Source organism: Oncorhynchus tshawytscha, linkage group LG09 (genome assembly GCF_018296145.1).
Source record: "Oncorhynchus tshawytscha isolate Ot180627B linkage group LG09, Otsh_v2.0, whole genome shotgun sequence".
NCBI lineage: Eukaryota > Metazoa > Chordata > Actinopteri > Salmoniformes > Salmonidae > Oncorhynchus > Oncorhynchus tshawytscha.
Genome location: NC_056437.1, coordinates 78,030,074 through 78,239,273, shown reverse-complemented (window position 1 = coordinate 78,239,273; position 209,200 = coordinate 78,030,074). Strand labels below are relative to the sequence as shown.

The window sequence follows — 209,200 nt, the reverse complement described above, 5'->3', positions numbered from 1 at the left end:
CCTCTTTATCATCTAAAGGACAGTAAATATGTAATTCAAAAACCAAAATGTGCACCCAGGTGGGTCCCAGGACCAAGTTTGGTATACCCTGGTATAGGGTAGAAGTTAAATGTTATGCATATCTTTCTGGTAAAAATTAAAACAATTATTGGGAAATAGAAATGTCTGAATGATGATGATGAATGCCCCCTTAACATCAGTTATCAAATGGCAGGCGTCAGTTCTATTATATGATAGGCCTAAATTATATCATACCTACAGATGGAAACACAAAACACCAAATATTGAAAAGATGTAGCACACTCAATTGTTTTACGAATTACGAATTACTTTTATTTAGTCAACATAACATATCTAGCACATATCAGTGATACGCCTCATGCTCATGAACCTCATGCCACTCATGCCCATATCCCTGAAGTTCCTGTACTCTCCGGGCCTCATGTAAGTCATCCTGCCTCTGAAGTGGGGCTGCTCGTACATCAGCCAGTGGCCATCCATCACGTTGCAGGACTGGCAGTCGGACATACGGTAACGGTCCATGATGGAGTCACAGTCGTCCATCATCTCGTGCATCTGACCTCCGAAGTTATCTCTCTCGTAGATCCTCATTCTGTAGGATCCTCTGTGCTGTTAGGAGGAAATAAGAATATGTTGAATGAATTACTGAGTACATCAGACTGTTGGAACGCATCACAGACCCAATATGATTTATTATGGACATCACAAAGCTACTTAGAGCGGGGCTGTTAACAGCAGACTAAGTATCATATTGCCTACCATGGGGATCGTGCGGCAGGACCTGATATCAGTCATTCCCATCATACTCTGGAAGTCAGAGTACTCTCCCCTCCTCATGAAGTACTGGTTTCCCATGTAGTTGTTGCGGTCGTAGACCATGAAGCAGCCGCTCTGAACCCTACAGGAGTGGCACCTGCTCAGGTAGGAGGACATGTCAGCGCAGTCGCTGCTGCACTCATAGGAACGACCCTGGAAGTTCCTGTCCTCGTAGAAGACGATCTGAAAATAAAAACGGATAATTTCTATGAACTAAAATATTTTATGAAACAAACATTTTTGAGAAATGTAGGAACTTTAAAGAACTTTAATGTAGTTGGGGGTGCTAGAACACTACAGGTCTTTTGCATAACAATCTATGAAAATTGAAGTATATATTTTGGTTTTAAACTTACCCTGCCCATGTTCATGCTGGTGGACATGTTTGCTCACTGTGCTGCTGGTTGCTGCTCCTGAACTGATTCCTACCTGGTTTAACCCTTTCTTTTATACCTGACCAAACCTAAAGAATTCCAAGCTCCATTGTTCAAACCCCTGACCCAGCAACATGCTATAGAAGCCTGCAGAGGCCACTGAGGTTACGTCCACATTTCCAGTGACTGGATCCCTCAGTGTCTTTAGAAAGACTGTTTCTCAATTGTCTGTTTCTCAAACAAAGTAACATATAGCCTTTTGAGAGTTTACAACAGCTAGTAACAGCCTTGAAAAGGAATGTTCTCCATACAGTACATGTCACAATGCTTTTCTACGTTTTGTAATATTATTTGATCAAATATTAATGATACAGGCTCAATGTTATATTGTAAGCTCATTTGATTTAAGACATTAAGCATAAATCACACATATTGAATGAAGAGTGAAAATCTGGGGTTAACCTGTTAGTTTAAACTATGTATTGTTACTCATCTTTTGTTCAGTGTGCTGATTTAACCATTCTTAAACCTCAGTGGACTTGACGTAGACCGACATTCCTAACCAGTGAGAAACAGTCAATTGAGAAACAGTCTTTCTGAAGACACTGAGGGATCCAGTCACTGGAAATGTGGACGTAACCTCAGTGGCCTCTGCAGGCTTCTATAGCATGTTGCTGGGTCAGGGGTTTGAACAATGGAGCTGGGAATTCTTTAGGTTTGGTCAGGTATAAAAGAAAGGGTTAAACCAGGTAGGAATCAGTTCAGGAGCAGCAACCAGCAGCACAGTGAGCAAACATGTCCACCAGCATGAACATGGGCAGGGTAAGTTTAAAACCAAAATACATACTTTAATTTTCATAGATTGTTATGCAAAAGACCTGTAGTGTTCTAGCACCCCCAACTACATTAAAGTTCTTTAAAGTTCCTACATTTCTCAAAAATGTTTGTTTCGGAAAATATTTCAGTGCATAGAAATTATCCCTTTTTATTTTCAGATCGTCTTCTACGAGGACAGGAACTTCCAGGGTCGTTCCTATGAGTGCAGCAGCGACTGCGCTGACATGTCCTCCTACCTGAGCAGGTGCCACTCCTGTAGGGTTCAGAGCGGCTGCTTCATGGTCTACGACCGCAACAACTACATGGGAAACCAGTACTTCATGAGGAGGGGAGAGTACTCTGACTTCCAGAGTATGATGGGAATGACTGATATCAGGTCCTGCCGCACGATCCCCATGGTAGGCAATATGATACTTAGTCTGCTGTTAACAGCCCCGCTCGAAGTAGCTTTGTGATGTCCATAATAAATCATATTGGCTCTGTGATGCGTTCCAACAGTCTGATGTACTCAGTAATTCATTCAACATATTCTTATTTCCTCCTAACAGCACAGAGGATCCTACAGAATGAGGATCTACGAGAGAGATAACTTCGGAGGTCAGATGCACGAGATGATGGACGACTGTGACTCCATCATGGACCGTTACCGTATGTCCGACTGCCAGTCCTGCAACGTGATGGATGGCCACTGGCTGATGTACGAGCAGCCCCACTTCAGAGGCAGGATGACTTACATGAGGCCCGGAGAGTACAGGAACTTCAGGGATATGGGCATGAGTGGCATGAGGTTCATGAGCATGAGGCGTATCACTGATATGTGCTAGATATGTTATGTTGACCAAATAAAAGTGATTGATAATCCGTAACAATTGAGTGTGCTACATCATTTCAATATTGGGTGTTTTGTGTTTCCATCTGTAGGTATGATATAACAAAGGCCAATTATATATACTACCGGTCAAAATCATTAGAACACCTACTCATTCAAGGGTTTTTATTATTTTTACTATTTTCTACATTGTAGAATAATAGTGAAGGCATGAAAACTATGAAATAATACATATGGAAACCTAAAAAGTGTTAAACAAATCAAAATATATTTTATATTTGAGATTCTTCAAATAGTCACCCTTTGCATTGATGACAGCTTTGCACACTCTTGGCATTCTCTCAACCAGCTTCACCTGGAATGCTTTTCCAACAGTCTTGAAGGAGTTCCCACATATGCTGAGCACTTGTTGGCTGCTTTTCCTTCACTCTGCGGTCCGACTCATCCCAAACCATCTCAATCTGGTTGAGGTCAGGGGATTGTGGAGGCCAGGTCATCGGATGCAGCACTCCATCACTCAACTTCTTGGTAAAACAGCCCTTACACAGCCTGGAGGTGTGTAATTGAACTGTCGAAAAACAAATGATAGTCCCACTAAGCCCAAACCAGATGGGATGGCGTATCTCTGCAGAATGCTGTGGTAGCCATGCTGGTTAAGTGTGCCTTTAAATCTAAATAAATCACAGACAGTGTCATTAGCAAACTACCCCCACACCATAACACCTCCTCCTCCATGCTTTACGGTGGGAAATACACATGTGGAGATCATCCATTCACCCACACCGCGTCTCACAAAGACATGACGGTTGGAACCAAAAATATCCAATTTGGACTCTAGACCAAAGGACAAATTTCCACTGGTCTAAGGTCCATTGCTCGTGTTTCATGGCCCAAGCAAGTCTCTTCTTCTTATTGGTGTCCTTTAGTCATGGTTTCTTTGCAGCAACTCGACAATGAAGGCCTGATTCACACAGTCTCCACTGAACAGTTGATGTTGACATGTGTATGTTACTTGAACTCTGTGAAGCATTTATTTGGGCTACAATTCCTGAGGCTGCTAACTCTAATGAAGAGATAACTGCAGCAAAGGTAACTCTGGATCTTCCATTCCTGTGACGGTCCTCATGAGAGCCAGTTTCATCATAACGCTTGATTGTTTTTGCAACTACACTTGAAGAAACGTTCAAAGTTCTTGAAATGTTCCGTATTGACTGACCTTCATGTCTTAAAGTAATGATGGGCTGTTGTTTCTCTTTGCTTATTTGAGATGTTTTTGTCATTATATGGACTTGGACTTTTACCAAATAGGGATATCTTCTGTATACCACCCCTACCTTGTCACAACACAACTGATTGGCTAAGCTTTTAAGAAGGTACACCTGTTAATTGAAATGCATTCCTGGTGACTACCTCATGAAGCTGGTTGAGAGAATGCCAAGAGCATGCAAAGCTGTTATCAAGGCAAAGGGTGGCTATTTGAAGAATCTCAAATATAAAATATATTTTGATTGTTTAACACTTGTTTGGATGATTCCATATGTGTTATTTCATAGTTTTGATGTCTTCACTATTATTCTACAATGTTGAAAATAGTAGAAAACAAAAAATCGCTTGAATGAGTAGGTGTTCTAAAACTTTTGACCGGTAGTATAATATAATTGACACCTGCCATTTGATAACTGATGTTAAGGGGGCATTCATCATCGTCATTCAGACATTTCTATTTCCAAATAACTGTTTTCATATTTACCAGAAAGATATGCGTGGCGTTTAACTTCTACCCTATACCAGGGTATCCCAAACTTGGTCCTGGGACCCACCTATGTGCACGTTTTGGTTTTTGCATTACATATTTACTTTCAAAAAGCATTAAAATGAATGTCCTTTAGATGATAAAGAGGGATTTTGATGTTAACACTAAAGCATTAGTCAACTTGTAGAGCTAACAAACTTAGCTAATCATACACGTTGCGCTACTCCACAAACACTACTCTAATTGATTGGCCAACATCGAGCCTGTGTACAATAAACGCTAATAGATATTGATACAATTTACGAAAGCTTTTCTCTCTACATCATTATACAACTCCAATTACAAAGGTGCCACGATAATTTTCGCAAAACAAGGTAAGAAAGTGTCTAGTAATTGCATATAAAAGTAAAGACAATCATCAGTGAAAAATACAGTCAAATCAAAACAAAGTAAAAAAATAAATGGAAATGAAGCAACAAAAGACTAATATAGAGACTTCAGTTTGATAATCACCCTCCAGCCATATTATTGGTCCTGTGTGGTTCAGTTGGAAATAGTGTGGTGCAAAGTTTGTTTCCCTCAGGGATTACATACAGTATACTGAAGTGTATGCATCTCCAATCCAAAATTAAATCTAGAAGTGGCTTCCTATTTGGCAACAAAGCATTCTTCACTCATGCTGCCAAACATACTCTCGATAAAACTGACCATCCTACCGATCCTCGACTTCGAAGATGTCATTTACAAAATAGCCTCCAACACTCCACTCAAGAAATTGGATGCAGTCTATCACAGTGCCATCCGTTTTGTCACCAAAGCCCCATATACTTCCCACCACTGCGACCTGTATGCTCTCGTTGGCTGGCCCTCGCTTCATACTCGTCGCCAAACCCACTGGCTCCAGGTCATCTACAAGTCTCTGCTAGGTAAAGCCCGGTCTTATCTCAGCTCACTGGTCACCAAGGCAGCACCCACCGGTAGCACGTGCTCCAGCAGGTATATCTCACTGGTCACCCCCAAACCCAGTTCTTCCTTTGACCGCCTCTCCTTCCAGTTCTCTGTTGCCAATGACTGGAACGAACCGCAAAAATCTCTGAAGCTCGAGACTCTTACCTCCCTCACTAGCTTTAAGCACCAGCTGTCAGAGCAGCTCACAGATCACTGCACCTGTACATAGCTCATCTGTAAATAGCCCATCCAATCTACCTCATCCCCATACTGTTTTAATTTATTTAGCTTCTTTGCACCCCAGTATCTCTACTTGCACATTCATCTTCTGCACATCCTACCATTCCAGTGTTTAATTGCTATATTGTAATTACTTCGCCACCATGGCCTATTTATTGCCTTACGTTAAGAATCCTACCTCATTTGCACATGCTGTATATAGATTTTTCTACTATATTATTGATTGTATGTTGGTTTATTCCATGTGTAACTCTGTGTTGTTGTATGTGTCGAGCTGCTTTGCTTTATCTTGGCAAGGTCGCAGTTGCAAATGAGAACTTGTTCTCAACTAGCCTACGTGGTTAAATAAAGGTGAAATAAAATAAAATAAACTCACTGTAGCATACATCACTTTGGATAAAAGTGTCTGCTAAATGGCATTTTATTATTAATATTAAAATATGTAACATTAGCAATATTGGTTTGATTTCTATGACGCCCATGTTGTAAGTTATAGGACGATAATTGTTCATGGAGAACATCCCCCTCTGTATGTTTTCAACATAATCCTTATGACAGCCTTTGTTTGTGGTTGCACTACTAGTTTCCTATTTTAGATTTTCTTTTTACATTTCATGAAGACTTCCAAAGCTCTCAGTGGCAATTTCATTGTTTTTATGTTCACATACAAAACACAAGGACGTGCTCCATTAGTTGAAATCACCACCGTGCAACTCATTGTGGGTCCAAAGCAGCAATATGTTGATATTTAATGGCCTTGCCTCATTGGAAAACTGTGTACCTCTTCTCAGTCCAAGTAAACAAAAAGCATTTAATGAATTTAGCTCAAAATAGAGCTTATTTCAATCCACAGAAACGTGCGTGTTAGGTAGATAACCTACAAAATGGGCGGAATAACAAGCTTTTGCTGCATCGATATCAGGCACACCATTGGCAAAAACTCAACAAGCCAAGAAGTATCTCTGATGTGACTGAAAGGCAGAAGCTCAACAGGATTCAGAGCAGTCTTCCAGGATTTTTACATAGTGAAAACTAATTGCCTCTTCAGGGGAAGAGGAAGGACTGCATGAGGCTTCTATCAGCACAGTAGAGTGGTGACCTGACCTGGCATAACAAAACAATAGGTGCCAAATTTAGCTCCACACCACACCTCTAAATATCTACAGTATCTACATACTGGATCTCTAACTGGATCGGTGCCTAGCACCGGGTCAATCCAGGCGGGTGTCTTTACATAAGAACCTTCCCAGCTGGTAACCCAAACTCCACGGTACAATGTAACACGCCTGGTACTCCAAAGTATCTTGGGAATGTGAGACGTTAAAAATAGTTGGTACTTGATGCAAAGCAGAAGATTTCTGCCCTATAAAAAGCTCCCACAGAGGATATGTGAAAGATGCAAGCAATGGCAGATAGGCCTTCTAGCATGCCTTTCTCTGTCATCACAATGTGTGGGATATTTAAGAAGGGAGTGGTTAAAGAGAGATGGATTAATAGAGAGGTGTGTGTGTGTGCTTGCTTGCTTGCGTGTATGATTGCTTTGCCTAAATGTGCCCAGATTGTAGATCAGAGGAAAATGTGTTTTCATAACCTCAATATTGTAAAAACTATCTTAATATTGAATTTAGGGGGGCAGAGTGTACCATTGTGTGTGAATTAACTAAACTGTAAAATCTATAAAGTATTATAACAGTCTATAAAGTATTATTAACTCTCATTAACTATTTACAGACCCTTTTATAAACCTTTCATAAAGGCTTCATAAATGAATTAACAAATTGAAGTATTTGAAATATTTTTCAATACAATTGAACGTTTTGTAACAATTTCTGTAGTATAGTGTTATGAACCATAAATGTTAGTTAAATTCGACTCACTTTTGATGATGTATTCACTGGTTAGGAATGTCGGTCTACGTCAAGTCCACTGACGTTTAAGAATGGTTAAATCAGCACACTGAACAAAAGATGAGTAACAATACATAGTTTAAACTAACAGGTTAACCCCAGATTTTCACTCTTCATTCAATATGTGTGATTTATGCTTAATGTCTTAAATCAAATGAGCTTACAATATAACATTGAGCCTGTATCATTAATATTTGATCAAATAATATTACAAAATGTAGAAAAGCATTGTGACATGTACTGTATGGAGAACATTCCTTTTCAAGGCTGTTACTAGCTGTTGTAAACTCTCAAAAGGCTATATGTTACTTTGTTTGAGAAACAGACAATTGAGAAACAGTCTTTCTAAAGACACTGAGGGATCCAGTCACTGGAAATGTGGACGTAACCTCAGTGGCCTCTGCAGGCTTCTATAGCATGTTGCTGGGTCAGGGGTTTGAACAATGGAGCTGGGAATTCTTTAGGTTTGGTCAGGTATAAAAGAAAGGGTTAAACCAGGTAGGAATCAGTTCAGGAGCAGCAACCAGCAACACAGTGAGCAAACATGTCCACCAGCATGAACATGGGCAGGGTAAGTTTAAAACCAAAATATATACTTCAATTTTCATAGATTGTTATGCAAAAGACCTGTAGTGTTCTAGCACCCCCAACTACAACATTAAAGTTCTTTAAAGTTCCTACATTTCTCAAAGATGTTTGTTTCATAAAATATTTTTGTGTTCATAGAAATGATCCCTTTTTATTTTCAGATCGTCTTCTACGAGGACAGGAACTTCCAGGGTCGTTCCTATGAGTGCAGCAGCGACTGCGCTGACATGTCCTCCTACCTGAGCAGGTGCCACTCCTGTAGGGTTCAGAGCGGCTGCTTCATGGTCTACGACCGCAACAACTACATGGGAAACCAGTACTTCATGAGGAGGGGAGAGTACTCTGACTTCCAGAGTATGATGGGAATGACTGATATCAGGTCCTGCCGCACGATCCCCATGGTAGGCAATATGATACTTAGTCTGCTGTTAACAGCTCCGCTCTAAGTAGCTTTGTGATGTCCATAATAAATCATATTGGGTCTGTGATGCTTTTCAGCAGTCTGATGTCCTCAGTAATTCATTCAACATATTCTTATTTCCTCCTAACAGCACAGAGGATCCTACAGAATGAGGATCTACGAGAGAGATAACTTCGGAGGTCAGATGCACGAGATGATGGACGACTGTGACTCCATCATGGACCATTATCGTATGTCCGACTGCCAGTCCTGCAACGTGATGGATGGCCACTGGCTGATGTACGAGCAGCCCCACTTCAGAGGCAGGATGACTTACATGAGGCCCGGAGAGTACAGGAACTTCAGGGATATGGGCATGAGTGGCATGAGGTTCATGAGCATGAGGCGTATCACTGATATGTGCTAGATATGTTATGTTGACCAAATAAAAGTGATTGATAATCCGTAACAATTGAGTGTGCTACATCATTTCAATATTTGGTGTTTTGTGTTTCCATCTGTGGGTATGATATAACATAGGCCAATTATATATACTACCGGTCAAAATCTTTAGAACACCTACTCATTCAAGGGTTTTTATTATTTTTTACTATTTTCTACATTGTAGAATAATAGTGAAGGCATGAAAACTATGAAATAATACATATGGAAACCTAAAAAGTGTTAAATAAATCAAAATATATTTTATATTTGAGATTCTTCAAATAGTCACCCTTTGCATTGATGACAGCTTTGCACACTCTTGGCATTCTCTCAACCAGCTTCACCTGGAATGCTTTTCCAACAGTCTTGAAGGAGTTCCCACATATGCTGAGCACTTGTTGGCTGCTTTTCCTTCACTCTGCGGTCCGACTCATCCCAAACCATCTCAATCTGGTTGAGGTCAGGGGATTGTGGAGGCCAGGTCAACGGATGCAGCACTCCATCACTCATCTTCTTGGTAAAATAGCCCTTACACAGCCTGGAGGTGTGTCATTGAACTGTCGAAAAACAAATGATAGTCCCACTAAGCCCAAACCAGATGAGATGGCGTATCTCTGCAGAATGCTGTGGTAGCCATGCTGGTTAAGTGTGCCTTTAAATCTAAAAAAATCACAGACAGTGTCATTAGCAAAGCACCCCCACACCATAACATCTCCTCCTCCATGCTTTACGGTGGGAAATACACATGTGGAGATCATCCATTCACCCACACCGCTTCTCACAAAGACATGGCGGTTGGAACCAAAAATATCCAATTTGGACTCTAGACCAAAGGACAAATTTCCACTGGTCTAAGGTCCATTGCTCGTGTTTCATGGCCCAAGCAAGTCTCTTCTTCTTATTGGTGTCCTTTAGTCATGGTTTCTTTGCAGCAACTCGACAATGAAGGCCTGATTCACACAGTCTCCTCTGAACAGTTGATGTTGACATGTGTATGTTACTTGAACTCTGTGAAGCATTTATTTGGGCACAATTCCTGAGGCTGCTAACTCTAATGAAGACATAACTGCAGCAAAGGTAACTCTGGATCTTCCATTCCTGTGACGGTCCTCATGAGAGCCAGTTTCATCATAGTGCTTGATTGTTTTTGCAACTACACTTGAAGAAACATTCAAAGTTCTTGAAATGTTCCGTATTGACTGACCTTCATGTCTTAAAGTAATGATGGGCTGTTGTTTCTCTTTGCTTATTTGAGCTGTTTTTGCCATTATATGGACTTGGACTTTTACCAAATAGGGATATCTTATGTATACCACCCCTACCTTGTCACAACACAACTGATTGGCTTAACTTTTAAGAAGGTACACCTGTTAATTGAAATGCATTCCTGGTGACTACCTCATGAAGCTGGTTGAATGCCAAGAGCATCCAAAGCTGTCATCAAGCATTGAAATGAATGTCCTTTAGATGATAAAGAGGGATTTTGATGTTAACACTAAAGCATTAGTAGAGAGCTACTTGTAGAGCTAACAAACTTAGCTAATCATACACGTTGTGCTACTCCACAAACACTACTCTAATTGATTGGCCAAAATCGAGCCTGTGTACAATAAACGCAAATACATATTGATACAATTTACGAAAACTTTTTTTCTCTACATCATTATACAACTCCAATTACAAAGGTGCCACGATCATTTTCGCTAAACAAGGTAAGAAAGTGTCTAGTAATTGCATATAAAAGTAAAGACAATCATCAGTGAAAAATACAGTCAAATCAAGACAAAGTAAAAAAATAAATGGAAATGAAGCAACAAAAGACTAATATTGAGACTTCAGTTTGATAATCACCCTCCAGCCATATTATTGGTCCTGTGTGGTTCTGTTGGAAATAGTGTGGTGCAAAGTTTGTTTCCCTCAGGGATTACATACAGTATACTGAAGTGTATGCATCTCCAATCCAAAATTAAATCTAGAAGTGGCTTCCTATTTGGCAACAATGTCACGCCCTGGTCAAAGTATTTTGTGTTTATCTTTATGTATTTGGTCAGGCCAGGGTGTGGCATGGGTTTTTTTGTAATTGTGGTGTGTTTGTCTTGGGGTTTTGGTGGTGGTATTGGGATTGTAGCTTAGTGGGTTGTCTAGCAAGGTCTATGGCTGTCTGGAGTGGTTCTCAATCAGAGGCAGGTGCTTATCGTTGTCTCTGATTGGGAACCATATTTAGGCAGCCATATTCTTTGAGTTTGTCGTGGGTGATTGTCCTTAGTGTCTTACTTGTACTCTCTGTTAGTTTGCACTAGATAGGCTGTTTTCGGTTTTCCTTATGTTTATTGTTTTGTAGTGTTTAGTGTTTAGTCGTGTTTACGTTTTTGTTTAATAAATATGGATCGCAATCGACACGCTGCAGTTTGGTCCGACTCTCCTTCATCACCACTAGAAAACCGTTACAGAATCACCCACCACCAACGGACCAAGCGGCGTGTCAACAGGCAGGAGAAGCCGAAAAGGAGATGCTTAATAAGGATTTCTGGACATGGGAGGAAATCCTCGACGGGAGAGGACCCTGGGCTAAACCAGGGGAGTGTAGCCGCCCAAAGGTGCAACAGGAGAAGCGAAAGGAGGACGTTATGGACAGCAATGGCATGGAGTATACGACGTGGGAAGAGATCGACAGGTGGGCGGCCGACCCAGAGAGTGCAGGAGCCCGCATGGGATTCGCTTGAGCAGTGCGAAGAAGGCTATAGGCGAATGGAGTCGAAAAGGAAAACACGGCGGCGCAGAGCGAAGCCCGAGAGTCAGCCCCAAAAATTTCTTGGGGGGCTTACAGGGAGTATGGCTATGCCAGGTAGGAGACCTGCGCAAACTCCCTGTGCTTACCGGGGGCTGGAGAGACCGGGCAGGCACCGTGTTATGCTGTGGAGCGCACGGTGTCTCCAGTGGCCCGGTTCGGTATATTCCAGCTCCGCGTATCGGCCGGGCTAGATTGAGCGTCGAGCCAAATGCCATGAAGCCGGCTCTACGCATCTGGTCCCCAGTGCGTCTCCTTGGGCCGGCTTACATGGCACCAGCCTTGCGCTCGGTGTCTCCGGTTCGCCTGCATAGCCCAGTGCGGGCTATTCCACCTCGCCACACTGGCAGGGCAACCGAGAGCATTCAGCCAGGTAAGGTTGGGCAGGCTCGGTGCTCAAGAGCTCCAGTGCGCCTGCACGGTCCGGTCTATCCAGTACCACCTCCACACCCCAGCCCTCCGGTAGCAGCTCCCCGCACCAGGCTTCCTGTGCGTGTCCTCGATCCATTACCACCAGTTCCAGCACCACGCACCAGGCCTTCAGTGTGCCTCGCCTGTTCAGCGCAGCCAGAGCCTTCCTCCTCTACAGCGCTGCCGGAGCCTCCCGCCTGTTTAGCGCAGCCAGAGCCTTTCTCCTCTCCTGCGCTGCCGGAGTCTCCCGCCTATCTAGCGCTGTTAGAGCCTTCCTCATCTCCAGCGCTGCCGGAGTCTCCCGCCTGTTTAGCGCAGCCAGAGCCTTCCTCCTCTACAGCGCTGCCGGAGCCTCCCGCCTGTTTAGCGCAGCCAGAACCTTTCTCCTCTCCTACGCTGCCGGAGTCTCCCGCCTGTTCAGCGCAGCCAGAGCTGCCAGTCTGCAAGGAGCAGCCAGAGCTGTCAGTCTGCATGGAGCAGCCAGAGCTGTCAGTCTGCATGGAGCTGTCAGTCTGCATGGAGCAGCCAGAGCTGCCAGTCTGCATGAAGCAGCCAGTCTGCATGGAGCAGCCAGAGCTGTCAGTCTGCATGGAGCAGCCAGAGCTGCCAGTCTGCATGGAGCAGCCAGAGCTGCAAGTCTGCATGAAGCAGCCAGAGCTGTCAGTCTGCATGGAGCAGTCAGAGCTGTCAGTCTACATGAAGCAGCCCGAGCTGCCAGTCTGCATGAAGCAGCCAGTCTACATGGAGCAGCCAGAGCTGTCAGTCCGCATGGAGCAGTCAGAGCTGTCAGTCTACATGAAGCAGCCCGAGCTGCCAGTCTGCATGAAGCAGCCAGTCTACATGGAGCAGCCAGAGCTGCCAGTCTGCATGAAGCAGCCAGAGCTGTCAGTCTGCATGGAACAGTCAGAGCTGTCAGTCTGCATGGAGCAGCCAGAGCTGTCAGTCTACATGAAGCAGCCCGAGCTGCCAGTCTGCATGAAGCAGCCAGTTTACATGGAGCAGCCAGAGATGTCAGTCTGCATGAAGCAGCCAGAGCTGTCAGTCTGCATAGAGCAGTCAGTCTGCATGGAGCTGCCAGTCTGCATGGAGCTGCCAGTCTGCATGGAGCTGCCAGTCTGCACGGAGCTGTCAGTCTGCACGGAGCTGTCAGTCTGCACGGAGCTGTCAGTCTGTAAGGAGCTGCCAGTCTGCAAGGAGCTGCCAGTCAGCACGGAGCCGCCAGAGCGGTCAGTCTGTAAGAAGCCGCCAGAGCTGTCAGCCTATATGGAGCAGCTAGTGCCGCCAGTCTGCCCAGCGCCGCCAGCGCCCCAGTCTGCCCAGCGCCGCCAGTCTGCCCAGCATCGCCAGTCTGCCCAGCATCGCCAGTCTGCCCAGCACCGCCAGTCTGCCCAGCGTCGTCAGTCTGCCCAGCGTCGTCAGTCTGCCCAGCCAGTCTGCCCAGCGCCGCCAGTCTGCCCAGCGCCGCCAGTCTGCCCAGCATCGCCAGTCTGCCCAGCGCCGCCAGTCTGCCCAGCGCCGCCAGATCTGCCAGTCAGCCAGACTCTTCCAGATCTGCCAGTCAGCCAGACTCTTCCAGATCTGCCAGTCAGCCAGACTCTTCCAGATCTGCCAGTCAGCCAGACTCTTCCAGATCTGCCAGTCAGCCAGACTCTTCCAGATCTGCCAGTCAACCAGACTCTTCCAGATCTGCCAGTCAGCCAGACTCTTCCAGATCTGCCAGTCAGCCAGACTCTTCCAGATCTGCCAGTCAGCCAGACTCTTCCAGATCTGCCAGTCAGCCAGACTCTTCCAGATCTGCCAGTCAACCAGACTCTTCCAGATCTGCCAGTCAACCAGACTCTTCCAGATCTGCCAGTCAGCCAGGATCTGCCAGTCAGCCAGGATCTGCTGAAACCACCAGCCAGCCAGGAGCTGGTAGATCTATCTACCTGCCTGAGCTTCCTCTCACTCCTGAGCTTCCTCTCACTCCTGAGCTTCCTCTCACTCCTGAGCTTCCTCTCACTCCTGAGCTTCCTCTCACTCCTGAGCTTCCTCTCACTCCTGAGCTTCCTCTCACTCCTGAGCTTTCTCTCACTCCCGAGCTTTCCCTCAGTCCCGAGCTGCCTCGGTCCCGAGCTGTCCTTCAGTCCCGATCTGCTCCTCAGTCCAGTGGGGTTCTGGGTGGGGACTACTAGGCCATGGTCGGCGGCGAGGGTGGACTATCCAGGGACGAAGGGAGAGGGGACTAAGACATTAAAGGAGTGGGGTCCACGTCCCGCGCCGGAGCCGCCACCATGGACAGACGCCCACCCGGACCCTCCCTATTGTTTTGAGGTGCGTTCGGGAGTCCGCACCTTAGGGGGGGGGTTCTGTCACGCCCTGGTCAAAGTATTTTGTGTTTATCTTTATGTATTTGGTCAGGCCAGGGTGTGGCATGGGTTTTTTTGTAATTGTGGTGTGTTTGTCTTGGGGTTTTGGTGGTGGTATTGGGATTGTAGCTTAGTGGGTTGTCTAGCAAGGTCTATGGCTGTCTGGAGTGGTTCTCAATCAGAGGCAGGTGCTTATCGTTGTCTCTGATTGGGAACCATATTTAGGCAGCCATATTCTTTGAGTTTGTCGTGGGTGATTGTCCTTAGTGTCTTACTTGTACTCTCTGTTAGTTTGCACTAGATAGGCTGTTTTCGGTTTTCCTTATGTTTATTGTTTTGTAGTGTTTAGTGTTTAGTCGTGTTTACGTTTTTGTTTAATAAATATGGATCGCAATCGACACGCTGCAGTTTGGTCCGACTCTCCTTCATCACCACTAGAAAACCGTTACAAACAAAGCATTCTTCACTCATGCTGCCAAACATACTCTCATAAAACTGACCATCCTACTGATTCTCGACTTTGGCGATGTCATTTACAAAATAGCCTCCAACACTCCACTCAAGAAATTGGATGCAGTCTATCACAGTGCCATCCGTTTTGTCACCAAAGCCCCATATACTTCCCACCACTGCGACTTGTATGCTCTCGTTGGCTGGCCCTCGCTTCATACTCGTCGCCAAACCCACTGGCTCCAGGTCATCTACAAGTCTCTGCTAGGTAAAGCCCGGTCTTATCTCAGCTCACTGATCACCAAGGCAGCACCCACCGGTAGCACGCGCTCCAGCAGGTATATCTCACTGGTCACCCCCAAAGCCAATTCTTCCTTTGGCCGCCTCTCCTTCCAGTTCTCTGCTGCCAATGACTGGAACGAACTGCAAAAATCTCTGAAGCTCGAGACTCTTACCTCCCTCACTAGCTTTAAGCACCAGCTGTCAGAGCAGCTCACAGATCACTGCACCTGTACATAGCTCATCTGTAAATAGCCCATCCAATCTACCTCATCTCCATACTGTTTTAATTTATTTAGCTTCTTTGCACCCCAGTATCTCTACTTGCACATTCATCTTCAGCACATCCTACCATTCCAGTGTTTAATTGCTATATTGTAATTACTTCGCCACCATGGCCTATTTATTGCCTTACGTTAAGAATCCTACCTCATTTGCACATGCTGTATATAGATTTTTCTACTATATTATTGATTGTATGTTGGTTTATTCCATGTGTAACTCTGTGTTGTTGTATGTGTCGAGCTGCTTTGCTTTATCTTGGGAAGGTCGCAGTTGCAAATGAGAACTTGTTCTCAACTAGCCTACCTGGTTAAATAAAGGTGAAATAAAATAAAATAAACTCACTGTAGCGTACATCACTTTGGATAAAAGTGTCTGCTAAATGGCATTTTATTATTAATATTAAAATATGTAACATTAGCAATATTGGTGTGATTTCTATGACGCCCATGTTGTAAGTTATAGGACGATAATTGTTCATGGAGAACATCCCCCTCTGTATGTTTTCAACATAATCCTTATGACAGCCTTTGTTTGTGGTTGCACTACTAGTTTCATATTTTATATTTTCTTTTTACATTTCATGAAGACTTCCAAAGCTCTCAGTGGCAATTTCATTGTTTTTATGTTCACATACAAAACACACGGACATTAGTTGAAATCACCACCGTGCAACTCATTGTGGGTCCAAAGCAGCAATATGTTGATATTTAATGGCCTTGCCTCATTGGAAAACTGTGTACTTCTTCTCAGTCCATGTAAGCAAAAAGCATTTAATGAATTTAGCTCAAAATAGAGCTTATTTCAATCCACAGAAACGTGCGTGTTAGGTAGATAACCTACAAAATGGGCGGAATAACAAGCTTTTGCTGCATCGATATCAGGCACACCATTGGCAAAAACTCAACAAGCCAAGAAGTATCTCTGATAAGACTGAAAGGCAGAAGCTCAACAGGATTCAGAGCAGTCTTCCAGGATTTTACACATAGTGAAAACTAATGGCCTTTTCAGAGGAAGAGGAAGGACTGCATGAGGCTTCTATCAGCACAGTAGAGTGATGACCTGACCTGGCATAACAAAACAATACGTGCCAAATTTAGCTCCACACCACACCTCTAAATATCTACAGTATCTACATACTGGATCTCTAACTGGATCGGTGCCTAGCACCGTGTCAATCCAGGCGGGTGTTTTTACATAAGAACCTTCCCAGCTGGTAACCCAAACTCCACGGTACAATGTAACACGCCTGGTACTACAAAGTATCTTGGGAATGTGAGATGTTAAAAATAGTTGGTACTTGATGCAAAGCAGAAGATTTCTGCCCTATAAAAAGCTCCCACAGAGGATATGTGAAAGATGCAAGCAATGGCAGATAGGCCTTCTAGCATGCCTTTCTCTGTCATCACAATGTGTGGGATATTTAAGAAGGGAGTGGTTAATAGAGAGATGGATTAATAGAGAGGTGTGTGTGTGTGTGCTTGCTTGCGTGTATGATTGATTTACCTAAATGTGCCCAGATTGTAGATCAGAGGAAAATGTGTTTTCATAACCTCAATATTGTAAAAACTATCTTAATATTGAATTTAGGGGGGCAGAGTGTACCATTGTGTGTGAATTAACTAAACTGTAAAATCTATAAAGTATTATAACAGTCTATAAAGTATTATTAACTCTCATTAACTATTTACAGACCCTTTTATAAACCTTTCATAAAGGCTTCATAAATGAATTAACAAATTTAAGTATTTGAAATATTTTTCAATACAATTTAACGTTTTGTAACAATTTCTGTAGTATAGTGTTATGAACCATAAATGTTAGTTAAATTCGACTCACTTTTGATGATGTATTCACTGGTTAGGAATGTCGGTCTACGTCAAGTCCACTGACGTTTAAGAATGGTTAAATCAGCACACTGAACAAAAGATGAGTAACAATACATAGTTTAAACTAACAGGTTAACCCCAGATTTTCACTCTTCATTCAATATGTGTGATTTATGCTTAATGTCTTAAATCAAATGAGCTTACAATATAACATTGAGCCTGTATCATTAATATTTGATCAAATAATATTACAAAATGTAGAAAAGCATTGTGACATGTACTGTATGGAGAACATTCCTTTTCAAGGCTGTTACTAGCTGTTGTAAACTCTCAAAAGGCTATATGTTACTTTGTTTGAGAAACAGACAATTGAGAAACAGTCTTTCTGAAGACACTGAGGGATCCAGTCACTGGAAATGTGGACGTAACCTCAGTGGCCTCTGCAGGCTTCTATAGCATGTTGCTGGGTCAGGGGTTTGAACAATGGAGCTGGGAATTCTTTAGGTTTGGTCAGGTATAAAAGAAAGGGTTAAACCAGGTAGGAATCAGTTCAGGAGCAGCAACCAGCAGCACAGTGAGCAAACATGTCCACCAGCATGAACATGGGCAGGGTAAGTTTAAAACCAAAATACATACTTTAATTTTCATAGATTGTTATGCAAAAGACCTGTAGTGTTCTAGCACCCCCAACTACATTAAAGTTCTTTAAAGTTCCTACATTTCTCAAAAATGTTTGTTTCATAAAATATTTCAGTTCATAGAAATGATCCCTTTTTATTTTCAGATCGTCTTCTACGAGGACAGGAACTTCCAGGGTCGTTCCTATGAGTGCAGCAGCGACTGCGCTGACATGTCCTCCTACCTGAGCAGGTGCCACTCCTGTAGGGTTCAGAGTGGCTGCTTCATGGTCTACGACCGCAACAACTACATGGGAAACCAGTACTTCATGAGGAGGGGAGAGTACTCTGACTTCCAGAGTATGATGGGAATGACGGATATCAGGTCCTGCCGCACGATCCCCATGGTAGGCAATATGATATTTAGTCTGCTGTTAACAGCCCCGCTCAAAGTAGCTTTGTGATGTCCATAATAAATCATATTGGGTCTGTGATGCGTTCCAACAGTCTGATGTATTCAGTAATTCATTCAACATATTCTTATTTCCTCCTAACAGCACAGAGGATCCTACAGAATGAGGATCTACGACAGAGATAATTTCGGAGGTCAGATGCACGAGATGATGGACGACTGTGACTCCATCATGGACCGTTACCGTATGTCCGACTGCCAGTCCTGCAACGTGATGGATGGCCACTGGCTGATGTACGAGCAGCCCCACTTCAGAGGCAGGATGACTTACATGAGGCCCGGAGAGTACAGGAACTTCAGGGATATGGGCATGAGTGGCATGAGGTTCATGAGCATGAGGCGTATCACTGATATGTGCTAGATATGTTATGTTGGCCAAATAAAAGTGATTGATAATCCGTAACAATTGAGTGTGCTACATCATTTCAATATTTGGTGTTTTGTGTTTCCATCTGTAGGTATGATATAACATAGGCCAATTATATATACTACCGGTCAAAATCTTTAGAACAACTACTCATTCTAGGGTTTTTATTATTTTTACTATTTTCTACATTGTAGAATAATATTGAAGACATCAAAACTATGAAATAATACATATGGAAACCTAAAAAGTGTTAAACAAATCAAAATATATTTTATATTTGAGATTCTTCAAATAGTCACCCTTTGCATTGACAGCTTTGCACATTCTTGGCATTCTCTCAACCAGCTTCACCTGGAATGCTTTTCCAACATTCTTGAAGGAGTTCCCACATATGCTGTGCACTTGTTGGCTGCTTTTCCATCACTCTGTGGTCCGACTCATCCCAAACCATCTCAATCTGGTTGAGGTCAGGGGATTGTAGAGGCCAGGTCATCTGATGCAGCACTCCATCACTCTTCTTCTTGGTAAAATAGCACTTACACAGCCTGGAGGTGTGTTGTGTCATTGAACTGTCGAAAAACAAATGATAGTCCCACTAAGCCCAAACCAGATGGGATGGTGTATCTCTGCAGAATGCTGTGGTAGCCATGCTGGTTAAGTGTGCCTTTAAATCTAAATAAATCACAGACAGTGTCATCAGCAAAGCACCCCCATACCATAACACCTCCTCCTCCATGCTTTACGGTGGGAAATACACATGTGGAGATCATCCGTTCACCCACACCGCACCTCACAAAGACACGGCGGTTGGAACCAAAAATATCCAATTTGGACTCTAGACCAAAGGACAAATTTCCACTGGTCTAAGGTCCATTGCTCGTGTTTCATGGCCCAAGCAAGTCTCTTCATCTTATTGGTGTCCTTTAGTAGTGGTTTCTTTGCAGAAACTAATGAAGGCCTGATTCACAAAGCCTCCTCTGAACAGTTGATGTTGACATGTGTATGTTACTTGAACTCTGTGAAGCATTTATTTGGGCACAATTCCTGAGGCTGCTAACTCTAATGAAGAGATAACTGCAGCAAAGGTAACTCTGGATCTTCCTTTCCTGTGACGGTCCTCATGAGAGCCAGTTTCATCATAGTGCTTGATTGTTTTTGCACCGGCTGTTGTTTCTCTTTGCTTATTTGAGCTGTTTTTGCCATTATATGGACTTGGACTTTTACCAAATAGGGATATCTTATGTATACCACCCCTACCTTGTCACAACACAACTGATTGGCTTAACTTTTAAGAAGGTACACCTGTTAATTGAAATGCATTCCTGGTGACTACCTCATGGAGCTGGTTGAATGCCAAGAGCATGCAAAGCTGTCATCAAGCATTGAAATGAATGTCCTTTAGATGATAAAGAGGGATTTTGATGTTAACACTAAAGCATTAGTCAACTTGTAGAGCTAACAAACTTAATCATACACGTTGTGCTACTCCACAAACACTACTCTAATTTATTGGCCAACAACGAGTCTGTGTACAATAAACGCTAATACACATTGATACAATTTAAGAAAGCTTTTCTCTCTACATCCTTATACAACTTGTAACGCTCCGGGTGTCGAGTTAACGCAGGAACCAGAGAGTTCACAACTGTGCTATTTTATGCACTCACGAAACACTGGGTGCTCAAAAACAAATGCCCAGAACACTGGGGACGAAAACAGTACAGCAGAATACACGACCAGGAACAAACACGTTCGTCTACTACCTACACGAAGGTTACAATAATTAATCCCGCACAAAGAAACAGGCGGGCCGGCTGTCTAATAAAGCCCAACTAATTACTCACATACAGGTGCTAACAATAAACATACAAGGAGGGGGAGGAAAGGCGACGACGACCGCCGAGCGCCACCCGAACCGGAAGGGGTGCCACCCTCGGTCGAACTCGTGACACAATTACAATTACAAAGGTGCCACGATAATTTTCGCTAAACAAGGTAAGAAAGTGTCTAGTAATTGCATATAAAAGTAAAGCCAATCATCAGTGAAAAATACAGTCAAATCAAGACAAAGTAAATAAATAAATGTAAATGAAGCAACAAGACTAATATTGAGATTTCAGTTTGATAATCACCCTCCAGCCATATTATTGGTCCTGTGTGGTTCAGTTGGAAATAGTGTGGTGCTAGGTTTGTTTCCCTCAGGGATTACATACAGTATACTGAAGTGTATGCATCTCCAATCCAAAATTAAATCTAGAAGTGGCTTCCTATTTGGCAACAAAGCATTCTTCACTCATGCTGCCAAACATACTCTCGTAAAACTGACCATCCTACCGATCCTCGACTTCGGAGATGTCATTTACAAAATAGCCTCCAACACTCTACTCAAAAAATTGGATGCAGTCTATCACAGTGCCACCCTTTTGTCACCAAAGCCCCATATACTTCCCACCACTGCGACTTGTATGCTCTCGTTGGCTGGCCCTCGCTTCATACTCGTCGCCAAACCCACTGGCTCCAGGTCATCTACAAGTCTCTGCTAGGTAAAGCCCGGCCTTATCTCAGCTCACTGGTCACCAAGGCAGCACCCACCGGTAGCACGCGCTCCAGCAGGTATATCTCACTGGTCACCCCCAAAGCCAATTCTTCCTTTGGCCGCCTCTCCTTCCAGTTCTCTGCTGCCAATGACTGGAACGAACCGCAAAAATCTCTGAAGCTCGAGACTCTTACCTCCCTCACTAGCTTTAAGCACCAGCTGTCAGAGCAGCTCACAGATCACTGCACCTGTACATAGCTCATCTGTAAATAGCCCATTCAATCTACCTCATCCCCATACTGTATTAATTTATTTTGCTTCTTTGCACCCTAGTATCTCTACTTGCACATTCATCTTCTGCACGTCCTACCATTCCAGTGTTTAATTGCTATATTGTAATTACTTCGCCACCATGGCCTATTTATTGCCTTACAGGTTAAGAATCCTACCTCATTTGCACATGCTGTGTATAGATTTTTCTACTATATTAATGATTGTATGTTTGTTTATTCCATGTGTAACTCTGTGTTGTTGTATGTGTCGAGCTGCTTTGCTTTATCTTGGCCAGGTCGCAGTTGCAAATGAGAACTTGTTCTCAACTAGCCTACCTGGTTAAATAAAGGTGAAATAAAATAAAAAACTCACTGTAGCGTACATCACTTTGGATAAAAGTGTCTGCTAAATGGCATTTTATTATTAATATTAAAATATGTAACATTAGCAATATTGGTGTGATTTCTATGACGCTCATGTTGTAAGTCATAGGACGATAATTGTTCATGGAGAACATCCCCCTCTTTCAACATAATCCTTATGACAGCCTTTGTTTGTGGTTGCACTACTAGTTTCATATTTTATATTTTCTTTTTACATTTCATGAAGACTTCCAAAGCTCTGTGGCAATTTCATTGTTTTTATGTTCACATACAAAACACAAGGACGTGCTCCATTAGTTGAAATCACCACCGTGCAACTCATTGTGGGTCCAAAGCAGCAATATGTTGATATTTAATGGCCTTGCCTCATTGGAAAACTGTGTAATTCTTCTCAGTCCAAGTAAACAAAAAGCATTTAATGAATTTAGCTCAAAATAGAGCTTATTTCAATCCACAGAAACGTGCGTGTTAGGTAGATAACCTACAAAATGGGCGGAATAACAAGCTTTTGCTGCATCGATATCAGGCACACCATTGGCAAAAACTCAACAAGCCAAGAAGTATCTCTGATGTGACTGAAAGGCAGAAGCTCAACAGGATTCAGAGCAGTCTTCCAGGATTTTTACATAGTAAAAACTTATCATCCCAACCAAAATGCTATTGTCACTGACAAATATGAAGTATTCTTGTACACATTTTTACAATGGCCTTCCCATTGAGCATCCGTATTACAGTAAATGTCTGTGAAATATGTATCGTTTTAAGAGTAAATTGAAAATCCATTATTAATATGTCCTCTTTACTTTTTAATGACTGGCTCAACAACAGTTCCCTTGGCAAATAGTCTGGGTAGCCATTTGAGGTCTCCTTGGCAATCACTTAATTTATTCACCTGTTGCCATTTGAAACTTGGGTTCTGAGTGGCACAGTGATCTAAGACACTCCATCTTAGTGTAAGAGGTATCACTGCAATACCTAGTTGAAATCCAGGCAGCATCACATCTGGCTGTGAATGGGAGTCCCATAGGGCAGTGCACAATTGGCCCAGTGTTGTCTGGTTTAGGCCATCATTGTAAATAAGAATTTGTTCTTAACTGACTTTCCTAGTTAAAAAAAAAAAAAAAAAAGTGGTACGCCTCCGAGCAATCCCCCCCCATAATTTTCAAACATGAACCTTTTCAAACGCACATTGCCCTTCATAAGTGTCAATTGTAAGTTGTATACCAGCTACAGACTTCCTTGTCTGACTTTTCAGTATCATCCCCATCTGCATCAATATGCATTGGATAAACCATCAGAAGACAAATAATATTTTTTGCACCTTAAAAAGCACTCAAAAGAACTCCATATGTGGTGATATGAATGTGAAATAACATCAATTTCACTTTGCACAACTACCATCACGATTACATGACAATGCAAAATAGTATTCAGTGATTTTTAAATATGTTTAAAAATATTTTTAACACTTATAGTGATGTATAGGCAATATTGAATTCAGTCCACCCAGTAATAAATAAAATGTAATTGAGAGCCATAAACCAACCAGTGCTCCCGCATATTGGCTAACCGGGATATCCGCATTGTGTCCTGCCACCCACCAACCCCTCTTTTACGCGACTGCTACTCTCTGTTCATCATATACTTCAACCATATCTACATACTACCTCAAGTAGCCTGACTAACCGGTGTCTGTATGTAGCCTCGCTACTTTTATAGCCTCGCTACTGTATATAGCCTTTCTTTATACTGTTGTTCTATTTCTTTACTTTACCTATTGTTCACCTAATACCTTTTTTGCACTATTGGTTAGAGCCTGTAAGTAAGCGTTTCACTGTAAGGTCTACACCTGTTGTATTCGGCACACATGACAAACATGATTTGAAATGTACACCCAAGTGTGCTGGTTGTTAGCCAGTGCAGCACTGCCCTCTAGTGGTTAAATGGCCTCCTGACAAATGTTCAAAATGTAGAAGACCACTTCTCTTTAAAAAAAAAAGGCCATTTTAACATACTTTATACACAAAGCAGGAAGAATACATTTGGTAAATTTAATAGTCCATTACATACAGGCCAAGCAGCATGAGAAGCACTGTGGATAGTATGCTGCTTGTGCTATACGAGACCTTTATTCAACAGCATTATCTGCTCTACAGCCTTCATACTGAGGCAACTCCTCTTTTTATTGAACACATCTCCAGCTTTGGTGAATATGCGCTCACATGGCACAGACGAGGCGGGAACACTGAGGTATTTCCGAGCCAGCTGGAACAGGTGCGGGTACACCTTGGAGTGCTTCTCCCAGTAGTGCATGGGGTTCTCCACTCTGTTCAGGTACGGGTCACTGAGGTAGTGTTGTACCTCCACCGCTGCGTCCGCCGTGCTGCTCTGAACACTCTGTGTCTCGCCCACTTTACTGTCAAACATCTCCCACAGACCCCCATCGTGGGACTTAGACGGAGATGTTGCCATGGAGACGGAAGCGGTTTCCATTGCCCAGGAGGTGTGGGGTGATGTCGGGGAGGGCGTCGTTGACCCGGTAGTGGACGGCGGCAGAGTGTCATCCTTGTCTGGATTTATCCGGATTAACGAGGCGCACTCGGAGGTGAGGAGCTTCACCGCCTCCTGAGCGTAGCCTTGGTTCCCGAAGGCCAACATTTTGAAGCGCGGGTCTAGGAGAGCAGAGAGAGCCAGGATTGGCTCGGTCTCCACCATACTGCAGCTCGTCTGAAGCTCCCTCTGTAGGTTAGACGCCAGCTGTGTAGCCGTAGGGTGTATGATGGCACCGTGCTTCTTCTCAAGGGTTATCTTCAGCATCCGGACAAGAGGAATGACCTTGGAGGCCGAGACGCGTTTCTCTGAGGCGAGCTCGGCTGTGGCCTGGTTGAAGGAACCCAGCACTCCAAGACACTGGTGGATGACCTCGTAGTCAGCAGATCCCAGAGGGATGATGTCCGTGTCCAGGGTGCTGAGAGCAGCAGCCACAGACTCCCTCTGATCAAAGACTCGTTCCAGCATAGAAAAGCTACTGTTCCATCTCGAGTCCACTTCCTGGATCAGCTTCTGCTCTGGCCTGCCTAGCTGCCCCTGCACCTCGGCTAACCTCATCTCTGCGTTCTGATTCGACTTGAAGAAAGACACGATAGCCCGCGCTTGGGAGCGGATGTCCTGCAGCTCCAAAGTAGCCTCCATGGACCTCTTAATCACAAGGTTCAGGACGTGTGCAAAAGAGGGCAACTGGAGGATTCCTAGTTTCTGAACCGTGGCTACCATATTTTCGCTGTTCTCTGTGACAAATGCAGCAACCCTGCTGTGGAGGCCCCAGCTCGCCACCAGTTGGTTTTTGGCCTCCTCAATGTGGATCATTTTGTGGTTTTCAGGCAGCTTAGAAATCCCAAGGAGGAAAGTGGATAACTGGGCATTTTCTGCTACCAAATGCCCTGTCACTGAAATGTAACTGTGCTTATCGATAGAAGTCCACATGTCCGAAGTCAGGCTGACAAAGTCAGAAATTACCATCTGAGATACAACATTATCATTGATGAATTCACACCGAGACCCCACCATTTTCTTCAGCGCTTGCTTGTTTGGAAGATTGTAGCTTGGGTCTAGCTTTTGGACGAAAGCAGCGAATCCCTCTTCCTCGACTACTGAAAATGGCTGGGTGTCTTTAACCAACATGTTGACTAGGGCATCATCTAGGTCTTCTTGTCTGGTGGTCCTGACTGTGAAATAAAACAGTATAATCAATTCAAATTGAATTAGATGTACAATGAATGCTAATCTAAATATAATAATTGATTGAAACAGGATGAAAACCATCTATCCTAAAGGAATCATACCTTGGATGTGGTGTCCAGCAGCAGCGTTGTTTGTAAACATTGAGTTTAGTCCTGTAGTACCAGAGAACGATGAGTGGACTCCAGCACTACTAATTATTGAGTTAGAGAACGTTGAGTGGACTCCAGATGTTGAGTTGCTTGTGCTTGAGTGGGCTCCAGATGTTGAGTTGCTGTACCAGGCCTCGCTTGGGTGCCTTGATCTTAGGTGCCTTAACATGGCGGAGGTGTTTTTGTTGAAGCTAAGCCGTTGTGAACAGAGGGCGCACTGGACCTTATTGGGTGTCACTAGAGTGAAGTGATCCCACACCAGTGAGAAGGCTCTCTTAAACTCAGTCATCGTCTGGCCTGCAAAATAAAATAAACTTCAATCATCTTGCCGCAGCAATGTAGTAAACAGATCGAAATTGTTTTGGTTTCTTATGGGAAACAACTGTTACTAGGTGTAAATAATTAGGCTTGTGTGAGCTACGTGTAACGTTATTAGAAAATGTGTAGTGGGCGTGATTTAAAATATGAAGGAAAAACTGGAAATCTAGCTAACGTTACATTTCTACTAATCTGAACAGTGCTTGTTTGTAGCTAGCTAGTTGGCTCAAACAGGGCAGAAAATGAAATAAAAGGATCAGGATTGGAAGTCACAACGTTACGCCTTCAGCTGACATGATGGGGTTCACACGTTCAGGTCTGTACTAGACATAGAGATCCATTCTAATGCTATGGTGCTAGTAACTAGTTAACGTTAGCTAGCTGTGTGGGTATGTTGAGCAAGGCTTAGGTCTGCTGGACAAGGCAAATGTCGGACAAGTAGCTAGCGTTGTGTCTGTGTTTGGCATCGTCGTTTTATTTTAAAACAACAGGAGTGCATGGTTGCAAATATTAACTTACCTTTGATTATTCGTAATTTAATGTAAAATATGTAGTCATTGAGCACTGTGTGCTTCTGAGCGCGCGATTTGATGATGTATGTCGCAGAATTACGTCACCTCCGATTTTCGAACCGCTTACTGTCAGCTGTTTTGACCGACTGAGTGGGTGCGTTCGAGCTTATGTCAAGTCCGATGGTCACCCCCTTTCAAAGTGAGTTATATTATGGGGATAACATTGTCCGACTAGGGCCTACATGTCTTAACTTTACAGAAATCATGTGATCAAAGGTCATTCAGTTTTGACTGCAGTCGACAGCAAGTTTCTGCAGTTGCTCTTCACCAACTTCATCCTGCAGCCATCGCCTGAATTATGGGCGGCTCTAGTGTCAACCAGTCATTACAGTGTTGTTGTTTGACCCACCTGAATGTGACCAAAGACATGACTGAAACAGTAATTGATTGTACAATGAACAAACATATGATTTCAGTTTGTGAGTGTGTAATATGGGGGTGAAACTATGTTTATTTCGACATTGTAATGAAAACTTTCTTTATCAACACTTCCATGTTGATCTGAGCCTTGCTGTTGGAAAACCACATTAGTGTCCAACTTTCGGGTGTCACAGATGCACCTCCCCCGACTTCACTCCTTGACTTGTCTTTCGCCTTACTACTCAAACGTGTCCCGTGTCTTTTCTGACATTAGCAAAAGTTGTTTCAAATCTTAGTTTCAAGGTTACTCATATTCATTAATCTATTGACATCTATTGACAGTCTGTATTGTAAACTTTTGTCACAGTTAGTCTATGTGCTGGGACTGCTCAACCCACACCCCATAGGCTTTGACTAAGATTTTAATCTTTAAAAATATATTCCTAACAAAAAATATTGATTTCAAAGTTTAACAAACCATACAATTCTATGCACAAGGACTACTTTTAACAATTTACACAGAACATTTCACAAAAGCACATTCACTGGAAGAACTGTGCAGATGAAAAGTTTGGTAACAGAATTATGGTAAAATCTCCCTCAGTTTTTTTTATGCGACCATGTTTAAAGAATATATATCTGCTCCGAATTAAAATTCAAAGATGTCTGTAGAAAGAATGGGTTGTCAGCTATGACATGACACCTTGAGTTTGAATACATTTAATTTGGTTATTGAATTACAGTAGGTGAAGTGGATTTATATCTGGTAACGGAATTAAGGTAACAGAATTACATCATGGTTTCCTGATCTGTACAATACAGAAATGCATTATTATGGAAAGGTAAATCTTAATGCTAGAGCATGCATGACATTCTAGATGATTCTGTGCTTCCAACTTTGATGCAACAGTTTGAGGAAGGCCCTTTCCTGTTTCAGCATAGCAATGCCCCCGTGCATAAAGCGAGGTCCATACAGAAATCGTTTGTTGAGATCGATGTGGAAGAAATTGACTGGCCTGCACAGAGCCCTGCCCTCAACCCCATCGAAAACCTTTGGGATGAATTGTCGTGAAGAGGGCACGACAAAACTATTCCCCCTCAGGTGACTGAAAATATTTGGCATGGGTCCTCAGATCCTCAAAAGGTTCTACAGCTGCACCATTGTGAGCATCCTGGTTGCATCACTGCCTGGTATGGCAACTGCTCGGCCTCCGACCGCAAGGCACTACAGAGGGTAGTGCGAACGGTCCAGTACATCACTGGGACCAAGCTTTCTGCCATCCAGTACCTCTATACCAGGCAGTGTCAGAGGAAGGCCTTAAAAATTGTCAAAGGCTCCAGCCACCCTAGACATAGACTGTTCTCTCTGTTACCGCACAGCAAGCGGTACCGGAGCGCCAAGTCTAGGTCCAAGAGTCTTCTAAACAGCTTCTACCCCCAAGCCGTAAGACTCCTGAACACCTAATCAAATGGCTACCCAGACTATTTGCATTGCCCCCCTCTTTTACACCTCTGCTACTCTCTGTTGTTATGATCTATGAATGTCACTTTAATAACTCTACCCACATGTACATATTACCTCAACTAACCGGTGCCACCGCACATTGTCTCGCTATAGTTATTTTACTGCTGCTCTTTAATTACTTGTTACTTTTATTTCTTATTCTTATCCATATTTTTTAAAACTGCATTGTTGGTTAGGGGCTCGTAAGTAAGCATTTCACTGGAAGGTCTACACCTGTTGTATTCAGTGCATGTGACTAATAAAATGTGATTTTGATTTGAAAGCTGACTGAGAGCCAGGCCTAATCGCCCAACATCCGACCTCACTAATGCTCTTGTGGCTGAATGGAAGCAAGTCCCCACAGCAACGTTCCAACATCTAGTGGAAAGCCTTCCCAGAAGACTGGAGGCTGTTATAGCACCAAAGGGCAGACCAACTCCATATTAACGCCCATGATTTTGGAATGAGATGTTCGATGAGCAAGTGTCCACATACATTTGACCATGTAGTGTAGCTTTCATTTGACACCCAATTTGATATGCTCCTATTAACTTCACATGTTGGTGCTCATGGGTCCTTTTAGATGGACATGCCCTAAAGATACGCCTTGTAAGGCCGATAAATGATGGCTGTATAGTCAACGTTACAGATTGGCTAATGGAAAACGCTGCCCTATATTTTTCTACTAACCTGGGCCGTTTTCCAAAAGCATCTTAAGGCTAAGTTCGGGAGGCAGCGCTCAGGATTTCCTCTGAGGACCAATCTCCCCCGCCCTCACTGCGCTATCAAAATCAAATTTAATGTATTGCATACTCTAATAACCTATGAGATACGCCTACGCAGTGCTATTCCATACATAACTCACTTGAGCACAGTACACAACTCTTCAAACAAGGTTTCACCTATTAGAGTCAAGTGCTTCATTCTATATCTAGAGGACTCCTGATGTCTGCAGGAGTGATAAGTATATTTATTTTTTTGTCTTTATCTGTTGTGGTCTAGTACTGCCTTTTTGCTAGCTTGGGCCATCTACTTTAAGTGCTGCCTGTCTTCCCAGTGTCCTACTTGGTGTGTGACCTGCTGACTGCTCATAATTTGCAGATAGTTGTTGACACATCAACCAGGATCAAGTGGCAGGGCAATTTGTGACTTGTTTTGGTAGGGAGGGTGGTTTCATCTATTTTCTGAGTATATATAACCATCTCAGTGGGCTTCATGCTATTGCTAGTTATTTACAGATGATCTCATTTTGTTCTTTAGTAGCTTTGTCAACTATGTGTGTCACGCCCTGACCTTGGAGAGCATTTTTATATGTCTATTTGGTTTGGTCAGGGTGTGATTTGGGGTGGGCATTCTATGTTTTTGTTTTCTATGATTTTGTATTTCTATGTTTTGGTCGGGTATGGTTCTCAATCAGGGACAGCTGTCTATCGTTGTCTGATTGGGAACCATACTTAGGTAGCCCTTTCCCTCCTTTGTGTGTGGGAAGTCAACTTTGTTTGTGGCACATGGCCCGTAAGTGGCATGGTTGTTTTTGTATTGTTTGTTTTTGTCAGCGTCATTTCTAAATAAAAGGAATACAGTATGTACGCTCACCACGCTGCACCTTGGTCCACTTCAAAATCAAATCAAATCAAATTGTATTTGTTACATACACATGGTTAGCAGATGTTAATGCGAGTGTAGCGAAATGCTTGTGCTTCTAGTTCCGACAATGCAGTAATAACCAACAAGTAATCTAGCTAACAATTCCAAAACTACTACCTTATAGACACAAGTGTAAGGGGATAAAGAATATGTACATAAAGATATATGAATGAGTGATGGTACAGAGCGGCATAGGCAAGATACAGTAGATTGTATTGAGTGCAGTATATACATATGAGATGAGTATGTAAACAAAGTGGCATAGTTAAAGTGGCTAGTGATACATGTATTACATAAAGATGCAGTAGATGATATAGAGTACAGTATATACATATACATATGAGATGAATAATGTAGGGTATGTAAACATTATATTAGGTAGCATTGTTTAAAGTGGCTAGTGATATATTTTACATAATTTCCCATCAATTCCCATTATTAAAGTGGCTGGAGTTGAGTCAGTGTGTTGGCAGCAGCCACTCAATGTTAGTGGTGGCTGTTTAACAGTCTGATGGCCTTGAGATAGAAGCTGTTTTTCAGTCTCTCGGTCCCAGCTTTGATGCACCTGTACTGACCTCGCCTTCTGGATGATAGCAGGGTGAACAGGCAGTGGCTCGGGTGGTTGTTGTCCTTGATGATCTTTATGGCCTTCCTGTGACATCGGGTGGTGTAGGTGTCCTGGAGGGCAGGTAGTTTGCCCCCGGTGATGCGTTGTGCAGACCTCACTACCCTCTGGAGAGCCTTAGGGGTGTAGGCGGAGCAGTTGCCGTACCAGGCGGTGATACAGCCCGACAGGATGCTCTCGATTGTGCATCTGTAGAAGTTTGAGTGCTTTTGGTGACAAGCCGAATTTCTTCAACCTCCTGAGGTTGAAGAGGCGCTGCTGCGCCTTCTTCACGATGCTGTCTGTGTGGGTGGACCAATTCAGTTTGTCTGTGATGTGTACGCCGAGGAACTTAAAACTTACTACCCTCTCCACTACTGTTCCATCGATGTGGATAGGGGGGTGTTCCCTCTGCTGTTTCCTGAAGTCCACAATCATCTCCTTAGTTTTGTTGACGTTGAGTGTGAGGTTATTTTCCTGACACCACACTCCGAAGGCCCTCACCTCCTTTGACGGCCGTGACAATGTGTGTGTTTTCAAAACCTGTTCGCACCTATCTCTGTAGACGTTAAAGACATTCCTCACCCCTTGGCTTCAACTCTTCTAATTTAGTGTACCCTGCGCGCACAACACACGTAAACACCGAGTTCATCTCAGCCTATGCTGCCCTTTTTCCCCCTCCTTGCCTCTTTTCACCTCACCCTTTCCCAATCTCCTCCAACTCACAAGGCAGGCAATACGCTTGACTTCATCTTTACTAGAGGCCACTCGCCTACTAATCTCACTGCAACCCCACTCCAGGTCTCTGATCACTACTTTGTTTCCTTTTCTGTCACCCTTTTCTTCAACCCTAACCACTCAGCCCCTACCCAGATGGTCATACACCGTCGCAATCTTCGCTCTCTCTCTCTGCCACTACTCTGTCCTCTTCTAACCTATCATCTCTCCCTTCTGCTAAATCATTCTCCCTCCTGTCTCCTGATTCTGCCTCTTCGACCCTACTTTCTTCCCTTTCCGCATCCTATGACTCGCACTGTCCCCATTTCTTCTTGCCAGTTCTGCCCTCCCCTCCTACTCTGTGGCTGAGTGACTCATTGCGAGGGTACAGAACAGGGCTGCGGGCAGCTGAGCGAAAATGGAGGAAAACAAAACTTCTGGAGGACCTGATTCAGAGGACCATCCTACCCATGCTAGAATACGGAGATGTAATTTATAGATCGGCAAGTAAGGGTGCTCTCGAGCAGCTAGATGTTCTTTACCATTCGGATATCAGATTTGTTACCAATGCTCCTTATAGGACACATCACTGCACTCTATAATCTTCTGTAAACCGGTCGCAAGACCCACTGTTTGATGCTTATTTATAAAACCCTCTTAGGCCTCACTTCCCCCCATCTGAGATTTCTTCTGCAGCCCTCATCCTCCACATACAACACCTGTTCTGTCAGTCACATTCTGTTAAAGGTCCCCAAAGCACACACATCCCTGGGTCGCTCGTCTTTTCAGTTCGCTGCAGCTAGCGACTGGAACGAGCTGCAACAAACACTTAAACTGGACAGTTTTATCTCAATCTCTTAATTCAAAGACTCAATCATGGACACTCTTACTGACAGTTGTGGCTGCTTTGCGTCATGTATGGTTGTCTCTACCTTCTTTGCCTTTGTGCTGTTGTCTGTGCCCAATAATGTTTATACCATGTTAGGTGCTGCTACCATGTTGTGCTGCTGCCATGTTGTGTTGCTACCATGCTGTGCTGTTGTCTTAGGTCTCTCTTTATGTGTTGTGTTCTCTTGTCATGATGTGTGTTTTGTCCTATATTTTTATTTAATGTATTTATATTTTTAATCCCAGCCCCCGTCCCCGCAGGAGGCTTTTTGCTTTTTGGTAGGCCATCATTGTAAATATGAATTTGTTCTTAACTGACTTGCCTAGTTAAATAAAGGTTAAATATAAATACAAATAATCCTTTAACTTCCTCCTCTTTATGTTCTCTTCCTCTGTATCTGCTGCTAATGCCACTTTCTACCATTCTAATTGTCAAGCTTCTGCCTCTAACCCTAGGAAACTCTTTTCCACTTCTGCCTCTAACCCTAGGAAACTCTTTTCCACTTCTGCCTCTAACCCTAGGAAACTCTTTTCCACTTCTGCCTCTAACCCTAGGAAACTCTTTTCCACTTCTGCCTCTAACCCTAGGAAACCTTTTCCACTTCTGCCTCTAACCCTAGGAAACTCTTTTCCACTTCTGCCTCTAACCCTAGGAAACTCTTTTCCACTTCTGCCTCTAACCCTAGGAAACTCTTTTCCACTTCTGCCTCTAACCCTAGGAAACTCTTTTCCACTTCTGCCTCTAACCCTAGGAAACTCTTTTCCACCCCCTCCTCACTTCATCCACTTTGCCTCTAACCTCCCTAGGAAACTCTTTTCCACATCCTCTGCCTCTAACCCTAGGAAACTCTCAGGCTTCAAGACGGGTCACTCAACTGAGACTGCTTTTCTCTGTGTCATGGAGGCTTTCTGGCCCTCGACAACCCCTGAGGCCTTCTCACTTGACTCATCTGACGTCAACTATAGACCTAAAACACTTGAGCATGCTGTCTCTGATCAACTTTCTCGTTATCTCTCTCAGAACGATCTTCTTGGCGCTGCCTTTGGCACCGTGAACCATCAGATCATCCACTCCACCATCTCAGGGCCTTGCGTCTCAGGCTCTGCACACTCTTGGATTGCATCCTACCTTGCAGGCCACTCCTACCAGGTGACGTGGAGAGGATCTGTGTCTGCACCACGTACTCTCACTCACTACTGTGTCCCACAGGCCTCGGTTCTAGGCCTTCTCCTCTCTATACACCGTCACACGCCTCCGTCATATCCTCACATGGTCTCTCCTATCATTGCTATTGAGCATAACACTCAACTCCTTCCCCTCTTCTGACACCCAGGTGGCGACATGCTTTTCTGCGTGCCTGGCAGATATCTCAACCTCGACAAGACAGAACTGCCCGCTCAAAGAACTCGCCATCATAGTTGACAACTCCACAGTGTTGCCCTCCCAGAGTGCAAAGAACCTTGGCGTGACCCTGGACAACCCTCTGTCTTTCTCTGCAAACATCAAAGCAGTGACCCGCTCCTGCAGGTTCATGCTCTACAACATCCGTAGAGTACGACCCTACTTCACACAGGAAGCAGCACAGGTCCTAATCCAGGCACCTGTCCTCTCCCGTCTGGACTACTGCAACTTGCTGTTTGCTGGGCTCCCCGCGTGTGCCATTTAACCCCTGCAACTTATCCAGAACACTGCAGCCCGCCTGGTGTTCAACCTTCCCAAGTTCTCTCATGTCACTCACTCCTCCACACACTACACTGGCTTCCAGTCGAAGCTCGCATCCACTACAAGATCATGGTGCTTACCTACAGAACAGCAAGAGGAACTGCCCCTCCTCCCTCTGAAACCCTACTTCTTCAAAGAGTATCTTAAATAATCCTCCTCCTCACCTCGACCCCCTCACCCCAAAATAAAGTATTCAAATTAAACAGTACTTTTACTTGACCCCGCCCCTTTCTAGCTCTCTACTGATAGCTACATTGAGGAAAAATGTACTTTCTATGCCTGTGCTGGATAACAGCGTCTACTGAATGACTAAAATGTAAGTACTTCCCTCTGGACAGTGGCCCTGACAGTAGCCTACATTTACAATCACCTGCATCAGGGTCCTGGTAAGTTGGTAACCCTTAACTCTGGCTCACATTTTGCCCTCAAAGCCACTGTGATGGCTCACTAATGTATGCCAAGAATCTTGAAGTTGAAGTGTGTAAGCCTACTGAAAACAACACACAATGACGGCCTCCCAAGAGATTGACACAAAATAGTGCTTCATACAGACTCAAAGCAGGCATTGACAGAAATCACCAGTGATACATGTGTTTAGTGTCTATCTAACAATATTGCAATCAAATATGACTTGTTTGCCATTGTCATGTAATTATTTAATCAGTGTTCATAAATTCCAATGATATTGATCTGTCTGATACCCAGAGGTTGTTACCCAGAGGTTGTTACCCAGAGGTTGTTACCCAGAGGTTGTTACCCAGAGGTTGTTACCCAGAGGTTGTAAAGTTCTGGTCTTAAATAAAAACAGACAGAATTCCCAGCTCACAATTGATCAGATCCCAATTTATTTGCAAGAGCTATCAAGTTTTCACAAATACCTTCCTTCTTATACCATCCTAAACTACGCACATACATACACACCAACATGGATTTTCTCATGAGTCTAACCACAGTTTATAACCTCTCAGCTGACAGTTCCAGGCTCCCCCAGACACCATAACTCTGGAGGGGCCCTCCCGGTCCTCTCTTATCTCCACATACATTCCTTTCTTCCTAGGTCCATGCCATATAACCCCTTCCTAATGAACAAACATTATTTAATACTACAAGAAAGACAGGGTAGAATTCTTGCCAGTTATAGTGCAGTATACCTCATTCGCTTGTCAGCTGATTATTTTGTCAACATCAAGTTCGGCAAAAGCTAATCAGAATAACAAAACAGAATAACAATTTCCCTCCTTTGAATGTGGGTTTGTTCCAGTCTCATTAGACAGGGAACCATTATCCAAAATATAGTCACAATCTGGATGGACTCTTGGGAATTTCTGCCTCCACAAAAACATACTTATTATTTTCACATATTTTATATATTTTCCCTATGAACATAAGCAAACCTTTACTAACGTAAACTCAGTGCTTAATTTGTAAATTGCGCAACGTTGCAGCCCAAGAACGCATGAAAAGAAAAATCACTTTTATAATAAATCATTGCATGCATTATCATCGCCTTTGCGTACTGGCATAGAGCAGTAGAGTATAGAGAGGCGATTGCAGAAGTTACACACATGGGGAAATGTTTAGTGGCCTATGGTCCGGGAAAATGGCCTTCATAAACGCATTTCATACAATTCTACATGATTTTAGATGACTGGAGACTTTAGCCGAATATTTTTTAATACCTCACAAATTATCGAAATGACAGGCTGTACTTTGACACTGACAAACTGAGAATCGTAAATCAATGACAACGTCTTTGTCTTGAATCCATCAATAGCCCAGGCCTAGGTGAGTGGTGATACACACACACGCACACACACACACACACACACATATTGTACAAAATACATTTGTCCTAAAAAAGCTTTCGTTTCACTGACTCACTCAACGATACGCAGCTCACTCACCAGCGATGGCCGATACTCTCGTGCCAAAAGCTTACCTCTCTTGTTTTACTTTGTAAAACGCTCGTGCCAAAAGCTTACCTCTCTCTTGTTTTACTTTGTAAAATAATGCTGTTCGCTCAATATGTCTATTTGGAAGTTGATAACTTGCTAGCCTACAGACAGAATAGTCTTCTCTATTCATCAGGATCTGTGTTGTCCCGCGATTTGTATTTGCAATATTGTGAATAGCCTGTTTTGGCTGACAGCAGTAATTCTATAACTTTGGCTAAATGTGTTTAAATGTATCAGGGGTTCTGTGATACCTCCAGCATCCTTCCCGCGGCTATGATTCTATAAGGAAATAAATGATTAAGTGCATAGCTGGAGAGATGAGAGTTGCATGCTGATATCTATCAGAGCAGGGAAAGTGACTCTCATTCTAGTTCTGAGGCGCACTTCTCTCATCACAGCAATGGCCACGCGTTGGTCTATTTGGGCTACAACGTTGCGCAAACCACCCGGCTCAAATTAAGCACTGCTTAAACTCAGTATAAAACATTGGTTAATAGGGCTTAATGGTTAGTTCATACATCAGTGAAAGCAAACAACAAAGCCACCTAGCCCTGTTGTTGTAGCTCCAGAGTTGACACACACTTCCACATGCTGATGTGTGACTTGTTGACTATAAAGAGAAGAGTTGTAGATGTAACCCTACTCCCATTTTTCATTTTGTTCTGTCAGTGCAGTGTAGGCAGACTTTGAGATACAGTCTTGTAACATGGGTCTGTGTTGTTCCAGATAAGCCCACTAGGTGGCAACATCAATGCATTCCAAGTACAAGTGTAGTTCTACATTACAGTACTATGTCATTACATACTCTTAACAAGAGTAAGGAACATATGTCCTTCAGTTACCACATGGGTAGGTTAGGTGGGAATTTCATAGTATTGCTGTCACATACTCAGTTTTATTAGAGTGTTGGTGACCTACAGTAGGAGGCGAGGCAAGGATAGGGAGCCATTATGAGTATTGGGACACAGCGTTGGACACCTTAGGCTGCATTTAGACAGTCAGCCAAATTATGATATTTTTTTCACTGATTGGTATTTTGACCAATCACATCAGATTTTTTTCTCATCAGATCTTTATCAGAGCTGATCTACTTGGTTGATCTAATTGGTCAAAAGACCAATTAGATCAGCTCTGAAAAAGATCTGATGAGTTAAGAGCTGATGAATACCAGTTAGTGGAAAAAATATTGGAATTGGCCAGGGATAATATAGGGTATGTGCATATTGATGGTCATTAGCATCCAAGGAAAGGAGGCCTCTCTTAAAAAGCCCACTCACTTTGAATGTATTTATCCCTCTTCTGTCTGAAAGAGCCCTAGCTTTTGCACTTGCATACAGGCCCTGCTTGAGAAATTGTATGACCGGTGTGCTACTTGTCCATGTTTATTGAGTATGTTAACAACCTGGCAATATTCATCCAATGCCTTGTTTACAACTGGATTATTGTGTTATTACTAGGCTACATATTATCATCCCACCTAAGTGCACACTTTAATATTCTGTTCACACTCAACAGTTCACATTGCTTTCCAACTGGTGAGCTTCCCTCTGTGTATGTTGGAATACACTTTCACAGTCAGGCATTTATGAGGATTGCTAAAGCTCTTGGAAAAGTTGCAAAAGCCACTCAGCTTTTAATGTCATATCATATCAATTTCCTTGACCTTCAAAAAAATAGGACCTCTGTTTATTATTCCCCTGTCAAGGCCCAGCCTCCATCCTCCTGCCCCGTGTCAGCTAAAGCAGAAAAGAACAGAGCGTATTGCACTGCCCGCCTCATGACGGGGAGATAAAAAAACCATACAGCAGCAGACAGAGAAGGGAGGAAGACTTTTTAGCTGGAATTGTGAAGAGCGCTGCGATTAGCATGTTGTCTACCGTGTGACCCATTTCCATGTTGTTTCATGGGGATTTCTGTGCTACTCTTCTTTTCTGGAAAGATGACTCTGCAGAAGCTCTCATCAAACATGAGTGATTAGCATTCGTGGGTGGCCGTCTGCTGCCATAGGAGCAATGTGTTCCTGCAGATAAGCTCCCCCTCTGACTGCTCCACACAGCCTCTCTGTGAAGCTCATGTGACAGGTGGGGGATGGCTAGTTTAAGTCTCCTGGCAGTGGTTGTGAGGGCTATATCAGGTGCTGGGACTTGAGCTATCTATCTCCACGGTGCAAGCTCTTACACACACACACACAGGCGTACACACACACACTCATGAGGAGGGGATAAACAAAGAGTCCCTGGCCCTCTGTCTGTCTGTCGGTCTGTTTGTGTTTTACAGAGGTAGGCTGAGCACCTTCATCAGTGTCTGTGTCAGGGATTGTAAGCATATGGCAACACACACCGGTCTACCCAGGAATCAAAGCCATAGCACATGCTGGCTGGGGAGACAGTGACTGGAACTTCCCTGGCTGGAATCCTTAGTATGAGGGGAATGGGGTCAGTATATCGCACAAGTCAACAGTAAGGTGTGTGTGGCACTCAGCTAATGTGACCTGAAATCACTTGGCCACACAACGCTAAGCCGCTCCTTCCACTTCGTCCCGGAAACCTGCTAAGATGAGGCCTCGGTCCGTGTCAGGGTGCTCACGTTAACCCTGGAATGGCCTGACACGCTAAACCTGGAATGGAGGAAATGTGTGTGTCTGTGGTGGAGAGTAATTGATGACGATAATGTACCTACTGGGTGTGTTTTACATATCTATTCTTAATCGTTGATTGATATGCTACTACTGTGTTATATCACAAGTAACTGATGAGAATTTGTAAGATGTGTCAAACAGACATGAATAAACACCCTTTCCTATAACCACTATGCTACTACCCTTCCTTGACTAAATCTGTACACAACCCAACCCCCTATTACTGAGTTCATCATCAGACAAAAATACATGGTTGTAAAAAAATACATGGTTGTAAACCTATTTTATAAGACAGTGAAACCTCTTTCAGCTTATCTGTATTGCTTTTGTCTCTGTGATTTAATTTCCTATTGAAGAGATTAGGTAGGTATAGCCTAGATTTAGATGGTCAGCTGTCTTTGTCTTTGGCTTAATCCAGACTTCTTGATGAAGCCTATTTCTACAGTGCCAGGATTTACAGGCTGCCAGGCAATTTTAGTCTGTTGCAATTTGACGTTAAGATGGATTCATTCGTTTTGCTGTAGTCGTTATCTCATTTGTATCCTACCCACTATTTCAACAGTGCAACATTATGTAATATTGCTAAAGATAATCACCACAGTCAACACCACAGATAAGTGGATTGCTCCTGTCCTGGGAGCAATTACCTCAGTAAAACAGATTATTATTATTATTATTATTATTAAGTTAATATATGTTTTGATGACTCTTGTCCTCTGTTATCATAATAATTACCTTACAGTAGACATACAGTATAGCACGATATACAGGATAGTAAATCCAACATTCTAAACCAAAAGCTGGCATCTAAAGCCTTGGCACATTGCCAGAATGCATTCATATCACACTTGGACCAAGATTCTTGTGACTTATTAGGCTACCTTGAATAGTAAGTTTGCAAGTACTACTGTACAGTATGTTGAGGCCACTACACACCACAAACAAACAGCTTTCTAATTTCAAAGTAAACTTCATTAGAATGTTTTATTTTTTAGCAAATGTTAACTAAGAAAATATATACTGAACAAAAATATAAACGCAGCACGCAACAATTTCAAAGATTTTACTGAGTTACAGTTCATATGAGGAAATCAGCCAATTTAAATTCATTAATTCGACCCTAATCATGGATTTCACATGACTAGGAATACAGATATGCATCCGTTGGTCACAGATCTCTTAAAAGAAATGGGCCTCACAATGGGCCTCAGGATCTCATCACAGCATTTCTGTGCATTCAAATTGACATTGATAAAATACAATTGTGTTCGTTGTCCGTAACTTATGCCTGCCCATAACACAACCCCACCACCACCATGGGGAACTCTGTTCACAACGTTGACGTCAGCAAACTGCTCTCCCACATGACGCCATACACATGGTCTGCGGTTGTGAGGCCGGTTGGACGTACTACCAAATTCTCTAAAACAATGTTGGAGGCGGCTTATGGTAGAGAAATGAAAATGTAATTATCTGGCAACAGCTCTGGTGGACATTCCTGCAGGCAGCATACCAATTGCACGCTCCCTCAACTTGAGACAACTGCACATTTCAGGGTGGCCTTTTATTGTCCCCAGCACAAGGTTTACCTGTGTAATGAGCATGCTGTTCAATCAGCTTGTTGATATGACACACCTGTCAGGTGGTTAGATTATTTTAACAAAGGAGAACTGCTCACTAACATGGATGTAAACACATTTGTGTACAAAATATGAGAGAAGCTTTTTGTGGAATGGAAAATAAACGTTTTGCGTGTATGGCAACTTTCTGGTATCTTTTATTTCAGCTCATGAAACATGGGACCGACACTTTACATGTTACGTTTATATTTTGTTCAGTGTACATTCAAGGGAACTATATCTTCTCAACCTATAATAGTCTATGGTTGCTGGCAAAATACAGATCCGAAATGTGTTTTGGGGGGTGGAGCTCATTGAGCGTTCACTGTGCGCTCGAGCAGTCTACCCGTTGTCGATACAGCGTTAATCCACTTTGGGAGCGGACAGTTTGAAGACTTGCGACCAGAGACACGGTTTGAGGAATACTAGCATTAATGTAATTTATGTTTCGTCTGTCTATGAGCAAGACCACGACCAAGTAAATTATATTTGGCGGATTTAAACAAGCATTTTTTACTAGGGAGAACTCGAACGACCTTCATTCAGGTTGAGGTGAAGAGACTTGTGGGCACACTTGTTGATTTTTTTTGTTTTGTTTGTATTATTAGCCAATAGCCTATAGTTGATTTGAACATACAAATCGAATGTATAAGCCAAATATGTAGGCACCTTTTATATGTAGCCTATACTTATTTGTTTCATTTGGATTTTTGTAGCTTTTTGGTAGTTTTTATTTTTCGAAATAATTCACATTCCCTGCAACCTATGATGTTCCCTTTTCCAGTTTATGTTTTTAAATAGCCTTCGTTCGGATTTGCAGATCCACTAGTTGGGACACAAGACCCACCTGTTGCATTTCGCGGCAAAACTCATAAAACAGACATGTCACAGCTTGAGGTCGACATTGCCGGACTGGGTTTCTCCAAATTACCTGCTGGGTTCGACGCCAACTCCTGCTTCCCTGGCCGAATACCACCAAGGCGCAGGAGACACTCGGCAAACTCCAGGAGAAACTCGTACAGGTTGAGCAAAATAAATACATTGGATTTGGAGCCTGAAGTTTACGATGATGCCCCTCTCTCCAAAACTCACTCCTGGTCTGCTGATGATATTTTAGCCGAAACGGCGGCAGAGGAGAAAAAAGTGGACTCATCAGTACCAGCTTCACCTGTCTCAAGCCCGGGAACGAGTACGTGCTCACCTCCTGGTACCCAAGCATCAGACCCCAAACCACCACAGCCCAGCTCGCAAGCACAGGGCACAAGTTCAGATTCCGAGGAAGAAATCACTGACAAAAAGGTCATTTTATCTCGAGCTCCATTTGAAAGCAAACGGGAGCAAGAGGAAAAGGATGAAATTGAAACCAAAGCCGTGGCGACGTCACCTGATGGAAGGTTCCTCAAATTCAACATTGAAATTGGGAGAGGGTCGTTCAAGACGGTGTACAAAGGCCTGGATACGGAGACAACAGTAGAAGTGGCATGGTGTGAGCTACAGGTAAATAATGAATCTGCTATGTTTTGTGTACAGATGGGGAAAACTCAAAATAACACACATCATTACCTTAAAATCTCATTTGGGCCACCGCAAAAAAATAGTTTACAAAGGCTTTGGCTCAGCCAAGCAAAGTTCTCTCTACATTGTGGAGTGGGTACCATGTGTGCTGTCTCGCTTAATTAGCTGGATGCTCTACTATATGCGACAATGCCATCAAATGAAATCCCAAGTTCAAGAACATTGGTAAACTGAGACAGTAGAAAACATAAAAAGGACAAATGAAAAAAATACATCTGCTCATTTCACTTCTTTATTGTCATGCCTTTGTCAGATCAAGAAGTGTGCCAAATCCATAGTTCTTTTATACAAGTGTTTAGGTGATAATTACAATTGCCCACACCTTCTCGACATTATCAGCCACTCAGATAAGATGCCATACATGACTTCATTTATAATCTCTGTGCTATTTAGGCCTATCAGTTTTTGTCTGCTGTTATTGAGAACCTGTGTGGACCTACTGAGTTTAAAGCTCTCAAAGTAATCATACAAATAGCCCTATAAAGGACACCACGTTTCCACACATGGGTGTCTTACATACAGTGGGTTTTGATCAGAGGCGCTTGCTCTTGAAAATGCTTCGCTCCAGTGCATCGCTTCGCTTGAAATTTGCATGAAGTAGAGGAGAGCAAAAATGTTTCCACCACTCTGCTAGCAGAGTTCTCGCTTCTCACCTTCCCACAATCCCCTGCACAATTCTCTGAGTACCCTCGTTGAAAATTAATGGGGGTGGAACTTCTGCTGAATTCGTTGTTGGTAAAAACAGCAGGAGAAGTTCCACCCCATACATTTTCAACGAGTACACACGGAGAAATGGGATTGTGGGAAGGAGAGCGGCGAGAACCTTGCTAGTCGTGCGGAAGAAAACGTTGAGTTGTGCTCTACTTTATGCAAATTTCAAGCAAAGCGAAGTGTTGGAGCGAAGCGTTGGAGCGCAGCGTTGTTAAGAGGAGGCGTTAACTCTGGTCCAAACCCAGTGCTAGGTGGTTACAATTTCAGAGGCCAAAAAAATAACTGTTACTGACGGCAAATAAACAATCTATAACTCCTTGTCTGCATTGTATAATGTGTGAGTATCTGTACTTCTCCAAACCGGCACCTATAACTCGGCTGTGATATAGAGAGTGGTAGGAAGCGCGGTTGCGAGCTGTCTACCACAGTGGACTTATCAAGTGATTTGAAAAGTGTCTTTCAAACCACTTGATAGTTGACAATTGCAGACAGAATACTTTGATTCAGTCAGTGTGTGCCCAGTGGGTAGGAAACAGTTGCCCCACTTAGTTTTCATAGGCAGATCACCTGCAGCCAGACATAATGTGCACTACATTTGCCTGCACAAGGAAGCTGCCATCAGTTGAGGCTTCAGGAGTTGTGTAGTAAGGAAATGTTATGTCCGATAATCGAAAACAAACATTGTATGATTTTAGTTGCAATTTAAACAGTTATCCACAACTGAGTATCAACACTGACGTTGAAGCAATTGAAAAATGGCAAAATCTGTTATAGGCCTATTTTCAAATGGGAAGCATATTATAAGTGTCTTTACTTACTTTAACCCCTTCATGAAGGGCATTGTGCTGTCACTGTTAATGCATATAAAGCCTATGACAAGGGGTGAGGTTGGAATGTTTTTGTATCATTGTTTTGCTGAATGCACACTAACAATTGACACAAGGGATTTTAGTCCAGACCAGATGGGGGGTGAGAATGGTCTTAATGATCGTAAAATGCTTGCATTGTCTTAATGATCGTTTCTCGCAAATTGTCACAATCCCCATGACAAGTGGTATCCTAGCAGCTGTCCTATGACTAGGAAGTGTGGGCAATGGGGTAAAGTGGGAGGTTTGTGGGGGTACATTACACATTTTGACAAATACAGATGAAACACAGCAAAAATTAAAACAAAGTCTACCCTCAACAGAACAGACTTGGTTTGCTTCTATGAAATCCCCTCCTTGCGCCACTTTCCATGGCCATATACAATCTGTATCTCTTGGACTTTTTCTCTCTGTCTTATCTCTGTGCACTGATTGAACTTCATGCTGTATGTGCTTGTGTAAGAGTAACTCAGTGCATGATATAGAGAAGTTATCTGGTTTACCTATCCATGGCAAGGCTTGCTTGCCTTCACTAATCAATCAAAACCTTTAGACACTCATTAAAATGACTAGATATAGCTTGGGAGATCTTCTTCTCAAGAACACACACTCATACAGCTGTGTTTCCTTTTTCAAAATGTCAAGATGTCAGTGGGAATCAGACCCATATATTTTGCAGTACACGTCAAGTTCGTATACATTTTCAAACCCCTGAGCTGACAAGGTACCAATCTGTCGTTCTGCCCCTGAACAGGCAGTTAACCCACTGTTCCTAGGCCGTCATTGAAAATAAGAATTTGTTCTTAACTGACTTGCCTAGTTAAATAAAGGTAAAATAAAATAAATCAAATTTACATTGACGGCCTACCCCGGACGATACTGGGCCAATTGCGCACCACCCTATGAGACTCCCAATCACGGCCGGTTATGATACAGCCTGGAATTGAACCAGGGTCTGTAGTGATGCCTTAGACCACTGCGCCACTCAGGAACCTTATTGAGTGACCTTTTACAATGACCAATGATTCCTAGATACCGTTTCCATGTACTGTAATGAGGAAAAGCCATTTTCATGCTGAGAGTACGAGTACATTCTGTAATCTATCTATGTGTGACCTCGTAGTGTGAAAGCTGAACCTTGTGGTGGTGCTTGGGACAGAGAGATTAGTGGTAGTGTGACACTCAGGGCCTGACTGTCATCTTGCCTGGACATTTCTCTTTTCATTGAGAACCACTGGCACCAGCCAGCACTCAACCAGAGCTGCTTCTCACACTCAAATTTGAGCAATACTAGTTTAGAACAGATACACAGCAAGCAACTTGTTATTACATGTATTTGTAAAATTTGCAACACAGTCATTCATTCACAGAAATGCTTATTACTGAGACTGACTGCCTGGCCTCCCGTTTATCTTCTAACACCTGCCACTTGCCCAAGATCAAGATTACTCACACCAAAGTGACAATCATTCATTTTCAAGTTTCAAGTTTTTATTGTCATGTGCACAAGTACAGTAAAATGCCTTTCTTGCAAACGCAAAACTAATATCAGCATAGCTGTGCCCAGGAGTTCTACCACCCTAGAAGACAGATTTAATATATTTATGTTTCACTCGAAAATTATTATGGTAAAGCAATCAGTGTTCAGGACAGATCCACCATCTTTAAAATGCCTTTAACTCATCTTAATCTCCCCCAATGTCCCTCAGCAGAGCCTCCGCTGACAGCTTGCAGAGAGTTGTTTATAGCAGCAGCAGACTCCCTGGCCAGGCAGCAGCCATTGTAACAGGAGCCACCCCCCAACCCTCCAGGGGGCAGCTGGGAAGCTGGAGGGAATAGCAGGGACCAGGAGGTGTCATTCTAAAACAAGCCACATGATACAGTACAGGGGAGTGAAAGACGGCAGAGACTGGTGTATCTTTATGAAACCGGTTTTGTGCACTGAAAGACAGTTGGTTGTGCTGCACTGACCTGTTGATTGTCGAAGTTCGTTGGCTACAGGGTTTCCAAGCAGGATGAGCAAGGTGCAGGGAGTCAGTGAACTCGGTTGAACAACCTCCTCAGAAATCAATCAAATTTCAATCAAATACATTTTATAAAGCCCTTTCTACATCAGCAGTTGTCACAAAGTGCTATACAGTTACTCAGCCTAAAACCCCAAAGAGCAAGCAATGCAGATGTAGGAGGAAAAATGCCCAAGAAAGGCAGGAACCTAGGAAGAAACCTAGAGGAACCAGGCTCCTAGGAGTGGCCAGTCCTCTTCTGTCTGTGTCAGGTGGAGATTATAAGAGCACATGGAAATTAAGGCCAGATTGTTCTTCAAGACGTTAAAATGTTCATAGATGACCACCAGGGTCAAATAATAACCACAGTCGTTATAGAAGGTGAAGCAGTTCAACACCTCAGGAGTAAATGTCAGTTGGCTTTTCATAGCCGAGCATTCAGAGGTCAAGACAACAGATCCGAGAGAGAGAGAGTAGAAACAGCAGGGTCGGGGCGAATTAGCACGTCTGGTGAAACCGGTCAGGGTTTGATAGTGGCAGCACAACCAGGTGGTTTGGGGACAGGGACAGGTAGTCCTGATGCATGGTCCTAGGGCTCATAGAGAGAGTTCTTCTGACTCGTTGGCCTTAAACAAATCACACTGTGCATAATTACAAGGTCTCTCTCTCGCCCTCTCTTTGGAGTCCTGTAATGGCCCTTGAGTTCCTACCTCCAGAGTAACTAACTACATGAGTAAACCAGAACAACAACCTGCACAGGCTATGTATAGTGTGTGTGTGTGGTGTTCTTCTTTATCTGTCCTTTGTTTGTTGGGCTTTTCTGTTCTCCTTTGTTTGCTGTACACTTCACACACTGGGAAGTTCAAGGAGAAGCCCTGCACTGTGGAATGTCACCACAAGATTGATTGTAGCAACACCTAGGTTAGGGTTGTGTTGTTGTTTTGGGGGGAGGTGAGTGGGCCAAGAACACGAGGCCTGCCATGAATATGTTCTATGTTCTTGTGATGCATTTGATTTGTCATAGCAGTTGTTTATGATTCCCAATGACATCTGTTATATAAGTATTAAAACAGTGCTGGCCTTCTGACTGAGGCTTTAGGTCAAGTGTTGACATGTCCCCTTATGAGGTATGATTACATACAAAATAGACCAATGCTTATTTAGGCAACACTGCCTAGAAATATAAAAACCGTATCTCTTTGATTTTTCCTTTCTTTGTCTTCTCTGTGCACTGATTGAACTTTATGCTGTCTGTTCCTATGTAAGAGTAACTCAGTGCATGATATAGAGAAGATATCTGGTTTACCTATCCATGGCAAGGCTTGCTTGCATGTTAAAGCCTTCACCAATCAATCAAAACCTTTAGACACTCATTAAAATGACACAGTTAAAGAAGACTAGATATTGCTTGGGAGATCTTGTTCTCAAGAACACACACTCATACAGCTGTGTTTCCTTTTTCAAAATGTCAAGATGTCAGTGGGAATCAGACCCATGGGGAGAGAGAAAGAGAGGCCGCTTATACAAAGTATGAGCTGAAATAACTGAACCCTCCCTTACCCCACCTCTAGAAGAAAACAAGGAGGGCTTTCAGGCCAGAACTGACATTAGCTGTAAAAGCATTTGCCATACTAAACATGAGACTAGGATTTACAAACCCCAGATTGAGGCCAGGATTCCATTGAATTGTCTCTCAGTCCCTCCGTCACTTGAAGCGTATTCCTGTGCCACACTAAGTGACAAGAGACTTGGTGACTAGTCTGGAACTTCCCTGGCTGGTAGCCCCTAATAATACGCGTCCTTTACCCCTATATATTTCCCAAACAAAGATGTATTTTCCCTCCCTTGGTGTTACTGTTCTCCAGGGACACATTCTTCTGCTGCTCCAGCTGGAACCTTTTTTTCCCCGTCAGCCTTTTCCACTTCAGAATGTCGCTCTTAACGCCTGTGGAGTGATTGAGCTAATCCGACTTTCCCTCTTCATTTATTTTACCCACAATACCCAGTTTAATTAGCCCTGATAAATTGCTGGCGGTCTCTACAAGGGCTACCATGGTGACGGTGGTCTGCTCTGACCCCCCACCTATCCCTAAACGTGTGTAAGTGAGACAAACACTGCCGTACTCATGGGCCTTCAGCGCAGCTAATGAGACTGCCCAAGGCTACTGGTAGTGATGCCACCGTGGCCCACTGCTGACTACGTGGCTCTGATCAAGGATAACACCGACTGGCTGGCTGAGTGACTCAGCCTCTCAGCAGGCTTGCCCCCGACACCCCCTGTCCATTCATTACCATGCAGTTTAGGGCTCATAATGTTTCATTGCCTTCACTGAGTGTGAAGGAAAACGGAGGGGAGCACTGCACACACTCAAGCAGCACTACATCCATTTGGCTCTGGTTCATAAGCTGTGCTAACAGTGAAAAAAAGCAAACACCATTTAATTAAAACTGGCTATATTTAGGGGTCAACTGGTTTAATGCCAGTGCTGGCCAATATGTCCAGATGACTTGAATGGAGCCTGCTAGCAGGAAAGCCAATCATCTCTCCTTCACCTGGGGCAGATTCAGTTTGCACAATGTTACATAAAACCGTTGCCATGGAGGTAGAAATAGATTATAAATGCAGATAACTTCTATGATATCTATCATGCAGTGCTCTTAGTACTGAATATAGTCCTCATTCATCTCAGACTGCTTGATTGTTCGTGGCTGGGTTAGGGGTGGGAGGTGGGAACTAGCTTTATCTTTATGTGATGTCTGTGTTTTATGTACGTGTTGACGACAGTCCCCCCTTACACAAGACATTCTCTGTTACGTTTTGGAAAATGGGGCTTGGACGCCAGTTCTCATGGGGAACGATAATGGACACTGATCCTGTCCGATCGAACTCATCCAACACATCTCATAAATACAGTGCCTTCGGAAAGTATTCAGACCCCTTGACTTTTTCCACATTTTATTTCATTACAGCCTTTTTAAATCCTCAGAAATCTACACACAATACCTCAATAATAACAAAGTGAAAACAGGTTTTTTTTTGCAAATTGATTCAATATAAAAACCAGAAATTTACATTATTTACATAAGTATTCAGAGCCTTTGCTATGAGACACAAAATGGATCTCAAGTGCATCCTGTTTCCATTGATCATCCTTGAGATGTTTCTACAACTTGATCGTAGTCCATCTGTGGTAAATTCAATTGATTTGACATGATTTGGAAAGGCACACAACTGTCTATAAAAGGTCCCACAGTTGACAGTGCATGTCAGCAAAACCTAGCCATGAGGTCAAATAAATTGTCCGTAGAACTCAGAGAGAGGATTGTATCTAGGCACAGATCTGGGGAAGGGTACCAAAACATTTCTGCAGCATTGAATGGTCCCCAAGAACACAGTGGCATCCATCATTCTTAAATGGAAGAAGTTAGGAACCACCAAAACTCTTCCTAGAGCTAGCCGCCCGGCCAAACTGGACCTCAGACTGGGGCGAAGGTTCACCTTCCAACAGGACAATGACCCAGAGCACACAGTCAAGACAACGCAGGAGTGGCTTTGGGACAAGTCTCTGAATGTCCTTGAGTGGCCCACCCAGAGCCCAGACTTGAACCCGATCGAACATCTCTGGAGAGACCTGAAAGTAGCTGTGCAGCAACGCTCCCCATCCAACCCGACAGAGCTTGAGAGGATCTGCAGAGAAGAATGGGAGAAACTCCCCAAATACAGGTGTGCCAAGCTTGTAGCGTCATACACAAGAAGACTCGAGGCTGTAGTCGCTGCCAAAGGTGCTTCAACAAAGTACTGAATAAAGTGTCTGAATACCTATATTTTTTATAAATGAGCAAAATGTATATAAACCTGTTTTTCTTTGTCAGTATGGGTTATTATGTGTAGATTGATGAGGGAAAAAATAACTATTTAGTCCATTTTAGAATAAGGCTGTAACGTAACAAAATGTGGAAAAGGTCAAGGGGGCTGAATACTTTACTAAGGCATTGTACATGTTTTTTTGTTACAAAGAAATGTTTAACTATAGATAGAATGCAGTAGTTGGTGGACAGCAAGTTGCCTTAAAGCGACCTCGTCACATCTCTCTTGTGTAATTCAAACTCAGCATTGCACCACTCCTGTCCCTCCCATGCCTCGGGTTGGTCTCTCTCAGAATCCCTGAAATGGCCCTTGAGGAGGGGTGGGTGAAACCTCCATAGTAACTAACCCTAAACCTGATTGAACCATAACAACGATGTGCCCAGGCCATGTATAGTTTGTGTGTGTGTGGGGGTGGTGTCCTTCTTTTTCTGTCCTATGTTTGTTGGCCTTTCTGTTCTTCTTTGTTTGCTGTACACTTCACACACTGGGAAGTTCAAGGAGAAGCCCTGCACTGTGGAATGTCACCACAAGATTGATTGTAGCAACACCTAGGTTAGGGTTGTGTTGTTGTTTTGGGGGGAGGTGAGGGGGTCAAGAACACGAGGCCTGCCATGAATATGTTCTATGTTGTTGTGATGCATTTGATTTGTCATAGCAGTTGTTTATGATTCCCAATGACATCTGTTATATAAGTATTAAAACAGCGCTGGCCTTTTGACCGAGGCTTTAGGTCAAGTGTTGACATGTCCCCTTATAAGGTATGATCACATCAAAAATAGACCAATGCTTATTTAGGCAACACTACCTTTTGTTGATTATACAGTGCCTTGCAAAAGTATTCATATCCCTTCGATTTTTTTCACATTTTATTGTGTTGTGGGATTGAAATGGATTTAATTGTAACTTTTTGTCAACATCTTACACAAAATACTTGAATGTCAAAGTGGAAGATTATTATTATTATTTATTTTTTAAGATGAATAGAAATATAGTTGTTGCATAAGTGTTCAGTCAATACATGTTAGAAACCCCTTTGGTAGTGACTACAGTTGCGAGTCTTCTTGGAGCTTTACACATCTGGATTGTGCAATATTAACCCATTATTCTTTCCATAATTCTTCAAGCTCTGTCAAGATGTTGGTGATTATGGCTAGACAGCAATTTTCATGTCTTGCCATAGATTTTCAAGCAGATTTAAGTCTAAACTGTAACTTGGCCTTGTGTTGTAGATTATTGATCTGCTGAAAGGTGAATTGGTCTCCCAATGTCTGGTGTAAAGCAGACTGAAGTATGTTTTCCTCTAGGATTTTGGCTGTGCTTAGCTTCATCCCATTTCTTTTTATCCTGAAAAACTCCCCGGTATTTGCGGATGTCAAGCATAGCCATACCACGAAGTAGCCACCACGATGCTTAAAAGTGAGGTAGTTACTCAGTAATGTGTTCTGTTGGATTTTGCTACAAACATAAGTCTTTGCTTTTAGGCCAAAAAGCATATTAATTTGCTATGTTTTTCCAGTGTTAGTTTAGTGCCTTGTTGCATGTTTTAGAATATTCCTGTTCTGTTTATTTTCTGTCATTATTGTTGAGTAACTTTTTAAATTTTATTTGTTGACTGAGAACACATTATTCTCATTTTACTGTAACAACCTGAGGAATAGTTACAGTGGAGAGATATGAATGAGCCAATTGAAGCTGGGGATGATTAGGTGACTGTGTTGGTATGAGGGCCAGAATGGGAATTTAGCCAGGACACCAGGGTTAACACCCCTACTCTTACAATAAGGGCCATGGGAGCTTTAGTGACCACAGAGAGTCAGGACACCCATTTAACATCCCATCTGAAAGACAGCACCCTACACAAGGCAATATCCCCAATCACTGCCTCGATGCATTGGGATATGTTTTTAGACCAGATGAAAGGTCTCCCATTCAGGACCAACGATGCTTAGCTTCAGAAGCAAGCCAGCAGTGGGATGCATGGTGGTATGCTGCAATGTTGATTCATCTTCAGCTTTCTCTTATCACACCCATTGAACTCAGTAACTGTTTTAAAATCACCATTGGCCTCATGGTAATGTCCCTGAGCAGTTTAATTATTTTCCTGCAGCTCAGTTCAGAAGGACGACTGTATTTTTCATGTGTCTGGGTTGGGTGGTTTAATACATAATCTAAAGCATAGTTATTAACTTGATCATGCTTAAAGAGACATCAATGTTTGATTTGTTATTGTTACCCATCAATCACAGCCAACAAGTGCTCAGCATATGTGGGAACTCCTTCAAGACTGTTGGAAAAGCATTCCAGGTGAAGCTGGTTGAGAGAATGCTAAGAGTGTGCAAAGTTGTTATCAAGGCAAAGGGTGGCTACTTTGAAGAATCTCAAATATAAATATATTTTGAATTGTAAAAAAAAAGGTTACTACATGATTCCATGTGCATTATTTCATAGTTTTGATGTCTTCAGTACTATTCTACAATGTAGAGAATAGTAAAAAATAAAGAAAAACCCTTGAAAGAGTAGGTGTGTCCAATTCCACTTTGTAACAAAATAAAATAAATACAAGAAAGAAATACAAGGGGTATGAATACTTTTGTAAGGCACTGTAGAGGCATGAATGGGTTTTTGTAGTATTTCTTTATAAACTCGTGTAGAAAACATCAACCCCCTTAGGGTACCTCCCATATTGGTCTCTTAAACCGTGAACCAGGCGTCCCGTCAACACGTATCCATTACGTAGAAGAAGAGCAACAGTGCCCCAGCTCTGCACTTTTCCTTTTGTTGTCTGACTCCTTTTGGCAGCTCATTTTAGAGAGGGTCCAGATTGTCTAGCCCAGCTGATTTGTAGGGAATTCCGATTTTGCAACTCTTCCAGAACATCAGCTATCTGGATTTGGGTGAAGGAGAAGCGGGGGGTGGGGCAAGTTATTGCGGGGGGTGCAGAGCTGTTGGCCGGGGTAGGAGTAGCAAGGTGGAAAGCATGGCCAGCCGTAGAAAAATGAAATGTTCAATTATCGTAGATTTATCGGTGATGACATTCTTTCCTAGCCTCAGTGCAGTGGGCAGCTGGGAGGAGGTGCTCTTAGTCTCCATGGACTTTACAGTGTCTCAAAACTTTTTGGGAATCAGTGCTACAGGATGCAAATATCTGTTTGAAAAAGCTAGCCTTAGCTTTCCTAACTGACTGTGTATATTGGTTCCTGACTTCCCTGAACAGTTGCATATTGCAGGGGCTATTCGATGCTAAAGCAGTACGCCACGGGATGTTTTTGTGCTGGTCAAGGGCAGTCAAGTCTGGAGTGAACCAAGGGCTATATCTGTTCTTAGTTCTACATTTTTTTGAATGGGGCTTACTTATTTAAGATGGTGAGGAAAGCACTTTTAAAGAACAACCAGGCATCCTCTACTGATGGGATTAGGTCAGTATCCTTCCAGGATACCCGGGCCAGGTCGATTAAAAAGGCTTCCTCGCTGAAGTGTTTTAGGGAGCGTTTGACAGTGATGAGGGGTGATCATTTGACCGCGGGCCCCTTACGGACGCAGGCAATGAGGCAGTGATCGCTGAGATCCTGGTTGAAGACAGCAGAGGTGTATTTAGAGGGCAAGTTGGTCAGGATGATATCTATGAGGGTGCCCGTGTTTAAGGCTTTGGGGAGGTACCTGGTAGGTTCATTGATAATTTGTGTGAGATTGAGGGCATCAAGTTTAGATTGTAGGATGGCTGGGGTGTTAAGCATGTTCCAGTTTAGGTCGCCTAGCAGCACGAACTCTGAAGATAGATGGGGGGCAATCAGTTCACATATGGTGTCCAGAGCACAGCTGGGGCAGAGGGTGGTCTATAGTAGGCGGCAACGGTGAGAGACTTGTTTTTAGAGAGGTGGATTTTTAAAAGTAGAAGTTCAAATTGTTTGGGTACAGACCTGGATAGTAGGACAGAACTCTGCAGGCTATCTTTGCAGTAGATTGCAACACCGCCCCCTTTGGCAGTTCTATCTTGTCTGAAAATGTTGTAGTTTGGAATTAAAATTTCTGAATTTTTGGTGGTCTTCCTAAGCCAGGATTCAGACACAGCTAGAACATCCGGGTTGGCAGAGTGTGCTAAAGCAGTGAATAGAACAAACTTAGGGAGGAGGCTTCTAATGTTAACATGCATGAAACCAAGGCTATTACGGTTACAGAAGTCGTCAAAAGAGAGCGCCTGGGGAATAGGAGTGGAGCTAGGCACTGCAGGGCCTGGATTCACCTCTACATCGCCAGAGGAACATAGGAGGAGTAGAATAAGGGTACGGCTAAAAGCAATAAGAATTGGTCGTCTAGAACGTCTGGAACAGAGAGTAAAAGGAGGTTTCTGGGGGCGATAAAATAGCATCAAGGTATAATGTACAGACAAAGGTATGGTAGTATGTGAATACAGTTGAGGTAAACCTAGGTATTGAGTGATGAAGAGAGAGATATTGTCTCTAGAAACATCATTGAAACCAGGAGATGTCATTGCATGTGTGGGTGGTGGAACTAATAGGTTGGATAAGGTATAGTGAGCAGGACTAGAGGCTCTACAGTGAAATAAGCCAATAAACACTAACCAGAACAGCAATGGACAAGACATATTGACATTAAGGAGAGGCATGCTTAGTCGAGTGATCAAAAGGGTCCAGTGAGTGGAGAGGTTGGTTGGGGGTCACGGCGATTTAGACAGCTAGCCAGGCCATCGGTAGCAAGCTAGCATAGGATGGAGGTCTGTTGTTAGCCACCTCTTGCGTTCCGTCAGTAGATTAGTGGGGTTCCGTGTGGTAGAGGGGATTAATCCAAATCACACAACAACAACAAAAATAAAAACAATAGATATAGTTATAGAGGCCCAAGAAGAAAACATAATAATAATAAAAATAAATAAATTGATAAATAATAAATAAATAAACCAATGTTCCATTGGTCGGATTACCAGAATATAGTTCATTTCCCCCCACCTTCTGACGTTCCCAGAATCTATGTTAACCAAGGGTTTGCAAATGTAAGGGAGAGGAAAAGGGGGGAAGAGGTATTTATGACTGTCATAAACCTACCCCCCAGGCCAAAGTCATGACAGCATTGAGTGACGATGAGAGACCTTGCATCTTTGGAGACACCAGCGAAGCCAGGTGAGGTCTCCCCATGTGTGGGGTGTGTGACAAAAGAGCTATCTAAGGCATGTTGAGCTGGAATTGGGGCTCTACAGTGAAATAAAACGATAACTAACCGAAACAGCAGAAGACAAGGCATATTTACATTAGAGAGAGTCATGTGTAGCTGAATGATCATAGGGTCCAATGAGCAGCAATAGGTGAGCCCGGGAGCCGTTCGGTAGTCGCTACTATGCTAGGCGAGCGGGAGACACGGCGTTCAGAAAGCTAGCAGGCCGGGGCTAGCTGAAGGGTCTTCGGTGACAACGCAATGGAAAAGCCTGTTGAAACCACATCGGACGATTACGTCGGCAGACCAGTCGTGGTGGATCGGTGGGGCTCCGTGTCGGAAATAAAGGGTCCAGGCAAAAGAGGTATTGTAGCCCACAAATTAGCGGGTATACCTCTTCGGCTAGCCTGGAGATTGGCCTAGCTCGAGGCTAACTGGTGCTTGCCTCGGGACAGAGGCATTAGCCAGTGATAGCCACTCGATTGCAGCTAGCTAGCTGCGATAATCCGGTGTAATGGACCAGTGCTTGCGGCAGGAGTCCTGTGATGTGGTGGAGAAAAGCAGTCCGATATCGTGCTGTGCAGACTGGCAGGTACTGATCGAGCTAAAGCTGGCTGGTGACCAAGCTAAAGGTGAAGTCCGCTAGCCGTGGCTAACAGTGACTAGTAGCTAGTTAGCTGACTAGCTTCTGATAGAGGTTCCAGTTAAAACGTATAAAAATAGCAGATCCGTACTACATTGGGTGGTGTGGGTTGCAGGAAAGTATATTTAGATCGTAGGTGGAAAGTGAGATTAAAATCTAGAAAAATAAATACGAAAAAAAACCCCGATGAGACCTACTATTTACATGGGACAAGACAAACACACGACCGACTGCTATGACATTTGGATTCCTAAACATTCTATAAATGTGCTTGGGATAATGGGTGAGATTCTGTTTAGTATGCTTTGCTAATCCTCCACTGGCACCTTTGCCAGTTGAATAACATTATCATATTCCCTTAGCATTTAAAAACAATTCACAAACATCACTTTTTCCCTCCTTTCATATTCTTACAGAGCAGCATGGATCAGAGGAAAGTTTTTCAGAGCTTGTTTTTTTCAGGCAGTGGAAACTAAGCGCTTGCTGAAACCCTTTAAACGCTGTTCAAACACAGAGTATATAACCTGTCACAGTGTGTTTCACGACTCGTGAAATTTGCAACTCAGCATTCATTGTATGTATTGCACCCTTCAACATGGCTCTTCCTTTTCTCAGGACTCTTCTTATCTAACTACCAGTAGAGAGAGCTAGATAGAGACTGAGAAATAGTCAGATAAACGTGAGGTGTGAAGGAGAGAGAGAGCAGAGTTTAATAATTTTAACTGAACTTAGAAGTCCCTGTATGTCTTTTTTAATCACCTCAGCTTCGCTATGAATGACGATTGGGTTCTGAAACCCTCCATTCCCATAGCTGCGATTTCCATGGTTACCTTAAGAGATTTCACCTGTTCCTTAAACAAACAGTGAACAACTGCCATGATTCAAGAGCTGCGTTAGCAGACCAGAGAGAGAGAGAGAACTTCCACAAAGCTGTGAGTGATCTGAGAGACAAGGCAAGAAGGGCATTCTAAGCAAGCTCGTCCTGGGGCTCTGTTCACAAACACACCCCACAGAGCCCCAGGACAGCAACACAATTAGACCCAACCAAATCATGAGAAAACAAAAAGATAATTACTTGACACATTGGAAAGAATTAACAAAAAAACTGAGCAAACTAGAATGCTATTTGGCCCTAAACAGAGAGTACACAGTGGCAGAATACCTGACCACTGTGACTGACCCAAACTTAAGGAAAGCTTTGACTATGTACAGATTCAGTGAGCATAGCCTTGCTATTGAGAAAGGCCGCCGTAGGCAGACCTGGCTCTCAAGAGAAGACAGGCTATATGCACACTGCCCACAAAATGAGGTGGAAACTGAGCTGCACTTCCTAACCTCCTGCCCAATGTTTAACCATATTAGAGACACATCAGATTACACATGTCCACAAAGAATTTGAAAACAAACCCGATTTTGATAAACTCCCATATCTACTGGGTGAAATACCATAGTGTGCTATCACTGCAGCAAGATTTGTGACCTGTTGCCACAAGAAAAGGTCAACCAGTGAAGAACAAACACCATTGTAAATACAACCCATATTCCTGCTTATTTATTTTCCTTTTGTACTTTGACCATTTGTACATCGTTACAACACTGTATATATACATAATATGACATTTGTAATGTCTTTATTCCTTTGAAACTTCTGTGAGTAATGTTTACTGTTCATTTCTATTGTTTATTTCACTTTTGTATATTATCTACCTCACTTGCTTTGACAATGTTAACATATGTTTCCCATGCTAATAAAGCCCCTTGAATTTAATTTAATTGGAGAGAGAGAGAGACTTTATCAATTCATAGTACATATTCATAGTACATATTCCAGATGGACAAAGGTTACTGGCTTCAAAGAACAAGAGCCACAGAGGTTTGACAGCTCATTTTGAAACGGCCTGTTTTAACACCTAGGAGGATGCCTTGTCCGTCGGTTGTAAATGTTTTTCATATTTCTCGTTATCTTGTCACATTTTTTAGCTTGACATTAATTACCTTTGCCTTCAGAAATATATAATTAATGTTTCTCTGATCTGCTGTCTTTTAGAGCATTTTCCCTCCTTCAGTATCCTCTCAATAGGGATCCTAAATTCACTATAACTTAATATGGATGATAAAAGCTATTTGTGTTACCCATAGACCCCTTTGACATCTCTTCCTAAAAACAACGACTGGATGTAGACCAGTTATTTTTCAACCCACCATCCATCTTTCTTGAACTCTGTCCTCCCCTCTCCTCCTCTCTCATGGTCTTTGTCACTGTCTCTTTTCCCTCTCCTCCCATGGTATCTATCTCTTTACTGCGTTTATTGCCTATACTGTTATTACCTCCCAAATCATATAGTGTAAGGGGAACAATCTTGTACAATATATTCATCGTCACATATGAGCTTGGCTATATACCTGTATAGTGTGTGGATAGCAACAGTTCCAACGGTACTGTCATCATCCTTACATGTCCCTGAACTTAACACCCTATTGGTTTAACAGGCTCAGGGGTCCTTATTAGAGGTCGACCGATTATGATTTTTTTCAACGCCGATACCGATTTATTGGAGGACCAAAATAGCCAATACCGATTTAATAATTATTTATTTATTTGTAATAATGACAATTACAACAATACTGAATGAACACTTATTTTAACTTAATATAATACATAAATAAAAATCAATTTAGCCTCAAGTAAATAATGAAACATGTTAAATTTGGTTTAAATAATGCAAGTGTTGGAGAAGAAAGTAAAAGTGCAATATGTGCTATGTAAGAAAGCTAACGTTTCAGTTCCTTGTTCAGAACATGAGAAAGCTGGTGGTTTCTTTTAACATGAGTCTTCAATATTCCCAGGTAAGAAGTTTTAGGTTGTAGTTATTATAGGAATTATAGGACTATTTCCCTCTATACCATTTGTATTTCATTAACCTTTGACTATTAGATGTTCTTATAAGCACTTTAGTATTGCCAGTGTAACAGTATAGCTTCCGTCCCTCTCCTTGCTCCTCCCTGGACTTGAACCAGGAACACAAGGACAACAGCCACCATCGAAGCAGCGTTACCCATGCAGAGCAAGGGGAACAACTACTAGAAGGCTCAGAGCAAGTGATGTTTGAAACGCTATTAGCACGCGCTAACTAGTTAGCAATTTCACATCAGTTACACCAGCCTCACCTCGGGAGTTGATAGGCTTGAAGTCATAAACAGCGCAATGCTTGATGCACAACGAATGTTTACGTGCCTGCTTCTGCCTACCACCGCTCTGTCAGATACTTAGATACTTGTATGCTTGTATGCTCAGTCAGATTATATGCAACGCAGGACACGCTAGATAATATCTAGTAATATCATCAACCACGTGTAGTTAACTAGTGATTATGATTGATTGTTTTTTATAAGATTAGTTTAATGCTAGCTAGCAACTTACCTTGGCTTACAGCATTCGCGTAACAGGCAGCCTCCTCGTAGTGTTTTTTATTGCGTTGGACTAGTTAACTGTAAGGTTGTAAGATTCGTTCCCCCGAGCTGACAAGGTGAAAATCTGTCGTTTTGCCCCTGAACGAGGCAGTTAACCCACCGTTCCTAGGCCGTCATTGAAAATAAGAATGTGTTCTTAACTGACTTGCCTAGTTAAATAAAGGTATATAAAAAAAAAAATCCCCGCCCAAAAATACCGATTTCCGATTGTTATGAAAACTTGAAATCGGCCCTAATTAATTGGCCATTCCGATTAATCGGTCGACCTCTAGTCCTTATACACTTACAGTTGAACATGTGTACATGGATGTATCATGTTCTGTCTAGACATTGACATACTCAGAAGGGAGTTGTAACAGAACATTCAATCTAGATGTTCCTGGCAGTCGACACTCGACAGATTGAGCAAGAGTGACGCCTATCGGAAATATCATGTGTCAGTACAGTAATGGGCTACATACATATGAGCGAGATATTCAGGTCTTATAAATATGTGACAAAAGATATTGCAGTTGAATAATTTTATGACCTCCCTAAACTCAAAGAATGGGTCACTTTACTTCTTATCATTCAGAGCTCCTCTAGGTTATCTGTGAATGACCCGGGGTCATAGTTCCACAACTCATACCATTAATTTTAACTGCTGAGTATTTTATTCTATAGTTCTACCCTTTACTTTCCAAGTGAACTGCATTAAAGGTGTCTCCAAGTGTCACAAGGGGTATAATGAAATAATAATTTCATTGTCGTTGAGCTTTGTTTTGCGCTATTAAAAGAGTGGGCATGGTTTTGCAGTTCTACTAGCATGTAGTGTTCTTTACTTGAGAAGACTGTTGGTTCTTGCCAGTTGCCATCACCTGTATATGTAATGACTCATTAAACCTCCCAGTTTCACATTCAACACACCTGGACATTTTATCACAAACATCTATGAGCTGTCATGACGTTTACAATGATGTTTACAAACAACAGAATATCTCAAACTTCATTCATATTCATGATTCACTCCAATTACAGGCCTGAAAGTCCCATTGTTTTTAGCATGGAAGCGCGCCTGAAATATGCCCATTGTTTACTTCAGTGTAATGAAAAGAAACAGCTGTTTGTGAGATTGGGATTTGGTCCACGCTCAGCATTATTAACCTATTAAACCATGTGACTGTCCCGGCAGAAGCCCAATATACAATTAAGAGTGTACTTATTTCCTGGTTACACACACACACAGATTGGCACTGTAGAGAAAGCTTGAAAGCAGAGACACTCAGAGACTGACACACAGGGCCGGCTCTAGCCTTTTAGGGGCCTTAGGCGCGATTTGGTCCCCCTGCCCCCCTTTTTTAAAAGTGAATTTTCTGCAATTGTACACATTTTACCATTGGGCAGAGATTTTTTTTTGTGCAATGTTATGACAAATTTCATCCAATTTTACTCATTTTGTTTTACAGCTAATTTCTTGCAATTCTACACATTTTGTCAGGACTTACGCCATGTTAATAATATCTGAGTGAAAGTGACTAACAAAATCAATGGGGCCCCTAGGTACATGCCCTGCGTGGGATTTGGGTGCCTCCTGTCCTGTGTGCCTCCTGCCCTGTGTGCCTCCTGCCCTGTGTGCCTCCTGCCCTGTGTGCCTCCTGCCCTGCGTGCCTCCTGCCCTGCGTGCCTCCTGCCCTGCGTGCCTTATGCCCTGCGTGCCTGGTCGATATTTGGCCATGATTAATACAATTTTAGATGACTGGCTATAATTTACCAATCAAGGAATTGTTAACTGACATGGCTAATTGACTGACTGTCAAGTGACTGAAAAAACAAGAGAAAAATAGCTGATCCACAACCAAATATCGAACTTATTCCTTGTATATTCTGCTATTCTAACTCTCAACAATAAGTTGAGACCCCAACTGAGATCCTAAGAAATGTTTTATGATGTATGTGTATGTTGGGGGCCCCCTAGCGGCTTGAAGCCCAAAGCGACCGCTTATGTTGCTAATGCCTGGAGCCGGCTCTGCTGACACCTCATACACATCCTCTGTTTCAGATCATCACGCTCCATTACTCATTGACAGGACAGGACGGATAGACTGCACCGTTGCCACTGCAGGTGTTGTTCCTGTTGCACTTGTGGATCTGTTTGGATGCAAATATCCATCTGAGGGTATTTCTGTTTGATTTATGGTAGCGGAAGGAAGTCTAATGCGACAGTTGCCAAGAAATAACTCCTAGTGAATCCAAATCTTAGGAGCTAAGGGCTTTTTTATATTAGCTGTGAGTGTTATCAGCTTAGCCAAGCTGCTTTATCAAGCCACGGCTCTTATTTTTAGGGTCTGCAGTGCATATACAAACTGCCCAGGATTGGGAGTGTTACAACGAACACAAACTGGCTGCACGCATGCACCATCGCGCGCAATCGTGGATAAATGTATTTTGTCCCTGTAAGGATCTGGGTGTAGCTGGTGCAGAGGAGTCAGGCGCAGGAGAGCAGAGATGAGTAACACAAGGAACTTTACTCAAAATAGAAAGCCGGTGACGTCGACCGCCGAACGCCGCCCGAACAAGGAGAGGGACCGACTTCGGCGGAAGTCGTGACATTCCCCCCGGTACCAAACGCGATCACGACACCCAGGTTAAAATATCAAAACAAACTCGGAACCAATTACATTCATTTGTGGACAGGTCGAAAAGCATTTAGCATTTATGGCAATTTAGCTAGTTAGCTTGCACTTGCTAGCTAATTTGTCCTATTTAGATAGCTTGCTGTTGCTAACTAATTTGTCCTGGGATATATAAACATTGAGTTGTTATTTTACCTGAAATGCACAAGGTCCTCTACTCCGACAATTAATCCACACATAAAATGGTCAACCGAATCGTTTCTAGTCATCTCTCCTCCTTCCAGGCTTTTTCTTCTCTTGACTTTATATTGCAAACCACCTGACCTCGTTCGTCTTTCAGTCACCAACGTGAGTATAACCAATGAGCAGATGGCACATGGGTACCTGCTTCTATAAACCAATGAGAAAATGAGAGAGGCAGGACTTGCAGTGCGTTCTTTGTCACAAATAGAACTGACTTCTATTTTAGCCCTTGGCAACGCAGACACTTGTTGGTGCAATAATTGAATAATATAGATTTCTACATTTATTTTGCAACGCTCGCGCACGCGACGCGAGCGGTGTAGTCAGCCTGTTACTGTGTGGTGGACTGGAACTTGACTATGAGTGTATCTCTTTCACCCTGAATTAGGATACCAGGTGCTAAATGTATTTTCCCAAGTTTCCAATGTAGGTGCACAGGTCGAGAGAAAAATTTGAGTAATCAAGGTGACAGACAGTGACACGTTCAATACCACCTTTCACACTCTTGTCTGCATCTAGCTGATCTAGGGTGTCATTAGTCCAACAGTTGCAAAAGAGATCCCCGTTTCGTTCCAGTTGCTTACGTTTTTAAGAAACGTTTTTGGATAGAATCGGCGGGATGAATACACCCGTGATCACATGCAAACACAGTTCACTTTCATAGCAGCCACATAAAAACAGCATGATCATTTTGCTCGTTGTAAAATTCCTTCTCACATCTACGCGCTCTCCTCCTCTCACCTTTTCCCTTTGCTTGTAGACTTCAGTACACAACTCATTAGTTGTCTGTGACCAGGCGAAAAAACCTTTCCAAGCCAAACCTTCATATCATAACCATTAACTGCTACACACAGCCTACATCATTGTCACCATATTAGCTAATGTCATAGCTAGTCAACATAGCTACTAGAACTAACATGTTAGTAAACCCGCTACAGTCAGCCAGCAGTTTAGCAATTACCCCGAAGGGCCCAGTGGCAATAAATTAATAAAATCAAAAGCTTACCTTGACTTGGAAGAGTTCCAGTATTGGATAGCCATAGTAAGCTAACTAACATAACATCCCTCTCTGTTTGAGCCGAGTGTTTGAGTAGGCTAAACTAGCTAGCTGCATTCACTAAGTGAAAGTGGAAGAAAACAAATACAACAAAATATAGCTATCTCTCTCTCTCTTGCTTCTCCTTAATTTTTAAATACATTTGTTAAAAAATTTGTTCAACTACTCACCACATTTTATGCACTGCAGTGCTAGCTATCTGTAGATTATGCTTTCAATACTAGATTAATTCTCTGATCCTTTGATTGGGTGGACAACATGTCAGTTCATGCTGCAAGAGCTCTCATAGGTTGGAGGGCATACTCCGGAAGTTATCATAATTAGTCTATGGAAGGGGGTGAGAACCATGAGCCTCCTAGGTTTTGTATTGAAGTCAGTGTACCCAGAAGAGGACAGAAGCTAGCTGTCCTCCGGCTACACCATGGTGCTACCATACAGAGTGATGTTGAGGCTACTGTTGCCTTCATTGCAAAATGGTGTTTTAATCAATTATTTGGTGACCTGTGAATATATTTAGTATAGTTTTATCTAAAAAGGATAACTTTTTAAATGTTTCACTTAATGTTTCACTAAATTCACTGAGAAGGATGGTCCTAAGCCTCCACTGTCCCACATGTCTTTTGTGTTTCTCAGTGTAGCTTCACTCCTGTGACTAGAGGTTGACTTAACATTTAGCACAAATTGATCTCCTTTAAAAAAAATCTGCAGATGGGGAATCTGGTCATTTTTTAACTTATTTTTGTGCCTTCATTTTCAACATCCTTCTTGCAGTGACAGTGTTATGTTTGATAAGGCATAATCGTAATTGGAGGTGGCCTCTGGCTCCATCCATTTGGGATTACCTGAGGTCAGAGTGAAAGCCGAACAGGAGGAAGTGGTGTGAGCCGAACAGGAGGAAGTGGACCTCGCTAAGCAGGCAGCGTGACATCCTTTACACCAGCATGATCCCATTCAAATCATACACCCTTTAGTTCTGACGGTAAATGGCTTATCTAGGATCAAACTCTGGAGATCAATAGTTCTTAACCTCAGACTTATCATTACACATTTACTATTAGTTGCTAGTTGTTAACCTATTTCTAGTTTAGTTCAACTTTGATTCAAAGTAGCAGGTGAGAATTTCAGATAATTTCAATCTGCTACAAACTACCTATCAAAGTAAAGCCCTACAATATTTACAGTATCAGTGTTCAATAACTCCTGGATCTGGTAGTTCAAAGCGAATCTTATCGCCCTGTGTTTTAGTGTTTAACAGACACATTCTTGTTTCTCTGTTCTTCCTTTCTTCTCCTGGTGGACATAGTAATCCTGTAGCCTTGACAGGCTCTGCTTCCGTACCTCCAAAGGCACTAGTTAAAGCCCTTGACGGGGAACATCTGTGGGGTAAAGATGCACCAGGCTTTTCCAGAGAACCCGGAGGCTTTACGAGACAGAGGCCGGTTTTTTGAGACATTCTCCACTGCTCTAGCCAGGGCTTTGGAGTTGCCCGTCCCTGACACACCCTCGCACAGCTTGATTTTCTATGGAAAATCCCTCCTGCCTTGCGGAGTGAATAGCTACACTGTTTGTATTCGGTCATGTTTCCGGTCACCTTGGGGCGGCCTAGTGGTTGTAGCGGTGGACTAGCAACCGGAAGGTTTCAAGTTGGTTAAATAAAGGTCAAATGAAAAAACCTTTCCCTGGTTAAAAGCAGTGGTTTGCGCTTTCAGTTTCACGTGAATGCTGCCATCAAGCCACGGTTTCTGGTTTTGGAATGTTTTAATGTTCTTAAAGACATCATCAATGCACTGGTTAAATGAAGGTCAAATGAAAAAGCGTTTCCCAATGGTTGCAAAGGGTAGCCTAGTGGTTTGAGCGTTGGTTAGTAACCAGAATGCTGCAAGTTCAAACCCCGGATTCAAGGTTTTGGTCTGCCCCTGAACAGGCAGTTAACCCACTGTTCCTAGGCCGTCATTGAAAATAAGAATTTGTTCTTAACTGACTTGCCTAGTTAAATAAAGGTAAAATAAATTAAAAAATTAAAAAATGCAGAACATATCCCAGTCCGTGCGATCAAAGCAGTCTTGAAGCGTGGAATCAGATTGGTCGGACCAGTGTTGAACAGACCTGAGCGCGGGAGCTTCTTGTTTTAGTTTCTGTCTGTAGGCAGGGAGCAATAAAATAGAGTCGTGGTCAGCTTTTCCGAAAGGAGGGCAGGGGAGGGCCTTATATGCGTCGCGGAAGTTAGAATAGCAATGATCCAAGGTTTTACCAGCCCTGGTTGCGCAATCGATATACCTTGTCTCTGGTTGGCTCTTGAGATTCAGGAAGAAGAAAAGTGGCTGTAGGTTAAAGAAGTACTCTGAGGCACTCCGCACAAATACAAAAAGACCCAAACACTTGGCATGATAATAATCTTATGTCCGTTTCATGGCCTTTCACTGTCAATAGTGAATGTCTGTCAGTTTGAACTGCAATCACGTGCAAATCACTACAGTAGTGTAGCAGGTTTCTCAGCAAATCTCTGCAGGTGGATTTGACTGGTTTGGTTTCATGGGAATTAAGATTTGTAATTTACCAGTAGTTAAATAGTTTAATACTATTAGCTCACGAGTCTCTAATCTCTACCAGCCCCTAACCTCTAGTTAGTAGACTATGTATGATGAATTGCCTAATAACCTGTGAACACATTCATTTCCATGATGGCTTCATAGCTAATTAGCTGCTAATAGGCTACATACAATGTGCCTTATTCTAAAGTGTCCCTTATCAGGACCTTTGGCACCCACCCTTCCCACTCCCACCACACTCTCTCCCCTCCCAGCTGGTTGTGGGTTGCCAGGCCCTGCAAACCACAAAACAGTGCTTATGTAAGGGTGAGATGGTGTTCGCCGGCCAAATATGTAAGGGTGAGATGGCGTTCGCCGGCCAAATACCTCCTGGCTTTGCGGCGCATGCCGAGATCCTCTGGGACTAGTAATATCCCCCTTCAGTGTCCCAGAAAAGGGGGCCAGGTCCCTCCCCTCTCTGGGTTAGTTTTTGGAGGCTGACGCCTCATGTGATTTGAGGACACTCGGCCCAGAGGTTCATTTTGACCACCCTAGCATGGAGAGTACTAGGGTGGTCTGAACTGTATGCAGTTCAGACAGCAAGCAAAATGACCCTATGTTTCCTTGGGATTACATAGTGGCAACTAGCTGTCCAGAACGGTCTGGATTTGGAGATTCACTTTGATTCTTCTGGGATAGATCCAGGCTGAATCACATCCGGCCGTGATTGGGAGTCCTATAGGGCGGCGCACAATTGGCCCAGTGTCGTCCAGGTTTGGCCGGGGTAGGCAGTCATTGTAAAATAAGAATTTGTTCTTCACGGACTTGCCTAGTTAAGTAAAGGTTAAATAATTAAAATCTGATTGTCTATAAATATAAGTTAGTACATAAATGTTATGATATTAGTTAGATTAAAGAAGATATGTAAGCATGTTTTTGGACAATTAGTTGTTTTTCGCTGCTTGAGTTGTAGTTCCTTGTGCTCCTCCCTGAAGCTATGGTGGTCTTATACAGATTCATACAGTAACTGACTGCACTACAGCTAGTTTCCGCTCAATCAGTAATCCTGCCTAGAAAATAGCTAAATGTTCTTCTGCCTCAGAGGCAAACCTAAAGCACAGTCATCTGAAGTAAATCGATTTTTCCTAATTGTAACATAATGTACAATGAAGCATTGTTTCTCTATTAATTTCAAAAAGATTGCAGTGTTTAACTATAAATGTTTCACAGTCTCATCTGTAACTGCTAGAGTTCTTAAAAGAACCTGATGGTTCAGACTGGACTCGCTGAACAGAAATGTGGTATTTTAGATAAATCTTTGTACGTCCAATAAGTATGATATGTTATGTTTGGTATGGTTACCAAATACATAAGGTTCATTAAGACAGAAACGATAGGAGAGAGGTTGGTCAGGGAGGATAGGTGGACGTATACTCCAACCATCTAGCAATCCAAAGGTTGCGTGTTCGAGTCGTCTCGGAGACAACTGTAGCATTTAGCTAACTCTTCCCTAACCCTTATTCTAACCTTAACCCAATAAACCTTTTCTGTAAATTCTCCTAACCTTTGTCTTTAGTTCTCCAAACCACCAACATAAATTCTCCCTATAATTCTCCTTTGTTATTCCGATGCAACATGCAACCTGGTCTCAGAGAAATATGTATAATACAAGACCATCAGAGATGTATAATAAGTTACATCATCCAATTTGTATGCTATTGTACAACTGGGTATGACGGATGATATTGTTCGACCGCTATTCCATTCATAATGTAACCTAACCTAACATAAAGTATCATACTAAATGGGAGGACAGATTTCCGTACCAAATCTTACAAATTGCCCTGAGGTCAGGTTGCATGGTTGAAGAAAAGGGGCATTGGTGTCAACTCCCTCAGGTTAAAATCAGTGTGTCCTCGAGAAAAACAGGTTGTTCCTGATAAAGGTTAAAACATCCACTCCTTCACTCTCTCTCACATACATTACACACAAACATGCACAGGCTCCATGGTGCTGCATTTGTGTTTCTGGTATTACTTTTCTGCTGCAGTCTACCTCAGGAAAAAAGGTATTAACAGTTAAAGGGCTGTTTTTTTCTGCTGCCTTGCCAGGGTTTCTTCTGGATCAAACTGGGGCTTAGGTGGTGGGTGTGGCGAGTGCGTGGTCATGGCCAATGGTGCGGTCATCAACCAAACATTTTCGAGGCACTCCTGTTGGACATAGTGACACATTTTTTCATGTGGCGGAGATAAAATGTTGCAGTTTGAAAGCTAATTTTCTGCAGTTCTACACATTTTGTAGAACTGTTATTTATTGTTTTGCTCCTTTGCACCCCAGTATCTCTACTTGCACATTCATCTTCTGCACATCTATCACTCCAGTGTTTAATTGCTAAATTGTAATTATTTCGCCACTATGGCCTATTTATTGCCTTACCTCCCTTATCTTACCTCATTTGTACATACTGCATATATACTTTTTTCCCCCTATTGTGTTATTGACTGTATGTTTATTTATTAGATGTGTAACTGGGGGTGGCAGGGTAGCCTAGTGGTTAGAGTGTTGGACTACCAACCGTAAGGTTGCAAGTTCAAATCCCTGAGCTGACAAGGTACAAATCTGTCATTCTACCCCTGAACAGGCAGTTCCTAGGCCGTCATTGAAAATAAGAAGTTGTTCTTAACTGACTTGCCTAGTTAAATAAAGGTAAAATAAAAAATAACTCTGTGTTGTTATTTGTGTCGCTTGGCCAGGTTGCAGTTGTAAATGAGAACTTGTTCTCAACTAGCCTACCTGGTGAAATACATTTTTGTTTGCCATGGCTTATGCTTTCTGAGTGACTGAAATATTATTGTATAATATTGTATAACAAAATCAATGGGGGTCCCATGTCATGACAAAAATACTCCTGAATGCATAGTTTGGGAAGTTTTTATTCTCCCTGATTGTCTAGCTTTTATTTTGGTGATTGTAAGTTGTTAAAGATGATCTTATTAAAAAATGTAAATGTCCATTATATTTTCTGCATAGTTTTTATCTGGTTTTAGTAATTTAAGTTTACACTAAAAAATGTTTTTCCATACCGAAAATTACTGTTTGGACATAGGCGGCCCGCCAAGAGTTTTCTATGCAGAAAAAAACCTGTGTGCTCTTGGTATCTTTCTGCCGGAATGTGTTCAACAGCACCGTCATCCAAGAAAAAACTACTGAGAATTCTCCAAAACCACAGCCACTTGGACTGATCTCCTGCTAATGATTCAGACATAGACCCTATATCCACTCTTTAGGCATTGACAAAAAACATCACCTATTTTGGGCTGAATTCTGGCATTCTCTCATAGCTCCTGGGCACTGTTCTCGTTCTTAAAGATCTTTCCCTCCTAAAAGCTTGACTTTGTCCTGGTCAAGTTTGGCACAGCAGGACATGGGTATATTAAACCACAACTTTGAAAGGCCTAATCAAATGTGAGCAGTATTTTATTTGAGTTATGGAGCCAGTGAGTTCCCCTCGCTTCCATTCACTTAAAAAAAACTTTAAAAAATAAAAGCTCAGTTTCCTGTTAGATACGTCATACTCAAACTAGCAGGTCCAGGAACAGGCGCGGAATGCACCTCGTTCTATAGGCAGATAAGAGCCAATGTTGTTTGGCTAGTCTGTGGTCAGATCGTCATAGCAGCCCACAAGATACAGTATACTCTACATATCTCTATTTGGAGCCGAACAGTGATTTGACACTTACAGAAAAAGCATTTTCTGATGAATACAGCCATTCATTTTTCTTAGGCAGCGACCCAACATTTTTACATTACAGTGTTGGCAGCCAACTCCATGGAAAACAACTGACAAAAGAGGATCTGTACAATTTCTCCTAAGAAGTGAGCCATCCTGTCTGTATATATGGTGGGGCCTGAAATTATTGACACCCTTGATAAAGATCCGCAATAATTATATTATTTTATACTAATACAATTACTCAGATAAATACATTTTGTTGAACAAGTTATTGTTTATTTCCTCAAAGTTAGGGGCCAAAACTATTGACACCCCTAAAGATTCTTATAAATGAAGTAGTCAAATGTTTGTTCCCTTATTCCTAATAAACAATGAATACATCAAGCTTGTGACTCTACAAACTTGGATCCATTTGCAGTTAGCTTTGGCTGTTTTAGATTATTTTGTGCCCAATAGAAATTAATGGTAAATAATGTATTGTGGGGGTGGCAGGGTAGCCTAGTGGTTAGAGTGTTGGACTAGTAACCAGAAGGTTGCAAGTTCAAATCCCTGAGTTGACAAGGTACAAGTCTGTTGTTCTGCTCCTGAACAGGCAGTTAATCCACTGTTTCTAGGCTGTCATTGAAAATAAGAATTTGTTCTTAACTGACTTGCCTAGTTAAATAAAGGTGTAAAATATCAGAGTCACTTTTATTATAAATTAGAATATGCTTCTAACACATCTACGTTAATGTGGATGCTACCATGATTACTGATAATCCTGAATGAATCGTGACTAATGATGAGTGAGAAAGTTAGACACACACACTCAAACACACTCTTACACATCATCTTCATGAAATTTGCCAATGGAGCCAGATCAAAGTTGCAGCAAATCAAAGTACCCGTCTTTTACTAGAATTGGTGGCAGAGAGCTAGAGGTGGTAACTTCACTGCTTCTGACGGCTCCCTACTAAATAATTTCACTGGCTGGTGTTTGATCACCAAATCCGTTCCTGGTGGGTTGAAAGAGATCTAGAGAGATGGGGAGAGTGAGATGAAGTGATTGAGTGAGGAGCCTCACACCGCTGTTTTTGGTTATGTGGGGTTCATTCCTGGAAGCGGCAAACCCAAAAATAGGTTGTCCAGTGAAGGAAGAAATCAACCCCCTGCTCTCTACCCCCATCACCCCTCCATCCCCCTACCAGCCAGTCATGACCTGCTCCCACTGCCACTCTTAGATAAGCTAGGTGTCGTCGTTGGACATCCCGCATCATCCTGGCTCTCTGTGAACTTAGTAAAATGGCCCTAGTGTGTGCTGTAAACAGGACAGCCTTCATTCAGGTTGACTTTGGCACCCACTTTGCACTGTCACTGTGCGTTAGTGTCACGATGCCCGGGTGCCAAATTCTACCAATAGTGCTCCTTGTTGTTGTGAGCTTGGCTCCTGGATCAGGACACTTGACAGAGAATGACAGTTTGGTGTTTGTGGACAGAGCAGGCATGCAGTAGGACAGCCTGTGTTCTGAGTGGGACAGCAGAGGGCAGTGAGAACTACTGGCCTGATATCCAAATCAAATCAAATCAAAATTTTTATTTGTCACATACACATGGTTAGCAGATGTTAATGCGAGTGTAGCGAAAATGCTTGTGCCTTATTGTTGTGTAATCTTTAGAGTGAGTGTGGACAGTTGGTCTCCTACAGCACTTGTCTCCTGGGAGAGAGAGTGAGAGAGAGAGGCGTCTGTCGCTTTGTACTGAAATGTTGTCGTGTGTAAAAAAAAAAAACATCCAGCATTTTGGAAACACAAACAAACACACGCTGCTAAACCTCTCTGAAACAATCACTTTCCTTTTCTCTATAATTGATGCATTGATTTCTGAGAACTCTGCTCTAACCCCCTCCAACAACATTGAAGCTAGAGAACACTTGGTGCCATTAGAGAACTGTTACGCGTCAGTGTTTCCAAGCCCCTGGTAGAGTAATGCGTGCCTCATGAGAGGGCTGGGGTTGGCAGGTTTCTGGCTTGGCACAGCTCTTCCTCTTTGGTCTCTGGCACTGGTCTTTTACGTCTCCTCCCACCACAGGCTGATAGTTAGAGTACTGGCTACTGTATCAATACCGTCATCTTTTCACATCTAGATTTTTGTATATATATTTAAAGCTATATCTGTTAATCTGCAAATATTATGCAGTAAACTCACATGATTGTGTAACCTTATGCAATGAAACCCAGCCCCCTATAATTACATTGAGTAATTAGACTTAGCATTGGCCTGTACATTGTGTATTATATACTGTATGTTTGTGTCTCGTCCATTTAACCTCTAATTTCAATACTTCTGTATATAACAATGTATTCCCTCTCTTATTGATATATTTGTGTCTACTCTATTTTACCTCTATAACCTACTATGTGTATAGTCTCACCACTATAATAATGTATTCTCCTCTTCCTTCTCCAGACGCGGAGGCTGACGAAGGTGGAGCGCCAGCGTTTCAGTGAGGAGGTGGAGATGCTGAAGGGGCTGCAGCACCCCAATATCGTCCGCTTCTACGACTCCTGGAAGGACAACTGCAAGGGCCACAAGTGCATCCTTCTGGTCACCGAGCTCATGACGTCAGGCACCCTCAAGACGTGAGTTAAAGGGATACAATTTGTATGTATCTACGTCCAGTTTGAAGGAAGTTAGAGGTAGTTTCACATGCCAATGCTAACCATCTTCGCACCAAGACTGAAAGTATGCTAGCTGTACCCGAAGACTTACAGTCTTTGTGCTAAGCTAGTTAGCATTGGCTCACCGAACTACCTTTAACTTCCTTCATGCTGGACTCCGATACATAAAAATGGTTTCCATGAGTTCATCTGACTCTCGGAAAATAGATAAAGGTCTTCATTGCCAAAATCCCAAACTATCCCTTTAAGTCCATCCCCCCTGCCTGAGTAAATAGCAGATGGGGAAAAGTATGTGCCATTTTCCTACGTCATCTTCTTGTAAAAGGGTGTGCAAAAGACTCAAAGCAGTTATGCTTTCTTCTGTTCATGTTAGTGAATCTACTGAATTGGTGTGTTAACCATGTGGCTAACATCTGTCGAAATGAAGTGTCACTCTCAATTTGAGCATGACAGGAGAAAATTGTTTCCAGAGACAGATGGAATGGAAAATGCTACCTCATCCTCAGGCTCTCAGATTCAGTGTGAGCACCCCTGGTCCGTGGTGCTCTGTAACACTTGTTGCTTACACTGTTGTACCCCGAGGTTCCAATTGCTCAGTTGGTTGGACACCAGGGTTTTGGGTTTGAGTCCTGCATAGGCTGCATGTACAGTACTCATATCAGCCTCACCCTGCAGGTACCTGAAGAGGTTCAAGGAGATGAAGCTGAAGCTGCTGCAGCGCTGGAGCCACCAGATCCTGAAGGGCCTCCACTTCCTCCACACCCGCACCCCGCCCATCATCCACAGGGACCTCAAGTGTGACAACATCTTCATCACCGGCCCCACAGGCTCCGTCAAGATCGGCGATCTGGGCCTGGCCACACTAAAGAGTGCCTCGTTCGCCAAGAGTGTCATTGGTGAGTCTCCCAACTACCCACAGCCACAGCCACTTCAACTGACACTCAGCATGATGGAGTGCATCAGGGCCCTATTCTAGACCCTGTGACTATAGAATATATCTCAATTTAGCATACTACTAAGGTTTTAAAGTGAGATGTACGTAATAGCAGAAACCTCATATAGAATGTTAACAAGTTTTGTCACCTACAACACTTTACTCTTTGCTATTTGCTTTAACGTCTTTTTAAAATGTTATTACAGAGATACAGTATTGTGTGAAACGGTTATTCAATATTTCAATGAATAAATCATACCTTCCAGTGGCAGTCACTCAGTGTCAAATAGAGTTCCAGTCCCACTGCTACCTGTGTACTGCTGTCCCTTTAGTGTGCTGTGACCTTAAACTGGAGCAACTGTAAATAAAGCCTTCAATGCCATGTTTTATGCTGGCCACTGTATTTATTTGGCGAGGTGTTAATTTTTATACTGTCATGGTGCATGGCGGCTAGTCTTTGGAGTGACGTCAGCACGGCTGCCCAACATGTTCTAATCTATCTCACTGCTATCAATCAATCAATCAAATGTATTTATAAAGCCCTTTTTACATCAGCCGATGTCACAAAGTGCTGTACAGAAACCCAGCCTAAAACCCCAAACAGCAAGCAATGCAGATGTAGAAACACATGCCTCTATAGAAGGTAAGAATCAAAGGGTGCGTTCATAAATTCACTCTGGCTATGTACTCAGGTTTCAGAACACTCATCTGAGTGTGCCAGAGCGCAGAGGGTGCGTTCATAAATTCACTCTGGCTATGTACTCAGGTTTCAGAGCACTCATCTGAGTGTGCCAGAGCGCAGAACTACTGATGGATTTACGAATGCGGAACACCCGTTGAATATGGCCGGTGTCAGTAAACTTCGGCAAAAAATATTAAATTGTTGCCAGCAGCACAGTTAGTCACCAACGCTCTGGATAACCAGGTCTGCTAGGGCAAGTAAAATGTGTTTTGGTCTCAGTAATTTTTTAATAGTGTGGGTCATCTAAGTCCCATTTGGAAACCTTCAAACCTACAGACGTTTAACATTTGTTTTACATTATCGCGCTAGTATAAGATTTGGTGTTGTATCAATAAATAACTTATCTTTTGATTACCTCCTGCATTGATTATTTTTTTCCATTTGAATACACTTGTACTGTAAATGAATACCAGAACAGTTGGTTGCCAATACACATTTTCCGCACTGTATTACAAGGCACACAGTTGGCTACTTGTTCCAAAGTGGTCAAAGTCAGAATGAATAAAGCCACTGTATTGTGAAGTGTAACTGCAGTTGTCAGTGAAGTAGGACCAGATTTTGCACCATTCTCATAACCACTACTACCATCACACCTCACTCTACCCCCCCCCCTCTCTGTATACCCCCCCCTCACCTCACTCTACCCCCACCCCCCTCTGTAGGGACTCCTGAGTTCATGGCTCCAGAGATGTACGAGGAGAAGTATGATGAGGCGGTGGATGTCTATGCCTTTGGGATGTGCATGCTTGAGATGACCACGTCTGAGTACCCCTACTCTGAGTGCCAGAACGCTGCCCAGATCTACCGTAAAGTCACCAGCGTGAGTGGATTTCTTTGTCTCTGGTGGTTTCTGTGTGTCCAGTCCATGTTGTTCAGTTTGTCTGTTTCGCTAGATGTCGGTCAGATCTGAAGAGAAATTTGGCCATCTTTCTGGTTGCAGTTTGCAGTTTGACAGCACCACTTGTTCAGTGTAGTGCTGCTTGCCTCTTTGAAGAGGTAAGCAGGAAAGAGGCATTCAAAAGGCCTGCAACATGTGCAAGGATCATCATCTCTTGTTCCTTTCAACTAACTGCTGTTCTCTCTTTCTCTATCCATCCCCCTCTCAGTCTTTCTTTTGAAGTTGCTTGCTCTGCATCACTAATGTGACACAAAAACACTCTCAATTACATACTCTCAATTGAGCATTTTGCAGGTCTCGCTTCATTGTGAATGCTACCTACGTTCTCACTTCCATCCGGTCTCCTAAAATAGAAACCCTCCCTTTGTACCCAACCCTGTTATCTCTGTTACTGAGTGTTTATCACACCACTAATGCTAATCTAACATCTCTCATTCTATGCAATGCTGCTGGGACATTTCTCCTCAGAGTCAATTACAAGGTCTCTGTGGAGCTATAATGGTATTTACCAAATGGACGCCTCTCTTTCACTGCTATAATCAGTTGTTGCACCGTAATGACCAGATTTGGAAGAGCTGAAGGGCTCGGACTTGATTGCTAATTACTGGAATTGGAATGATGCTTTAAGTCTTTTACTTGTCGGAGAACGAGGTCCACATGCAGGAATGGGAACGTCTCCACAATGCTGGATTGTCTCCACTCCACAATTCTGGATTTCTTTGCGGTCATTTGGCCAAACAAACTGAAATCCCCAAGGACGATCATGCACGTCGTGGATTCATTTACATGCAGCTCTTCCAACTTGATTGACGCAGTAAGAACCCATGTGTTAGCTGTGTGTGTGTGTGTGTCTGAGCTCGCTACAGCCCTGGAACAACATGAGCAGTATTTAGTGCTAGAGTCCAAAGGAGTGTTATAGCTTTGAGGAAGCAAGGCTCTTACTCCGTTATGGGTTTTCTGCCAGAACCACAAAAGCAGTTCTCCAGCCTCTGTATTCAGATGTTTTTATTTATTTATTTTGTTTTACCTTTATTTAACCAGGTAGGCAAGTTGAGAACAAGTTCTCATTTACAATTGCGACCTGGCCAAGATAAAGCAAAGCAGTTCGACAGATACAACGACACAGAGTTACACATGGAGTAAAACAAACATACAGTCAATAATACAGTATAAACAAGTCTATATACAATGTGAGCAAGTGAGGTGAGAAGGGAGGTAAAGGCAAAAAAGGCCATGGTGGCAAAGTAAATACAATATAGCAAGTAAAACACTGGAATGGTAGTTTTGCAATGGAAGAATGTGCAAAGTAGAAATAAAAATAATGGGGTGCAAAGGAGCAAAATAAATAAATAAATAAAAATTAAATACAGTTGGGAAAGAGGTAGTTGTTTGGGCTAAATTATAGGTGGGCTATGTACAGGTGCAGTAATCTGTGAGCTGCTCTGACAGTTGGTGCTTAAAGCTAGTGAGGGAGATAAGTGTTTCCAGTTTCAGAGATTTTTGTAGTTCGTTCCAGTCATTGGCAGCAGAGAACTGGAAGGAGAGGCGGCCAAAGAAAGAATTGGTTTTGGGGGTGACTAGAGAGATATACCTGCTGGAGCGTGTGCTACAGGTGGGAGATGCTATGGTGACCAGCGAGCTGAGATAAGGGGGACTTTACCTAGCAGGGTCTTGTAGATGACATGGAGCCAGTGGGTTTGGCGACGAGTATGAAGCGAGGGCCAGCCAACGAGAGCGTACAGGTCGCAATGGTGGGTAGTATATGGGGCTTTGGTGACAAAACGGATTGCACTGTGATAGACTGCATCCAATTTGTTGAGTAGGGTATTGGAGGCTATTTTGTAAATGACATCGCCAAAGTCGAGGATTGGTAGGATGGTCAGTTTTACAAGGGTATGTTTGGCAGCATGAGTGAAGGATGCTTTGTTGCGAAATAGGAAGCCAATTCTAGATTTAACTTTGGATTGGAGATGTTTGATATGGGTCTGGAAGGAGAGTTTACAGTCTAACCAGACACCTAGGTATTTGTAGTTGTCCACGTATTCTAAGTCAGAGCCGTCCAGAGTAGTGATGTTGGACAGGCGGGTAGGTGCAGGTAGCGATCGGTTGAAGAGCATGCATTTAGTTTTACTTGTATTTAAGAGCAATTGGAGGCCACGGAAGGAGAGTTGTATGGCATTGAAGCTTGCCTGGAGGGTTGTTAACACAGTGTCCAAAGAAGGGCCGGAAGTATACAGAATGGTGTCGTCTGCGTAGAGGTGGATCAGAGACTCACCAGCAGCAAGAGCGACCTCATTGATGTATACAGAGAAGAGAGTCGGTCCAAGAATTGAACCCTGTGGCACCCCCATAGAGACTGCCAGAGGTCCGGACAGCAGACCCTCCGATTTGACACACTGAACTCTATCAGAGAAGTAGTTGGTGAACCAGGCGAGGCAATCATTTGAGAAACCAAGGCTGTCGAGTCTGCCGATGAGGATGTGGTGATTGACAGAGTTGAAAGCCTTGGCCAGATCAATGAATACGGCTGCACAGTAATGTTTCTTATCGATGGCGGTTAAGATATTGTTTAGGACCTTGAGCGTGGCTGAGATGCACCCATGACCAGCTCTGAAACCAGATTGCATAGCAGAGAAGGTATGGTGAGATTCGAAATGGTCAGTAATCTGTTTGTTGACTTGGCTTTCGAAGACCTTAGAAAGGCACGGTAGGATAGATATAGGTCTGTAGCAGTTTGGGTCAAGAGTGTCCCCCTTTGAAGAGGGGGATGACCGCAGCTGCTTTCCAATCTTTGGGAATCTCAGACGACACGAAAGAGAGGTTGAACAGGCTAGTAATAGGGGTGGCAACAATTTCGGCAGATAATTTTAGAAAGAAAGGGTCCAGATTGTCTAGCCTGGCTGATTTGTAGGGGTCCAGATTTTGCAGCTCTTTCAGAACATCAGCTGAATGGATTTGGGAGAAGGAGAAATGGGGAAGGCTTGGGCGAGTTGCTGTTGGGGGTGCAGTGCTGTTGACCGGGGTAGGAGGAGCCAGGTGGAAAGCATGGCCAGCCGTAGAAAAATGCTTATTGAAATTCTCAATTATGGTGGATTTATCAGTGGTGACAGTGTTTCCTATCTTCAGTGCAGTGGGCAGCTGGGAGGAGGTGTTCTTATTCTCCATGGACTTTACAGTGTCCCAGAACTTTTTTGAGTTAGTGTTGCAGGAAGCAAATGTCTGCTTGAAACAGCTAGCCTTGGCTTTTCTAACTGCCTGTGTATAATGGTTTCTAGCTTCCCTGAACAGCTGCATATCACGGGGGCTGTTCGATGCTAATGCAGAACGCCATAGGATGTTTTTGTGTTGGTTAAGGGCAGTCAGGTCTGGGGAGAACCAAGGGCTATATCTGTTCCTGGTTCTAAATTTCTTGAATGGGGCATGTTTATTTAAGATGGTTAGGAAGGCATTTAAAAAAAATATCCAGGCATCCTCTACTGACGGGATGAGATCAATATCTTTCCAGGATACCCCGGCCAGGTCGATTAGAAAGGCCTGCTCGCAGAAGTGTTTCAGGGAGCGTTTTACTGTGAACGTTCAAATTGTTTGGGTACAGACCTGGATAGTAGGACAGAACTCTGCAGGCTATCTTTGCAGTAGATTGCAACACCGCCCCCTTTGGCAGTTCTATCTTGTCTGAAAATGTTGTAGTTTGGAATTAAAATTTCTGAATTTTTGGTGGTCTTCCTAAGCCAGGATTCAGACACAGCTAGAACATCCGGGTTGGCAGAGTGTGCTAAAGCAGTGAATAGAACAAACCTAGGGAGGAGGCCTCTAATGTTAACATGCATGAAACCAAGGCTATTACGGTTACAGAAGTCGTCAAAAGAGCGCGCCTGGGGAATAGGAGTGGAGCTAGGCACTGCAGGGCCTGGATTCACCTCTACATCGCCAGAGGAACATAGGAGGAGTAGAATAAGGGTACGGCTAAAAGCAATGAGAATTGGTCGTCTAGAACGTCTGGAACATAGAGTAAAAGGAGGTTTCTGGGGGCGGTAAAATAGCATCAAGGTATAATGTACAGACAAAGGTATGGTAGTATGTGAATACAGTGGAGGTAAACCTAGGTATTGAGTGATGAAGAGAGATATTGTCTCTAGAAACATCATTGAAACCAGGAGATGTCATTGCATGTGTGGGTGGTGGAACTAATAGGTTGGAGAAGGTATAGTGAGCAGGACTAGAGGCTCTACAGTGAAATAAGCCAATAAACACTAACCAGAACAGCAATGGACAAGACATATTGACATTAAGGAGAGGCATGCTTAGTCGAGTGATCAAAAGGGTCCAGTGAGTGGAGAGGTTGGTTGGGGGTCACGGCGATTTAGACAGCTATCCAGGCCATCGGTAGCAAGCTAGCATAGGATGGAGGTCTGTTGTTAGCCACCTCTTGCGTTCCGTCAGTAGATTAGTGGGGTTCCGTGTGGTAGAGGTGATTAATCCAAATCACACAACAACAACAAAAATAAAAACAATAGATATAGTTATAGAGGCCCAAGAAGAAAACATAATAATAATAAAAATAAATAAATTGTCCAATTGTCTATTCAGATAGCAGCCGGTAAGACAGCTAACGGTTAGCAGGCCGCAGATGGGCGTTCAGGTAACGTCGCGACGGAGGAGCCAGCCGGATCTCCTTCGGGTAGATAACGTCGGCAGTCCAGTTGTGAAGGCCCAATGGGGCTCCGCGTAGGCAGTAAAAAAAAATCTCCAGCCAGCCTCTGTATTCAGATGTTCTCCAGCCAGCTTCTGTATTCAGATGTTCTCCAGCCAGCCTCTGTATTCTGATGTTCTCCAGCCAGCCTCTGTATTCAGACGTTCTCCCCAGCCAGCCTCTGTATTCAGACGTTCTCCCCAGCCAGCCTCTGTATTCAGACGTACTCCCCAGCCAGCCTCTGTATTCAGACGTTCTCCCCAGCCAGCCTCTGTATTCAGACGTTCTCCCCAGCCAGCCTCTGTATTCAGACGTTCTCCCCAGCCAGCCTCTGTATTCAGACGTTCTTCCCAGCCAGCTTCTGTATTCAGACGTTCTCTCCAGCCAGCCTCTGTATTCAGACGTTCTCCAGCCAGCCTCTGTATTCAGACGTTCCCCAGCCAGCCTCTGTATTCAGACATTCTCCCCAGCCAGCCTCTGTATTCAGACGTTCTCGCCAGCCAGCCTCTGTATTCAGACGTTCTCCAGCCAGCCTCTGTATTCAGACGTTCTCCCCAGCCAGCCTCTGTATTCAGATGTTCTCCCCAGCCAGCCTCTGTATTCAGACGTTCTCCCCAGCCAGCCTCTGTATTCAGACGTTCTCCCCAGCCAGCCTCTGTATTCAGACGTTCTCCCCAGCCAGCCTCTGTATTCAGACGTTCTCCCCAGCCAGCCTCTGTATTCAGACGTTCTCCCCAGCCAGCCTCTGTATTCAGACGTTCTCCCCAGCCAGCCTCTGTATTCAGACGTTCTCCAGCCAGCCTCTGTATTCAGACGTTCCCCAGCCAGCCTCTGTATTCAGACGTTCTCCCCAGCCAGCCTCTGTATTCAGACGTTCTCCCCAGCCAGCCTCTGTATTCAGACGTTCTCCCCAGCCAGCCACTGTATTCAGACGTTCTCCAGCCAACCTCTGTATTCAGACGTTCTCCCCAGCCAGCCTCTGTATTCAGACGTTCTCCCCAGCCAGCCTCTGTATTCAGACGTTCTCCCCAGCCAGCCTCTGTATTCAGACGTTCTCCCCAGCCAGCCTCTGTATTCAGATGTTCCCCAGCCAGCCTCTGTATTCAGACGTTCTCCCCAGCCAGCCTCTGTATTCAGACGTTCTCCCCAGCCAGCCTCTGTATTCAGACGTTCTCCAGCCAGCCTCTGTATTCAGACGTTCTCCCCAGCCAGCCTCTATATTCAGACGTTCTCCCCAGCCAGCCTCTGTATTCAGACGTTCTCCCCAGCCAGCCTCTGTATTCAGACGTTCTCCAGCCAGCCTCTGTATTCAGACGTTCCCCAGCCAGCCTCTGTATTCAGACGTTCTCCCCAGCCAGCCTCTGTATTCAGACGTTCTCCCCAGCCAGCCTCTGTATTCAGACGTTCTCCCCAGCCAGCCTCTGTATTCAGACGTTCTCCCCAGCCAGCCTCTGTAGTCAGACGTTCTCCCCAGCCAGCTTCTGTATTCAGACGTTCTCTCCAGCCAGCCTCTGTATTCAGACGTTCTCCAGCCAGCCTCTGTATTCAGACGTTCCCCAGCCAGCCTCTGTATTCAGACGTTCTCCCCAGCCAGCCTCTGTATTCAGACGTTCTCCCCAGCCAGCCTCTGTATTCAGACGTTCTCCAGCCAGCCTCTGTATTCAGACGTTCTCCCCAGCCAGCCTCTGTATTCAGACGTTTTCCCCAGCCAGCTTCTGTATTCAGACGTTCTCTCCAGCCAGCCTCTGTATTCAGACGTTCTCCAGCCAGCCTCTGTATTTAGACGTTCTCCAGCCAGCCTCTGTATTCAGACTTACATACTTACTTGCACTGTTGTTTCTTATTTGTGTTGACCTCAGCAGATAAGGATCTCCATGCTTCATTCATACCACAGTTCTAATTCAGCCGTGGGGCTTGACCTATAAAGGAAATGAATAGTAGATTATTACTGAGACTACAGCAAATGGCCTCCATTCTCCTCCTACACTTGGCCACAGTCTGACATCATTTTATGACAATGTCTGTGTCATCAAATTATCTTGTTCCCTTTCTCAGAGCTATATATTTATGCTATGATAGGAGAGCTGTATATCTTTGTTTACCTGATGGTGAAAGAGGAACGAAGTGGTCTATTGGTGGAATGATATCACTGTCATGTTTAGTAGCCTTCACCAACAGGACAAACAGTGGATATTATATATGGCTCAAGTTTCCCCTGTGCTGTGTGACGTGTGAGATGATATATTATACGGTGTCTGCACAGAAAGACCGATTTGTTTTTCCTTCAGGTGTGATACATTGCCTTTTCAAGTAGGTGTAAAAGCTTTGTCCTCCCTCATTCCTGTGTGTGTGTTTTACATGTGTGCAAGTGTGTATTGTGTGTGTTTGTGCATTCTCAGACACATTCGTTGAAATGTGTGTGTGTCTGTGTGTGTGTATTTGTGTCTGAACATGTATCAGTATGAGCATGTGTGTGGGCGGCGGAATGACGCCAGTGTGTGGGTGCACAAAAGCCAAGACAATGCCCCCAAGTAACTTTCAAAAACAACAGAGTAAATCCTTTAGCCAATTCACCTACAGCAAGTTAACTTGGAAAGCAACACTGTCTTGTCTGGAAGTTCTAAGTTCTTACAGAAGCAGAACATTACCCAGTGCGTCAGCTGAGGAGGGGTTGCCGCTGCTGACAAAGGACATTGATACGGTGAACTGGCCCAGCATCTCTCCTCCAACTCTTCAAAGCCGTCTCTGTGCTGTGGTCTGACTGAATGTGTGAGGAGACATACACAGCCTTGTGACCAAGGCGTTAGCGGATGCCCGCTGCACCTCTTAAAAGTATGTACTACCAGTTTACTGCTGTGTATCTATGGAGGTTACTGGCCTGTTAAATGTCGTCATAAAATCTATGATTGTAAGGTGGTCCTCATAAGAATGTACTCTAATTGGCTAAGAACTTGTACCTGTAAAGCCACCTAGGACTTCCTAGGATAGGATAGCTGGTGCCAGCTATATACAGTACAGTACCAATTGGATACACAGGTCCTTCCCTAGGACAACAGTACTAAGGAAGGGGTTTAAAGAGGTATACTCAAGGAGTGGCATACAGGTTATAGTAATCCTTTCTGGAGGGAATCCCAATTTTAAAGGTTAATGTACACAAGATTTGCCCCTATGTTATCTTGAACAAGAGGCATGTTTTGACTGTGCACTATCAACTCAATAATAGATACACTACATGACCAAAAGTATGTGGACACCTGCTCATCGAACTTCTCATCCCAAAATCATGGGTATTAATATGGAGTTGGTCCCCCTTTTGCTCCTATAACATCCTCACTCTTCTGGGAAGGCTTTCCACTAGATGTTGGAACATTGCTGCGGGGGGGGGAGGGGGGCTTGCTTCCATTCAGCCACAAGAGCATTAGTGAGGTTGGGCACTGATGTTGGGCGATTAGGCCTGGCTTGCTGTGGGCGTTCCAATTCATCCCAAAGGTATTTGATGGGGTTGAGGTCAGGGCTCTGTACAGGCCAGTCAAGTTCTATCCTAATCCACTAATTTGCAAATATAGTGTATGGTCATTCAATGTGCAGAATACAGAATATTATACATTTCCATTGATCCTACCAACAACCTCAACACATTCGTGATTTCACATGGTAAGGAGAAAATCGCATTCTAGGAATTCCAGGAACCTTTTTTCCACACAACAAATTACCATTTAACAAGAAGTCACCAGGGTTTAATGAAGGCTTCAAGGAACAGGAGTTCCTGGCAGCTTACCAGATTGTGTAGTTGACATCGCTACCAGCCCTCTAACCCTCCCTCCTCTATCAATTGTCCAATGAGTAACAAATGGCGAGAGTCACCTCTGTGATGAATCTTGTTGAATCAAATGAGTAGATCTCAAGCACCACTGAGCCATTCATTCACCTTTCTGGAACAATTGCTAAGACATAAAGCTAAGAGGCTTGTGTGATTTCAGTAGATCTGTGTGGTAAGGTGACGTTTACGTCACGGTATTGGGAGGTGTGATTGAAAGTCATTGCCTGAAGCCCCATACCTAAGCTCACAGTCTTCACTGAGCAGCAGTCATATTGTTTTCAACATGGGGTCCAACTATGGGGTGAACAAGGTCTTACCATGCCTTGATTCAGATGGGTTGGGTTAAATGCGGAAGACACATTTCAATTGAATGCATTCAGTTGTACAACTGATTAGGTGTCCCCCTTTCCCCTTATTGAACATGATCTGACTCCATACAATGACATCTTGAGGGCCAATTAAAGTCAATGGGAGAGTCAGACTAATCCGTACATTGCCAATTCCCTAAGTACTGCCCACACAACCAAAACCCTCATGTGCTGCTATGGGGATACATTGCCTGTTGCCCTTTTTAGTGAGGGTGTGAGGAAACAGACACCCCTGGCCATGCCCTCTCTCTACCACCTCTGGGCTGACCCTCTCTCCAACACCCCTGGCTGACCCTCTCTCCACCACCTCTGGGCTGGCCCTCTCTCCACCACCCCTGGGCTGACCCTCTCTCCAGCACCCCTGGCTGACCCTCCCTCCACCACCCCTGGGCTGGCCCTCTCTCCACCACCCCTGGGCTGACCCTCTCTCCACCACCCCTGGGCTGGCCCTCTCTCCAACACCCCTGGGCTGGCCCTCTCTCCAACACCCCTGGGCTGGCCCTCTCTCCAACACCCCTGGGCTGGCCCTCTCTCCAACACCCCTGGGCTGGCCCTCTCTCCAACACTCCTGGGCTTGCCCTCTCTCCAACACTCCTGGGCTTGCCCTCTTTCCAACACTCCTGGGCTTGCCCTCTCTCCAACACCCCTGGGCTTGCCCTCTCTCCAACACCCCTGGGCTTGCCCTCTCTCCAAACCCCTGGGCTGGCCCTCTCTCCAACACCCCTGGGCTGGCCCTCTCTCCAACACCCCTGGGCTGGCCCTCTCTCCAACACCCCTGGGCTTGCCCTCTCTCCAACACCCATGGGCTGGCCCTCTTTCCAACACCCCTGGGCTGGCCCTCTCTCCAACACCCCTGGGCTTGCCCTCTCTCCAACACCCCTATCTCCACCACCCCTGGGCTGGCCCTCTCTCCAACACCCCTGGGCTGGCCCTCTCTCCAACACCCCTGGGCTTGCCCTCTCCAACACCCCTGGGCTGGCTCTCTTTCCAACACCCCTGGGCTGGCCCTCTCTCCAACACCCCTGGGCTTGCCCCTCTCCAACACCCCTGGCTGGCTGGCCCTCTCTCAACACCCCTCTCTCCAACACCCCTGGGCTGGCCCTCTCTCCAACACCCCTGGGCTGGCCCTCTCTCCAACACCCCTGGGCTGGCCCTCTCTCCAACACCCCTGGGCTGGCCCTCTCTCCAACACCCCTCTCTCCAACACCCCTGGGCTGACCCTCTCTCCAACACCCCTGGGCTTGACCCTCACTAGTCTCTACTATTTTCTGCCTCCCAACCAGCCAGTGTTGTGTAGATGTTGTAACTCCACAGCCCCTCCTCTACCTCTCTACTCCACTGCTGGGTTATAATTAGCTAGCAGAGCCATGGACACCACCACGCCACCACTGTCCCTCCTCCTCCACATGTTTCTGCCCAAACACCGAACACACACCAGGCAATAAGGAGCTCTGACGCACTTCCTTTCTGTGTGTGTGTGTTTGTGTGGTGGGGGGTAAATGATCTGCCGCTGATCCAGAAATGTTCTGTTCGTCCTGATTGTGTTTGAAATCAAATCGAATCCAATTTTACTTGTCAAATGCGCCGCATACAACAGTGTAAAGTAAAAAATAGATAAGTAAAACATTTTTTTTAATAATAATAATAATAATGAAAGAGCAGCAGTAAAATATCAATAGCGAGGCTATGTACAGGGGGTACCGGTACAGAGTCAATGTGCAGGGCACCGGTTAGTCGTTTACTATGTTTCAGCGCTTGTTTCCAGTGACAAAGAGAGGGAGGAGGGAGATAAAGAATAGAGAACTTAATTAAGGTGTTATAATTGACATAGATATCCCTGTTTTAGTGGTCATCTCCCAGGGCAGATCATACTAACACACGTACTCTACACACATGTACATTGTAATATTGAATGGTGGTATTTTACATTTTGTATTGTAGATATGTAGTGGTGTAAAATTGTTGTACTGTTTTATCTTTTGTTTTATATGTAATGTAAGTGCCTTAATGTGTTTGGACCCCAGGAAGAGTAGCTGCTGCCTTGGCAACAGCTAATGGGGATCCCTAATAAATACAAAGGCCCCTCTCAAAGAGAAAAATAATAACAGTGTGAAAAACAAACATAGAAGGAGCTCTCTGTCTGTCTCGCTGTCTCGCTCTCTGTCTGTCTCGCTGTCTCTCTCTCTCTGTCTCGCTGTCTCTGTTTCGCTGTCTCTCTCTGTCTGTCTGTCTCTCTCTCTGTCTCGCTCTCTGTCTGTCTGTCTGTCTCGCTGTCTTTCTCTCTGTCTCGCTCTCTGTCTCTCTCTCGCTGTCTCTCTCTCCCTGTCTCGCTGTCTCTCTCTCCCTGTCTCGCTGTCTCTCTGTCTCGCTCGCTGTCTCTCTCTGTCTCGCTGTCTCTCCCTGTCTCGCTCGCTCTCTCTCTGTCTTGCTCTCTGTCTTGCTCTCTGTCTTGCTCTCTGTCTCGCTCTCGCTGTCTCGCTCTCTCTCTCTCTGTCTCGCTGTCTCTGTCCTGCCGTCTCTCTCTCTCTGTCTCGCCGTCTCTCTCTCTGACCCTCTCCTTCTCTGTCTCGCCGTCTCTCTCTCTCTGTCTCGCTCTCTGTCTCGCCGTCTCTCTCTCTGTCTCGCCGTCTCTCTCTCTGTCTCGCCATCTCTCTCTCTGTCTCGCCGTCTCTCTCTCTGTCTCGCCGTCTCGCTCTCTCTGTCTCGCTCTCTGTCTCGCCATCTCTCTCTCTGTCTCGCTCTCTGTCTCGCCGTCTCTCTCTCTATCTCGCCATCTCTCTCTCTCGCCGTCTCTCTCTTTCTGTCTCTCTCTCTGTCTCGCTCTCTCTCTGTCTCGCCGTCTCTCTCTGTCTCGCTCTCTCTCTCTCTGTCTCGCCGTCTCTCTCTCTCTCTCTGCCTCTCTCTCTCTCTCTCTCTCTCTGTCTCTCTGTCTCTCTCTCTGTCTCTCTCTCTCTGTCTCGCTCTCTCTCTCTCTCTCTGTCTCACCGTCTCTCTCTGTCTCGCTCTCTCTCTGTCTCATCTCTCTCTCTGTGTCTCGTCTCTCTCTCTATCTCTCTGTCTCGTCTCTCTCTCTTCTCTGTCTCTCTCTCTGTCTGCTCTCTCTCTGTCTCGCTCTCTGTCTCGCCATCTCTCTCTCTCTGTCTCTCTCTCTCTGTCTCGCCATCTCTCTCTCTCTCTGTCTCGCCGTCTCTCTCTCTGTCTCGCCGTCTCTCTCTCTTTCTGTCTCTCTCTGTCTCTCTCTGTCTGTCTCGCTGTCTCTCTCTGTCTGTCTCGCTCTCTCTCTCTGTCTCGCCCTCTCTCTCTCTCTCTGTCTCGCTGTCTCTCTCTCTCTGTCTCTGTCTGTCTCGCTGTCTCTCTGTCTCTGTCTCTGTCTGTCTCTCTCTGTCTCTGTCTCGCTCTCTCTGTCTCGCCGCCTCTCTCTGTCTCTCTCTCTCTGTCTCCTGTTTCTCTGTCTCCCTGTTTCAAACTGTTTCTCTCTGTCTGTCTCGCTGTCTGTGTCTCGCCTCTCTCTCTCTGTCTCTCTGTCTCTGCTGTCTCTGTCTTCTGTCTCTCTCTCTGTCTCTCTCTGTCTGCTCTCTGTCTTTCTCTCTGTCTCGTCTCTCTCTCTGTCTCGCTGTCTCTCTCTCTGTCTCGCTGTCTCTCTCTCTGTCTCGCTGTCTCTCTCTGTCTGTCTCGCTGTCTCTCTGTCTCGCTCTCTCTCTCTGTCTCGCTCTCTGTCTCGCCATCTCTCTCTCTGTCTTTCTCTCTGTCTTGCTCTCTGTTTCGCTCTCTGTCTCGCTCTCTCTCTCTGCTGTCTCTGTCTGTCTCTCTCTTTCTGTCTCTCTCTCTGTCTCGCCGTCTCTCTCTATCTGACGCTCTCTCTCTCTGTCTCGCCATCTCTCTCTGTCTCGTCTCGCTCTCTCTCTCTCTCTCTCTGTCTCGCTCTCTCTCTGTCTCGCCATCTCTCTCTCTCTGTCTTTCCGTCTCTCTCTCTGTCTCGCCGTCTCTCTCTCTGTCTCGCTCTCTGTCTCGCCATCTCTCTCTCTCTGTCTCGCTATCTGTCTCTCTCTCTCTCTATCTCGCCGTCTCTCTCTCTGTCTCGCCGTCTCTCTCTTTCTGTCTCTCTCTCTGTCTCGCTCTCTGTCTGTCTCGCCGTCTCTCTCTCTATCTCGCTCTCTCTCTCTGTCTCGCCGTCTCTCTCTCTCTGTCTCGCCGTCTCTCTCTCTCTCCTCGCTCTCTCTCTCTGCCGTCTCTCTCTCTCTCTCTGTCTCTCCGTCTCTCTCTTTGTCTCGCCGTCTCTCTCTGTCTCGCTCTCTGTCTCGCCATCTCTCTCTCTCTGTCTCGCCGTCTCTCTCTCTATCTCGCCGTCTCTCTCTCTTTCTGTCTGTCTCTCTGTCTCGCTCTCTGTCTGTCTCGCCGTCTCTCTCTCTATCTCGCTCTCTCTCTCTGTCTCGCCATCTCTCTCTCTGTCTCGCCGTCTCTCTCTCTCTGTCTCGCCGTCTCTCTCTCTCTGTCTCGCCGTCTCTCTCTGTCTCGCCGTCTCTCTCTCTGTCTCGCCGTCTCTCTCTGTCTCTCTCTGGCTGTCTCGCTGTCTCTCTCTGTCTGTCTCGCTGTTTCTCTCTGTCTCGCTGTCGCTCTCTGTCTCGCCCTCTCTCTCTCTCGCTGTCTCTCTCTCGCTGTCTCTGTCTTGCTCTCGCCGTCTCTCTCTGTCTCGCTCTCTGTCTCGCCGTCTCTCTCTCTGTCTCGCCGTCTCTCTCTCTGTCTCCATCTCTCTCTGTCTCGCTCTCTCTCTGTCTCGCCATCTCTCTCTCTGTCTCGCTCTCTGTCTCGTCTCTCTCTCTCTGCTCTCTCTGTCTCGCTCTCTGTCTCGCCATCTCTCTCTCTGTCTCTCTCTGTCTGTCTCGCCGTCTCTCTCTCTTTCTCTCTGTCTCTGCTCTCTCTCTATCTCTGTCTCTCTCTGTCTCGCTGTCTCTCTCTCTCTGTCTCGCCGTCTCTCTCTCTCTCTGCCTCGTCTCTCTCTCGTCTCGTCTCTCTCTCTCTCTGTCTCGCTCTCTCTCTCTGTCTCTCTCTCTCTGTCTCTCTCTGTCTCTCTCTCTCTCTCTGTCTCACCGTCTCTCTCTCTATCTCGCCGTCTCTCTCTCTGTCTCGCCGTCTCTCTCTCTCTCTGTCTCTCTCTGTCTCGCTCTCTGTCTCGCCATCTCTCTCTCTCTGTCTCACCGTCTCTCTCTCTATCTCGCCGTCTCTCTCTCTGTCTCGCTCTCTGTCTCGCCATCTCTCTCTCTCTGTCTCGCTCTCTGTCTCGCTGTCTCTCTCTCTCTGTCTCACCGTCTCTCTCTGTCTCGCCGTCTCTCTCTCTGTCTCGCCGTCTCTCTCTGTCTCTCTCTGTCTGTCTCGCTGTCTCTCTCTGTCTGTCTCGCTGTTTCTTTCTCTGTCTCGCTGTCGCTCTCTGTCTCGCCCTCTCTCTCGCTGTCTCTCTCTCGCTGTCTCTGTCGGTCTCGCTGTCTCTCTGTCTCGCTCTCTGTCTCGCCATCTCTCTCTGTCTGTCTCGCTGTCTCTCTGTCTCGCCGCCTCTCTCTGTCTCGCCGTCTCTGTCTCCCTGTTTCTCTGTCTCCCTGTTTCAAACATAGAAGGAGCTCTCTGTCTGTCTCGCTGTCTCGCTCTCTGTCTGTCTCGCTGTCTCTCTCTCTCTGTCTCGCTGTCTCTGTTTCACTGTCTCTCTCTGTCTGTCTGTCTCTCTCTCTGTCTCGCTCTCTGTCTGTCTGTCTGTCTCGCTGTCTTTCTCTCTGTCTCGCTCTCTGTCTCTCTCTCGCTGTCTCTCTCTCCCTGTCTCGCTGTCTCTCTCTCCCTGTCTCGCTGTCTCTCTCTGTCTGTCTCGCTGTCTCTCTGTCTCGCTCGCTGTCTCTCTCTGTCTCGCTGTCTCTCCCTGTCTCGCTCTCTCTCTCTCTGTCTCGCTGTCTCTGTCCCGCCGTCTCTCTCTCTCTGTCTCGCCGTCTCTCTCTCTGACCCTCTCTCTCTCTGTCTCGCCATCTCTCTCTGTCTCGCCGTCTTGCTCTCTGTCTCGCCGTCTCTCTCTCTGTCTCTGTCTCTCTCTCTGTCTCGCCATCTCTCTCTCTGTCTTTCCGTCTCTCTCTCTGTCTCTGTCTCGCTCTCTCTGTCTCGCTCTCTGTCTCGCCATCTCTCTCTGTCTCGCTATCTGTCTCGCCGTCTCTCTCTCTATCTCGCCGTCTCTCTCTCTGTCTCGCCGTCTCTCTCTTTCTGTCTCTCTCTCTGTCTCGCTCTCTGTCTGTCTCGCCGTCTCTCTCTCTATCTCGCTCTCTCTCTCTGTCTCGCCGTCTCTCTCTCTCTGTCTCGCCGTCTCTCTCTCTCTCTCTGCCTCGCTCTCTCTCGCCGTCTCTCTCTCTCTCTCTGTCTCGCCGTCTCTCTCTCTCTGTCTCGCCGTCTCTCTCTCTATCTCGCCGTCTCTCTCTCTTTCTGTCTCTCTCTCTGTCTCGCTCTCTGTCTGTCTCGCCGTCTCTCTCTCTATCTCGCTCTCTCTCTCTGTCTCGCCATCTCTCTCTCTCTGTCTCGCCGTCTCTCTCTCTCTGTCTCGCCGTCTCTCTCTCTCTGTCTCGCCGTCTCTCTCTGTCTCGCCGTCTCTCTCTCTGTCTCGCCGTCTCTCTCTGTCTCTCTCTGGCTGTCTCGCTGTCTCTCTCTGTCTGTCTCGCTGTTTCTCTCTGTCTCGCTGTCGCTCTCTGTCTCGCCCTCTCTCTCTCTCTGTCTCTGTCTGTCTCTCTCTCTCTGTCTCTGTCTCTGCTCTCGCCGTCTCTCTCTGTCTCGCTCTCTGTCTCGCCATCTCTCTCTCGTCTCGCCGTCTCTCTCTCTGTCTCGCCATCTCTCTCTCTGTCTCGTCTCGCCGTCTCTCTCTCTGTCTCGCTCTCTGTCTCGCCATCTCTCTCTCTCTGCTCTCTGTCTCTGTCTCTCTCTCTGTCTCGCCATCTCTCTCTTTCTGTCTTTCTCTCTGTCTCTCTCTCTCTATCTCGCTGTCTCTCTCTGTCTCGCCGTCTCTCTCTCTCTGTCTCGCCGTCTCTCTCTCTGTCTCTCTCTCTCTGTCTCGCCGTCTCTCTCTCTCTCGTCTCTCTCTGTCTCGCTCTCTGTCTCGCCTCTCTCTCTCTCTCTCTCACCGTCTCTCTCTCTATCTCGCCATCTCTCTCTCTCTGTCTCGCCGTCTCTCTCTCTGTCTCGCCGTCTCTCTCTGTCTCGCTCTCTGTCTCGCCATCTCTCTCTCTCTGTCTCACCGTCTCTCTCTCTATCTCGCCGTCTCTCTCTCTGTCTCGCTCTCTGTCTCGCCATCTCTCTCTCTCTGTCTCGCTCTCTGTCTCGCTGTCTCTCTCTCTCTGTCTCACCGTCTCTCTCTGTCTCGCCGTCTCTCTCTGTCTGTCTCGCCGTCTCTCTCTGTCTCTCTCTGTCTGTCTCGCTGTCTCTCTCTGTCTGTCTCGCTGTTTCTTTCTCTGTCTCGCTGTCGCTCTCTGTCTCGCCCTCTCTCTCTCTCTGTCTCTCTCTCGCTGTCTCTGTCGGTCTCGCTGTCTCTCTGTCTCGCTCTCTGTCTCGCCATCTCTCTCTGTCTGTCTCGCTGTCTCTCTGTCTCGCCGCCTCTCTCTGTCTCGCCGTCTCTGTCTCCCTGTTTCTCTGTCTCCCTGTTTCAAACATCGCTGGAGCTCTCTGTCTGTCTCACTGTTTCTCTGTCTGTCTCTCTCTCTGTCTGTCTCGCTGTCTCTCTCTCTCTGTCTCGCTGTCTCTGTTTCTGTCTCTGCTGTCTCTGTCTCTCTCTCTGTCTTCTGTTTCTCTCTGTCTCGCTGTCTGTCTGTCTGTCTGTCTCTCTGTCTCTCTTCTCTGTCTCTCTCTGTCTCGCTGTCTCTCTCTCCCTGTCTCTCTGTCTCTCTCTCCCTGTCTCGCTGTCTCTCTCTGTCTGTCTCTGTCTCTCTGTCTCTCTCGCTGTCTCTCTCTGTCTCGCTGTCTCCCTGTCTCGCTCGCTCTCTCTCTGTCTTGCTCTCTGTCTTGCTCTCTGTCTCGCTCTCGCTGTCTCTCTCTCTCTCTCTGTCTCGCTGTCTCTGTCCTCTCTGTCTCTCTCTCTCTGTCTCGCCGTCTCTCTCTCTGACCCTCTCTCTCTCTGTCTCGCCATCTCTCTCTCTCTGTCTCGCCGTCTCGCTCTCTGTCTCGCCGTCTCTCTCTCTGTCTCGCCGTCTCTCTCTCTGTCTCGCCATCTCTCTCTCTGTCTTTCCGTCTCTCTCTCTGTCTCTCCGTCTCGCTCTCTCTGTCTCGCTCTCTGTCTCGCCATCTCTCTCTCTGTCTCGCTATCTGTCTCGCCGTCTCTCTCTCTATCTCGCCGTCTCTCTCTCTGTCTCGCCGTCTCTCTCTTTCTGTCTCTCTCTCTGTCTCGCTCTCTGTCTGTCTCGCCGTCTCTCTCTCTATCTCGCTCTCTCTCTCTGTCTCGCCGTCTCTCTCTCTCTGTCTGCTGTCTCTCTCTCTCTCTGCCTCGCTCTCTCTCGCCGTCTCTCTCTCTCTCTCTGTCTCTCGTCTCTCTCTCTGTCTCGCCGTCTCTCTCTGTCTCGCTCTCTGTCTCGCCATCTCTCTCTCTCTGTCTCGCCGTCTCTCTCTCTATCTAAGCCGTCTCTCTCTCTTTTCTGTCTCTCTCTCTGTCTCGCTCTCTGTCTGTCTCGCCGTCTCTCTCTCTATCTCGCTCTCTCTCTCTGTCTCGCCATCTCTCTCTCTCTGTCTCGCCGTCTCTCTCTCTCTGTCTCACCGTCTCTCTCTCTATCTGCTCCTCTCTCTCTGTCTCGCTCTCTGTCTCGCCATCTCTCTCTCTCTGTCTCGCTCTCTGTCTCGCTGTCTCTCTCTCTCTGTCTCACCGTCTCTCTCTGTCTCGCCTCTCTCTCTCTGTCTCGCCGTCTCTCTCTGTCTCTCTCTGTCTGTCTCGCTGTCTCTCTCTGTCTGTCTCGCTGTTTCTTTCTCTGTCTCGCTGTCGCTCTCTGTCTCGCCCTCTCTCTCGCTGTCTCTCTCTCGCTGTCTCTGTCGGTCTCGCTGTCTCTCTGTCTCGCTCTCTGTCTCGCCATCTCTCTCTGTCTGTCTCGCTGTCTCTCTGTCTCGCCGCCTCTCTCTGTCTCGCCGTCTCTGTCTCCCTGTTTCTCTGTCTCCCTGTTTCAAACATAGAAGGAGCTCTCTGTCTGTCTCGCTGTCTCGCTCTCTGTCTGTCTCGCTGTCTCTCTCTCTCTCTGTCTCGCTGTCTCTGTTTCACTGTCTCTCTCTGTCTGTCTGTCTCTCTCTCTGTCTCGCTCTCTGTCTGTCTGTCTGTCTCGCTGTCTTTCTCTCTGTCTCGCTCTCTGTCTCTCTCTCGCTGTCTCTCTCTCCCTGTCTCGCTGTCTCTCTCTCCCTGTCTCGCTGTCTCTCTCTGTCTGTCTCGCTGTCTCTCTGTCTCGCTCGCTGTCTCTCTCTGTCTCGCTGTCTCTCCCTGTCTCGCTCGCTCTCTCTCTGTCTTGCTCTCTGTCTTGCTCTCTGTCTCGCTCTCGCTGTCTCGCTCTCTCTCTCTCTGTCTCGCTGTCTCTGTCCCGCCGTCTCTCTCTCTCTGTCTCGCCGTCTCTCTCTCTGACCCTCTCTCTCTCTGTCTCGCCATCTCTCTCTCTCTGTCTCGCCGTCTCGCTCTCTGTCTCGCCGTCTCTCTCTCTGTCTCGCCGTCTCTCTCTCTGTCTCGCCATCTCTTTCTCTGTCTTTCCGTCTCTCTCTCTGTCTCGCCGTCTCGCTCTCTCTGTCTCGCTCTCTGTCTCTCTCTCTCTCTGTCTCGCTATCTGTCTCGCCGTCTCTCTCTCTATCTGCCGTCTCTCTCTCTGTCTCGCCGTCTCTCTCTTTCTGTCTCTCTCTCTGTCTCGCTCTCTGTCTGTCTCGCCGTCTCTCTCTCTCTCTCTCTGTCTAAAATACTCTCTCTCTCTCTGTCTCGCCGTCTCTCTCTCTCTCTCTGCCTCGCTCTCTCTCTCTCTCTCTCTCTCTCTGTCTCGTCTCTCTCTCTGTCTCGCCGTCTCTCTCTGTCTCGCTCTCTGTCTCGCCATCTCTCTCTCTCTGTCTCGCCGTCTCTCTCTCTCTCTCGCCGTCTCTCTCTCTTTCTGTCTCTCTCTCTGTCTGCTCTCTGTCTGTCTCGCCGTCTCTCTCTCTATCTCGCTCTCTCTCTCTGTCTCGCCATCTCTCTCTCTCTGTCTCGCCGTCTCTCTCTCTGTCTCGCCGTCTCTCTCTGTCTCTCTCTGGCTGTCTCTCTGTCTCTCTCTCTCTGTCTCGCTGTTTCTCTCTGTCTCGCTGTCGCTCTCTTCTCGCCCTCTCTCTCTCTCGCTGTCTCTCTCTCGCTGTCTCTGTCTTGCTCTCTGCCGTCTCTCTCTGTCTCGCTCTCTGTCTCGCCGTCTCTCTCTCTGTCTCGCCGTCTCTCTCTCTGTCTCGCCGTCTCTCTCTCTGTCTCGCCGTCTCGCTCTCTCTGTCTCGCTCTCTGTCTCGCCATCTCTCTCTCTCTGTCTCGCTCTCTGTCTCGCCGTCTCTCTCTCTATCTCGCCGTCTCTCTCTCTGTCTCGCCGTCTCTCTCTTTCTGTCTTTCTCTCTGTCTCGCCGTCTCTCTCTATCTCGCTGTCTCTCTCTGTCTCGCCGTCTCTCTCTCTCTCTCTGCCTCGCTCTCTCTCGCCGTCTCTCTCTCTCTCTGTCTCGCCGTCTCTCTCTCTGTCTCGCCGTCTCTCTCTGTCTCGCTCTCTGTCTCGCCATCTCTCTCTCTCTGTCTCACCGTCTCTCTCTCTCTATCTCGCCGTCTCTCTCTCTGTCTCGCTCTCTGTCTCGCCATCTCTCTCTCTCTGTCTCGCCGTCTCTCTCTCTCTGTCTCACCGTCTCTCTCTGTCTCGCCGTCTCTCTCTCTGTCTCGCCTTCTCTCTCTGTCTCTCTCTGTCTGTCTCGCTGTCTCTCTCTGTCTGTCTCGCTGTTTCTCTCTCTGTCTCGCTGTCGCTCTCTGTCTCGCCCTCTCTCTCTCTCGCTGTCTCTCTCTCGCTGTCTCTGTCGGTCTCGCTGTCTCTCTGTCTCGCTCTCTGTCTCGCCATCTCTCTCTGTCTGTCTCGCTGTCTCTCTGTCTCGCCGCCTCTCTCTGTCTCGCCGTCTCTGTCTCCCTGTTTCTTTCTGTCTGTCTCGCTGTCTCGCTCTCTCTCGCTGTCTCTCCCTCGCTGTCTCACTCTCTGTCTCGCCATCTCTCTCTGTCTGTCTTCCTGTCTCTCTCTCTGTCTCGCTGTCTCTCTCTCTCTGTCTCGCTCTCTGTCTCGCCGTCTCTCTGTCTTGCTGTTTCTCACTCTGTCTCGCTGTTTCTCTCTCTGTCTCGTTCTCTGTCTCACTGTCTCTCTCTGTCGCTGTCTCTCTCTCGATGTCTGTCTGTCTCGCCGTCTCTCTCTGTCTTGCCGTCTCTGTCTCGCTCTCTCTCTCTCTCTCGCTGTCTCTCTCTCGCTGTCTCTATCTGTCTCGCTCTCTCTCTGTCTCGCTCTCTGTCTCCCCGTCTCGCTCTGTCTATTTCGCTGTCTCTCTCTCTGTCTCACTCTCTGTCTCGCTGTCTCTCTCTGTCTCTCTCTCTCTGTCTCGCCGTCTCTCTCTCTGTCTCGCTGTCTCTCTCTGTCTCGCCGTCTCTCTCTCTCTGTCTCGCCGTCTCTGTCTCGCTGTTTATCTGTCTGTCTCGCCGTCTCTCTCTCTGTCTTGCTGTTTCTCCCTCTGTCTCACTGTCTCTCTCTCTGTTTCTCTGTTTCTCTCTCTGTCTCGCTGTTTCTCACTCTGTCTCGCTGTCTCTCTCTGTCTGCCTCGCTGTTTCTCTTTCTGTCTCATTCTCTATCTCGCTGTCTCTCGCTGTCTCTCGCTGTCTCTCTCTCTCTGTCTCGCTGTCTCTCTCTGTCTTGCTGCCTCTCTCTCTGTCTTGCTGTTTCTCCCTCTGTCTCGCTGTCTCTCTCTGTCTGTCTCGCTGTCTCTCGCTGTAATATCTAACAAGTAATCTAACCTAACAATTTCACAACTACCTTATACACACAAGTGTAAAGGAATGAATAAGAATATGTACATAGAAATATATGAATGAGTGATGGCCGAACGGCATAGGCAAGATGCAGTAGATGGTATAGAGTACAGTATATATATATATATATATGAGATGAGTAATGTAGGGTATGTAAACATTATATAAAGTGGCATTGTTTAAAGTGGCTAGTGATACATTTATTACATCAATTTTTGTCAACGGGACAAAAATAACCATACATTCAACAATAACAATAAGCATACAGTAGAGTACATGTGCAGGTTGATTGGTCTGTCAGACACTGTCCCTCAACTTATGGCAGGCAGCAATGTAGTGCGCTGCCAACCCACAGCTCTCTGTGTCCTCCCCCAACAGGACGGGTAGCATACTCTCATCAGAGAGGTCTTTGAAACCTTGAATAAGGGTTTCAAATTTGGGGAAATGACACTCTAATTGTTTTATATTTTTTACATTTTGTCAGGAAATGGAGCTCCGTCTCAGGTTCTATTGTTGTGCAGTGGTTGCACAGCCTTTCCTCTACAGGGAGCCAGGTTTTCCTGTGTCTACCCTTCTCAATGGCAAGGCTGTGCTCACTGAGCCTGTTTTTGTCAAGGGTTTTCTAAGGCTTTGATCAGTAACCATGGAGAATATGTGGTCTGTTTGGTCATTTGGTAAAAAGCCAATTTGACGTTTGCTCAGTACATCGTTTTCCCAAGGTTGCTGTTGACGCATATCCCACAGTAGTTATTGAGGTCAAGTTTATCTCCACTTTTGTGGATTGGGGTGATAAGTCCTTGGTTCCAAATATTGGGGTAGATGCCAGGGCTGTGGATGATGTTAAAAAGTTGTAATATACAGAATTTGTTGTCTGTATATTTTATCATTTCATTTAGGATACCATCAACACCACATGCCTTTTTGGGTTGGAGGGTTTGTATTTGGTTCTGTAGTTCATTCAATGTAATTGGAGAATCCAGTGAGGTTTGGTCGTCTTTAATAGTTGATTCTAAGATTTGTATTTGATCATGTCTATGTTTTGGCACATTGTTCTTTGTTATATAGCCAAAAAGATTGGCGAAGTGGTTTACCCATACATCTCCATTTTGGATAGATAACTCTTCATGTGTTCTAATTTTCCCAGAAGTGGTTAGAGTCTATGGATTCTTCAATTACATTGAGCTGATTTCTGACATGCTGTTCCTTCTTTTTTGTAGTGTATTTATTTATTGTTTTAGTTTTTCACCATAGTGAAGGTGTAGGCTCAGGTTTTTTTTATTTCTTAGGTATTTGCCTTCTTCATCAAACCATTTGTCATAGTTGTTCATTTTCTTAGGTTGTCTGCTTGAAATGTTTAGATTTGATAGGGAAGCTGAAAGGTCAAATATACTGTTTAGGTTTTGTACTGCCAAGTGTACACCTTCACTATTACACTCAAGCGACTTGTCCAGGAAGTTGTCTAAAAGGGGTTGAATTTGTTGTTGCCTAATTGTTTTTGGTTGGTTTCTACACTACTTTCCTTACATCTATAGAATGTCTTAATATTATTCAGTTCCTTTGGCTTTAATGCCTCATGATTCAGTATTGCTCTATTCAAGTGGACTGTGATTTTGCTGTTATCTGATAGGGGTGTTCAGTGGGCTGACTGTGAATGCTCTGAGAGACTCTGGGTTGAGGTCAGTGATAAAGTTATCTCATTGATAAAGTCTCTCTCTGTCTATTTTTCTCTCTCTCTTTCTCTTTCTCTCTCTCCCTGTCTCTCTCTTTGTCTGTCTCTCTCTCTGTCTCTCCCTGTCTCTCTCTCTCTCTTTCTGTCTCTCTATCTCTCTCTTTCTGTCCGTCAGTCTCGGGTCTCTCTGTCTCTGTGTGTGCACATTTATGCATGTGTGCATAATTAGAGTAGCCGTGTAGTTCACACAATTAATGCTTTCCGTCTCAGGCCAACTCGCTATTTTAGTGGTCTCTCTGTCTGTCTCGCTCTCTTGCTATCCCTGTCTCTCTCTTTGTCTCTCTCTCTCTCTTGCTCTCCCTGTCTCTCTCTCTCTGTTTCTGTCTCTCTCGTTCTTGCTCTCCCTGTCTCTGTCTCTCTCTCTCTGTCTATCTCTCTCTTTCTGTCTATCTCTGTCTGTCTCTCTCTTGCTCTCCCCGTCTCTTTCTCTCTCTTTGTCTATCTCTCTCTTTCTGTCTTTCTGTCTGTCTGTCTCTCTGTCTCTCTGTCTCTCTCTCTCTCTCTCTCTCTCTCTCTCTCTCTAAACTAGAGTCTGTGTGATTGAATCATGTAATAAGGAACGCGCGTGTACACATGTACACAGACCTGTGGCCCATATCCTCCCACACATATTTCATACATGTACAGTTGGGCAAAAAAGTATTTAGTCAGCCACCAATTGTGCAAGTTCTCCCACTTAAAAAGATGAGAGAGGCCTGTAATTTTCATCATAGGTACACTTCAAGTATGACAGACAAAATTTGAAAAAAAAATCCAGAAAATCAATTACTCTAGTTTTGTTCTCAGAACCACTAGCATTATACCCTTGTTTTAGCAGCAGGGAGCCAGCCTTACTCTAGTTTTGTTCTCAGAACCACTAGCATTATACCCTTGTTTTAGCAGCAGGGAGCCAGCCTGTAAGCTTTGTATTAAAAAGGCCAGAAGTGCAATAACTTTGCATTGGTCTGCTCATAAAACTTCAGTCATCAAGTCATAGTATTTCCATGGGAAACATTTTCAATTTGATCGTCATTTATTTATTTTACGTGAGAAGATTAAAGCATCCACATCAAGCCATTTTTCAAAGGGCTTTCTGAGTGCTAGAAGTCAAGAAGCTATAGCACAATGGAAAATGGGGTCTTTTCATCTCATTACACAAGGTCACTGTTTGTTTGTGTTAGAGGCTAATGTCACCGACCAACAAAAGCCACTGTACAGAGCAGGCTCTGTGACTCCTCCCTAAGCCTCTCTAAAGACTGAAGAGTTTACTCATGTCTTCAGATGGTTTTCATATCAGCCATTAAGACGGACACCATTTAGCTTTTTTATTTCTCAATTTTTGTTACTTAGAATGTCTTGTTTGTTTTGTTATTATGTCTTTTCCCTTCCCTTTTCTCTGACGTAGTTAAACGCTGTAATTATCTGCTCGGATAACACCAGAGAATTCGATAGAGTCCATTTTCCATTAGTAAGTCCTGCTGCCTCCCCTCACTTTAGTGGGAAAATAGAAGCATTTGGGGCCACTGTCGTCACCACTGGGGGAAAAAACACATTTTTCAAATCACACTGGTCTCCAATTTTTTATTTTTACTGCTACGTATTTCACACTATTCGTCACATGGAACCGGTTGAGCAACTTAAAGTTCCTCCACAAATTTGCCACTGTGTTCTTTAATCCAATATAATCTCACCTCGTTTTTATAGTCTTTTTTTGAGGAGTTATGTAATAAAAACAAGCTGCATTACATCACTCACTTTGTGCGGACAGGTTCCTTTTGCTGAAAACCTTGTGATCAACTCCGCTCACCCTCTGTGCTCTGTGTTAAACGATTTCTGTGTCTGTGTGTGTCTGTGTGTGTGTGATGAACGCGGACCAGGCTTCCCATTTCGCATCTCGTTAGCCGTCATCTTGTTGTTTCCTCCTCGTACATTTTACACGGAGGAGGTTTACCTTGCTTTTCCGCTCAGGAACTCCAGACCTTGACCCTCCAGGCCTTGTTTAATGTGGAGGACATGGAGGCGACAGACTGTGAAATGGTGGTATTTTCCTCTGTCGGGGAGTCTTATCACCTCAATGAAATGTGTTCATCTCCTCTGCTAGACTTGTGTGTTCTGTTCATGAAGCTTCAAAGGGGAGAATGACTCAATCGTTTCTTGTGGTAATACCTCTTGAAGCGTTTATCTTCTTTCCACCCACACCATGTTTCCCATCCTTTCACTGAAAAGACCTGTGGTCTAGTGATGTGGCCATGTCTGTATACGCGTGTGGTTCTGTGTGTGACATTGGCTTTATCGTGTGTGAATGTGTTTGTTCATGCAGATTGTTCAGTAGGACACCCTGTTGGTTGTTTCTCTCACCCTACCTGATCTCCCTGTGCTGTGTCTGGTGATAGTTACCTCATAAACCTAAAGAGCATATTGGCCATGCATCACCTCTAAGCATTAACACACAGCATTATAGAAAGTATCCCATTTACCTGTGTGACCCAGTCATTGTATTGACCGCCACACAGGCTAAGGCTACTATGTAGTACTATGACTGCTGCTTGGTATTCATGCTCACGCTACGTTAGCTATTAGCTAACAGCCCCATAGGAAGTCTCACTCTATTTGTATCTGGTCACGACAGCTACTGTATGGACACCTGTTATTCCCATCACTATCCTCCTACATGGTTTTGTACATTTTGTATTATTTCACTGAACATTTGTGTCTAAACCAAATAAACATGAGCTATGAGCTGACTGCCCTTTAGGAAACCACATGGTAGTTAGTACTCAGTGCTCTGCACCCACACAGACCTGCATGCTCTGGATGGGTTTGGACATTATGTATCATGACCTGAGTGTTTGTGTACAAAACCATTAGCTAACAGGCTAGCACCGCAATACTCTGACACACACCACCACTCTCTCACCACATTCAACCTTTAGTTCTAACAGGCCGTAGAATCCAGACAGAAACCAAACAGTGAATGGGTTTGGACACAGTCGAACCCTCTTTGTGTGTGTGTTGGTGCGTTTGTTCGTGTTTGTTTGTGTGCATAGCCATCCTCCGTTATGTCTGAACTCTATGACGATGGCCCACAGAGAATGTCTCTGACGGGAACACCCTGTTTTTTGACATTGTGCCCCTGGGCAGGGTGTTCGGGCAACTGTTACCAATGACATCACGACCTAAAGTTACTGATAACAATGAAACCTTTAACTCCATTTAGACATTTATAATATATATATTTCATTTTTAATGGTATTCTCCCCGGGAGAACTACCAATGTGAATAGAGGATGTACATCTACTGTGTCTCTGAAGCATAGAGACACACTTTTAAAGTATTCCATCCATCATAGTGGTGTAGGGCAGACTAGGGAATAATCTCCACATTGTCCCTCACTCCCGTATCACCCTGGCTCCTTCAGGACAGAGTAGGTGAGCGGAGTGGAGCGGTTGGCTATCCCGCTCATGGAGCAGAGCACCGCTTCGGCACTCCACGTCCTTTCCAACCGCTCCACTAAAAACCTCTATGCGCTTACAGAAGAAAAAACCTGCCTATCCAAATTCGCTCCATTCATTAAAATCACAATTTAACCAACACCCATCTATTTTTGTGGCTACATGGACCTACCATTTGGTTTTGAAGTATTGAAACCAAACCTTATGCAAGCATTTCACTACGCCCGCAATAACATCTGCTAAACACGTGTATGGGAGCAATACATTTGATTTGATTTGAATGAGAAGGTGAATGTAAGAAGCGCTCATCATTTCAAATAGGCTACATGTCATACTAAACAGCATATTAACACTAAATAGGTCAGGCGCCAGACAGGGAGACTAAGAAGGAACAAAAAGGATTATTTAGGCTGTATTATTTCAATTATTTCAAGGCTATAGCAACAAAGAAATAAATTGTGAAGCATTTGCGAATGTGACACACTAGGCTGGTAGGGAGTCAGGGACATTAAGAGCTCAGCATTTAAACAACATTTCGTTGTATTAAATAATTATATTCTATAAATTGCCTATATAGGCTGTGACTTACTTAAGCAATAAGGCCTGAGGGGGTGTGGTATATGGCCAATATTCCATGGCTAAGGACTGTTCTTATGCATGATGCAACGCGGAGTGCCTGGATACAGCCCTTAGCCGTGGTATGTTGGTCTTCTACCACAAACCCCAGAGTTGCCTTATCACTATTATAAACAGGTTACCAATGTAATTAGAGCAGTAAAAATTAATGTTTTGTCATACCCGTGGTATACGGTCTCAATCAAAACAGAAAATTCCTTGAGAGTTGGAATATGCCAGGCCTATTGGGACAAAATCAATTATGGCCTATTGTATAGATAATAAAACAAAAATTAAGGAATCTTTTAAGAGATCAGATTTTTTGTTTAGAAGTACTTTGCTACAGTGACACACTTAATTAGCTATCCGCCTCATTCCTTTCTTTTAGCATATGCATGTAGTAAGTAGCCTACACCATCATGCTTTCGGGAAATGTGTATTTTCAGATTCCACAATGATTCTTTAGTTGTGGACACTACATCACCACACTCCCTCTCTTGCTCTTGGTCTTCATCTTTGTAAGTCACCTTGATTTTGCACCTGTGTGTTTCTTTATTAAAATATTTAGGGAACTCCATGACAGTAGCTAAAGCAAGGGGTTATAGCAGCACCCAAGTAGACTACAAATGCATGCTGGGCCGGGCATGCCTCGAGCTCGTGAAGTGAGCTCTACTGGAGCGGGCGCGAAGGCCGAAGCTCCAGCCTTTGGGAATCTCGCTCCAGTCAAATTGGGCACGCTCCACTCACCGCTCTGTTCCAACTCCACTCTGCTCACATACTCCGCTTCAGGTGTCCTTCTGCCTGCGTCAGTCCTCTCCTCTCCCAAATGGTTTAGTGAATGATGTCGGTGACATATCTAACCGTTCCTCTTTTCCCCTCCTTCTTTCTCCTCACAGGGAATTAAGCCGGACAGCTTCTTCAAAGTAAAAGTCCCTGAGTTGAAAGAGATCATAGAGGGATGCATCCGCATAAATACAGACCAGAGGTAGAGTAATCAGATAGGAATTCTCTTTACTCACCTTACTTCAGACATCCGCTTTCAGTCTGGCACTGCGGGGGGGTGGTATCAAATGTTGGATAGATTCTAGGTTGAAGTGTGTGTGTGTGTGTCTGTGTATTCTTAATGTGTGCAAACATTAGGCAGACAGATTTGTTCCTCCTAGACAAAGGATATTATACCTGTCAGGCTAGTTTGTCTAGACCCTTTGTCGCTCTCTCTCCAACATTAATCTAAGGGCACTGACATTGGAACAAAATAAATTGTATCAGTCTCAGCCAACAACTGTGTAAATGCCCTGACGAAAACAGTTTTATGATTAAATTAGCTTTTCTAATTTCTCATTCTCTTTCAAAGCATCGAATGATGTTGTGAGCTAAAAATAACAGTGAGAAACAACTTCAGACATACATAATTCAAATGTTGCCACATTACTATGGCGAGGGAACAGGGTGACACACATCGACCATCGTTAATGGTGTCAGGTTTCAGGCCCCATGGGGTACCAATGAGATGATACCTGACCTGCTGTTAAATAGGGGCACATTACATTACACACCTATCAATCTCTCTCCTTTGGCTGTGTGTCAATAGTCTAAAGTGGCACAGAGTCTGACTCACCACATCCACCCACCTATAGTAAAATACTGTTGTTTTTATGTTTAGTTAATGACTATAAAAAGAACAGACTGAGAAAATACAGTAATATTCAATTCAATGGATTATAGAACTAAGAAAACAGTGGCCTCTCCAGGTACACCATCCAAGACCTGCTGGAACACACCTTCTTCAAGGAGAACAATGGCGTCCATGTTGAGCTGGCGGAGGAGGATGACACGGTGAAGTCTGGCCTGAAGCTGTGGCTGCGTATGGATGACACCAAGAAGCTGCATGGGAAGTACAAGGACAACAACGCCATCGAGTTCCTGTTTGAACTCTACAAGGATGTACCCGAGGAGGTGGCCCAGGAGATGGTGGGTTGTTGATGGATTTCCGTACCCCTTTCATATTTTGTGGATCTCAAGTGTCAAGTTCACTGATTGCTCTCACCCTCCCTCTTCCTAATCTTCTCCCTCACCACCCCCTTTCCTTCCCTCTCCCTCATCCTCTCCCCCCTCCCCTCCCCCTAGGTGGTGCTGGGCTTCGTCTGTGAGGCAGACTACAAGCTGGTGGCCAAAGCCATCCGGGACCGCGCCACCGCCATCAAGCGGCAGCGGGAGAAGCAGCGCCGGATAGCCGAGGAGGCCTTGCGCCAACAACAGGAAACTGTCATTGAGGAAGAACCAGAGTTGGCCCCCGAGCCAGAACCGCCCACCCCCAAACCTCAAATAGCACTTCCCATCAAACCGCCCAACCCCGCCCCTGTCTCGTCACCCCCTGACCAGACTCTGCCCACTCCGACCGTGTCGAGGCCGGTGATGTCCGTGGCTAACGGCTCGGTGGATTCGGGGATAAACGCCAGCTTCACAGCAGAGACGGAGGAGCAGGAGGCAGACCAGCGGCTGCACTACAACATCAGACACGCCAGCTACTCCTCTGCCACATGTGAGGATACACTCACAATAGCAGTGGTTCTCAAACCTCTCCTTCGGGGACCCTCGGACATGAACTAGATCAACTGATTAATCTATTCAAGGGCTTGATTATTCGTTAACAAGTTGAATCAGGTGTGCTAGCTCTGGAGTGGCTGGGGGTCCCTGAGGAGAGGTTTGAGATCCGCTGCACTATAGTGCAATCACATGGTTATATATAGCAGAGACATTTATCCCAACCTTGTGTCACTTCGTAGCTGAGCTCCTGAAGCTACACATTTGCCCACAGACAGCATGTACAGTCGAGCCTTCTCATGTCTTGGCAACATGCAAAGTGCATTGGCCTGGCCTATAAGCATGACACAGATAGATAAGCATGGTCCACAAGTTTACCGTAAACAAGATATAGAACACAGATACCCTATTCACACAACCTTCAAGATATAGAACACAGATACCCTATTCACACAACCTTCAAGATATAGAACACAGATACCCTATTCACACAACCTTCAAGATATAGAACACAGATACCCTATTCACACAACCTTCAAGATATAGAACACAGATACCCTATTCACACAACCTTCAAGATATAGAACACAGATACCCTATTCACACAACCTTCAAGATATAGAACACAGATACCCTATTCACACAACCTTCAAGATATAGAACACAGATACCCTATTCACACAACCTTCAAGATTAGTACCTGAGGCACATACTCGCTGATATATGTGGAAGGTTTAGCCAAAACATGCTTCAAACATTCATTGTTCACATGCTCATGCCCTGGATTCCGTATTACAGTATCACAGTTGCACTGTGTGTGTATGTGTGTGCATGGGCCCACACGTTTCCTTATATCTGTACAGCTAAAGGGGTATCAGTGGGGTATCAGTGGAGCGTGTATTGGAAACTGTTGGCTCAACAGACTTTGCCTAGGGCACATGCTACATAGCCCTGTGTAGATCCCATGTGTTTTTTTTATATATCTCTTAAGTAGGCTAATCTTTTGCAGTTGTGCCTCTGTCCATTTGTTGTGGTTACCCTCGAGCCCTGCTAATCAATGTAGCCATCCCTCACGGTGCCTGTTAGTGGAGCCCAAAAAGGACCCTCCCTCAGGCCATGTTAGGATTTTTCTTTCATTAAAAAATAAAAAGAAGCATTGAGTATACATTATTTCCAGACAAGACATATCCTTTACAGTATATGTTGAACACAGTCAGGGGTACATGACATAAAGAAGAGTTAACGCCTGTCTGTCTCTTCCCTCCCACTTCCCTTCCTTTAACCATGTCTCCATGGCAGCCGACTGCGAGATGGACGGCTACCTGAGCTCTTCTGGCTTCCAGGATCCCGGGGATTCCCCTCTCCAGCCTCCTATTAACTCCGCCCCTTCCTCCATCACTCCTGTTCCGTTGCCCCTGGAGATCCCTCATATCGAGGCCCTGGCCATCAAGGCTCCTCCCCCTGACGCTCCACCAATCCCGGCTCTCCGCTTCCCCTCGGTAGGTAGCCTGTATGAAGGTCTTGAGGTTTATATTTCTATGGATGTAGAGCTCAACAGTCCAAATATTAATTATCATAACTTCTTATAACTGTTATATTTAAGCAATAAGGCCCGGGGGGTGTGGTATATGGCCAATATACCACGGCTACGGGCTGTTTTTATGCACAACGCAACGCGGAGTGCCTGGACACCGCCCTTAGCCATAGTATATTGGCCATATATCACAAACCACCGAGGTACCTTATTGCTATTATAAACTGGTTACCAATGTAATTAAAGCAGTACAAAATAAATGTTTTGTCATACCCATGGTATACGGTCTGATATACCATGGCTGTCAGCCAATCAGCATTCACGGCTCATACCAGCCAGTTTATAAAATGTGTTATATCCAGTTAGGACTCTTACACAACACCTTACCAGGAAAGTTTCTGGGCCCTACTAGTTATATAGCGGGGATATGTGTTTATGATTAGAGTGATGAGTGGATAAGCCATGAGTGTGTAATTTTAGCACCCTACCTCAACAGGCTATTCTGACCCTCTGTCCCTCCCCCAGAGTATCGCTGTATCCAACACTATCATGCCCCAGTCAGGAAACGCCAGTGGTTTCTCTTCTCCTGTCGACAGGTAACCCAAACACATGTAGAACCCCTCTTCCATGATGAGGGTATAAAGAAAGGGTATAAAGAAAGGCAAAGGCCTGCACCACACACCTTATGGCCAGCATCTAAATATAATGTGATGTGTGTATGGCAGTGTTGCATTCAAGACAACAAAGGCCCAACAAAGGAACAAACATTTCAAATGTTCTATAGAAGTATACAACCACTATACAAGCACTTTGCTGCTTTTATCTAGTTAAATAAAGGTTAAATTAAATAAATAAATACAACTAAAATGGACTACTTATCTGTCTAATGGGTGGATATCCGTGCAGTTAACACACAATTATGGTAGTATCCATTAAAACAGGACAGGTGTGTGTGAACTTGAAGGCGATCTTTTATAGAGCCTGTGTGTGGTTCTCTATCCCCATGGGAAATAGACAGCGAGTCTGACGTGGCGAACAACACTTTGATGAATGATGTCATGTGAATGTCTGTTTAAAGCGCTCCATTGGAGTGTGCTTCCCTTTCTCCTGTGTGACTCACCTAACACACACACACACACACACACTCTCTCTCTCCCCCATCCTCCCCCTGCCCTCGTCCCCCAATCACTCCATTTCCTGTGTGCAATTAGAACGAGAGTGGAGCAAGAGGCATCAGAGCACTTCCTTCCCTTCAGGTGCCTTTCTGACTGTAATCCATAATGGTCTCGGGGTAGAAGGTCAATGGTCTTAATAGGCTTTTCCTTCTGGGAGCTGGGTGGGATGGAAATAACCTTTTAATAGGAGTTAGAAGACTCTCAGGGGTTTGTTTGGTCATACACTGCAGCCTCATTAATAATAACCAGTTCATTATTAGTTGTGTAGTATAAATAAGATTAGAAGTAGACATTAGTAGTAGTAGTAGTTGTTGTTGTACTTTCAGTAGTAGTAGTAGTAGTAGTTGTATTGGTACTGCAAGTGCTAGTAGTTAACATTTTTGTAGTGGTGGTAGTAGTGTAGGTGTTCTTATAGCAATAGTTAGTATTATCAATAACAAAAGGACACAGTGTTACATCTCCTGGTCAGTTGTCATAACCCACTTCCTGATTATCCCCACAGCTATGCCTCTGATGTGACGTCAGGCTTGAGTGATGGCAATGAGGGCCTATCAGAAAAGAGTGCCAACAAACGTACCGGTACCAAGCTCTTCAGGAGGAGAGCACGCTCACGCTTACGAATCACTGGGGTATGGAATGTCTGTCTGTGTATTTCTCTGTCTCTCTGTCTGTCTGTCTGTCAGTTAGCAGTTGTAATGAATTAATCACATACAAAGAGGATTGCAATCCAAGTCATCCTTGGTCTTGTCAAGTGGCTACGTGTTCTGAGTGGATAAACACTTGTTTTTCTCCTGTCCTTCCAGTTGTCTGACAAAGTGGACCGGGTCGTGGAGTGTCAGCTCCAGACTCACAACAGTAAGATGGTGACCTTTAAGTTTGATCTGGACGGAGACAACCCGGAGGACATTGCTGCTGTCATGGTGAGTGCGCTGTGTGTGTGCGTGCATGCGCGTATCTTCAACTCAACCAATTCTTATCCACTGAGCTACTGTAATCTCATCCAATGTTATAAAACATTGGCCGATTTTCAAGCAGAACCATAACTTCCCAGAGAACACAGAAGAACACTGTGCTTGCTCCTTGAGAATATAACATCTAATTATCCAATCAATGAAATAGTGTTTACTGTGTAAGAAAGTGAAACTGACCATGGATTCCAGCAAGATCTCTCACAGTTTTGGAAAGAATGTTGTTTGGCCTTGGCCCTGGGAACGCATGGTTAACGGTTATGATTGAATATGCCCCAGTTATAGGGGAACATTTCCCTAGTTCTTAAAACTTCATAGCAGTTGCTCACATCATGGAGTTGATGGGATTAAAACAAGCTGAAAAAGACTGCAGAGAACAATTTTGCATTGGTGCAATGCAAAAAGTTAAATCTAAACAAGCCGAAATATCTTATATTGAGTGATAATTCACACCAAGGGAAATTCTAACATCATTGGCAGATTGCATATTTTAACCTATAAAAGGCTTAATACAAGTAATTTATTTTACTTGAAGATATTTTCCAAGATATTTTACCTTAATATGAAATAATATAACATATCTTGAAAAATGTCTTGAAACGAGATAAATTACTTGTATTATACCTTTTTTTGGTTCCATAAGCAAAATTAACTGCCCAAATAATGGAAACACTTCAAATGAGGGATACAAAGTATACTAAAATTAGGTGCTTCCACACAGGTGTGGGTCTTGAGTTAATTAAGCAATTAACATCCCATCATGCTTAAGGTCATGTACAAAAATGCTGGGCAGGCCATTATTTTGGCTAGCATGGCTATGCCCCATAGGATGACAATGCCCCTATCCACAGGGCACGAGTGGTCACTGAATGGTTTGATGAGCATGAAAACACTGTAAACCATAGGCTGTCTCATTCACCAGATCTCATGTCACGACTTACGCCGAGGTCGGGTCCTTTCCTTGTTCGGGCAGTGTTCGGCGTCGCCGGTCTTCTAGCCATCATCGATCCACTTTTAATTTTCCATGTGTTTTGTCTTGTTTTTCCTCACACCTGGTTTCAATTACCTCAATTACTTGTTGTATATTTAACCCTCTCTTCCCCCCCAAGTCTTTGTGTGGGATTGTGTATTGTAAGTGCATGTGCATGTTTTCTCAGGTGCACGTTTTCTCTAGTGCGCAACGGGTTTTGTACCCATTTGTTTGTTTTTCTGGTTTCCGGTGGTTTTATGAATAAAACTTCTCCGTTGATTACCCAGTTTTGCTCTCCTGCGCCTGACTTCCCTGCCACCAGTTACGCACTCCCTTACATCTCAACCCAATTGAACACTTATGGGAGATTCTGGAGCGGTGTCCGAGTGTGTTTTCCACTACCATCAACAAAACACCAAATTATTTAATTTCTTATGGCAGAATGGTGGCACAACACCCTATTAAGACACTTTATGTTGATGTTCCACTTTATTTTGGCAGTTACCTGTACAATGCACTTGGAATTTCAAGACCTGCGAAACTAGTTTCAAAACTAGTGTGTATGAAAGCTATCGACTCACTGCTCCAATAGCCATCTGCCTAAGTTGTTGCCCTGACACATGGCTATAGACTCCTACAGTGGCTAGGAGTCTACAGCCATGTTTCAGGGCTAGCTAAGTGGGTGTCTGTTATGAAATCCTGTCAACAACAAGCGAAGATGATTGTTGACTCGCGTTCAAAATCTTCCTCTCTTTCTTCCCTAACTTTGTCCATCTGTGTCCGTGTTTGTCTCAATCGTCAAATCTGTCACATCTAACTGTTCCCTCACTCATATCTGTTTTATTGATTGAATTATTCATTTACTGATTGATTGACTGATTGATTTAACTCCCTCAGGTCCACAATGAGTTCATCCTTCCCTCCGAGCAGGAGGGCTTCATCTACCGCATGCGTGACATCATCAAGCGTGCAGAGGCCCTGATGAGGAGGGGCGAGCCCCTGAGTCTGGGGGACGCTGCCCACCAGCTCTACCCCTACCTCAGCGAAGTGGGCACCCTGTCCGCCTCGCAGGTCAGTGCCATAGAAATATACATCATTGTTCAGTGCCACGATGTCAGGTTTTTATTATTTTTATTTCACCTTTATTTAACCAAGTAGGCTCTCATTTAAAACTGCGACCTGGACAAGATAAAGTAAAGCAGTGCGACACAAACAACAACACAGAGTACACATGGAATAAACAAACGTACAGTCAATAACACAATAGAAAAAGTCTATATACAGTGTGTGCAAATGGCGTGAGGAGGTAAGGCAATAAATAGTCCATAGTAGTGAAGTAATTACAATTTTAGCAAATTAATACTGGAGTGATAGATGTGCATATGATGATGTGCAAGTAGAAATACTGTTAATATGCTGCCCATTGTTGGCATGGTTACAAAACCAATAGTTACAAAATAGTTACATAACCAACCATCTATACTGAACAAAACCATAAATGCAACATGAATGCAACAATTTCTAAGATTTTACTGAGTTTGGGTTCATATAAGGAAATCAGTCACTAGAAATAAATTCATTAGGACTTAATCTATTGATTTCACATGACTGGGCAGGGGTGAGCCTGGGAGGGCATAGGGCCACCCACTTGGGAGCCAGTCCCAGCCAATCAGAATGACTTTTTCCCAACAAAAGGGCTTTGTTACAGACAGGAATAGTCCTCAGCACCACCCCTCCCCCTCCTCAGATGATCCCGCAGGTGAAGAAGCCAGATGTGGCAGTTCTGAGCTGGTGTGCTTACTTGTGGTCTGGTTGTGAGGCCGGTTGGATGTACAGCCAAATTCACTAAAACAACATTGGAGGCGGCTTATGGTAGAGAAATGAACATGAAATTCTCTGGCAACAGCTCTGTTGGACATTCCTGCAGTCAGCATGCCAACTGCACGCTCGCTCAAAACTTGAGACATCTGTGGCATTGTGTTGTGTGACCAAACTGCACATTTTAGAGTGGCCTTTTAATGTCCCCAGCACAAGGTGCACCTGTGTAATGATCATGTTGTTTAATCAGCTTCTTGATACGCCACACCTGTCAGGTGGATGGATTATCTTGGCAAAGGAGAAATGCTCACTAACAGGGAAATTAACAAATTTGTGCACAACATTTTAGAGAAAAATCTTTTTGTGCATATGAAACATTTGTGGGATCTTTTATTTCAACTCATGAAACATGGGACCAACACTTTACATGTTGCATTTATATTTTTGTTCAGTGTATACACAGTGTGGAGAACAAGTATTTGATACACTGCCGATTTTGCAGGTTTTCCTACTTACAAAGCATGTAGAGGTCTGTAATGTTTATCATAGGTACACTTCAACTGTGAGAGACGGAATCTAAAACAAAAATCCATAAAATCACATTGTATGATTTTTAAGTAATTAATTAGCATTTTATTGCATGACATAAGTATTTGATCACCTACCGACCAGTAAGAATTCCGGCTCTCACAGACCTGTTAGTTTTTCTTTAAGAAGCCCTCCTGTTCTCCACTCATTACCTGTATTAACTGCACCTGTTTGAACTCGTTACCTATATAAAAGACACCTGTCTACACACTCAATCAGACTCCAACCTCTCCACAATGGCCAAGACTAGAGAGCTGTGTAGAGACATCCGGGATAAAATTGTAGACCTGCCCAAGGCTGGGATGGGCTACAGGACAATAGGCAAGCAGCTTGGTGAGAAGGCAACAACTGTTGGCGCAATTATTAGAAAATGGAAGAAGGTCAAGATGACGGTCAATCACCCTCGGTCTGGGGCTCCATGCAAGATCTCACCTCGCGGGGCATCAATGATCATGAGGAAGATGAGGGATCAGCCCAGAACTACACGGCAGGACCTGGTCAATGACCTGAAGAGAGCTGGGACCACAGTCTCAAAGAAAACCATTAGTAACATACTACGCCGCCATGGATTAAAATCCTGCAGCGCACGCAAGGTCCCCCTGCTCAAGCCAGCGCATGTCCAGGCCCGTCTGAAGTTTGCCAATGACCATCTGGATGATCCAGAGGAGGAATGGGAGAATGTCATGTGGTCTGATGAGACAAAAATAGAGCTTTTTGGTCTAAACTCCACTCGCCATGTTTGGAGGAAGAAAAAGGATGAGTACAACCCCAAGAACACCATCCCAACCGTGAAGCATGGAGGTGGAAACATCATTCTTTGGGGATGCTTTTCTGCAAAGGGGACAGGACAACTGCACCGTATTGAGGGGAGGATGGATGGGGCCATGTATCAAGGGATCTTGGACAACAACCTCCTGCCCTCAGTAAGAGCATTGAAGATGGGTCGTGGCTGGGTCTTCCAGCATGACAATGACCCGAAACACACAGCCAGGGCAACTAAGGAGTGGCTCCGTAAGAAGCATCTCAAGGTCCTGGAGTGGCCTAGCCAGTCTCCAGACCTGAACCCAATCGAAAATCTTTGGATGGAGCTGAAAGTCCGTATTGCCCAGCGACAGCCCCAAAACCTAAAGGATCTGGAGAAGGTCTGTATGGAGGAGTGGGCCAAAATCCCTGCTGCAGTGTGTGCAAACCTGGTCAAGAACTACAGGAAACGTATGATCTCTGTAATTGCAAACAACAGTTTCTGTACCAAATATTAAGTTCTGCTTTTCTGATGTATCAAATACTTATGTCATGCAATAAAATGCAAATGAATTACTTAAAAATCATACAATGTGATTTTCTGGATTTTTGTTTTAGATTCCGTCTCTCACAGTTGAAGTGTACCTATGATAAAAATGACAGACTTCTACATGCTTTGTAAGTAGGAAACACTGCCGATTTTGCAGGTTATCAAATACTTGTTCTCCCCACTGTAAGTGGTGCACACCTCCAGTCCTTGAGGGCCACAGTCCTGATTTTTGTCTTGAATTTAACAATGGGATTGATTTCTATCTGGGAAAGGAGGTATTTGCACTCTCCAGCCAGTCAGTAACATCAATCAACTGCCTGGTGAAAAATCTAATCAGCACGACTGGAGAACTCAAAGACCAGAGATATGCACCCCTGAGGCAGATGGTTGGTTTTGTCTGTTGTTGTTTTGTAAGTTGTGCACTTGTTGGTCCCACTTACAATGAACAACAACTTTAAGGCCCTGGGTTATTTGCCCCTGATCTTTAGAACAACTTAACAACAAAAGCAAGTGCATGGCAATCCTCTGCAGCAAGACAGCATATGACATGGAGTGATTTTAACAGTTGATTGGTTGACTTGCTTTGTGATTGTATTTCAGCCAAACTTACATGTGCATGGACTGGAACGCACACATTCCTCTTCATCTTTGCCCGGTAAGGAAGATTCCCTGTGTGTGTGTGCAATATATGTATAGATGTATGTTTCTATAGTCCTATAGAAAGTTCTGCACCCCCTTGAACTTCTTTCACATTTTGTTGCGTTACAAGGTGGGATTGAAATAGATTTAATTGTATGTTTTTGTCATTGATCTACACAAAATACTCTCATTTCAAAGCGAAAAGAAAATTCTACACATTTCTTCAAATTAGAAAAAGTTTAATAACTAAAATGTAGTCGTTGCATAAGTATTTACCCCCTCAGTTTAGACTACCCCTTCCTCTGTCCCCCATACATACAACATCTGTAAGGTCCCTCAGTCAGGTATTGAATTTCAACCACAGATTCAACTACAAAGACCAGGGAGCTTTTCGAACGCCTCATAAAGAAGGGCAGTGATTGGTAGATGGGTAACAATAACAAATCAAAACGTTGATGATTTTACAGCGACGACTACAGTTCAATGGCTGTGTTGGGAGAAAACTGAAGATGGATCAACAACATTGTAGTGACTCTACAATAATGACCTAAATAACAGAGTGAAAAGAATACAAATATACAGAATACAAATATTCCAAAACATGCAGATGTATGCAACATACCTCTAAAGTAATACTGCAAAGAAACCACAACACAGGGCTACAATTTTTGGCCTAAATGCAAAGCCTTATGTTTGGGGCATATCCAACACAACACATCACTGAGCAACTACCTCCTTATTTTCAAGCATGGTGGTGGCTGCATCATCGTATGGGTATGCTTGACATCGGCAAAGACTGGGGAGTTTTTCAGGATGAATAAAATGGGATAGAGCTAAGCACAGGAAAACCTGCTTTACAGGACAATAACCTACAATACAAAAAAAATCTGCACTGAAGTTGCTTACAAAGAAGACAGTGAATGTTCCTGAGTGGCCAAGTTACAGTTTTGACTTAAATCTGCTTGACAATCTATGGCAAAACTTGAACATTGCTGTCTAGTCATGATCCCCAACACCCTTGACAGAGCTTGAAGAATTTTGAAAATAAATAATTGGCAAATATTTCACAATACATGTGTGCAAAGCTCATATGAGACTTACCCATGAAGACTCACAGCTGTAATCATTGCCAAAGGTGTTTCTAACATGTAGCAACACTCAGGGGAGTGAATACTAATCAAGGTACAGTATATGAGTGTTTTATAGTTCATTAATCTTTGACAAATGTTAGAATTTTTCTTCCACTTTGACATTACAGAGTATTTTGTGTAGATCGTTGACAACAAATGACAATAAAATCCATTTTAATCCCACTTTGTAACACAATGTGAAGAAATCCAAGGGGATGTAGACTTTCTATAGGCACTGTATGTCTGTAACTATAATGTTTTTGCACATTGTACTTTAGGGGCCATAATGGAAATAATTATCTGATTTATTGCACTATCCCTGTCACGTTTGTAAATGTATGTACTGTGTGTATATGTACTTTTTTAACCTGGTAATAAAATCAATCAATCAATCAACTGAGTTGAATTGGTAACCTAAGCAGCACAGTGACCAGTGTCCATCACATATAGATTTGTCATCAGTCCCCACAAACACATCGATACGGTATGATCAATGTCACTTTGGTGTATCTGCGCATGTTTAAGGGTTTATTTGTCTCTCTGTGCCAGACTTTGCTGAGGGCAGCGTTGCTCAGCTCCGAGGTTCGTCTCCTGTGGCGCCTGTTGGAGACTTCTACATCGACCCAAAGGCAGTCCCTTCTGTTCGTCCCCTCCGCTCTCAGTCCTTCCAGACCACGTCAAGTACGTACCACACTCCAACCCCAGAAAAACTGTCTGGCTGCTCACCATCAACCACAGAAACAAAAACCTTTCATTTATAGCTGAAATCCTTAATAGGTGAAACTGCCACGTCCGTTTGGGATGTTACAATAACAAAAAAGTTACTGCAAACAACAAACACTGTTTTTTCCCCCTCGGACATCAGACTTTGAGTCTTAGACTCTGAATGCTTATTACAGTAGTAGTCTGAGCAGTGGTGTTGATATACTTTGATATTGCCAAAGTATATATATGTTTACCAATCGGGCATTGAGATAGGCAGAATAAGAAGGAAAGAAGATGTCCATTAGAAACAATAGGCCGTCTGGCAATTGGAGTCAAAACATGTGATACTCTATATGGGCATAAGGTTATTCGAAGAACTGGTATCCCCACTTAGACACACCCACTCACCTCTAGTGTTCAGGTTTACTGTAGAGCAGAGTGCTATCAGCCAGCACTGTGCGTCACTTCCTCCTCTCAGGCACCTCAGTCTGAGTTCACCCTACAGCAGGGTCCCCTGGGTATTTACCTCAACCACCCAGAGGGAGGACGGTTCAGGCCTGAATGCCCTCTCTTATTCTCTCATTCTCTCTCTCTCTCCTCCCCCCTTCCAGTTGCTCTCTCAGAATGTTTACTGACCGATACAGTGGGGATTTTCCCTCTCTGTCTCAGCTCTACTTAGAGTTGCCATTCAGTCTCTTTTAACAGGTGTGAGGTTTATATGCAGCTGCAATGTGAAAGACAAGTTAAGTGAGTTACATAATCCATCCATCATTGACACATTTTAGCTTTTGTTTATTTTTGTTTTCTGTAATTACTTTTGACACTCTGGGCGAGTCAAATTTCCTTTTGTCTGCCATGATTTCATGGGAACCTGTGCTTAACTGAGCTGAAGTTGTGCTGCAGAATTATACCTCTGTCCATTGGTAAGATTGAAAAAGGAAGGAAGAATCTACATTTGTGAGAGGAAAAGCGAATGTAACCAATACTGTGTCACTGTATCTGTATCTGAGTTAAAATAGGTCTTTCCTCATGTGGTCCAGTTTGATTTATGTTGTAAATGACTGATTGGTTACTTTAGATGTGGTGCTAGGCAGAAGGGAATGCTGTCTAAGTAACATAAACTCTTTAGAACAGGTCTTTATTCTGTTTGTGGATGGAACCTATTCAACCAGTCATAAGTCAGATTGTTGCCCTTACTTATGAGTCTAACCCAGTGGTTCTTAACCTTGTTGGAGGTACTGAACCCCACCAGTTTCATATGCGCATTCACCGAACCCTTCTTAATTGGAAAAATAAAATATGATTTTTTTCAAATTCAAAACATATAGGTATATATTTGACTGGTGCACAAAATGAACCGTGCATCAACATCACTGTGTTCAAAGAACAAAATCATCAAAACATGATTTTCACACAAAAACAAATGAATATTTACTGCAAATCAGTATGACTTCTGCTGTTGCCTTTCAGAGACCAGTTCAGAAATGTGCGGCTTCACCTTGGCAAGTGCCACTCTCATGTCTCATGATGTCATGTCTCTCATGTCATTTTCACAACAAAGTCTGTTCCTTTTCTTTGTTTTTATGTCCAGCCTCCAAAAGGATTTGCTCACAAAGATATGTTGTAACAAACGTTATGAAAATCTCCAGAGCTTTCTTAGCAATAACAGGGTACGTTACCATTTGTTGACACAAAAACGTTGAAAGCGTTGTTGTTCTGAAGAGTTGCTGTTGAACCTGGCTCTGCTGAATTTCAATGATTTCATCGAGGTATTCATCATTGACATCTGTTGTCTCAACACTAAACGTGAACGGCTGTCTCACCCATGCTGGATATGACTCTCTTGTAGGGAAGTATCCGTCGAGACTTTGCAAGCTCATCTAAGTGCGTGGCAATTGCTTGCTTCAGTTCCGCGGGTACAGAAATGTCTCCGATTCCAGATACATCTTCGATCCTACTTACACAGTCGTCCAGCAGGGGAAAGTTTGTGAAGTTATCGTTCTCTGTTCGTCGTTTCCATAATGGTAGCTTTTTTTGAAAAGCCTTCAGGTTTTCCTCCGCTTCCATGATGTTGACTCCACCGCCCTGCATCTTTTGATTGAGATGATTGAGAGCTGCGAAGATATCAGCCACGTACGCTAAAATGAGAATGAACTCAGAATTTTTGAAGCAATCTGCATGACAATGTTGGTGCTCTTGCAAAAACAGGGCTAATTCCACACGCACGGCAAAAACACGATTCAGCACCTGTCCCCGGGATAACCACCGAACGTTAGAATGGTACAGAAGTACCTCGAATTCAGAGCCCATTTCTTTGCACAGCTCACTGAAGATGCGGTGCCCCAGAGCACTAGTTCGCACATAGTTCACGCATTCCACTACCATTTTTAATACTTCTGCCAGTTTTGGAGGCAAGGTTTTTGTTGCCAACGCATGCCTGTGCAGAATACAATGCGTAACAATGATGTGTGGTGCATCGGCTTTCACTAGCGCACCAAAACCAGACTTTTTTCCCAGCATGACTGGAGCTCCATCCGAACAAACTGCAGAAACCATATCCCACGAAAGATTGTTGTCTTTGAAGAAGTCATCCACAGGTTTCTTCACATCGGCTGCCTTAGTTGTTGTTGTAAGAGGCTTACAAAATAAAACATCTTCCTTTATCACGTCGTCTTTCACATAGCGCACGAATACAGCAAGCTGGCTTAGATTGGAAACGTCTGTGGTCTCGTCGAGTTGAAGGCTGAATTTTGCCGGGCTTGAAATCAGATCTGCAACTACTTGAGCCAAGATGTCTTTGCTCATGTCCTCTATTCTGTCGCTGATGGTGTCATTTGACAGAAGAATTTGGGATAACTTAACTTCAGCCTCTTTTCCCAGCATGATATTCGCCATCTTCAACACAGCTGGTGTGTGTTTCACCAATGGTGTGTGGTTTGCCCTGCTTTGCGATCAGGTAAGCAACTTCGTACGATGCTGTGAGGATCGGTTTGTTGATGGGTACAAAGCCGAGAAAAGGTAGAGTAGCCTTTTCATCGAATCTGGCTCTCTTCACCTTGAATTCAGCGAGCGTTGTGTTCTTGTATTTTCCATCTCCATGCAGCTTAAGGAAGTGTTCTTAGTTTTGCCGGTGCTAGACTAGAATTGCTCAACTTGGCATTGCAAATCAGGCAGTTAGGACGCTGACTCCCATCACGTTCCGTTATACATGTGAATCCATATTGTACATATTCGTCCGACCACTTTCTTTTTTTGCTCGACATAGTAAGTATGAAGGGATTAAAATATTAAGAAATCACAAGACGTACCATCACGACAGTCACAAGTCGACTACTGAGAGCACCAAATTCCCTGCAGCACAGATAGGCCAAGCAATGTAGCGTGATCACCTGCAGCCAATGATGGCCAAGCGGGGCGTGTCATCACGAATCATATGAGTCGAATGTGTGTCTTGACCTCCGCTGAACCCCTGAGACTGACTCACCGAACCCCTGGGGTTCGATCGAACCCAGGTTAAGAACCACTGGTCTAACCCCAATATTCCTTATGTGTCTTCCAGGTTCTTCCCAGACCTTCCACCCGCCTGCTTCCCATTACCCCCAGTATTCCCACCCCGAGGCCGTGCCCCCCGTGATGCCCCTCAATCAGCTGCCTCCCCTGCCCCAGCAGTACCCCAAGCATCCCTATGTCCACAACACCCACTTCCCCTTCCCTTACCCTGTCACCAAGAACTCCTCAATGCCCTCCAGCGCCCCCTTCATCCCCGAGACCCTCCACCGGGTCCTAAGCAACTCCAACCTCTCCTCCTCTTCCCCATCCCCTTCCTCCTCCCCGGCCAAGCCGGCCACCCCAGGGCAGCAGCAGAGGGGTGAAATGTTACCTCTGAGCGGTGAGGTAGTGGTCAGTACCCCCCAGCCTACCCCTCCAGCTCAACAGCAGGCGAACCCAGGCATGTGGCCCCCAAACAGCCACAACCAGCCCCTCTTTTCATTGGCCAATGTGTTGTCCCTGGCCATGAGCGTGGCCCAGTCCTTCATGCCCCCCACCTCCATGCCCAGCGGTCTGAACCCAGCCCAGTCTGGCTCCTACCACCCCTCCATGTTTTGCCCTCCCCAGCTGATGCCAGGGGAGAGCCCCTACCAACCCCAGGGCAAAATAACAGCAGGCCAGTATCTGGACATGTACCAGCAGTATGCAGACACCCAGGCTCTGCACCAACAGAGCCTGTTGAAAACCAACGTAGCCCCAGGGTCACCCCAGCCTGGCGGGCTAGTGGATGGGACTGCTTTCAGGCAAGCTGGCTCCAGCCTCTCTCCTCCAGGATCCAGGGCGAGTCCCCAGATGTATTGCCAGCTGGGGCCCAGGGTGGGGTTCCAGGAGCAGACAGACAGCTCAGCCTCCACCTCTATCACCAGCTCCCCCTCCTCCTCAGCTCCAGACAGCCCACAGAGCACCGTGAGTCACTTAATAAATATGTGCTCATATACATGAAGACGTGTATACTGTAGGATATGAATTTGCTTCAACCTGTGTTGCCTTACCTTTAAAACCTCAAACCTGTTCCTCTACAGTGTTGTATAGATTAGACACGCCTGTAACATGTTTTGGCATAGTGTATTATTACAGCACTGAGCTGGTAAAGCTGAAAAAATGTTATTTGTTATAATGTTATTTTACCCTGCAGGTGTCTTCACCCAGGCTAAGAACCTCTTCCACCCTGGTGGTGTCAGAGTCGGGAGCAAACGCTGCCAAAAACAGACTGTCACCTATCTCTGAGGGTAAGCTCTCTCTCCATGCCATACACCTTTTCATTGTGTATGCATTTGGCATGATGAGCTAATAATAGTCAATCACGTCAATTCATTTTTAATTCATGTACATTTTTAAAGCACTGTCTGTTTCCAAGGTAGCCGATATGTCAGGAAAAGCCACATTGTATTTTTGCACCTGCTGTGTCCATGGCAACTTAATATACGATACTGTGGATCACTAATTTATCAATTCACTTTTTGCTGTGTACTTGTATGACCCCAAGGTACTCTCTCAAGCAACATGACTTAAATCATTGTACAGTTAAGTCTGCCCCCCAAGTGCCCGACCTGTAGTATGAACTTTGATGAGAAATACTTTGTTGTGTAGATGAGTAGGCTGGCTTAATGTCAATGACTTTCTAGACACCATTATAATACGTAATGTGAAATAACTCTCACTCTCCCCCGCTCTCTTCTTCTCTCTCTCTCTCTCCCTCCAACAGAGAAAAAGCCTACAGTTACCGTCGGCCGTTTCCAAGTCACACCCAGCAGAGAGATCCCTGCAGCCTCCGCTAGCCCAGCCCAGGATCCTCCCCAAACCCACCCACAACACCAAACCCCGCCCACTGTCACCGTTAGCATCAGCCCTTCCTCCCGGGACAGTGAATCTGATACCAGCACCGAGGAGCAGGGGGGCGAATCAGAAAGCAGCATTAGCACTGTAACCGTGTCCCTTCCCCAGCGATCCCCCGGCGGGCCCCTGTGTAACCTAGACATCGCCCACTCTTTGCCTGGAGGCCCTAAGCAGACAGAGCAGGAGGACCAGCAGGAGAGTGAGGAGGAGCCCGACAAGGAGCCCGACAAGGAGCCCGACAAGGAGCAAAAGGAGGGAGAGGAGGATGAGGAGGAGGAGCTGAGGAGAAGGGGGGGCCGGAGGCTGAGCCTGAGCCTGTGGGAGGGTACAGCGGGGAGCCCCCAGTTTAGCGGGAGCAACCTAAACCAGCCCTGGATGAGCTACACACGCAGCGCATCGTATGTCAGCAGTGACGAGACAGAGAGCGAGAACGAGGATATGTGCGAGGAGCTACAGGAACTCAGGGACAGGTGAGTGGAGGAGAGGAGGCGCACCATTTCTGTTTTTGAAGTTAAGTCTCTGAGGTTGTGAACAAACACACAGTCAAAGTACAAAACGTGAGTCCACCAATCAAGGTCACCGGTTCCTCCGCAGTCCTCCAAAACAAACGAGTTATGGCCACACTGTTGATAGGAAGTAGAGGTGTGTCTTTATCACTCTAGTTGAACTAAAAAGACTTCAAAGAACTGTTGACATCAACATGTGTAATAAGGTCATAAGCATTGTCATTCAGTGGAGGCTGGTGGGAGGAGCTATATATGGGGATGGGCTCATTGTAATGGTTGAAATGGAATCAATGGAACGGAGTCAAACATGCGGTTTCCATATGTTTGATACCGTCCCATTGATTCCATTCCAGTTATTACAATGAGCCTGTCCTCCTATAGCTCCTCCCACCAGCCTCCACTGTCATCATTAGAGCATGACATAAAACTTGGTTTGCCAACACCAAATGGTCATTAAACCAAAATGATCTTCCAAATTTACGACCTGACTGAAAACACAAACACCAATTCAAGCTAACTTAATAAAACTCTTCTTACCCCTGACCATCTTCTCCTTTCTCAACTCTTTCCCTGTCCCATGCACTCTCTCTTGTATTCTCTCCTCCTTGTCCTCTATTCATGTTCTGTGCACTTTCTCTCTCTTTCTTCTTCTACTCCCTTCCCCCTCTCTGTCCTTCCTTCCTTTCTCTCTCTCTCTCTCTCTCTCTCTCTCTCAGGCACCTGTCAGAGGCGCAGGCCCTCCAGCTCACTCAGAAGAGGGAGATTGAGGCACTGTATGAGCAGATGGGAAAGGTGCCTCCCCCTGGCATCATGTCCCCCGCCGCGATGCTCAACAACCGCCAGAGGCGCCTCTCCAAGAGCGGCAACTACCCCTGCTCGCGTAGGAACAGCCTGCAGAGACTGGATATACTGCCCCCTGCAGGTCAGTTGGTATTGTAGTAGTTATGTTGCTGTCTGGTTGGGAGTTCATTATGACTTAGCTATTCCCTCCATGTCTTACAAACACAGGGATCATGCGTAAAAACTCAGTCAGTGGCAGCAGCAGTGGCTCTCAGGAGAGGTCCAGTAAAGGGGTGACCTTTGCCCCCGACTACAACCGGATGGTGAGCAAGCACCCTGTCTGACCCATGATCCCTGTACCCTGTACCCTGTCAGTGTGAACAATAACGTAGAACATTTTGACAGGTGTAATCCTTCTAAAAAAACTGTGCAGTGATGAAAATAATATGTTAACGTAGTCACCTTGGTATTTATTTGTTAACCTGCTTGGTTATTTGGTGAACACACTACGCCCTCTGACCTCTAACTTCTCTCCTACTAGTGAGACTCGTCTCCCTGTGTGATCCGGAGCACAGGGGGTTGTGGCAGGTGATAATGTGGCCAGCCGCCTCCCCTCCCAACCACCAACCAGGAAGAGAGGGAGCCCAATGATGACCAATAAGTTGCCAAGCCCAGTGCTGAACAGATAGCTCCCAGCCTGAGCCTTGGGATGGGGAACCGGATGGCCAGAAGACATGGGCCTTTTCTCAATTGGATTTGCTCAACTCCTGCGTCCTCTTTCCTCTGTCCTCTCTCCTCTCTCACCTCCTTTTGAAAAAGGTAATTGTGGAGAGGTAGCAAGGAGAGTGAACGAGGACGAAAATGAGCTTGTAAGAAATTAGACTCCTTCACCACACAGGCAAATTACGTTTACAGGAGTGGATCCCAAAATAAATGTGTAGAGTGATAAAAACAAATGAAGTTAGTTGATCAAGACATTTTATAGATACAACTACAAGTAGCATATTGTTTGTAAACATGTGCATGCTTTTCTCCATCAAAAAAACTAAAGCTGATTCAAAGGGGGTGAGGCAGATTTCTAAATTATTCGGTGAAGGACTCAGGTAGGACACACATGACTATCATCTATGAAAGATGGCTAACAAGGAGGAGGAACACACTTCTGTTCGCCTCGACCACTTATCAGTTTCTGAGTCACGGAGGAGAGAGGACGGAGGAGAGGTTGGAGGACGGACTTTTTCCCAAATGAGAAAAGGCCATGGTCATCCACACGATGGGCCTCACTAAACACTCCTCCTAACGATGATAGATAAGGATCCCATTGTCAGAGCACCAAAGCACCCTATCTGCCATCTGGTTCATGAGCAATACCATGAGTTAGTATTGTGACACCAAGCTAAGGAAGTCCCCCTCCCGTTCTTAAGGATGCTAAGCTTATATAGCTGTGTGTAGCGTCAGGTCAAATGGAAAGTGAGGATAGGAAGGCTTAAGGTGTGTGTTTCTGCGTGTGCTCTTATGCGGATGCTGCCTGTGCTATCCCTGGAAAACACGTCCCAGAAGCCCTGCTCTCTCCTGCACTTCGTTATCCAACTGCTGCAAGCAGGAACTCCTCTTAATACAATATGACCCTATTCAATCCGAAGTGCTGAAGATCTGCTTAATGTTGCGATTGACAACTAAAGGCAATGTTCCTGCGGTCACGGAGACTGTATTCACGGTAAACACTGCATATGTCTGCTCAGGAGATAAGATAGCTTTAGCAGGATGAGATGTAATCATTGCCTCAAAACAGTGTATTTGTATGGTTTATAATATTGCATAAGGAATGGGATGAACAAATATGCATCTATCTCATGTATTGACCGGCAAGTCAGGTAAGCAGTTTTCCATTTTGCAGCTCCGCTTACTTGGTGTGCTTGGCGAACTAAATCAAGTACACCTAAATAAGAGTCAATCCAAGCTGCCTGCAAGTATCAGCAAAACATCAGAGCTGTATTTGGTGTAAACAAATGTTCATGAAGCAACACAAATCACACATGGTGCATGAAAAACTAAATGTCACTTTATTGAACGTACACTGAACAAAAATATAAACGCAACATGTAAAGAGTTTGTCCCATGTTTCATGAGCTGAAGTAAAAGATCCCAGAAATGTTCCATATGCACAAAAAGCTTAGTTCTCTAAAATTACATTTGTTTACATCCCGGTGAGTGAGCATTTCTCCTTTGCCAAGATATTCCAGCCTCCTTCATCCTTCAAGAAGCTGATTAAACAGCACGATCATTACACAGGTGCACCTTGTGCTGGGAACAATAAAAGGTCACTCTAAAATGTGCAAGTTTTGTCACACAACACAATGCTACAGATGTCTCAAGTTTTGAGGGCATGTGCAATTGGCATGCTGACTGCATGAATGTCCACCAGGCCTGTTGCCAGAGCATTTAACATTAATTTAACATTAAATTTAAACCGACTCCAACTTCGTTTTAGAGAATGTGGCAGTACATCCAACCAGCCTCACAACCACATACCACGTGTATGGCGTCGTGGGTTGAGTGGTTTGCTGATTACAACGTTGTGAACAGTGTCCCATGGTGGCGGTGTGGCTATGGTATGGGCAGGCATAAGCTACGGACACCGAACACAATTGCATTTTATCGATGGCAATTTAAATGCACAGAAATACCGTGATGAGATCGTGAGGCCCATTGCGAGACCCATTTTTTGTTAAGGTATCTGTGACCAACAGATGCATATCTTTATTCCCTGTGATATGAAATCCAAAGATTAGGGCCTAATGAATTCATTTCATTTGACTGATTTCCTTATATGAACTGTAACTCAGTAAAATCTTTGAAATTGTTGCATGTTGCGTTAAAATTTTTGTTCAGTATACAAACACTCCAGGTCTTATAATATACTACACATTGTTCATTTGTTACTCACTTTCTATGGCCTAGTAGTAAAGATACTGGGTGTCACTTATCAGCCTTCATTTTTTAAGCAAAGAGTGGATGCTTATGCTTTAAAAACATATTTTAATCTATGGATTGATACAATGCACTTTCCAGAGGGGCCGTTCACTATTGCTATTGAACAATTGCGTACCTATAAATAATAGCGGGGTAAAGATGTATAGTTATATATTTTAAATCGGTATGCGTGCCTATGCATTTAGTGTTGGTAATTATTTGATTAATGACAAAGACCTGAAGCTGTGAAGAATTCTGAGCTATTTGCCTTAAAGTATGCACATGGGGAACGATTGTAGTAGAACACATGAAATATATTACTCAGATTGTGTTCTTCTAAATCAAGACATCAACAGTAAATATACAATATATATTTAGGATGTCATGAGCTCTATTTTGTTGTCAATCGTGTTTCTAGAAAACATACTGCCATCCAGATTCTGTGCCTTTAATTAACATTTGTTTTTTACCTTTCAAGCGTGATTGTTTCCTAAATCCTATTTGTACATATTGCTAATAAATGACAATTCAACATCATGCAATGTTTTTATTTTTTTATTTTCTCCCCAATTTCGTGGTATCCAATTGTTAGTAGTTACTGTCTTGTCTCATCGCTACAACTCCCGTACGGGCTCTGGGTAGTCGAAAGCCATGCGTCCCCCGAAACACAACCCAACAACATTGACGAATACGCTGATACGGTGTGCGAGTTCATTAGAACGTGCGTTGAAGATGTCGTTCCCATAGCAACGATTAAAACATTCCCTAACCAGAAACCGTGGATTGATGGCAGCATTCGTGTGAAACTGAAGGCACGAACCACTGCTTTTAATCAGGGCAAGGTGTCTGGTAACATGACTGAATACAAACAGTGCAGCTATTCCCTCCGCAAGGCTATCAAACAAGCTAAGCGCCAGTACAGAGACAAAGTAGAATCTCAATTCAACAGCTCAGACACAAGAGGTATGTGGCAGGGTCTACAGTCAATCACGGACTACAGGAAGAAACCCAGCCCAGTCACGGACCAGGATGTCTTGCTCCCAGGCAGACTAAATAACTTTTTTGCCCGCTTTGAGGACAATACAGTGCCACTGACACGGCCTGCAACGGAAACATGCGGTCTCTCCTTCACTGCAGCCGAAGTGAGTAAGACATTTAAACGTGTTAACCCTCGCAAGGCTGCAGGCCCAGACGGCATCCCCAGCCGCGCCCTCAGAGCATGCGCAGACCAGCTGGCCGGTGTGTTTACGGACATATTCAATCAATCCCTATACCAGTCTGCTGTTCCCACATGCTTCAAGAGGGCCACCATTGTTCCTGTTCCCAAGAAAGCTAAGGTAACTGAGCTAAACGACTACCGCCCCGTAGCACTCACATCCGTCATCATGAAGTGCTTTGAGAGACTAGTCAAGGACCATATCACCTCCACCCTACCTGACACCCTTGACCCACTCCAATTTGCTTACCGCCCAAATAGGTCCACAGACGATGCAATCTCAACCACACTGCACACTGCCCTAACCCATCTGGACAAGAGGAATACCTATGTGAGAATGCTGTTCATCGACTACAGCTCGGCATTCAACACCATAGTACCCTCCAAGCTCGTCATCAAGCTCGAGACCCTGGGTCTCGACCCCGCCCTGTGCAACTGGGTACTGGACTTCCTGATGGGCCGCCCCCAGGTGGTGAGGGTAGGCAACAACATCTCCTCCCCGCTGATCCTCAACACTGGGGCCCCACAAGGGTGCGTTCTGAGCCCTCTCCTGTACTCCCTGTTCACCCACGACTGCGTGGCCACGCACGCTCCAACTCAATCATCAAGTTTGCGGACGACACAACAGTGGTAGGCTTGATTACCAACAACGACGAGACGGCCTACAGGGAGGAGGTGAGGGCCCTCGGAGTGTGGTGTCAGGAAAATAACCTCACACTCAACGTCAACAAAACTAAGGAGATGATTGTGGACTTCAGGAAACAGCAGAGGGAACACCCCCATCCACATCGATGGAACAGTAGTGGAGAGGGTAGCAAGTTTTAAGTTCCTCGGCATACACATCACAGACAAACTGAATTGGTCCACTCACACAGACAGCATCGTGAGGAAGGCGCAGCAGCGCCTCTTCAACCTCAGGAGGCTGAAGAAATTCGGCTTGTCACCAAAAGCACTCACAAACTTCTACAGATGCACAATCGAGAGCATCCTGGCGGGCTGTATCACCGCCTGGTATGGCAACTGCACCGCCCTCAACCGTAAGGCTCTCCAGAGGGTAGTGAGGTCTGCACAACGCATCACCGGGGCAAACTACCTGCCCTCCAGGACACCTACACCACCCGATGCTACAGGAAGGCCATAAAGATCATCAAGGACATCAACCACCCGAGCCACTGCCTGTTCACCCCGCTGCCATCCAGAAGGCGAGGTCAGTACAGGTGCATCAAAGCTGGGACCGAGAGACTGAAAAACAGCTTCTATCTCAAGGCCATCAGACTGTTAAACAGCCACCACTAACATTGAGTGGCTACTGCCAACACACTGTCAATGACACTGACTCTACTCCAGCCACTTTAATCATGGGAATTGATGGGAAATGATGTAAATGTATCGCTAGCCACTTTAAACAATGCTACCTTATATAATGTTACTTACCCTACATTGTTCATCTCATATGCATACGTTGATACTGTACTCTATATCATCGACTGCATCCTTATGTAATACATGTATCACTAGCCACTTTAACTATGCCACTTGGTTTACATACTTATCTCATATGTATATACTGTACTCGATATCATCTACTGTATCTTGCCTATGCTGCTCTGTACCATCACTCATTCATATATCCTTATGTACATATTCTTTATCCCCTTACACACAGTAGTTTTTTTTGGAATTGTTAGTTAGATTACTTGCTCGTTATTACTGCATTGTCGGAACTAGAAGCACAAGCATTTCGCTACACTCGCATTAACATCTGCTAACCATGTGTATGTGACAAATAAAATTTGATTTGATTTGACCAAGCCGCACTGCTTCTTAACACAGCGCGCATCCAACCCGGAAGCCAGCCGCACCAATGTGTTGGAGGAAACACCGTGCACCTGGCGACCTGGTCAGCGTGCACTGCAGCGTGCACTGCGCCCGGCCCGCCACAGAAGTCGCTAGTGCGCGATGAGACAAGGATATCCCTACCGGCCAAACCCTCCCTAACCCGGATGACGCTAGGCCAATTGTGCGTGTATCCATGGACCTCCCGGTCACGGCCGGCTGCGACAGGGCCTGGGCTTGAACACAGAGTCTCTGGTGGCACAGCTAGCACGGCGATGCAGTGCCTCATCATGCAATGTTTTGAGTTTTCTTTCCCTTTAGGTTGATGCCCAAAATCATCACGCATTGACTTTGAAAACTCAAAACTGATACACCGTCAAGTAAGTAAATAATTTATTACACACTAATCATCTGATTGCAGCTTTACGTTTTATTTAATTCTCTAACAACATCCGAATATCATGGAAGAGCCCAACACGTAAGCTTTCTCCTATATTACGAGGCCAATTAGTTACACAATACACAGACCATGTAATATTCTTAAACAACCTCTTATTATATAACGAGTTATATTACATTCAGAAACCAGTTTGCAGGGTATCCAGGTCTAGAGCATGTGCAAGGTTACATCTATCTCTACAATGCATATTGAAATAACAGAAACTGATAGGCGCCTCCACCTTTCAAAAACAAGTGTGTATGTTTTGGCCACAGTTGCGTATGGCAGATTGACAGTCCAGTCCCGTGTGAGCTCAGCTTCCACTGTTCCTGTGCAGGTGAGGGAGCTGGGAACATCCCTAAGAGTTGGTCCCGGTCCTGGGGCCTCTGATGTAATTGATCTTTGCCTCATTATCAATGTCCTCCATGATCCTCTCCTGCTTCACTGAGAGGATGGTGTAGCTGACTGAATACAAAAAATGGTTAAGGCCACAAAACAGGCAGGAGAAACCTTTGCCTTTTTCCTCTCAAAGAGCACTTCAGTATATTTCTGCAGAGTTGTGGTTTTCATTGCAGTGCCATATTGAGTGCTGTGGATCATTTTAGAGCAGTGTGAAATGATAAGACACACACACCACACACAAACTAGCTAGGAACCTATTTGGTGACCATGACATGCTAACATTAGCAGCCAGCTAGTTAGTGGCTATGAAAAATATTGCCTTGTCAGACCATTACCACTGTTCCAACTGGCTGAAAGGCGTTTCTTAGAACATGTAAAGCGTAGACCAGATCATTTTCGACCAGGGCTATAAAGTGCAACCATTTTGGTTGCATATGCTCCTAAATATTTTGTTGTGCGACCTGCCATTTTATTTTGGGAGCACCGTGCACCTAGAAAAATAGTCACACAGACAATAATTGTTGTAATGATTAAGCTTCGCTGTACCGTTGTATAAGTGCCCTAGAAATAAAAGTGGGCGTAGATTCCTTACTGTCGTGACTGCACCCATTACTACAGAGAAAAATGTCATGGATTGACTATACATTCATAAACCAGTTCGCTCTTAGTGTACAATTTTCACTTATGTACCCAGTGGTGTAAAGTACTTAAGCAGTACTTTAAAGTATTTTTACTTAAGTTTTTTTTTTGGGTATCTGTACTGTCGTGTCTTTGGTTATGCCAGATGAATTGCTAAAACATGCTATTCTATAAAATAATTCATATCACCTGATTGAGCTAATCATGTAAATGTAATTAACTAGAGAGTCGGGCACCACAAAATAATATTTATAGAGCTGTTATCTTCCGAATAAACTCTTAAAGAACTAGTAATATTTTAAATCAATAGCAGTCAACATTAATCTTCATCTTACTTCAGTCTCATAATCTGAAAGTTGTAAATTCTTGGTTATCTGCAAGAACGCTGGCTAACAAGTTGAATCATCAATACAAAATTGGGTTTAATTATTTATTTACTAAATACCTAACTAATCACACAGAATTACATATACAAAGAATGAATTATACCTGGATAATTCTTTACGTCATAGGAAAACGTCCCTAGAGGGCGGAACAGATATGACAGCTTGTTAAACAAAGGGGCTGGGTTGAGTGAAAGAGCGGGAGACTGGAACAAAGGTGAAGCTGTGCTATCGTAAATACAGTATATTATGCATTCTAAATTACCGCCCATTGGGAAAAGGAAAATGCAATAAATATTTACTATGAGCTGCGCTTCAGTGGGTTGGTGGTAGATGGAAGACCGTGTTGCCAAACCGAGTCCTCTGTCCTTTGAAGAATGTTTCTGGTGGTCACCTGGATAAGTTGTAGTAACGTCGTTGTGTGGTAGATGGGATACTCTGTCTGTTCCTTCCTAACCTGCATTTGCAGCTGCGGTCGCTAACTCAACAGCTAGGAGGTATCACTTCTGTCGTGAATAAGAGTTCAAAGTTCATACCATTCGCAACCAAAGCTCATGCTGATGTTGGCTTCGTTCTGTAGTTTTATCTGAACCATTCTGACATAGGATCGTCATCCTCATTGGAACAGATAGTTATGTTGTTGTCAAGAGCTTATATAGGAAGGAAGAGGATGGTGTGTTTGAAAAGTTTTATAGCCCTTGTCCCTTCACAGGGGAGGGCCACTGATTGAGCAGCCCTATCTTGTGAAAATCCAAATCTCACATTTTAGAAGCTAAAATCACATTTTATCCCATCACAAATAATTTCATATTCAAACATTTAAATTGAACAACAATTCCATGTGAATCTGATAACTCTGATGTATAGACTTTCCACTGTAGAGTTTATGTCATCTTATCATTGATGAGAATGTCTCAGATGACAACCAAACTTACATCATATTCATTAAGTACCACTGCACATGTTCAATTGTTTGGATTACCAGAATATAGTTCATTTCCCCCCACATACTGATGTTCCCAGAATCTCTATGTTAACCAAGGTTTTTTTTAAATGTAACCTCAGTAGTTTAGAGAAGGGGGGGGGGGTATTTATGACTGTCATAAACCAATCCCCCAGGCCAACGTCATGACAGTCCTTTACTATTTATATTTTTGACAACTTGTACTTTTTACTCCATACATTTTCTGTGATACTCAAAAGTACTTGTTACATTTTGAATGCTTATTCCAATTCACACACTTATCAAGAGAACATCCCTGGTCACCTCTACTGCCTCTGATCTAGCGGACTCACTAAACACAAATGCTTCATTTGTAAATGATGTCTAAGTGTAGTAATGTGCCCCTAGCTATCCATAAATTTAAATTTAAAGAACATACCATAAGGAATCTGGAATTTATTTTAGCAATTAAAATTACATTTGATACTTAACTATATTTAAAACCCAATACTTTTAGACTTACTCAAGTAGTATTTTACTGGGTGACTTTCACATTTACTTGAGTCATTTTCTTTACTTTTACTCAAGTATGACAATTTCCACCACTAAATGTACCTCAATAAGTAGTACTTTCACACAATGGAGAAACCTAATATTCCACAAATGACTCATTTCAATGACAGGTTTTTGTATTAACATTTGAGCTTTTTATAACAAACAAATGTATTTACAGTTTATAGGGCTCAAAAGTAGCTAGAAATTAATATTGGTACAGTAGAAAAAAACATGCTGGTGCTTCTAAATGTTATGATCCTAACTTTAAATCGGGGTGCACCTGTACTACCAATGAAAAATGTCAATTTAAAGCCCATTTTTCTACCAACCTACTTTCCGATACTTCCTTCATTCCTGACTTGAAAGACAGCGCATGTCTTCTAAACATCAATGGCTAGTTAGAATTTAATTTAAAAATGTTTTTGCTCTATTAAGTAATCCAGCAATGTGTATGCTGTCATCTTGTCTATTTAAAATCTTCTCTCATTGATTGAGACAGCTGGGTGTCCACCCCAAAAGGCCCTATATCAGGGTCACAACTTTGGTTTTAGAAGTGGGGGGGAAATTATTATTTATTTTTTTATCCAGTGGGATACACATTCCAAACAGCCTAGTTGACTGCACGGAGGTATCCGCATGGTCCTGGTGAACTGATTGCCCCCATCTATCTTCAGAGTTCGTGCTGCTAGGTGACCTAAACTGGAACATGCTTAACACCCCAGCCATCCTACAATCTAAACTTGATGCCCTCAATCTCACACAAATTATCAATGAACCTACCAGGTACCTCCCCAAAGCCTTAAACACGGGCACCCTCATAGATATCATCCTAACCAACTTCCCCTCTAAATACACCTCTGCTGTCTTCAACCAAGATCTCATTGATCACTGCCTCATTGCCTGCATCCGTAATGGGTCAGCGGTCAAACGACCTCCACTCATCACTGTAAAACGCTCCCTGAAACACTTCTGCGAGCAGGCCTTTTTAATCGACCTGGCCGGGGTATCCTGGAAGGATATTGATCTCATCCCGTCAGTAGAGGATGCCTGGATATTTTTAAAAAATGCCTTCCTAACCATCTTAAATAAACATGCCCCATTCAAGAAATTTAGAACCAGGAACAGATATAGCCCTTGGTTCTCCCCAGACCTGACTGCCCTTAACCAACACAAAAACATCCTATGGCATTCTGCATTAGCATCGAACAGCCCCGTGATATGCAGCTGTTCAGGGAAGCTAGAAACCATTATACACAGGCAGTTAGAAAAGCCAAGGCTAGCTTTTTCAAGCAGAAATTTGCTTCCTGCAACACTAACTCAAAAAGTTCTGGGACACTGTAAAGTCCATGGAGAATAAGAACACCTCCTCCCAGCTGCCCACTGCACTGAAGATAGGAAACACTGTCACCAATGATAAATCCACCATAATTGAGAATTTCAATAAGCATTTTTCTACGGCTGGCCATGCTTTCCACCTGGCTACTCCTACCCCGGACAACAGCACTGCACCCCCAACAGCAACTCGCCCAAGCCTTCCCCATTTCTCCTTCTCCCAAATCCATTCAGCTGATGTTCTGAAAGAGCTGCAAAATCTGGACCCCTACAAATCAGCCGGGCTAGACAATCTGGACCCTTTCTTTCTAAAATTATCTGCCGAAATTGTTGCCACCCCTATTACTAGCCTGTTCAACCTCTCTTTCGTGTCGTCTGAGATTCCCAAAGATTGGAAAGCAGCTGCGGTCATCCCCCTCTTCAAAGGGGGACACTCTTGACCCAAACTGCTACAGACCTATATCTATCCTACCGTGCCTTTCTAAGGTCTTCGAAAGCCAAGTCAACAAACAGATTACCGACCATTTCGAATCTCACCATACCTTCTCTGCTATGCAATCTGGTTTCAGAGCTGGTCATGGGTGCACCTCAGCCACGCTCAAGGTCCTAAACGATATCTTAACCGCCATCGATAAGAAACATTACTGTGCAGCCGTATTCATTGATCTGGCCAAGGCTTTCGACTCTGTCAATCACCACATCCTCATCGGCAGACTCGACAGCCTTGGTTTCTCAAATAATTGCCTCGCCTGGTTCACCAACTACTTCTCTGATAGAGTTCAGTGTGTCAAATCGGAGGGTCTGCTGTCCGGACCTCTGGCAGTCTCTATGGGGGTGCCACAGGGTTCAATTCTTGGACCGACTCTCTTCTCTGTATACATCAATGAGGTCGCTCTTGCTGCTGGTGAATCCCTGATCCACCTCTACGCAGACGACACCATTCTGTATACTTCCGGCCCTTCTTTGGACACTGTGTTAACAACCCTCCAGGCAAGCTTCAATGCCATACAACTCTCCTTCCGTGGCCTCCAATTGCTCTTAAATACAAGTAAAACTAAATGCATGCTCTTCAACCGATCGCTACCTGCACCTACCAGCCTGTCCAACATCACTACTCTGGACGGCTCTGACTTAGAATACGTGGACAACTACAAATACTTAGGTGTCTGGTTAGACTGTAAACTCTCCTTCCAGACCCATATCAAACATCTCCAATCCAAAGTTAAATCTAGAATTGGCTTCCTATTTCGCAACAAAGCATCCTTCACTCATGCTGCCAAACATACCCTTGTAAAACTGACCATCCTACCAGTCCTCGACTTTGGCAATGTCATTTACAAAATAGCCTCCAATACCCTACTCAACAAATTGGATGCAGTCTATCACAGTGCAATCCGTTTTATCACCAAAGCCCCATATACTACCCACCATTGCGACCTGTACGCTCTCGTTGGCTGGCCCTCGCTTCATACTCGTCGCCAAACCCACTGGCTCCATGTCATCTACAAGACCCTGCTAGGTAAAGTCCCCCCTTATCTCAGCTCGCTGGTCACCATAGCATCTCCCACCTGTAGCACACGCTCCAGCAGGTATATCTCTCTAGTCACCCCCAAAACCAATTCTTCCTTTGGCCGCCTCTCCTTCCAGTTCTCTGCTGCCAATGACTGGAACGAACTACAAAAATCTCTGAAACTGGAAACACTTATCTCCCTCACTAGCTTTAAGCACCAACTGTCAGAGCAGCTCACAGATTACTGCACCTGTACATAGCCCACCTATAATTTAGCCCAAACAACTACCTCTTTCCCAACTGTATTTAATTTTTATTTATTTATTTATTTTGCTCCTTTGCACCCCATTATTTTTATTTCTACTTTGCACATTCTTCCATTGCAAAACTACCATTCCAGTGTTTTACTTGCTATATTGTATTTACTTTGCCACCATGGCCTTTTTTGCCTTTACCTCCCTTCTCACCTCATTTGCTCACATTGTATATAGACTTGTTTATACTGTATTATTGACTGTATGTTTGTTTTACTCCATGTGTAACTCTGTGTCGTTGTATCTGTCGAACTGCTTTGCTTTATCTTGGCCAGGTCGCAATTGTAAATGAGAACTTGTTCTCAACTTGCCTACCTGGTTAAATAAAGGTAAAATAAAATAAAATAAAATAAATGGTCCTAAAGCACACCATTGCTTTGTTCTGTATCACATTTCAATGATAAAACTGTGGGGGGGGGGGACAAAAATACGATTTCAGTACGTGGCCCCCCCTTCCCCAGTGAAAGTTGCGCCCCTGCAATATATTGACCAGATACTTAGTATCTGCTCTAACAATTAAAATAAATGTCTTAAAAAATTAAAGGCAGTCAGGAGGCGGCAAATCAGGTCATTTTAGCCCATGAGAGGGCATATGCAAGTAAACAACAGGTACAACTCCGATATAGTTGCCAGGATGTCCTGTCCTCCTTTTATCAGTACCAACCTATGCATTACAAAACTTCTTTTCAATGAGCCAGATGTAGCAAATAAGCCACTACATTTGTTAACCAAATTTGACACACATTGACCTGCATACAAAAACTCCTCAGGTAGTCAGCAGAAAAAAAGGAAAACACCACCTGCTGGAGAAGACAGATTTGGGCCCAGTTATCCATCTTGCTTCACATCTTCCTCTCTGACACTCACCTGTCTCGATCAATGAGTGTTCGTGCTAACTTGGATCCTTAGGATGTCCCTACCCTTTATATTAACTTCAATGGGGGGTGGTGACTTCCAAGGAATCCAGATTGCAAGGACCATCAATGAGAAGATTTGAAATAGACAAGATGGTGTACACATTTTTGCTTTACTTCATGGAGAACAAAAATTGACATAACAGAGCATATTCTAAATGTAATTATAAACTGGGTGGTTCGAGCCCTGAATGCTGATTGGCTGACAGCCGTGGAATATCAGACGGTTATGACAGAACATTTATTTTTACTGCTCTAATTACGTTGGTAACCAGTTTAATAGCAATAAGGGTTTGTGATGTATGGCCAATATACCACGGCTAAGGTGCCTATTGGCCTTATACCACACCTCATTGCTTAAACAAACCACTTGCAACAAACCAAGGACGTTTAGACGCATGCGTTGTCTTCCAAGTCAGGAATTGAGGAAGTATTGTCAAGTAAATGTTTGTCAAATTCTCTGTGCTACGCTTTACACTAAGTAATAACCGCTAACATCCAGCTGGAACAGTTGTAACGTTAAAGGTCCGACTGAGATATGTATGGCACCCTAGATGGAAGGATACACATGCCGATGACAAACGCCCCGATAGCTAGTCCAGCTATGCGGTTGCGACTACGTATTTTTAGCGCGTTTTTCTTCCAAAAGTCGAGATCTTGTCTTTTCCTGAGAAGCTGTTTCTGTGCCGCTGTAAGTTGCTCCTTAGAAGCCATTTCAGTGTTATTATGTGTCTGATAGAAATGACGTACGTTGTTTTATGTTCTTTGGTTTGTGACTGTACTAGACAGCCCAGCAACTGGTGCATTTCTGCCCTCTATCGTTTTGGAGTAGCCTACAAAGCCCACACATTCTGGCTGCGTTCCAGCACGTTTTTATTGCAGTCGCGCTGCGCAGACCACCAATTAGTGGAAAGTAGACTTTACTCCAGCCATTCACAATTAATTCAAATTATATTATTATATCTAAACGTTGTCTTCAAAATCAAATCAAATGTAATTTGTCACATACACATGTTTAGCAGATTTTATTATGGGTGTAGTGAAATGCTTTGCAAATACTTTCAAAACTTTGGTAATGATTTGCAGGGTGTTATAGGCTTATTGTCATCACGTTGTCAATTTCATTCATCCTCAATCATTTAAGGTAAAATAAATCATTGTAAGTGAGGACTTGGTGGACTGTATATTCTTTAGGTTAGGTTTTACTTCAAATCAAATCAAATTTTATGTGTGTTCGTTCCTATGTTTTGGTAAGGGCACAGATGACAGACAGGTAGTATTCCAGTTGAGGTGGTTTACTAATGCCGAAGATGCACCAGCACGGAACTGCACCGCACAGTGTGTGTAGTATGAATGGGCTAAGGCACTTAGTGGTCTGGCAACTTGCTTTAACCAAAGTTAAAGTGTGTGTGTGTGTGTGTGTGGTATATGAACAAGGACACACACTGGTCTTGGCTAACACAATGAAAGCTAACTGGTGGGAAAACACAAGGATGGCTGTAACTTTCTCTCACTTGACTACTGATCTTCTTCTCTGAGCTGTAGATCGCCCAGCATGCTCTGCTCCACTTCACCGGTGGGCAGAGCTACAGCTATCTTTGATTAACTAACATTACTGATATGATTAACTACAAATACTTCACAGCCTTTTGGACAGAAACATTGACAGAAATTGAATTATTTTATTATTAGAACATTCATTTATAAGGTAGGATGAACTCTTATGTACAGAGAAAAACAGTTGTTCAAAATATCTTGATATATTGTTCTTATCCTTGTTCTGTACTAATATTAATACTATAAAACAGCCATAATGTACAGTTATGCTCTATCATAATATATTTTCATATATACTGCCCATAACGTACAGCCACGTTATGCATAATGCACCACAATATAGTCGCAAGTGGTATTCCTTGATAAATTCACAGCCTTTTTCTAAATTAGGAAGTAATCAAATAACTTCACAGTCAAGGCAGTGGTTTGCTATCTGTATGGCTCGCCAAAAGGAAAGCAACAACAACCATTTTAATTGGTTGTATTGTTGATAAGGTAACATTCGGGAAGGTATACAATATTTAAGCTTTTTCATAGACTTTAACATACAGTTAAGAGGTCATCCACTAAAAAGACCGATCTGTCTCAGATATGTCACTCCAAACCATGGATACGACATCAGAATATTCCCCCAAATACATGTACACCTACATGTAATATATATTTAATTTGTAAAACTAAACATGATGCCTATTGCCAGGTATTGTCATAGGATCCATGGTAAACTTTGGTATGTCAACATGTTCATCCATTTTTCCTTTTTCCCCTCAACTTCCTTTTTTTGTCAATGTTCTTGTGAGTGGACGTACCAAAACAGATGGATGACTGGGTGGGTGGACGTACCAAAACAGATGGATGACTGGATGGGTGGACGTACCAAAACAGATGGATGACTGGATGGGTGGACGTACCAAAACAGATGGATGACTGGATGGGTGGACGTACCAAAACAGATGGATGACTGGATGGGTGGACGTACCAAAACAGATGGATGACTGGATGGGTGGACTGGATGGATGACTGGATGGGTGGACAGCACGAGTTTGAAACTTGGGATGAAGGTTGAAGACTTGGAGCTACCACAGTTAAAGGCTAGTTCACTGACAGAAAATAATCTCCCTTTACCAAATCTAGCAACCCATGTAACCATCAGTCTTTTCCCAGGGCTTGGCAACCCCCATTGTCTCCGTCCCTCTTGACTCATGGGTGCCATAGAAAATGTCTCAGCTGGGGGCAAATACTGTCTCAAACTCTTTGAGGATGAGCTCCACAATCTGGTTCTGGTAGACCATGTAAACGGTGATGTTGGCCGATTCAGTCTGGGGCCTGAGTAACGTAGGGCCAAACACGATGGCCACACTCTGGACTGACATACGGTTCTTTTCCCCAAACTCAATCACTCTGGAAGAGAGGAAGAGGGGATGAGGAGAAGAGGGAGTGGGAGGAAGTATGAGGAGGTTGGAAAGTGTTTAGTATATCAGTTATTTATATCATTTGTATAGTTTTATATGAAACAGAATTGTATATATACAGTTGAAGACGGAAGTTTACATACACTTAGACGAGTCATTAAAACTCGTTTTTCAACCATTCCACGTTAACAAACTATAGTTTTGGCAAGTTGGTTAGGACTTCTACTTTGTGCATGACACAAGTCATTTTTCCAACAATTGTTTACAGACATGTTATTTAACTTATAATTCACTATATCACAATTCCAGTGGGTCAGAAGTTTATATACACTAAGTTGACTGTGCCTTTAAACAGCTTGGAAAATTCCAGAAAAGTATGTCATGGCTTTAGAAGCTTCTGATAGGCTAATTGACATCATTTGAGTCAATAAGAGGTGAACCTATGGATGTATTTCAAGGCCTACCTTCAAACTCAGTGCCACTTTGCTTGACATCATGGGAAAATCAAAAGAAATCCACGTCTGGTTCATCCTTGGAAGTCATTTCCAAACGCATGAAGGTACCATGTTCATCTGTACAAACAATAGTACGCAAGTATAAACACCATGGGACCACGCAGCCGTCATACCACTCAGGAAGGAGACTCGCTCTGCCTCCTAGAGATGAACGTATTTTGGTGTGAAAAGTGCTAATCAATCCCAGAACAACAGCAAAGGACCTTGTGAAGATGCTGGAGGAAACAGGCACAAAAGTATCTATATCCACACTAAAACGAGTCCTATATCAACAACCTGAAAGGCCGCTCAGCAAGGAAGAAGCCACTGCTCCAAAACCGCCATAAAAAAAGCCAGACTACGGTTTGCAACTTGACATGGGTGACAAAGATCGTACTTTTTGGAGAAATGTCCTCTGGTCTGATGAAACAAAAACAGAACTGTTTGGCCATAACGACCATCGTTATGTTTGCAGGAAAAGGGGGGAGTTTTGCAAGCCGAAGAACACAATCCCAACCGTGAAGCACGAGGGTGGCCGCATCATGTTGTGGGGGTGCTTTACTGCATGAAGGACTGGTGCACTTCACAAAATGGATGGCATCATGAGAAAGTAAAATTATGTGGATATATTAAAGCAAAATCTCAAGACATCAGTCAGGAAGTTAAATCTACTCTTCTGGCGCCGACAGAGATGGCCGCCTCGCTTCGCGTTCCTAGGAAACTATGCAGTTTTTTGTTTTTTTACGTTTTATTTCTTACATTAGTACCCCAGGTCATCTTAGGTTTCATTACATACAGTCGAGAAGAACTACTGAATATAAGATCAGCATCAACTCACCATCAGTACGACCAAAAATATGATTTTCACGAAGCGGATCCTGTGTTCTGCCTTTCAACCAGGACAACGGAATGGATCCTATGCGGCGACCCAAAAAAACGACTCCGTAAAAGAGGGAAACGAGGCGGTCTTCTGGTCAGACTCCGGAGACGGGCACATCGTGCACCACTCCCTAGCATTCTTCTCGCCAATGTCCAGTCTCTTGACAACAAGGTTGATGAAATCCGAGCAAGGGTAGCATTCCAGAGGGACATCAGAGACTGTAACGTTCTTTGCTTCACGGAAACATGGCTTACTGGAGAGATGCTATCGGAGGCGGTGCAGCCAGCGGGTTTCTCCACGCATCGCGCCGACAGAAACAAACATCTTTCTGGTAAGAAGAGGGGCGGGGGCGTATGCCTTATGGCTAACGAGACATGGTGTGATGAAAGAAACATACAGGAACTCAAATCCTTCTGTTCACCTGATTTAGAATTCCTCACAATCAAATGTCGACCACATTATCTACCAAGAGAATTCTCTTCGATTATAATCACAGCCGTATATATCCCCCAAGCAGACACATCTATGGCTCTGAACTAACTTTATTTGACTCTTTGCAAACTGGAATCCATTTATCCGGAGGCTGCATTCATTGTAGCTGGGGATTTTAACAAGGCTAATCTGAAAACAAGACTCCCTAAATTTTATCAGCATATCGATTGCGCAACCAGGGGTGGAAAAACCTTGGATCATTGTTACTCTAACTTCCGCGACGCATATAAGGCCCTGCCCCGCCCTCCTTTCGGAAAAGCTGACCACGACTCCATTTGTTGATCCCTGCCTACAGACAGAAACTAAAAAAAGAAGCTCCCACGCTGAGGTCTGTTCAACGCTGGTCTGACCAAGCTGACTCCACACTCCAAGACTGCTTCCATCACGTGGACTGGGAGATGTTTCGTATTGCGTCAGATAACAACATTGACGAATACGCTGATTCGGTGTGCGAGTTCATTAGAACGTGCGTTGAAGATGTCGTTCCCATAGCAACGATTAAAACATTCCCTAACCAGAAACTGTGGATTGATGGCAGCAGTCGCGTGAAACTGAAAGCGCAAACCACTGCTTTTAATCAGGGCAAGGTGACTGGTAACATGACCGAATACAAACAGTGCAGCTATTCCCTCCGCAAGGCTATCAAACAAGCTAAGCGTCAGTACAGAGACAAAGTAGAATCTCAATTCAACGGCTCAGACACGAGGTATGTGGCAGGGTCTACAGTCAATCACGGACTACAAGAAGAAAACCAGCCCAGTCACGGACCAGGATGTCTTGCTCCCAGGCAGACTAAATAACTTTTTTGCCCGCTTTGAGGACAATACAGTGCCACTGACACGGCCTGCAACGAAAACATGCGGTCTCTCCTTCACTGCAGCCGAGGTGAGTAAGACATTTAAACGTGTTAACCCTCGCAAGGCTGCAGGCCCAGACGGCATCCCCAGCCGCGCCCTCAGAGCATGCGCAGACCAGCTGGCCGGTGTGTTTACGGACATATTCAATCAATCCCTATACCAGTCTGCTGTTCCCACATGCTTCAAGAGGGCCACCATTGTTCCTGTTCCCAAGAAAGCTAAGGTAACTGAGCTAAACGACTACCGCCCCATAGCACTCACTTCTGTCATCATGAAGTGCTTTGAGAGACTAGTCAAGGACCATATCACCTCCACCCTACCTGACACCCTAGACCCACTCCAATTTGCTTACCGCCCAAATAGGTCCACAGACGATGCAATCTCAACCACACTGCACACTGCCCTAACCCATCTGGACAAGAGGAATACCTATGTGAGAATGCTGTTCATTGACTACAGCTCGGCATTCAACACCATAGTACCCTCCAAGCTCGTCATCAAGCTCGAGACCCTGGGTCTCAACCCCGCCCTGTGCAACTGGGTACTGGACTTCCTGACGGGCCGCCCCCAGGTGGTGAGGGTAGGCAACAACATCTCCACCCCGCTGATCCTCAACACTGGGGCCCCACAAGGGTGCGTTCTGAGCCCTCTCCTGTACTCCCTGTTCACCCACGACTGCGTGGCCACGCACGCCTCCAACTCAATCATCAAGTTTGCGGACGACACAACAGTGGCAGGCTTGATTACCAACAACGACGAGACGGCCTACAGGGAGGAGGTGAGGGCCCTCGGAGTGTGGTGTCAGGAAAATAACCTCACACTCAATGTCAACAAAACTAAGGAGATGATTGTGGACTTCAGGAAACAGCAGAGGGAACACCCCCCTATCCACATCGATGGAACAGTAGTGGAGAGGGTAGCAAGTTTTAAGTTCCTCGGCATACACATCACAGACAAACTGAATTGGTCCACTCACACAGACAGCATCGTGAAGAAGGCGCAGCAGCGCCTCTTCAACCTCAGGAGGCTGAAGAAATTCGGCTTGTCACCAAAAGCATTCACAAACTTCTACAGATGCACAATCGAGAGCATCCTGGCGGGCTGCATCACCGCCTGGTACGGCAACTGCTCCGCCCACAACCGTAAGGCTCTCCAGAGGGTAGTGAGGTCTGCACAACGCATCACCGGGGGCAAACTACCTGCCCTCCAGGACACCTACACCACCCGATGTTACAGGAAGGCCATAAAGATCATCAAGAACAACAACCACCCGAGCCACTGCCTGTTCACCCCGCTATCATCCAGAAGGCGAGGTCAGTACAGGTGCATCAAAGCTGGGACCGAGAGACTGAAAAACAGCTTCTATCTCAAGGCCATCAGCCTGTTAAACAGCCACCACTAACATTGAGTGGCTGCTGCCAACACACTGACACTGACTCAACTCCAGCCACTTTAATAATGGGAATTGATGGGAAATATATCACTAGCCACTTTAAACAATGCTACCTAATATAATGTTACATACCCTACATTATTCATCTCATATGCATACGTATATACTGTACTCTATATCATCTACTGCATCCTTATGTAATACATGTATCACTAGCCACTTTAACTATGCCACTTTGTTTACATACTCATCTCATATGTATATACTGTACTCGATACCATCTACTGTATCTTGCCTATACTGCTCTGTACCATCACTCATTCATAGATCTTTATGTACATATTCTTTATCCCCTTACACTGTGTATAAGACAGTAGTTTTGGAATTGTTAGTTAGATTACTTGTTGGTTATTACTGCATTGTCGGAACTAGAAGCACAAGCATTTCGCTACACTCGCATTAACATCTGCTAACCATGTGTATGTGACAAATAAAATTTGATTTGATTTGATCGCAGATGGGTCTTCCAAATGAACAGTGACCCCAAGCATACTTCCAAAGTTGTGGTAAAATGGCTTAAGGACAAGAAAGTCAAGGTTTGGAGTGGCCATCACAAAGCCCTGACCTCAATCCTATAGAATATTTGTGGCAGGAACTGAAAAAGCATGTGTGAGCAAGGAGGCCTACAAACCTGACTCAGCCGTGTGTGAGCAAGGAGGCCTACAAACCTGACTCAGCTCTGTCAGGAGGAATGGGCCAAAATTCACTCAATTTATTGTGGGAAGCTTGTGGAAGGCTACCGAAAACGTTTGACCCAAGTTAAACAATTTAAAGGCAATGCTACTAGTTGTGTGTATGTACATTTCTGAATGTGATGTTTTTTTATTTTACCCCTTTTTTCCTCCCCAATTGTTAGTAGTTACTGTCTTGTCTCATTGCTGCAACTCCTGTACGGACTCGGGAGAGGCAAAGGTCGAGAGTCATGCGTCCTCCGAAACACAACCCGACCAAGCCGCACTGCTACTTAACACAATGCACATCCAACCCAGAAGCCAGCCGCACCACTGTGCTGGAGGAAACACCGTACACCTGGCGACCTGGTCAGCGTGCACTGCGCCCGGCCCACCACAGGAGTTGCTGGTGTGCGATGAGACAAGGATATCTCTGCCGGCCAAACCCTCCCTAACCCGGACGACGCTGGGACAATTGTGCGTCACCCCATGGACCTCCTGGTCGTGGCCGGCTGCGACAGAGCCTGGGCTCAAACCCAGAATCTCTGGTGGCACAGCTAGCACTGCGAGGCAGTGCCTTAAACCACTGCGCCACCCGAGAGGCCCATGAGAAAGGGAATTATTACTAGGATTGTCAGGAATTGTAAAAAACTGAGTTTTTAAATGTATTTGGCTAAGGTGTATGTAAACTTCAGACTTCAACTGTATATAACAAAAAGCCAGTTTCTACCACAACACCACAACACCCACTCACTTGAGGAGGTGTTTGAAAAGGAGGTGCATGGTGTCGTGGTTGGGCAGGGGAAGGGACCTCACCAGGTCACGGAAGTACAACACCTTCTGAGGATAGTCCTGGATTTCTACCAGAGAAAGAGTCATCCCAAATGTCAATTTACTCACATCCTTTCATGCTATTTAGGTCAGACTATGTCAGTTCATTACTATCATGTCATTTGAGTCTGACTATTGAGATGCATGCAGAATGTTTTATTAGGGCCTGGCCTAGACTTACTGATGGCAGCGATAAACTTGTCGAAGAAGCTGTAAGGGAAGAGAGGTTCAGGCAGCTCCCTCAGGAAGAGCTTTAGCGCCCCCGTGATCACATGAATCTCCTCCCACTGACCATCCTCTAGGTCCAGATTTTCCTCTGGAGGGAGAGAGAGAGCATGAGGACAGATAATATGGTTGATAATACTGCAAGATGCTCCATCTACAAATTCATTACTAGTCCTTGAAACTTGCTTTACCATGATCTGCTTTGTGGCGTAGTCTCTGAATGACAGCTAGATTCCCACTAACTCTGTAGATCCCATCAATGTCCAGACCTAAGGGTAATGTACAATTGTGTTACCTCTTTAGAGGTGGTAAAGGTAAAGGTTGATATTACGGTATCAGGATAAAGAAGGAATACCTACCTCTAATCTCCACTGCCCTGATGCACTTCTCTGCAAACCTGGGCACAGTGCTGTTCTCTCGATGGCACAGCGTGTCCAGATGACAACCAAACACATTATCTAGAGAACCACGATGAAAAACATTCTGAGTGCCATAAAGGTATCATAAGGTACAATAAGGTTACTCTGCTATGTCATTTAACCATGTTATAAAGCCCAGTCTCACCTCTTATATAGCCCTTCTCCTTCACTGACTGCAGTGTGGGCCTCTTCTGGAGAAACTTGCGTAGTTTGGTGCGGACACGCCCCTGATCTGATGACTCGGCACTGATGCCAGGCGTAATTTTAGTGGCTGCTGGAGGGGGCAATTAATGATGGGTGCAGCTTTCGTTAACTACCTGATGCCCAGTTACCAAATATTGACATTTCACACCTATTTACACCTCAAAAGCATTGAAAGACCTGGTGGTTCATAATAGTAGGTTGTAGGACACTCATACTTACAGCTGGTCCTCTTGTCTCTGTCTGAAGCAAGTGGAGATTTCTCCATAGGCTCCTCCTCTTCCTCTTCCGACAAGTGATCTTGGTCCTGAGAGAGGAGAGGTTATAATGAAGACCGACGCCCCCTTGGCCTACTCTAATTAGAACTTGTTACATAGACACCTCCTGGATGCTCACCAGCTGTCTTACGGTGTCCAGTATGATCCTGTGCCAGTCACAAATGATGCTCTCTGTGTCGTACTGGACCAGGTACTCACACCCATGACGCGTTTTCAACTGGAGCGGGAGAGGGAAAAAGCCATACCTAGAGTTAAATTAAATTCATTTTGATTCAGTTCCTGAATTGAATGAAATAGAACTGACTTCAACCCTGATAGACCTTAAACAGAGCCCATACCTCCAGAACGTTCTTCTTGCTGGACTTGTCCTTGGGGGCCCAGCCCACAGTGGCTCCACGCAGCTCCACTGTGTACTCTGGGGTGATCTGATTGGTCTTGTTCTGAGGAATCACGGACCAATGACATTCATTCAACAGACCTGGTGGTTCGTAATAGTAGGTTGTAGGACACCCAATCCTGACAAGCAAGCAAATCATTCTTTATGAATACAATGAGCTTATTTTCTAATGTGGTGGCTGTGAGGGGTTATTGTAGCAAAATGTTCTTACAGAGTTTCCCGAGGGTGCAGATTTTGGGTCTTTGTGAAACGTGAGAATGCCTCCATGCAGCACTGTCCATGACGGACTCCAATTCTTCCTATTAGAAAACCAGAAAATAAGGAATCATTGGTCCATTGCGCAAATCACAATGTTTTGTCATTTGTGCAGTTGACTTGACATTACCTAATTCTTTTCCCATTGTCAGCCACCTTGGTTTTGTTCAGGATCCCTGCCTTCTCTAGTAGATGTGTCTAAAACAAGCAAAATAGAGACAAATATTAACAAAATATCACAAATGACAGAGGGAGAGTGTATGAACATTTCTACTAATGGTGATTACCAGGAACCAACAGACCTCAGATCAGGTTTAAAGATTTTGTTAGTTGTATTGTACTGTACGCACATCAGTGGAGGCTGCTGAGGGGAGGACGGCTCATTATAATGTCCGCAATAGAGTGAATGGAATGGTATCAAACACATGGTTCTCATGGTTTTCACTGACATACATAGGTAAATGAGTTGAGCAGTTAGTATTCACATTGAGCCATATGTTACTGGACATTGCCCATCGGCCTACTGGCTGATATGAACATTGGACTGTTCATGTTAGCAGATTATTGTAACTGTGGGTTATAATTTTAGGCCAAGATAAAGTATTGTTGTGACTTTGCAATGCATATGCTAGGCCACTAGGTGGCAGCAACAAATGTTTGTGTTGGCAGTGTTCCAGGTTATGCTGAATTCTTGAGCTATGAGTCCACAGGTAAAGATCAAAGAGTATAAGTGGCAGATTCTTTACAGCTTTGAAATGTGAGTCAGGTATCAACATGGGAGTGGTCAATCTTAGTGTGTGTGTGCGCACGCATCTTAGTGCATGAATGCACAGTTATACATGCTTGGGGGGCGTGAGTGTGTTTGTTTGCATGGATTCATAAAATGGGAAATAATCCTTTGGGGTTGACTTTGCTTATGGCACTGACATTCAGCACTTTGACATTACTGTGCCTACTTCATAAGACAGCGCCATATGTACATTCAGCACAATGCTTTGAAAGGCAATGCAATAAAATATGGTGTCAATCAGATCTGAAAGTACTACCCAACAAGCCAACACTTGGACCACAACATCCAACAAAAACAACTACAAATGCTCCCTCTCCCCACTAGGGGGTAGTGTCAATGGTGGTCTATCATGACACGATCATTTAGTACAGGGTTGATTCAAGTAATCAAAGCTTGATGATGATTGGTTATTTGAATCAGCTGTGTAGTGCTAGGGCAAAAACCAAAATGTGCACCCCGGGGGGCCCTAGGACAAATTTGGAAAACCCTGATTTAGCAGATGCTTGTATTCCAGATCGCTTTCTTATCCACACACGAAGCAAAGAGAGAGAACAACCCATTCAAAGTTAGTAGTTTCACTTAAACACCACATAAGAAACTCTTAATCAGCCCTTTTAAGAGCATACATGCATATAGTATGTACTGTAACCAATATCTAATCCATTAGCTCCCCTTCCCAAGCACCGTTAGTTCTCCTATCCAATTCATAGTATGTTAGTTAGATCAGAACACCCACACACCACCAGAATGCAATACCTGTCTGGCAAACTACACTATGCATCTATCTATCAGGCCTGACGTGGGCCGTAAGAACCTACATGCTCATGATGTGAGTCTGTGCTCAGATGTGACAGTCTACTCCGTACTCCCAACCTATCAGTCTTTAAGGAGAAAACAATACAAGTTTTCAATGAATGGGATAATGGGTCTTCAGGCTCTTTGTCATTTAGAAGTCTGTGTGTGCTGTCTGTACAGTAGAGTACATTTTATTGAGTTAGTAGAAGGGTTGGGAAATTAATGAAATCAATTCATAAAATGAACAATAAAATCATTGTTGAAAAATAATGCAATTTCCAATTCAATTATTGTGTGTACTAGTCCAACACGTATAATATCTTATTGAGGGCCAGTAGAAAATGACCTGACAAAGATCCCTATGGATTCAACACCTTATCGTGTCGTACGTAATTACTGTACTTACATGGCGTGGCGTCTCAGGGGAGTTGCCTGAGCTGGATGCTTCACTGGTGACGTCCGAAACGTTTCTCCTATGTGTTGGAAAGAACCTCTGCCAAACGGAAGGGAGGGAATTGGGTTCAGGTTGGTTAGTCAACAGTAGTCGATAGGGCCTTATTGTTCGAACAGAGCAGAAATCCTGTCAAATTTGATGAGTCATAATTCTATCCTCTTTCTCCCCTGCCCCCTCCATTATTGTTGTAGTTTCTCCCATTTCGGTTTGTAAGTGACTTCCTGAGGGGAAATCAACTAAGGCAGGTGTTTCCATCTCCTGTTGAGAGGGTCGACAACGACACAAACACAACGACATCATTCCACAAGGGCATTGTGCATAAAGCTGTGAGGGCAAGGTGTCTCATGTCAGGGACTAGTCCTAATGGGTTGTTTGCTTGGGACTACCAGAACAGCAAATGCTGCAGTTTCTATGTTCCTATACCATAGTGCCAAATTCAGTCTAGATTCCAAAAAGAGATTCTAATGACCCATAAACGTCTGTTGCTATACCAACGGTGTGAAACCTCCTTCAACGTCCCTGTCCATGCTCTGGGCTCCCCAGCTACTCACGTTGTCTTCTTGGGAGGGGCCAAACTGAGCTGGGCCCATTGTGTGTCTCCAGTTCTTCAGAACCAGCGGGCTGTCCTGGTCCACTCCATTCCCCACCTTGGACAGACTGGCTGCACCTGGGAGCTGAGAGGGTTAACAGAAACAAACAGTGTAAAGGCCCTGGCCTATTTAATCAAACCCAGTAACTGGTTATCTGAGGTAAGGGCATCTTTTTTTCACCTACAGAAGTTTACATACACTTAGGTCGGAGTCATTAAAACTTGTTTTTCAACCACTCCACAAATTTCTTGTTAACAAACTATAGTTTTGGCAAGTCGGTTAGGACATTTACTTCATGCATGACACAAGTCATTTTTCCAACGAATTGTTTACAGACAGATTATTTCACTGTATCACAATTCCAGTCAGAAGTTTACATAGACTAATCTGACTGTGCCTTTAAATAGCTTGGACAATTCCAGAAAATTATGTCATGGGTTTAGAAGCTTCTGATAGGCTAATTGACATAATTTGAGTCAATTGGAGGTGTACCTGTGGATGTATTTCAAGGCCTAACTTCAAACTCAGTGCCTCTTTGCTTGACATCATGAGAAAATCAAAATAAATCAGCCAAGACCTCAGAAAAAAAATTGTAGACCTTCACAAGTCTGCTTCATCCTTGGGAGCAATTTCCAAATGCCTGAAGGTACCACATTCATCTATACAAACAAAGGTATGCAAGCATAAACACCATGGGATCATGCAGCCATCATACTGCTCAGGAAGGAGATGCGTTCTTTCTCCTACAGATGAACGTACTTTGATGCGAAAAGTGCAAATCAATCCCAGAACAACAGCAAAGGACCCTGTGAAGATGCGGGTACAAAAGTATCTCTATCAACAGTAAAACGACCAGTAAAATAACCTGAAAGGTCTCTCAGCAAGGAGGAAGGGGGACAAAAGATTGTACTTTTGGAGAAATGTCCTCTGGTCTGATGAAACAAAAATAGAACTGTTTAATGACCATTGTTATGTTTGGAGGAAAAAGGGGGAGGCTTGCAAGCTGAACTTCACCATCCCAACCGTGAAGCATGGGGGTGGCAGCATCATCTTGTGGGGGTGCTTTGCTGCAGGGGGGACTGGTGCACTTCACAAAATAGATGGCATCACGAGGAAGGATAATTATTTGGATATATTGAAGCAACATCTCAAGACATCAGTGAGGAAGTTAAAGCTTGGTCGCACATGGGTCTTCGAAATGGACAATGACCCCAAGCATACTTCCAAAGTCGTGGCAAAATGGCTTAAGGACAAGAAAGTCAAGGTATTGGGGTGGCCATCACAAAGCCCTGACCTCAATGCTATAGCGTTTGCGAGCAAGGAGGCATACAAACCTGACTCTGTTACACCAGCTCTGTCAGGAGGAATGATCCAGAATTCACCCAACTTATTGTGGGAAGCTTGTGGATGTCTCTCCGAAACGTTTGACCCACGTTCAACAATTTAAAGGCAATGCTACCAAATACTAATTGAGTGTATGTAAACTTCTGACCCACTGGGAATATGATGAAATAAATAAAAGCTGAAATAAATCATTCTCTCTACTATTATTCTGACATTTCACATTCTCAAAATAAAGTGGTGATCCTAATTGACCTAAGACAGGGTATTTTTACTTGGATTAAGTGTCAGGAATTGTGAAAAACTGAGTTTAAATGTATTTGGCTAAGGTGTATGTAAACTTCCGACTTCAACTATATGTGCAGTACAGAGTTGCCCCATACATTGTCAAGCTCTTTGAGACCTGGTAAAAAGCCACTCAATCATTCCTTGAAATTACAATATTGCTTCTCTTCACCTCTGCTGGAAGGTTCCACTGGGATCTGGAGCCGTCTCTCAGGTAGTAGTATGTCTTTCCTTCTTGATCCACAGACTTGAGCCACTGCCAGGATACACACACACACACACACACACAACACAAAACAGCATATGACACACACTGCATGGTTTCTCAAACCACTCCCCTTTCAAAGCACTAGACCTCCATTCAATACACTTACCTGCTCCTGTGTGCGTTCGCTGGTGAATACGGTCTTCCCATCTGCCTCTATGGAGCGGTTCCAGCCCGCCGGGACACTGTCTAGAATGGCCCGGGGTATGATGGCCAGTTTAGCCTGCGGCATGGGCGGGATGTCTTTGGGGAACACCGAGGAGGAGGTGTCTGGAGCTCCGTGGTCTTCTGTCAGGTAGTCTTCCTTTGGGAGAGGTGGCTGAGGAACAGAAGATGTGTCAATGCTTTTAAGATGGAACTCAAACTGAGTGGCCAATTTCTAAAAGGTTTATGACATGGTACATAACATGCTAGCGATTCTGCTCAAATGGCAAACGTTCTTCGTAACTTCGCTAGTAACACTGAGAATAAACAGCAAAAAGCATGTGTATGCCATAGCAGGCTTTAGACATAACTAGCTAATGAACTAAAGAAACAAGACTCCCTCAAGACCATGAAGCAGATGTTAATGCGCTGGTGTCTGACAGAGACTGCTTTAGCAGTCAAAAATCCAACAACACTTTCCACGGTTCTGTATTTTAGAAGCCTTATCTGTTGATGAGCTTGAAACAATGGCCATATTAGTCAAATAAAGCATAAGCTAACCCCTACCGGTCCTCTGTCTGGGAGCTTCAGCACAGGAGGCTCAGTAACAGGAGAGGAGGGAGCGATGGGCTCCGGAGCTCCCCAGGACGTGGCCCCAGAGGTGGGGTTATAGAAGTAGTTTCGACCGGTGGTCTCATCAAACACCTGTTCCCAGTTGGAACCCTGGGATGAGGCTGGTGAGAGGGCCGGGGACAGGGCTGGGGACAGGGCCGGGGACAGGGCTGGGGACAGGGCTGGGGACAGGGCCGGGGACAGGGCCATGGACAGGGCTGGGATAGCCAACGCCTCCTTGGGCAGCTCCATGTCTGCGGAGGGGAGGGTGCTGTGGGGGTCGGCCCAAGTGGTTTGGCCCGTGGCTGGGCGGTAATAGAACTCTTTCCCGCTGTCCTTGTCAGTGTGCACCTGCCATTCCTCCTGGGAAAGGGGCAAGTCAGGACTCAGAGCTTCTAACGGAGGGGATTGTGGGATGTTTTTCTTCAGCTCTGTGACGTTGGCGTAAACAGCAGTGTTGGGGCTGGCATTCTCCACCTGGAGACAGAGATGAAAGAGAGGTCACAGGTCAGTCATCAGGAATAACATGAGGAGGAAGAAACATTTCACCCCCAGTCCTAAAGGCCAGCGAGCCACCAGTCCATAATATCTTGTGCTCTATATGAACAGTAGACTGAGTAGACTGCCTGCGTAGTACTCCCCAACCTCACATTATTTGCAGTGAAGCCAATGGCCCCATCAGCCCCTATGAGAACCTTTCGTGAGATCCTCCACAACACAAAAGACAGAGGGGAAAAGAGTTCTCTACCTGCACCTCCCTTTACTCCCATCAAGTAACAAAGCACTGACTTGGGATCAAATATCATTCTCCCAACCCCTTTGTTCGAATAGGCTGAGTTACCCAACTCATCACAATATGCCCATTCTTACAAAGTGCATGCATTTAAAGAGCTACATGTGGATCTCACTTTTGAGTGTTATTTTCTTTCTTAAAAGAGTACAGACAACATCGACATTCAATTGTAAGCCTTTTTTCAGGTTTAGTGGAAATGGCCATACGTCAGTAATATCTGCATCCAACAAAAAAGTGATCTGTCCTGTTAATGTCTTTCCCGAACCCTACATACATCTCAGGGGTGTGGAAGTGAAGAGCAAAACATCACATCTCAGACAGAGGAGATTTCCACCACGTGGAGTGGAGTAGACCACAGGGATCTGTGTGGCAGACCGTCACTTCATTGACAAACACAAGCACATTTCAACATGAGCCAGACATGATAAAAAGCTATAAAGACTGGGGAAGTTTGAACGACAATGCAGATGATGTCACAGCTAAATACAGTACTATAGGCCACATTTACATTTGAGTAATTTAGCAGACACTCTTATACAGAGCGATTTACAGGAGCAATTAAGGTTAAGTGCAGACAGATCTTTCACCTAGTCGACCTTTCGGTTACTGGCCCAACGCTCTTAACCTCTAGGGCACTGTACCTGTCACCCTCACATGTAGGCTAAGTACTGCAGGCATAGTATTGAACATGTAATTCAATTGGCACAGACACAAATATTAGGACAGGCTGAGTGAAATGACCATGAAGTCTTAGATTAGTGAAGGAAAATACCATAATTGGGACGCACACCCTTAGGTACTTACCTTGGAGACACCCAGAAAAGTCACAAGCCTGTGTCTGAAGCTACGGCAAGCCTTGAAGATCATGTCGGTCATATTCCCTGAAAAAGGCACCTCTTCGAACAACGTAATGATCAAATATGTTGCATCCCATCAGGGGATATAACATTTTAACTAGTAGATCCAAAAGCAGAAGTATTGGCAAGGACATACCACAGGTTTTTCAGACCATGTACCAGTTCCTTCTTTTGATTACTACCTGGCTTGAAGAGGGGCTTTTTTTGTTGTTGCTTTGAATACATTTTTAAGAAACACTGAAAAAGCCAGAGACCAGGGAAGAACTGTTTTCGGGTTGCCCAATTCGCACCTTGTAAAACAGATATTCTTCATGAAAAAATAGCTTTAAAGGAAAAGCCTGGCTCAGAGGTAAGGTTTCTTTGGTATCGGCAAGACTCTTCTGTGTACCACACATGGACGTATACTGGCCTGAACACACAGACAGACTATACCAACCTAAATACTTGTAAGAAAAACACAAATAAGATACATGGCTGGGTGGGTGGAGGGAGTCGACTGTCCAACTGTCATTTCCTCTCAAAATGGGCTAATGGAAGTTTTGAACATAAACACACGTCCCAGTTGGGTTGTTTTGTTGAATACTGCTTACAACATCTCGGCCGTAAAGTACCTGCGTAATACTTACTGTATGCAAGTATAAAGTAAAACACCAGAACTCATTGATACACACACACCTCTATGCCTGAAGGTACTCTAACATTTAAAATACACATGTGCACAATGAGAGTATTAGTTCTGTGCTGGAATGATGCTGTAGCAGATAGTGTGGATAGTGTTTCCTTGTTCTGTGACATCACCTTTTCTGGGACCTGAGGTGTCTGTCAGAAGCTGTGGTTCCCTGGTTTGGTGGTACCTAAAGGTCAACCTGTGATACGCGAGTCTGCCCACTGTTCATGTCCTATGAACAGCTGGCATTGATTGTACAAAACATTAGGAAATCCTGCGATTTCCATGACACAGACTGACCAGGTGAATCCAGGTGAAAGCTATGATCTCTTATTGATGTCACCTGTTAAATCCACTTCAATCAGTGTAGATGAAGGGGAGGAGACCGGTTAAATAATGATTTTTAAGCCCTGAGACAATTGAGAAATGGATTGTTATATGTGTGCCATTCAGAGGGTGGAGTCAACATGGGCCAGCATCCCTGTGAAACGCTTTCGACACCTTGTCATCCATTTCCCAATGAATTGAGTCTGTTCTGGGCAAAGGGGGTGCAAATCAATATTAGGAAGGTGGGTATCTGTGTGCATAACGCAACAGATGACAACATCATAAAAATAACTCCATACTCTTGTACCAACATAATTGTTTTGTTATTCAAATGGTACCTCCGACAGACACACCCTAGAAACCACCTGGGTTACAAAGCTGCAGGCTAGCGGTTGATCCTAGAATCATTATTTAATAATCACTATACAGTTCTGTTTCATTAGACAGAGTAATAAACGCTACAACGCAGAGCATGGGCAGCAGTAAATATGCAAGCAAAACTATAAACAAACACTCACTCTCAGGTTTCGTTTAACACCACCTGATAAGTTCTTCTTTGTGGTTGGAGAGTTGTCTTTGGAATGTGGCAGTGACTACTGGCTACACATTCAGGTTAAAACATCAAAACCTGCCTGTGGAAAGCCCCAGTTTTTCTAAAGAAGATATTAATGAAGCTTAGCCTTTCCCTCTTCCTTTACAGTAGCAACACAACATTAAGCTACAAGTGCAGGTGCGTGTAGCAGAAGAATCTAAAATGATATTAATAACAGATGCGTAATAGTAATAAAAGTGATTGTGGTGATGATTCTTTCAATCAACCCGAAGCACATTGTTTCTTATGCGCTAAAGCCTCCAAGCTAAATAGCATACCAGCCTCCTCAAACCAAACTAAATGGAAAGGATACCAGAATGACTGGTTCACAAACAGCAACGTGAACATTTTCTGCCAGTCAGCAATACCTGTCATGCCAACCATTTGTTTGGAGCCTAGGTGGATAGTGGCAATATAGTGACTTTTTGTAATCTCTCTAGGATAGGCCTGCTGTCACAGAAGGAGAAGAGATATCACACCTTTACATCAGATTATGTTCCTGGCTGCGTGTATCCAAGCAGGTTATGGTCAAGTATTAACTTTCTGCTTGTGACTCATTGTCAATGATTTATATTTACAAGCAATGGAAACCAAGATGGCATTCCTCCCTTGTAGTTTGACCCCTTCTCCCTGGCAGGGTTGGGGCAAACCTTGTCATGCCCATCATCATAACATTATCACACTTACAATTACATCAAGCTTTTTGACACTGCATAAACAGGACCAAGGAAGTCAAAGACAATTACGGATGTACATACTGTACCCAATGTGTCATTTATGATAACGTAATTGCGTATAATATGCCAGAATATTCTAGAAATTACAACTGATTGACACTTGAAGGTTTAAAATGAACTACAACTGATTGACACTTGAAGGTTTAAAATGTACTATTGTAAAACCACTGTAGTGGAATAGAGATACACTGAGTGCACAAAATATTAGGAACACCTGCTTTTTCCATGACAGACTGACCAGGTGAATCCAGGTGAAAGCTATGATCCCTTATTGACGTCACTTGTTAAATCCACTTCAATCAATGTAGATGAAGGGGAGGAGACAGGTTAAAGAATTTAGGTAAAAATCTGTCGCCCATGAACAAGGCACTGTTCCCAGGTAGGCCGTCATTGTAAATAAGAATTTGTTCTTGACTGACTTGCCTAGTTAAATAAAGGTTAAAAAATAAATAAACATGGACCAGCATCCCTGTGGAATGGTCTCGACACCTTGTAGTCCATGCCCTGATGAATTGAGGCTGTTCTGAGGGCAAAAGGGGATGCAACTCAATATTAGGATGCTGATCCTAATGTTTTGTACACTCAGTGTATATGGACAGATTGGAACCATATAAGAGCATAATCTCAGTCTCGCTTTATACTGTCTTCATCTTAAATCTTCGAACGCTCACTCAGTATTGACCTTAGAAATCAGATGAGGTGACTGAATGCTGCATGGCAGTGAGTGCCACATGGTTTACTGGTTGATGTGCTTTTCCATTCAATCACCAGTGGACTGACTCATCAATTCCTCATATTGATAAACTGAAGAGAAAACAACTGACACTATCAAGATCTAAATAGACAAGAGTTATGGACTCATATTTAGCCTGTAGATATTTAGAGTAATAGTAAGTATCCTATAGAGCATTACATAAATACCCCCCTACAGAGCAAGAACATCATGGTCTGGGCTAATGCATAATCACAATCTATACCTGAGCTATTTTGCATCTGGGTCAAACACAGGGTCAAACACTGTGTATGTCAGAGGTCATTGACCGACACTGTGGTCTATGTCATTTTCATGTACAAATATATATTGACAAGATAAGTCAACTGGAGGAAGGTAATGTTTTCAAAAATGTAATGTGTGCTCAAATAATACCAGGTTATTGCCAGTTACCAAAATGAAATTTGATAGAAATGATTGCTTACTCTGAATCACTGTAATTTACACCACATGTATAATACATGTATTAAAACTGTTACAGTTAGTAGCTATTAATGCGCATAAAATCCTATTTAAACAGAGCAAAGCCTCAATCCAAATCTAAACAACAAATGGAGCCATCACGACCATAAAAAGGGCAAATTACCTGTTTAAAGTGTGTTTGGTTAATCCCAGGCTCAATGTAGAGTAGACGATCCTTCAAAGACATCATTTAGAAGTTATAGACTTCAGCTTTCCCTTAATCCAGTTTTAAAGTACAGTATTCACCTCACTATTCCACACTGTACACTCACACACTCCATGCCTTGTCAGGTACGCTACAGTACAGGTAAAGCCACTGCCTAGCAGCAGCAAGTCTTGGGAGTGGTTGTGATGTTCCTCAGTTTAACCCTCTCTTGCCTGCATAGATTGCGAGCACACATAATGCACAGAATGCAGCCAACACAACACTGATACCTTGCATAACTAAATAATAACGTTTTAGAAAAGCATGTGTGCGTGTAATTGAGAAGCACTGAAGGGAGTATCTTTACTCAATCGCCTGTTTACATTTAGCTAATTAAATAATTATGTCATGAGAACATTTCAGGATTCAGGAGCTCTGCAAACAGTTCTGCTCAAAAACGTGAGTGTGTGTGTCAGTGTTTGTGTGCGGCCTGGCGTGGCATGGGGGCTAGCCTATTGGAGCGGAGTATGGGAACATATGTTTGTGTGTGTTTGTTTCCAGTTGTTTGGGGCAAGGCTTGCAGCCCTACAGTACAGGAAAGGGCTCCTCCTTTGTTTTGTAAACACACAGCACAGTGGCCCAGCGGTGCTGCTAACTGTGTACTATGGCTGGGTGGGTGTACCTAATTTCTACCTGCATGTCACATGTGCAACTTTACTCCACACACAGAGATGTGTACAAAGCTCTCCCTCGCCCTCCATTTTGCCAATCTGACCATAATTATATCCTCCTGATTCCTGCTTACAAACAAAAACTCAAGCAGGAAGTACCAGTGACTCGCTCAATATGTGTCAGGGCATGCAAACTATTACGGATTACAAAGGGAAACCCAACCGCTAGATGCCTAGCATTGAAAGCCTACCAGACAAGCTTTATGCCTTCTATGCTTGCTCTCAGGCAAGAAACCCTGAACCATGCATTAGAGCACCAGCTGTTCCGGCGACTGTGTGATCACGCTCTCCTTAGCCGATGTGAGTAAGACCTTTTAAACAAGTCAATATTTACAAGGCCACAGGGCCAGATTGATTACCAGGATGCGTACTCAACGCATGTGCTGATCAACTGGCAAGTGTCTTCACTGACATTTTCAACCTCTCCCTGACCGAGTCTGTAATACCTACACGTTTCAAGCAGACCACCATAGTCCCTGTGCCCAAGAATGCCAAGGTAACCTGCATAAATGACTACCGCCCCGTAGCACTCACGTCTGTAGCCATGAAGTGCTTTGAAAGGCTGGTCATGGCTCATATGAACTCCATCATCCCAGAAACCCTAGACCCACTCCAATTAGCATACCACACCAACAGATCCACAGATGACGCAATCTCTATTGTACTCCACATTGCCCTTTCCCACCTGGACAAAAGAAACACCTACATGAGAATGCTGTTCGGCATTCATCACCATAGTGCCCTTAAAGCTCATCATAAAGCTAAGGACCCTGAGACTAAACACCTCCCTCTGCAACTGGATCCGGGACTTCCTGATGGACTGCCCCCAGATGGTAAGGGTAGGCAACAACACATCCGCCACGCTGATCCTCAACACAGGGGCCCCTCAGGGATGCGTGCTTAGTCCACTCCTTTACTCCCTGTTCACCCACGGCTTTGTGGCCACGCACATCTCCAACACCACCATTAAGTTTGCCAATGACACAATGGTGGTAGGCCTGATCATCGACAACGATGAGACAGCCTATATGGAGGGGATCACAGACCTGGCAGTGTGGTGCTAGGACAACAACCTCTCCCTCAACATGAGAAAGACAAAGGAGCTGTGGACTTCAGGAAAAGAAGGGCCCATTCACATCAACAGGGTTGTAGTGGAGATGGTCGAATGCTTCAAGTTCCTTGATGTCCACATCACTAACAAACTATCATGGTCCAAACACACCAAGACAGTCATGAAGGGCGCACAACAATGCCTATTCCCCCTCAGGAGACTGAAAAGATCTGACTTGGGTCCTCAAAACGTTCTACAGGTGCACCGTTGAGAGCAAAACGGCAGATTTTTTAACTTGTCAGCTCAAGGATTCAATCTTGCAACCTTTGGCCCTAAAAATAATCAAAGACTCCAGCCACCCAAGTCATAGACTTGAATTCAGCGCATGTGACAAATACAATTTGATTTGAGTGACAGAAACAGAGAAGAGTGCATGTATTGCTTAAGAGCTATATAAAATGTTGTAGTACTGTGAGTGAAACATGATCAGATGATCGAAAGCTCATTGAGTCATACTGCATGTTACATCCTGTCCAATATGTATGTTGCTAATTATACCTCTACCACAAGGCATCTAGCAGTTATTTATTTTCATGATGTTGCAGTCAGACACAGGCTACATTTAGAATTACTTAGCTATTAAGGCAAGAAAAAAAGTTCACACTCTCATGACTGTCTACACTTGAAGAGTTTATTTCCAAAATGCTATATCCACCAATTGTTCACATTTGGTTGCTTATGGGTACCTTCATGTGTGTGTAAAATATTACTGTTCTCAGATTTTTTAATGAATAGATTTTAGATGTGTATGAAAATGTTTATTTTTATTTTTATTATACAGTATATCCATTCTTTAGCCCGGAATGGAATGTTCGTATCCTGTATATTTGACTGTGATATCTGGTTGTCTCACCTAGCAATTTTAAGATGAAGGCACTTACTGCAAGTCGCTCTGGATAAGCAATGACGAAACAAAGTTTGTATATATTGATGTCACAAATGTATCATTTGTACATTTCTTTATACAAATGTAGTTTATTTGTCATATTTAACTGTGTTAAACCTAGCAGTACTACTTATTTATCTGAGAGGGAGGTGGATATATAATATTTTGCAAAAAATATGATTTTCTTGTCTCTGAAATTAAACCATCAAGTGATAGATTTTAAACAAATACATGTCTGTCATTGAACAACCCCATGCCATGATTAGATAGTGAAAAAACAGACCAATCTCTTTCATAATTTCTTCAAACAATAAAAGCTAATTTATCGACATTTCTGAAAATGTATATAGAGCGTGAAGTGTTTAACTCATACAGCTTGGGTGGTTTACAATAGTGAGTTTTCAGGTTAAGGGGTGCATACCTTCAATTATTTGGATGGGATACAGGCTTTATAAAGGATGAATGGATTCTTCCTTATGTAGCTGCTTACAGAAGTTGACCAACTCATTGGCTGTCAAGTTATAAATATAATGTCCACTACTCCAAATGTAATTGAATGATTCCATGTTTCTCAGCCATGATAAATTATTGTTTAATTCTACATGTCACCTACAGTTCGGCTTCCATATAATAAACATGATTGTTTATTGTTTATTGCTGTATGTAGAACCTATATCAAGTCACTTGACCAAAGGCCACAGAATCAAAAGCCGAAACCTAGGAATCACACAATGTTTATTTTGTGTCAAACGCAAAGAGGTGAACAGACACTGAATGTGGCTGAAATCCAACCGATTGTTATTGTGCAGACATCCATAGAGTCCTTTTTAGTGAGTGGCCATGTTTTAAAGACACTTCAGTTTGTTTCTTACTGGAACTCAGGCTTCTGTGTACCTGCTTAAACATAACAGACATCAAACTGTGCAGGTGAGAATGAAGCAAATACCTCTAAAATAGTGAAGGCTGCTAATAATGGCCAGAATGAAGTGAACAGAATGGTATCAAACACATGGTTTTCATGTGTTTAATACCATTCCATGAACACCATTCCAGACATTATTAGGAGCCATCCTCCCCTCAGCAGCCTCCACTGCAGTCTAAAAGTAGTACTATGTTGACTAAAATGTAACCCAAGGTTACTAATCTTTGTGCAGGTTCAGATATTCCCCAGCAGTCTATAGGCATGTGGTGACTTCAGTTCTGCTCAAAATGTATTCAATGTCAACCAGTTTTGTAACAAGAAGTGTCAAAAGTTGAGTAATCAATAAAAAGATAAGATATTGAATACATAGAATGGTTACATGTGAATTACTTTACACAGATAGTAGGCAGGACAAAGAGAGTTACACACATTCAATTGTTAACTTAACACTGGTGCAGCAGCTCAAACATAAAATGCAGATTCCATTTAAAAAAAATTATCATCAGAGAATTTAAAACAGGCAGGCAATATAATGACTCGGAAGTCAAACATGAAACTACTTTTTTATTATATTTAAACTACATTAGAACAGCATGAACTTTGAACTTACCCTAGCTCTATCTATTGCATTCTCAGTGTCACCAGATCACGAACTTCTGACATAAATGCCTGTCAATTGTAATCCAAACCTGACAAAACCACGGGACTCCACTTTTGACACCTGAATAAGTTTGTCTCTTTGTGCCTATGAGAGATCTGAAGCCTTTGACCCTCCTCTCTGCACAACATACTTGTGTCTGAGCGTTGTAATTGCATGGTTCCTGCATCATAACATATCTCCCTTCCCAGTCAGATCCAAGCCTGATAAAGTTCCTTTGGGAGAAGAAGTTCAGACTTTATGAGGAAAATGTGTATTTCAAAGTATCTTGCCCCATAAGTGAATACGTTGTTTGACATGTCTTTTGTCGTGTTGTTTCAAGTGACAACATTAGACTGCGGTGTAATGCATATCATCTCTGCAGTTCATGTAAAGCGGTGATTCAGGATAGCTTATAAATTATTTTAATGAACAAATGAATGTGAACATTTTTATTTCAGAATCTAGACAAACTCCATATGTTAGAGCACACTATAAAAGAGGATAATGACACTAAGATGTTGTCTGTATCATGTACAGTTCACAGGTTATAGGTGTCACGTTCTGACCTTAGTTCCTTTGTTTTGTCTTTGTTTTAGTATGGTCAGGGCGTGAGTTGGGGTGGGCAGTCTATGTTCTTTTTCTCTAATTTTGGATTTCTGTGCTTGGCCTGGTATGGTTCTCAATCAGAGGCAGCTGTCAATCGTTGTCCCTGATTGAGAACCATACTTAGGTAGCCTGGTTTCACCTTTGAGTTGTGGGTGATTATTTTCTGTTCTGTGTTTTTCTTCACCGTATAGGACTGTTCGTTTGTCGGTTTTTCCAGTGTTCAGTTGTTTCATTAAAGAATATGAACACGTACAACGCTGTACATTGGTCCTCCTCTTCTTCCACCCACGACAAGCGTTACAATAGGGTCTTACAGGAGGCGTGTAAAATGGCCACTTTCATCGTGATTTTCAAAAACATTGTTTGTGATACAAATGTAAAAAGCATGTTAAACATCCTTTCGCTGAAGTTTCTATGCGAGATCTGCCAAAACAATCTCTTTGCAAGATCACCCCCGCTGGCATGGAATCGCCCACTGAACAACCCTGATCTAGATCCTCCCGTCCTATAATTTTCCTATTACTCTATCTGACCTAAAAACATGTTCCAGCACTTTTTACAGCTCTTTAAATCACTGTGAGTGTGAGTGGTATAACCAGAGAACTTTTACATTTTAATATTGTTTGAAAACTTGAAAAGCGTCCTGGATTGATTCCCCTCTTCCCCTGGAGTCAAACTCACCACTTCCTGCCACCACGGCTCAAAAAAGCATATTCTCCGTTGACGTTACCTCAGCAGTGCCGGCCTGTAACTGACCCTCTTTTCTTTTGTCTTCCATGGTTTGCTCTGTCCTCCCTATTTCATTATCTCTGTGGCCAAAGCATTAAACGAACTGGCCACAACCTCATGACTAACGCTAGCAGACAGAACCTCATGTGTTTCTCCTGACTATTGTGTGTGATGTCACTGACAGCAGTGGTCATGCTGATCACCATTGTATTCCTGCTCTTTTCTTTTGAACACACTTCCTTCACAACTATTGGCAATTGAGGAGTCACAGATTCAAGACTGAACTATAGCTGAGAAGTTGAACTTGTTCAACGAATCAGTTGACTGAAACTTTCAGTGAAAAAGTCAAGTTACCAGACAGAAATATGGTAAACAAATCTCTTCCTGATGTTGTAACTTGAATATTTAATTGCATACGTCACATGCTTCGTAAACAACAGGTTTAGACTAACAGTGAAATGCTTACTTACGGCCCTTCCCAACAATGCAGAGAGAAAGAAAATAGAGAAATAATAGAAAAGTAAAATACTTAATAATAAATACATAATGAGTAACAATAACTTGCCTATATACACAGGGGGCCAGTACCGAGCTGTCGGGAGCTTCATGAAATGGGTTTCCATGGCCGAGAAGCCTAAGATCACCATGCTCAATGCCAACCATCGGCTGGAGTGGTGTAAAGGTCGCCGCCATTGGACTGTGGAGGAGTGGAAACGCGTTCTCTGGAGTGATGAATCACGTTTCAACATCTGGCAGTCTAACGGACAAATCTGGGTTTGGCGGATGCCAGGACAATGCTACCTGCCCCAATGCATAGTGCCAACTGTAAAGTTTGGTGGAAAAGGAATAATGGTCTGGAGCTATGCCCCTTAGCTCCATGGTTTGGGCTAGGCCCCTTAGCTCCAGTGAAGCGAAATCTTAACGATACAGCATTCAATGACTTTCTAGATGATTCTGTGCTTCCAACTTTGTGGCAACAGTTCAGGGGAGGCCCTTTCCTGTTTCAGCATGAAAATGCCCCCGTGCACAAAATGAGGTCCATACAGAAATGGTTTGTCGAGATCGGTGTGGAAGAACTTGACTGGCCTACACAGAGCCCGGGCCTCAACCCCATCAAATACCTTTGGGATGTATTGGAACACTGACTGCGAGCCAGGCCTAATCAGTGCCTGACCTCACTAATGCTCTTGCGGCTGCATGGAAGCAAGTCCACGCAGCAATATTCCATCATCATCTAGTGGAAAGCCTTCCCAGCAGAGTGGTGGCTGTTATAGCAGCAATGGGGGGACCAACCACATATTATTGCCCATAATTTTGCAATGAGTTACCACATACTTTTGGTCATGTACTGTGTGTACATATAACTAGCAATATTAAGCCAGATAAAAACTGTAGTAGCAATGCATATGATGAGCCAAAAAGTTTGTAGAAAAAGGGTCAATGCAGATAGTCCGGGTAGCTATTTGGTTTACTATTTAGCAAACAATTTAGCAGTCTTATGGCTTGGGGGCAGACGCTGAATATGTGGATGTTGCCAGGAACTACCTTGATTTCCTCAACAACATTTAGTTGAAGACAGTGCCTCCCTGTGGTATCTTAAGTTATGGAGGAAAGAAAATGTCCACCATCTGTGAACAGGTTCTTCTGCACCCTGCCCACAGTGTTACCTGTCTGACTTGATATGCTATTCCAACTATTTGCTGTTAGCCAGCCTGCCAGCTTAGTGGAGTCTGCCTCTAGCACAGTCAGTGTAGTCAGCTCAGCTATCCCCATTGTCTGTGCCTCGACCTGGGTTGGGCAAAACTAAACATGGCGGTGTTCACCTTAGCAATCTCACTAGGATAAAGACCTCGTCCATTCCTGTCATTATTGAAAGAGATCGTGATTCCTCACATCTCAAAATAGGGCTACTTAATGTTAGATCCCTTACTTCAAAGGCAATTATAGTCAATGAACTAATCACTGATCATAATCTTGATGTGATTGGCTTGACTGAAACATGGCTTAAGCCTGATGAATTTACTGTGTTAAATGAGGCCTCACCTCCTGGTTACACTAGTGACCATATCTCCCGTGCATCCCGCAAAGGCGGAGGTGTTGCTAACATTTACAATACAAAAAAAATGACGTTTTCGTCTTTTGAGCTTCTAGTCATGAAATCTATGCAGCCTACTCAATCACTTTTTATAGCTACTGCTTACAGGCCTCCTGGGCCATATACAGCGTTCCTCATTGACTTCCCTGAATTCCTATCGGACCTTGTAGTCATGGCAGATAATATTGTAATTTTTGGTGACTTTAATATTCACATGGAAAAGTCCACAGACTCACTCCAAAAGGCTTTCGGAGCCATCATCGACTCAGTGGGTTTTGTCCAACATGTCTCTGGACCTACTCACTGTCCCAGTCATACTCTGGACCTAGTTTTGTCCCATGGAATAAATGTTGTGGATCTTAATGTTTTTCCTCATAATCCTGGACTATCGGACCACCATTTTATTACATTTGCAATTGCAACAAATAATCTGCTCAGATCCCAACCAAGGAGCATCAAAAGTCGTGCTATAAATTCACAGACAACACAAAGATTCCTTGATGCCCTTCCAGACTCCCTCAGCCTACCCAAGGAAGTCAGAGGACAAAAATCAGTTAACCACCTAACTGAGGAACTCAATTTAACCTTGCGCAATACCCTAGATGCAGTTGCACCCCTAAAAACTAAAAACATTTCTCATAAGAAACTAGCTCCCTGGTATACAGAAAATACCTGAGCTCTGAAGCAAACTTCCAGAAAATTGGAACGGAAATGGCTCCACACCAAACTGAAAGTCTTCCGACTAGCTTGGAAAGACAGTACCGTGCAGTACCGAAGAGCCCTTACTGCTGCTCGATCATCCTATTTTTCCAACTTAATTGAGGAAAATAAGAACAATCCAAAATGTATTTTTATACTGTTGCAAAGCTAACTAAAAAGCAGCATTCTCCAAGTGAGGATGGCTTTCACTTCAGCAGTAATAAATTCATGAACTTTGAGGAAAAGATCATGATTATTAGAAAGCAAATTACGGACTCCTCTTTAAATCTGCGTATTCCTTCAAAGCTCAGTTGTCCTGAGTCTGCACAACTCTGCCAGGACCTAGGATCAAGAGAGACACTCAAGTGTTTTAGTACTATATCTCTTGACACAATGATGAAAATAATCATGGCCTCTAAACCTTCAAGCTGCATACTGGACCCTATTCCAACTAAACTACTGAAAGAGCTGCTTCCTGTGCTTGGCCCTCCTATGTTGAACATAATAAACGGCCCTCTATCCACCGGATGTGTACCAAACTCACTAAAAGTGTCTAATAAAGCCTCTCTTGAAAAAGCCAAACCTTGACCCAGAAAATATAAAAAACTATCGGCATATATCGAATTTTCCATTCCTCTCAAAAAATTTAGAAAAGGCTGTTGTGCAGCAACTCACTGCCTTCCTGAAGACAAACAATGTATATGAAATGCTTCAGTCTGGTTTTAGACCCCATCATTGCACTGAGACTGCACTTGTGAAGGTGGTAAATGACCTTTTAATGGCATCAGACCGAGGCTCTGCATCTGTCCTCGTGCTCCTAGACCTTAATGCTGCTTTTGATACCATTGATCACCACATTCTTTTGGAGAGATTGGAAACCCAAATTGGTCTAGATCTAAACCTGGCCTGGTTTAGATCTTATCTGTCGGAAAGATATCAGTTTGTCTCTGTGAATGGTTTGTCCTCTGACAAATCAACTGTAAATTTTGGTGTTCCTCACGGTTCCGTTTTAGGACCACTGTTGTTTTCACTATATATTTTACCTCTTGGGGATGTCATTCGAAAACACAATGTTAACTTTCACTGCTATGCTGATGACACACAGCTGTACATTTCAATGAAACCTGGTGAAGCCCCAAAATTGCCCTCGCTAGAAGCCTGTGTTTCAGACATAAGGAAGTGGATGGCTGCAAACTTTCTACTTTTAAACTCGGACAAAACAGAGATGCTTGTTCTAGGTCCCAAGAAACAAAGAGATCTTCTGTTGAATCTGACAATTAATCTTAATGGTTGTACAGTCGTCTCAAATAAAACTGTAAAGGACCTCGGCGTTACTCTGGACCCTGATCTCTCTTTTGACGAACATATCAAGACTGTTTCAAGGACAGCTTTTTTCCATCTACGTAACATTGCAAAAATCAGAAACTTTCTGTCCAAAAATGATGCAGAAAAATGAATCCATGCTTTAATTCTAGGTTAGACTACTGCAATGCTCTACTTTCCGGCTACCCGGATAAAGCACTAAATAAACTTCGGTTAGTGCTAAATACGGCTGCTAGAATCCTGACTAGAACCCCAAAATTTGATCATATTACTCCAGTGCTAGCCTCCCTACACTGGCTTCCTGTCAAGGCAAGGGCTGATTTCAAGGTTTTACTGCTAACCTACAAAGCATTACATGGCCTTGCTCCTACCTATCTCTCTGATTTGGTCCTGCCATACATACCTACACGTACGCTACGGTCACAAGACGCAGGCCTCCTAATTGTCCCTAGAATTTCTAAGCAAACAGCTGGAGGCAGGGCTTTCTCCTATAGAGCTCCATTTTTTTTATGGAATGGTCTGCCTACCCATGTGAGAGACGCAAACTCGGTCTCAACCTTTAAGTCTTTACTGAAGACTCATCTCTTCAGTGGGTCATATGATTGAGTGTAGTCTGGCCCACGAGTGTTAAGGTGAACGGAAAGGCTCTGGAGCAACGAACCACCCTTCCTGTCTCTGCCTGGCCGGTTCCCCTCTTTCCACTGGGATTCTCTGCCTCTAACCCTATTACAGGGGCTGAGTCACTGGCTTACTGGTGTTCTTTCATGCCGTCCCTAGGAGGGGTGTGTCACTTGAGTGGGTTGAGTCACTGATGTGATCTTCCTGTCTGGGTTGGCGCCCCCCTTGGGTTATGCCGTGGCGGAGATATTTGTGGGCTATACTCTGCCTTGTCTCAGGATGGTAAGTTGGTGGTTGAAGATATCCCTCTAGTGGTGTGGGGGCTGTGCTTTGGCATAGTGGGTGGGGTTATTTCCTTCCTGTTTGGCCCTGTCGGATGGGGCCACAGTGTCTCCTGACCCCTCCTGTCTCAGCCTCCAGTATTTATGCTGCCGTAGTTGATGTGTCGAGGGGCTAGGATCAATTTGTTATATCTGGAGTACTTCTTCTGTCTTATCAGGTGTCCTGTGTGAATTTAAGTGTGCTCTCTCTAATTCTCTCTTTCTCTCTATCTGTCTCTCTCTCGGAGGACCTGAGCCCTAGGACCATGCCTCAGGACTACCTGGCATGATGACTCCTTGCTGTCCCCAGTCCACCTGTCCATGCCGCTGCTCCAGTTCCAACTGTTCTGCCTGCAGCTATGGAATCCTGACCTGTTCACCGGACGTGCTACCTGTCCCAGACCTATTATTTGACCATGCTGGTCATTTATGAACATTTGAACATCTTGGCCATGTTCTGTTATAATCTCCACCCGGCACAGCCAGAAGAGGACTGGCCACCCCTCATAGCCTGATTCCTCTCTAGGTTTCTTCCTAGGTTTTGGCCTTTCTAGGGAGTTTTTCCTAGCCAACGTGCTTCAACACCTGCAATGCTTGCTGTTTGGGGTTTTAGGCTGGGTTTCTGTACAGCACTTTGAGATATCAGCTGATGTACGAAGGGCTATATAAATAAATTTGATTTGATACTATTACTCTATGAACTGTAAAAGGCCCCGTAAAGGCCCCATGTAAAGGCCCCATGTAACCTTTAATCAACAATCATCCCTTCATAGGCACATACATAGTGTGAGGGAAAGACTGTGGCCCCAATGCGATCAAATAGGCAAGTCGCACTGCAGGTTCACTACTTACAACCACTTTACAGATAATACTTTTACCTGTGTCTGTGTTGGAGATGGAGAAGTGGGAGTGATAACAGGTGTAGGTTCAGCCACAGCAGCAGGACTCACTGTCGGGGCCTTCTCCACTATTATAGGGGACTCATCCAGCTTCAGGTCCAATATGGATTCATAAATATGCTCAGTGTCCTCCTTCGATTCGTCCTCAGGCTCCACACTAGATTTCTCATTTTCTCCCTCCTCCAGCTCCAGAGGACATTCCGGCTCTTTCAGAGGTTCCTGATGGGGAATCCCGCCACCGGTGACCTCGGCATCAGGAATGAGGGACCTCTCCACTGGGATGGCCTGGGAGGGCCGTTGGAGGGGGTCAGCTGGGTTGAAGCTGGGGGCTCGGGGGTTCAGGGAGAGAGGATCCTCCACCGACAGGGAAGAGCCGAAGAGCACACCGGAACTCAGGCTTAATTGCTTCTTGTGTTTGGCACTATTGTTGGCTTGAGGCGAGGGCACTGTTAAGGGGACCTCAAGGGCAACGGTGGAGTGAAGGCCCGGCAGAGAGTCGTTCAGCTCGCCGCTCTTCAATGCCCTGGGAGACGGGTCGTGGAATTCTAAGGGTACGCCAAATGTGGACATGCGGTGCTCAGTCTTCTGATGTCTCTTCGGGGAGCGGAGACGGATAGTCACCTCATCTCCTGCCCTCGTTTCTGCCCGGTCTGGTACGGAGTGCTTTGGGACTGGCACTGGCACCGGCTCAGGAACCGGGACCAAATCAGGACTGGGTGGGTCAGCAAAGTCCAGCGGGGATGGGAACTCTGCGGGGAGCTCCTTGACGTATTTAGCAGGTATATAGAAGGGCCTTGCAAGCTCGTTCTTCCTCACGTGCCACCAGTGGTCGTTGGTCTTGGCCAGCAGGATGTATCGTTCGTTGGGCTTGATGGACACCAGGCCCCCGTCGCGGCCCGTGTACTCGTACTCAAACTCTACCAGCACCAGCCCCATGTTGCACACCAAGGAGGACATTGTGGCAGCGTGGTGGCCGTGGCAGTGTCTGTTGTGGCTACACCCCCTCTCTTCCCCCAAGGACGGTCAAGGCTCCACTGCAGCCCTCCTAAAGGGAACAAAAAATATATAAAAATTGGATCACTACATTACTCATACTTTACAAAGGTATTGCATTACCTTACTGTCCTTGTAGATATACAGTATGTGTCACGCCCTGGTCAAAGTATTTTGAGTCATTGTCCATTTGGAAGACCCATTTGCGACCAAGCTTTAACTTCCTGACTGATGTCAATATATCCACATAATTTTCCTCCCTCATGATGCCATCTATTTGGTGAAGTACACCAGTCCCTCCTGCAAAAAAGCACCCCCACAACATGATGCTGCCACCCCCGTGCTTCACTGTTGGGATGTTCTTCGCAAGCCTCCCCCTTTTTCCTCCAAACATAATGATGGTCATTATGGCCAAACAGTTCCATTTTTGTTTCATCAGACCAGAGGACATTTCTCCAAAAGTACGATATTTGTCCCCATGTGCAGTTGCAAACCGTAGTCTGGCTTTTTTTATGGCAGTTTTGGAGCAGTGGCCTCTTCTTTGCTGAGCGGCCTTTCAAGTTATGTTGATATAGGACTCGTTTTACTGTAGATATAGACACTTTTGTACCTGTTTTCGCCAGCATCGTCACAAGGTCCTTTGCTGTTGTTCTGGGATTGATTTGCACTTTTCGCAAATCAATCATCTCTAGTTCATCTTTAGGAGACAGAACCCGTCTCCTTCCTGAGCGGTATGACAGCTGCGTGGTCCCGTGGTGTTTATACTTGCGTACTATTGTTTGTACAGATGAACGTGGTACCTTCAGGCTTTTGGAAATTGCTCCCAAGGATGAACCAGACTTGTGAAGGTCTACAATTGTTTTCTGGGGTCTTGGCTGATTCATTTTGATTTTCCATGATGTCAAGCAAAGAGGCACTGAGTTTGAAGGTAGGCCATGAAATACATCCACAGGTACAACTCCAATTGACTCAAATGATGTCAATTAGCCTATCAGAAGCTTCTAAAGCCATAACATAATTTTCTGGAATTTTCCAAGTTGTTTAAAGGCACAGTCACTGGAATTGTGATACAGTGAATTATACGTTAAATAATCTGTCTGTAAACAATTGTTGGAAAAATGACTTGTGTCATGCACAAAGTAGATGTCCTGACCGACTTGCCAAAACTATAGTTTGTTAACAAGAAATTTGTGGAGTGGTTGAAAAACTAGTTTTAATGACTTCTACCTAAGTGTATGTAAACGTCCGACTTCAACTGTACATCTTCACATTTTTAAATATACATATACATATTGCAGTACACATGATTTTGTCACTATCAAATGGTATATCTGTATATGTGAATGTGTACGTTAGGTCATTTCAGTTGAAGCACCAACACTACAGAATATGTTCAGCAAACACGGCAGATCTCTCGATGGCCACGACCCACACGCCCATTGTCAACAGATAATGTTTAACTTCAAAGATTACCAAGCTGCCAAGTGGTCACACACACACTACCAGTAGATATAATAGTCAACCCCCTATAGCTCTATATCATGACAGCACTGCTTGTGACACATCTGGACATCTGTCAATCCAGCAAATGTGGAAATGACCTGTCATGATAATGCTGTTCTCCATTTAGAAGTTTCATATAAGTCCTTTCAGGAAGTTGGGTGGAATGCATTTGATTTGGTTGATATGCATGTCCATTTTAGGGCTTAAAATGTACTGTTTCAAGCCCTAAAATGGACAGATGTTATGTCATGTAAAAAGCAGAACATGTCATATGTTCCCTTTTAGCTTTCCTAAATGATTGTTCTGACTATGCATGTCATCAGATTGTGTTAGCCTGTTAAGCTAAACCCTAGGTATTATCTTGGGGAGCCAATGCAAGTATTCAGGTCTCTGGCAAGCATTGTCACCTCTTGTTGCACTAACTAGCTAGTTTGGTAGAGTATAATGTATAATGGTAGAGTATAATGTCATTTGGTAGAGGATGATATTTTCATGGTCATTGTAAATATTACAGATTTTCCCTGACTGGTGAAAAATCACAGCACCGGAAGCCTTTCCTAAGCTTTAAACATCCTATAAATACCTTGTCTCTCCTCTCCTCTGTGTGTTTGTCTGTCCCAGTCAATCATTTGGCTAACCCTTGTTTTCAGGATTTTAATGAATATCTGCATTGTTTGATTTGCGAGTGTGACAGTTTAGTGGTAGTTCCTTCCTCTCTTTGGGCTGGCTGGGCTGGGTCGTACACAAAGAGAGAAGCAGGAAAAAGTAGTGTTGTTCTCAGCAACATGCCAAAATATATCATAACACCGAGCAGTCCATGGCAGGCCAGACATCATGAAACAGGATGTGCTCGCGATGGAAACCGTTTCTCATCACAGATCTGGGAGCAGCATACCCTACACTAATACCCTTGTACTAACTGTAATCCTTAGGGGTCAAAACTGACCTTAGATCAGCTGAAAGGTCACATGCATGCACATACAATGCACGCCCACACATGTGCATAAACAGACCTCACCTCACACACAATAGGAAAATTCCATATCCATTTTGACATCATAGCCTGTTTTGGTCTTGTTTAAAAAGTGAGAACGAGTTGACCTCTCTCCTCAATGCCAATTTAGAGCAGTCAAAAGATGTTGACATAGAAACCAAGTGAACCCTCTTTGTCTCACATCTCGAGAATATCACACAGACACACACCCACACACATATATGTCTCTCTTATCTCAGACCACAACGATAAACCACACACTGTCTACCACTCAAGGAAACACAACTCTCTTTAACCTAAGGGAAATGGTGGTATTTGCCTATTTCAACACTGAAAATGAAAATACATTGCATTTGTGTGCTTGTTCTATGTTTTTATATCAGTATTCTGCAGGTAGATCTTTATAATTACTAATGACTGACACTCTGCATAATGCTTGCCATTGTGTGCAGGTCCAAATACCAGTAGTCAAACACAATGACAGTGTATTTTAACACTACATAGCATACAGCATGTTCTTGTACAGGTGTATCCTCTCAATAGATTTGTCTTATGCACCAACTTCTCTTAGAACAACACAGTGCAGCTTGAGCAATTCCCATAGACCAGTAGTAGAACAGCCCACAGAGCACGTCTGCTAATGCTACAACGTGTCTGGCTTGTATTTCTGGCCTAACCTGATTCTACTACGTGATCAGATGTGCTCACTGCTCAGGTAATTAACCAGTGACGAAGGACTGACAATCAAAAATAACTCTGGGGAGGGAGAGGGGACAAGGCAGGGCTAGTCATGTGATATATCCTTTCTGTGTCTGTCGCTGCAGTGGGCAGAAAGAGAGATGAGAGATTGAGAGAACTTAGAGAAAGAGAAAATGAGAGGGTTTAGAGAAAGAGAGAGAGGGGAGAAAGATAGAGAAGGGGAAAAGAGAAAAAAATCACTGGCCAGCTATTCCCTTTATCCCTCTCTACTTTGTTTACACTGTAAACACTGGCCCCTTCCAGCTCCACCTCTGCATGGAACCTGTAAGCCACTCCCATCATTCACTCCAACCTAACAACAAAACTGGTTAACAGACTGGATGACATATTAGGTGGGACTCCAGTGCAAGGCAGTGCATTTCAATTGAATAACCTACACCATTCCATAGTCATTTTTAGGCCTTGGGGATGTTTTGTGGATTATCTGTTCAGAGTCAGACCTACATCTGTAGCAGCTGAGCCATCCTCCCTATATCACTGACAACCAGCTCCAGCATGCCCGAATAGCAGAGTGGGTCCTCTGCAGAGGGCAGAACCACCACAGCCTGAGAGAGCAGAGGGTGGAGACGGAGAGAGCGGAACAGCCCAGCCACTGTTTCTACACTGAATAGAGGGAGGGAGTTGGCCCATCGGAATGGCAATCCTGTGGTTTACCAAAGGAACAGAAACCCAAGAAGGGAGCGCCTAACCCGTCTCCAGAGATAAAGCCACACAAACTCTCAGTGCCAAGCTCACTGCTCATGTGTCCATATCTCCTAACATGACATAACAAATAGGGCTTTGTGAAAATGCAGAGTTTCATAGGATTGAACTAGGGCGCTTCTTGTAGAGAAAAGTAACCTGTTTGATGACTTGATAACATTTCAGTGACTCCCTCCCTCTGGGAAAGAACAGAAAGGGAGAAGAATGATCGATATGCTCAATGCAGTGATTCATCATGTCAGTGCAAGTCAGAAAAGAGTGCCCGTCCCAGCAAACTTTTTCTGGGTCTCAAAACGTTCCCAAAATGCTTATAAAATGTTTTCAGAACAGATTCTGTACATTGTTCTTGCCTTTCACTGTACCATTTCAATCACACACATGCATTTATTTCTTACAATGCACAATGTTTTCATAACTTTATCACGTGTGATTGTAGACTTTTTGTGTTCAGAAAGAGTCTGTTGTAGCATGAATGTCTTAACACTTTCTCAGAACTCAAAATAACAAATACAGTATCTAACCCTCAACCAACATCCTTGCTGGGTTGGTATCTATGCTGTTGAGGAACACCCTCCAACTCAAAAAGGCTGATGAAAAGGGAGAACAATTGGAGGCAGATCCCATTTAGCCTGTGTTTAAATACGGAAACCTCTCTTTTTCCTCTGGTTGGGCTCCCTTTGACCTCGCTCAGTGTCTCTGGTTCCTGGCCGGATGTCTAGGATGAAAAAGAGTAAGGCTGCGCTGCTTAGCTTACCCCTGCAAATATGGGACAGCTCTGAACTGTGGCGCTCCACACTCCCAGGCCTCGACATTAAACCTTGTTACAAATTTAGCACTGCTCTCTATTCTCTAATTTGGTTAACCTTTCAAATAAGGCTATGCTGAGCTCAAGGCAGAACAATGGCGCATAAACTTAGAGCTTTAAAGATTCAAGAGAAAAGCAGTGATGGTGGTTAATGCAACCACATTAAATGGGTAGCTGAGTGGGTAGAGCGTTGGGCCAGTAACTGAAAGGTTGCTAGAATCCCTGAACTGACAAGGTAAAACATCTGTTGTTCTTCCCCTGAACAAGGCAGTTAACCCACTGTTCCTAGGCTGTCATTGTAAATAAGAATTTGTTCTTAACTGACTTGCCTAGTTAAATAAATAAAAGTAGTCACATAACCACTATGAACCAATGGTTCATTTCTGCTATTCAAAAATGAACCAAAACACCTGAACAAGGTGATGTTGGTTTGTGAGACCACAGAAGTGTCTCAATAGGAGGGAGGGTGGACTTGCTGAAATATGTCCTGCACAGATGTAGGATCTATATTGTCGCAGCAAATTAATCCTGCAGCAACAGGACTTGAAAGTTTAGTCCATAATGTTTCTTTTGATCGGTGGTTATGGTGTTAGCAGGCCAAAAGTAGGTTACATGAAAAGTCTGATACTGTTAAAACAACCCTATGTGAGAGTGTGTGTTTTCAGTGAATGTATGTAAAGCTCATCTGCATTTGCTGTGGTGCAGGGACACTCTCATCAACAAAAAAAGGGATCTAATTAAGATCCTACACCTGTATGTGTATAACCGAGCCCGCGGCACTACCCTCTTTCCCTCCACACCCACCCCAACCAGGCAGGGGCAGGAATGTAGTGTGAGTGCTCCAGGGACACATACACTCAATATGTTCCTGTCCCGTAAACACACCCAACAACACACTCAACAACACACCCAACAACACATTCAACAACACACTCAAAACAGAGAAAGAGAGGAATATAAAGGGACACCCATACTATCTCTGAATGTATGGCTGTCATAAAATCGAATGCTGAGATTAGCCACAGAAAGCGATGAAAAACTAAACCCAAAGGTGAAGGTTTAGATATGTATATGAACCACTGGGGTGTTGACCAAACACCACAAGATCATTCTCAGAGATCAACACGTGACACAATCGTAATTTTCCTGAGTGATTCGCATGTGACAGAATCACAACAACATCCATGGTGAACATTCACCCTTTCACTAAGTGTGTGATTGGTCAAACACAGACAACAACAGCCAAACAGCAGTCACACACTGGGCATCTAAGGTTAAACTTGTGTTGTTTTCATACATTCGAATAAGAGCCCTCTTTCCTGGCTTGTTAAATAAAGGTCCTACTTCCCTACAGAACCCTCAAACAACATTTCTGCCATGGCACAAAAACCACAAAAAAAAACACTTCTCGGTAACAAGGTGTGATAAGGTACAACAATCACAACAGAAATAAGTCTATTAAAAGGTTTTTGTAGAAAATGTACCTGGAGCCTGAGGACAGCAGAACCATCCTATAGCCTGTGTTCCCAGCTCCCACGGTTTCTTCAGCAGAGTCCCAGATCTCACGAACAGGTTGCTCTGTTCTGTCTTTCACTCTTTTCTTCTCACTGATCCCCCCCTGCCCTCTCCTTCTTCTTCCTCTGGCCGGCCTCCACTCCCCTCCTCCGCTTTCTGTCTTTTCACCTGGGGCTGAAAGGTTCCAGCTCTGGTTGGAAGAGCTCTGGGCAGTGTGTGTGTGTGAGAGAGAGAATGTGTGTGTGTGTGCGTGTGTGTGCGTGTGTGTGTGTGTGTGTGTGTGTGTGTGTGTGCGTGCGTGCGTGTGTGTGTGTGTGAGGGAGAGTGCTCTTTGTGTGTGTGCCGGTCGCAGCTTGCCTGCCTCTTCTGTCTGCATTCATTTCCTGTTCTAGCGCGCACATCCCCGCTTCAGAGAAGTGAGAGGCAGAGCGACAGGAAGAAAGAGTGAGACAGACAGAGAGAGAGAGAGAGAGAACAAACACCATTGTAAATACAACCCATATGTATGTTTATTTATTTTCCCTTTTGTACTTTAACTATTTGCACATCGTTACACACTGAATATAGACATAATATAACATTTGACATTTCTTTATTCTTTTGGAACTTCTGTGAGTGTAAGGTTTACTGTTAATTTGGATTGTTTATTTCACTTTTGTTTATTATCTACTTCACTTGCTTTGGCAAAGTTAACATATGTGTCCCATACCAATAAAGCCCTTAAATTGAAATTGAGAGAGAGAGAGAGAGAGAGAGAGAGAGAGACAGAGACAGAGACAGAGACAGAGACAGAGACAGACAGAAAGAGAGAGATAGAACACTAGGTGGGGGTCTATGTGTGGGCATTACGAGGGCAGCTAGTCTCTCATTCACAGGTCTTAGAAAGATTCTGATGAATAGATAGAGGAAGCCATATGACTGGCTGCAATGAGCTATTATCAACAACAGCATTTAAATGATTGAAAAATGGCAAAGTTGATTTGGTAAAAATGATTTTAGGATGTAGACAAAAGGGAGGTAGTTGTCTTAATAAAGTTGTAGAGTGAGGGCTAAAAAGCATTAAACAACAGATTTTGTCTATCCAATAAGTTTTATAATGATAAGTTATTAATAATGAAATTCTGTGTGAGTTGGCAAAACAGAAACGCCCTTTTATATGCCCCATTTTATCCTAGGGGAAAAATGAATTTAGTGTGTGAGCCAAATAAAGTGATTTGGGTTAGAAGTGAACATATAATGTAGCCAACTTAGTTTTTTCCCCTGTGGGAGGCAGCAAAAATCATGTTAAAAAGTATTCTGCATCATCTGACTGAGTTTGCATTGTGTGCATAGCTGCGGGAAGCAGGGGCAATGGAGAAAAAAAAGTATGTGTATATATATAAAACATGTTTTTATTTCAGAAAAATATATTATTTCACAAAAGTAGTGCACTCGCTCGGGCCTTTAATAGTCCCAAACGAATTCCAGCAGCTATGGTTGTGTGACATCAGACTAGGCAGTGTAGTAAGACACATGACTAATGGACAAGAGACTACACACACAGTCAGCGACTCTGGCTTGATGACTGGGATGCCCATCAAAAATAGAAACCTTGCAGATGGACCATAGAGCTAAAAAATTATAAATGTAGTTTCCAAGGGTGAAATTAATTCATACCAACCAACGACTCACACCCATAAGGGCTCTGTTGGAACCGCCATAGAACCGCTATCATTCCGTTTTTATTTACTATTGAAGGACGCATTGGCGCCATCTATTGGCCGTTTTTGTCATCGCATGAAAGTGGTCCATGATGACGTCGATGAACGAAACAGTAACAAATGTATCAAGCAAACAAGCTTCCTCTAAAAACTGCAACAATATCACCCCTGTAAGCTCCTTTATGCCTTGCTAAGCATTAGTCTTGTAGCTAGTTAAGTAAAAGCAGAATATTGTTGTATGTTAGCAACTATGTATTTATTATTTCTGTAATTAACTGAGCTGATGTTTATATACACAATAACTTTCTGCAAGATGCTAGCTAGTCTGTCTAGCAAGTAACTGTCTGTTTTGATTAATGTTAGCGTAGCTCCATCATGGAGATTGTACTGTAATTATGTTTAAGCAAAGCATTGTTTTTCCAAGGTAATGTTTTCACAGTTCACAAATTTGAGATTTCGCAAACTTTTGTGGATTTTATTGGGTTTAGCTGACTCTAACTATTAAGAAACACAGTGAGGACAGAGCAGGTATATTTTCCCTCCATGTCTCCCTCCTACATGATATCTTCCCCATCCTCACTCATTTCCTACTGTTAAAATATTCCTCCAACTCCATTATCCTTTTCCCCCTCTCACCCAGACCACATCCTTATTCTTCCTATCAACACTTGCTATAATTATCATCCCTCTCACAAAGATAAAATCCTTGCATGAAATGGCTTCAAAGATAAGCAGGCAATATCGCTTTTTCTCATAATATACTTTTTGATGGCAAGTGTCTAATGAATTGTGTGCCTTTATGTCTAGTTCTGTTCTCTTGAATTTTGTTCTCAACAAAGATAAGCTTCGCCTCTTCCCATCTGTCTTCACCAATGATGTACACTACGTGACTAAAAGTATGTGTACACCTGCTCGTCAACACATCTCTTTCCAAAATCATGGGCATTAATATGGATTTGGTACCTTTGCTGCTATTACAGCCTCTATTACAGCTATTACAGCTTTCCCTTATATGTTGGAACATTCCTGCAGGGACTTGCTTCCATTCAGGCACAAGAGCATTAGTGAGGTCGGGCACTGATGTTGGGCGATTAGGCTTGGCTCGCAGTCAGCGTTCCAATTCATCCCAAATGTGTTTAATGGGGTTGAGGTCAGGGCTCTGTGCAGGCCAGTCAAGTTCTTCCACCCTGATCTCGACAAACCATTTCTGTATGGACCTCGCTTTGTGCACGGGGGCATTGTCATGGTGAAACAGGAAAGGGCCTTCCCCAAACTGTTGCCACAAAGTTGGAAGCACAGAATCATCTAAATGTCAATTGTATGCTGTAGTGTTTAGATTTCCATTGACTGGAACAGCCCCAGACCATTATTCATCCTCCACCAAACTTTACAGTTGGCACTATGCATTCTGGCAGTTAGCATACTCCTGGCATCCGCTAAACCCATATTCGTCCGTTGGACTGCCAGATGGTGAAGCATGATTCATCACTCCAGAGAACGCGTTTCGACTGCTCCAGAGTCCAATCAAATTGTATTTGTCACATGCGCTGAATAAACATGCATTAATCAAGGTCTGACAACACGCATATTTTTTGTTATTTTGACCAGTTTTCAGTTTCTGCAAATAAATGCTCTAAATGATATTATTTATATTTGGAATTTGGGAGAAATATTGTCAGTAGTTTATAGAATAAAACAAAAATGTTAATTTTACCCAAACACATACCTATCAATAGTAAAACCAGAGAAACTGATCATTTTGCAGTGGTCTCTTAATTTTTTTCCAGAGCAGTATATAGTGTATATAAACCCTGGATTGCTAATTCTATGTATTGGCCATTGAGAGGCTTTGAAGCCATATTGGCACTCACTAGTAGGCGCAGTCCTCCAGGAATGAATGGAATTCTACAGTATTTCACTTAAATGTTTCAAGCACAAAATTGCATTTATTTAAGTATTTACATGTTTTCAAGTCAAATGTTTTTTTGTTTTTTTTAATGTTTAGCTCACTTAATGTAATTTAAACGTATGCTTTAAGGTGTGTGTAATATGTGTCTGTAAAATGTCAAAAAACTAATGTAGACATCAACACATGCTTTTATTTTGCTCCCCAAAATATTATTTTTTACAGTTGAGAAGTATCAAGGGGGCTTCAATACAGCGTCCCCTGTCAGCCACCAAGCGTTTATACACACAATAGGGTTTCACTCACCTCATTTTTTCTTTACTGTTTTCAGTGTTCCACGTGTGACCCCTGCCATTCATGACTGGACAATTAGTAAATAATTGCACATGAAGTTGCACAATGTTTACTTTGTTTTAATTTTGAAAGCAGAGGCGCTCTGGTAGTTGTTTATGACCGCCACCTGTAGGCTGTTGTAGCCAACACCAGAGGGCGATATAGGCTTAATCGACCGGACGTGAAATATCTGGTATGTCTGCGGAACTTTATATCCCATGATTCCTTTTTCCGTCTTCCTCTTTCCCTTTAGCAGCAATGTCTAAGAGAGGTAAGAGACTTGCTAAGAAAAATCCACATTCATCTACCCGATTGCAGAATGTCTAACATAGGAACATAATGTTATTTGGATAATGGACGATTTATGATTAATTGTCATTCATATTGGCTTGAAAATGTGAAGTACTGATCATTGTTAAGAGGGATGATTTTAGGCGCTTGTTACCGAAGCCATGTTTGCTGTTATTTAGCTGATTAGCTTTTGGCGTGTTAGCTAAAATACATGAATTGGTGAGCTTATTTTCTAATCCGTTTCACGTATAAGCACAGTTGCCATTCCAGTACAATGTCCAACAAATGAGTGGCAGGTGAACTACTTATTTGAGAGTGTTATAGTCAGTGCGTGGTAGCATAGCGTCTGACTAAAAGCAAGGCATGACTCCAAATCATGGACACCGCTGAAGCCCTAGGCTGACTAGCTACTGTAGCTACGTGTGCAGTGTAAGCAATGGTTTCCCCGGCTAGCAAAGTTGAGCCATGGTGTATTGTTTTTAACTTTTAAAAAGGGGGACTTCCCCCGAAACATCAACCAAAGGCACTGATTCCATCTGTGATAGAACGTTATTTTCCTTGCTAACTAGCTAGTTTCCTCCAACTCTTCTCCCAGGCCAAGTAATTGCTAACTAGCTAGCTTACCTTACAGCAGTCTACTCACAACTAGCTGGACAATTACTTTGCAAGCTACCCTAGTGGTGTACATTAGACAAGGGGTAGAACTGTCAACATGGGCTGCCTTTCTGTAGTGCAAGCAGTAATGTTAGCCAGTGTTAAATCACTTCTAATCTTGAGGCCTTTTGGTTTGGTTGTGTGGTGACTTTTGTTCCATGCCCCCCACATAGTGCTGTGGCTGCATGTTCTTGGCAGTAGTTTAAATCTGAAAAGAAAATAACGAAATGTGAAGTTGAACCCCTTTCAAAAAGCACTTGCTTTGTCTGGTCAGTAGCTGGGTGAGTTGTCGAAGAAGGGTATAGTAATCATCACTGGTGGGTGAGATGGCAGTCGACCTATACTGAACAATCTCAATCCGTGATGGAACAACTTGGATAATATTTGCTTGATTTAAGCAGTGTGCTTTCAGTCTCTGCACCATGCAAAGTTTACTTCAATGGAATCTCTTCTCTTAAGGACGTGGTGGGTCATCTGGGGCGAAGTTTCGCATCTCGCTGGGTCTCCCAGTGGGCGCCGTCATAAACTGCGCTGACAACACAGGTATGTTACATTCAGATCTGTTAGAATATATATATGTATGTGTGTGTGTGTGTGTGTGTGTATATAAAACCTTAAAAGCACTTGCTTTGTCTGGTCAATAGCTCGGCGAGTTGTCGAAAGGGTATAGAAACATCATCACTGTGGGTGAGATGGCAGTCTCATTTTGGCTGAGCAGTCTCAATCAGTGATGGAACATGTCATGTATTTCAACCTTGTCTTGAAATGGCCTACAAGGATCTGTACCTTGAATCAAGCCTGGGCAGTGGAACCATCTCCAACCTGTCATATATTCACCATCTTCCCCCTTTCTCACCAGGTGCCAAGAACCTGTACATCATCTCTGTCAAGGGCATCAAGGGACGTTTGAACCGTCTGCCCGCTGCTGGTGTGGGTGACATGGTCATGGCCACTGTCAAGAAAGGCAAACCAGAACTCAGAAAAAAGGGTGAGTGTTCTGCATTCTGTATTCAATTACTAGAATAGGATGAACTGGAACTAGCTAATCAAGAGATTATGGTGGTTTGCTAATGGTGGTTGGCATAGTAATTTGATTGGTCTTTAAAATGACTTGTAGTTTTCAGTACAGTAGTAGTCCCAGACCAATCGTTTAACTGAATGGTGAAAATCAACAGTGTAGCGATGTGAGTTATGTCAGGTTGCTGGATTCTGATAGTCTTCCTCTTTCCCACAGTGCATCCTGCGGTTGTGATACGGCAGCGGAAGTCGTATCGGCGAAAGGATGGCGTGTTTCTCTACTTTGAAGACAATGCGGGGGTCATAGTGAATGTCAAAGGAGAAATGAAAGGTGAGTTGGGATTTTGAGTCTTTGGTCCCCCATCCCAGGTCATGAAGGTTCTTCATAAGGATGTTTTTGGTTGGGTTTCTTTGGGTGCTTTTCAAATTCTGGATGTGGATTTTGAGTACTACATTTTATTTTCTAATATTTTGTTGCGAATTATAAATGACACCCCTTCATAAAGCACTTGCTTTGTCTGGTCAGTAGCTCGGTGAGTTGTCGAAGAAGGGGATAGTAAGATCATCACTGTGGGTGAGATGGCAGTCTCATTTTGGCTGACCAATCTCAATCAGTGATGAAACATTTGTTCACTGGATAGTGGTCATCCTTTTGAATACATTTAGATATAGTGAAATAATGGCAGCAGTGTGATTCTCTACCTTTCTCCTGGAAGTGTGTACGTCCTCACTCAGTCGTTGATTTAAAAACATTGGATTGGTATGCACACCTGTCCCTTCCTTTCAAGTTCACTTGGGGAGATGGGTAGAGAATCTCATATCATATTTTGATTTTTACAATGCCAAGTGGGGTTATTTTCTAGGTAACATTATAGGAATTGACCTTGAAAAGGTAGTGAATTGTTCGTCAACAACCAAAGTAAAGTGTGGATGTTCAAATCAAGACGATACAGTCAAATTGAGTCTCTAGTTTTCTTGTGTTCACATTGTAAGTGGCAGATCTGCAGAGAGTGAAATGTTACTGCTCTGATGCAAGGCCAAAGGCATCTTATCCACTATTTTATCTCATTTTTGTTGTGGGTTAAATTTCTCTTCTGTGTTACAGGTTCGGCCATCACAGGTCCGGTGGCCAAGGAATGTGCAGACCTGTGGCCCAGGATTGCTTCAAATGCTGGCAGCATAGCGTGATCCTTGACCCTGGCTTGTTGTTTTCAATAAAAACCGTTGTAAAGTCAGTGTCCTGTTTGCAAAATCCCAACGCAATGTAAAATTACACAGTATCTACTGTATACATCTGTTAGTCTCACTGGGTGTATGAACAGGAGCACATTCAACAATATTAACACAGCTTTTCTTTTTACCTTTTATTTATCTAGGCAAGTCAGTTAAGAACAAATTGATATTTTACAATGACTGCCTACCCCGGCCAAACCCTCCCCTAACGACACTGGGTAAATTGTGCGCCGCCCTATGGGACTCTTGATCACGGCTGGTTGTGATACAGCCTGTGATTTACCCAGGGTCTGTAGTGGCATGTCTAGCACTGAGATGCAGTCTCTTAGACTGCTGTACAATTCTGGAGCCCAAAAATTGTCAAAAGGGGCCAGTGAATTGTGGTTCACGTCAGGATATATTTGATAACTTGTCAATGTTAATGGATGAGTAAATTATGGATAGCAGAGGTAAATTATTTATGGAGAATTTATCTTCATGGCTGAAAATACAAATCCATTTTGCAGGAGGTTGCTCATCTAAGAGCCTAAATTAAGTTTCCTTTGAGGGATATGATGAATGGGCCACCTTAAGAGTATAGAACAAGAAGGCCCACACAAAAACAAATTGTATTTAATAACGAGATGGGTACATGTACCAGAAAATAATATATCTTTACAAAATGACCAAGTGGGTAACCTAGAAGGCAAGACAAATAAAAGTTAACAATCATGTAAGAAACTTTGCCAAGAGCCCTGAGATCTGATAGAATCCTTGTCCAGGGAAAAGTGTAGGGTGGGGTAGGTAATCCTGGTCTTGTAGTGCCACAGTCACTTCATTGTTTTTGATTTAACTAACCTGGAAGACCAGGTGTGTTGAATTTGGGCAATCGCTGAACTGATCAATTGGTCATGTGGTGCCTAGTTGGAACAAAACCCTGCAGTACTTATTGCACTCCAGGAACAGGGTTACCTACCCCTGGATTAGGAGCTTGCCTGCATGTAAACAAGTATAAGGATGGGACATTGTCATTCATTCAACTGGGTCCGTATCAAGCGTCTCCGTAGGAGGGTTGATGGGTCAGGGCCCCTTATCCATGTAATCTTATATTCGTTGTAATCTATTAAAGGCAAAACTGATCCTAAATTGCCACTTGAATCTGAGACGCTTGATACATACGTTTCCTGATGTTTATTTGATAATATGCCAATCAAAGCTACACTTCATAGAACCACAAGTCAATTTGCATACAGAAAAAGGAACATTTCCATTTCAGCATTAGAACAATCTACAATGGATATCTTTAAGTTAGTAAAGAAACCGTAGTCAAAGAGAAATATACAGTGCAATGTTAATGTGCACTAGTGTAAACCTGAGATTAATAAAAGGGTGAATGTTGCCACCATCTCTAAGTGTCCACTTACACCAGCCCTTTGATGACAAAACCAGACTACTGCAAGTGAAGGAAAATGAGACAAATTAATTTCAACAAACTATATGTTATAGTTGTGTATTGTCTTGAATGTGCACCATACATTGTCCCTGTGTGCAAAGTTGTATATAATATTGCATAAACACTACTAGCTAGTAATGTTATTGTGGTTGTATAATGTGGTGTAGGTCATCCCTGGCCCTAAGCCCTATGCAGACTGCACTCAGCAGGGCACGGAAAACAACCTGCCCCATCATCTCCCCGTTTCCCCTTGGCGCACTATTACCCTCTCACACCCACCCTCCTGCCTGCTCACGGGATCCAGTCCAGCCTGGGGCGGAAGTCCCTGTCCATCTGCTTGGTCTCGTCTTCCTCGGGGGGCTCAGAGGGGCTGGGGTTGAGATCGGGGTCCGGCAGCGGGCGTTGCTCGCAGGTGGCATGGGGGTGCATCTGCCAGGTGCCGTCCCGGTAGGTGCAGTAACACACAGTCTGCTTGTCTATCTCCACCCGCTCCCCTGCCGAGATCACTCTGTCGCCCACAAAACAATTGGGCCCTGTAGGCAGGATGCAGAAAAATTATGTCAAATAAATCGATATTATATCAGATGTCACCTTAAATGTGAATTCCGTATGTTTTAGACAGTTAATTGTGTACTTAATGTGCTCGTTTTATCAGCATTGCAATGAGAAACTTCTGTAGTCTTATTAAAATCATCCTACTGTCATTTGCAGCACCAATATGCTATACTTTGTAGAGTTACTTACACATCCATAAAGGCAGACATACAGTTGTGGCTAAATAAATTGGCACCCTTGCACTTTTCTTAAATAATTCCCTACACAAGAAACGTCAATTGGACTTCGCAAAAACCCACTTAAACAACCCTAAATTCTGGGAAAAAATGTTCTGTGGACCAATACAATACAAATCAGCACTATGTTTACTGATGACCAAATTAAGCATTCAAAGAAAGACACTTCCTACAATCAAACATGGGGGAGTTTCAATAATGCTGTGGGATTGCTTTGCTGCCTCTGGTGCTGGGGGCCTTGAACATGTGCAAGGCATCATGAAATCTGCAGATTATCAGTCCAATGTTTCAACCCAGTGTACAAAAACTGGGTCTATCGAAGGTTGTAGGTCTTCCAGCAGGACAACAAACCCAAATACGCATCAAAAAGCACCCAGGAATCATTCAAGAAGAAACACTAGACTGTTCTGGAGTGGCCAGCATTGAGTTCAGATCTGATTCCATCTAAAACATATGGTGAGATCTGAAAACAGCAGTTGGTGGAAGGCACCCCTCAAACATTGCAGAATTGGAGCAGTTTGCAGCTGAAGAGTGGGCCAAACTTACAGTAGAAAAGAGCTAATTGAAGGCTTCAAGAAGCGTTTGTCAGCAGTTACTGTCTCTTGGCCAAAGGCTGTGCAACCCAAGTATTAGCTGCCTTTCTAAGGTCTTCGAAAGCCAAGTTAACAAACAGATCACCGACCATTTTGAATATCACCGTACCTTCTCCGCTATGCAATCTGGTTTCCGAGCTGGTCATGGGTGCATCTCAGCCACGCTCAAGGTCCTAAACGATATCATAACCACCATCAATAAAAGACAATACTGTGCAGCCATATTCATCGACCTGGCCAAGGCTTTCGACTCTGTCAATCACCACATTCTTATGAGCTGACTCAACAGCCTTGGTTTCTCAAATGACTGCCTCGCCTGGTTCGCCAACTACTTCTCAGACAGAGTTCAGTGTGTCAAATCAGAGAGCCTGTTGTCCAGACCTCTGGCAGTCTCTATGGGGGTGCCACAGGGTTCAATTCTTGGGCCGACTCTTTTCTCTGTATACATCAATGATGTTGCTCTTGCTGCTGGTGATTCTCTGATCCACCTCTATGCAGATGACACCATACTGTATACTTCTGGCCCTTCTTTGGACACTGTGTTAACTAACCTCCAGACGAGCTTCAATGCCATACAACTCTCCTTCTGTGGCCTCCAACTGCTCTTAAATGCAAGTATAAATGCATGCTCTTCAACCAATCGCTGCCCGCACTTGCCCGCCCATCCAGCATCACTACTCTGGACGGTTCTGACTTAGAATATGTGGACAATTACAAATACCTAGGTGTCTGGTTAGACTGTAAACTCTCCTTCCAGACGCTCCAATCCTAAATTAAATCTAGAATCGGCTTCCTATTTCGCAACAAAGCATCCTTTACACATGCTGCCAAGCATACCCTCGTAAAACTGACTATCCTACCGATCCTTGACTTTGGCGATGTCATTTATAAAATAGCCTCCAACACTCTACTCAGCAAATTGGATGCAGTCGATCATAGTGCCATTCGCTTTGTCCCCAAAGCAACATATACTATCCACCACTGCGACCTGCATGCTCTCGTTGGCTGGCCCTCGCTTTATATTCGTTGCCAAACCCACTGGCTCCAGGTAATCTATAAGTCTTTGCTAGGTAAAGCCCCGCCTTATCTCAGCTCACTGGTCACAATAGCAGCACCCACCCGTAGCACTCGCTCCAGCAGGTATATTTCACTGGTCACCCCCAAAGCCTATTCCTCCTTTGGCCGCCTTTCCTTCCAGTTCTCTGCTGTCAATGACTGGAACGAATTGCAAAAATCACTGAAGCTGGAGACTCATATCTCCCTCACTACCTTTAAGCATCAGCTGTCAGAGCAGCTCACAGATCACTGCACCTATACATAGCCCATCTGTAAATAGCCCATCCAACTAGCTCATCCCCATATTGTTATTTATTTTTTGCTCCTTTGCACATCTATCACTCCAGTGTTTAATTGCTAAATTGTAATTACTTCAGCGCACTAAGGACTATTTATTGCCTTACCCCCCTAAACTTACCTCATTTGCACACACTGTATATAGATGTATGTATATTGTGTTATTGACGGTACGTTTATTTATTCCATGTTTAACTCTGTCTTGTTGTTTGTGTCACACTGCTTTGCTTTATATTGGCCATGTCGCAGTTGTAAATGAGAACTTGTTCTCAACGGGCCTGCCTGGTTAAATAAAGGTTAAATAAATAAAAAATAATTATAAAAAGCTCATGGGTGCTAATAATTGAGTCCATGCCATTTGTTTTTATTTTCTCAATTAAAATTGTAAACTTAAGTTTCAAAAAACAAAATTGCTTCTTCAATGTTGAAAATTCAATGTGTGCAGACCAAACTTTTTAAATATTTAATTACAACTTATTATTGAAGAAAAAGGGAATTATTTAAGAAAAGTGGAAGGGTGCCAATATATACTGAAAAAATATATAAACGCAACATGCAACAATTTCAAAGATTTTACTGAGTTACAGTTCATATAAGGAAAGCAGTCAATTGAAATAAATTCATTATGCCCTAATCTATGAATTTCACGACTGGGAATACAGATATGCATCTGTTGGTCACAGATACATAAAAAAAAGGTGGGAGAGTGGATCAGAAAACCAGTCAGTATCTGGGGTGACCACCATTTTCCTCATGCAGCGCGACACATCTCCTTCGCATAAAGTTGATCAGGCTGTTGATTGTGGCCTGTGGAATGTTGTCCCACTCCTCTTCAATGGGTTTGCGAAGTAGCTGGATATTGTAGTGTTGTGTTATTTAGTGTTGTGGTGTCTTTTTTGTTGTGATGTGTGTTTTGTCCTATTTTTTTTTTTCAGCTCATGAAACATGGAATCAACACTTTAGATGTTGTGTTTATATTTGTGTTCAGTCTACATCTGCATTGCTTGCTCTTTGGGGTTTTAGACTGGGTTTCTGTATAAGCACTTTGTGATAACTGTTGATGTAAAAGGGCTTTATAAATAAATGTGATTGATTTACTGATTGAACTATATACGGCACACACACAAGCTGTTCCTTTGCTGCCTGCTGTTGGATGGCTGGCCTCATGCCCCACTATCCCACCAGGCTGGGGGCTAGTTACTATTCCTGTGTTGGACAGAGCACTATCGAGCAGTTTGATTACATCCCTCTTTATCCAGTGTCTACATTCAGTTATGTAATCTGTGCAATGCTGAATTCCTTGGTTTAGTTCTAAGGATGCTTGGATCCCACATCAGTGACTAAATATTTGAAATATTTCCAAAACTCCTTGGCTTGACTCTAACTAATAATTGAGCTTGTTATGAATATGATGCACATATCATGTTGAACGCACAGTACAGATGGTACCAGTGCAGTGGAGCAGTGATTAAAGAAACCCTGAAGATATTGATGACCTTAGACTCCAACTGGGGGCAGCGGCCAACTACTGCCATCGTAAACATTACATAAGAAGAGCTGCAGCTGTGTCAAAGCTAATTATTGATGGTTGAAATCAAATCAATGTTTATTGGTCGCATACACAGTTAACTAAGCAGGTGTTATAGCAGGTGCAGCAAATGCTTGAGTTACATACAGTTGAAGTCGGAAGTTTACATACACTTAGGTTGGAGTCATTAAAACTTGTTTTTCAACCACTCCACAAATTTCTTGTTATCATGCTAAGGTTTTGGCAAGTCGGTTAGGACATCTACTTTGTGCATGACCCAAGTAATTTTTCCAACAATTGTTTACAGACAGATTATTTCACTTATATTCCCTATATCACAATATAAATATAAAGAAGTTTACAATATAAAGAAGTTTACATACACTAAGTTGACCCCAAGCATACTTCCAAAGTTGTGGCAAAATGGCTTAAGGACAACAAAGTCAAGGTATTGGAGTGGCCATCACAAAGCCCTGATCTCAATCCCATAGAAAATTTGTGGGCAGAACTGAAAAAGTGTGTGCGAGCCAGGAGGCCTACAAACCTGACTCAGTTAGACCAGCTCTGTCAGGTGGAATGGGCCAAAATTCACCAAATTTATTGTGGGAAGCTTGTGGAAGGCTACCTGAAACGTTTGACCCAAGTTAAACAATTTAAAGGCAATGCTACCAAATACTAATTGAGTGTATGTAAACTTCTGACCCATTGGGAATGTGATAAAATAAAAGCGGAAATAAATAATTTTCTCTACTATTATTCTGACATTTCACATTCTTAAAATAAAGTGGTGATCCTAACGGACCTAAAACAGGGAATTTTTACTCGGATTAAATCTCAGGAATTGTGAAAAACTGAGTTTAAATGTATTTGGCTAAGGTGTATGTAAACTTCAGACTTCAACTGTATGACCAGGCTTATGGACTCTGTATATTTGCGTTGTATGTTCAGGTCAAATTATACAGAACACATCTGTGTGTGTGTATGTCGTCCACGCTATCATTATAGCATGCAAACTAGTGTGCAAGAAATTGTGTGTTTCTGAGGGTAGAGACCATTAATTGTGTTGGAAAGTTGTGTGTTTGTAGAAGTGAACTCACCAGTGTAGCAGACAGGACAGCAGTGGTTGGGCTCATATGTAGGGTTGACACAGTGTGGTGCAGGACAGTCATAGATGGAACAATACACCTCCCTGTTGGGCTCACAACGACATCTCTCACAGCGTGACAACTGAAACAGGAGGTTAGACACACCTTTAGACATATTTTCTACCACACTCACTTTCATTCTCTCTAAAGTTAAACTCTGTGTTCTCCTGTCATTTGGAAGGAAGCATAATACTTGAGAAACCTATTGTAGCATGCATCAATGTAATACCTGAATACTGTTTTCAATTGCCATCTCAACTGCTGACCCCCACATGACCCCCTTGTTGATGGAGAGTACTGTTATGATTACACTTGACAATAGGCCTACATCTCTCATGCAATTAATCAATAACCAATGTCCCCATCTTCACCATCAGGCTAGACACACAAAAAACACTGCTTTGACATTGAGTATAATACAGTATAATAAACAAATCAAAGGTCCAACCTTGGATAATGTACACAGTCACTTAAAGTAGATGGAGCATATTTTGTCATGTTTCTTTTAAAAATAAATCTCACCCTGAATTCCTCGAATATTCTGTACATTTTGCCACCATATGCACACACTTTGCTAACTGCCTCACACACTGGACAGCAGGACTTGTATTTAATCCGCGTACATCGAGGATGAATGCGAGGACACTTGGGTCGTATGCACACGGGTCCGTCTTCAGTGCAGGTGCACGGACAAGCAGATGGACTGGGATAGTACACCTCCCCGATGCTATACACAAATCCGTGGTCGTCTAAGCACCACTTGCCCCGGTAATCCCCAAACTCGTACTCCGAGTCAGTATTGGTTGAGTATTCCGTCAATGTTTTGGGAATCGGGTAGAGGAGCGCGATGTAGAGGCAAAGCGCGCGGCTGTTCATCATTCCTGATATCTGCACTGTGACCGTCTGGTGCTCCCTCCAAGAGGTGTGACGACGCATGGATGGTAGAGAAGGCGACGAGGCAAGAAAAGTGGGCATGCAACCACACTCCCCAATGGCCAACGAGATTTTACTCACAGTAGTAGTACAAAAGTCAGACCATTTTCCCCCCAATTTGAAATAATTAAAGAATGTTTGATAATACATTGTCGATATCAAAATTACAATGCTGAGTTATAATTGACTGGGCAGTCGAAGCAATCATAGGCCTACATCTAGAGAAAGACAATAAAACATTTGAAATAAACCAGAAGTCAGAAAGACAGAAATTACTTTTATTTGGGCAAGAGGCTTGACAGTACAAAAAAATATGCAAATTGCAGAGGCATACTAAAATTACTCAAATTCAAGTAAAAACAGTCATTTGAATGCGTGAGGTTTTATCTGAAGTTCATCCTGACCATTTCTCTAGTGGTGATACACAGCAACAGGGTTTGACACAGCTGTGCAGTTGCAAACAGCTCATGTAAAACAGTTCACAAATTATCCATTTGTTGTGATATAATAGGTGATATTGAAGGACTGGCCATTTCATATGAATTCTGAATTTAATCCATCACTAACAGTCCACACCATATTGATTACTAACTAAAAGTTAGATTTAAAAAAATAGGCAACAAAAACAGCATTTTAAAAACCATTGTCAATTGGGTATGGAATAAATTAGGCCTAGGCCCCTCCCTGTTCTATCAACGCCAATAGCTAAAGAGGAACGGTTGGCTTGTGGTATGAATCCAGAAATCCATAAGCTCAATAGAAATGTCAAACACACAAACTGAGTGTGGGGATGGTGGAAGAACATCACAGGGTCATATTTAAATGGGCACAGGGTTGCACGACATCGCAAATAACACACAGAATGTACAAAACTATGGACATCTCTACCCATGAAATCACTTCTATACATTCTAATATTTTTGATATGCAACACTGTGCCCACAAAGCATGACCCTAGTCTACAGGTTGAGGGTGTGCTCAGAGAGAGGTGTGCCCTTCTACATAGATGTTATTGGGAGGGCTGGCTGGCTGGGCGTTCCTCTGGGGCAGGTTCAGCTGAAGCAGGGGGGTCTGCAGGGGGTCCGGTGCTGCTCTCGGATGGGGCAGTACTGTCACTAGTTCCCTCGTCCGTGACGCTCTCCACCGACGGGCCCTGCTGCTTCTCTGCAGCAGGTGTGCCCTCCTCAGCCTCAGGATGGGTCTTAGATGGCTCTGATGCAGGAGTCTCTTCTGAAGGAAAGGAGGAAAGTGTGTAGGTCAAGTGACTGTGTAGATTGTAATGATCATTGATCACAATGCTCAGTCAATGCCACAACGGTTAACATGTTACTGCAATAAAAGCACTACTTGTATCAGGCTTTTTCTTACTCCAAACAGCAAGTTACTGAAATAACAATAGAGAAAATGCTGTAGTTAGTGTTAGTGAGATGTTGGTATGACTGACCGGTCTCCATAGGAGTTGGCTTGTCCTGGTCCTCCTTGTTCTCTATGGTTGGTGGGGTGGTGTTGTTCTGTTCAGTGATGGGCAGGGTAGATGAAGCGGAGGCTGCTGCTGCCTGCTGCTGCTCTTGCTGTTCCTGGGCCGCCTTCTCTGCCTGCTCCGCCGCTTCCTTCTCCCTCTCCTCCGCCCGCCGCCTAGCAGTCTCCTCTGCCACAGCAATCTCTGCTGCCAGCTTCTCCATGTCTACCTCCACCTTCTGACCGCACAGCTACACACAGACAAACATCTAGTTTTAGACACTGCAGCTTTGAGCAGTTACGACAAATCCGACTTTTGTACAACACACCAGAGCTACAAAGACAAACTCGAACAGCAACAGAGTGGCACAGAATACAAACCTATCATCTCAGCTGCTGATAAAAGTAAACAAATGATCTTCACTAGTACAAAAGAAAAAAAGAAAAAAAAAAGACTAAGGCTATCAGCTGCTGCACTTTGTATGAGGTGATTCTCATTTTGGACACTGTGGGGTGGGGGCACATACCCGTTTGAGCTCACTGTTGAAGGAGTCTGTCGTCTCCAGGAATCTCCTCTTCTTGTCCTGGTGCCGGTCCTCGATTTGCAGCAGCTCTGCTTCCAGCTTCCTCTGTGGAAAGGAACAGTGTCAAACCAGACTATTTTGTGATTGCAGTCCAGTGTGTGTTTTCCACTAGCTTTGCTTACCTGGTGCACCATGAGGGACTGGACCTGGCGCTTGAGGACTTGCATGCGTGCAGTGGTGACGACAGAGCGCACATCTGGCACCACAATCTCACTGAGGATGTCACTGATGAGCCGGTGGTTCCTCTGGAAGCGAGCGGTGGCCGTGTGCTTCATGGAGAACCCATCGTCATAGTCTACAGAAAGGACAAACGTTGGCTTTCAATACACACATGGATAAACAAAAAAAAAAAGGTACAGGAGAGACAGAATTTCTAGTCCCCAGGCCATTACCATCTGGGTCTTCAGCAGGCTGGATGCTCATGTAAGGTTCTCCCTTCTCAACGCGGGTCTGCCGCTGTCTGCTCTCCTCCTCCAGAGCCGCCTCGGCACGGTTCTTGGCATTGATGTAGGCCAGGTAAGCCGGTGAGTTGTGGTAGGCCTTCAGGGAGTCGTTGTACTCAATCTATAGAGGCAGTAGTTATAAAATCTCGGTGAAAAGACTTGACTCATTTACCCAAGGCAAAATAGCTAGGGCATTGGAAACCTGAAGCTCCCAACTGCCCTCACCTTTTCCGCTTCATATTCGTTCAAGTAATCCTGCTTCTCCTCTTCAGTGAGGTCCCTCCACATGCCACCAATAATCTTTCCAATCTCCCATAATTTCAGATCCGGATTGGAGGCTTTGACTTGGTCCCAGACCTGGCAAAAAGGAGACACCATGGTCAACACAGAGCAGCAACTAAGCCAGAAAATGTATATAAATACACAAGAGGAAGAAAGAGGGAGAGAAAGATTTGATTTGGAGGAGACAAAGGGAAAGCAAGCACAATAGGTCACACAGAAACCAGGACAGACAGAATCAACAATGAAGACAGGTGTTGAAGAGGAGTGGATCCAGATGGTGGTGTAACTCAGCTGTCTCCGACCTCCAATCCAGAGGGGGTAAGATGTGAGGAACATACCACCCGGGGTCATCAACAGTGGGGTCCCCGGCCATCCAGACGGTTGGCTGGGCGACCCCCTGTACAAGCAGTAAAAGTAGACACCGTGGGTGTCTTACCTTCCTGCTTACCTTCCGGCTGTACCGCATGTAGGGCATCAGCGGCTTGTCTGGCGGTTTGGGCGGCTTGGGAACAGTGATTCCTGAGGAATTCTGGGAAAGAGAGCCAAAGAAAATATCAATAGGTCAAACCAACGGACATAGTTATTACAGAAAGCACTTATGTACTACTATGAAGAAGGGGCAGGGCCACAACTGAAAATGACAATCTGCTTTAAGTGAAGCGCTTAAGGAGACTCATTCCAAAATCCTGCACCTTATTTTTTGGATAGTGTTTCATGCATAGCTGGTATGTAGAGGACAAAATATTGCCCTCTCAGTGTTGAGGGCTATAATTCAAATGAATACTGCTATCAGTTTTGGCTGCCTTGTGATTAAAACACCAACCAGTATGAACCTCTGACATGCCAAGTCATGAGCCTTGGATGGACGGGGCAACATGCTGCTGCTCCCTAGCAGGCTGTACAAGCAGGGGAGGGGCATGGCAGAGGTGCAACTGCTCTAACATGAAATGCTTTTGCATCAAGGAGTGGGACAAGATGAGGGGAGCTGGTGACACTTCGAACAAACAATCACATGTGGTCGGTGGGTCATCAAGCAGAGCATCAAATCAGTTGGAGTAAGATGATCGTGTTAGTTTTACAGAAGATTATAGGAGGACTTTGGGGCAATTACTGACCTCACTTGACCACGGCCAGCAGCTGTTTTTGTTGTACCATTTATCCCCCCCAAATGTATCCTTTCCTGCATGTTGAATATATATATATATATAATTTTTTTTTCTCTTCACCATTCTATTGTTGTACCAAAAACTCATTTCCCTTTTCTCCCAATTATCCTTGTCTCACTCAGGGAATAGCCAGCCTTTCTCCTTGGGCTCTAGCCCTGGATGGCATTGGTCCTACCATTACCCTGTTGTTGCTGCCGGTATTCCCTCCCAGCCTGTAGTTGTTGTAGGCCAGATGGCTGTATGGGTTGTACCCCACAAACCCAGGGGTGTTGGGCACTTGCTGATGGAGACAAATGAGACAAAACACAAATGAGAAATGACACAAACAAGGGGGAGGGACAACAAAAAATGAAAAGGATTTTGGGGGTAATGATTTAAAGCAGCGCATAGTCATTGGCTTATTTCTGTCATAGGAGCATCACAAAATAAAAAGATAGCAAAGAGGGAGGTAAACAGCCAGTTCTACTTCCATCTATTGATGTTCAAAATGTATAGCAGCATGTGATTTAGATGAAGGGAAATGTTTGTCTGTGAGCCACATACTTGCAAATGTATTGACAGAACATCCTGCGCTAATATGTCTGTGCGGTCCGGCAGCACAACAGTACATTACTGAGCTCATGTTGATTGTATAGAAGACCCACTCCCCTGGCATTGGGAGAAAATGGGAGGACTGATGTTGGATGGTATGTGATACTTACAGTTGTGGGGGCTGGGGTGGGGGGAGGTGCATATGATGGCCTTTCTGTGTAAAATAAATGTTAAGACAAAGTTTAGACATACCAAAACAAAAAGAGTAAATTGGACTCCCTGTATCATTAAGCTCTATAATGCAGTTAGCGTTTAACCTGTATCTAAACCTACATGTCAGTTGTATTGGCCCCAGGCTACCTGCCACCCCAATTCAAAACAAAATGACATAAATATCTACTTACTTGACATCTTGGCTGAGGAATTGTGGATTTCAAGCTATTCTCGTCATTGGCGCTGTAATAAAAACATTGAGCTTGTTATAGGCAAATAATAATACCAATGTCAAAAACGGCTAGTGCCGCCCAGTGCAAGAGATTTAAAGATTATGGCATCTGGGAAACAGACCGTAGGATTCACACCCTTTGTTGTTGGCTCCATAAATACAATGTAACCAGTAGGCTGCATACAAAACATGGTGTCATTTCCTTAAAATAAGAAATAAACTAATTTAAAGCAGTTTCTATACTGACAGACTAGCTTTCGTCCACTCATGCATCTCGGCAGATCCGACGCAAACTCATTGACTCTTCTCTACCGCCTAGTGTGGCGGTAGAGTGTAGTGTGGCGGTAGAGTGTAGTGTGGCGGTAGAGAAAATGCTAACAAAAAACAAAAAATACTGTATTTCGTATTTGGGATTAATGGCATCCTACGCATACATAAACACGTTCTCTAGAACCCTAGCAACATCTTTATTTTCATAAACACGTTCTCTAGAACCCTAGCAACATCTTTATTTTCATAAACACGTTCTCTAGAACCCTAGCAACATCTTTATTTTCATAAACACGTTCTCTAGAACCCTAGCAACATCTTTATTTTCATAAACACGTTCTCTAGAACCCTAGCAACATCTTTACTTTCATAAATTAATAAAGTTTAGTGAAGCTAGTCATGAACGCAGAGCCTCATACTGAGCAAAGTAAATTAACGTTAACTTTAGTTGTCATCACCGCGATGTGAACAGAACAAACTAGCAACTGGAGGGAGGCGGTAGAAACCGGCCTAACTTATTTTGTTGACGTCAAAATTGCGTCAGGCGTTTAACACTTATATTGATTTACTAACCAATTGCAATGCTAAGATATTTGTAATTGACTAGAGACATGTACAAGATACCAGTGTGTGTGAATCTACCCGACAATGCCAATGTGATGACACAATGGTTGGAAAATGTCGAGAAGTGGCTAGTAAGAGTGCTAGCCGCAGAGTGGGATAGCGACAGTAACTATAGTTAAATCATTCTAGGTTGAAACTAGCTACGTAAAGGACGTGATCTCAACATACGCTAACGTTAATTAAACTTCCAAACTAGCAAAGTTACAGAATGTAGCTAGCTAGCGAATCTAGTAAGCAGAGTTAACGACAACAGCTAACAGTTACGGTTAGCTAGCCCTTAAACCCCTTTCCATATGTAAGGTTTTCAGAGGTTTACATTCGCCCACATTTGGCTCCATGTGAACTACAATTCCGAAGCTGTGTTTTAACTGTTAGATAAAGTCAATAGCCACTCCTTCAAAACCGATTTTCTAAACATATGCTGATATGCCCCTTATTTCATATCAGTGAGAAATAAACTTTCAAATAAAAAATAAACACTTACAGTATTGCACAGAAGTTGTTTCTCCAGTTGAAGAACTACACTTCCTCCCCACTGTTGCGTACAGCCAGGTGTTCGAAGCAAGCTAGATAGCTCATTAGCACAGGTGGCCGCCTATGTTTTCTGTCTGGCTTCCGTAAACAAGAGCTGGAGATATGGCCTTGTGGGAACACCAACCCTATAAAAAAAAGGTGTAGCAATTTAACCTTTAGTTCTTTCAATTATTTATCGCTGATATGAAAGACAAGTTTACAAAAACGTACCGCAAGCGATGCGTGTTAATGTTTAGAGCAGGCGTCGGGGCTCTTAACAAAACCTACCCTGGTCAGAAGCTATCGTTAATATGCGCTAAAGCACTTAGCGTCTATGAAAGGAGTCACAGTTAGCTAGCGAACGTTAGCTAAACCTTGCTTGAAAGTAAATGCAGATTGTATTTGGTTTGAATGAAAATACAATTCTATTCAGTTGTGAAATGATCTCCACCTTCATCTGACCTTTTCGAAAAGTAAAATGCAAAACTATCGAAAGGATCTACACTTGAAAATTAACTCACCCCGAGCTCCTTTCTTTGTTCCCTCAAAAGCGCGTCTGTAATTTTTTTTCGCTGGTGAATAACTGCGGATTAAAACACGATTTCGTAGAACACGCCGTCTACTGTTTCGGAGAGGAACCGCTGATTTGCACCCAGTGAGTTAATATGCTTAATCTTTGCTTACCGCTAGGTGGCTGCAGAACACCGCTACTGATTTTATGCAGACTGCTTTTAGGTATTGTATGGCTGCCCTCCTTGCTCATGGCTTGAGCAAAGATAAAACAAAACTGATATTGGGTCAGCTCTCAATCCCGTACCGTTATGGAAGTTCAAGCACAGACAGATGATCTTATCCTGATTGTCCTCCCCTCCTCAAGATGTTTCACACAAATGTTTCACCTCTTGTCTTTCTTACACTTCTGTGCACACAGATGCACAGAACACATAAAAATGGTATGTTTGAGATTCAAGCTCAGTTGTAGTTATTTAGCCCCTACAAAGCCCTGTAAACTTAGTAAAGTACAGTTTCAGTTCACTTTTATAACACCACTTCTTGACCAAATTGTGGGCGAGATGTGTGGTAGTACATCCCCAGAGCTTCCATGTTGCTGTGAGTGACCTGGATATGTAGTCTTCTCCGTTTTATTCAAAGGATTGCTGCTAGAGTGCATCCCCAGAAAGAAGCAGACAGGACTGTGAGGTAAGCCCTAATAATGAAGGGCAGCTTTTCTCCTGAAGACCAGACATCTAGGCTAAACCTCGTGTGAATGTTGCCCAACACCAAGGCGCAAAATGTCCCCATGAGTGTTTACTTAGGTCTTTTTACATTCTTACTGTCCTGTGAGCTTAATGAAGATGTAATATGTATGAGTGCTATATTATGTTTCTGCTCAAGGTTTGAATGGTACAACTTGTGTGTGTGTGTGATGAGTCTGTGGAAGAGGGGGAACTGGATTTGTCTCCACTTGACATAGTTGAACAGCGACAGATGGATGCTGTCAGATGTTGAAACATGTATTTCCAATATGGAGTGTCCTTTCCCAGGGGTGTTTAACCTCCTTTCCCACTCCCACTTCTCCATTCTGGCTAGACTGCATTGAGAGAATGTGCTGTTCTTGCTCTGTCTGTACTTTTTCAAACTGCTCCAAATGGAAACGTCCCCAAAGTAACATAGCCAAGAGCAGAATGCAATAGTTTTTTCAATGATTCTGTGCTTATTTTTCAAGCCAGCAGCTGCATCATTTATTTTCAGTCAATCATGAAACCAACAATATCCTTCAGGATTGTCAAGTCATTGAAACATAGCTTCATGATGAGGACCGTAGTATAATTATACTAAAATGTAGGCCTACTTGCAGTGCATAGAACTAATATGGTCCAAAGATGGCGACAAGATATGACTTGAACATAAATCTGAATATCTCTGTCTGAGATGAATATCTCTGTTGTCTGAGGAATGCCATAGTAACCGTGAACACCAATCACCTGCACACAGACATGCATGTTGAAGAATAATGAATATTCATTTCCGGGGGCACAGATGGTGTAGTAAAATAGGTTGCTAGGTAACGCTAGCTGACCAAGGCTGGGGCTCCTGCAGATGATACATCTGATGAATGCTTATAAGATTTCTCTTTGAGAGAGAACATGTACACCGAACAAAAATATAAACGCAACATGCAACAATTTCAAATATTTTACAGAGTTACAGTTCATTTCAGGAAATCAGTCAATTGAATTGCATTTACTAGGCCCTAATCTATGGATTTCACATGACTGGGAATACAGATATGCTTGTTAATCACAGATGCCTTAAGGTCACAGATACCTTAAAAACAAAAGGTAGGGGTGTGGATCAGAAAACCAGTCAGTATCTGGAGTGACCACCATTTGCACAGTGGTCTAAGGCACTGTATCTCAGTGCTACAGGTGTCATTACAGACCCTGGTTAGATTCCAGGCAGTATCACAACCGGCTGTGATTGGGAGTCCCATAGGGCGGCGCACAGTTGGCCCAGCGTCGTCCGGGTTTGGCTGGGGTAGGCCGTCATTGTAAATAAGAATTTGTTCTTAACTGGCTTGCCTAGTTAAATAAACATGAAATAAATACAAAATAAATGCAGTGCAACACATCTCCTTCACATAGAGTTGATCAGGCTGTTGATTGTGCCCTGTGGAATGTTGTTCCACTCCTCTTCAATGGCTGTGCGAAGTTGCTTGATAATGGCGGGAACTGGAACACGCTGTCCTACACGTCGATCCCAAACATGCTCAATGGGTGACATGTCTGTACTCTGTCCACAACATTGACATCCGCACTCGTGCACACAACACCATACGGTGTCTGCCGTCTACCCGGTAGAGTTGAAACCGGGATTCATCCGTGAAGAGCACACTTCTCCAGCGTGCCAGTGGCCATCGAAGGTGAGCATTTGCCCTCTGAAGTCGGTTATGATGCTGAACTGCAGTCAGGTCAAGACCCTGGTGAGTACGAGCATGCAGATGAGCTTCATTGAGACGGTTTTGGACAGTTTGTGCAGAAATTCTTCTGTTTTCCAAACCCATAGTTTCATGGGGCTGGCCGGGATGACCGGTCTCAGACGATCCCACATGTGAAGAAGCCGGATGTGGAGGTCCTGGGCTGACGTGGTTGCACGTGGTCTGCGGTTGTGAGGCCGGTTGGACGGACTGCCAAATTCTCTAAAACAACGTTGGAGGCGGCTTATGGCAGTTAAATTAGCATTAACTTCTCTGGCCACAGCTCTGGTGGACATTCCTGCAGTCAGCATGCTAATTGCACGCTCCCTCAAAACTTGAGGTATCTGCGGCATTGTGTTGTGTTACAAAATTGCACATTTTAGAGTGGCCTTTAAATGTCCCCAGCACAAGGTGCACCTGTGCAATGATCATGCGGTTTAATCAGCTTCTTGATATGCCACACCTGTCAGGTGGATGGATTATCTTGGCAAAGGAGAAAAGCTCACTAACAGGGATGTAAACACATTTGTGCATAACATTTGAGAAAAAAAGCTTTTTTGTACATTTAGAACATTTCTGGGATCTTTTATTTCAGTTCATGAAGCATGGGACCAACACTTTACATGTTGTGTTTATATTTGTGTTCAGTATACAGTTGAAGTCGGAAGTTTACATACTTTTAGGTTGGAGTCATTAAAACTAGTTTTTCAACCACTCCACACATTTCTTGTTAACAAACTAGAGTTTTGGCAAGTTGGTAAGGACATCTACTTTGTGCATGACACAAGTCATTTTCCAACAGATTATTTCACTTATAATTCACTGTATCACAATTCCAGTGGGTCAGAAGTTTACATACACAAAGTTGACTGTGCCTTTAAACAGCTTGGACAATTCCAGAAAATGTCATGGCTTTAGAAGCTTCTGATAGGCTAATTGGCATCATTTGAGTCAATTGGAAGTGTACCTGTGGATGTATTTCAAGGCCTACCATCAAACTCAGTGCCTCTTTGCTTGACATCTATGGAAAATCAAAATAATTCAGCCAAGACCTCAGACCTCTACAAGTCTGGTTCATTCTTGGGAGCAATTTGCAAACGTCTGAAGGTACCACGTTCATCTGTACAAACAATAGTATGCAAGTATAAACACCACGGGACCACGCAGCTGTCATACCGCTCAGGTAGGAAACGTGTTCTGTGTTTTGGTGCAAAAAATGCAAATCAATCCCAGAACAGCAGCAAAGGACCTTGTGAAGATGCTGGAGGAAACAGGTACAAAAGTATCTATATCCACAGTAAAACGAGTCCTATATCGCCATAACCTGAAAGGCTGCTCAGCAAGGAAGAAGCCACTGCTCCAAAACCGCCATAAAAAAGCCAGACTACGGTTTGCAACCGCACATGAGGACAAAGATCGTACTTTTTGGAGAAATGTCCTCTGGTCTGATGAAACTAAAATAGAACTGTTTGGCCATAATGACCATTGTTATGTTTGGAGGAAAAATGCTTGCAAGCTGAAGAACACCATGCCAACCGTGACGCACGGGGGTGGCAACATCATGTTGTGGGGGTGCTTTGCTGCAGGAGGGAGTGGTGCACTTCACAAAATAGATGGCATCATGAGGTAGGAGAATTATTTTGATATGTTGAAGCAACATCAAGACATCAGTCAGGAAGTTAAAGCTTGGTCACAAATGGGTCTTCCAAATGGACAATGACCCCAAGCATACTTCGAGTTGTGGCAAAATGGCTTAAGAACAACATAGTCAAGGTATTCACAAAGGCCTTCACAAAGCCCTGACCTCAATCATATAGAAAATTTGTGGGCAGAACTGAAAAAGCATGTGCGAGCAAGGAGGCATACAAACCTGACTCAGTGACTGACACAAGCTCTGTCAGGAGGACTGGGCCAAAATTCACCCAACTTATTTTGGGAAGCTTGTGGAAGGCTTCCCAAACCGTTTGACCCAAGTTAAACAATTGCTACCAAATAAGGCAATGCTACCAAATACTAATTGAGTGTATGTAAACTTCTGACCCACTGGGAATGTGATGAAAGAAATAAAAGCTGAAATAAATCATTCTCTGTACTATTATTCTGACATTTCACATTCTTAAAATAAAGTGGTGATCCTAACTGACCTAAGCCAGGGAATTTTTACTAGGATTAAATGTCAGGGATTGTAAAAAACTAAGTTTAAATGTACTTGGCTAAGGTGTATGTAAACCTCCGACTTCAACTGTGTTTTATATATATATATATATATATATATATCTTTCGGCATTGTGGTATTATCATACAGAAAGAGTACATGTATGATATTGTGTTTAGACAAAGACTTCAGCCACCCAAACCATGGATGGTCTCTCTGCTACCGTCCAGCAAGCGGTATCAGAGAATCTGGTCTTGGACCAACAGGCTGAGACAGCTTCTACAGTGCCTTCGGAAAGTATTCAGACCCCTTGACCTTTTCCACATTTTGTTACGTTACGGCCTTATTTTGAAATGGATTCAATATTTTTTTCTCAGCAATCTACACACAATACCACACAATGACAAAGCAAAAACAGGTTTAGACATTTTGGATAATTTATTAAAAATAAAAAACAAATACCTTATTTACATATGTATTCAGCCCCTTTGCTATGGACTGAAATTGAACTCCGGTGTATCCTGTTTCCACTGATCATCCTTGAGATGTTTCTACAACTTGATTGTTGTCCATCTGTGGTAAGTTCAATTGATTGGACATGATTTGGTAAAAAACACGTCTATATAATGTCCCACAGTTGACAGTGCATGTCAGAGCAAAAACCAAGCCATGAGGTCAAAGGAATTGTCCGTAGAGCTCTGAGAAAGGATTGTAAAGTCTAACGCAACAAAACGTGGAAAAAGTCAAGGGGTCTGAATACTTTCCGAAGGCACACGCATACTGATGCCCCAAGAATAAGACAGTTGAATAGTTATCCAATGGTTACCCCAACTATCTGCACTGCACTATTTTGCACTCTCACGTGACTTGATCCTGACACTCTCACACAAACTTACACACGCACATAACGCACGCATACTGACGCCACACAAACACACACTTTCACACATGTACACATACACTCCAAAGAAAGGTGCTAAGTAGAACCATATAGAGTTCCTCAGTTTGTCCCCATAGGGTTCTTCAAAGAAACCCGTGTAGGGTTCTACCTAGAACCCCCTATAAACAATTCCACCAACATTATTAGCCTTTAAAATCAAATGATCTATGATAATACATTACATTTCACAAGGCCTTTCTTGGAGGGCTTAGTTATACCCAACAGTAGTGTTAGGAAACTCCTGGTTACAGGCCGCATCAGGCCTGCAAGTCCCATTATGCTGGCTTGCAAAGTGATGTGTAATTCCTATTGGAATCCAGCCAGTTAGTATATCCAACAAGTGGAATTGTTAAATCACCCGCAACCTGCATTCAGAATGACTGTAAGTCTCAGTATTCAATCTTCCATAACCTATCTCAATCATCTAAACTGGAACAGCCATCTCAGTAATAGGTGCAATAAATCCAATAACTAACAGATTGGATTATTTTAGAAAACTGTATGTTATTTATCTTTGTGTGGCATGAAATTAATCAACCAATCAATGTACATGCGAAAACACATAATACAGTAAAACAAACCATTCTTAATCTCCCTGCAATAGAGCATACTGGGAAATATTATGTATGGTTTTATGTAGAACCCTTCTTGCCTTCCAAAGAATCATCAAATCACAATTTCTTCCCAAAACGGTTCTCAGGATGTTAAATGTTCTAGGTAGAAACCTTTGCCTTACAAAATAATCCTTGTCTTCCAAATAGGGTTCTTTAGATCAAAACGGTTCTTGGTAGAACCCTATCCCTCCGCAAATAACCCCTTTGTAAACCTTTTTTCGAAGAGTGTACACTCATCATATACGCTGCTACTACTTTGTTTTTATACTCTTATTATTATCTATCCTGATGCCTAGTGACTTTAACCCTGCCTACATGTACAGTGCATTCAGAAAGTATTCACACCCACTGATATACACACACACAATACCCCATAATGTCAAAGTGGAATTATGTTTTTATACATTTTTACAAATGAAGAAAAAATGAAAAGCTGAAGTCGCTTCAATATAAGTATTCAACCCCTTTGTTATGGCTAGCCTAAATAAGTTCAGGAGTACAAATGTGCTTAACAAGTCACATAATAAGTTGCATGGACTCAGTGTGCTGATGTTTAACATGATTTGTTTAATGACTACTTCATCTCTGTAACCCACACATACAATTATCTGGGTCCCCCAGTCGAGCAGTGAATTTCAAGCACAGATTCGACCACAATTATCATGTACATTAGGTTTTCCAATACCACACAAAGAAGGGCACCTAAATGAGTAAAAAATAAAAAGCAGACATTGAATATCCCTTTGAGCATGGCAAAGTTATTAATTACAGTTTTGATGGTGTATTAATACACCCAGTCACCACAAATATACTGGCATCCTTCCCAGCTCAGTTTCCGGAGAGGACGGAAACCGCTCAGGGATTTCTCCATGAGGCCAATGGGGATTTTAAAACAGAGTTTAATGGCTGTGATGGGAGAAAACTGAAGATGTATCAACAATATTGTAGTTACTCCTCAATACTAACCTAAACAACAGAGTGAAAAGAAGGAAGCCTGTACAGAATACACATATTCCACAACATGCATCCTGTTTGCAATAAGGCAATAATGTAATACTGCAAAAGATGTGGCAAAGAAATTAACTTTTTGTCCTGAATACAAAGCATCACTGACTAACACTCTTCTTATTTTCAAGCATGAAGTTGGCTGAATCATATTATGGGTATGGTTGTCATTGGCAAGGACTAAGTAGTTTAAAAAAACCACACAAAAAAAAACAGAATAGAGCTAAGCACAGTCAAAATCCTAGAGGAAAACCTGGTTCAGTTGGCTTTCCAACAGACACTGGGAGACAAATTCACCTTTCAGCCGCACAATAGCCTAAACGCTAGGCCAATTATACACTGGAGTTGCTTACCAAGACGGCATTCAATGTTTCTGAGTGTCCTAGTTAAAGTTGGCTTAAATTGGCAAAACAAAAAAAATCTATGGCAAGACTTGAAAATGGCTGTCTAGCAAAGACCAATAACCAGAGCTTGAAGAATTGTAAAAATAATAAAGGGCAAATATTGTACAATCCAGGTGTACAGAGCTCTTAGAGACTTACCCAGAAAGACTCACAGTTGTAATCGCTGCCAAAGGTGATACTAACATGTATTGACTCAAGGGGTTGAATACTTAGTGTTTTATTTTCCATTTAATTCAAAATAAAAATGATAATTTTTCTTCCAACTTGATATTAGACTATTTTGTTTAGATTGTTGCCAAAAAAATGACAATTCAATTAATATAAATCCTACTTTGTCAAGGGGTGTGAATATTTTCTGAAGGCACTGTATATACTTACCTCAACTACCTCGTATCCCTGCAAATTGATATGGTATACTGGTACTCCTTGTATTTAGCTTCATTCTTGTGTGTTATTTCTCTTGTGTTTTTATTTTCTTGTTTTACTCTGCATCAGTGGGAAAGAGCTTGTTAGTAAGCATATCACTCTAGACCTGTTGTTGTATTTGACGCATGTGACAAATACATTTGTATTTGTTTCGTTGCCACAAAACGAGGAGAATTATCCTATTTAATGAGAAATACAATGCTCAGGAGAGAGTGCACACACACACACACACACACACAGTCATGTACACATGTGCGCACACACACACACACACACACACACAAACCCACATTGCCTGTAACGCCATACACAGCTCTGAATTGAAAATGAGGATAAATAATTGATAAGGAATGCCTTGTGACTGCTTAAAGAATTTGCAGACAAATCACGTCCCATGCTCTATTCAGTGCTAGACAATATACAATTCTTAAACAGCATATACTATATAGGCCTTATGTAAAGTGTTATTTTATCTTAGATCATTCTCTGAAACATGTTAATTGGGCTGCTATCATTGAAATAAACAGAATGAAATTGTAAACAATTAAACAGAGAAAAGGCAAATGGCCCAAAATGGCTAGAAAAGTTTAGCAAATACAGTATAAAATACTGGATTTCCCAAGTCTATGGCTAGGAGTGTTTCCTGACTATGTGGCCTGAACAGGAAAATCTCTTGCCCTGGTGTTTTACTGGGGCCCAGAATTTTTCCTGGTTAGGTCACATGGTCAGGAAATGTTTCTGCATTTGTAACATTTATTCAGTACACCTTTTGCTTGTGACATGGTTATGTAGAAGCTTTCATCACCAGAAGAGCACCCATAATATTCAGATTCCTAGCTTGATGTTAGATCTGATGGAATGCTTTTGGTATCAAAACACGTTATGGTTGTATCTGTGATTACATTTAGCTAATTTCAAGAAGTGTTGGTCCTTTGAGATCTTTGGGTACTCAAGTGAATCTGATGATGATGATGTCATGAAAGAGGTCCTCGTTATCTCCACTGCAGAGGTCAGTAAATGGCGGAGCCTGCTGAATTTCCATTCAGCCCATTTCCATAAGCTCTGTAGAAGAATTACAGTTGTGCAGCCTTAGAAGTTACACTTTTCAATCTTTCCTTGTCTTACTTTGCAATCTCAAACATATTCAAAAAACAGCCTCTCTGCTGATAATGTATTATTTCCACATTCAAATAAAGTCTTGAGAATCAGGATCGCATATTTAGTTTTTATCCTGTTGTATTGTACAGCATGTTCATCTTTTTCCTACTTCAGAAGCCACTGGTTTACTGGAAAGAGAACAAAGAGATGTGGAGGTTAGCATGAACTGCTTGAACTGGAAACAAAGTCAATGCTTGAGACATAGAACCTAGAAAGAACCTGTTCATTTTGAGGGACGAGGTATTTCTCTATAGACATCTCAGAACTATAGAAGACAGAAAACATACACTCAGTGGGCAGCTTATTAGGTACACCCATCTAGTACTGGGTCGGACCCTCCTTTGCCTCCAGAACAGCCTGAATTCCCCAAGGCATGGACACGTCGCTCAATTGGTATCAAGGGACCTAATGTGTGCCAGGAAAAACCACCGCCACCAATCTGTATCGTTGACACCAGGCAGGATGGGGCCATGGACTAATGCTGCTTACGCCAAAGCCTGACTCTGCCATCTGCATGACGCAACAGGAACCGGGATTTTTCAGACCAGGCAAAGTTTCCACTCCTCAATTGTCCAGTGTTTGTGATTGCATGCCCACTGGAGCCATTTCTTCTTGTTTTTAGCTGATCGTAGTAGAATCCGGTGTGGTCGTCTGCTGCAATGCCTTTCTGCACACAACTGTTGTACTGCAACATTATTTACCTATTTGTGGCCAGCCTGTTATCTTGCACGATTCTTGCCATTATCCTTTGACCTCTCTCATCAACAAGCTATTTTCACCCACATGACTGCCACTGACTGGATGTTTTTTGTGTGTTGCACCATTCTCGTTAAACCCTAGACACTATCAAGCGTGAAAAGCCCAAGAGGCCGGATGTTTCTGAGATACTGGAACCGGCGCACCTGGCACCGCCGATCATACCACGCTCAGTCGCTTAGGTCACTGGTTTTGCCCATTCTAACATTCAATCGAACATCAACTGAATGCCTTGATGCCACGGTCTGTAGGAGTGAACCATTTTCGTGAATGGGGTAGTGTACCTAATAAACTGGTCACTGAGTGTATATTGAATTTCTAAAAACACAAACAGTTTCAGAATACAGTATGTGCAGTTTATATTACTATGGCAACCTTCTTCCTCACAGTCTGTTTTTACCAATACCTGAATTTTACCGGAAATGTTCAAGTAACCGTGTTGATTGAATAAAGATCCTAAACAAATGCGTTCAGACACACCTCGATACTGGGGCCTCAGGGCACGGTTGTTGGGGCAGTCCCGGCCCTGCTTGCTGAAGTTGATGTTGGTGCGGATACAGCGCTGTAGGAGAGGCTGGGCGGGCCGCGTGTTGTCACTCATACTGAGGAATATCTTATATGGCTCATTCTGACTTAGCAGTCGCAGAGAATGCATCTAAAGAGACGGAGTGAGAGAAAGTTGGACAGATAAGGTTTATGGTAAAGAATCTACAGTCTCAAATACGGCCAACTATTAAGTAACTTCTGGCAAACATGAGTTAATGTTATTATTGAGTCTATGATCGAGGGTGAGTTACCTGCATCTGTGTGACGTACACAGGTTTGTTCATGAGGATCCAGGTGGCTGTCTCGAAGCAGGGCGGGATAGTCATGGAGCCCTCGTATGTTATAAAACGTGTAGTGTCTGGATATAGATCTGCTATGTTGAGCCCCATGAGTAAGAATGCGTCATCTGGAGGTGGACCAAAACAGAGGTAATCAGATTCATACTGTACCATCCTCAACACTTTCTACACTGTATTACAGAATAATAATAACACATTTTATTTGTATAGCGCTTTTCATTACTGTGTTATCCCAAAGCTCTACATAGGCAAAAAAGAATGCTAATAAAATAAAAACTACAGTAAAAACAAATGAAGGCAGGAAATAGCAATAGTAGGCTACTTGCTAAAAGGACTTTCCAGATTAGGACTATAAGAAAGACAGTCTGTAGAAATGTGTTTAAAGACCGTTTTAAAAGCTCTGTTTGATGGAGCAGCTCTCAAATGGTCAGGGAGAGTATTCCATAGGCGAGGGAGCAGAAGGCTCGGTCCCCCATAGTACTGAGACGTGCCTTGGGGTCCTGAAGCAGTGGTGAGTTCCTGGAGTGGAGAGTGCGAGGTGGCTCATTGATATAAATTATATTGTTGATGTAGGTGGGACTCAATCCATTCAAGGTTTTAAACACTAGGAGGAGGATTTTAAAGTAAATCTTATAGTTGACCGGTACCCAGTGGAGTTCAGCAAGGATGGGGGTGATGTGGACTGCCTTCTTGGTCCTGGCAGGACTCTTCTGGAGAAGTTGTGGCCTCTGAAGTGATTTGGTTGAAAGGCCCCCGAACAGAGCATTGCCATAGTCGATCTGGGAGAAGATGAAGGCGTGGACGAGTTTCTCTGCATCTGGCTGGGAGAGCGATGGTTTGAGCCAGGCAATGTTTCTTAGATGGAAAAATTATGTTTTGCAGATATGTTTTATATGGGCATCAAAAGACAGAGAAGGATCAAACTTAACTTCCAGGTTAGAGATGACAGAGGACAGATGGATGACTTGACCGTCACTAGTAGGGCAGATGTTTCCAGCACTAGTGACCTGCTTGTGTGTCCCAATAAGCATAGCCTCAGTCTTGCTGCTGTTCAGCAGTTCTCTTTCATCCATGCCCTGATGTCATCTAGGCAGCTGCCAAGTTTTGCTAGGCCTGAGATGGTGTCCGGATTGATGTAAATATACACTTGGGTATCGTGAGTGCAGCAGTGGAAGTTGATGTTATAGACTCTGAGGATTTGGCTGAGAAGGAGCATGTAGATTAGGAACAGAATAGGATGCAAAACAGACTCCTGTGGGATGTCGCATGTGACTGTAGACTCCACCGATCTGGACTCTCCAATCGGGATCGATTGCTTCCTATTGGAGAGGTAAGAGGAGAACCAGTTCAGAGCAGTTCCAGAGACTGAAGTGTGCTCTCTGATGCCGCAGGAGGATGTTGTGGTCAGCAGTGTCAAAAGAGCACTGAGATCTAGTGGGAGGCTAGGTGATCCAGATTCTGTAGCCATAAGTAGGTCATTGGTAACTTTCACCATAGCTGTTTCGGTGCTGTGCAAGGACTGGAAACCTCACTGGAAAAATGTGTTCAGCTAATTGGAAGACAGATGGGATTGAAGCTGGTTTGCAATCCCATTTTCCAGTACTTTTGATAGGAAGAGGTTGGAGATGGGCCTGTAGTTGGATAAGAGGTCAAGGTTGGGTGTCTTCAGTAAGGGGGTGACTGCATCTGTTTTGACAAATGATAGTACCTCCCCGGTCAGCAGGGACTTGTAATACAGTATAACATCCAATTATTAAAATAATGGGATACAAATAAAAGGATGATTAGTGATTTATTTAATGTAATTCGTTTAATTTAATTAAATGAATGAAAATGGAATGACAATTAAATTAACCAGACTAAATGAAGAGCATAAAACTGAAGAGAGTTTGGGTAGAGGCTGTTAATACTAACTATAGCAATGTTACATAATTGTTGTCTTTAAAGGAATGCCAATTTTCGATCAGCTTAGAACATTCTGAAAGTGCCACAGAGTTATTTCTGTCAGTTAGAAACAGGAGATGACTCAAACATCTCTCAGGGTTGGGGGCAGTTTCTATTGTTACACATATTATCCATTGAACCAGGAGGATCACATTGGTAATGTAGCTGATTAATTCAGAAGTTGGAATGAATTTCACTCAATCTCTGATTAAGTCCATCTCTGGCAACCTTCCAATTAGCCAAATTAATTCAATTGCTAGATATTCTTTTTTTATGACGGATCCAGAAATGGAACTGACTACTATTCTATCTGTGACTACTGTAGATTTGACAACGTGTGTGCCTAAACCCAC

At 43.8% G+C, this 209,200-nt stretch overlaps 11 protein-coding genes across 22 annotated transcripts in view; 5 read left to right on the top strand and 6 right to left on the bottom strand.

The window, feature by feature from the left end:
- Positions 1–345: 345 nt before the first annotated feature.
- LOC121847325 (gamma-crystallin M3-like) lies at positions 346–1,303 on the bottom strand. The gene is made up of 3 exons (XM_042327934.1): positions 1,194–1,303; positions 781–1,020; positions 346–630 (listed from the first exon to the last, which is right to left on the bottom strand). Exons 1-3 carry the CDS (start codon positions 1,218–1,220, stop codon positions 355–357), a joined length of 543 nt encoding a protein of 180 aa, XP_042183868.1. The 5' UTR covers positions 1,221–1,303; the 3' UTR covers positions 346–354.
- A 519-nt stretch (positions 1,304–1,822) lies between these two features.
- LOC121847324 (gamma-crystallin M3-like) lies at positions 1,823–2,914 on the top strand. Its single transcript, XM_042327933.1, has 3 exons — positions 1,823–2,033; positions 2,207–2,446; positions 2,597–2,914. The coding sequence occupies exons 1-3, from the start codon at positions 2,007–2,009 to the stop codon at positions 2,870–2,872; spliced, it is 543 nt and encodes a 180-aa protein (XP_042183867.1). The 5' UTR covers positions 1,823–2,006; the 3' UTR covers positions 2,873–2,914.
- A 5,326-nt stretch (positions 2,915–8,240) lies between these two features.
- LOC112225844 (gamma-crystallin M3-like) lies at positions 8,241–9,182 on the top strand. Its single transcript, XM_042327932.1, has 3 exons — positions 8,241–8,296; positions 8,475–8,714; positions 8,865–9,182. Exons 1-3 carry the CDS (start codon positions 8,270–8,272, stop codon positions 9,138–9,140), a joined length of 543 nt encoding a protein of 180 aa, XP_042183866.1. The 5' UTR covers positions 8,241–8,269; the 3' UTR covers positions 9,141–9,182.
- Positions 9,183–17,560: 8,378 nt separating this feature from the next.
- LOC112259433 (gamma-crystallin M3-like) lies at positions 17,561–19,027 on the top strand. The gene is made up of 3 exons (XM_024434136.2): positions 17,561–18,155; positions 18,329–18,568; positions 18,719–19,027. Exons 1-3 carry the CDS (start codon positions 18,129–18,131, stop codon positions 18,992–18,994), a joined length of 543 nt encoding a protein of 180 aa, XP_024289904.1. The 5' UTR covers positions 17,561–18,128; the 3' UTR covers positions 18,995–19,027.
- Positions 19,028–22,985: 3,958 nt separating this feature from the next.
- LOC112258774 (zinc finger BED domain-containing protein 4) lies at positions 22,986–27,084 on the bottom strand. The gene is made up of 3 exons (XM_024433338.2): positions 26,920–27,084; positions 26,035–26,379; positions 22,986–25,917 (listed from the first exon to the last, which is right to left on the bottom strand). The coding sequence occupies exons 2-3, from the start codon at positions 26,369–26,371 to the stop codon at positions 24,308–24,310; spliced, it is 1,947 nt and encodes a 648-aa protein (XP_024289106.1). The 5' UTR covers positions 26,372–26,379; positions 26,920–27,084; the 3' UTR covers positions 22,986–24,307.
- Positions 27,085–40,919: 13,835 nt separating this feature from the next.
- LOC112258775 (serine/threonine-protein kinase WNK4) lies at positions 40,920–123,235 on the top strand. Of its 3 annotated transcripts, XM_042327506.1 has the most exons (22): positions 40,924–41,063; positions 41,448–42,124; positions 71,549–71,721; positions 72,436–72,656; positions 74,099–74,256; positions 101,906–101,994; positions 102,761–102,980; positions 103,137–103,551; positions 104,853–105,052; positions 105,613–105,683; positions 106,299–106,343; positions 106,765–106,891; positions 107,066–107,182; positions 109,098–109,271; positions 112,498–112,552; positions 114,216–114,347; positions 117,931–118,826; positions 119,056–119,149; positions 119,626–120,226; positions 120,979–121,184; positions 121,271–121,365; positions 121,584–123,235. In XM_042327506.1, exons 2-22 carry the CDS (start codon positions 41,510–41,512, stop codon positions 121,584–121,586), a joined length of 4,707 nt encoding a protein of 1,568 aa, XP_042183440.1. In that variant the 5' UTR covers positions 40,924–41,063; positions 41,448–41,509; the 3' UTR covers positions 121,587–123,235. The 3 variants fall into 3 exon arrangements, with proteins under 3 accessions (XP_042183439.1, XP_042183441.1, XP_042183440.1); XM_042327505.1 differs by having other exon boundaries at positions 40,920–42,124; XM_042327507.1 differs by lacking the exon at positions 106,299–106,343 and having other exon boundaries at positions 40,920–42,124.
- Positions 123,236–127,447: 4,212 nt separating this feature from the next.
- LOC112258776 (rho GTPase-activating protein 12) lies at positions 127,448–174,724 on the bottom strand. Of its 7 annotated transcripts, none has more exons than XM_024433344.2 (19): positions 174,368–174,724; positions 167,107–168,172; positions 150,152–150,673; positions 149,550–149,759; positions 149,348–149,431; positions 147,511–147,633; positions 146,912–146,998; positions 146,529–146,591; positions 145,051–145,118; positions 144,877–144,964; positions 144,607–144,708; positions 144,387–144,485; positions 144,213–144,297; positions 143,935–144,063; positions 143,730–143,828; positions 143,562–143,639; positions 143,327–143,461; positions 143,069–143,174; positions 127,448–127,971 (listed from the first exon to the last, which is right to left on the bottom strand). In XM_024433344.2, exons 2-19 carry the CDS (start codon positions 168,082–168,084, stop codon positions 127,920–127,922), a joined length of 3,108 nt encoding a protein of 1,035 aa, XP_024289112.1. In that variant the 5' UTR covers positions 168,085–168,172; positions 174,368–174,724; the 3' UTR covers positions 127,448–127,919. The 7 variants fall into 7 exon arrangements, with proteins under 7 accessions (XP_024289112.1, XP_024289109.1, XP_024289108.1 ...); XM_024433341.2 differs by lacking the exon at positions 127,448–127,971 and adding an exon at positions 136,161–137,456 and having other exon boundaries at positions 143,935–144,060; positions 174,368–174,723; XM_024433340.2 differs by lacking the exon at positions 127,448–127,971 and adding an exon at positions 136,161–137,456 and having other exon boundaries at positions 174,368–174,722.
- A 3,779-nt stretch (positions 174,725–178,503) lies between these two features.
- On the top strand, positions 178,504–181,534 carry LOC112258777 (60S ribosomal protein L23). Its single transcript, XM_024433348.2, has 5 exons — positions 178,504–178,608; positions 179,742–179,825; positions 180,142–180,270; positions 180,517–180,630; positions 181,405–181,534. Exons 1-5 carry the CDS (start codon positions 178,596–178,598, stop codon positions 181,485–181,487), a joined length of 423 nt encoding a protein of 140 aa, XP_024289116.1. The 5' UTR covers positions 178,504–178,595; the 3' UTR covers positions 181,488–181,534.
- A 213-nt stretch (positions 181,535–181,747) lies between these two features.
- On the bottom strand, positions 181,748–189,310 carry LOC112258778 (von Willebrand factor C domain-containing protein 2-like). Its single transcript, XM_024433349.2, has 3 exons — positions 188,897–189,310; positions 188,327–188,456; positions 181,748–183,497 (listed from the first exon to the last, which is right to left on the bottom strand). Exons 1-3 carry the CDS (start codon positions 189,308–189,310, stop codon positions 183,256–183,258), a joined length of 786 nt encoding a protein of 261 aa, XP_024289117.2. The 3' UTR covers positions 181,748–183,255.
- Positions 189,311–189,571: 261 nt separating this feature from the next.
- LOC112258779 (SWI/SNF-related matrix-associated actin-dependent regulator of chromatin subfamily E member 1) lies at positions 189,572–196,292 on the bottom strand. 4 transcript variants are annotated; one of them, XM_024433350.2, is made up of 12 exons: positions 196,145–196,292; positions 195,595–195,769; positions 194,176–194,227; positions 193,942–193,985; positions 193,422–193,520; positions 192,511–192,603; positions 192,018–192,149; positions 191,742–191,913; positions 191,472–191,644; positions 191,293–191,394; positions 190,752–191,016; positions 189,572–190,537 (listed from the first exon to the last, which is right to left on the bottom strand). In XM_024433350.2, the coding sequence occupies exons 3-12, from the start codon at positions 194,180–194,182 to the stop codon at positions 190,317–190,319; spliced, it is 1,308 nt and encodes a 435-aa protein (XP_024289118.1). In that variant the 5' UTR covers positions 194,183–194,227; positions 195,595–195,769; positions 196,145–196,292; the 3' UTR covers positions 189,572–190,316. The 4 variants fall into 4 exon arrangements, with proteins under 4 accessions (XP_024289118.1, XP_024289122.1, XP_024289120.1 ...); XM_024433354.2 differs by having other exon boundaries at positions 192,523–192,603; XM_024433352.2 differs by lacking the exon at positions 196,145–196,292 and adding an exon at positions 195,855–196,085.
- Positions 196,293–203,875: 7,583 nt separating this feature from the next.
- Positions 203,876–209,200, bottom strand: part of LOC112258780 (carbonic anhydrase-related protein 10) — a 35,571-nt gene continuing 30,246 nt past the window's right edge. The window contains exons 7-9 of the mRNA XM_024433355.2: positions 206,856–207,010; positions 206,539–206,713; positions 203,876–205,430 (exon numbers count right to left, since the gene is read on the bottom strand). Of these exons, the coding sequence (XP_024289123.1) occupies positions 205,408–205,430; positions 206,539–206,713; positions 206,856–207,010 (353 nt within the window). The 3' untranslated portion in view covers positions 203,876–205,407. The remainder of the gene's footprint in view (positions 205,431–206,538; positions 206,714–206,855; positions 207,011–209,200) is intronic.

What these genes read in the sequence shown, in the direction of transcription:
- LOC121847325 (XM_042327934.1), bottom strand. Translation starts at nt 1,220, where the DNA reads ATGTCCACCAGCATGAACATGGGCAGG. An exon ending in CCAGCATGAACATGGGCAGG is followed by an intron (nt 1,021 to 1,193) that starts GTAAGTTTAAAA and finishes TTTTATTTTCAG; the next exon opens with ATCGTCTTCTACGAGGACAG. An exon ending in CCTGCCGCACGATCCCCATG is followed by an intron (nt 631 to 780) that starts GTAGGCAATATG and finishes TCCTCCTAACAG; the next exon opens with CACAGAGGATCCTACAGAAT.
- LOC121847324 (XM_042327933.1), top strand. Translation starts at nt 2,007, where the DNA reads ATGTCCACCAGCATGAACATGGGCAGG. An exon ending in CCAGCATGAACATGGGCAGG is followed by an intron (nt 2,034 to 2,206) that starts GTAAGTTTAAAA and finishes TTTTATTTTCAG; the next exon opens with ATCGTCTTCTACGAGGACAG. An exon ending in CCTGCCGCACGATCCCCATG is followed by an intron (nt 2,447 to 2,596) that starts GTAGGCAATATG and finishes TCCTCCTAACAG; the next exon opens with CACAGAGGATCCTACAGAAT.
- LOC112225844 (XM_042327932.1), top strand. Translation starts at nt 8,270, where the DNA reads ATGTCCACCAGCATGAACATGGGCAGG. An exon ending in CCAGCATGAACATGGGCAGG is followed by an intron (nt 8,297 to 8,474) that starts GTAAGTTTAAAA and finishes TTTTATTTTCAG; the next exon opens with ATCGTCTTCTACGAGGACAG. An exon ending in CCTGCCGCACGATCCCCATG is followed by an intron (nt 8,715 to 8,864) that starts GTAGGCAATATG and finishes TCCTCCTAACAG; the next exon opens with CACAGAGGATCCTACAGAAT.
- LOC112259433 (XM_024434136.2), top strand. Translation starts at nt 18,129, where the DNA reads ATGTCCACCAGCATGAACATGGGCAGG. An exon ending in CCAGCATGAACATGGGCAGG is followed by an intron (nt 18,156 to 18,328) that starts GTAAGTTTAAAA and finishes TTTTATTTTCAG; the next exon opens with ATCGTCTTCTACGAGGACAG. An exon ending in CCTGCCGCACGATCCCCATG is followed by an intron (nt 18,569 to 18,718) that starts GTAGGCAATATG and finishes TCCTCCTAACAG; the next exon opens with CACAGAGGATCCTACAGAAT.
- LOC112258774 (XM_024433338.2), bottom strand. Translation starts at nt 26,371, where the DNA reads ATGACTGAGTTTAAGAGAGCCTTCTCACTGGTGTGGGATCACTTCACT. An exon ending in TGCTGGACACCACATCCAAG is followed by an intron (nt 25,918 to 26,034) that starts GTATGATTCCTT and finishes TTTATTTCACAG; the next exon opens with TCAGGACCACCAGACAAGAA.
- LOC112258775 (XM_042327505.1), top strand. Translation starts at nt 41,510, where the DNA reads ATGTCACAGCTTGAGGTCGACATTGCCGGACTGGGTTTCTCCAAATTA. An exon ending in TGGCATGGTGTGAGCTACAG is followed by an intron (nt 42,125 to 71,548) that starts GTAAATAATGAA and finishes TTCCTTCTCCAG; the next exon opens with ACGCGGAGGCTGACGAAGGT. An exon ending in CAGCTACTCCTCTGCCACAT is followed by an intron (nt 103,552 to 104,852) that starts GTGAGGATACAC and finishes TCTCCATGGCAG; the next exon opens with CCGACTGCGAGATGGACGGC.
- LOC112258776 (XM_024433340.2), bottom strand. Translation starts at nt 168,084, where the DNA reads ATGTCCTCCTTGGTGTGCAACATGGGGCTGGTGCTGGTAGAGTTTGAG. An exon ending in GCAAGAAGAACGTTCTGGAG is followed by an intron (nt 144,486 to 144,606) that starts GTATGGGCTCTG and finishes CTCCCGCTCCAG; the next exon opens with TTGAAAACGCGTCATGGGTG. An exon ending in CAGGGCAGTGGAGATTAGAG is followed by an intron (nt 143,640 to 143,729) that starts GTAGGTATTCCT and finishes CATTACCCTTAG; the next exon opens with GTCTGGACATTGATGGGATC.
- LOC112258777 (XM_024433348.2), top strand. An exon ending in AAACTGCGCTGACAACACAG is followed by an intron (nt 179,826 to 180,141) that starts GTATGTTACATT and finishes CTTTCTCACCAG; the next exon opens with GTGCCAAGAACCTGTACATC. An exon ending in TGTCAAAGGAGAAATGAAAG is followed by an intron (nt 180,631 to 181,404) that starts GTGAGTTGGGAT and finishes TCTGTGTTACAG; the next exon opens with GTTCGGCCATCACAGGTCCG.
- LOC112258778 (XM_024433349.2), bottom strand. Translation starts at nt 189,310, where the DNA reads ATGCGTCGTCACACCTCTTGGAGGGAGCACCAGACGGTCACAGTGCAG. An exon ending in GAATATTCGAGGAATTCAGG is followed by an intron (nt 188,457 to 188,896) that starts GTGAGATTTATT and finishes CTCCTGTTTCAG; the next exon opens with TTGTCACGCTGTGAGAGATG. An exon ending in CTGTCCTGTCTGCTACACTG is followed by an intron (nt 183,498 to 188,326) that starts GTGAGTTCACTT and finishes TCCTGCCTACAG; the next exon opens with GGCCCAATTGTTTTGTGGGC.
- LOC112258779 (XM_024433350.2), bottom strand. An exon ending in CCACCCCAGCCCCCACAACT is followed by an intron (nt 193,521 to 193,941) that starts GTAAGTATCACA and finishes TGTCTCCATCAG; the next exon opens with CAAGTGCCCAACACCCCTGG. An exon ending in GCCGGAAGGTAAGCAGGAAG is followed by an intron (nt 192,150 to 192,510) that starts GTAAGACACCCA and finishes CCTTTTTGCCAG; the next exon opens with GTCTGGGACCAAGTCAAAGC.